At 41.5% G+C, this 259,641-nt stretch overlaps 2 protein-coding genes across 3 annotated transcripts; both read right to left on the bottom strand.

The window, feature by feature from the left end:
• Positions 1-1,742: 1,742 nt before the first annotated feature.
• On the bottom strand, positions 1,743-203,971 carry klhl29 (kelch like family member 29). Of its 2 annotated transcripts, none has more exons than XM_022770029.1 (15): positions 203,726-203,971; positions 192,619-192,687; positions 137,808-138,119; positions 103,425-103,572; positions 99,812-100,339; positions 76,909-77,047; positions 69,581-69,777; positions 67,174-67,286; positions 65,525-65,671; positions 53,852-54,050; positions 38,928-39,110; positions 36,403-36,583; positions 16,042-16,235; positions 6,671-6,815; positions 1,743-3,204 (listed from the first exon to the last, which is right to left on the bottom strand). In XM_022770029.1, the coding sequence occupies exons 3-15, from the start codon at positions 138,078-138,080 to the stop codon at positions 3,021-3,023; spliced, it is 2,631 nt and encodes an 876-aa protein (XP_022625750.1). In that variant the 5' UTR covers positions 138,081-138,119; positions 192,619-192,687; positions 203,726-203,971; the 3' UTR covers positions 1,743-3,020. The 2 variants fall into 2 exon arrangements, with proteins under 2 accessions (XP_022625750.1, XP_022625759.1); XM_022770038.1 differs by having other exon boundaries at positions 192,614-192,687.
• A 14,694-nt stretch (positions 203,972-218,665) lies between these two features.
• On the bottom strand, positions 218,666-225,634 carry trib2 (tribbles pseudokinase 2). The gene is made up of 3 exons (XM_022737895.1): positions 224,302-225,634; positions 222,613-222,905; positions 218,666-220,178 (listed from the first exon to the last, which is right to left on the bottom strand). Exons 1-3 carry the CDS (start codon positions 224,569-224,571, stop codon positions 219,704-219,706), a joined length of 1,038 nt encoding a protein of 345 aa, XP_022593616.1. The 5' UTR covers positions 224,572-225,634; the 3' UTR covers positions 218,666-219,703.
• Positions 225,635-259,641: the final 34,007 nt, after the last annotated feature.

Consider the following 259,641-nt stretch of genomic DNA (forward strand, 5'->3'; position numbering starts at 1 on the left):
ATAAAAGACTATAGTATAGTAAGACATAAAATGTCATTATATAGTAAGGCATCAGAGTTTTACATGCATATAACTTTGACCTTACAATATAAGTGATGTTTGACTGTATATTGTGTAGGACACTGAGGTATTTAGAACATATCGGTCCTGGTTAGATTGATGAATGTTTGTATTTGCTTATATAGTTAGTTATAGATTCCAATGGATGGAGAATGATTTAAGGAGCTCTGAAGGAGGACGAGTAACAGCTAAGAGGCCCCACGGACATGAAGATCTCCAGATCAGTTTGTCATGCACATCAGAGAGCAAAAGACCAAACAAGCAGTCAAACTTTTGTTACTCAGTGAGAGACTTTGGTGTGCCTTGTACCAGATCTGTCCTTTGTCCACGAATAAAACTAGCCACATTGAAGTGATGACTTGTCGGTCTGATTGTGTTCACTTTTTTTTATCTCTCTGTCATAAGAAATCATCTTTTCATTAAGGGATAAGAAGGCATAAAAACGAGAGTATAATAAGGCATAAAAAGTCATAAAAATAAATTAGTATAGTAAGGCAAAAAAATTTCATAGTATAGTGAGGCCTAAAAATGTCATAGTATATATAGTAAGTGATAAGAATTCATAAAACTGACATGGTAAAGTAAGGCATGACAAGTCATAAAAACTTCATAGTATAGTAAGGCATAAAAATTTCATATTATAGTAAGTCAGAAAAAAACACCATAGTAAAGTAAGGAATAAAAATGTTATAGAATAGTAAGTCATAAAAAGACACCATGGTATAGTGAGGCATAAAAAAGTCATAGTATAGTAATGCATAAAAATGTCACTAGTATTGTAAGGCATAAAAAACTCCACACAGAAAGGCCCCAGGTCGACGACGTCATAGTATAATAAGGCATAAAAAAAGTAATTTTTATAGTAAGTCATAAAAACGTCACAGTATATTAAGGCATAAAAACTCATAGTATAGTAATGCATTAGACTTGCCAAAAGACCTAATGTTCATGTCTTCGGACTGTGGCAGGAAGCCGGAGTACTCAGACAGAACCCACGCAGACACAGGGAGAACATACCAAGTACACACAGAAAGGCCCCAGGCCCGTGTTTTGAACCTAGAACCTTCTCACTGTGAGGTGACAGTTCCATTTTCTCTTGGGATTTTTTAAATTTTTTAAATTAAACTCACACTGATATATCCACCATTTTATGTTTACTTCTACTAGCAACCTGACTACTAGCCTAAAGAAGACAGAAGCCAGGGTTAACTTGCTAGTTAACGCTAGCTAACATGGTTAAATAACATCAGTTGACATTTTTCTGGTGATGTTAGGTACCATTCGATATTCTCACATGACGTGAGCCTTCAGATAGCCCCCGCCTTTTCAGTCAATCAAATGCTAGCATGCCTAAATCAGTTGTCTTGGAGACGTGGCCTCTTGGAGTGCACATTGGAATTATCTACTATGACTTCACTCAAAACATAATGTGACTGAGTTCACTCAAATATTGGTAGGAACAATTCTGTCCTTCATGTCCCTACCGTCCGCATGCAAAACTATGCCCTTGGTATTTTTAAATCCAAAAAATGTTCTTTTCACCCGTGTGCTGTGGTAAATGCTCATTAGAAACCTCACTTACCTGATTCAAGTAGAGCAATTTCCATGAGGAAACTGAAATGTAAAAAAAAACAAAAAAACAGACTTGACAACGTGTTCATTGTTCTGGTATATGTATTAGGTTTCAATAATAACAACTGTTAATTTCTTCTTTTTGGGTACAGATTTACAGACATACCATTTGAATCCAACCTATCAGTTTTTTTTCTAAAAACATTTATACAGAATTGCCTTCAGGTTTTAAAATATACATATTTCCTTCCTGTATTTACAGAATACCAACCCAACATCTTTTGTGGGTTGCAATGAAACACATTTTACAAAACAAATAGGAGGTGGGGGGAGAAACTGGTGAAAGACAGAGGAAAACATGGATCAACAGATAACTTCTATGATAACAGTCACAGGTGATCATTGTGCTTTTATCCGGAGGAACTGCCCCAACTTGAACATCTGCTCAGACATCAGCGGAAGGGAGGAATTCCCTCTCCCTCTCTCTAAATCCACCGCTTTCTTTTTCCCAGAGAGCTTGAGAGTATAAATCAAGGGGAAAAAACAGGCCACTCACCCTCCAGATGATATCTCAATCAGGCTGGAATTTCAAAGAACAAAGGAAAAATAAAAATTTTCTTTTTACCTGACCCATATACTATGGTTTTTCCTATGTTTAGCAAGTCATTAAAAAAACAGGGTTACACAGAGTTTGAATCTGTTTTTGAAATTACCTCATAAATCCACACTCACTGTAGGAATTTCACCTCATGGCACAGTGGAGAGAGATGAAACTTGTCAAATCCACTGATGAAGAGGAAAACAGTCTGAGTCCTTCCCCTCACGTTTCCTCCTGTCCTGTAGATGTCACTACTGAAAAATGTTCATACACCACAAAGAAACTCTGCTCTCTAATGAATGACTATGAAGCCTACACCTGTCAAAGACAATTTGCTCAAAAAAGGGACAAGAATCTGGACCTGCGATGGCTTTCACTGCGCTGAGTCACAGTGTGTTAAAGAAACAGGGAGGCGGTGAGTTTACAGAGATCTGGAAAAGACAGAACTGAGAAAAAAAAATTACAACTTCGTTAAAAATCAAGGAGCTGTAAATTACTAAGAGGGTCCCTGTGCCTGGTGGATGAGAGGATGAACTACTACCATGACACATACAGTACTGGAGGTTAGGCATGGCCACCTGACATGGCTGAGTAGTTGAACATGAGTACATTCTGCACAGGGCTTTTGGGGGTGGGACGGGTAACAGGATGTATGGATGCTGGCGTCAAGTCCAGAGGTCTGACTGACCGACCGACCGGCCCGGCCCTAAGCTGCCGTCGCACATTGTCCCACAACCGGAGCTCAGCTGGTGTTTGGCGTCGACCCAGTGTGATCGGCTATGAGCCGCCCTCAGCCGCTCTGGATGTACTTTTTGATGACCACGCAACCGTGTCTGAAGAGCGGGCAGGGCAGTGACTGCAGTAGTGCCCAAGTGTTGGTGCAAGGGTCAAAGGTTTCCATGTTGCCAAGGGCCGGACCCTCGCTGCTCACGATACCTCCTGTGGCATAGATCTTCCCGTCCAGGATCACAGCACTGCAAATCACACAATTTGTTTTGTTCAGTTGTCTTCCTATAGTTATAATCCTTAAAAGGAATAGTTCAACATTTTAGAATATATGTGTATCCACTTTCTGCTGGGAGTTAGATGACACAGTTGATACTATTCTCATGTCTGTGGATTAAATATGAAGCAACTGCCAGCAGCCAGTTAGCATAGACTCCAAAAATCAGGAAACAGCTAGCCTGGCTTTTTTTGGGGGGAGATTATGCATCCATTTGTTGGGGTCATTTGTGTAATCCGTACAAAAACTGAAGTGTGAAAACCACAAATCCCCATTTTACAGGGGGTTATGTGCCTATTTCTTGGGCACGACCAATAACCATCTTGAGTTTCTGGTGGTTGCTGGGCAACTGCTCAGAGCAAAGACACAGCTGGACACATAACCCCCATTAAAACCATGAAATTTTGTTTTTAACACCGCAGTTATTGTATGAATTATTCACCCTGATAATAATGAGTTAATAGTTGAGTTTTAGGCAGATTTTGTTAACAGGCTAGTAGTATCCCCGTTTCCAGTCTTTGTGCTAAGATAACTGGCTGCAGATTGTAGCCTTATATTCAGTGATTAGACAGAAGTGGTTTCATTGTCCTCATCTCACACTGCCAGAAAGAAATTATTCCTTTAAGATTGTTCATTACATCAAACCGTTTTGATACCATTGAAGGTCAGCATTATTTCATTAGCCATAATGTTTTCTCATTCAGTAAATATCTCAGCATTAATGTTAGGGGTGGAATAAACGTTTACCGTTCCTAACAGTGCATCAGAACTGGATTAAGTTGCTGCTCATGCAAATATTTCCTTCTGCTGCTGTTTCATAATGAAAACATTCAACTGGCAAACACATGTGGCTACCAAACACATCATCTTTGGCACAAATAATGAGAGGTCATCAATGTCAGGAAGATAAGTGGCTGAAAGCAAGTGTGACCTAATGTGGCCTTGCTATTTGATAGCTACAGTATGAGTCACAGCAGCAGGAATATTGCTCTTATTGTTAATCGTGACCAGACAACAAAGGCAAACAGAAGAAAACATCTTCACAAGCATGCTGATTGTCGTGCTGGGTGCCACGCCTGAGATTATTTGACATCTCTAAAACATGCTCTCAACATGCCCAACAAGGCTACTTTGTAAGGTAGGAAAAAAAACCCCACACACACATTACATTCCCTCTTGAGGGCGAAAGAGAAAACTAATGAAAAAGCAAATATCTGTACAAATGTGCTCATTTGATATGAGAAACAGAAACAGGAGTTTGTGTGCAGAGAGGATTAAAACTTGGGCTGTAAGCTGATTAGGGCTTTGTACTCCTATTGGGGTTTGGAACGATCTACATTTACATAAGGTGCACGCTCAAACACACACATATACACACACACACACATACAGCGAACAACATGCAGTCCTATTGCAGAAATTCACAACACTGTTGGGACTGAAAAAGATTATTACATAAAGCCTAAATCTACTCAGAGAGAAAGCACAGCTGATCCAAAATGGAGAGCGTGCAGGGCAAAGCCTGGAGCTGCTCTTCTTGATAAACAGAGGGGAGGTGCGGGTCTGCAGAGGGTCGGACGCAGCGAGGGGAGAATATCAGCTCTCCTGCACAATGACCTGGTAGACTTCATCTTCTGTGCAGGAGCATGCACTGCAGATAGTGCTATTTCTGAGTAGTTCTCTTCTGGCAGCTCTGCGTGTTTGTTGTTCGCCCTCCTTCCCCCCATCTCTTCCTCTCTTGCATCAGACTTAGTTAAATGTAGCAGAACAGCTGCCTGGCGTGTGCTGGTGCAGCTTATCAATAACTCTGACAACATGATTTATGTTATACATTCTGCACATAAGATCACTGTCTGTAATTGCTTCCCAAATGTATTTCACGCATGCTTCTTCCTTTCTCAGCTTCTGCAAAAAAAAAAAAACAAAAACAAAAAAAAAAAAAACAGCTCGGGCCCAGAAAAGTGTAAGTTCATTATCCAGCACACTCCACACCTCAGTGGCTTGAGCTGACTGGGATATTAGGACATGATCCCACTGTTGTTAGTTTTCATTTATCTCCCTTTATCAGCCATTATGTGTCCACAAATTCCATTAAAGTTACAGGTGTAGACTATAGTTTCCTACTTTTTTTAGAACACAAACCTTACACTTACACTTGTATTACACATGCAAATAAACCAAAAAATCCAAATGACTTATATATCACCCTAATAACGCCTAATACAACAAAACAGAATGAAATGCTTTGATGGAAAGTTGATTTAATCAAACAAAGTACTTGTATTTTGAACAAATGCGGTTTGTTTTTTTCAGTGTGACACACAGCGTCTGTGTTACTGATCAAGCTAATTTAAAGATCAAGCCCATGAATTAGAAAACTATTCTATTGAGGGAGAAGTTTCACAACTGAAATGCATCGTCCAGAAACATTGTCAGCCCACAACTGGTGTTCAAATCTTATTTAGCTGACTCAAATACATTTTCCCTGTGCAACAGTTTACGTGTGTTATAACACCAGACTGACAGATTACTGATAATCCTAAAATTTACATACAGACAGATTTTTTAGGACAATTTTAAGGAAAAACCTGAATAAAGTGGAGAAACATAATGAATGCAGATGCTTCCACACAGGTGTACTGCATGGTACTATTAAACAATTACCATCCAATCATGGTCTGTGGCATCATGTATAAAATGCTGAGCAGGCCCAGTTAATTCAGATTTTGTATCAAGATGGCAAAAGGGAAAGATCTGTGACTTTAAAAGAGGGTTCATTGTTGGGGGAAGGAGCTTCAATCACAAAGACTGCTCAGCTGGTTGGTGTTTCAGTAGGAACAGTGACTAGAGTGACATCTGCATTTAGATCTATGGTAAAGATGTCAGTACATACGGTCAGAGGGTCGACAGTGCACATTTAATGACTGTGATGCTCATGCATTCGTGTGATATGGAAGGGGAAACAGAAAAGCAACTCTTCCTCAGATGACTGAGAATGCCAATGCAGGATGTGATGGGGGGGGGGGTATTTTTCTGGTGTGGTCTGGGTTCACTTGTCCTTTAGAGGGAAGAGTTACTGCAAATCAATACAAAGTTGTTCTGAGTGATCACCTTTATCCTATGATCAAACGTTTCTACTCTGATGGGAATGGTCTCAATGTGAGATTTTGGACCACCACCATCATCAAAACACCAAACGAGGGAATATCTTTAGGAAGATTGGTGCTCATCCCTCCAGTAGAGTTCAGAGACTTGTAGAATCAATGCCAAGGAGCAATGAAGCTGTTCTGGCAGCTTGTGGTAGCCCAACACCTTACTAAGACACTTTATGTTGGTTTCCCTTAGATTTATCACCCGTCTGTATCTTTTAAGGATTTGCAATAATGTCACAGGGTATTTAACTTACATGCGGTGCTGCAACATTAATAATCTCTTACCTGCAGAACTGCCGAGAGTGATTCATGTTGGGACCAGCCTTGATATTGCCTTTGTCTGGGTCATAGATAGTGGTGGCTCGAGCGTAGGCTCCTCCCAGGATGAATATAAAGCCGTTTAGACTCACTGCAGGGGCGTATTTGTTATCTAAAGATATGAGAGGAAGAGAGAGAGAAAGGAAGGAGAGGAGAGATTTTTGTTAAAGAAAACACAGCTTTTGTTTGCATGTCATTCTCTCACACAGCAGAAATTTCCATTCAGTATAATGGTCTCAATGTTTTTTTCCCCCCATTCTTTTCCCTGCGGTCCCCAGGCCACATGCAAAAATCATCATCAACATTCTCCTTATCACTTTACAGATGTGCCATTCTCAAGATTGCTTTGGAAGAAAAAAAACAGAATAGATGGCAAACCAGTGAAAAAGTGGAGTTCATAAATCACTACGGCTTTATTGGGTTCTGCTCCGAAATATGTTTGGGCTTGGCAGCAATATAAAAGAGTTACCTAAGTCCCAATAATTCACAATTGCATTACGCCCTCTGGCACCTCTATAGATTCACAAAGAATAAATAAATAAATAAATGAATAAATAAAAGAAAAAAAACACTGCACATGTATTGGAAATACATGAGTGAACAGGTGGGATACTGTGCATACTGTATAATTCAATCTGATACAGTATATAGCACATGAAGAAAACAGAGGCATTGAAGCAGCACTGCTGAAGAATTACAGATGATGGGAAACAAAATGAAACAGTGGTTTGTGTGGAACGACGCCATTGGAAACCTGCAGCTTGCGAGCAGCAGCCCTGCTGTGTGGGAAGAGAAAGTGTATTTCAAACTCAGAGCAATTTCTCTCGAGCAGACTGCAGCTGGCCAATTTACAAGCAGCATGAATAATGCACCAACACTTGGCCGTGAGCTGCCGTCCTCGCTGTTTTCTGCCACAATGGACGGACATCCCTCATTGGGGACGGGTAACAGGAGGAGTAAAGTCTGACGCCTTAATAACAGCGATGGGAAGCCTAAAAGCTTCTCTTGTGTAGTGAACCACCTCCCCTTTTTCTCTGTCTTTTCTCCAGCTGCTGAGAGGAGTCGGACATGTTTAATTAACAGGTCACCTCTGGAGACGAGAGGTGCTTCTGCTACTCCTCATACTGACTGTGTGAATGAGCCACTCAGCGCAAGTATATAACTCATAATGTTCTGTAACAACAAGACTGTGAGTCTGCAGCCACGCTAGCAGCTCTGTGAGGCTGCTTACAGCAGTGCTTTGAACTAAATGCTAACATCAGCATGCTAATATCCTCGCAATGTCAATGCTAGCACGCTGATGTTAAGCATGCATAATGTTTTCAGTGTTCACCGTCTTGAGTTTTTTGTGTTAGCGTGCTAACATTTCCTCATTAGCACTAAACTCAAAGTAAAGCTGAGACTGAGGAATATTATTAGTTTACTTGGCTATAAAGAACTGGGTCAAAGTTTGACCTGACGATGGCACTAGAACTGAAGCTAAAGGCCATCGAATTGAATTGTAAGTAATTACAATGCATCCTGAGGAAAGTCAGTGTCAAATTTTATGGCAATCTATCCAACAGTTGTTGAGACATTTGCTCAAAGCCACAAATGTAAATCTCACAGTGACACTAGAGGAAAAGTCAATGTATTACCAAAGTCATTGGTGATTCTTCCTCTTGGGACCATGAAAGTAAGTACAAAATGGCAATCCATCCAATAGTTAAGATATTTTAGTCTACCCTGAGGTGGTGGACTAACTGACAGACAGTTTTTTCATGTCTATTACCACACTCATCATTTACACTCTGCAGTCCAGTCTGAACGTCTACTGCAACCATCGGACACATCAGCTTCAATTTCTGCCCCTGAGAAGCAAGTTGCCACTGACTGGTCCTCCTCACATTCTGTCTGACATCTTTATTTTCTTCTTTTACCTTTATCTCATTGATATGCCACTGCCAGTCTTTCTGAGCGTGAGCGTGAGTGCGCGCCAGTGTGTGTGTACATGATGTTTTGTGTTAGGTCCGATAAATACAGAGCACTCATTTCTCTCTGCTCGGCACCTGAGGCTGAATAATAACAGGATGTAGGGCTTTGCAATTAATCGAACTTTATTTTCGATTACGATTTTGGCCTCAAACGATTATGAAAACAAGACAGTCGAGGGACAACGATTATTGTGCGGCGTTCTGTTTCACAACAAATTTCAGCCTCCCTACAAAAACCATCCGACGTTATCGGTTCCGCTCTCGGTACGGAGGGAAAATAGATTTCGAATTTGTTGTTGCAACATTAAAGTTCTCTTTCACATTCACCAACTCCGATTCTTATGATGACATTCGTTTATGATGCATTTTTGCTTTTCCCTGCATCTCATCTGCATCTCTCTCTCTCTGACCCTGCGTGTGAGGGGCGGGGCAGCGCTCTCTCTCTCACACACACACACACACAGATGCTGGTTCAGGCTTTTTCTGGGGGGGGGGGGTCATCCTAAAATATCTTTAACTTATATTGTATATAACGGGAATAACAAGATACACACAGCACTTTTTGTTTTGAAATATTTGTTTTGTTCCAAAGTCAATGAGAAATCGTTCTGAATAGTTGTGATCTCAATATTAATCAAAATAATTGTGATTATGATTTTTGCCATAATGCAGCCCTGACAGGATCCTCTCAAAGCAAAAACCTCTCTCTCTTCCCCAACAGACACTCTCACCATCTCTTGGTGCCTCTCTGTTGTGGCCCAACACTAAGTGGCAGGTTGGAGTGCTTGGAGGAGCTCCACGCAGGTGAATCTCATTCTCATTTGGCAAGACTGAAAGGACTGCTGTCAGGGTTCAAGATCTCTCCACCACTTTGCTTTTGCATTTATCCCCTGTCCGTCCAACAACACAGACACAGGTAGAGTAGTAATGTCTGTGTCAGCTGAAAACTTTCTAATTCTGAGACAAACTTTGCTATTCTTCAAGTCTCACAATGGATTCTGTTTGGTTTCACTGCTCTGAGGTTAGAAAACAGTCAAGAATCTATAACTGATCACACACATAAAATATGAATAAAGGGAAGGAAAAAAAAAGACAGCAAAACAAGGTTTCAACACGGCAGCGGTGATAGAAGTACAGCTGGGCCTGCGGGGCAACATGAACTGACGCAGCCTCTCACACCCTGATAAAACAGCTTAGTCACCGCGTCTGGGACCCCTCAGGCTGAGGTCAAGGACGAGCAAACAAGTAAAAACACACACACACACAAACACACACAGCTTTGATGAAATTTGTGGATTCTGTCTAAACAAACACCTTGTTGTTCCCCTCACATCCTCTCCTATCTGATTCCTGCATCAACACAACAGATATCTGATCCTATAAAACCAGAACACTACAGCAGTGATAACACACAGACACACACACAAATATATCACAACTCACTCAATCAAACCAATACTGTATACTATATAGATCTAGATAAGACTGCTTTCGCTGATAAAGACTCCCAAACAGCAATCGTCATCACAAAGCTGCGGCACTACATCGACATGGAAACGTGCGGTCGGTCACAGACGGGGGAGGAAGAAGAAATAAACAAGACATTCTCCAACAAAAAAGATGGAGGACGAGGCGCTGGGTATCCTCTCCACTGTCCTGCGTCCTAGCAGAGAGCATGAGGGAGCAGGAGAAATAGGACAAAGAAGCTTCAGTTCCTGTTGCCAGAAGCTTAGATAAGATTACAACAAGGTAATTGGAGCAGCAAAAACAAATTTTTTTCACACAATGTCCTTTTATTTGGTGTGAGGAGAATAAGAGCAGCCTTTGAAATGACGGGCCAAAATAGCAGAAAGAGGATGATGTGTTTTATTCAGTGTGATAGAGAATGGGTGGGGGGACATGTCCAATTAGGTAACTATGGAAACATCTCCACCTCTCTCGCTCTGTTACTTTCCCGTCCTCTTTCTCCACCTCTCAATTGCCATACTTGTTTGGCTTCTACGTCATTTGCGTGAGTAATTGTTCTACAGTCAATTTCCTGATAAAGCAATCTGGTCGCATTGTTTCTGCTCTCGGTCCCTGGAGCCGACCAGTCGATGGAGACCTTGTCTGTCACCTGGGGAAGGGCTCTGGGTATATACTGGGGGGAGCCAGCTGGGGACTCTGTGTGTTTCCATGTGTTGTGTGAAAAGATGTGTGACAGTAAGTGAGTCTTTGAGTGTTTTTGATGCCTCGGCCACACCGATTACCTCTACCTGTGCATGACGACTACCTCGCTGAACTGCTGCAGCTCACATATTGACATAATATAATTATATCCTACACAATGTTTCTGCTGTGGCTCTTTACTTGTAGCTTACACTTTCTCCTTTAATAACATGTAATTTCTAAAATGGCTAAAAATAAATACATTTTTTTTAATAATTGTGACATTCAGATACACCCTAGACATAAACTATAGTGAAAGATGAAAAAAAAAAAAGTTTCACGTCTGGCTTACACAGGTGAGGTAAGCAGTGTGGCCCATACCTTAGTTTGGTGTCTTAGTGTGTTAGCCCTAGTACAGCAGAGGTTGATAGGGATGTCAGTAGTTTTGCGGGATTTGGCCATAACCAAGCTGAACATATTGAAATTTTGGGCTAATGGTAGCACAAAGTTAAAACAATTCATCCTTAGGGACACATGACTTTCTGTCCCAGATTTAATGGCAATCCATCCAGTAGTAGTGGGCGGACATCCCTCAAGCCATGATGCTAGCATAACCAAATATATATATATATATATATTTAAAACAGAGATTCAAGTCTTACATGTTCTGTTGGACTTTGGGATTTAATTTTAATCAAATAAGATACAGAGTTCCACAAGTTGGGGGTCACTATTTCTTATTAAAAACTGCTCTTATTAAGAACTGCTATGTAAGATGATGAATAGGAGTCTGTCTGGTTGAGTAAGAGTGACTGTGTGGAAAAAAAACATGGATTGAAGTGGGAGACTCACCTCCTTGAAACAGATCTTGTATGTAAAAAATACTTATTTCAAAAGCATTAATGGAGTAAAGAAACCAAATGGGAGCAGGGATTTCAATAGATTGCAAATCTAAAAAGATATTTTTCAGAGAGTAGTTGCTGAAATTGTACTTGTTCATACTATATTGCAATGCCAAAAGAAATGATAAATTAAAGAGCTCTATGGATTAATCAGAGTGGCAAGGACATTTTTAAAGAGATGTTACAGGCTGATTTTTTAAATGTCATCTTTCTGTGCTGTGAGCACCACAAACAAAAATCCTTTCACCTCCATTCTATTGAGGTGGAAGCAGAACTCTCAGAGACAAATATCTCAAAACCTTGGCATTTTGGTAATTTTGGGGAGCTGACCTTTAAGAAAAGCAATGAGGCTTCATAAATAGTTTACTGCATGTGTGCATGCTCAGTTATTCTCCCATGTTGCAGTACATATACTGCTTGGTAGACAGATATTGAAGACAAAGGAAGGTATAGATGAATGAACCTGCAGAGACACTGTGCATCTCAATAGACATGTTGAAGGGACTATTTTTGGCACGAGTAATATTATTTTTCACTCTGCAAGAGATAGGAAGTCAGTCCTGATAAGTGTTTGTGAAACCCATTTGCAGGCCATGCGGGAGATGGTCCATGCAGAGGGAAAACACACACACATATACACACACAGGCGCACAGTCACAGAAAACGCACACAGCTGTATTTGTGTCAGTCGATAAGACAGTGCTGAGAGACAGAGCGAGGAGGTGTATGGAGGGGGAGACAGTGAGACTGAGAGAGGGGGAGAGATAGAGATGAACAGAGAGATTAGAGAGAGAGAGTGATGGAGGGAGGCAGAGGGTTGATCGAGAAGTGCTCCCCACCCGCTCACTAAAATCATCGCCGGCCCAATTTCACAGGAAGCACTAAACCCGTCCATTATCTCCTGGCTCACTGGCTGTCAGACGCAGGCTCATCTACACCCTGACAGATGACGGTCTGTCTGTCCACGTGTGTCATGCACACACACACACACACACAAAGACAAACAGCACACATGCGCGCACACACACGCGCGGAGTGGAGTAACCTCCTGGCTCGTTACATAATTCATGTGCTGTGTACCTGTGCCCCCGGGGGGATGTATGGTTGATATGAGGTAAGCAGAGGTTGTGTGTCTGCATCTGTGTGTGTGTGTGTGTGCATTTGAGTGTTTCTCACCAGACTTTTCTCTCATTTCTCCTCTGCCAGCTGCTCTGTCAACCCTTTAATACCATTCAGCTCTCGCCCCAAACACCCCCGTTACGTAATCATCATTTCACTCGCAGAAGTCTCTCTCAAAAGGCAGTAATAATAGTGAGCAAGTTTCTGGGCCACGGTGCTGAAGGAAGTGCCTCTGTGCTTGTGCTTTAATGACACAAGAACAACTTCTTGTCAGGAAACATTTGAATTTAAATACATTTTTGACCCAGTGTTTCTCTCTGATGCCTACTGCTCTCAGTGTTGCCTGCAACAGTAAGCCCCTATCTGAGATAATGATTCTCTTTTTTTAAAAGCAGCAATTGGATGGCTCTTTTCCCTGAGAATCCATCATGTGCCAATGTCTTAAATGGGATAATTCAGCATCAAATATAGAATTTATATTGTGTGGAAAATTAATCTCAATGAATGCAAACAGCTTTTTTCTTTTCTTTTGCTTTTGCAGTATTTATTTCTGTTGGAACGTTAAAGGAATATTTCCACATTTTGGGAATTTTGTTTATTTGCTTTGTTGTAGAGGGTTAGATAAGAAGAAATAGTTCAGCACTTAATCCCTGTAAAATAGCAAATTATGTTTTTACATTTTGGTTTGTGTATTGATTAAGCAAAAAAGTTGTCACATATTAATTAATGAGTTTTAAAGGTGGTAGGACATGGATTTTGATACCTTTGGGTAGAGCCAGGCTCTCTCTCTCTGTCTCCAGTCTTTGTGCTAAGCTAACTGGCTTCTTGCCATAGCCTTATATTTAACAAACAGGTGTGAGAGTATCAATCTTCTTGACTAACTCTTCACAAGAAAGCTAATGAGTGCATTTCCTAAAATGTCAAACTTTGTTTTATTATTGTTTTAACACAGTGGGTTTTGTGGGTTGAGTTGAAATGTCACATATGTTTTTATGTGTGTTATAGTGGACAAATGTTAAAAAATCGACAAGCAGGACATTTTTTCAAATCAATAGCCATCATTCCTATACTGCATCTTTCAAGGACATATTTCTGTGAAAAAAAAACTGCCTGTGGTTAAGATCTTTGCACTGTGAACACAGCTGTTAGTGTTTTGAATCACGCAGAGTTGTTCACTGGGTGTTTTTCCCGCTACCTTGGAGATATGGCAGCTTGGTTAAAGTGTTTCTTCTGGTGCTGCGTCCTTCACAGGTCCCCAGTGGCTCTGAATGGAACGTGGCTGCAGGTTTGTGCGGTGAATAAATACAGAGTTTGGCCAATAACATGTCAGAAGCTGTGGTCGGACCCACCTATCATTTCAGCTAGGTTCCTCACATTGTAATGGAAGAGCAATAACATGGAAAGATGGGAAGTACTGAGTAGGATGATAACAATAAGGAAAAACAACAGGAATGGAAAAGGTCATCCACTGATCACAAAGTGTAATACTGCAGACTAACTGTATGACATTATGTTGCCTTCAAAAGACATCAGGAGTTTATAGTTTCACCCGGAGAAGTCAAGTACATGATGTGGGATGGTGTTCGAGTGGGTTGAGTTGTGAGAACACTGATGTCGATGTTGCAGTAACCTTAATATTGTAATATCATGCTACTAACAAGCCAACTGCAGGGGATAGCAAGCAACCGCCACAACCGTTACATTCACTTTTTTTCTTCTTTCTTTTTTTCATGAGGCCGCCAGGCCCTTCTTGTTTTACACTTCAATACGTGCAGGGAATGTTAAACCACTCAGGTCACTACAGTGGATGACTGGAAAAAGCACTTGCCTGATACTTTGATTAATATTTCCATAACGGATTTACGTAGGGACCTACTTTAAAAAATGTCATACTATTTTTCCATTACAATAAGCTTGTGATTATAATCCTTCCAGGGGCTTTGTAATCCATCATGGAAACTCGTGTTAATTTTGGATATTTTCAAAAACAAAAGAAAATGAATAAATGAAAATAAAAAAAATCAATAAATCTGTGTTTTGTGTCCTTATTAATCGATTATTTACAGTAAAACAACTGATATAACCTGTTCTGATTATTGAAATTAATGGCAGCCATATTGACACCATTTCTACCAATCTTAAACTGTGTTATTCAACAGTGTGTAAAGACCTAAGGAGGGATGTCATTTGCCAAAACTCACTACCTGAGAACACGGTAAGAATGGGGCTTGTTCACTTTTCCACCATTTGCACCTGTGTATTGCAATGTTTCTTTGATTTCACAAGGGATCTGTAAATATGGCAGACAGCTTACTTCTCTTGTCATCAGCTCAACACTAAACAAACATGGAGAGGCTATCAGTAGGGGGGCAGTGGGGGGCATTAGGGGGTTAGGGTAATGGTAGAGTTAACGTATCCTTGCAGTCAGAAATCTAGCGAAGCATAAAATCACCATTCAGAGACAAAATATTCTGTGAAAATTGTAATCTGGAAATTGTGCGTCATGTGCCTTATCCTGGACAGAAACCGCTTTGCACCTTGGCACCACTGACAAAATTGAGTGCCTGATAAAGAAGTATTTAATTTATTTTAAAACTGCCATCTTTTTCATTTAAAAAGCAACAACATAACAAATAATAGCCTAACAATAAAGCTTATGTATATAGCACTAAAATCAGGATTAGGCGCTAATACCATGTACAGGGCTGCTGAGCCGTCCAAAATCTTCACCACGACATCCCGAGTTCCTAATCAACCGGACAACCATAATGGAAGCCCAAAGACTCCAAAGATTAAAAGAATGAATGCATATAAATGGTTACAGTAATGTTGTTGCAACATATGCCTTTTCCAGTTTTGCTGTTATATTGCTAATGAAAAAGGTTAATAATCCTGTTTTTCATTTTTTATGGAGGAGAGCAGTTTAGCTTGTGAGTGGATCGTTCTCTCTCAAATGCAAAATGTTAAGGCATAATGAGGGAAAAGAGACCACACATTTGGGAATATAGAACCACATCCTGGCACACACTGGTTTAAAAAGGAAACAACAGCTCTGTCAGAATACAAAAGGTGATGTAACAATGGCAGCACATCCCCCGAGGACATAACATCGCTTCACCTTGTGTTGAGGCTTGTGTGTGAAAGAATGTGCTCGTGAATCTGTGACAAAAACTGTGGGTGTTGTCACCTGTCTTACCTATCATGGGCGATTCAATAAAACTCCAGGTGTTGCTCTGTGGTACGTAGGACTGGAGGACACCTGCCGAGCGCCCGGCCTCATTCACACCTCCGAACACGTAGACCTTACCTCCGCACACTGTGGCTGCTGCAGAATGGACCGGCTTGGGCAGAGGAGACACTGTTTCCCACTGGTTGGTGATGGTGTCGTACCTGAAGAGAAAAAAAAGAGATTTTTAGATATTTTGATGTTTGATTTGTTGTATAGATTTATAGTAATTTAAATCTCGGATATATTACAATTAATCTAAGACATGATCCTAATCAAGAGAAATGTGATGAAATGCAGATAAAGTTTCAGACTTGACTGATAAAGTCATGACCTCACTTCTATTAAAGCGATCCACATGGGGGAGTCTCTAAATTATTCTAACATTCTGTAGTCTGTCATTTATACCTACCTACACACACACACACACACACACACACACACACACACACACACACACACACACACACACACACACACACACCAACTCTATACAGAAACACTCTGATTTTAAAGTTCCCACTGCTCTGAATTCACAGTGAAATGCTCGTTTTGGCTCCAGGGCTGACAGATATAATTAGCAGAATGCCTACACCACCAGGGAAGATGAAAAAGACCAACCATTACGTACAATGACAGCAATTAAAGCAATTACACAAAGCAACATATGTTGGGAGCTACAAGCCATTAGTCTCTAGAGTTGGGCTGTGTGTCAATGCTGAGCTTTGGACCTTTCTCACTGAGCCCCTCTTTGGCAGAGACTTCAACGCCAAGCCTAAAACTCAGCCGACCCAAACTGGCACAAACAGGCGCAGCCAGATGAAAGGGCCTGACACAATGGGCTGCATGACAACAAGACACTGGCTTATGGGATTGTGCCCTTGTCAGAGGTTGAGGGTGTGTGCGTATTTATATGTATATTTCTTAAATTTGCATTTGTGTTTAGTGTGCGTGCTGTATGTGTACGTTTAGATATGTGTTTGTGTGTGTGTTTTTTGCCCCGTGGCTCCATTAGCGCAGTGTGTTAGCAGTGTAATCCTGTGTCCATGGGCCACTGATCAAAGCAACCGCGCCGACAGCCTTCCAGCTGGAGTAGGCCTCATTAGAGAGCTGCAAACAGATCCAGGATCTGTGATTAAAACACACCTCCATTCAGACTAAAGCAAGCCTTCTTAATCAAGGTTGTCTCGTTGTTATAAAAGAAAAACATCTTAACATGAAAAACCATATCCAAGTCCCCTGGGACAACAAACCTTACACTTCAAAAGGGATGCTTTAAAAAAGTAGACTCCCACACTGTCACTTGAAGGCAATTTTTAAAGGACAATTTTCACAGGGGTCAATGACCTACGTTTGATGTTTTACCTCATTTTTGCACACACACAGGTGTTAACTTCATTTATTTTTCTTTTTACCTCTTCATATGACATACCTGTCAAAAACATACAGGTGTGTAAAGATATTTTTTTCCAGTTTACTTTAGATGCTTTCCTGCTGCATCTCCTTTGGCATTTGAAGTCATGCTGAATTTAAATGACACCTAGAAGCAATGGTTGCATCCAGCTTCCTGTGAGAAGGCTGTTAGATAAAGTACGAGAGGAGACGAGTGAATTAGCCTTTGGGAATATTCTCTTTGGGGGTCCGATAATGTCCTTGGCAACAGATGCTGAGGGGACGGGTTTAAATCGACTGGCAGTCTGAGAAAGTGGTGACACAGAAGACACTCAGGGAAAGGTGGACTCAAAACACTCAGAGTGCCAATTAGCATTGTTTAAACACAGACACACATGCACGCAAACACACATACCAGCATCAGGTTGAGTAACTGAGCCCTGCTGAGATAGAAGGACTAACATGTGTCTCATTCTCTGGCGGATGTAATTACCCCTCGGACCACATCAGGGGAGGTTCATAAATTTAAGGGTCAGACACTGCTGAGTGAAGCTGATTACAGGATACAAAAGGGCATAAGGACTACTACAAACAGCTGGTCATGATGAGAAAAGATAAATGAAAAAAAATCCAAAAGACTCAATTCTGCACAAAATAATAAAAAAATAAAAATAAAAATCTTAAAACAACATCTACTGTTTGCCGTTTTTCTGGCCCTTCTTACATTATCCTCTGGTTTCAGAACCTTGTCTTTGTAACCAAATATACCACAAAGTTAAAGCTGCAATAATCTTTTTTTTTTTTGAAGCAACAGATCAAAGGGAACATAATGTAAATGATGTTGCTCGTAGTTATGAATTATCACCCAACCTTTCAGTTCCTCTCAGCTCTTCAGTTTTTTTAGCCCATTGGTTTGATGGAACTGTTGATTGAACTGTGACTTTACTCTTTTGGTTCACTCTCTCTGCTCTCATCAACCTTGTTTCAATACTCAGAAAGCAACTGCTTTCAGTAAAATTGCAGCGATAAATCGAGTGTGCGTTTTCCATCACCAAATGAGTTAGGAACTAGCTGGTGAACACAGTAGAGCTTTTAGTTGCTGGAGAACCAGTTATTTCCTTAAGAAGTTTTCCTTTAGACACCAAAAACTGAGTTAAAAGTAGAGTTAATTCTGGAATTACATTTGTCAGATGGCCAGAAACATAACTCCAAATACTCGCTGAAGTTACTCCGTGTCAGGGGAATGTGTAAATAGGCGACTGTTTTCTAACACGCAGGTGAGAATATGTCAATATTGCGTTAACAGTTTGTTCCTGTTGCCACAGAGCGGTTGCAGCTTTTAAATCATTATAAAATGTCTTTGTTTACATGTAACACTCAAAAAACAAGCTAATCTTCTTTCAGGACTATCAGGAATATCTCATGTTTAATAACCAGTGGCCGTCTAAAATTGTTAGATAATAGCGCGTTCAAAGTGAGACCCCATCTCTTTGAGTAAGGGGCGGATCAGGAAAATAAGTTCTAAGGGCCATTAGCGCAAACACAGCACAGCTATCCTGCAGTTGAATGGGTCAGGATTTCTGATGTAGAGAAACATGTGCAGGTCAGAAGCAGCTCAGCGTCTGAAACAGTCTCAGAGGTCAAGAATCTGATTGAATTCGTTACATGTGTGATTCACCATCAAGGATTTAAAATGGACCATGACATTAGGACTGACACTAAAAAGATTCTCTAAGTGGTTGTATATTGTTCGATTATATCTCCAAGGCAGAGGAGATTGAGGAAGGACAGAAAAAAAAGAAGTTCATCAGCAAAAAAAACAAAAACAAAACAGACTATATCTCTCCTCTGAAGCTTTCCATCAGAACAGACAGAAAAGGCAGACAGAGCTTTTTCATTGTTACTAAGATAGTGTAGGAGTTTATCCATCAACATGTTGCGCTGCATCGATTTTTTTTAAAGTGTTTATACACAAAGACTGATCACCACATGAAGCCATGTAATCGGCTGTAGCTCCTGACAGGGCTTGTTTCATCATGCCGGGACAATCATCTCTAAAATGCTGCTGCGGGGTTACAACAGAACAAACAATGTAGGATTGTGTTCTTTTATGTAGGGAGGGAGACGGAAAGAAAGACACATTGGAAGAGTAGACAGAGACATTGTGAATGAAAGAATCAAGCCAGACTTTCAACTAGATTTGCCTTTGAATATGTAATCTGGACAAAGAAAAACATACTAATGCTGGCACCCTGCACGCTGACTGACATGTTAACAAATCAGCTTTATAACTCAATGTCAGCCAGGTGGAAAAGTGACCCATGCGGTGCGATTGTGTAAAAAAGTAAGTAGGTAACATCTCTCTGGCATTTTGTCTTGACTGACCCACCTGGGTAACAACCATAATGTTTGATAACAACAGGAGAAATTGGACAGTTGCCCTAGAAATATATAGTCACATGTGCCATGATTATCTATGTTGACAGTAGATGGATTTGCCACCTCCCCACCTGCTTGCCTGCTCTGCGCAAAGAGCACATGAAAAAATAGACACAACCTTAATATACTGTACCTGTTTTTAACCTACATTATGGAGGAAGTATATACATTAAAAACCAGGTGTTAAAAACAAGGGTGGGTTGCGCATTATCTGAATGATATTCACACATAAACCTCATAATTATTTGTGATTGGTGGCTGATTTAGTTTGTATCCGTAAGCACGTAATCCAACATATGCTCTGCTATATGTATCTATTCCATGTTTCAGAGGAGAACCTATAAAAAAGGTTCAGGCTGCTGTTATTCGTTTTTTTTTAAATTGGCAACAAAATAACCAAAAACAACAAAGTGTTGGGGCATCACTCAATATTTTGGAACTTCCCTCCCCTGTGTGGTGCACTCAGCCCCAAGCCCCTTCCTTCAAATTTAAAACATTAAACAAGTCATGAATATATAGTGTCAATTTTTCAAAAGACTAAGTAAATTTCTGAAATAGCTGGACACTTTATTTTTTGGCAAATGTTACTCAAACTGGAGTAAACAGTGCATTTGTTGGGAACTATTTTTGGTGGCAGATTAATACACATTATGGCAGCAGGACAGTGTACATGGGGCTCACTCAAAAGAAAGGACAGTGCCCATAATCAATGTTATGAAGTAACATGTCACCCAACATGCCACAAGTCAAGTATCTTTCATACATTATTGTAGATTTTACTTTCTAAAAGTTCATCTCTAAAAAGGAGAAGGAGAGACAGTGAGAAGAACAGAAAACCAAAAATAAGCGGCACTGTTTTCCATTTCTGTCCTCAAACAAAATGGAACTTGGGTTCAACAGCTAAGAATATGTCACTTGATGATGACATCATCACAGATGAGCTGAGAAAACGTGGTGCATAAGCAGATAATATCCCTCGGGCCCTGACTTTATAACATTAACTAGGAAACATACATATGAGGCAGAGACCACAAAAATGAATGGATGCAGTGAAGAGTCAGCTGTCATGTAGCCTTCCATTGGATTTGCTCTGTGGCAGTACAGGTGTAAAAGCCTGTGTGTGTGTTGTTTTTCTCTGTTTATGAAACAGCCACAATGGAGCAATATCAAGATGTTATAAAAAAAAAAAAAAAAAAGAGGAATAAATGTCAAAAACAGGAATCAATAAGGGATACAGGAAGTCAAGATAGCATAAATCTATGGCCCCTTCTTCTTGAATCTGACCACATAGCCTCCATCTTTCGACCATGACCTATGCAGTGAACAGGTAATACTTGGCATCCGTTTCTCTCTTTTACCAATTCACACCAATGATGCAATCTAAGCATCTAGAAGGTGCTCAAGGCATCACAGCCAATTTACTAATATGGTTACCTACAGGGGAGTGTGGATGATGAAGCACGCTTTTCTTCATACCGCTCTTGCTCTCTTTCTCTCTCTTTCACACACAAACACACACACCCACACATGCGATAAACTGTAATGGATGGGCTGCCAGTCTTTGAGATACTGACACATATTCATTTCCCCTGAGATACAAACTACAGCATATATAGAGTGAGAAACGAGAGTGGAGAGTTAGATGGAGGAAAGAAAAGAAACGCCTCGCTCAGATAACAAAACCACTCGGGCTCTATGCACCTCAATGCTGACAAAAAGATCCATTAAGAGGCAGAAGGGTGCATCATGCTGCAGTTACAACACCACTGGAATAGCATGCAAACAGTGAATGCTCAACAAAAGCTAGGTATCCCACACATTAACTATTAAAAGCCTTGATATTCAAATAGCTCATAGTGGAAGAGCATTTTCAGACAGGAAAGAAATATTAACAATACCTGCAGCATTTATTTAAGTTGTTAGCCATCCTTACAGAACACAGGCCAGCAATAACACCATTGTAACCTTTAAAAAGTGTGTGTGTGTAGTGGAATGCAATGGAAGTTAGTTAAAAAAAAAAACCCAATGCATTCATTGCCTGCAGAGAGGAGCTGATGCTCCAGATTCGATCGTGCCCTTAAGTTACAAATTCACATTAATCCCTGCAACACCCCAGCTAGCTATTTCACTCGCATGAACACTATCTCTCTGTCTCTCTTGCATTCTCTTGCTGCTGCCCACACGCACCCTCAGAAACATAAGCACTTCAGCATGGAGCGTTAAACTGTGGAAGTCTTGCGGGGAAATTTTTCTTGTTTTCCAAAAGAGAAACTGCTAGTTTGCAACTAAATCAAAGTGTTTTTAATCATCACAGTTTAGGAGGTTAACAGTGTGGGTTTTTAGTTTAATGTCTCTACAACAATTGGATGGATTGTCATGAAACTTGGTACATATGCCCTCTGGGATATCCCTCAGCCTTAATTCATCCAATACTTCACTGACATATACTTGCAAACCTGATGACAGTCCTATCAGCCTCAGCTGTACATAATATTTAGTACTTATTAGCACACATTGGTGTGCGGAAATGCTAACCTTAGATTGTGAACAAGGTAAACATTAGCCTCTTTTCATTGTGAGTGTGTTAGCATGATAACATTTATTATTTAGCTAAAAGCACTACTGTATCCAAGTACAACACCACAGAGCTACTAGTGCAACTGTAAAAACTTAGTATTGTATTATGTTTGTTTCTGGCTTTTTTTATTTAGTTAACACTAGGTTTCTCTATCCTCGGTTGACTTTAAATATGAGCCTTGACATACTTAATATGTGAAGATATCTGACACTGACTGTCTCCCTTTATTTTACAGTTAACCCCCAGGTTCGCAAGCTCCCTCAACAGGAGTTGAGTGTCATTAAACCAGAACGCATCAATATATAAAGACATTTGCATGCAGCCCCATGTCTGAAAGTAGTTTGATCTTTTTTCTATACTGCCATTGGAACCGACACAAGAAGAGAGCGAGAGCATGTGTATGTGAGTGAATCAATCCCTCATAGCCCTCTGTTTCCTGTCAGAATTAATGAACCGAGAGGTTGTGATTTGGCTTGAGGAAAACAGGGCTACCGTGTGAATCAGCTATGGCCTGGGGGGGCACTCAAAACAGTTTGCACACAAATGTAGGCATCATTTGCTTACATTAACATTTTTCACATTTGCCAAGACTGTTCATTAGCAGCTAGGTGGGGGGAAATCTCAATAACATGAAATAAACTACTCAGAGATAATATTTTTTGCATTAATTTTAGTGTCAAGTCAGGAAAAAGATAGAGGTTCATAAAAACGAACAGGAGAGTAAACATCCACTTTGGATGGGAGGAACAGGAGGATGAGTGAGAGTGGGTGAGAGAGTGCAGTCTATCTGTGTTGTGTCAGCTGCCATCTGTGTGTCAGAGCACATCACAGAAACTGTGAGGCTTGTGCCCACACCTCCACTATCACCCTGCTGTCTGTTGGACACCAACAATCATGCAAACACATGACTTGCACACTTTTTGTCTGCACTTAAAAACACACACACACACACACACACACACACACACACACACACACACACACACACACACACACACACACACACACACACTACAGTCGCTGCAGTTGGCCCCGGTTCGAGTCCCGCATCAGACAGCCCTTAGCTGCATGTCATTCCCCCTCTCTCTGCCTCCCCATTTCCTGTCTCTCTCTATTGCACTATCAATAAAGGCACAAAAAGCCCGAAAAAATTCATAAAAAAAAATAAAATAAATTTGATAGGAAACACAGACCAAGGACCCCTCTTCCACAAACAGTCCATGCTTTTAGCATGTCTGAATGACACAGAACCAGACCAAAGGTCAAAGGGTCAGCTCCAGAGGATCAACCAATGGACACCAGGCAACTGGAGAATACAGGCAAAATCTCCAGTTTGTAACAATAAGACTCTGTCTAATGATATTTGATTGTGTGACAACACAAGTGACACCAAAAGGACTGATAAACACTAAGGTGTGAATCCTGGTCTCTCTGTGCCATGCATGAACACACACACACACTTCCTTTGTCCCTCTCTATATAAGAGTCATTAACTACAACCCACATTCCAGTCCTGGGTAGTGACCAGCAGAACACTCTTCACAGACACAGATCTGAGGAAGAATGTAAAATTAAATATCTAGCTGTTCTGTAACTCATGAGATGTTCCTATGCAATAGTTTAATCCCAAACTTCTATCCCATAGAATGTTTGAAATGTAACATGTAGATTTTAAAACAATGTCCTTCATGTGACCGTACTGTCAGCATCCTTCACACAAGGTAACACACACAACATGACATCCAGAATGTCCATATTATTATTATTACAGTCGAAGAACTGCTGTGTAATCCACATTTAGACTATTAGCTTTAGGAAATGTTTATATTGTTGTTTGATCAATTAACCACTCGTATCATGATTAATTCCAGGTTTGAAGGATGTAATATGAAATCAACACTCCTATTACTCCTGCCATTATTAGTGCAAGTAGTTTTATATGTTATTTCACTTAATGTTTTGTGGTCATGGTGGAAGACGGATGTGTGAGTTTATAACTATAGAATTAAATTATTCAAAAGTTCAGCCGAAAATTACTCTCTTCTCCAAGTGGAATCACAGGAGAGAGATGGGTGACGCCCCTGAAACACGCGCCAGCCCCCAGGGGATAAAACAGTCGTGAACAATTCACACATGGTCAGAAATGTCAGAAGAAAGAGAGAGGTTAGAGATGCTAAACTGGTAGAAGATGCTAGAAGCTAGAGGCTGAAAAGCTGAAGCTAGAAAAACGATGCAGAAACTAGAAGCTGAGATCTTTGCTCAAAGCTCAGAGTCCCAGCTCAAAGCCCGGCTCTGTAGCCATGTAAACTCTTATCTCTAAGCTGCTAGCCACAAACTCATGGCTCTTAGTCATTTTTGCACTTTTTGCATCTTTTATTTTTCTTTGCCACAAGCTCCAAGTAACATCATTTTTGTCTACACGCGTGATCTTTTATTTTTATAAGCCAAGTCAAGACCAACTGAACCAAAACAACAGAAGTGCCTCAGAGTAATTTTGTAACTTTTAAATCATCATCAAGTTTTCCTTTTTGAAGATTTTGACAACTTTAGAGTCATCTGGTCAATGCCAGTCTCCTTTAAAGTTATCCAGCCAAAGTGAAGAGTATTAGAGTTTATTTCGCATCAACCCACAAGAGACGCCGGCAGATAACATCTGCACGACCGCCTGCAGAGAAGCCTAGCAGAAATCAAGAGTTCCCGAGACAGAAAGTCTCCTGGCAAACTCCACCAGAGCTGAATCGCTGAGACACCGGCAGAATCCGTCATCGTGATAACGGGACACGGCCTCCAGGAGAATCCACCTAGATCCCACGTCTCCAGGGTTACCACGGCAACCACAGCCACCTGGGTTCCAGCCGAGGGTCTTCAGCTACAGCGCAACTCACAGTAGGCCGGTCTTAACACTCTGCTGATGACTGGGTTGATGTCGAAATATAGCAATATTTAATCATCAAACCTAATTCGTAGATGTAGCATCATTAGCTGTATAGCCATAACATATTCTCTCCCACCATTGCCAACTCATCACACTGCTCATTGTCTTATTATTTTCATCTTTATGATTATTACACCTTGCATTTACTCTGTAGATAGTAGTTTAGTTAATAAACTCCTTTATTTACACCCAGTTGTTGTCCTGTTGTGTTCTTTTGACGTAGAGACTAGAGATCCATTGAATCGAGAAGTCACGGCTTCCGATATGAGATTGATAAATTTGGCAATGATGTAATTCATTGTTGTCCTCCCAGAGGACTGGTGCCCCATTTCAACGAGAGTAAATTCTAAAATATGGCCTTAATGCTACACATGGATAGAGATCCTTTTATGATCTCGACAGTTAATTTTATCTGAAATTGGACTGGTGCACTGATGTTTTTTTGGAAATGGAGATCCTCAAATTAGCAAACTCACCTTTTGCTACACTCACACATGACAGCTTTACGCAAATTGTCAGAGATGAAAACAAAAACAGCAGCTTTGTGACAACTAATTTGAACTCGTTTGTATGCACCTCTGTTCCCCGTGTTGATTTTCTCTGCATGTGACAGCTGTTTGTACCTGTGTTCTGTCTCCCCAGGTTACTAATCAATGTCTGACAGTGAAATCTACTGAGTCCTACTTTGTAGAGGAAGGGCTCTGCGCTTCTCAGAAATGTAAATATTTGGGTATTTGCATCCTATAGGAAGCACATCATTTTGCTGACACGCTTACAGCTTCATGAAGCAAACAGTGAAGAAGACATAACAGCAGTCGCTCTTCACAACATTAATGACTACTTCATTTTTCTATGCTCCAGCTCGTGTCAGCCTCCAAACTAAAAACATAAAAATTAAAGGAGGAAAATGTGTTCCACCAGCACTTTATCTCTGGATTGGGTTGTTCTAGCTATTTGTAAATCTATATATTTCTGTGTATAGACATTCCTAAGTCCTTAGTAACTACTAGCTACTTTAAAACTAGTGATTTATTATATCCGGTTGCACCATTAAAATTAATTAATTAATTAATGGCCTAGCTAGTAAAAACCACCTATGTAAAGAGGAAATTACTGTAGCATCACAAGCTAACTGCCCAAAATAACAGCTTTAAAGGGCCAAATGATTCAACTCACCCTTCAATTCTTTGGAAATGTAGCCATTACTTTTTAAAACATCTATGTATGCATACATGTAAATATGTAACTTCTATTTAGGAGTCAGTCATGCAGTTTAGATGGAGTATGAAATATCCAGTTAAGGTAACAGTGTTAACAGTTCAGGCAACTACATTACAGTTAGCTGCACCTTTTTATAATGTGACCTGATTTAATCTAGTTGTGTAAATCCTGGTTTCTGGACATTATGGGATTATCTTAAAAAAAGTGAATGTCTACATGAGTTGTTAACAGTTAAATGTTTGTTTCATTTTAAGGATTTTCAGAGGCGTGAAGAAGTCAAATTATCCAGTGTTTATCAAAAACAACAAATGTCAGAGAAGAAGAAAGAATGTTGTGAATGATGTGATTTTTTTCTTCATTATCCCTTTAACCATACTGTGACCCTCAGATTTTTCTTGGTCACGACCCCTGAACATCGCTTCAGGAGGTCTTGACCAAAAGTAGGCAATAAATGATTTAACCTTTGACACATTTTCTCATTCTTGAACTCCCAAATCTCTCTCATCCCCCCTCAAGGGCAGAGCAGTTTTGCTTGTTATTTGCTCGTAGTACACACATCTGACAGATTGTGTATAATGACATCTGGGGATCTGATGGAGTCTTGCTCTCCGTATGGACGGCCTTGGAGTCTGTTCATCTGACAGACTGAAGTCAAGGTCAGCCAAAAGACACACACACACAAAACACACTCCACTGCCATCACTGTGGGAGAACACACACACACACACACACACACACACACACACACAGACACACACACACAACTCATTAACTCTGATGGATTACAGCACATTTCAGGCTAATAACACAGACATACGTGTACACACCATGCATAAATGCACTCACGCACGTGCACACACACACACACACACACCAGACTATGGTGGCACATACAAACTCAGATGGACACAGACCTGTCACCTCAGTGTCACCTTCAGTTAATCCTTGTGAGACAGAGAACGATCCATCCACTGGCCACACAGATTTACCCATAATCCCTGTGAATGAACTAATACAGAGCACAAGTCGGCTTCCTCAGTGTGTGAGCACACAATCTGTCCATGTATACACACATATCCACATTTTGTGTACAGATAGACTACAGATATGCTACAACACTTGAAAACCCAGAAAAGGCACCTTGAAAGACTATCTGGAAAATAACACAGGGAGCCATGATAATAGTGAATGTGCTATTTTAGTGTCTCTATGTGTGTGTGTGTGTGTGTGATTAGATTTAATTGGATGGGAATGTCACATAGGACAGGGGACATGAGTGCTGCCAGTGGTGTAGGTCGTACACCAATTACTGCTCCGCACTCCTCAAAACTAGACGGGAGATGGAAGACTTAGACCCCACTTCATTACCAAAGTAAGCCCCTGTGTTGATAGCAGCCATGTAGGGCAGCACTGCGGGGGTGTGGGGTGGTGGGTAGTAGTGGTGGTGGGAATGGGGTTTAAAATTAAAACTGACATCTAAATTGCTTGGGATAAAGTGGATCCAGCCAAAGTTTGAGGTTTGACTGCTTAGTTGTGAGGGGTATTTTTTTTTATGTGTTTTAAGGAAGCTACAAACTGTGTCATGTTGCTGTCGGCTATGGCTAAAAATTGTCTAAATTATCTCTAGCTAATATGTGAACAGGGACCTTGAGCTTAAGCTTAATTAATACACGCACACAAACATACAGCATGTATTTATGTGTACAATAAATTCAAATGTCTTTGGAAAAACATTTTAAAAAAAAACGTCAAGAAAACGGACAAAAAAATGGCCGTGATTTTTTAAAAAAGTGAGAAACTATAAGCAATTTCAGGAATAAATAAATGAATCAATCAATAGGTTCCTATGGTTCTCCTTAATGCTTCCCATTTTTGTCATTTAGAATAGGCAATTTTTCAAATTTAACTACATGTCCTGTTTAAGTAAGAGGGGGGGTGTTATTCATATTTAGTATACTGTACACACACTACATATGTATATATAGGTCTTAAGCACTAATGTTTACTGGTGCACACACACACTGACCGGTACAAAATAGCTCTGTGTCTACACTTATCTCCTGTTGAAGCGAGCACCTTCACCTTGGGCATACACACACAGGACAAATCTATATATAACAACTAACCCTCCCACCTCCAATGTCAATCCTTCCCTGGGTGCCAGCGAGGTGCGTGTATGCCTAGATATTGCGATCGTTTGCCATGGCCATGCTTGCTAAAGGTCAGTTGTTGCTTCCTCCTGTGGGGGGATGGCAAACTGACTGCCAACCATCTTGGCAGCATCTGTCACATCCTAACCACTGATAATTAGCCAGCAACACACTGTTCCAACCTGACTGGACGTCTGACTGGGTGGTAGCATGATATGAGAGAGAAAGAGGGGGATACAAAGGGAATATACTTTTTATGTGCGTGTTTCTGTGTGTGTCTTTGACAGAGAGAGATAGATGTTGTAAAAAGAAAGAAAAAGAAAAAGAGGATAGACGAAGGCACAGAAGCAAAAAGACGGCCAGAGAAAAATGACTTGCCTGTTGGTAAAGGCTGTAAATTGTCTGAAGTGCCAGCCCATCGTTTATCGACGAAGCGGAAGCACATACAGCTCGTACTAGTCATTACCTGCAGCCTCTCACTGCCTTTCCCTAATACCATCCTCGGGCATACCTGTCATCGCTCGCCAGTGTTTCTCTATAACCGTCACACACGCACACGCACACACACACACACACACACTTGCGCTCTTTGCACCATCTACCTCCATGTCTCAGAGACCTCAGCACCCCATTAGAAGACAATGAAAAGGAGACACTGTCTTTGCTCGAGCATGTCAGACAGATTCAACATCAGCAGCCTCGCAGGCCCAAAATACACCCATCATCTCCTGCCCACCTAATCAGCGCTGTGAAGAGGCAGAGGGAGCAATGGGACAGAAGGTGCTGGAGAGGTTGGAGATTGTGATTAAAAGAGGAAACCAGGGGGGAGGATAGAGGGAGGCGGGGAGGCAGGGAGAGAGAGAAATATGAGAGAGAGACGTGATCAGCTTGATTTGGGCCCACTCTCTGTTCAGCCCCAGAGCCTCAAAATCTCTGAGAGATACAGTGGCAGCTGCATGGAATTGGGAAATAACACGAACATACACAAAACAATGAGAAAAGGCTTTTTCTGTCAACACATTCATGAAAGCCTGTGTAGAAAATGAGGCGTGTTTCAATATCTGAAGCGGTGATTTACCTCATAACTATAATGTAACTCTGACAAAAATGCAGTCCTGGTTTTCACTGTGTTGGATCACAAACCTCAAACAAGGTTCAAGAGTTTTTTGGGGGTTTTTTTTGCTAATATTTTTCATTATGTGCTGAAACTAGAGGAAACCAATGAATACCTGTTGGAAAAAATCCACTCAAATTTATAAAGCTAAATGGTCAGCTGTGATGTAAACGGGACCTGTTGAAAATGAGCTACAACATGCAAAGGAAAAGAGAGAGATGGGGAGACAGAGACATGAGAAGTGAAAATCAACACTGATGTCTCAGAAGGGTACCATCGAGGGTTAATGAGTGTGTGAGTGCTGGGGAGGGATGGTGGGTGGAGGGAGGCGGTGGCTGGGGTAGGGTTGGAGGGTGAACGGGTGCCTTGACAGCGCAGTAGGGGCCAGCGCTGTGAAGTTGGTTAATCCTGAGGAGCAGAGGATTAGCTCGGCAGGGGGGAACCGCCGCGGCAGGGGGGCTCTGGGAGCCCGTTGTCCCCGACCACAATGCCATGCTGCGGGGCTACTGGGGCCGGCTATCCTCTCCACCATCCCTTCTCCCCCTCCAAAACTAGCCCCAGGCTCTGTCTGACCTAGTATGTTGAAACAGATCTACACAGTAACACACACATAGACATATAAAAGACACGCACTGCAGTTCATCGGTTCATTATTGCTGTGGAGAGGCTGGAGGGGCTGAGAGAGGGTGTCTTCAAATGAGCCCATTGGTTCCAGTGTGACTGATTGTGCAGAGCTCATAGGCCCACCGGGGGGCTGCTGCATCTACACACTCCTCTCATCTTGTCCCTTCAGCTCTGTGCTGTTAAACTCTTCTCAGCTGGCTCCTCTTCTCTCCCCTTCCCTCTTTCTTGACTCTTTCGCCGAAGGGTCCTGAACACCTGGGGTTGCAGAGCAGCAGGGTGCTCCGTTGTTATTAGCATCATTGCCCTGCTGATTATTTTCCCACTGTCTCCAAAAGAGAGTGCTGTTGGGCAGGGAGCTGAAACGGACAAAGGAGGACCTTCGTCTCCAGCTCATAATGCTGTATGTGAGAGAGCTGTCTGTATACATGTACAGCGTGAGCGTGTGTTTAATCCATCTGAATTCAGAGAGGAAGATCCAGAGGTGGATGGCAGTATGTGTGAGCTGAGTAAGTGTGAATGGACTGGACCAGCCGTGAGCTCCTCTCTCTGGCTGCTGAACAGCTTCTTTTTGCCTGCAGACAGAGGAGCAGTTCCCCATCAGAGTGCGCTCATATTGAAAGCCAGGAGGCAAAACCTGCCTCATCAAAACCAAAAGAGCAGTGGAAGCCTCTTCCTTCTATGAGTGTGACATGGGGTCTCTCCCACCCCTGGTGTCCCACAGAGGGGGACCTTTCTCCGGGTGACTGGCAACCCAGCGTGCACACCACCCGTGGACATCAAGTACTTAAGGATTTGTCAGTTCACAGAGCAGCCCACAGAGGACTTCAACTGTGTGTAGTGTGAGGCATGATGAAACCTCCGGCTGGAATCTCCATCTCACTGTATGTTCTTGGTCATGGCTGATTTGATAAAATTTCCCGAGAGCCCTTCAGTGCTCTTCCGCAAGGTCGTCAAGGCATTACGATTTACCTCCTGCATCAGACTGAGCCAACATTCTTGACATGGCCCATTATGCTGGTCAAAAGTATAACTGCACTTAATTTAAAAAGAAAAAGTCAAGAAATAGATAGAACAGGGTTGTGTTTAGAGAAGGATAAAGCATTTGTGAGTCAGAGCAAGGCTGAGGATCACAACAACCTTCATGGAAAATGGAAAAACCACAATCCTGACAATCAGCACTCAACGAATAATGCCTGAATAACAAACACACTGGTGCAAGGACACTTATACAATAACAACAATAAATGTGCCAGTTAATGAACCTGAAAGACAACATGTGAACAGTAGAGCCTTCTCCACAGATTTTATGGGCACACATTTATGTACAGCAATTTGAAAGGTCATTTTAGTGAAAAGTCATAAAAGAGCCAGAGAACGTTGTAGCAAATTGCTCCTCTCTCCTCCAGACTTGTTAGCCAAACAGCACAACATCCCTGATGAGAAAGGCTAGTTGCTGTACTCAGTGTCATGTTGCTAACAGTCTTCATGCAATATTAACTTGCAATAGAGCTTGGAGGGCGCACAAACCTGTGCATAGTGCGCAATAAATAAAACAAAACCATCTGTGATTGACACATCATTAGACACCCATGAATTATTCAATATCTGCAATCATATTGGTTTGCTGATGGATCAACATGCTGAGGAGCATGCAGGCCCAGGGTACCTGATTGCAAGTTAAAAGCCCCCCGAACTCGACTGCTCCCATCCCTAAAAATCTGTCAGTCATTAGTATAGAGAGCGGAGACAGGAATAAGCTTGCTCGGTCCTCTGAGTGCTGATTTGGACCTCCTGCCGTTCCCAAAGAAAGACTGCATCCTACTAGCTTTGAGATGGCTCTGATTGAAGACATAATTGTGAATGTGGGTGAATTTCACGGTTAGGAGCGTGAAACCCTCAGTGAGATGGATGGAGAGATGGGAAGCGAGGGAGGCAGGATGGACTGCAAATTATGAGTCAGTGTGCTTAGAGCCAGAGCTGAAAGGTGAGAGACCTTGGCCGAGGCCAGCTGATATATGCAGAAACACAAATAAACACAGGCGTGTGCACAGAGGCATATATTTGTACATGTACATATACTCAAGGAACAATGAGTACAGGAACACACTAGGGAGCACAGAAATGCAGATGCATACACAATGATAAAAGATTGGCTGTGCGTAAACAATCTCCAAATCAATCACTCTATGAGCAGAGGAAATCAACTCTGGCTGTTGCACCGTTTCATGACATTCCCCAGCCTTCAGATACAAGCCCCACCAGCTATCTGCATATTAAACAAGGCTGCCATTCACATACACTGACTAATGATTTTTAAATGTTATTAGCTCTCCATATTACAACTGCACTTCAGACCCGGGCAGTTCCTCCTCCTTGTGTGGAGGCAACAAAAAAGGCTTGAGTAACTGTTCCCTTATCTCCACTGGCCAGGGTCTAGTCCTGCTGTGGACTGGCTGCCTATCTTTAGAGTTTGGCCCAATATTACTAAGCTGCAGTCGAGCCAACTTTGTCTCACAGTGGAGCCACACCTGCCAAATCTGGTAGTTAGCTACAAAATAAAGGATCAGCAGTTAATGGGGCTCATTTATCAAAGCAGATATGAACAAATGCCATCGGAAATGGCCTGAAAGTGATCTTAATAATCTTCGACTTATTCGTTGGAGATTTGTGTAATGATATACATGTAAACTAGGCCAAAATATCAAGCTTTGTCTCAGTTTTGAAAAGTTCCTTCAATGTATGTGGAAGCAGAACTCAGGCACTTGAGCGTAGGATGCAAAGGTTATAAAATAAACTGTTATATATGAAAATAAAAAACAAAAGGTTTCAACCTGTGTAGGTCTTTGTGAGGTTCAAAAACTGAAGAACATGCACCAGTTTCACAGTTTCTACAGAGAAAATAATTTTCAAGTTAGGTTAACATTATAAACAAATAAGCTGTCTATGCTATCTTATCTTGTTACAGAACAAATGATTTTAAAGAATTAAATAAACTCCTGATAATGGTTCTCATGAAATTAATTGCTATTGTTAATGTATCAAGCTCTTACCAAGCACAAGTCTTCTGAGTTGATTTGACAGACCAGCTGCCTGTTGTATACAAATCTATGGTGGAATCATAAATCCTCCTTAATCTTTGAAATTGCTAATTTCTCCTCTGCAAAAAACAACACCACCAAAAAGACAAACATCCCCCAATACTGTTTCCTTCCTATTTTATCTTGTAATATATTATTATTAAGAACCCAGTGCATTAGTTTCACTGTAAATTAGCTTAAAGAATGTTTTGGTAATGACAAATGCTCTCTCTCTCAATGTTTGATTTTTTAAAACTTATTTAGCATCAAACACAAGAGGCAAGTTAAAGCGAGCTAATGTTTTTTTTTTCTGAACAGTGGCCACTGCGTCCACAAGTGGAAATTACAGCTTAATGGTGAAATCAAATACACGATGTATTTGACAGCAGCACAAGAGGAGAATAGTCAAAAAGTTACCAAACTGAGTCTAAAGCTTCTAAAGTCTGCTAACATTACCTATCATCAGCCACCACGTGTTACTGGTAATAAGACCGTAGTAAAAAATGCATTACGAACTTGAACATGGGCATTTATGCCTGCTGAGCTGTTGGCCATTTTGTCATCCTGTCCTAATGAAAACAATATTTTCAAATACATTTCTGAGGTATACAACTCTGTAGAAACATATGTACTGATATCTCAATGTTGTGAGAGCTGCAATATTTGACTTATTCAATCAGTTTCTTAATGTAACTATCACACGATATGCAAGCTGGCTATAAGCTAATAATATGTTTCTTATTGAAAATGTAGCATTACCAATGCTGAAGATGTAATATCTTCTTCCCAACCTGGACTTTTATTGCAATAACACAAAATCTGATAAACAGGTTTTTCTCAGCAGGAAGCAAAATGTCCAACCTTTACAGTACCTTTGTTATTCCCCAGTAACAGCTGTCACCTTCTTCACACTAATAATAGTCAGATGTTCTGGTCTAAATAAAAGTGCATGCAGCTCAGACTCTCAATGTTTGCCAGTTGATTAATCTACAATCCATCCATGGTAAAGACATTTACAGCAGGTCAACACAACAAAAAAGGTTGACTATCCAAATAACACATTTTAAATGTAATCATTACTATAAAAAAATTAACACAAAAACCTTGCAATTTAAATATGTGAGCAGTCACCAGTTATAAGAATATGAGACATAAGTAAATTCCCTGCCTTTTTCGCCTCTAAAAGCACAAACTTTCATGTATTTAAGTATTTTCATTCCCAGAACTGAGGTGTTAGACCTTCTGACTCAATTTGGCTTCTCATTCCACATAGCAGTTTCTGAAAAAGACAAAATAAAAGCCTGGGTTGCTTAGAAACAAGCCTGTTGACTGCTCTGATAATTTGCCCAAACAGCTTGAGAGACCTGTTAGCTTTTACATGATAAGGCCAGTGAATATAACCTTGACCCTGTCTTACAAATGGTTTGTTTCAGCCAGAGCACCATGCATTTTCTTCCTAACCACTATGAGTTCCAACTGTTTTGTTCAGTGTGTGGTTTATTTCTCCCTAGCCACTGCAACCTTTGAGAGTGCAGTGCTAGGGCAGTAATACCAAGCAGAAGAGGCCTCTGGCAGTTCTTGGAGAGAGGCAAAGTAGGTTAAAGTTTTACGGTGCTTATAATTGAGTCCAGTTGCTGAAGGCCTCGGAGAAGCTTCACGACTGCACAAAAATGCACACTAGGGCACAGACAGAGAAATACATACAAACACATCACATGGCAAAACGCTGATTTCTTTGGAGCAGTGAATGCCCTAGATGCACCGGCAGCGCTCAAATTAAGCAGCTCAGAGACAAAGGAATCAAATGCGTTTCCATTATGGGGCAAATATTCCATCTACCCCCTGTCATAACGACACTGTATGGCAGCATTATGGGGAAATATCAAATTAGGCTGTTTCATTTGGAGGACTGTTGTGCATTGCGAACAGCTTTGGAGATCAATTGAGCTGGTAGGTAATGAGCGGCAGCGGCCTGCTCTAATATACTCAGTAATGTTCTTTTGATTGCTTTGGTTAATCTCGCTCTGCCGTGTAGGGGAGGTAGCCCCCTCTCTGCTCAAAGTTACTCCTCAACCCTGGTTAGAGGGAAAAATAAGAAAAATAAGAAATGGGGAGCAGTGTTACAAAAGTCGAGTGATATGAATTTAATTATTCTATGTGGACAATCCTTATTCATGTTTAAGCTGCTAGGAATTCATTATCCTCAATGAGAAAAACTATCTATGTCTGGTTTTCTGCTGTAGAGTTTCAACAAATGCAAAAAAAGAAATAAGAAGAAAAGACCCAGCTGAATAGGGCGCAGTGGACGACCTTCAAATGAAGTGTCGGTGATGTGTTGATGCAGAAGTGGATAGAATCAGACATGGTATACCACTCTGCTCTCTGAAGCAAATCCTCTCACTCTTGCACCACTCATAAACAAGTAAGAGGTGCTCTATCGCTCCCTAACAACACTCACAGCTGTGACCATTTAATATGCTCCAGCTCAGATTCATTCCTCTGCACCTTTTGCTCTCACAGAAAATGCTAACAAACCTGTCCAACCACTTTTGCAATATGCTGTACCGCACTACTGCATGCCACACCATCTGCCACGTTTCACTGCGCAGTGTGAATATTTATTTGCTCAAACTGGATTGCTCAGCATCCACCTACTTTTGTACAATCATCCACATGTGTGAGCAGAGATGGCTGTCAAATTGGGGTTAGAGCTGTACGGGACTGTGCAGTCACCAGCTGGGAGCTGCTGGAGGTATTTGTTGTTTGTAGACAAGCTGCTGTTGAGTTGGCGTGACTCTTACCTCTCCACATGGTCCAGGTTCCCTGATACACCCAGTCCTCCAATGGTGTAGAGTTTGCCATCGTACACCAGGCTGTTGTGTCTGCAGCGAGCCACAGTCATCCGGGACACCAGATTCCAGTTGTCCAGCAGGGACATGTAGCACCATACATCAGCCACCATCACACCTGACTCTGTACCACCTAAAATGTATAGAATAAGGGTTATTAAAGTGGATGTATCAAGTGAATACAAGGATATCTCCACCACAGGAACTCCCCCAGGAAACCAAGAACCTTTCTGGAAACACAGGAACTTTACCTGCATTTCAACCTGACGAATAAGAACAAAACTGACTTCCTGTGTGACAGTCCCAGGTAAAAGTCCCCGCTCCAGGGTTCAGGATGCTGAGGTTGATTCAACTTGTGTGTTTTTTTTTTTTTTTGTTTTTTTTTAAGTACTGGGTGACTCTAATATCAGTATCAGGACAAGGTATGGGCATTTGTTGCAATGTTATGTTATGTAATGTTATGTTAATATTGTTAAAAACAAATATTGCCAGCTTCTCCATAACTAACATAACTGTAATTTCATCACATTTTCTTTCTCTAAAGGAGAAACAAAAAACTAAAACAGATGGGAACTGAGCAGAGACTCAGAGTTTTCAGTCTCCTCCACCTCTTTGTTCATTCATTACATCTGATCAAACATACAGTAAGTGTCATGTTACATTAAATACAAAGCGACAGGATGACTGTTTCCTCATCTGTGAAAACTGCATTTCAAATGCCACTGTCATTTTTCAGTCCATCACTGGTTCTTCAGATGTTGTAGAAATGCAAACAAGAGTGCAAAATGAACTTTAACTCCTAGCTGATTGCTGTGGCTCTTAATACCTGGAACTATTACTATTATACTCAAAAACAGCTATATGATTTAATTATGGTATATCATGTATGGTATACATGTAAAACCTTGGCATCAAATGGTACGATAAAAAAATTCTTCTGTCTTTCTTCAAACTGTTTTCTATTCAGTATTGAAATCTTCAGTCCTAAATATGTGAATATGTGTGTGTTTTTTTAAATTTTTTTCTTAGAAAAAGCGACAGACTTGGACAAGTTTAACTGACTGAAAGTAGTTTTCTGCTATGTTTACTAGTCAACCAGCCAACCAACAAAACTGTACTTGTCTCAGCTCTCTTCAAAGCATCCCTGTTAGCTGTGTAGTCTGACATGTAACACCGGCCCTGACTCAGTGACCCTGCTCCGAGTGTGAGGACGGTTACAGACTGGAGCCCATTGATTGGCTAGCTAGAACACCTCTGATTTCCCCGCTGGCTGTCTGACTCCCAGCGGACACATGCAGACCTGTTCCAATGCCCAAACACAAATTTACATTTATATGAAAAGGGGGAGAGGAAAGGTACACGCAGGACAAATCCTGTTGCATTTCCACGGTGCAATGTCAAGGTCTGAGTACCATGCAGGATTCTCGCACAAATGGACCATGGAGGGAGAAATTCAGTCTACCTCTGGAGTAGCAACTTAAAGGTGTCTCATGGAGCGAGTCACAGAGTGCACAGTGTGCCACTATGGAACAAAATAAACTGCAGAACACTGCAGCAACTGTAATGTCAGACAGGGAAAAAAACTCAAGTTCAAAAAAATGCTCCACTGAAGGTAAATAGAAGAGACATTCTATTCAAAAAAGACTCTTATGAAAAGAAAGACAAAGTTGTCTGCAGTGTTGGGCAGAGAAAAACTTTCAAATCAACAGATGAGTAAGCTCTAAGGGCAGCCAGCCTTTCAATACTCTGGTACTGTTTTTCAAAGGTCATAGGAGGTGGGTGATGGCCTCACTTTGCTGAATCATATCCATAACAGATTGGAAATGTCCTCAATAAGAGATTCTGAATGATAAGTTTGGAAATCTTCGCCTCATTATGATGCAATTGTCTTTACCAAAAGAGGTCAGAGACAAGAGATTCAATGATTTGCTTTTATAGATGTAAGACTATCATGTATTTTTACCTTCTACATCACTACAGATGAACAAACAAACCACTCAATGTATGATGGCAAAATAATTTCACCTCAAGGTCCATTTAGCACTTTGGCTGAGGCAACTTTGTTTTGTCAACTTCTATTTTTTAAGATCAAGATTGCACTTTAAACTCAACTCAATGTAGAATTTTAGTTCTTATAGGCTAGTTGCTGTGTGATGGCACCATAACAAGATATTTTAGTGTTACTGAAGAGTCCCTTGTAGCCTATTAGTGCTTTATTTTATTGAGTGTGACTAAATGACTTAAAAAAAGATCCAACTTTCTATTTACAGTATTCATTTGAACCAACTTTATGGTGATGTACTTAATTTGTTATTTTTCCTACAAAATGAATATGAAATGTTCCTGGATGCTGGGATAACCTTTCACTACTGTGGTGTGACAAAGTGATGGCATCTACTGTCCTCCTGTTCTGTGCCACTAAATGACTGCGAGAGGAAAGCTACAATTGTGCTGCTGGAGTGGGCGATTTAACTCACCTGACAGGTAGATGTTGTCGCCCGCTGAGATGACACTGAAGAACTCGCGGTCGTAGAAGGGCAGGCTGGCCAGCGGGTACCACTTACTGTTCTGGGGGTTAAAACAGGTGACTGCTGTCAGGGAACGCTGGTTCATCCCGATCGCCTGACGTCCTCCCACCAAAACTATCACCTCGGCTACACCTAGAGCACAAAGAAGAACGAAAGGAGGATAAAGGAAGAAAAGGAAGGGGAAAAGATAGGAGAAAGCAGGCGGTCAGGGTCTCCAACAGTAAATAAGGGACAAGATTGAATCAAAGCCTCAGTGAGATGCCTTAGTGCTGCTATAAGTAGCAGACATAATGTTTTCTGGCATCTTGCATGATGTTAAAGTATTTATATATATGGCAGCATTGAAAAGAAAACACCTTTTGAACTCTTTCATTTTCAGACAAGAACCTTGACAAGCTGCGTGAGAACCAACTAACGCACAATCAGCCTTAGACTGTGTGTTTATAATAGACTTGAGTGTTTATGAAAGACTTATTATAGCACATTATAAGTCTGCTATTATGAATTCAGCAGACCTCGACTGTCCCTGAGTCAATAAGCTTGTCGGGAAATGCAAAACAAAATGCAAAATAGAAAAGTTTCCTCTTGGTCACAGGAAACTACTAAGATAAATGGGAAAGTATAACTCAATTACCAAGACTGATGCGGCTGCCATTTTTTTGGTTGCTGCCCAGCTCTCTTATTCTACGTTCCTACACACAAGCACTAACCTACATTTCACTGTCCACACACTCACACTCACACTCACAGCGAAACATACACTGTTTGGACAGGGTATAAGAGAATCACAAAATCAATAGGTAAGAATCAATTTGTGTACATTTGTATGTGGAGATGTGTCGTTGCACACACATGTGCGGAGGACCTTGTGTGATTAAGAAGATACTCCAAACACATTAAGCACTCCTCACCAGATCTCTGCCTTCACGCACGCACGCAGGTACACACCCACGCACACACACACAGCTTCTGGATAAAGACACCAGTGATCCAAAACACACAAACAGATGGGCAGGCTGCCACATGCGTGTCTCAGGTCCTCTCAGTCTTCAGCAGCAGGCTCCAGTGAACAGACAAGATGACGAGACACCACACAGAAATGAGCCGTGTGTTTGTAAGCAGCAGGCAGGCGGGCAGAGTAGCCGGGTAGGGAGAGGAGCGTGAAAGTGAGAGATAGAGAGAGAGTGAGAGAGGAGACAAAGAAGCGGGGGGGGGGGAAGGACAGCTAATCTTCATACACTCCAAACTGAGACTAACCACTGGCTCATCTACTTGGATCGATACCTTTCCACACATACACTCTCGACAGGCACATCTATAGGTGGCTGTCTTTTCCTTCTGCCTCTTTCTGTTAAAAAAAACTATACCCTTATGTTTTTTTTTTCTTAAGCCTCTATTTTTCTTTCAAAGCTGGTAAAACAGAGCTTTTCCCCAGGAAGAAGAAAAAGGGTAAACGAGGAGAAAGATACAAAAACTACAATGGGCTTTGCTGAGGCTGAGCAAACAGACAGAGCAGTAAGCACTGCCTCAGACATATCGTGGACATACAGCTTAGACTTAGTGGACAGCTTAAAGCGGGCTGGCTCTTTTCCTCGGTTAGATTTTAAGAATGTGTTCCTCAGCGTAGGACGGAAAAGAAAGTAATGGCTCAAGGAGAAATTGTGACAGTGTCACTGCGAAGAAGGTCTGGTACACGAGCTAAAAAAAGGACAATCATGACAAAATACGGAAGGCGTAGGAGTTGCTGCCCTTTCTGGCAGTGCGTGAAAGATGTGCGAACTTGGAGCGCTGCTAAAAAAGATTTGAGTTGAACTCGTTGCCATCATGGGCCAGTTTTCACAGCTTCATGGCATCACGCCCCAGACTGCGAGCCTCAAACGGCCCTCAAGACCTCCAACAGACCTTGGATATGCAGCTAATAAATGGGAGTGTAGTTTTATAGGACAGTCACAGCTACAGCGGCTGCTCTTCGAAAAAAAATTAAGTGAAAACGGGCTCTTTGTCTTCCCTCTCATGAGCCTCCAACCATACCTACACACACACACACACACACACACACACACACACACACACACACACACACACACACACACACACACACACACACACACACACACTAATTATATTGACTTTGTTCCACTATTGTTCTTTCTCATGATTAGTTTGGAGCTATTGCTGTACGTGTTTGTACTCTATTTCTCTTTATCACACACTATTTTTCAACTTTATTGGATTCTAAAAGTTTGACTGTTTTCTCTGTCTTTATAGGATTACATTTTCATCTCTTTTCATCTCCTTCTCTTTCATCCTATTAGCTTCAGTTTCAGTTTGTTGATATTGACTGCTTCAATTAACTTGGCAAAGTTTCTGTGTCTGTGTCTGAGCCAATTTGGGATTTTCTTCTTCCTGCTTGCACGTCAATCAGTATTGTACTGTTTAACGTTTGGTTTAAAATCTGTAGAGGTTCATATCATTCAAGAAGAAATATTACATTCAATCCCACCTTAAAACATTGTGAAGAAGTACAAATACTAAATTTCCAGATTTTTTTTTTTAACCACTTTTGTCCAATAACGTAAAGAGGACATGATTTTGAAAAGACAGACCGAAAAAGAACAGTTTCTTTTGTTGTTTTTCCCACATACACTTTCTCCTCCAGTAAACCATCGTGAACCCCCACAGAGTCTAATTAGGCCAACCTAAGCAATTCAACTTGCTGCTGCAACGTGCCAGATTCAAAGCATGCAGGTCTTTATTATCACCTAGTGCACATGTGCAGGGTTGCTCTCAGTGCTTTCCACTTGGCCAAACACGTCAGGGAGAGTCCACATCTGGGTGCTGAGGCTGCTGCGCGGCTCTGACCCCTGAAGCCCTGAACACATTCACAAGCTAACACAACCCAACACCGGCCTGTCAGAACGCAACAAAACAAGAGAGCGGCACCGCTGACGGGAAGTCACGGCATCGGATCAGATGGTTGTGTGGGTGTGTGTGTGTGTGTGTGACTTTTCTCAGACAACAAAGCCTCACAGGGACGGCTGTCAGTCAGTTGCAGGTTTGATGGGAGCTGGGTAGAGGGATGAAGGGATGGAGGATCGAAGGATGGAGACGAGCGGTTGGGGATGAAGGGTTTACCAAGTCTTGACAGCTCGTTTCTTTTTTCCCTGACAGAGTTTATACCCGTGACAGTTTGGGGAGAAAATGTCTCCTTCTCCTGATTGTTACTGACCTTTTGTTTTATTTCCGCTATATTTTTAACCTGTCAATATTAAGGAAAAATCAGCGTAGCACATAACCACATACATAAATCCTTAGGTTGATGCAAACTAGTACAACCACAGTCTTCTATACCTTTGGCTATCGCGCAACTGTGCTACCATTGTTTATTTGACTTTGATAGAAGTAGTATATTTATTTATTTTTTCATCCTTTGTAAACACATTTGCAACTAAAATGCAATAAAAACTAAGTCAAAGCATTAACTGTCTCCCATTTGAAACAAAATCAAGCTAGCAGTGATGCAAGCTAGCCAACTCATGGCCCTGAAACAAAGCTGTGTTTTTGAAATTCAAGTGAAATCTGATTAGTTTCTGATCAGTTTATGATGTGGTTCTACCATTTAACCTGCATTAACAACACTGTTTATCTATTTTTAAGTTGATATAGCTATACTCTTAGCAAACAGTTTTTTAGCCTACTTACACATTCAGCAAAGACGGAGCAGCATTAGCATTCATTTGTAGTTGTGTTTGTGTCCACCTGATGAATTTAAATCCAATATTCACTTATTAACTCTCCTTTGTCTCTGTCTGGACTCCACCAACAAAATATCTATCCCTTAGCAACTAAGACTCGTTCACTATGTTCACCAGCTAGTAGCTTTGTCTGTCTACTGTTTGGTACCAGGAAGATAGGGTCCAGTTGGTTGGTCCATTTGATTCATTAGCAAGTTAATACAAAAATATTTATTATAGCTGTTTGATTAATTGAAATGGTCAATTGGAGCAACAACCAGTAACAGCAACAAACAGTATGGCAGCATCATCAACAGCAACATCTGGATAGAACGCAGTATTAAATCCCTCAGAAGGAGGTTTCAGTCATCACAAGCTGTGAATTGTGTGGCAAAAAGTATGTGCTCTGAGCAATGGACAGGCTTGTGTAAGAGCTGAATCTCAAATTGAAGATGATGCCCACCCACTGAGCATGACATGCACGCACACATGCACGCTCGCGCACACAAACACAAACACAAACACAAACACACACACACACACACACTCTCTGAACCCAACACGACTTCAACTAAATGAAACCTATCTGTGACAGGAGCACGCCGCCCCTTGTTTTCCCCCATGCTGGAGCAAGCTGGATCCTCACTGTGGACATACACGCACACATATACACACACAACAACACACAAAATTGCACACAGATGTACAGCACTCCCGAAGAAGAGAGGTTGATGGAAAGATGAGGACAGAAAGGAAAGATTCTGTCGTCTCTTCTTCCCTGCTGCCACATTGGGCCTTATCTCAACTTGTTATGTGTCTCCTTGCTCTCTGCCCCATGCTGTGACCCTGCTTTCCTTATTCCTCTTCTTTTTTACCCTGCGGCTAACACCTCCCTCTTTCTCGCTCTCTCTCTCTTTGCTGACCCAACGGGAGACTTTGCTCTATCTCTCTCACTCTTCTTTTTCCTCAAGTCTTTCTCTCTCAAATCTCAAGAATCTTTGCTCTTTTTCCAATACACTCTCTATATAATCTTTCTTCGCTGCTTCCTGTTCTTTCACCTGACACACCTTTTAACCTAGTGTTTGACCCATTGTGACCTTCCTTTAACCAGCTATTTTTGGCTACAGTCAAAGGGACACTGTGAGCTGTAAAGTTGTACCAATATAAACACCTTAACAGAGCAGTGTTAAAGCTGAGAGATCAATGCCTTGTTCATGCACATGTGAGTCAAGAATCATTCTCCCAGATTTTCTGAATCTCAGATTTTTTTGATTGAAACTGGTTTGTTGCAACCAGTCTAGTATTGTTCATCTTTCATATCAGTTCATTTTTGACCTTGCAAATGGCATTTGACAAAACAATATCACCTCAAGGTCTATTCACTTGCTGTTCTGGAGCTTTCAATCATATCGCAAGATCTCCAACAATGGTTTGTAAGGTCAAGAATGTTAAACCAACGTGGAGGAGATGTCTACTGAGTGCTTACAAAACAAACATTTGAAAGGGGATCTACTATTTCCATGACAACTGGTCAAACTTCATGTATAGGTGAAAATAATGTGATGTGATTGAGAGCTCCAGCACAGCTACTGAATGGACCTTGAGCTGAAATTGTCTTGTCAAATACCAGCTAACATCAACCTCACGCCTACTGCACTTAAGAGAATAAGGGCAACATAAACACTACAAAGAAGATGCTGCAATTTTGGTAGATATACACATGAGAAGGTGACAGTAATATCTTTTATAAAGCTACATATACGGTTACATAGTGCTTTAGATAGTCTTGAGTTGAGCCCTGGATTCTAAGTTCAGTGTCCTCAGTTCAGTACAGAACTTATAGAAGCACTGTTCATAAGGTTAATTGCTCAGCAACCACCTATCTGCAACAAGGTCACTGTATCATGACTGCTGCTACAGCTTTCAGTGTGTTACACTGAGCTTTTAACCACTACGTAACATACTGTATATCAGAGTTGACTAGACTTGTCAATTTTAGTCATGGGTGAGAGGTGTTCGAGTGCTAAAAGCTACAGATTTGGTCAGTGACCCTGGTCATTCAGAATACTCAAGCACGATAATAATAATAATTACTCCTCTAGCTGAACTATCTTCTACTGTAAAGTTTACTGAATTCTCCAATTGGGGAGACTCAAATTTTCTCAGAGATTTTAAGTCCTTCTCCAGTTTATTGCTGTATTATTACAAGTACAGATTCAAACAGAGAAATCTGCAAGGGCTTTAACTCAATGGTGTACTATATGAAAAAGTACATCACTCAAATAATTGTTCATATACCATAGTCAGCTTCTGAGGGTTTGAGCTTGTCTATTCATTAGTCCTTTTTTTATTATTATCCTGAAGGCATTCAACACATAAATCACAGGAATCCACAGATGACAATTAAAAACAATAATCCAGTCTCGTCTGATGAGAAAAAAATGTGTGTGTTAATAAACACAGACACACATCACATGTATAAATATGCAGTGAGCTCTGTCTGGGACCACATTGAAAATCTAATATTTTCACATAAACATTCTGAAACATTTTAAAAACACAAGATGTTATGTCATATAAAGTGAAGAAGAAATATTGAAGATTTCTCCATTTCTAGGTCAGCAATGAAATTTCCTTTAGTTGTTCCCCATTGAAACATACTTTCAGATGACCCTCAGCTAAGTGAAACTGTCAGAAGTCATCTTGTTATTCTAAGCAAAGAGAGAGAGTGTGTTTCTCAGCATCAAATCATGACTGGAGTAAAGGTTTCTAAGAGGGCAGTGCATGGACCTCTAAAACACTTTACAGCAACTGGATCAGTTGCATCAAAAGCACGACCAGGCAAACCAAAAGTGACCACACATCAGAAGATCAATACATCAAGCGTAGTTCCCTGAGAGATAGAAATGCAAAAGCAACTTCATCACAGACACAGGATTTGCTAAATAAAGAATACAAGACTCCAATCAGCAAAAGTCCTGTCAAAAGAAGGCTGTCTTGTAGCGGTCTCAGAGGATGAGTAGCAGTTTCTAAACCACTTCTCAGGAGGGGAAACAAGGCCAAACGCTTGGGGTGGGCTGATAAATACCAGCATTTCACAGTGGATGACAGGAAGAAAGTCCTATTTACTAATGAATCCAAGTTTGAGATGTGTGTCAGTCACAGAAGGATGTATGCAAGGAGATGAACAGGAGAGAGAAAGATATCACAGTGTATCAAACAACACTGAAACATGGTGGAGGGAATATTCAAGTCTGGTGTTTTGCCGACTACTCTGGCATTGGACACCTGCATCGAACTGACTACACCCTAACGAAGGAGAAGTACCACAGACAAGTTGTACCCTCTGGTTTGCATCTTTGTGGAGGAAGATTCATACTGTAGCAGGATAATGCCCCCAGACACGATTCAAAGCTCTGCAAGAACTACTTGAAGGCCAAAGAAGACCAAGGAGTCCAGACTATCATGGACTTTCCTCCACAGTCACATGCCAGCTCAAGTACATGCTGTTATTTAAGCAAAAGGAAGAGAAACCAAATAATATGATATTCTGAAATCAAATTGTCAAACTGATATCATCTGTAATGAAAAAAAGGATTACAGCCAAAACAAAGGCAAAATAAAAGTATCTTGAATAGTGATCTCAGACTTTTGGACGCCACTGTATAGCAGTAAATACACTCCTATAGCGCATAAATAGGGCTTTTACTTACTGAGTATCACAGCCACAGTGACACTGGCAGTCTGTCTCTCAGAGCTCAGAGCCATTTATATCTCACTGCTGGTCCATTACCATTTCCTCTTATCTCAGCTGCTTCTCTCTGTTCTCTCTCTTTTGCTTTTCCCCCCCCTTTTCTAATCCCATGATTTCTCTCCCAGGGTGTTAATTTGCTGTGGTGAGGATCAGGGGCCAAAGTCTCCCAAATAATGTCAGGGACATCACAGGGACATTATTTGGAGAGTTTGTGTTTGTGCATATGTGCATTTTGTTCATGCAGTGTTTTGGTGTGTTGTTTGTCTGTTGTGCAAAAATGTCTGCTCCTGTGATTGTCTGTTGTACCTGAAGACAAACATTTTATGTGGCTTCATGTGTACTCAAACCATATTTAAAAGTTCTGTTCACGCAAATGATTGAGTCTTGCATTTAGTGGTATCTACCCATGCAAAGTTTTGAGACATTTGTTTCTGAGATTTTCACCTCCACCCCAAAACAATAAAGGTGATTGAATTGGGTTTTTATGGTCCTCGTAGCACTGACAAATTAAATCTAAAAAACTCAACAGTGTCTCTCCAGAAACAGTTTCCCCCATACTCAGGATAATTCTCTTACCGCACTGTGAACAGTTTTTGGTGGAACAACTTTCTACTGAAGAAACAGAGTAACTGGGACACTGTCACTGGAAAGAGATGTTCCTGTTGAATTTTTTAAATGTAATGTTCAATGCTGTGAGCGGCGCACACTGAATCCCACCCCTCTATGTCTTGTATTGGGACAATGACACAAATCTAAGGGACAGATATCTCAAAATCTCGAAGGAAAAAACAAACAAAACAAAACTACAGTGTCTACACAACCATAGTAGTGAGGAGATGTTTTCTCTTTAAACTTTGCAGTACTCGAATCTCATACATTATGATTTGATGGACTCGGGCCCACATACACACACAGTCTGAACAACCAAATCTGCGCCATCAGCAACTGCAATGATAAAGCTCTAACCAGGTTCAGTCGGTCTGTTGAATATTGGATGAGAAAGAAGCAGCTTTCCAGCCTTGCAGCAGGTACAGCGGGTCAAAGTGCCAGATGTGGTATGAGCGATGCTGAGGCTGATCCATGTTCCTGTAAATGCTGCTCGCTTTGGGCCTGAACATGCACTGCAGCTCCAGGAACAAAATGAGTCGAGTTTTCTGGCAGCAGCCAAAGCAATCGTTCACCTGTTTCACCCTCCCTTTCTCCCTCCTCCTCGGTAGCTCAGCCTGACAGTAGTCACTAGTCAAAAGGTCAAGCGGATGGAACCTTAATTTTGGCTGCAGCCCTTGCAGACATTCAGACCAAAGGTTATCTAATCTGGATTTACTGCCTCCATGTTGCATTTATGAGACGAGATAGATGTGTTTGCTCGAGATTTCACTGATAAGCCACAGGAATATCAGAAACTCATACTCCAATTCTCCAGTGAATTGCTGCATCCAGCTCTCTCTCCTGTTTGCTCGCTCCGTTTCTTTCTCCCTCTCTCCCTCAAATACAATCTCAGACTCCAGAAATAAGATCGGAAGAGGATCTGCTGAAGGGCACTCTTCACATAGAGCGATTAAGACATTTCTGGCACATTCTTCTGCATCCTGCTTTTCCAGTTTGAGAGGTGAAACAGAGTAATCTCACGCTGCATTGGCTCTAAAAGACAAACCAGGCTGAATAATTACACAGAGCAGGACAATAATCAACAAAGTCCTGACATAACAAAGGCAAAGCTTATAATTGTCTCTCCAAACTGCTGACAGCTTCCCCCGTCGAATCGCCTTGCTTAATGGTTAGCGTTGAGACTGTGCAGCCAGAGAGACAGATGACAAATAAATTCAATTATTGCATGAAAAAGAGCCACTGTCAGTGCTGACGAGTAACAGTTGAGGAAACGCTGAGGCGATCAGCAAAACAGTGTTAATCGGACCTGAGCCAAAAGCAGTAGGTGGCAGACTTGAGAGGAAAGTCATCTGATGATCTTTTACGCTCTCCTTACAAGGTGTGAATCTTGTTCTCCTTTCTTTGCAGTGGTGGTGCGCTACAACCACTCTCCAAGGATGGCTGCTGGCCGGCGGAGGTGTGAATGAGTAGATGAATGTCGCGCCTACAGGCTTTCGGACCTCACAGAACAGCCTGGTTTTATTATCCAAACTGTGGATGCAAGCCAAGCTATTGTGCAGACTGATTTAATGAAATCCAGCCATTTTAGACCACCACACAAGCAGCACAGTGTTTTATTTGGCCTGCCGTATGCTGCAGGAATGTAAAATGGTCAATAATGTTTGATATCAACATTTCCAGTAATTTAGGGAGCAGCGTTAATCCTGCTGAAACACATGCCAAGGTTCTGATCTCAGTTTTGGAAAAAAAAAAAAAGAATCTTGTTCGAGGGAGCTTTAAACTGAGTAATCTATAACTACAAACACCAACTCGTGTATGAGGAATGATTACATTAGATAGCGATAAAACACAAAATCAAAATCTTACTTCAGTTGCCCTTGATGCTGCTGCTGTGCATTTGCTACTGTAGATGTTAACTTTTCCACTTGATTACAGATGATAAAGTGGACAGAGAGAAAGACGGACTAAGAAAGAGGGAGACAGCTACTGCTGGAGGTTTCCCTCCCACAGTGTATGTACTTAAAGGTTTAACAATTGTGTTTATGTGTTTGTGTATGTATCTGTGTGTGTGTGTATGTGTGTGTGTGTGTGAGCGAGACAGAGAAACAGTGTGAGCCGAGCTGGACCCCTGTGTCTCCTAGTCATTACAGCTCATTTGTCTGAGTGCTATTCCACTTGGCTGGGTTGAGTTAACAGTTTGCCCCGGCGCTCTCCATCCTCCTCTGAGCCGAGTACAGCGACACATGTGGAGAGAAGGAAATGGGAACATAATATATGGCTTTGTCTGGGCGGGTGCACATACACACACATCATGTACACCAAAGAAAACTTTGCTCCTTAATAAAGACACAAGCACACATATGGATGTTAAAATCATCTTATGATATAAGACAAAAAAGGTTTGTGAGTCAACTCTCAGCACCAGCGGCTGTTTAATCCTCCTGATCCCCTGCAAAGTCTAATGACAGCTAATCAGATGCACATCCACACTCTAATTAACCAATTAGCAGCTAATGGATACACATACACCATGCAAAACACTGTGGATTCATTATGAGACATTCATAGTTTTCGCTTTACCCAAGACTCTTTTCTGGCCAAATGAGAAAGACAGGAGACTTTAACAAAAGACAATCAGCTACATCCCCCATGTTGTTGCAGCAGAAAACTGAGGCACTGTATAGTAACAAAGCCGAAGATGAAAATAAGAAGGCTTAACATTCAAATTAGTGCACACATTATGTTAAAAAATAGATACAATAATGACATCTGTGCACACACACATTCACACAACAACCCAAGCATAGCAACCGTTCTACATATTTAAAATTGTGTCTACATTTGAAGATCACAGACACACAATTTCTATGCTGAATATCTTTTTGCCCCCTTAATTAGCATCTAATAAAATTAATGGGCAGAGCATCCACTCAATAAAATGTTCCAAAATGCAAAATAGATGTAAAATGAGACACAGGACTGTTTCATTTTCAGGGAGGTGGCCCAAAAATAAACTTCATGTCATGGTGGTTATTCAGATTTTTATGACTCTTGCCTAGTTGTAATTCTGAGAGATAATTTGTCCAAATGTTGTCATACATACAGTGGGATCCAAAAGTCTGAGACCACTTTCCCATTCACATGAATATATCTTCTTTTTTCTTTTTTTCTTTAACTAGTTCCATTAACTGCATAGGAGCACACAAACTGAAATAATATGGTGACACACCAGGACCTCAGAGTGATTGATATATATATTAACCATCAATAAAACCTGGGCAACTAAGTAAAGAGAGAAATTACAATAATGCAGCACAGCAGGATTATATATAAAGAAAAACCTGGGTAAACAAGACAATTATCTGGTATGTGGAAACCATCTGGCTGCTTCTATTCAGCTCCAGTAGAAATAACTTCTTTAGAGCTCTTAGCTAATGGAGCAACAACTGAGTAAATTTAGGTCTTCTTGTTAAACACAAACAATGTGATGCCATTCCATCTTATGAACACGTTGCAGAGTGTATATTCATAGGCCATTAATATTCATATTAATGGTTTTCTTACCCTTGACATGATATATGAGATGAATATGGAAAACAATATGGAACTGGTAAATAAAGTATTTAAGAGATTTTGCAAGCACTTTTTATCCTACTATCAAATTCACCAGGTTTTGACCCTTATAATATAATATTTAAAGCTTCTCTAATAATTTTTTTTTATATTAAAATGGATGAAATGACTACATGTAATGTGAAATGTGTCACTTGTAATGAAGAACCCATGGAGATTGATCACCAGCTCTACACTTCCCCTCAGCTCTGAGCCTTTTAGCGTCTTTTTAACTAACTAGTGTGGTTTTACGTCTCATAACTTTGCTGTTTTAAATTCACTCTCACTGCTCTCTCATCAGTATTGTCTCCACCAGCAGCAGCAGGGAACTGTTGGTACTAGCAACTAGCTAGTAACACAGTGGAGCATTTAGAAGCTAAAATCCCAGATATTTCCCTCAGGAGCTGGTGAAGACAAAATGCTAAAAGGAGCAGGAATATTGTACGTAAATTAGTCAGTTGGATCATGACTCTAATTAAAGCTAATGTTACTCTGCTGGATGTGTAAATCAGCCACTGTTAGCCAACATGTTTTCTATAACTTTGTTATATATTATTATATAATCATAATACTATATTGTTATATATATATGTTGGATATTCACTAAAAGGAACTTGTGATTCACAAATGGCAAAAACATCTGAGGTAATGTAGCAAGTTTACTTTTGAAAAGTTAAATGCCCCACACAGTTTGAGCTCAACTCTTTAAAGGACTAGTTTGACAATTTGGGAAATTCATATATTTTCTCTCTGGGTTAGAGGTAGATGGGGATTGTGAACTCTGTTCGATATAAATAATATACTGTATATTTAATAATCAAATTTAAGATCCAAATAAAAAGTGACTAATCACTATTATTTTTCCACTCTCAAAAATTGATAGCTCAATAGTCTAGTATCGCTTGGTCTTTATAAATGAAGGGTAAGGGAACCTCTAACTTTTATCATTGGACCGACAGATTTAAGTCTAAAGTGAGAGGATGTTAATTAAAAATCTGCAAAGAGTAAACAAAATTTCAAGACTAAATTCAATGCAATTCAAGTCAAATTTATCACTGGTAAGAAGACTGAATGTTTGAGGCACTCAGACGTGTCCACACATACACACACTGTATGAGCACTAACACACTCACTATAATACACCCACATACGCACGCGACTCACAAGTTCACAGATTGACTGTGCTCAGCAAGAAGCGCTTCACGGATGGCAGTTTTCCTTTCTTTTTCCGCCTGACAGACTTATCAACCGAGCTCAGGTGGTGCCCCATCTGCTTACGCACATTTAAAATACACACACACCCACACACTCACTTACTGCTTACACAAGTAGACACATGCTCAAGGAATAAACTCAATCAAATGTCTGCCCTTCAAATTTCATTTCTGATCCCCCTGGGTCCTTCTCTCCCTCCCTCTCTCTGACCACATCCCGACCTCTCCTCCTGTTCTCCCTCGACTTTCTTGTCCTCTGTGTGGCAACCATACTCTCCAACAACCTCAAGCTCTCCTTCCAGTCTTTATTTAATCTTTCTCACTGTCCTGCATGTCCACGTGCTAGGCCCCACATCTACCCTGCAATCCCAGTGATCATGCACCCTGCTGTGCAGAGCCCACCCTGTCCAATGCAGCAGATGGCTGAGCAACACATGCGTGCACACAAACAATCACGACCACCAACACACACACACACACACACACACACACAGGCATAAATTACACACTCAGGCCTCGGAGAATACACCAACTACACAAAATGTCAAGCTACATTCGTATTTATCTGTACACCAAATACAGTACATCAGAACACAGTTCTTCACACTTTACATTACGAAGCGGACACACAGACACACTCAGCTCAGTTAGTCAGTCATAATAAGGACTTCAGCTTCAGAGGAGTTCAAAACTTGATCTGGAAAACTTACATATATTTCTCATTCACCAAGCCATCGGGGTATAATGCATCATAAATGTATTCATCCCGCCAGCATTTATGCATTTATATAATTCTGTTGTACAGAGCCACAAGCTGCTGTGAATCAATACACACTTCGGCCTGCATAATGGGGCTGCAGGATGCATAAGATATGCACATACCAAACACTATAAAATGGGCCTTGACAGAAAACGCTTCAAGAAACTGCTGAGAACAAAGAGAAACTGCTGGAGGATCGAGCATGAGGAATGGGAGGATGCTGTGTACATATAATGCCACAAACGTCTATTCTCAAGAGGCAAATGATTCTTTATAAAGCCTCCTGCGACTGCATTACAGGCAATTAAAGATGCAAAAATATTAACGTAACGCAATTCCCCCTCTGTTTGTTTACTTGCAAATAAACACACTGGCTGGACAACAGAGCTGGCTGGTAAACTGACCTCTCCATAAAGTGCCATTTGTTAGGCAATTATCTTTATTCTACCAAGCAGAAAATAACTTGTGCTGAATGGTAAGGTGTGCTGGTGTGAAGCTCGTAATACCATGCAGACACTATAATTAGCCAGCTCTTTACAGGGGGAAAGAGTAGGGTCCTGGCCGACCTGAGGGAAAAATCTAACGGCCAAAAGCAATTTGCAGGCGCCTACCAATTTCCATGAATAATTCTTTGATTTTAACGATGTAAACAAAAATGGTCTTCAATGGCTTGGATATCGGCAGCGGTCGGACAGGGAATGGTTGGCTGGCTGCTTAGAAAGTGAGGATGGACTGTGCGTAGCTGGTGTTAAAAAGTTGTTAGATGTTAATGTCCTGGTGGTGGCTGTAAAAGAGCTGGCATTCAGTAGCCCAACAAAACCAACTTTTCATTGTAACCTGAATCAGTAGTCATTTGTTTGATTGTGGAAAGAACACGTCTTTTTCGAAATATTATGCGTTACTCTTGTGTACTTTTAAGTATAAGTATTTAAGTGTGGAAAAGAATACGACGCTCTAAAACACTGCTTTTCAGATGTGGGCTAAAATTAATACAATACAATGGCAAGCCACCTCTGTGTCACCTTGTTGCAGCAGTGGATGTTTGTTATTGGTGCATAGATGCCGGCAGTGTGTTCTGGGTCAATTACACCGGTAGGAAGCAGATCATGTCCCCAGCACCTTGTTCTAATGTCAGTCAGGACAAAGAGGATGCAGTTTATCTCTGCTTATACGCGTGAGTGTGTGTTTACCAGCAGAAAGTCTTGGCCGGGTCCTGGGTGTCTGCATCTCTTGCCGCGCGTGCGGCAGCATGTGGTAACGCTTGGCTTCGTTGACCAGATCACGACACGCCTCCGACGATTTGATCAGCTCCTCGTTATCCACCACGTTCAGTAAGTAGGACGGGTGGATGAAGGGAAGACGCACCACCGCCAACAGCTCTGACAAATGCTGAGGAGACAGACGCAGAGGAGGAAAAGAAGAAAAGAATGATTGGACGTTGAAGGAAGCAATCAGCAAATGTTGCTTAAATATCAGAGGCAAAAATAAAGCAAACACTAATAAAACAGTGTTTGCAGACATCTAAACTAATTTAGATTGAGTGAAACTTCCAGGGATGATCAAAAAGATTTTACATGAACAACATTAAACAAGTAGCAGATAAAAACAAACTGAATCATAGGCAGTGAACACGGAGTTGTAACATCTTTCTCAAAGAACAGCTGGATTAACTCCCAACCTCATTATACATGTTTTTTCTGTACAAATAACTATGTTTTATATCTTAAAAGACGACAGGAAAGGCAACTCGTGTATTATCTCAAATCATATTTGATAAAAGCATGGGCTGTTAGGGTGAGGAAACCTATTTGTAGAAAAACCATTAGATCAGTTACTGTCTGTGTCAGGCCCTCAAAGCTTCAGCTCAACACCCTGCATGTGTCAGTTTTCTATTTCTATACTTGTGCAGGACAAAATGCCCTGGCAAGGGTAGAAAAGTGAGAAAATATCCTTCATGCACCATGACAGGCGTAGTCACTCTTGTTCATTTCAAAAACAAGAAAAAACAACTCTCAAGACTTCTAATTCTGTCATTAAGAGTTATTCATCACTGACTAACATTTGGCAAAAGTTTTCAGCAAGATCCGCTCACCATCCCCATTTTGGATGTGCATTTGGTTACGCTGCAAGAGCTGAAATGAGGCAGCAGGGGGTATCTTACCACTTCCACCTTCTGCTTGAGATTTTTTTTCTGAAAGCTAATGTTCTTCTGCAGCTAAATTAAGACCCAGCTCTGGTTAATAACCCATTCAAGCCAAGATGCTACAGCGCCACCAGTTAAACTTTTGAATTGAATAAAATGATTTAACATTAAAAAAATAAACACTAATTTCAAATAATTATGCTTGAGATTTTTTTTTTTTTTTTTAAGGGGTCCCTTTTTTAAGGGTGCGGAGCTTGTCCATGAGGATTTGTCTTTGAACCGAAATGATGAAAACCTTCAACCACAGCAACACAAATATTTGTGCTTGTGTGAGTGTTCTTTCGATCACTGGGTGTACATTTACCATTTACATGTGCTTACACTGTATAGGTGTTCAGATGCAGAGGCAGGACAGACTGTTACCATGGCAACCCTGTCTATAGCTCTTGCTGCTCTGTGTGTGTGTGTGTGTGTGATTTTTTTTCCCAGTGAGTATGTATAAGTGTATGTGTGCTGGTCTGTAGCCCCCATGGGAGTTTCATCTATGTCGACAGTAAAAGCTGTAAACAAGCATGGACAGAGCGACAGAGAGCTGGGCGGAGATTGACCCTGTTGACCCTTCGGCTCAGAGCGACGTGACTGAGCCACACAGGGAGAGCGACAAAACAACAGACTCAGAAAAACACCATTCAGGGGAGAACAAATAATAAGCTGACACTCTGCCTAAGCATCTCCCTCTCCCACCTGAGGCCTTTTTACTCTGGCATGTGTCCCATTTGTTCTCTACCGATGTCCTGGGCGCATTGGACCAAAAAGGAGGAAATAAGACAGCGGAAGATAACAGGAGAGGGACTAAGAGGATGAGAGGAAGGACTGGCTTGGGCAGGAAGGGACAGAACAGCAAAGAGGATAGGACAAAGGAGAAGAAAAAGAGTAGCAGGACAATGAAATAAAAAAGACAAGATAAGCGAACTCAAGTCAACTGAAGAGAAGATGGGATAGAGGATGTCACTGTTCTACGCCAGTCAGAGAAATCTGCTGATGACATTTCCTCTCTGTGAGGGAGCTCGGAGAGAGACGCCGTCCTGCTGATGGGACTGTCTGCTTCCCTCCTGCGTGAACGCGCACAGCTTACCCAACAGTTTATCAAACAAACAGCTCAATACCCACATAAACACTGAGCTGAGGTGCTGGGAGCGACTGCCAAACACAGCAAGAAGGTAGTCAAAAGCAAGCTACTTAGCATACAGGGATATTCTTAAGGGAAGAATCACTAGCTCGGGAGAAGCTCCTACTTCCAATTAAAGTGCCCCCATAGTGGGAGACTTGCCCCAGTAATTACAGAGTCATGTCACACTCAAATGGAGGTGACTTAAGCTTCAGGCTTACTGCTCTGCTTTTATATTACAAGATACTTTTTTCCAGGTCTACTGCAACCTCGCCTACTTGGGTCTTATGACATGTTATTAATGCCAGTAATCGGATGTGGACAAATTTCAAAAAGTAAATCTCTTTGAGACAAACATCCTTCAAATTCACACAAATGCAGGAAGAAAAAACCTCCATTTTGTTGTATTTAAACTTGATTTTGGCTCATGAGGTCATGCATGTGCATCTGCAGGTCGTCTGAAATAGGTCAACAACTGACCGTTCTGACCCTCAGAGCTAAATTAAAGCTGAATATGGGGCAGTTTCAGCCAGGTGGTGCCCTTAGTGGCATGGCAGAAATAAATGTGCTCAAACGGTCTAGCACTGCATGGTTAAATCTTGCTCCTATTTTGAACTGCAGGTGGACGAGCGAGAAAGCAAGAAAAGAAAAAGAAATTAAGTCTTTGGTCCTCTTGGGTGTGGAGTTTGCATGTTGCATGGGTTTCATGTGGATTTCATCCAAATATTCTGCTCTCCTCTTCAGTCAAAAAACATGCTGCTCAGGTGGGCTGGAGACTCTAAATTACCCGAATCTGTGTGTATAACTCTACATTACACTCACAACCTATCACAAGACTTTCCTTGCCTTCCGTGAACTGCATCCTGGGATACATATCAGTGACCTTGAATAGGAATAAGCAAGCATAGAAATCGGTCATTGAGGTGCTCTTCAAGGAACAGACTGCTTTCAGAATTTGTAAAGAAGATGAACACTGAGCACAACCAGTCAGCAGGCTGAGAGTTCAAGGCATGATGGACAGACTAATCTGTGTTAGAGCTCCGCGCCCATGTGTTCTCATTAGCAGTATTGTCTGGGCAAACTGGGAAAACCACATCCACATCAGTGCTCAGTTACATACACACTTCCACGCCAAGTTAAGTTCCCTTTACCTTAGGAAGATGAAGTAAAGAAAAACAAAAGCATTCTACTGTACCATCTGCAAATCTTAACTACACGCAAACCCACATCTGTTGTAGCCTCTCTTCCCTTGCCAAACATCTTTAAAATGGCAGTAAAACTACCTCAAACAGACAGCATCTGGTCTCTGCAGAAAGGTAAGGACTGTTACCTCATAAATATCCAGCCAAAAGACACCCACACTTATATGCACAAATATCTGCACATGTGAGAGAAAGAAAGAAACAGACGCATACACTGCAGCAGCAACGTCTGTAGCGTGATTGTATTTCATTATAACCATGTACCGTTTGTGGTCATAGTTGTTGTTAATCTGGTTGGTGTGTTCAGTCCGAAGGCAGATTTGACTGTAAATCTTGTTGAAGAGATTAAGAAAATGTAAAGTCACTGAGGCTGACCTCTGATTAAATAAACAACCGTGGATTCAATTGTGTGTGTGTGTGTGTGTGTGTGTGTGTGTGTGTGTGTGTGTGTGTGTGTGTGGATGGATGTTTGGTGGAGAGTGGTGGGATAATGCCTGGCTGTTTTCCTCCCTCATCTCTCACCGTCTGCCCCTCTATTTCTGGAGAAAAGAAAAAACAAGTTACTCTTCCTCTCTACTTCTAACTAACTCACTATCTCTCCCACTTCTTTTTTCACTTTCTGTCTCTCTCTCCACCTCCATTCCCGCTCCTCGCTCTTCCTCCCACACACGCATATATCGGCATGGAAATGAGGGAGAGTTGCACACTAGCTGCTAATATTCAAATCCAAAGTGTCAGATCCCATGAAAAAATGGAGTCCTGCTTCGTGCCAGCCATTGAGACTCCTCAAGCAGGAATTATTGCAAATACTGTTTACTTAAGGTTCTTGTTTATCTGTTGGAAGAAAGTGTTTTTAAGACAAGAACATTTTGTTGTTACCTTGATACCGCCAGGGAGTAATGCCTTCCCTATTTTTTTTTTTTTAATTTGAGTTAGAGGATTTTATGAGCTACATTGTGTTCTCTTGTATTTTTGTTTTTTTAGCAGTGCAAACTGCTCTGTCATACCTTGTGGTCATTGACTCACTCACTGACATTAAATGGACGGTTAGGGCTGCCATCAGTGGTGGCAGCACCTTATCTAATCACATGCTTTTATGCAAATCTAGATCAAATGTAGTTCAGTTACCCAGTGTCCAGTTAAACAGCAGTCATATGTCTTACACAACAGTACGGGTACACTGTGGGACTGGACAGTTTCAAGCCTCTGGTTTTTAATCGCTGTCTTTAATTACTGTTGTTTTCTCTTAAATCGCTTGCCATTAAGTAAATGCACTCAAATCATTAATTTGGGGGAGGATCAAATCCATATTTGCTTTTCACTGCTTTTAAATGCCACTGTTTACCTGGGCATATGCTACAAATCTGTTTATGGATTGTAGGTATGAAAAGGCAAAGGCCCCATTTTCTATGTAGCCTAACAGAGATTGTTAGCCGCGCTAGCAGGAAAGCTCTGGGGTTGATGGTCATGTGGTCAGTCAACTACTTTGGTCCAAATATTTCATCTATTGGATGAATTCTCATGAAGTTTTGCACAAATTGCACAATGTCTCTACATGACAAATCCTACTGACTTTGACGATCAGCTGACTTTTTACCTAGCAGCGTTGTCAGGTCAAATTTTCACTTTGTATATATGCTAAACTAAGATTAACTAGGTACGTGGTTCTGTATGAGGCTATAACTGATAAACATTAGCGTGTTAACATTGTCGCTGCAGCCAGAATTTAGCTCACAGCAGCCTCATGGGGATGCTAGCATGTAGATTCCTCACAGAAAGTGCAGCAGGTATCTGATGTTTCGAAAGGGCAAAGTGACAAGTAGGTAATATGGTTTTGAGTTGAACTGTAATTTAGAGAGGTATGTCCTTGAAAAATTAGTAACACAGCTGCACTAGATAATAATTTGCTCAGTTACCATTGTTGAAATATTACGTTAATAATGTACAGGCAGCTTTAAACGATTTCTAAGCCCTTTCATTACCTCTGTCTTCCTTTTTCTATCAAAACCCAAACTGCAAAAATTCTCTCAGACATTATGTTTGTGGATGAAATCTCTTCTTTTGGTGGCAGATACACTCTTGGGATTACAATAATATTGCCAACATGCACCTTCCAGGTGAACTGAGGCTTAGTTCTTCAGTAAGGGAAATTAAATTACTATATTCTTGTGCTTTATGCATATCTGGATAAGTCAAGATTTCTTACATGTCTGAAATTGAGTTCACGGCAGATTTTTCTATATTTCAAACGCTAATCTGAAAGGCAATACAGTTGATATTTTAAGAGACTGAAACCTTCCTCAGGTGTTAAGTCTGGTAAATATTGATAGACGAAATGGCATGAAGGCTTTTACCGTCCTCTCTGGAAGCATGGGGAGTGAAGAGTGCATGCTCTGGATGCATGCCGTGTGAATTGTGTGTTAAAAGGGTTTGATTGTTATTTGCCTATATGTGTGCTTGCATGTGATAAAACTCACACAACGCTCAGACCAGTGAGTGACGTGCCTGCACTCTGCAGATGTGAGCAGACAGCATACTGTATATCTGACTCCATTTCTCTCCATCTCCAACAAGCTCTCAAGCAGCCACTCTCTCATGCGCAGGCACGCAGGGTGAATGCGAGCGCTGTCCCTCCAGACGAATGGTGTGACCTGTCATTTTCATCTTCTCGCCTACTCATCCAGGCAATTCATGTAAATTTTTTTAACATCTGATGGATTTGAATCATAACAGCTACTGTGCCAGTTGAGAGATACAGCACCTACTGTGTATTTAAAAAAAATATGGCACGATCTTTTCATATTCTTAATGAGGAGTTCAGTGTTTTTTAACATGTGAAACATATGGAAAGTATCCACAGGAGTCTGTGGACATATGGTAACGCTGCTTTTAGCTGGTCCGCCCACGCTTAATTTTTTCCCACTTCCATTCTCCCTGGACAAGCAGCATTTATGAGGAGTCCATATGCTTATCCACTTGTATTCTGACATACAACCCAGATAACACCTTGTGACTTCGCCTCTCTATTGATTTTTATCTTGCACACTGACCCAATGCACAAACAAACCAGGTAAACATTCTCAGTGCCAGCGGATGCACATGCCCTGCAGCCCTGTCAGAATGCATATACTTCTAAACTCACAGGGAAAATGATGCTGCACAGCCCTGCTAAAAAAAAAAAAAAAACCCTCACTTTTTTCTTATTCACACACACACACACACACACACACACACACACACACACACATACAGGATGAGAATGGGCTGAGCCTGCTGAAAGGCAGGGATAATGTGTCTAACAGCGAGCCTCTCAGGTCTGTCAGAGGCAGCAGAGAAACAGCCAGGAGGCCGCCATCCGCTAACACAGATGACAAATGTCCACTGAGCATTTCCCATTCCACTACTGTCAGCGAGGACTAACGCCTCTTACTATATGTGTGTGTGTCTGCGTGAAGTGATTCAGTGCCACGGTGGCATCAAATAAATGACACATGAACGGTCATATCTATTTGCTTTGCTCTGAGTAGATAGGAGTATGTGTCTGCTTTAGTGTGAAAAATGGACAACCCGCTGCTTAAAACGCAGCCCTGAATGGAAAAAAAAACAAAAAAACCAAAAAACAACAAAAAAAAAAAAAACACACACACATACTCACTCCCTGATTCACAAGTGTGTGTTCAATAGAGCATGTGCCCATGTTTAGTCTCACAGCGCTAACAAAGCCACTCAGCTGAAATGACCACAGCTCAGTGTCCCTTTGAGTGTGTGCAGGTTTCTGTGCATGTGCTTTTTCTTCAGGTTAAAAAAATTTATGGATGAGTAAAATGTGCTCTCGCAAATGACTCTTCATCTGGGTTCAAGAGATGCTTTGCTGAGCGTGTTTGTGGGTTTTTATGACTGCCTGGCGTAACCATGTGTGCACATCAGCCAAAAGGATGGATGGGGGATGGAGAGAGATGTAGCGAACGACAGATGCTGACTGCTGCCCTGAGCAACTACTGACAGGTGCAATGTGTTCTCCTCCAAGGCCTACTTCAGCATGATTTCATTTAAAGGAAAAAAAAAAAAAAAAACGTTTTCTTATGCTCATTTAATTAAAAACACATTTCATAAGAGAGACTGCTTGAGGTACGTTAACATAAAACTTTCTGGCTTGTTTCTCACTGAATCATCTTTGACATCGACTGGCGTCTGTTTGATGATATAGTGGGTGGAGTACATTTTTACTATTCATCATGAATCTTGGGAAATCAGAGAAGATTACTGCCTTTGAACAGATAGTGTAAAGTGTTTGTTCTCTATGCACTGTATCGTTCAAGCAACTCTTTTGTGTTTATACGAGAGAGCCCAGTGGAAAATGAGACGCCTTTGACTCGCTCTGGATATGCAGCCGCCGTGGTTGAGTAGCTTTGGTTCAAATGGCTGCACACATCAGGACCGGGCACGCTCTGGGACAACAAAGGACACAGATGAAAATGGAGGTCCGGAGTTCACTGGCTTGCATCAGATCACGTCCACTCTCTAATACACAAGTCGTACTTGTGCCGATAAACAAGTGACTCCCAGTCTTGTGTGAATGTTTGAGATATGAAGAGTGACATCCCGTGCATTTTATGTAAATCCCTGTGTGTGTGTACGTGTGTGTTTGTGCAGGAATGTGTGCATGTGAGTTGGAGAGAAAAAGCAAAGATTGCTTGCTGCATCAATCTCTATTGCCTGGCTTCGTCTCCTCAAGAGTGTGTATTTGTCACAGATCATGCTGGGGGCGTCCTGTGTTGCGTTCACTTTGACTTGCTCTACAAAACAGCTTCCTTTTCAAAGATGATTGTTGTGACATAAAGTTCCTCATCTCAAAAAAAAAAACAAAAAGAAAAAACACACTATTAACCTTTTAAGGCGTGTACAACAATGAAAAGTTTCCATTTTGAACTTGGAGCTTAAAAAGAGAATCACTAAATTAAAAGTGATGCTTGTGGTGAAAGGGTCATTTGTGGCTTTGAAGGTAAATGAATCGTAAAACAGTGAGGGAAACTCAGTTTATATCCCTTCACAGCCTCAAAGCATTTTTGTCCTTTGATAATTTCATTCTCTAACTACATAATGATAGCATCATTTGTTCTGGGAAATGATTTTTTCTTCTTAATGAGTGCTGAAGGAAAAAAAAGAATCACATCACCACATTACCAGACTCAATTGTATAAAATCCCCAAAATAATATGAAGTAATACCTTTAACTATATTAATTTGGCTTGGGAACTGCAAATGTCAGGGCAGGCCATTGTTATTTCTGATGAGTGGACAGCGGGCCCTTGCTAATGGCAGGGCTGGCCTTTTTTATCATGAAAATACACCATTACCTCTCCTTTTTAGCTGTTACATTAGTTGGCCACTTTCCAAAGAGCCAATTAATCAGCCTCTTTTGTCAGGTTGAGTCACCTGGCAAGATAGGATCCTCTATGAAATATGTTGGGGTGAGGCGTAATGGAGGTCCTATTCAGGGATTTGGCAGTGGCTGGCCTGTTATAATTGGAGCCGTGTGTCTGTGGTTGTCCCACAAAAGACTGCTGGGTGAAAGGAAGGACAGGTCTCTCTCTGTCAGCACCTTCACAGAGAAAACACGATGCAGGAGAGCATTTCAGGACCCTTGTTTATTGAACTTATGAAAGCAGCGTTATGTAGACTAAATGAGAAGGGAGATTTAGTTCTCTGATGTTCTATTTCAATCTCCACCTCCGCGTTTAGATGTATACATTAATATATTCATCATTTATTGTAGGGCTCCAACAAATGGCCAATTTTCATTATTGAATCATGCTTTAATCTGTCTGTTCTGCTTTTATTAATGATTAGTTTATAAAATGATAGAAAATTTCCCCTCACCATTACCCATTTGCTTTAAAATACAGAAACAGAAACATGCAGATACTTGCAGGGCAGCACACCTTCAGTGATAGTCAATCAAAGAAAACTGTAACAGCTCTCTTCTTTCATTCAGTGGCTTTGTGTCTCATAGCAAACCATTATTAACGCTCAAATGCTCTCGCTCTGTCTCTAAGCGATGTCCGGGCCCCGTTTCCTGGTGCCATCGGATGTTAGTGACAGCATAGCGGAGAGAGAAAATTGCATATTATTTACCCATCGCCTTCAATATGCCACTTTTCCACTCTATAGCCTGCAGCTTACAACCCACAGCACATGCAGACACACAAACGTACAAAGACACACATAACACGCACGCTCAGATGAATGCAAACGCACGTGAAGTTAGCTCAAGGCTTAAAGCTTTTCTTCGCCTCTTGCCCGAATTTCTCAGCAATGCTGTGACATTCTGCCCTGACATGTCATTAAAAAGTGTCACAGGTTCTGGGGTAGTGATTTCCGCCGCTCTCTGCCTCCAAACGGGCAGCGGGGATGGAGGCGAGGGAGAGCGCCGAGCTGGTGCTGGACCGTGCATATAAACTCAGCCCACAGGGTCGCAAACCTTCTCCTGTGGCTTGACGGAAGCAGACTATTCCCTCTCTGCCCTCCTCCTCTCCGTCTCTCACCAGGACTTTGCTAGTTGTTTTTTCGGTCACACATGGATAGGAGATTTGAGCTTGACCGAGAGCTCAATCACATCTCCGCGCCCCGGATGTCATGGCTCTGCGCAAAGGCACAAACCATTGGATATCAGATTAGAACACAGAGCCTCTTTTTCCATTCCACTTTCTTCATTTCTCACCCTCTCTTTTGCTTTTCTCAATCACTCCTTGGCCATTTCTGTCTTTCTGTTTCGCTCTGCTTCTCTCGCTCGCTCCAACTCTCCTCCAACCCCTCCTTCTTCTCTCCCTCTCCCCTCGGAGACGGGGTGACCCGGGTGTCTCTTCTTAGGAACCAGTGCGGTGGGTTGTTCAGACAACCGGGAAAATCTTCAATTTCTTTTTTTCTTCTACTTCATCTGAGTAACTCACCTCTGCACCTCTCCATTAGAGTGTGAGATTGCAGGAGTCCGCCGATCTCAGCTGGCTGGAGGTTTGCAACGCAGATGACAGGGATCGTATGTTCTCCGAAAAACTGTGCATCAGCCTTCTTGTGGCTCTTTGTGAATTTGCAGGAGCACCGCATAAAATTTTCCTATTAGTCACCACACAAATGCCAATTTGAGTGGATTTATCAGCAGTAGAGTCTGATAACCATGTCAAAAAATTGATTCTATACTGTTTCTCTCTTATTTTAATCTTAGAATCTGTGTGAGTAGCTCCTCTTCCTTATTTCTGACAAGCATCACCATCTGCTTTCAATAGTTTGTCCTTAAACTTTGTGTGGCATTTAATACTCTGGCCTGATAGATTTCACCATAATCTCAGAGTGCCACATATCAAAGGATAAATGCTAAATGTTTAATCCAAATGGTGAAAAATTCAAATATTGACGTATGTGCCTCATAAAAGTAGGTGCCAATAAAGTAACATTGATTGCAGAGGTCTGCACCGAATCTGATTCAGCTGATATAAGGCTGCTCCCCCACTTGCTGTCTGATGAGAAGACATTACTCTGAGCGAACGACTCTTGCAGTGATGGACTGGTGTAATTTATCTGATGATAATCTCACCTCCATTTTTAAACAGCTATAAAATACTTTAAAATCATCAGCTTTAAATTCATGTTTTTTATGACTGAATCCATAAAAATCTCATGACCTGAAGTTTTTAGCCACTGGATGGATCTGTCTACGGCGCAGTCTTTTTACCTTTTCATGAATGTGGGCTGGAGTTGACGCTCTGACCTTGAGGCTTATTGATTTCACGTTTGTTAAGATTTGACCTGTTGTACCTCACTGTCAATACCTATCTAGGAGATATAACCTTTGATTATGATTAACAGCCCCTAAGAATAAATCAAACACCTGTTAAGACTGCGGCCGTCTGTGTTTTTGTTGGGTTTGTCATGCAGTATAATGTCTCACAAAAAACTGAAGTGTAACTAAGAGTAGAGTGCATTCTGATGGCAAGGCACTCCTCCTTGGATTATGAACAAATGCTATGCTGGGCTGCCTCTGAAGCACAAAGTTGATGAATACAACACAACCAAGAGAAAATGAGGAGTCACTTGTCTGGTTTCTCATGCTGTGTATCGTAGCTGCCGGAGCAGGCAGGGAGGGTCAATACAACAGCTACACTCATACGGCTCCACACACATACAGTATCTGTACCGTCAGCGGTAACAAGGAGCTTTATCTCACTTTTTTGGTCTCATGATACACATGCAGTGTGAGCTCAGTTTGATAAAGTACACTGTGGCGTCACAGCAGAGCGGACACACACTTCGCAAACACACTCGTCGGATTTTTTTTTTTTTTTTCCCCCATTACCTGCACTCTGGAGTTGGGGTCTTGTTTGATCCATTTGATGACCGTCTCGTAGACTAGCTCCTCAGCCTTTGTGTTTAGACTGTCGTTGGACAGATACGCCACCAGGTCCTCCTTGGAAACACTCAGAATCTCCTCCTGACCTGCCACCTGAAGGGTCATGGAGGACAAAGGCATCAGCGAGTTCACCTGTGCTGTCTGACTTGCTACATCACTAATCTGATTTCCGATGTTTTCTTCTTTCCTCCTGATGTGATTTCCTTACATGAACAGTAGTCCCTTTTGTCACATGCAAATGACAAGTTGATCACTGCCAATCAAAGCTTTGTTTGCTGCTTTAAGATTATAGGATTTAAAGCAATAGTTCAACATTTTCAGAGGCGCTCAGATTTTCTTTCTTTCTGAATTTGTTGAGAAGATCGATGCCACTTTTATACTGGTTGAGTGAGTAAGAAACTAGTCATTTCTAACATATCTCTTTGTTTTTTACACATACAAATGTAACAGAGGTAAAGAGAGAATTATGTATTGTAATCAGACACAGTAAAGTGAATTCAGATTTCAGATTCAGATTACACTTGTGCTTCAGTTTGCATAATCACTGACAGGTAATAGAGTATAACAGGGGTAATTTTCTTTTATACATAAAGTATGAGGCCTTGAATTTTATTGAACAGAAAGTAGTGATAGTTCACAGAATATATGGTGCATTAGATTAGTTTAGATCCCCTCACTTTCTTCACATTTTGTTATGTGGCAGCCTTATGCTAAAATCAATCATCAATCTACACTCAATACAAGAGAAATGAGAGGCAACTGCGCTAAATTTCAAGTGCCATAGTAACGAGTCTGAATACTTAAGTCAATGTGATATTTCAGTTTTAACTTTTCAATAAATCTGCAAAAAATTCTAAAATAATTTTTTTTGTTTTGTTATTATGGGGTGTTGAGTGAAGGGGTTTTGTGGGAGAAAATTATTATTATTTCAGCATAAGACTGCAACATAACAAAATGCGAAAAAGCTGAAGGGGTCTGAACACTTTCCTAATGCACCGTAGAGTGCAGCAGAGCAATTTTCTGTCCTCTGTGATTTTGTGTGATTGACCCGCCTCTTCAGCTACAGACAAATTGAGATCTCTTTGAATTTTCTCTTTGAGTCTTTGTCTATATCTTTACATTACTGCTAAGTGCAATATGTTGCACATAGCACAGTACACGGTGCTGTATGTGGTGAAAGCCTTGACCTGAGCAAAGCATTTTCATGTTGCTATTGAACAAACACATATTTGTTTACTTGTCAGGTCCATGTATTTGCCAGTTAGAACTTAAATGCATGGAATTGATGGACGTCATGTACGTTTTACATCACAGACTTTAATCTTAATCTAGTCTCAACAAACTGCAGTTTGATTTAGTGGAATGAAAAGTACAATATTCCCCTCTGCAGTGTAAAGAATGGAGTTTCACAAAATAGTGCTCAAGCAAAACAAGTCATTTTTATTGTATGAACTCTATTATGGTGATGATTTCAGATTTTATTACAGTTTTTTAATGGTTTTATTTACTTTTATTTTCTCTCAGTGGTGAAGACGCTGTGCAACTTTGTTCCACAGGAATCAATGAAATCATAAAGATGATGAATCTCTACCCACCTCAGGGAAGTTCTGCAGTGCAAAAGCTTTGGCCATGTTGTGGAGCTCCGTGCAACTCATAGCTTCAGCCATAGCCAGCACTCCCAGACAGTTAGCTGCAGTCAACTGTTTCTCTGGAGTCAATAAACAAGGTCGGAGAGAGGGGGAGACAGGCAGAAAGACGGAGAGAGGGGACAGAGAATCCAAAACAAGAAAGAAACAGAGACACGGGCAGATTGGTAAAGACAGGTAAAAACCATCATTCAGACATCCATAAAAAGATCACAGACGTAGAAAGCTACAGAGACAGAAAAAGTGGCTGCAGGTAGCACATACTCATAGCCTGTCGGGGTGTGTATCTGCCTGAGACTAAGAGAGAACAAGTATAATAACTCAAAAAAGCTCTGGGGACAAACAACGAGGGGAATCGATCGCTCACAGCCCAGGCAGGAGGTGGTGGATGGCAGGGAGTGGGATTTGGGATTAGCTGGGCCACTTTAAAGAAGTCCTGTCAGATCTTGGGTATACTACACACACACACACACACACACACACACACACAGAAAATATGAAACTAGCCTGATGGCCGGGCCAGTGGGGAGAAGGCTTATGCCAGCGTCTGTGATCTCCTCTAAGGGTGCAGCATTTAAGGTTGTGTGTCTGTAATTTTAGTTTTTTTAACACACATCACCATTTATCACAGGAGAGGAAAATGTGCTGGTAGTGTAGTGCACACACACAAACACACACAGGCAAGCGAACGCATGGATCCGCTGGGTCAGTGGCCACTGAATGAAGCCTGTTTAAACAATAGCCATTAAAGGGAGGCAACGAGAGGGCCTTTTATCGCTGAAGACAGAGTCTGAGAGTCTTTCCTAAACAAATATCAACCGATAAAGGTCACCTAACATCTGCTATATCACAGCTGAACAAAAGCCAAACGGGAAACAAATAAAAGCTGGCTTCATGCTGCGTCAGAGTGGGGGTTAGAGGTTAAACAAAAGGCAGAAAATGTCCCTCTGTAATGCCATTTGAGCAGATGAAATGTTATTACACTGTGCATGCTTACAAACTCAGAGCACTATGTTGCATAATCCTTTCATCAGTTTCTTCAATACAGGACAGCCAGGTGTGCAATTTAATTTGTTGGATAAAAGTGTGTTGAGTTCACTTAGATCTACTTAGATGCAGGACAAGAAAAATTAGTGTTAGGTTGGGGCAGTAAAAATACGTGAAATGCTTCCCATTGTGGCTAATATCTTCACAACAGCTAAAATACGGAGCATGTTGCTAATTCACTTTCAATCCTCTGATAATAAAAAGTCATGGGCTCTCACAGAGTAGCAGGCACAAAATAAATGACAGTTTTCATTTGGTTGAAGTTGTGTGAATAAGAGTCAAAGTGGTATAATTTGGTCTTGGAGATGTTAGTTATTTCTCCTCGGTGTATTTGTTACAAACTTCAATAATATCTGACACAGCATCAATTTCTCTCTGCTCAAGGACACACGCTTGCGCCTGTATTTCTCCCCTTCTAATGTGCTGAAATGTCATGAATCTTGTCGAGGAAGAATGGATTGACGTCTCAGTGGCAATGAAGTCTACAAATGGCTTCTCTGTTTCCCCTGCTTTTTTCTTTTTTTTTTTGTTCCCAAATCGAGAAAAACAAATCAATAACGTTGGCTGCTGGTTCTCTTCTACTTTCTTTTCACTCCTTTCCTGCCGCTGACCTTTTTGCTAACATGCACTTCCCTTGTGTTACCGATACCCAAAACAATTTATTAAATGGAATGCAAAATCTGACATTTGCAGCTTTTTGGTTGCCTGACCCACTAAAATCTGGCACATGCCATTTGCTTTTCATGTGACCTCTTGGGCTCCTGAAAGCCCCTCCCCTCCCCTCCTCCACTTTCCATACCTTGTCCAAGTATCAGGGTAGAGTATCAATCTGTTTCGCTATTTTTCCGATTCCATCACGGTTCAGGCCAGAGGATTTGACATTTAAGTGACAATTGTTGCCTGACCTTTTTATAAATCTGCCCCTGTGCTTGGTGCTGCCCACTGGGATGAGATCAGAGGCACCGTGCCCAACCGAGAGCGTTAGCAGGCAGAATTCTCACACGGCTGCTAGCTTTGGAAACATGACAAAAAGGAACCCGATGTGCCAGAGTCTGGGCGGAAATTTAGGTTCTGCACGAGACATTCTGTACAGTTGTGCATGGTGGTGAAGCATGACAGCGTATGAAAATAAACGAGGCTGTAGACGCTACGTGTAGCAGGAAAAGGTCGCAAAGGAATATCTGATGCAATAGACATGCACGCTTGCTGATATAAGCATATTACACTTGCGCACACACACACACACACAGACACACACACACACACACACAGACACACACACCCCTGCTGTTTTCTGAGCTGTTCCTACCTAGGAAGGAGACACAGACTTTACAGAAGGTGTTGAACTGGAACTTGTTGGCGGCCTCCAGCAGCGTCTTGGCGTTGGCCGAATCGATGACCAGCGACCCCGTGTAGACAAACTCGAGCAGCAGCTCCAGCACGTCAGCGCCGATTGTGCTCATGTTCAGCTCCAGCATCTCCCCGCTCCTCGTCTCACCCAATGACCTGATCAACCAATCATGGCAGAAACAGGGGAGTTTAGAGGCATAAGGAGAGGCAAAGCCAGGATGCAAAAACAAAAAGAGGATAGGGACACAGATACATGTATGCTACACACAACACCTACAACACACCTGGGCCAGTACGAGAGTGGGGAGAAAATAGGAGAATCATTACACAATAAGATCAAAACGTAAAGTGAAAAGGGACAGAAACAGAACTTTGGATGGTTTCTACTTTTCTATGGGACTAGCAGATTTGCAACTATAGTGCTGCATCTGAAACAAACGTCCCCTCTGAACAAAGATAAGGCAAACAAAAGTTATTGCTTTGCTTCCACAGGCATGCTTATCACATGTGTGTTTTCATGTATGCATAGTTTAGGAGGTGGACATGCATACATGGCAGGGTACATATGAGCTATCAAACAGAAAACAGAGAGAAAGAAAGTGACAGCACATTTCATACGCTGACATACTGTATGATAGAATGTCAAGTATGCTGGTTAAAGCATGTTGCACTGGAGAGCTCTTGCTGTTTGTGAGCCTACACCGCTGCCGTGTGCGTGTTGGGTATCAAAGCAGCGTATCCACTCTTACTGGCATAGTGTAAGGGGTGCCAGGGAGTGCTTGGATGAGCAAATTAAATAGAATATGATATCCCTTCGTAATGCAGAGCTCGAGATGTGCAGGGAGTGGAGGGCTGCTTTCAGAACTGGGCCACGTTGTGACTTCACTGGGATCAAATGGCCGAGATTAGTCCACATGCAGGATCCCCCTGGGGAGGTATGAGAGCGTCAAATAACACCTCGCCACCCATGTTTAATGTCCCATGTGAAACAATAATCCACTCAAGGGCAAAATAAATGGAATCAAAGTCCCGCAGAACGCATGCCCCCACTACTATGTCTCTCTCCCTGCGGCTATGGACATCAACAATATGAAAAGTACCCTACATTAAGATGGATGGAGGCTGTTTGCTTCTGTCAGTCATGGTAGCACAATGATAACGCTCTGTTTCTCTGTGTGGGTGTTTGCTTATGTGCGTCTCTTTTCCTTTTCTGTTGGAGCCAGTTTGTTGGATTAGAAATCATGACAAACAGTCAGCATTTAGTGAGACACAGACAGCAAAACAAACAAGATGAGACAGGTAGACGAAATGGTTAGAGTGAAGACGAGAGAGGAGAGGCTGGGGGGTGGGAGTGGATGAGAAGGAAGCAAAAGGAAGGGAGGCAGGGCGAGATGGTTCTTCCACAGGGAGCCAGCAGCCATCCTTCTGAGGGAGGGGTTGGGTTGTTCCATGACTGTGCCTTGGTCTTTTAAATAAGAGATATCCCCGCCCACCCCCGAAAAAAATCCACCATCACACCTAAACAGAGCCTTTGTCCCGGCTGCAATAATCATCAGTAGCCTGTAGTATATGAACTGAGACATTAGTTGTCATTTAAAGCGCACTCAGGAGGTGAGAGGGGAGAAGGACATCCAAAAATAAAATAAAAGACAATGGCATTTGTCTCTGGATGGACATTGGCTGGAAAAACCAAGGTAGTTACTCTTTTTCCTCCTGCAAAGCAAAAAGCCACATAGTGTTATTGCCCTTTTTCCGCACAAAGCCCTGCAGTGGGGGCAGGTAGTAAGACAGAAAGAAGGGAAGGGGAGTGTTGTTCAGCGTTAAAGTGATGGAGGGAGGTGGGGAAGAAAAAGCGGGGGGAAGAGCTAAAAATAAAAGAAGAGCATGCTCATCAACCTGGTCAATTAGTGCAATAGCAACCGGCTCGAGTGGCAGTTTGTTTTGTCTTAGCACTTATGTTATGGAAATGACTTTTCTGGAGCTTCTAAAAGAGGTGGATATTTATGCCGCGTCTGATTGCAGACTTGAATTTAAATAGTGAGAGAGGGAGGCAGGGAGGACAGGAGAGACAGAGAGGAGAGGTAGGGCGAGGGGGGAAAAAAGATGGGCACACTCAGGCAAAGAAATTTGTTTGTGAAAAATGTACCACTTACTCAAGAGGAAGTCTTAAAATCAGCAGAGACTGTCAAAATGGTGGTGAGCAGAGGCGGAGAGGAAGGAGGGGGGGGAGCAGCAACACACACACACACACACACACACACACACACACGCACACACACATACACACACGCACGCACTTCCTAATACATCCTTCAACCTAAAAAAGCCCATTTTACGGGGAATACATTTAGCTTTTTCTTACAAGACCATTTATTCTGTGGAAGCACATACACTAGCAAGACATGCTAAGATAGAAGCTTATTCAAATGCAAAGCCTACACTGTCTGGGCTAAAAATGGCTTGCATTTACATCCTCTGTCACAACATAAATCAGGAATGAATTATAAAAATAAACACACATAATACGGTAGCTTCATCTGTGTTGGGATTCAAGTTCTGCTTGTGTTTGCATTCCAGTATTGAGGCCATAACATCAGTTATGATACAGGAGACTTCAAGGCTATCTGGCTGGAACAAGTCCAGTTTGTGTCAGACGCTCTAAAGGACGAAGAGGACAGGGTGACAGGTGGAGAGTTTAAAAGCCCAAACCTCCGTCCAAGTGTGAACACGGGGCCATCAGCAGGAGAGAAAAAACTAAACGTGGACATTGGATTGACAGAACTCTTGATAGAAAAACTTGACCTGAAAGTTTAGTTTGAGGAGCGATGACAGAAGAGCCAGTGGAAGGCTGAAGTGGAACAACAAAATCTGACAGTAACATTTGCTACTACATGATTAAAGGGCCAGTTGACTGAAACTTAAAAAAGGTCTTATAAAAGCAGCCTAGCCATGCATTAAGTTTTTGTTTGGCCAGGTTTCTGAGATTTCTGCCTCCAACCAAATACAATGGAGGTCAATGGAATCTAATTTTTGTTTCTTACAGCTTTTTTTTGAAAAAATCCAACATCTCCTTAAAAAAAAAAAAATGCATCATGATTTTTTTTTTTATTTACAAATATTCTGTATGAAAACTGCTGACATTCTAAAGCTTCACATAAAGTCAACCTGTCATATTCATCAGCTTTCTTGTTTGATTTATGCTGAATTATAAATGACATAATTTGATTGAAAATGAACTGAAACTAAAGTAAATAACTACAATAAACCAATTTGGGGTTCCAAATTAATTCACTGAGAGGTTCGACAAAGTTTTCTGGTGGCACGAGCTGGTAGCTGCGTTAATAATTGTTTTTGGTCCTCTACTATGACCAGTGACACTGCTAAGTTTGTTATGTTTTTGTCTGTGGATTTCTGACAGCTGGACTTGAAGCTCCACATTGTGAAGTTTACTCTTGGGTGTCATTTCTTTGGAATGAAACTTGCTCACAAATGAAGTGGAACAGGAAGTCTTACAGGGAAATTTAAGGGAGATGATTATGTGCCATTCATCAATTTGAAACGGGCAATTTACGACAAATTTGTGCAGTTACAAGAATTTGCCGAGAATATCTTGGAATATAAGAGATTTAGGACAAGAATATGAAAATGTGTACGAGTAGTGGCACAAATCACAGACACAGGTCTCTTAAACCTGGACAAATAAAAGCAAACCTATCTGTATGACTGGATACCACTAGAGGAAAGCGAGGAGATGTTCTGTAATTTGGATGAACTGACCCTATAAATACAGCTGGTCAAAACAACGGTTCTAATTAAAATCTGAGGAGTATTACAGTGTCCTGTGTTCAGCTCAGGCTGAATGGAGCAGCAGAGGGCTGAACTGTGCACTCGGGGCTCAGCTGCAGTGTTCACACAGGGCCGACACTGTAATGGGCTTTAACACAGCTCTCTACCCATCTCATAGTCATAACACTCTCTGAGTCACAGGCACAGAAAAACCACGCGTCGACTCGGAGAAGGAGGGAGAGAAACAAAAGGCATGAAAGCATGTGTGTCAGGACTGCTGAAAGATTCTGGAGCTTTTTACATTACTGTGGTGTGGAGATGCAGTAGCCATAAATTAAATGCCTGCAGAGCACACTTATTGAAAAATCCCGAGGGGTAAAATGGAATTACCGGAGATGATCTGTCTCCCTGCTCTGTGCATCGGCCCTTTAAAGGGTAGGGTAATAGGTTTTTGGGTGGGGGCAAGGGCAGACGTGTGCGTACATTTTGGAGCGGCATTACATTCTTCAGGTATCATGGGGTAAGATGGCAGGTTGAATGAACACATTCTGTATGGGAGGCCTGGAAATTTGAGGTGAGGGTGGGCAGTGGAGGAGAACACTAAAAATTGGGAGACAGACATTTTAGGATTCGGATGAGAAAATGGATGCGTTTGTGGAAAGATTTTTTTTATTTTTTATTTCTTTGAAAACTCATCTGATGTGGAGCCTTAGGAGTATCTCCCAAAAAGAAATTCCAAATTTTTAACATGAATGTTCATAATTACTTTGCCATTCCATGCTGCTAAATTTCGGCTCTTTGCCAATTAAGTGTTTAATTTCTTAAGTGACTCATTGGGTTGGTGTGTGTGTGTGTGCGTAGGCCAGGGAAACTAAGTGTGATGTGCACTCCCTCACCCTCCAGTATTACATCTCTACTTTGACTAATGGCAGCCTGCCTGGATAACACAAGAATTATGTCCTTGCAACCTGCGCACACACGCACGCACACACACACACACTCTCTCTCTCTCTAAAGCATGCATGCAGTAAAACACGTGCAGAGGCTTCATGTCAAGTACATTTGCACACACATACATTTTCCAGATTTCAAGTACATACTGTACACACACACACAAACACAAACACACACGTACGCACGCACACTGTGAAGGTTTACAGCAGGCTGACGGCTTGAACAGCAGTGAATGCCTCCTGATCGAGTTGGGCGAGGGAGGGGGGGGGGCGTACAGAGCATTTAAAGAGATGAAGTCTCTCTCTCTCTCTGTCTCTTATTTGACCTCATAAAGACGTGGACAGTAGTGAGCCATGAGTAGCATCAGCATAATTCCAGCTGCACTGAAAAAGTGGCCTGAGCAGCACATGGAAGGCCGTAACTCAATGACAGACAGGCCTTTGGCTCCGTTTGCTCCTCTCTAACCGAGCTTGCGACTCTGTGCCTGGCTGCAAACACCTCACAGCTACGACCGAAATGCTGCTCATCTCTCCCTCCCCTTGTATGCTCTTTAGTCGCTTTTATTCCTCTGTTTTTCTCCCTTTCTGTGCTTCTCTTGTCAGCGTTTCACTGCTGTCCTATTCTAACACAGCTCTCATCTCCATAAAGTCAAGGTGCCACATGCTTCATAAAGTCAACAGCCATCATTGTTGGTGTAGTTCATAACGTTGATGATCATGACTTCATTACATCAAACTAGAGACGTCTTACAAAATTAACAATTAGTATAACAAATTCATTAGATATTCTCCAGTGTGAAGTCAAATGATAAAATTTCTATTTTAGACACAATGTCATGAAAAATGACAGTGTTATGACAATAAATCACAGTAGTTTTACAATTAATTAACCAATTAATGAGAATTTGCTCTATTAAACTGTCAAATTAAACAAGAAAAATCAGACTATGTAGGCAGCAGAAGGCATGAAGACGAGCTTGATGAAATTCAGCCCGCTCCTCTGGGAGTCCCGGTGTCTTTCTGTGGCCCTGTCTCTACGCATAAATGATCTGGCCACTGTGAGTCCTGGATAAGAGGCACAGACGAGACAAGCTGATAGACAGGTTGACCAGCATGGGGGCTTCAGTTCTACCCAAAGTCACGTCAGTCTCGCAGGAAGCTTCTCTGCTATTGTCAAGGTCAAAGGAAGACCGAGTGTCTCTTTTTTTATTCATGGGGTGCATATCGCTGTCATGGAGATGAGTGGTGCTAGTATAGACGTGGCTCTGAGGTTTTTTTTACCTCTGTTCTCTCTCTGGTTTTCCTCACTCCATCCCTATTCAGGAAGAACAAGTGTATCAGTGGTGAGCGAGGAGGCCGTGGTAGCTGATAAGCAGCTTTCTGATGAGCTCGCTGTGGAGGCAGCATGGCTGCGGGGCAAAGTGACAAACTTCCCTAAGGCATTCCAGCTACCGCCAGCAACTGTGTGTGTCTTTCTGTTTGTCTTTGTCTTTGCTCAGCACTTCATTCCTAGCCATGCAAGTGAGAACAAACACACACTCACACGCACAAACAGCAAGGCGGCAAAACAACTTTGGGTCCAGGGGACTCTCAATCAAGCCGAAAACACCTGCAAGGATTTGAAGTAAGGATGAGGACATTAGGGAATTATGGTATTCCCTCTCCGGAAAACAAGGCAGATAAAAAAAGACATACTTGCGCTATCAAACTTTACAGTCACGCACACACATCTAGAGACACTAAAAAGGTCTGCAGCTGACACAAACACATACATACACACACACACACACACACACACACACACACTTACACACTTACACACTTACACACTTACACACTTACACACTTGTATGCAGACAGGCACCCATGGAAACAAAACAGCCCGCGAATATAAAAAAATATGGAGTATGAAGGGCAGAATACTAGGGGAATACTTAGATCCACATCAAATGAATACATTAGTGAAGGGTGGTGTTAACCTGTGAAACTGGTGGTTCAATAAGCTGTCTTAGATGCGCTTTTGTTTTGTCCTTTGTTTAAGACTGAAATGTCTTTTTTATTAGACTAACCATGATGTATTAGCATATGAAAAGGCTGTTTTGCAGCAAAAACTCACAAATTAGCAACAGAAAAATATGGTAGCTTGGGAGACAAAAATCCCTCTGCCCACAGAAGACAGCGTGGCTTTGGCGAATTACCACCCAAAGTGTAGAATGTATGATTCTTTTGTTTTGGCCCTTTGGTGAGTTTTAAAACATCCCCAGTCATGGAACATTTTCACTGCTCATTAAAATGGAAATGTGGTTAAATTGCCCTACATGGGGAGGAAAGGTAATGACGAGGGTTGACCTTTTTTCTCCAGTTTCAGATACATTCATTTGAGTGGGAAGAGGAAGGAATGGCTGCTGGCCCTGTGCTAGGAACCAAAGTCTTCACACACCTGCAAGAGAGAGAGGGGAAGGGAAAAAAAAAAAAAAGCGACACAAATGCGCCCTATGAAAAGAACAGACTGGATCAACAGCTGGTGGGAGGGGAAGCGAAGGCAAACCTTTTCACCAGGTCCTTGAAATACAAGCTGCAGGAAGCTAGAACATTTTGGTGGACTTCAAACTCTTTGCCTTCAACAATAATTTTCAGGTCTGTAAACTCTTTCGCTCTGCGCTGTTGGTTCAACTCCTTCAACATCTCTGTAGAACAAGAAAAAGAAACAGACAATGCCACATTTGGGTTTAGAATTTTCTCTCCTCCATACATACATGTGCATCAAAAAGCATGACAACAAGAAACAGAACAAAGTGTTGAAAAGTGCAGATTGTAGAACACAATAATGCTGGCCAGTCTTAAGAAACTGTTCATTATATGATAGGGAAGTGACATGTACAGATTCAATTCAACATTTCAGCCAAAGCAAAATGAAGCATGTATATAAATATGTAGCAGAAAAAATGTGCATGTAACAAAGGGAAATAATTCGCTCACATATTCTATCATGTACGGAGGATTAAGCAATACCTAAAACATGCTAGTGGATAACAGAACTAGGAGTGAGATTGTAAGAAAAACTAGGATTATTATGGGAAAAGACACTTGTTAACTGTATTTGACTTCAGTAAATTTACACTGCAGCACTACAGCTTCAATGAAGGGAAGCTGAATGAGATTAAAAAGCGCCTAAAAGAGATGTGGGCTGAAAACAGAGGTACTGTCAATGCATTATTCATACTGAAATAAAATTTTTTGGCTTCTCACTGGTGCCCTAGTCGGCATCGAGTTGACCTTCAAACACTGTTCAATGAGAAAACAACTGCTTATCCCCAAATCCCAACAACCACTTCTGTCTCTCTTAGAAAAATACCCCACCCACCCTCGTCTTCTTCTCCGGAAAGAAAAAAAACAAAAAAAACAAGAAAAACAGGGACAAAACACAATCTGAGAAAACATGCTTAGAGCAAACCAATGTGCTGTTGAAGGCCACAGTACACAGTGAGCTGTATAATGTGGTGTAGTAGTACAATGTTAAGCCTGGCCTTACTGTAGCGTTAGGTCGCAGGCGCTTGTTTCTTTGTGTCTTAATGAGGCACCATGAGGGGATGCTGAGAGTGAAAATCAGCAGGAGACTAGCAACTTATTTTACAGCCTTAGGAGGGATAACCAACACTGCAGCTTTGTTAATTTCCTATCAAGAATGCCACTAAAAGTGAGCACTAACAAATACTATCTACAGACACAAAAATGTAGAACATGATTATAGAGGGAGCCAGCCTCCATACTGTCTTCTAAGCATTAACAGAACTCTTCATAGAGACTGCAGGGTGTGAGGCACAGTAAACAGTTATTTGGCACAAAGCCTGTCATTGTTGTATAAAGGCACGTCTTCCATGCTGAGGAAAGATAAACAGTAGCCACAGTACTGTATGAGATACGTGATGAGATAGATAAGAGAGTTGGCAAATTCTCCCTCGATAAGCAGAAAGAGTTACTTTTCCCGAAGCTAATGCAGCCACTACCTCAGTGTAAGCATGAAAAAACGACGGTGCTGAGTCATTTGTTGTCAGTCGTGTCGTGTGTAACAAGGAAGGTGTGCATGGATGGATATGTGCTTTACACAGCCGTCTAGCCATTCAATGTGGGAAACTGATCAGACTTGTGATTGTATTGGTGACATCCAAGCTGAAATAAAAGACTTTTTCGTTATTATCCTGAAAGAAGTCCGTGTTCACGCCAGACTCAAAGCAGGGATTTAATTAACCTGGAATGACACTCGCCCTTTTATTTGGCTGGAATATCCACTCATTTAGCGCCTTCCATTCTCCTGACTGACACTGGGAGCTCAGCTCTGAATTAATTTGGTAGCTGAAATTATACAGTATAAAGACACATGACAAATAAGGTGCAATTCAGAAGCGTGCTTTGGTAAAAGCCTCTTCTCTGAGCGGCGCATCATTCAGAGTTATCGCATCAAGAAATTAATGGCCAGAAAGAATGACCTGGTTATTAAACATGCTGAATACCAAATAGGAGAAAAAAATAATAGATGCAGTTTTTGACAATACGTCCGCTGTACTTTGACCAGATGCACAGCTGCATGGTTCGAGTGAGCCATACACATGCACATGCAAACACAAAGCTGGCATTTGCGTTGTCTTTCATCCATCTCTCTCCACTCTCCACATTCCACTCCACTGCCGCTTGTCAGTTGGCCAGCTATCTGATTACTGTGTGGGCATGAACTGTGAATAGTGAATACACAGTAGTTTTGCACTTGCATTAGTGAATCTCCAGCGACCGATATGGCTCTCACCTCCAATCAGCCACACTGCACACCATCCATTTGCCCCAACAATAGAGAAAGTGAGAGGGGGAGACAGAGAACTCCACTTGTCAGTAAACAATGGCCGCCTCCCTCGGAGCCATGCAGACACACCTGAATGCCTGATGGAAAAGCTAATTATGGCTTCTTGGGGTGGATCGGTGAGTGCCCTAGAACAACTCATCACCGCCGAGCACCATGAAACTGCACATGGCGTCCCCATTCTCAGGTTTGGCGTGGAGTGTGGTGAGGCACAGCCATGTTCAATGGGACCACAGCGGCTTTGAAACACCAAACATCTCAATACTCTTGAAAAGGAAAAATCTCTTTGAGGACCGTCAAGTTCTGCAACGGAACCGTCTGGTGCGGATAAAACAGTTGTAAGGTTTGTTTTGCAGGAAGTACACAGATATTCTCACAGGAATATAATGTGCTACATTTCTGGATTATATCACGGACTGCATATAGTGATGAAAAGTGCTAGCGTAGTTTCCTGCCCCAAAGCTGTTCGCAGTGATAACAACACCCTGTGCTGGCTCTTGGTGATTGGTTGACACACTGCATGGGGGATTTGAACACTGTGCCAGCTCTGCTGCTCAGCCTAGTAACTCTACTGTCAAATATCTCTGAGCGTTGTGGCCAATGGAGTCCTCGGGTGAGATTTCCAGTAACCTATCATCGCATGCTACTATAAGGTGTGGTAAGTCATTTTACCGAGCTGTGATTGGCTGCTGTAAAAAGGCAACTCAGCACGCCATTGGTTGCTGAACATGGAGCCATTTTAAGGTCCTACATGTATTTTACTTGTTCCCCTTCTAGATCCGCCATTTTACATCTTTACTCAAAAATTGAAATTTTGAGACACATCTCCATAAGCTCATAATATTCTCTCTATTTTTTAAGAAGAACTTGCCAACTGACCTGAGTTGCTGTGGACAACAGGTTAAAAAGTAAAGGGCAAAACATTTAAAATGTTTGTATTACAGCAAAAGGCGCTGCGGCAAATATGATGTTTTCTACATCTTCGTGAAGAGGAGCCGTCTTAGAATTTTTATTTTTCCCATCGCTGAAAAAATGTCTTTCTTCATAATAAAATTCGACTCAAAATCATTAATATAAATTTAAAGCAACACACTGATTTGACTTTTATGTTATTTAATTCTCAACTTTAAACATCATAATGCATGTGCTGCTTTTCATGGTATCGTTCTTGATAAATAAGAGAGAATAATACACTGATGACTCAAAAATGAGGAGGGATAAAACCATTTTTTTAACATTTTTTCAGGGCATGTAGAAGAACAAGATACAAAAAATAAGCTTGTTACTCAAGACAGGAGATATATGATGCCTTGTGAAAAACAGTAGGAAAACATAGAGGAAAAAGTGACTTGACGATTATATAATCCAATCCGATTCTTTCTCTAAGTCACCATATTTCCCTCCATCTTCTCTGATAAATCTTGTGTTTTGACAGTAACAGTAAACATATAGTCATCCACATATCTCGATCCAATTGGATGACATTCTGTATTGCGCAGCAGAAAGGACAAAGATGTATTCACTTTGACCTTTTTCTTCTCTTTTAAACTTTCAACAATCAATTCCCACCAACACTCACGGCTTAATTACCTGGAACAAACCATGCTAGCTGATCAATAATTCAATGCACATCTCTGCCATAATGGGTTTTCTTTGGCTTGGAGAAAACAACAGTAAACAGTACATTTTTTTAACTAAATAAAGCAGTTTTATAACACTACATATGAAAAGAAATTAACATTCCTTATTACTTAATTATCTTCAAAGCAATTGATGAAGCTTTTAAAGCAGTTCTGTTATTAATATTTTTGTCTGGACATATAAGCAAGAGAAAATCATGAGAAATATTTACATTAATCAAAATGAATCAAATTTTATCACTTTAGATAAATTACATACATATTTAGTTGATTTTAGTTTTTTCAACTAATTACTTTTCAGTAATAAATGCTGTGTTTGAACTGAATTCAAAAGAATTACATTTTTGATAATCCAACCACACTGAACATTAAAAGGAAATTTATATTTCATGGTAAGTAAAGCCACCATGTTGAAAATTATTTTTGAAATTTATTCATTCGAATGAATGAACAACTTCCTGTAGGTATACATAAATGTATCATTTACATATAAATTAGTAGGCCACTTTACATGGTACTCATTCTTCCAGTTAGTTTTAATTAAATTATATTAAAACAGATTTTATGTTTTTGGTTATTTTGAAGAAGCAGCTGCAGCAGCAGCACTGTTGCAGGACTAAAGGAGACTGGACTGAGGCAGTCTGATCAAAATGGGCTTACTTGTACAAAAGCTTTTTGATGAGTAGGGACGTTTGAGACATTCCATCTCAAAGAGCAACTTACAACAGAATACGCATAGTGGGCCAAGAGCATGGCTGATAATAAATGCACACAAAAGAACTTTTTCCCAAGCAAAAAGCTTTCACAGTGTTGGGCTCCCCAAAATGTCTTTTCCCTGAAGAGAACAGAAGGCCTGAAACCCTACAGTAAAACCCTGTTTGATAATGTCAGGAGGATTCATGAGAGGTATTCCCATGTGAAGTGCTGCACTAATAATAAAAACGGATTAAAATGAATAACTTATCTGATATTAATTATGGGTAACTTGTTTTTGTCACAGAATCGAAAACATTACGGTGTAGACCTGAGCACTATCAGATGGATATTTGGAGAAAAAAAAAGCTTCCTGTCTGCTGCTGACTTTGATAAGAAAAACACTAAATGGTTTCCCTGTTTCTGACAGCACATATTAAAAACAACCACATGCAGCATTCACAGGCAGAGAGATGGTCAAAAGTTCACTATCTGCACAAGTTGTTGGATAATATAATGCCTCTATTCTGCAACCTCAGGTCCCAAGTACAACAACGGAAAAGATTCAATATCAGCTCTGAAGCCGAGGATGCCTTTATGTTAAATTCTTAAATTATGTCTTGACTGACTGACTGATATGTTTTTTAGACTTTTCTGTCTCTGTGCAGCTAAAGCTTGCTTATTTAAATTCAGGGTTGTACCACCCTCAAACCACATTTTCAAAAAGGAAAGAAAAGATTTGTTGAGCTCAGATAACACAGGCATGGCCCTATTGTAAGTGAACTTGCTAAAAGAGCAAAGTCAAGTAAAAAGAGCTGTTCAAATATATAATAATATAAATCATAGACTTCTTGACTTCTGAACATGTTCTAAATAGCAAAATATTTCAGTGGAATCTATATATATTAGTAGGTGACATGGATATTTCTCAGGTTCTATTACAGTCTTTCACAAACATTTTTTCCTGTTTTGTTTTTTGATGTATATATCAGTTGTGTGTATTATCACAAAGTTGTAATTGGGGGAAAAAAAACTTAAATAAACATAATTTACATAAATCCTATTTTTACTATTTCTGTGGGATTAGTTATTAAAAAATCAGTTAGTATGCAATTGTTTAAACTCCAATGTTGTCTGAAATAGAAAAAGAGGATCTTTATGGAAGATTAAAGAAAATATATTTTCTATTAAATTAAATTTGTAATTCTAAATCCTTCTCAACACTTTAAGGTTAGTCTTCATATTATGTTTTCATAAGTGGCATAAATTAGTTTTCTTTCTAACAAAGCTAAAAATGGCCACTTCAGTGTATCTTGATTTTGCACATTAAGCCTTATTATGGTTGAACTGTCAACTTGCTTGGGACAAATAAAATGAAAATGTACAATTTTTGTATTTAATTGGACAGTCAACAAGCAAAGCAACAAAACTTATTTTAGTTTTTCTCAAAAAAAACTAAGCATTTTCTTTCAATGAGAAATTGCTGCACATTTGAGTTACTTTAGGGAAATATAAAGAAAAATAAATAAATTATTGATTAAATATCTGGTGTCTGAATCACAAAATTTACTCAAACTTATTAAACATAAAAAATTAACTTAAAAGTATTTTAATAGGTGACAAACATTTTGACATAAATTAATTTAACTTCACATTAGCGTATTATTATATTTGAGAAATAATTTGTTTTCTTTATTTAAACATGTCTTATTATTAAATGTGTAATATTTAAACGTTCACACAATATTCAAAATAAGGCTACAGTACAATGTAAAAATCACATTGATATGTCTTATTTGTTAGCACTAAAGCAAGAAAGGAGGCAAGCACTTTTCAACAGGGATGTTTCATAAGCCATTTTCATTTAATGCCATCATCTTCAGCTCAGGACAGTTCATTTCAAAAGCCATGATGGCTAAATGTCAGCCTTTAACAGGTCATGAACAATAGCAGGCCACTCATCTAGATGCCATCTACTAAAAATAAAAACAATGCTTCACTTAGATAAAAGCCAACAGATCTCATGTGTTACTCAATCTACCCCGGGTTTCTTTCAAGCTGCAATTACTCTAAACAGTCTGAAACATACCTCTTACAATCACCGCCACATTCATTTCTGGAGACGTCTCAACAGTTTGCGCCTACTCCCAGCAAATCAGCTCATGTAAGGCATCAGAAATCCTCAAGACCCCTTGAGTCTCTAGCTGTCCTGATTTCACTCTGTAAAAGAGCAGTGGCACCATATAGCCTCAGAGAATAGTCCATGATGAGGACGCTTTATTTTTCCCTGCTCGAATCTGCTGAGCTGAGCTGCTTCAGCCTCAGCACTACTGTCAACGAGTCTGGACCGAGCCTTGGGGGGAGACACTTTGACAGAGAAAAGGAACTTGTGCCCCTCAAAGAGGCCGTCCGGGCCTTTGTTGCCTTCTCCAATAGGCATGAAAGAAAAGACCTTGAGTAGCAAAAAGCACAGAGTTGCTCTGTCCTGCGCTGCACACTCAAACCTCTACGTATACCCTCTGGTGCAAGGGTCAGACATGCACGCACACACACGCACACACACACACACACACACACACAAAAGCAAACAATCTGCACTAGTAGAACAAAGTCGTGGCAAATACAAGCACAGGCTTTGAGGAGGAAGAACATAAACAAAGAGAGCCCTGGGAGCATCTGTTGGCCTGCTGCAACACCATGACAGGATGTCATGCAATGTTCTCTTGTTCTTGCTGTTTGTGTGTAGTGGGAAGAGGAGAAAATCTCTGGTCTCGACTGGTGCGGTAGCTTCCTCATTAGGCAGGCAGAGGGGACAGTAGGTGACAAGCAGTCATACTCCCTCAAACAGGTTTTAACAAGAGGATACACCTGTGGCTAGCAAACAAGAGCACCGTCATATCTCTTCTTTCCCTTCAGGCGCTGCAACACCTGGTCAGAGTCTGAACGAAATGAGATGCAGTCTTTTCAAATGCACACTAAAAATGACAAAAGTTGCATTTGACTGTTTTCTGAAGACAGAAAGCTTAAATATGCACAGTGTGCATATAGTGTAGGTTACAAGCCAGGCTGCTTACAGTTCACAGGGGCTTGACATTTAGATTCAGAGCTAAAACTCCTGATGCAAGTATAAAACAGGTCAGTAAATCCTTGTTTCTACAATGACAACACTAGTATAAAAGTTTCTGAATTATGTGTATGATGGCTAATTACAACACAATCGCATGCATACGATTGTGTGTTGTCCAGGATTTAGCTCATTGTGCATTTGGAATATCATTGTTCATGTCAAATGATTTAAACTCATTTTACTTTTACATTTTGAAGACGTGCAAGCATTTCATTTATTTTGAAGACCATATGAAATAACAGAAAACTGGTTGCAAAAATATTTAAATCAAAGCAAAACTTTGAATTGAATAAGTAAATTTTTAAAAATATCTTCATAACGATCTTTGTCGTGTATTTTTCTGCACTTCACCCTGGTAAATGACATAAATAAAACGAGGAAACATCTTTTTTTTGTCTCTCATTGTCTCGCAATCAATGTCGAGTGAGACTAACCTACAACACATTCACCACAGGAATAACTCTACCCGAGGAGTAACTGGGACATGACTTCTGTTCCAAAATAATTCAAAGGAGGATTGTAGAGTTTATTCCAGCTGAAAGCATTTTAAGCTACAAAAACAAATCAAACCATGATGTCTATTTTCACTTCCAATTAAAACGTTCCAAGAGAATATGAGGCACTCCAAAGTCTTTATTACAACATTCACTAAAAGCTGGTCTTAATTAAGAGTACAGAGGTAACACTGATTGTGCCAATACCTGTCACCCGGTCAAGTCACATGACAGGAAAGCCAAGTAGGCTTAAAGAGACCACAAAAGCATAAAAGGAAAAGGTTTAATTACATGGACTTCAATGCTAATGAGACCCAATGACACATCATCAAAGATGTGTAAAGATTTGTATTCCTGCAAACCCGTTTTTCTTACTGTGTGTGTGTGTGTGTGTGTGTGTGCGTGTGTTCCTTTTATAGCTTTCTGACACATCATTACCACTGCAGCACTCCTCCCTGCCTGTTTTTAAACCTGTTTTTGAACCTGCTCGAAACATGAAAGTCAATATGGTGCCAAGTCACTAATGTGACAGTCCTGACCAACTATTTTAACGTATCGTGCTCATATTTCTTCCATCAAACATCACTGATATTAAACACCCATTCAAGCATCCAGAGACACACAAATGGAAAACAGCTTAGTGCTAATTTAATACTCACCACCTGATTTGTCTGTGAAGCTGCTTAATCTTAATCCAAGTATATCATGGGACAGTCTATATTTTTAACAGCTCCCCTAATATAGGATGAGCTGACAGCTTCATGTAAAAGAGGGTAAAACAAAACCTGCTCAGACCCATCCAATGTGTTGCCAGAAGTTATTCAAGCTCAAGCCTCACTGTAAGAGGCCAGACTGAGAAGAAGAGTTGAGGGACAACACCAGGGACCAGTTTCACAACGATATTTTACTGGTCTGTCGTGTTAGGCCACTCTTAATTTTGCTCATAGATCAGTTTAATGCAAGTGAGACTGAAAAATAAAGACTGACTAATTTCAAGACAAAAAAAAATTAGATACCTTACCCAGAGGCCAACTCAGGCCTAAGACCAATGTTACCATGGTAACAATCAATGACACCTGTGCTGACCAGTAGCACCCAACAACAAAAAAAAAAACAGGAAAACATTGCTCGTAATTTGTGGTTTTCTAACACTGTTACAGAGACAGCAAAGACAAGGATAAGAGTTTTTAGAGACTCCAGTGATTTTTGTTACACTCTTCACTGAATTTAGTAAAACGTCCTTGTAACTGTTGGATTCTTCTTGGATTCAAAAGACAATCATTTTCTGCTGGGGTAAACAGAGCTGAGCGGTTGGATGCGGTTATTCAGTCAGCCTTTTTTTTTTTTGTTTTTAAAGTCTTAATTTACCCAGAATTCATTGTACCACAGTCCGGCTTAAGATAGTCAAGAATAAAAGTGCTTTGTGCAACGGATGAATTTAGACGTCTATCTGAAGTCTGACTATTTGTTATATCTAAGCCATGGTCAAAATCAAGTCAAGTCCTTTGACACAGCAAAAAAACAAAAAAAAACAAAAAAAAAAACAAACAAAAAAAGACCTGAAAACTGCTGCTCACCGGTAATCAAAAAACTTTCAGTCACAATAAAGAATGACCTCTAACAGCACATACGATTCTCAACATAAATATAGCTTATTTCTGAGAATGCTTTGAATTAAAAAAAAAAAGACTTTAACCAACTAACAGTGACAAAGTTTTCATGCTGTGTGTCACACATCAGTAACCATGGTATTACAGAAAATTGACGGCATCTTGAAGGCAGCTTAATATTAATTTGTGAGGTTGATGTGTTCACAAATGTATTCAGAAATATCCAGTGTGTTATTGTCAGCTCTACATATAGAAAGAAAAAGGTAAAAAACAAACAAACATGAATACCGTGAGTGGTGCAGAAAGATGGACTAATGAGACGTGATGAACACTGAATTAGCTAATAATTATAAAGTAATCAGTTAAATGAACTGCTCCAATGATAAGTAGCAGTCGCTTTTCTGTTTTTCTGCCACTGGAAGCAGACAGAGGTGTGCAGTGGGGATGACAGCTCTCACTGGTCGATCAACATCCAATTGCAATGCTATGCAATGACAGCCGATCAAGCATTGGACAATTTCACACACGGGGACAGGAACCCATATGCCATGATGAAAATATAGATGTCACTATATGTAGTGGGTTACTAATGGAATGTATTCAGAGTCAACAATCATTTTCCATGTCAGAGCACAAAATTGTTTCTGAATTGTTTCTGTGGCTACAGACATATTTACATTTACAAGAAGCAGCGGCCAAATTGCTCCACAGCAACAGCCTCTGCTTCCACAATTTATGTTTCCACCCATCTCTCTGAGCATTCTGCAAATTACTTGTTGAAATGAAGCAATACAACTCCAAGAAATTATAAAGAATTCTTCCAAAACTAACAATGGATTTAGATGAATGGGTTGATTAACACAGTGACTAATCATTTAATAATAAATCCTAATTACTCATAAATGCCTTGGTACTGAGATTCCAACTCCTTACAGTAGTATTTATTTTTTCTTTTCTATCCAAGAATTCCTTATTATAAGAAAAGCCCATATGAGAAGCTTTAAGAGAAGAAAATCCAAGAGCTCCTCACTCCTAATATGAACTACTTTTGGGAACTGAGATAAAATGCTGGAATACAGGTCTGCATGCTTAAAAAAGCTCAGGCCAAGCTTAAGCCTTGAATTTGTGGACTGGCTTATTTGTCATAGTGCCAAAGAGGCAAGATGCCAATATGGATTTTAGTTATGTGTTTTTTTTTTTTAACAATATGCCACAGGAAATTGTACAAGTGGACCGTGCCCTCCTGTAGCACAGATTAGCAGACATTCTGCTCAAGTATTATGGAGGACGTCTTTGTCAAACTCAGCTCGGGGTTCAGTAATTCATCCACACCACAACAGATGACATTGTCATTGTGCAATGACACACAAGCAGTAATGCAAACAGACACACATGCAGACATGCATTTGCAGAACCAAAACGCACAAGCAACTACACACACACACACACACACACACACACACACACACACACACACACACACACACACACACACACACACACACACACACACACGACTTTAGGCAAGACAATGTCATAAGAGAATAATCCTAATAACAATGTTGTGCTTATGAGAAGTCGCTGGCTGGTGTAGATAACATACTATATTGCTTGGAGGGGATTTGATTAGAACTGAGTGGGTGTGTAACACTTCTCCATCTTCCCTTTTAATTAAATTGCTAAGTTACTGTTTCATATAAATTATTGCAAGGGCCAGAGTTCTGTCTAGCCCACATTATAAACCCTGGCGGAAAAACAAAGCCAACTGCGTGAGATGAATCATCCGGACACAGGCCTGATGTATCAGTATGAATGGAACCTTTCAGAGAACATCTGCGGAAACGGTTTCATTTTTACTTCACCTGGAGAGGGTTGACTGAGCATCCAAGTTCTTTTGGGGACATTGAGTTGTGTATGTAACTAACTAAGTGTGCGCCACACTCACTCACGTGCAGAACTAAGAGCTGCCCAGAACGAACCAATGCAGGCGTCTGTTAGTCCGTTGTACTTCTGTTCAGAGCATTCACAGAGAATGAGATTTGACCTTAAATCACAACATCACGACTACAACAAATATCAAACTTGTCTCCAGGCCCTCAGTCAGGTAGCTAGTCCACTCTGGCATTTCATCATCCACAGTCTGAGTTTTTTACTTGACAGGAACTTTTATCACCCACGGCAGTGAGAGAACACACCCGCACTGAACCGTGTTATCTTTCAAAACTCTCCAAGAAAAGCTAAACATGAGTAAAAATCATATGAACTATCAAGTTGGCATTCTTATACAATGCAGCTCACGTTGACTGAGCACGGCCACTTCTGCAGGACACACAGTTGTTGCAGGGAGCTGAGACATTAACATGCCCTGGTTTTAGGCGGTGTACTGTTCGGCAGCGGAGCATTTTACAACACTGATCGAGGTGGTGTGGAGCCAAATGATTACAATTTGGGTCCACAATTCAGTTTTCAACATTTGTTCACACTTGTTCTGCACCACAAACTCCATTTCAATTGTAAATGTGAATATAGTCATTGTCAATTCAGCACAAAGCAGCTCTGTAGGTAATGGTCTCTAACATAGTCTTTATAATAATGCTTTTTTAGGGTCTATTATATTATTCCTAATATAAAAAGTATGGGACTGGATGTTATGGGTTATGAGTGGGACAAAGGATGCCGACCCCTCACTGCTGTTGCTGCAGACTAGATACAAGATTAAAAGTTCAATGCTGTGGTTAAACTACTCCTTAAAAGACAACTAGTAGAGATGCCATTAGGGAAATAAAAAGTATGGTTTTGCTTTGACTGTTGAAAGAACTCTATGGAAATTATGTGCATGCCCATTTAAGAATAGCTGTCAACTTGTTTTACCTTTCTGAATATTTAAAGCGAAAAATATACCTGAAATAAAACAAAGTGCAAACCTCACTCAAGCCCAAGTTAAAAGTTTAAAGTTACTTTCTCCTCCGCTGCCCTAACTGCAGTCTGGAACCAACAGCCTCAGCTGTGCCAGGCTGTCTCCTACCCTTCACATTAGGCACGTACTGGTGGTCGAGGACAGATGCCAGTGTATGTGTGAGAGAATGTAGATATGCTGCCCAGCTTGTCTTACACCTCGCTTGTGTTTATGACTTTGGTTTGTGTACATTCCTTGCAAGCTTTGCACATGGGTGATACTCGCCTCTATGGGCTACATTTCTTCCAAGTTGACCCCAAACAGCAAGACAACACAGCTACACACACCAAAACACACACACACGGAAATACAACAACAACAAAAAAAATTCCCATGTCACCAGTGCAGCTTAAGATAAATGTCACATCTCCCCCTGAAGACAATGTGTGTTTACTGGGTAACTTTGTGAAAGTCACAGCAGCCCAAGCAGAAAGGTTAGTGGTGGGGTTAGGTTGTATGTGGGAGTCTTCTCAGCAGACTGCACACCTGAGATGAGCTCCCAGCCTACGGTGGAGTCAGGCGAGTAATCTTTGCATTTCATCAGATTTTTGTCTCTCCTTTCTTTCATTCCCCCCACCCCTCCCTGTTTCCATCTCTTTCCCCAGGGACAGAAAACAATCTATTAGATGACTGGGCTGCCCCACAAATTCTGGTTGTGTCCAGCATGCTCCACTGCTTATGTACGACTGATGTGTTCTCGTAAAGTTGTAATCTAAGTTTAACTCTCTAATACGATACTTTTTTATCCTGCAGACCAGCAAGCTGCATTACATAAGAAAACTATGTCTGTATCTGAGAAAGGAGAGTGGTTACAATGACTACTGTGGCAGAATAATGATAATAATCAACACTATAATTCAGAGCCGCAGTCTCTAGCAACAAAACACACTCTGTAAACTTAATAGGGAACCAGCATATTGCTGTTTCGGCATCTCATCGAGGTCTGTCTTACTGCTAAGGAAGACTTTAAGTCTATTTAGCTTACAGAGTGCAGCACTAGCCTGCAAACATCTCTTGATTGCAATTCAGGCCATTATCATTTGTCTGTGTCACAGACGAATTATATATCTTCACATGCTAAGCCTGTTGCTAACTCTGTGGAATATTAAGTTGGACAGGGGAGCCATTCTTGCTAATGTCTGGTCCTGTCATTAGTATTTATTAGATGCCCTGCATGCATTATCAAACCCATTTAAAAGTTTCTACGTGAGGAAAAAGTTTGACTATCCACTCAGATAAGTAAGCACACCGTGAACATTAGCGAACTAATACTGCTGAACTTCTTCTGGATTTTTTGCTGCACATCTGCTGCTGGTTTGGATACTGAGCTCCCTCCCTGTTGCAATTATGCCTTCTCATTAGAGAGAAACATCCGCTATTGACGGGCTTCCTGGTAACATCTGCTGGGTTTACACTCAGCCTAATTGATAATGCATTACTACCTATTTCATGGCTGATGTGCAGAATAACACATCGACATTTGACTTGTGGCGATTAATCTCGTCATATTAGATAGTGTCTGACATGAGGTGTTTGAGATTCAGGCCCATTTGAGGGTGTAACCTACATTAACTTTGACACTACATTACACACAAATCAATTTGCTCCTACATAACTGAGGGCAGTGGACGTCTCATGGAGGCAAATGGCACTGTTTCAGTTTGAGGCCTCTCCTGAATACTCAATGCATAATGCTACAGCTCTGAGAAACAGTGTCACACTTCTTCACAAATGCTGGCAACACATTCGAGGATGGGACCCAGAAATACATGAGAAGATGAAAATGAGGCTCTAAATTTTCCTTAAAAATAACAAAAACAGTGATGGAAAGTTGATTCACTCCAGTACTGTGCTTAAGTCCAACAATTTGAAGTACTTGACTTCCTCCGTGTTATGCTACTAATCTTATTAAGATTTTACAGATAAAAGAAATGAGAGACCATCTCGCGATGGGATCACGCCAGCCTCGACACCCGCCAACATGTTGACGTTCCGACCTATTATTAAATCAGTACTCAGTACTCAGGGGTCGGACCACACCCATCTCAGCCTTCATTCTGATCTCAAAAACACGCCTGTGAAGGTTTGTGACTGACTTGCACAGTTGTGATGCTATCGTGCTGACAAAACCTTTCCATAGACAGAAACCTGCCAAAGTCAAAACCACCTCTGTGGTAGTTCCTGCTACAGCAGCAGCGATTAGTAATTATACCAGCAATGCTGTCAGTGCAAGCTGGAGCTGAGTTGGAAATAAAGCTTTATTGTTAGTACACAACACCCAGCTGGTGACGCTTCCCTCATGCTTGCTCTTATTGGCTATTGTGGGTTTCTGCTCAATATGCCATCGCTGTTCCTTTCTACACTACAGAATTACAAGTCGTAAGTATCAGACATAAACAAAATAAATCTCAAAAAAATATTAAGGGCTCCCTTAGAAAATGCTTGGTTTAGCACAGTGACAGACCGTTTCTGATTTAGTCATACAACCAATGGCACTCTCTAGAGCTGTTAAATTTAATGATATTTTGGATTTGCTTTTTATTTCATAGCACAATACAGAGTAAGAAAGTGTCACAGAGGGAAAAAACTCTTTTGAAAGAAAAGCAATGGAAAGAAACTGACCTTATCTCGCAACCTCTACCTGCCGACAATAGATATGAATACCTGAGCAGAGATATGATTACGACTAAAGAAAGCTAAAATTCAATCCTGCAGTGTTTAGTTATTACTTTTACAAACGTACACAGCACTCATATCGATTATTGAGCTAAAATTCTGGTTAGTTAATGAATAAAACGTTCAACTGAACAGAGAAGGGCTGAGGACAAAACTCTTATTTTCAGCTGTTTTTAAGTCATCGCAGCTTAAACATACAATCTATAGGGCATCCGTGGATGTCAACTTCAAACAGGAGGAGGATTTAAGGAAAGAGTCATAAAGATTTCAAATAAAATATTAAATGCTTACAATTCTCAACCAGCTAACTGTGGCTCTAGATGAAAAGTGCAGACTTTTTGTAAGGATAATAAGGCAAGAGACAGTCTGATTGTGTGTTTTAGTTGAAAACAGCCATCTGACACTCGGTCCAGCTGTCACAGGCAAATGAGCAATCTGGGCTGACTGGAATTTTTTTTCTCCCTCTAATCCTTTCTTTTCTTAAATTTTCCACTGCCACTTTGCCAACTGAGGCAACACCAGGCTAAAAAAAAACAAGCTATTAGAGAAATGGTTAAAAACTCCAGCATCAGTGGCGTAGAAAAAGCGAGGAGGCAGAGAAAGAAGTTAGAGAGGCATGGAACAGGTGGCAGGTACGCTGGGGAAGGAAGATATAGAAGATGAGAGGGAGGGGAAAAAAAATGGGAGGCAAGTGGATGAAAAGAGAGGAAAGGGAAAAAAGCAGAGGCTATAAGTGGGTATGGGAAGCAGGTGGATGTTAGGATGGTGGGGGGGCTGGAGAGGATGCTGAGAGACAACAGCATGGGAGGGGTGGTGTCAGGAGTGGGAGTGGAGCAACAGACAGACAATTGCAGTGAAGAAGACAGGTGGGGAGGAGGGGAGGGAGGAGAGTATAGGTTGAGGAGAGGATGGAGGAGGGAGGGAGGCGTAGATATGGTGCCCCTTCTAGCGTGGCAGGGAGCCGGGCGGCTGCTCCTTGGCTGCACTGCGTCTGTGATTATGCATGTAGCAGCCGGGCTGTCAGGCTCCGGGTCCTGCGACTGTGCCGCCACTGAGCTTTATCTTGAAATCCCAGTGATTAATGAAGCCGGTGCTGTGTTCTGCATGGTGGAGGTGGACGAGGAATGATCAATCTTAATGAGCTATCCACCGTCCCTATATTAACTGTGGGGGGATATAATGTATGGGGCTCCTGGCGGGGCTCCTCTCCTTTAAAATACGATAACGAGGGAGAGAAAGAACGAGGGCAAGCAGCTTTCCTTCCTCCGCTTATGACACACTGCTGCTGCTCACCTCACGTTTCCTCTCCCCTCCTCCCCTCCCCTCCCTCTTCTTTTTGCTCTCTCCTGAGAGCAGGAGCAGTACTAGAAACAGTTAGACATCTCAATGGAAGCCATCCTTAGCAAAGTTAAAGAGACAGTGTCAGGTAGCTGCTCGGCTACATGTGAACACAAGCGCAGTCTCCAGGCCACTCCTGCCATTCTAAAATGAGATGTTTGAGTCAATATCATTAATATGTAGGCCCCATATGGACTCGTGTGCCAAGGTTACTCATAAGCATATCACCGTGATACCGCATGTATTCATTTATGAGAATTACCTGCACATACTGAGTCCACAGTGATTGGAATAAATTTCAACTTCATTAATAATTTGCAACATTCCCAGCTCTTGTGAATCCCTTTTCAGTTTCCACTAGCTCTATCTAGAATTAAGGAATAAGAGAGATAGAAAAACACTTTAAAATCCATGCATTTCATATTTCAAGTTAAGCCTGTTTTGGAATCATAATAACCCTAGTTATGCTTTAGCTAATCCTGATGTGGATAGCTTTAAGATAATCACCCAGCACAACACCGCACTGACTTTAATTAATTTGCCAGTGCTCATTCTGAATACCTTGATCCGAGTCAGCACATTGGAAACTCAAAAAATAAAAAAACCTACAACTCTCACACCAAATTCAGTATATTTGTCTTGATGAAAAGCATACTTTTGTATAATCTGCAGCGAGGATGTACCGGCAGCCAAGATCCTCTGCACTCTATCGAGTGAGAGAGGGATAGAGACGGAGAAAGAGGGAGAGAAAGAGAAGGGGAGGGTTTAATTAATGTGCTTGCTATGATTAATGGTCTCAGTGTGGCTATCACAAACTGGCTCTGTTTTTAATAACTGGTTTGAAAAGCCTGTCATGCTAGCAGTATATTCTTGTGGTTGAATCAAAATGAGCATTTATATACCGCTAATAATACTGATAATACTGCATGCTTTATGTCTACTTAATAACTGTAGCTACTTTAGTCTACAGACAAAGATCTCCATGGTGAGAGAGAGATGAAATCTGCAAAACATGTTCAAGAATAAAATGTCATTATTACATCCACTAACATCATAAAGCAGTAACAAAGTAAAAACATCCAATAAAACAGCATGTCCATTTCTAAATAACATTTGATGAGGTGAGATAAGTCTCAAGAAAACAGCCGCATATCTCCCTTAAATAAACAGTACCAGCACACACAGCGCGGCCTTGTAAACAGTCACTATCTTACTAATTTGGTTATCTATAATTTCCTCACTTAGTGGTAATATTGCAGCAATAATGTGCAAAGAGCCAATATGCAAGTGGACAGTAATGCCACAGTGCCAATATGATCCGTCCAAAAGTAAACAAAAACGAATACATAATTAAAGTCTTACAGAGACCAAAGTTTGAATAAGACAGATGAGGCAGATACAGCAGAGGAAAGCTCAGCCGGTGCTGCATGTGAGTCTGCGCTGGTCTCACTGTAGCAAAGTAAAACACTGATCTTAACTCAGCAAGGCATCTTAATTGCATTCACTAGCAGCTCAGGAGCTGCTCGGTCCCCAGATGATGGCTGATGTGAGCTGACTGGAAGATGAACTTCCTGGGCAGCGAGGAGGACTGGGTGCCGCCGGATGTGTGTGTGCGATGGTGGAAGAGTACGTCTACGTGTGTCCCTCTCTCATGGTGGTGTGCCTGTGTGTTTCCTCTCTGGGTGCATTTATGCATGTGATCATCTGTGTGCATATGTGCGTCTTAACAATGTGTGTGTGTCTGTGTGAGGGAGAGAAGAGAGCGGGACCGGTAAAGGGCAGTGAGGTGGAAGGAAGCGTTAAAATGATGTTTGACATGAGAAAAGAGGCGAGGAGCCGCGGCACATGCTCAGTACAGCAGCAGGTGGCCTGACAGATCTGTCTGCGACTTCGAACTCCATTCTCAGCTAAAGCTTCCAACACACATGACGACTGTATTTCATCATCATCATCTACTACATCATCAGTCTACTTTACCAAAACAACAACAAAAAAAAAACAGCAGCTCCAACCACAGCACAGTTAGCAGTAGTTGTCTCAGTTCTCAGCTCAAGCCAAGCTGGGAAAACAATATCAAAAATATAATGAGTGGCTGGCATGGGTTAAAGCCATAACCCAGAAAGGTTACAGATACTGTATGTGGAAATAATAACTTCCTTTTGATATTTATGTGTTATTCAGTCGTGAGCTGCCTTTAAATGGGGCTCAATCACGTTTGCAGTGAGTAAGTCCAACCCTGCTGAGCTCGGCACTAGCTTCCCCCAGCTGATATTCATCAGGACAGCCATCGATTTTAATGACTTGGTCAATAGACACACACCGAATCTGCTCTCAGCATCTCCCGCTCTCTCATGTTCCCTCTCTCTCACTGCATCTCTCTCTTCTACTTTTGTCTCCTCCTGTGTGCTGCTCTTTTGCTTTTTTTTTTTTTCTTTCTTACTTATTATTGTCCCTTTTAACAACAACAACCCACATTTCCCACATTTCACATAATGTGCTGACATGTGATGGCTGTGGATCAAGTTACAGATGTGGATAGATTATTTAACTGTGTGGAAAGCTTTTTGAAATCCTGTTTTTATTCTGATCAAATCTGAGGTTGAGAGAAACAAAGGGAAGACAATAAAAAATGCACAAAGAGTAGGTGGTGTGAAGGAAATTAACAATCGGCAAGGTGGTGTGGAGTTTGATTTGTACTCTACGACAGGAAGATATTATGAAAAGCCCTGCTGCGGATGGAGAAACCAGGTAGGCAGATCACAGCCTGGTGACTGGCATATCTCAGTAGGAGATGAGGTTAAAGCTGCCTTCAAGCTGCTCTGTGTGAATCTTCACACACATACAGGCACACAAACATATGGCATTTACACAGACATACACAAACACACATACTATATACAGTAAACAGAAATACAGAAAAATACTGAGACAACACACAAACAGACACACACATACAACGCACAAAGAGAGGAGCACACAGTTGTTGATGTGCCCACTGATGCAGAGCGAAGACAAATTGCTCCCTTTGAAGGCAAAGCCAAATCAAACATGGAGTGTGATTTCTGTCACTGTGGTGCTTGACTTTAAGGCTGTGATGCTGACATCTGACAAAACATCCATGCAGTCACACCCAAGAAGCGATGCTGTGCACGCCTCCAATCATGCACACGCACGCACGCACGCACGCACGCACGCACGCACGCACGCACGCACGCACGCACGCACACACACACACACACACACACACACACACACACACACACACACACACGACCTGTTGTGCAGCTGGATTAAGGGGGAAGAGCTCAAGATCCAGGCCCTTGCCATCAAAAGGCCGCAAAACCTCCTCAGCACATCAGTGCTTACTTGCGTTGTGAATGCAGGCTCAAACTTTTGTTAATGCAGCAACACAATCAGTTAAAGTAATGGCTTTGGTATTTAAACCGCTTGTCCAATAATCACTTCTGAAAACCCCCAGGCGTGAGACACTTGACCACGATTTGACCACTGCAAGAAAACATTACAGCATAGTCTCTCAGTGTCCAAACAACTACCAGAATAATGGACAAATTTTCCATGTTAATTCATAGATTTGCTTCGGCTGCGTCATTTGTTGGATCTATTTCAGGATGATAACTCATCAGCTATTCAAGCAAAGTATCCCACATGTCAGTCAGTGGCACAGCGCAAGTTTGCACCTCATTTATTCCTTGTTTTGGCTTGTACCCCAGACGCCCTGACAAGGCTCATCCTGTATGAGTGAACTGGTGTCCTGCTTGTGTGTGTGTGTGTGTGTGTGTGTGTATGCCAGCTGTATATCTTTTTATTGCACTTTACCAATATAAATTTCTTGAGGACAAAATAAAGCCTGTGTGTGTTTGTGAGAAGGAAGAGATAAAGAAAATATAGAGTGTGTGTGTGTGTGTGTGTGTGTGTGTGTGTGTGTGTGTGTGTGTGTGTGTGTGTGTGTGTGTGTGTGTGTGTGTGTGTGTCCTGTGGCTTCATTTGCTTCCTGGGTTTTATACCAGATGTGTGTAACATTCAATCTCTGCCCTGGGATCAGATTTGCCAACCCTCTTATCCTCACCTCAGCCATCAGAGGGCTGCAGAAACTCTGAACTCTAACCTGCAGCTGCTTTCTCTTCTTTTCACAAACTACTTCTGTTTTGCTTTTTGTGCCAACAGCAGGTCCAAGATAATTATAACAGAAGCAAGCCAGAATGCAAGTCGCAAGAGCTTACCCTCCATATTTACCATCATGCCAGTGCAGCAGAACAGTAGGTTCCCTTGCCACGACGATATGTAGTGTTAATTGATTTAAAACAGAATACCTAAGTCCTGTGGGAGCTTGGGATTTGTGAGTTCTTGGAGTGAGTGAGAACACATTGGAAAAGGAAAGAAACAGACAGGAAGTACCAGACAGAGATATTCAGAAAGACAGAAAAGCACGACGGCAGTGTGCAGAGTCTGAGCGGAGGGGCGGTCAGAGTGGCATTGTTGTGATTACAGCTGCAAAGTTAAGTATTCTTGTCAGCAGACGGGTCTGCAGAAGAGACATCATGGCTGATAACTTATTGGTGCTCAACATTTTACCTATTTCCACTGTCCTTACCCTTACCCCAAATGGCATGCTTACTAATGTCTATTCAACGCTTAACAGGGATGTTTTGCGATTCAAGTGCCTCTGTTTGTAGTTTGACCTTCATAGAAGATTTCAAGTATGCATGATGTCTAGAAATTGACACAGCGATGTTTTCCCTTCTGCCTTTGAAATACGACAGCTGGCAAACTATAACCATACAAACTGAATATTAACTTTATCATTACATGAATCACAGCAACGGTGTGTCCACTGCTGAATTTCAACAATCCTACAGCATTTTCCTTTAATTTAAAACAGATCTTCAGAAATACTGTAATCCCAATTAAACTCTAATTAAACTCCTAATTAAACTCCTGGTCAATAAATTTTGACATGTACATGGTTAATGGATCCGAGACAGTATATTCAACCCAGAAGAAGCTAGAAGCTCTCATTCGATAGAGAGTGGACCACGCCAACGAGCTCGTCTAATTATCCATTTCCAATTCTACCTGCAGTCTCATTTCAATGTATCACAGGCAGCCCCCAAAATAATTGCTTTTTTGCAATCTACAAGTTCATTTGCACACATTTTATTGATCAAAATGAATCAGGAAAAAGAAAACAATCTAAACCTAAATTAAAAGCTTCATTAAATGCGAAAATTGGTCGGGGAATTGCGAACATCTGTTTCTAGTGCCCTGCATCATAAACTCCAAGGTTAAACCAAACACCAATTTACGGCTTGCAGACTCAGGCATGAGCCAGAGCAGTGAAGCACCTTCACAAACACAGCGCAAGTCAACAAGGCTTCAAAAGATTTCGAGAGAGATGTGAGGGCAGGGACTGAAAGCTCTTCCTGCCTTGTGTTTAGTAGGCCTTGTGAGCATTGCGACTCTGAGTGGTAAAAAGATAAACCTGAGACGCTTTTAACTGATTTCAGAGCACAGCAGTGCAGATGCTGCTGTTGTACAGTATTTTGAGAGTAGCACAACATGTTCTCTTCCCCCAAAGAATCCACTGTAGGCAGTATTACAGGTTTTTAGAAGCCCTTGTCTCTCTGCTGTTTTAGGTGCACCTCAGTTCTCTGCGACCTTGGAGCAGCTTTGAAGTGAAATGGCTCTGGTTGCAAGTTGTATTTTAACAACCCCCGTGCTTGAGTGTTTGTGGCCTTGTTTATGACTGTTGGCATCAGAGACTGCTCTGGTATACCGACAGGGGGCAGAGGCCTATGTGTTTCATTCCAGCACTGCCCCACATAAGGCGAGGTCACAAGGAATAGAGAGCTAAGACTACATTGATTTAATACCTAACACCTCCGCGGCTTGGATTCACTTCTGAGCTTAGGTTGCCAGCTCTGCTTTGATTTAGTGTTTGAAAGTTAGTCATGACAGATTCCATATCTGCAAGAGAGTGAGGCTAAAAAACCTTTAAAAAAAAGCTTGCTGTGCAGAGTGCATCAGCTGAGGCTGTCTGTGCTTACCTTTCGGATGTCCCGGGTCACTGAACTCGTACTTTCCCATCCCGACTGTCCGCAGCATTTGCAGCCCGTTAGGACCATCCTGATTGTCTACCGCTGTGGCCTGGCACTGCGCTGCTCCTGCTGCCTGTCCATTAGTCAGAGGCATGGCAGGGGGCTGGATGAGGCCGGGGTGAGAAGTTAAATGGCCGTTGCCCATTACACTATGAGGGCTCTGCTGAACCACCTGGTTGGCTTGGGCAGTGAGGGCGGATGGTGCGACATTGGGCTGAGCTGAGGGGTACGGAGACTGGCTGGGCATACTCAGCACCATGGAGGGTGGTTGCTGGGTCGACTGCGGCGTAAGCTGGAAGTGGGCGGTCATGAGTGGGTGTTGTGGGGGCACTGGTGTCTGGATGGATGGGGTTACTCCTATGATGGGTGACTGTGCAGTCACGCTGTGGTTGAAGGAAGGTGGCTGAGGGAGGGCGTAGGTGTGGGGCAGGAGGCTCGGCTGGCTCACCGCTGCTACAGGGGCAGCCCAGGTCGGACCTGATTGACAAACAGACAGAAGAGCAAAAAAGAAATGAATGAATTGTTCATCCAGCTTTTACACCATAAAGAAATGTGACAGTCATAGTACATGCAATACCATGGCGTAGGCTGATTTGTGGCATCATGGTAAGCTGTAGACAAAGCCAAAAACAAGGGCAGAGTGCTGATTTTAAGTCTGGTATTAGATGATCAAATAGAGACAGTAAACAGGATGAGAAGACAGACTCCAACTTCAGTCTGTTCCTCTCCACATCACAACTGTCAGTGTGCTGCTCTGCTTCAGTCAAAGTTTGTTTTTGACTTGAGACTTAATATCAAACACAAAATATTTGAAGCGATGTACAGATCTGTTCCTAAGATCAACATCATAATAAGATTAAGAGATTTATTTCACCACAGGATGAACAAATGCCTTTCTGAATGTGAAAGTATACATGCTCAGCGCATGTGGCAGTCGGCACTATTATCTGCGTAGAAGTCTGTGTTTACTCAGACACTCGGAGTCGATCATATCCCTGCCCTGAGGCAGGGATGCTGAGGGTGTTCTGGGAAGATGCGGCCATATTGGACCTGAACAATGCCTCCCTCCCTCCCTCCCTCGCTCATTCGCTCCTGCTCCCTCATCTCTAACTCCTCCTGCCATGGTCCAAGCTCTAAAAATAGAATACCACTCTGCCAAAGGGCCAAAGGCTAAATCACAGCATGCAAAAAGAAGCTAAAAAAAAAGAAGCCCACATTATTCATAATACTAACCCTGCTGATAAAATAGTCTAGGCAGAGAAGAGCGGAGAGGGACAGAGAGATAAAAACAGACATCGTGAAGAAAAGAAAGACAGAGCAGACGGTGGGAACAGAAGACTCCAGAGGAGAGGGCAGTTCAGTTCATAATTCACATGTCATTGAGCTAATCATCAGCAACACTGTATTTAATTTCCCCTCTTTTGTAGCCCATCTTGATAAAGGATTCTAATCAAATGGGTTAGTATAATAAGTCCACATCTTATGAAGTTTAAAGGTTTTAATGCAGTGATGGCATTGATTACAATTTGATATATATACATTCTATCTCTCTTCCAGCTCTGTGTTCTTATCCTTCACCATTCCTTCAACCCCTAACCCTTTTACCAGAAAAAAATAAATACCTTATTAAGCCAAGCATTTCATTATCATGGTCCAACATGGACCTACACTGAAAGGGTTGACTGCAAAGTTTAACAGAAAGCAGCTGCTGCGTTAACATTAAATACACACAATGGTTGTGATTGTTGTCTTGCATCTGAGAATTAAGATTTTCAAAAGTGGCACGTTCACATTTAAAAACTCCACTTATGTTTTTAATTTGTTTACGCCACGATTTTTCTTAAATCTAAAGCACATCAAAGATGAACTATTTTTGGACAAAGAAACTACAGTTGAAAAAAAAAAAAAAAACTTCTTTTTCAAAGGCAAACTTTTTTTCAGCAGTCACAAGAGTGAAGTTTCTGTCTAAAGAAACCGTTGATTAATTCTGGCACAGTTGGCAGAGAACTTTCTGGCAACACAGTTCAGTGAAGTGTGGAGAGGAGCTGGCTTCGTTGCAAACGCCAGTCACAGTTTGGAGTAGCACACACGCAAATCAATATGCAACACTATGCTCGGATTTGAGTGTCATATGCGACAGCGTGCCGGGTCGGTGACATCTCACTCTCCTTGCGCTTCATTCCAAGCTGTAGTATGGGTGTGGGAGCTGCGGTGGTGGGGTGGGAGGGATGGGCAGGGAGTGAAGCCTTATTCACTTATACTCAATAATTCAGCCAGACCCCTCAATGCACAGCAGGAGGCTGTGGCCACACAGCAGGGAGGCGCACCAGCAAGGGAGTAAGAACAGAGCTCCATACTCTCCTATCATTACCGCATCCTTCTGTCATAAGAGCATCTCGATTGGTTTGTGCTACAGAAACATTCCTCTTGGGTTAACTGATGAACTATTCAATTATTAATCCACAAACCAATCTATATGTAAGATGTGCTAATTATAATTAGGACATGAGCTGAACAGGCAGTAGCAGAGTTGAAAGATGTTTTCAGTGTGATGCTTTGCTTCCACAGAGTAACAGCTGTCTACAATCTGGATTTGCTGAGCCAGAATTTCCACTGGAACAAGCTTCGTGCCAGTATCATTCTTAAATGAGACACATTTGTGATGAGCAGGAGGCAGAGGCCAGCAAAGCAATGGAAGGAAATTAACTGCTCTAGGGCAGAGCCATTCTGGGTGAGTTCATTACAATAAGAGTAAAAAACTTCAACACTGGCTTAACTCATTAATGTCGGGTGTGCGCGCTGCACTGCAGTGCCACGGTTGCTCTGTACACGCTTTAAAGAGGCATGAATAGAATAAGGTCGACATCTAAATTAGACCTGGTGGAGATCATTTGGAGGACTTTCAGAGTTTCTCTACACAGGTTTAATTTAGACTAAATCAGCTTCAGTTAGTGACACAATAACATTAACAAGGACAATAAAATGAGAGCAGAGTGACAGTAGTGTCTGTGTGTGTGTGTGTGTTTGTGGTGCTTGTGTGTGTGTGTGTGGGTGTGTGTTGCTTAGGGTGGTTGGTGGTGTGTGGTGCGGGGGGGTGTATGTCCTCCAAATATTAAAAAGGGGGTGTACAATACTGATTTGTATCTTTCCCTCTTTCAACTTCTTCTATCACACTGAGATTTCTATAATTATTTGCATAATTAATCTGATTTATGTAAGGGATGTCTTTGTGGCTGTATAGTATGCATGATAGTGTATGTAACGTACGCATGTTGTGGAGGCAAGCATGTATTTTATGTAGGGCAAGACAGTCAAGATGCCTCATTACCATTGGATGCTAGTGTAGCTGGCCCAAACCATCTGGGGTGTAGCACATAAGTGTGTGTGCAAGTGTGTGCACCGTGTACATGCATACATCTGCTGTGTGCACGGGTACTGATGATGTAAAACTTACATCACTGTGAGCTTACATCAGGTGGAACCGGTGGATGTGTGAGTGTGTGTGCGCCTGTCAGTATGCACGCATGTGTGTATGTAACGTGTCGTGTGTGTGATTCATTACCGGTGGGCTCGCTGTCTCGGTGTTGCTTGGCAGGGGGCTCATCTGTATCCCATGGTGTGAGCTGGTTGATGGGCGTCTGTCCCCACCTCACCCCTGGAGCCAGCAGCAGTCCTGGGGTCTGGCTGTCTCCAGGTGACAGACCAGAAACCTGCAGAATGGCAACAAAAACAATGTCACTGATTAGAGCATTATATGAGAAAAAAACAAAAACCCAAAGAAACATGTTGGAATAAAAACCAAACCACTTTACGCCCCCTGATCTTTTACAGCGCAGCATGTTTGTAAATGACCCTAAAATCAATTTCATCAACAACCATGGTTTAAATACAGTATTTCACTTTTTCATTTGAATGAAAAATTCAACAAATCACAGCCATCTAAACTGTTCTTTAAGGTCTTGAAGTGAACCGTGATGATGGAGCATGGCATATAATTAGCAATGAGTGAGTTCTGATTACAGACTATATATAATGGGAACAAGGGAAAAAATCTTGTTCCCCGCCTCAAGAGTCTTTGTAGAAAGACCAATATTTCTCTTTTTATATAGTAATAACAATTAACTTTCTAGTGTGGGATACATTCAAATTCAGATCCTTCCCCCTGAGATTTTGTATATCTTAATTTTGCAATGAATTAAACATTGTGTTCAGTCAAGTGGGATAATATAATTCCGAACACAAATACGACAAATAGAATAAGTAGAAAGAAATCCTTTTGCAGGGATAAGAGAAAAGAAAAAGGTATTTTTTTCTAAAAGCAAATGAAAAACTAGCTGAAAATGTACAGAGAAGTAAATCCAATGCAACTTGACCAACCCAAACAAAGAGTTCTCCAAGCCTTTCTTTGCACCCATATCTCTAATATTTTCCTCTGGTAGGGGAGTAAGAAATGTTATTGAGCAAACCCAGGCTGATGAAAACACAGGGTCAATCACCACTGGACCCCTGAGCAATATTCGCTCTCCCTATCTGCAGTTTGGACGCTCAGTCTAACAACCAGGCAGGGAGAGGGCAGAGCCAAGCCTGATTCCACTGCTCGCCCCAGCCAGCCTCCTGAGTTAATAGAAAAGACCTGGTCACCAGGCCCCTCCTGTGTCCTCCTGGCTGATCCCTGAATCCCTCAATTCCATTATCCTCCCTGACCCCGCGTCCACTTCATCAAGCACGCCATCATGCATTCCAACAGCTGTGTCGACAAAGCCCAACAGGGTGTGAGCTGACTGCACGACGACAAAAACGCAGTCCAAACAATTCAGATCTCAGAACACCAATGTAAAGATTTTTATACCGGATCGATCCCATTTCTGGAGAAATTTGCTTTGTGCTTTAAAAGGACCATTAACACATTAAAACATCACACGGTATCAATGAAGCGCAACATCGTCTCTGTACCAAACAACTTCGCAATAGCAGATTAAGTTCAATGCATGTGACTTATTTGATAAATTCACAGTGAAAGTTATCTGACAGTTTGTAAGTGCTGGGGGCAAAAAACAAAAAAAAAGCAAAAAGAAACATCTCAAGGCAATGTAGAAAACAGGGTGATGGAGTGAGAGAATGAAGCTGGGTTTAGTGGGAGACAGGCTGTCAGGTCTTTTTGTCCAGCTCAACCTGTCAACTTCAGACAAGAGAAAACTGAAACGGTTTACTCAGAGAATGTCCTAAGCGCTCAATTCCATCTGAGAGCCCTGGAGCCTTGGGGAGGGAAAATTCAGAGCATTTTCAAGGTGAGGAGTTGCTTTCTACAGTCCACTATTTGTTTTAATGAGCATTTTTCATCCTCCACTCTGTGCGCCTTACTGTATTCCTCTCCAGCCATGCTTTACCTTCCCCTCTATACTGGCTAGTCCTCATCAACTCGCAGCACTGACTCTCTTACTTTCCTTTAGCCCTGCACTATTGTCTCATTAATACTCCCACCCATTAACACAAAACACAGGAAAGGAAAAAAAAATAAAAATTAAGAAAAATTTCCTCTGCTGAAAGGCAATCCATCTGTCACAGTTTTAGTGCACCAGGAAAAAAGGAAAAAAAAGGTTCTTAGTCAGCGCCATCACATTGACAGCATATCAGCTAGACTCAGGAACAATCCTGACTTGAAAATGATCAAGGTTAGATAGGAAATACACACACACAGACACATACACACTGGCAACGCAAGTGTATAGGCACACATAGCAGGTGTAAATACACACGCATACACACACGCGCGCACACACGCACGCGCACACACACACACACACACACACACACACACACACACACACACACACACACACACACACACACACACACAGAAGCCAGGAGATATCAGACGGGATGTTTATTAAGATGGCAGACTTGCTGCAGGCAGGCAGGAAGGTACTGTAGGTTCTGGGACAGCGCCTGCCATTTTCTCTCAATTTTATTTGCTCTCCCTATTTCCAGTCCCCTCCTCCCCGGCCGCCCATTATCACCGGGCAGCAGATGGTTTCCTCTGACTCGACAAAAACCATGCTGGAGAAAAGGACGGGAGCCAGATAGATAATTTTTGAGTCGTGCCAAGCCATTCTGTGTTTGTTGTCAAGCTGGCTGGGGAGGGGTTTTTTTGTACTGTACGCAACATCCGTGCATATGGACCACATACTGCAAGTGTGCAATGCTCCACTTACACACAGACACACACAATAGTGCAATCATGTTTGGGCACACAAGAGAATCTGTATATACAACTGCATATACTGTTAATATAAAAACTGTTCTTCATGCAGATGCAGAATGGGTCTTATTTTCATTATCCATTTATCTGTCAATAATTTACTGACTGACTGATTGTTTGGTGGTTTAGAAAACAGCTGAAAGATATTCAGTATATTGTTTGACCACACAAGACAAACAAAAAAAATGAAATCCTTGTATTTGAGCAAGAAATCTTTTTGAAAACATTTTTTTTTCCCCATGAAAAATTATTAATATAATTTATTATTAAAATAGATGCTGGTTAATTTTCTGTTGACCAACTATTAATATCAATTAATCATCTCATTATTTCAGATTGTTTGATTAATTAAAGAAAATCCAGTTCTCATCAAATTGACTTAAGTTTAATTTTTTTATTACATTTATAACATGTTGAAACATTGTTACAGAAATGCGTTCTAATTATCTAAATTTTGGAGATTTAAGTTCTAAATTTAACAGGAAATACTGTGCTGTAAAAAAAAAAAAAAAATCTGAGACTCTGAAGCAGGTATCCATCTGCTTCTCCAGGTATAAGTGAACACACATATGCACACACAGCAAAACCAGAATGATCCTTCTCTCTTCTCATACCTCTTAATGTTGCAGACATGTCAGAATCAGTGTACTGAAGAGAGGAAGATAAAATCAAGATGCATCAGGCCTAAATATATACTAGTCCTCCTCCGCCCAGGCAGCAGAGACAGCAGTCTGATCCTGGCTGACGGATAAGCTATTTTCTCGGACATGGCCAACGTTGACAACTGTCACTATGTGCGCTCTGCCTTCCTGCAATAGCAAGCAGCATTGTTGTGCCTACCAGAACCTCTTGCCACTGGCCACCATCTGCTGTGGGTACATACAGGAGGGGCCTTGTGGTGATCCAGGGCTCTGGGCTTTGATTGCTTTGAGTCATCCACAACATCCAAATCCAAATAAACAGAAAGCGTTTGCTCATGGTTTTGTGTTTGCCTTTGCATTTTGTTTGAGCCAGCCCTTGTCTGTGTGAGTTATTGCACCAGTTCAATCCTGCAACAACACGGGGTAGGACATCAGGCTTCCACTGAAGACAGCCACCATTAACATTCTGCATAAGCTCCAGCTCTTTGTAACCATTGTGCTTCTGATATGGCCTGGTATACCTAAGCCTGAACATATAGCGCTCCCATCCAGTTAAGAGAAGGCTTTGGCTACCCCAGAGAAATTACTTTATTGCTCAACTCGCGGAGAAATAGCACGAAAAGAGAGGGAGGGATGAGTATGTCTATAACACCCGGGTCCCACTGGGGTAAACAACGTTACAGCACACACTGATCAAATCAACTAACTGCTATGAGATTTAATAACAGGTCTGGTTGAAAAAAAAAAAAAAAAAAAGTGCTGTAGTGAGAGCAAAGCGGGGTTTTGAGAAAGCGAGAGAAGGAGGAGAAAAAAAGAGGAGGGCTGAGGGAGGGCTGTGGCCTTAAATAGAGAAAAGTGCTCACACAAACACACACAAACACACACAGAGCAGGTCAGTAGCAATAGCAGAGTGAAAAGCTAATCTCGTGAAATGTCATTAGCACAACTGCCAGACACAATGAGATAGCAACGAGCGGGGTGCAGGCCAGTGTTACATCGGTTGATTATGTTCTACCTTTTAAGGTTCAGTGTTCCTCTGGTAGCTACCAGAAGCTCTTTACACACAAGGAAAATAACAGACCGCAGGCGAGGAGGAGGTTCACTGTGGTGGGATATCATTCAGCTGGCATGGTAATGGGGAAGATGTTAATGTGCGGTTGTTGTACTGATAGGTTTATCTGTTCATCTATTGTGAACCGATGGATCAGGAATCTTCCTGGATTTCTGGTGGTCCAGCGTGGAGCTGCCATTACAGTTTAATTTAAATGCGTCCGAGAAAATGCACCTCCACAATCAGCTGGCTATCTCCGGGGAGATGCATGTACACAAATTTAATCTTAATCAAAATTTCAATAACAGCAGTCACTGCCGTGCCTTGCTATATTGTGCACACCCGTAAAATAATATCACATTGTAATTCAACACCATGACAAATCATAAAAAACAGTATGTGCGGGCAAGGAAATGAAATTCAACTCCGACAGAATGGCTTTTTCTTCCCTTTGGCCAAGCATGGTCAGATACAGTGAATTTGGCTGAAATGTGGAGGGTGATGGAAATAATGGCTTTCCTCAGAGAAAAGAGACAGAAAGAATGGCAGAGAAGGAAGAAGTGAAAGATTGAGAGGCAGAGTAAGACACACCCATCCATCACATAGCCTTGTATCATTGCCTCTGACACATCATTCTCAGCTTTTCTAAAATGGAGAGGAAAAAAAACCAAAAAAAAAAAAAAACTCCTTTTTCCTCCTCTTCCTCCATCCAAAGGCTCCAACCTAGTGTGGTCCGAAACTGACCAGTAGCATTAACGAGTGTACAAAAGCGCACAACTCATTTTCTTTCGGACATTATTCACTTACTGTATAGAGGTATCTCCTTTCCATGACAACGCGCTGACACCTAAATGTGAAGTGGATTTGTTCTGGGCTTCCGTCATAATGGTGCTGAATGCTGGAGCCGAACCATGGGGCGGCTGTGTCCAATCTATTAGACTGGAACATAGCAGAGCATCTCACGAGTAAACAAAGAGACTACCGCGCCATTTTTGGCAGCCATCTTAAATGGAGTGGTGCACCAACATGCCGAAACACAGTGCTGCCATAGACAGAGGAAGGCGCGTATTCAGTATCATGGCTGCATACTGAAGAGACAGCGCGGAAATCCAGGTAATATTTCTTTTTACTGTAAATGATCCGACGTCTTACAAAATGTGAAGTGACACTGCAATTATAGAGATATCCACAGTTCTGACGGAGACTTAAAATGCTGCATTTCTTGAGCATTAAAAAGCAAATCTTGTGTGGTGTTTAATCTTTGCCGTTAAATCTTTTAAACAGCCAGAGAAATTACCAGAGATAAAAAATCTTTAGCACAGCTCTTACAAAATCCCTCACTGCTGATACAGGTTTGTAACTAATTCAAAAACAGAAAAAATTCTCCTCCAGAAGTGGCTCTGACTGCAAAACCCTACAATTTAAAATTATTTTGAACCAATCCTGTAAACTTGTGTTTTATCACTATTATTGTCCATAATCCAAGGGAACAAACAACTCAGTCAAAATAAAGAAAGGTGATTTTGAGTAGGAAGAAAATTTGAAAATGCTATTAGTGTTTTAACAGCTTAAAATATTTGTGCTGTTTATCCAAAAGAAGTCAAGACAGGTTGCTCAGTGTTTACACAGTGTTTCAGTTGATGCAGTGGGCACCTGCCTCTTCTTAAAGAAATACAGCGCTTTAAAAACACATCAAATCTGTAGTTATTTTCATCAAAGCAATATCAGTTTACATGAGACGAATCTCAGCCATCACTGGTGATTGACTGTTTGTGACTGGCAGTGTGCGCACTAACAATTGAAAAAACAAACAAACCGAATCCAGGCGCCAACACTTAACACTGACCCCAGGCAGCACGAGAGACAAACATAATGAAAAACACACAACACAAGCGCCTGGCCTGGTATATGTGCCATTGATGCACCACAGAAAGGGCTACGGATACAGACTCTGTAATTTCAAGCCCCAGGCCAAACGACTGAAGGGGAACAGACTTCACTTCCACTGAAATTCCAGCAAAGACACTCCGACAGCTCGGCGAGCTCCTGGCTCGACGCACACGTTCTGGAAAAGACGAAGCGTGATCGCAGGGGTGAGGCCGACAAGCTTCAGTGGAAAAGCAGCGCTGGAAACCCCGCCTAATATCCCATGAGTTCTCTGAGGTTGCGGCACTTGCCCTCCAAACTTTACCTCAACCCCTCCTTTTCTTGTGTTTTCTTTTCTCTTGCAGATAGTGTAAGTGGCTGGGCTGTTACAGCACCATGGACATGTCTTATCTGCAGGACTAAGCAACATAGTGTGGCTCTTAGCGGGGGTGACTAGTGCTTGGACATGTGAACTGTTGAGGCTTCCTTATGTCATGGAAACACCTCCCAGAGGAGCATGTCAGGGACCATGTTGCCCTCCATTGGCACTGACCGGGACAGTGAGAGACACAGGTCTCCAGCAGGCCATGACCCTGCCTGATATGTGGTGAGTGTTTGGGGAACAAAATATCCACAGCCTGTCACAGCAGCAGCCTTGGAGACCCAGAGACAACTGTGTAGCTCTCCTCTGTGGCTGAAATTGAGGCAAAATGACTACTATGTGTGGGCTTGTGTGTGTGTGTGTGTGAGAGAGCTTAGAATACATATGTGGCTGTAATAAATGGGTGTTAACTGGGCAAACAGCCATTTAGCACTAAAGAATAAATTGAATTTATATTGATATTGCAATATGAAAGGAAACAATATCTACTTTGCTAAGAGTGCAGTGTGGGGAGTTTTTAAATGCATTTCACATTGCATGCAATCAGCAACCCAAATACTTAATTGTTTTGGCAGATGAGCATATGGCAGGGCTGGAAATCAGTGGAAAAATGCAGTGAAGGACTTACTGCACAGGCTGACACTTAAATAGTGGTTTAAGTTAAAAAACTGGCCCACTGTCTGAACAAAAGAATTTCATTACCATCATATAAATACACCTTTCATGGCTCTCTGACACACAACACTTCAACACTGCCTTGACAGTAGCATGTTTTGTGAAATGCTGTCTTTATTGGAAGTCAGTTAACATTACAGAATGAAAAGTTTATATGAAAAGACTTTATGCTATCACGTTGCCATTGTAGCAGCTAAATAGTTTTGACTGAATCTTTCACTCTTTGGACTTATTTCTGTCAAGGACAAGTTAGCTGCTGTTCAATAAATTAATGGAAATGTTTACTATCAATTTGGGAGAAGAAGCTATACACCTCCGACATTTTGTCCTCTCCTCTCCTTATCTGTTCCTTTGACCATAACCTCATACCACAGGACCACCAGACACTGCTCGCACCTCCTCTGCACTTGTTTCTCTTTAACAGTAAGTGCCACATGGATATGAGGACAGGGCAGGAGATACTGCTCATGAAAGACATTTGCATAACTCACTGTGAGGAGGTTAAATGCAACTCTGTGGAGTTCAGGAGCCAACATGTCTGCTAACAACAGCTAAATGTTGTGCTGATCGTCTTCTTTAAGCAGTTTCTTTTTCGTTCCATTTGACTTGGTGATTATAAAGAGCGACTAACGGAACCTGAAATAACATCTAGTAATAGCATCTATGGTCAAGAGCTGGACTGAAACATGTTTGATAAGCAAAAGAGAGAGTGTGAAACCCATTCTGCGATGCATTCATACACAGATAGATTTTTATCTCAGACACAGCAGACAGGCAGTTAGATGGATGCTACTAGCCCATGGAGCCTCCTATTGACTTTCACTGGGTACTGAGAGTTCTGGCAGACAAAGAAGCAGCCTTTGGTCAATAGGGACTGCAAGTACAGAACAGCCAGGTTTCTGGCCAACACCCATTCTGGTCTGACAAAATGCCCAAATATCAACTCTGAAATAGCTCATTTCAAACCAGATGGTATTAAAATAAGCAAGGGTGTATTTTGTTTAACTTCCCAACCACATCCATACAATAGAATTTAGTCTACTGAAAAGCACATACTGAAGCATTTTACAGTGTTACATCACCTCAGCACCTGGAAGGCAAAATCTCTAATCAGACTACAAGCATGAGTAATTAAACTGAAAACACCGGCATAGCCAATGGCTGGTATTTGCAGCAAGTAGTGCCTAATTAATGACGCAGTGCTGCAACATTATGACAGCACATTGGCCAAATTCATCAGCTCCACTCATATGAACTCTGGACATTGAAATGAATATGCCAGTTGGCAACAGAGAGCATATCTCCTTTCATTGTGGTGCCTAAAAATAGTAGTATTAAGTGAGATACAGCAGAATCTGCATTACAGCACTGTCAAATCAAAAACCACTCATGACTCCGCTAAGGTATATAATTACCAGTGTGCCTACAAGCCTCTTACGATCTGTTATTTCGGCAGCCTTTTTACACACAGGGAATAAAGTGCACCTCAATGGTCGACACCTGAGCCCCACAACCAAATAAGCTCATACTGTATGCTAAATCAAGATCTATTTTATGTAAGTGATATAATGTGAGAAGATACACAGAGTTCTGATTTTATCAGCCAGAAAAGACAAGTCCACATAAAGCAATGCACAGGCAGCCACACGTGTAACCTGTGGTGGTGTTCCAGCCTTTGAGGTTTCAGTCTTGGAGCTCCAGCCCTGCTCCCCCAGGGTTTGAGAGGAGACTGAAAGACTGGTTTTATCCCACAAGATGAAGTGGTCAGTGCAGCTCTGTTCTCCTGCAGGCACAGGGGGGTGTCTACACAGAGCACTGCTTGGGGTAAGATATACACTGGAGAGACATGCTGGGATCATTAGAGTTTCAAAACCCTTAAAGAAACTGAGAAATAGCCATGAACTAGACTGCGGCAGGTGGATAAACAGACCTTCACTTGAATTATGGGAGCATTTTTTAAGCGAAAGGCTTTTCTGTCTGTTTGGAACTGCCTTTCAACTGCCGGTGAATGAGCTTCTCTTGATTTGCTCTAATGTTGTTGGTTTTTCAAATGCAAATGCTATTCTATACAGATGGCAAAAGTAATTTCAAGGTCCATATCCTGTGTCGAAAGTTACAATTGACAAGAAAAATTAGGATGTTTTTGAAGATTAGTTGGTGTGTCCATGCTTGTTTTGATTGTTAACAGCACATAGTTTGGTAAAAAAAAAAAAAAAAGATTCCAACCTGACTAAAGAACTAGTTACAAAAGTCAACTCTGAATAACAATCATCAAGGAAACTGCATGTCTATCCTTAAATATAAAATGCTATTCTGAAAAATATAATAATCATAGATTCCACACTGTTAGTGTTTTTGTAAGAATTTACGAAATCGAATTATACGAGCTGTAAAACAATGCATCCTCTTAGCTCAGACGGTCAGTGTTTTTCAAGGATTTTCCTTTTTTATACTGTCCGCATGCTTGAGTTCTTCCCCATTTTACCTTAAAACTTGAGAATCACAGTTTAGTATCTTTATCAGTCCCAGTGCCAGTGAAATGGGCAGACTTACAAAGGTTTGGATCACTGTAGCAGGTACATGCGCACATCAAATCTATGAAAAACGGGGCTTCGAAAACCAAACAAAATCTTTCTTCAAACGCCTTTTTAGGCCAGCAGGCCTTTGGCACTTATAAAATGATTTGATTTTGTTATTCAGTTTTCACTTTTTTTGTTATGTGATAATGTGAGAGATGAAAAAGTGTTTCTGCTTCATGGACACAGACAGACAACATTAATATTCATGAGGTAGATGATTAATCACTTACATGGATGAGTCATGTTACTAAAAACTGCTCCTGCAGCCAAATATAAAACCAGCATACCGATGCACATAGAAGTGGGGCTTAACACCCGGGGTGTCTTCTTTCTTTCTGTCGTCTTACTTATGTATGAAGACACATCACACGCCCACTGATCAATAAAATGCAAAAGCAGAGACCATTAGCAGTTTAAATTTTCCTCAGATACAACAATTCTGGGAATCGGCATTTGTTCAAAGCTCCAGTTATGTTCAGAACACACAATCTGTAATTTTACAAATTCAGAATTGTAGCAGAAGTGATAAGTTTAAGAATTTAAACATCTGCAGATATGAATTCCTTTGCAGCAGCTGATGCAGCTAGTTTCTACTGTAAGTTTTCAGGGGGACTGTATCCAAAGGGTCCTCTTCTTGACCAGGAGTGTGCACAGCCCCTTTACTGTATCTGAATGAGGTAATGATGCCACTGGAGGAAGGATTTAAAGACACCTCTGTTGTCAGCGGCAGCACCTGTGCTGTGCAGATTCCTCTTTCCCTTACACAACCCTGCGCACTGGTTCCCTGTGCACTTGTTGACAGGAGCTTGTAATCTGAAATAGTCTGCAGGGTTGAGCTGTTAAGTCCCTTGTAGGAATGGGATACAGTTATGGTGGGAAGTGGAGGACAAGGAGGAATAAGAGGGAACATCTTCCCTCCAAAGCTTATTGAGCTGTCAGGTTTCAGTCCCTATCAGAGTACATTGATTTCCTGTCATATATTCAACTGTATGTGCTTTTATATCCCTCTTTCACAAGAGCGCTTCACATAATGGGCCTGCTTTGGTGGTTATGACCACATCAGGAAGCCCATGCACATATTGATCTGTGTTGACGCCAAGCGTAGTCCTTTATTTAAATTGATCCATAACAGAGTAGCCAAGTGCTGGTTTCACACTCTGATCTTTAATGGAAACTATCAGACTGTACATCGAGCGAGACACAGCGGAGTCGTCATAAGCAGTGATGGGGGTGACACAGAGACAGCTAATAGTGCTAATATGTCTGGATATGGAGATTTAACATTTCCCTTTTGCAATGTATTCTCTGAATTTTGAAGAGCTGACATCAAATTATATTTTGGCATTAGCATTTCAGTGACCTTTCCAGCACTCAATTCAGCTGTCAAAAACTATAGTGCTCGGAAGCAATAAAGCAAAAGGAGCAGGATACACTTAAAACAACCGATGGAATGGATGAATGAAACTTTTTTTTTGCCATTTACTAGGAACAATTTTTTTTTGTCACAAACAGCCACATAAAAATATACACAGCACAAACTTCTATTTGACTAAACCACAGTCCTCTGCAAAATCCATTATGTTTTAAATGCCACAGAAACTGTAACCTGTAAACTGTAACAGAGGAGCTACTGCATTATATTAACATAAATCTCAAGCAATGGGAGAAGACAATAAATAGATTGTGTTTTCCATAGAGACCAGGCCTCATAATGGAGATATACAATGTGCATGCAGAGGACATTGCTTGCGAGAGCAGTCACAATCTCTCGGCCATGCCCGCACATTAGTGAGAGTCATTAGGCTCATTTAAATGAGGCCGTTAAGCCGATGAAATGAGGCCGTATATTTGAGTGCAGAAACAAAAGAAAGAGCCCCCCATTTCTCACTGGTGCGCAATCTCGTCTAAGTCAAGTACGCCATAACTCTGGCTGGAGGGAAGTACCCGGCGAGGGCATTTTGGGAGGCCAAACGTCAGTGGCCCCAGACAGTTCACAGCACCCTCTATGACGGTCAAATAAACTTTAATACCAGCAATAACTGCAACAACAACTTCACCACGCTGTTAGTGTTGCTAGCAGAACTTGATAATGCAGCATTTAGGATGCTTTAATTAGACTGTTTTATTTTTTCCCCTGAAGCTGGCATTATTCAACCTGGAGTGACTCAGAAGGTCTTCTCTTACCCACAGCTATCTGGTGAACACACACACACACACACACACACACACACACACACACACACACACACTCTGTTTGTGGAGAAAGCCATTCCACACAATGCGCTCATTGTATATTTCTACATGTGAATTAAATGGTTGCAACAATGGTCACAATTGCAGCATCAACACAAATCCAAGAAAACAAAAACAAAACTAACAAAGCAAACTAGGCCTCACAAATACAATGACAAAACATGTTGTTTGTAACTGCCCCCTGAAACAACATATACAAGCCTTTTGTGATCTGAAGCTCCCATCACCAGGAAACCATTTGTTAGTGCCTTCGAAAAATGTTACAAATCCACACTGCAACAATAAAACCATTTTCTGATCTGGCGCCCCTGTCATTACGGCTTGGTTAGGTTTAGGGTTGGGAGAGATCATGGCTTGCATTAAAATAAATACTTGGTTAATGTTAGGGGTCTTTGTCATTGTGTTAACAATAAGAAGCACGTGGTTAAGGTTAGGAACGACCACAGTTACGGTTAAAAGAAGCCAATGTTGGAAAGTGGGAAGTGATCTACTTAAAACAAAATAAAAAATAAATAAAACAAAAGTAATAAAATAAAAAATAAAATAAAACTCCTTGGTTAAAGGTGACCTGTGATGTGTTTGACATAATGAAGCTGTTTTTCTATGAGTGGGTCCCTGTTTAGTTTGCACTCATGCACCCAACACAGTTGTGATTCTGTATTCAGTTCTCCCAATGGTTTCACACTATTACACTGATCTACAGGTGGCCGTCACACATCAGAATATGTGCCAAGACAAACGAGGGGGAAGAAGACGACTGGAAGCTAAACTTGGATCTAAACGAACTTGGAACTGAAATACTGATTTTACAAATGTTTTATGGGGAAGCGCTCGCATTTGTGACTAAAATCAGATATGTACAGCCTAGAAAATCTATTTAGGCACATGTATGCGACTGAAATTTCAGCCAAGCAGCCTTTTCAACAAAAAAGGTCGATAACATAACAGCAAAGACAATGATGTTGTCACAGCGCTGAACCCGTGTTGTTGGTTGAAAGAACCATGTCAAGGGCCCTCTAGTCAAGAGCCCTCTGCTCTGCTGCAGACTGCTGGCTGAGCTCAAAGCAGGCAAGATGACCTGCTTACAGAAGCTGCTGGACCAGTGATATCCTTTGTGTCTAAACGAACTGAGTGGACTTTTTTGACAGTTTATGGTATAGGTTTATGGTTAGGAAAAGAACTACTTTTTTTTTTTTTTATAGAGGTGTTCAAGTCGTTCATACTGTTTATACAGTAAGTTTAAAGCAGTTTAAAGTATAACAGCGGTTCCCCTAGGATCTACTAGATAACTCGGTTTCAACTTAGGTAAATTGTGCATCAAAAAACCTTATTCAACTCTTTTCAAACTAATTGACTGAGTGGTGACGACAGGCTGTGCACCGCCTACCTATGTGTAACTCTAAGTTAAGCAGCCGCTGTAACTGTAAGTTGTCCAAATCATCCAAACCGAACCACACAAGACGTCAACATCTCTCTCCCCCACCATCTATTACAATTACGAGGCGTTCCCCAACAAGCCGTGCCTGGGGTCTGCCCGGTTGGACCTGCCCGAAGCACCTCACCTAGAAGGCGTCTGGGAAGAATCATACACAGATGCCCAAAGCACCTGAACTGGCTCCTTGGATGAGGAAGAGCACCATGCTGCAGCATGACGTACCTTGAAGTGGGCGTTACTCTAAGTACTGCAGGGTGCAGATGGATCCTTTTGCTACTGATAGTCTGCATGTGAAGTGTTTTAGGATCATCAGTGAACTGTACCTTCTACTGATATAGCATGTAAGGTGTTTAGGGGACATCTTTAAAATGTAGCTACATTAAATAACCTTGGTTGCACTTTCCTCTAAACTGCATGAGCCACGCCATCCCCACAAATAAATTCTAAACCTGTGGGAAATCATTTTTAAATGAATACAGTTTGAAGCTAAAATAATTAAAAACCTAGTGTACTTTTTATATTCCAATAAATTAAATCATTTTGCTTGTAAATGTTTCTTCATTTCCCTTTATGAAGAAAAATTAATTATTTGATAAATTTTCATTGCACCCCTAAAATTCTAAATGCACTCCCAAATTTTTCAACTTAGGAACGTAAGCATCAAGCCCGTGCTTCCTCTATGGACTTTGTGACTTTATAACAACGTCACACTATTTCCTCTTTTGCTCACAATGGACAAGTCATAAATCCTATAGCCGGTACAGGGCTTTTTCAGTTCAATGTAAGAATATATATTTGTTAAAATGACTGGTGCTGCAGTTTTTCTTTTTGGGAAGACAGTCTTACCACTTATTAGTTTAACTGTGTCTCATATTAGAAAGCTGGAAGTCTGGCTGGTCGGGGAAGATTATGGGTGGGATAAGTGTAAGAAGGGAGGTAAAAAAAAAAAAAGACACAAAGACACAAACAAAGTGATGCCAAGATAATGAGAAAAAGATGACAAAGACAGAAAGACAAAAGGAGAAAGCTCATTGTTTAACATTTATTGTTATACCTCCACTGTGAGCTGTCTAAACATGTTGAGAATTGACAACAATCACGCGTTTAGAGACAAAACCCGCTTTAGTGCTGATCTAGGATTATGACTCTGATTAAAAACGGTGTTCCTTTTGTTGCTTGAGTCTCATGAATCAGTCAAGGGTGATACGACCAGAAGATGTGCCATGGAATTAATCACATCCCACCTCTTTGTTTTTGATAAAAGGGGGTCCTCTTTTTCTGTAGTGCTTCGTTTTCAGTGCAGAGTACTAGGACTCGGGAGGAGCTCAAAAACACTCACAGCAAAGAATCTCAAGATGAGATAGAATTATTAATTACCGGTGTCTTTGTAAACTGTAGAAAATATGAAATGATTGTGTTTGTGTGCTATGCATGGTTTAAATCCTTTTTTCTCTTGCAGGTTTTCTCCATTTTTCTCCCGTTTCTGCAGCCGGGTGCAGCTCCATTGAAAATCTGGCGTATGGTAAATAGCCCTTAAATTAGGTCCCTGGCCTTCCAGCTTGGTTATCTGTGATGATCGGAACAGTGTGTGCTGCTTGAAAAGACCCATTTTCCCTCTGGCACATCATTTAACATGTCTCATTTACCAGGAAAATATGCAGGTCACACACCAAGAGATTTCTGGTCACATCCTTACCTCGCTCAATACAAATTTAAAGGATTTGAATTAGAACACCTATTACATTTCGTCTTCTCTTTGTGTTTCCACCTGATAAATATTAATGTTTTCTTTTTCTTTGACCACAATAAATTTTAAGTAGGTAACTTTAGCAGAAAGAGAAAAAATAGCCTTTTTACTTGGTAATGATAGTTCAACCTAGATATTTGAGGGGCACCTTAATACCAAATAAAAAACATTGGACATGGGAGAAGGAACATTATGCCTGGAAGTGAAATAATATTCAGTTCAGCAACAAAGAGGGGTGGGGGTCCACATCATGGCAAATTACAGATTTAGAGTGGAATTGATGCAAACGGTTGTGTAACATATTCACATCACATTCTGAGAAACAGCTGGGGAGCAGACAGAAACACCAACACAAGCTACTTCATAATGTAATCTCACATTATGAAGAGAAAAATCTGGAGTGTGTCAGCTTTATAGATAGTAAGTTAAAAAAGCAATTTAAAAATTCACCCTCAAAGAACAAAGATGCTCTTTGGAGTCAATAGTCACATCACCTGAAACCTACTTTTCTTCATGTCATGTCTGTGTTTATATTTAACTCTTAACTTGACAAAGGCTTCTGCTAAAATGTTTAGCAGCCATTCCTCAGCCATTCACTATTAAAGGCTTTTATAGTCAGAGTGCTTCATATCAGCTTTCAGTGCTGGAGAATGAGTACATTTAGATCATTATACTTTCAATCCTGTTAAAGTACAAAAAGTAAGATTCTGACAAATACTAAAACATAGTAACTCAATGTACAAGTAAAATGAAAATCAAGACCAAAATAGGTTGTTTGTCCGCACCCTCTGACAGAAGTGGCTAAAACAAACAATGACAACTACTGCTTTCAAAGGGCAAATAAACAGCTGTGTCTCCGTCAAAGTCCTGTGTTTTGTTAACCTATCCATCTAACGCAGACTCTGTCGCTCTTTATACTATATCACCTCACTTCTTCCTATGCTTCCATCATAATAATTACAGCCACTAGGCTCCCCTAACAATAACTAACAAAAAAAACCCAAAAAAACAGGAGAACAGTCTCGATAAAAGACAGTTTTGCCCTCAAAGGCTGGTTTCTGTAGTGTCACTTGCTGAATACAATATCCAGCTAGCAGGTTAAGGTTCATGTGCTAGAGCTCAGTGCTACCTGATCACGCATTAGTCTAAAGTATTAAGATCATGTAAAAGTAGCAATACTACAAGTTAAATATACTGTTACGAATCATGTTACAATGTATTCAAAATCTTACAAGATGATCTTAAAAGAACACAAACATTATATTATAGCGAAATGTACTTTAAGTGTAAAAAACAAGTACTAACTATGCAGCCAAAACAGGTTCTGTCAGTGTTGTCATTTGTATATTATACTACTGGCTTATTGTAATTGAGGCATTAACATGTAAGCTGCATTTTAATGTTGGAGCTGGCTGCATCATTTTATATGGTTTAATCTGCTGTATAACAATGCATTGTATAAAGTATCAGTGAATTAAAATACTCAAAGTACAAGAACCTCATACTTTTACTTAAGTACAATACTTGGGTAAATATAGTTAGTTACTGTGTACCAGTGATGCCAAAGTAACCCCAGCCCATAATTACTTTCATCAACTGACACATTGTTGCTATTCTCAGTCTTAAAATTCACTGAAATTTCTTCAGTGCTTTTTGTTTCAAGGGCAAATCCGCTGTATTAGAAATCTGAAATGGTACATTCAGTATTCAGCCTGTGGTATTTCTATTTTCCTTTTTTATGTGTGCAGATATTGAGAAAATCGAGATTTTTATTCTGTACTAAACTTATTTGAAAGAATTTGGTATAGGAATCCAGCAGTCTTGTAGGCAAACACATTCACAAAATGGCAACAAACCTTGCTCATATTTGCGTCAGGTTTTTATTGTTAGGGCGACATGGTTTAAATCAGCAGCTGTCATTCAATGGATCGCAGACGGTTTATTCAGCTGCACTTATTCATTTTTAACCTCGTCAAGGTAATCATTCTGCCGGGAAACACAGACACACCCACACGTTCTCCACTCTGCTTTTATTCTCCTGAGAGAAACGCGCAGGCGCGCAGGCACGCACGCATGCACGCACGCATGCACGCACGCACGCACACACACACGCACCACACGCGCGCGCACGCACGCACGCACGCACTCACACACACACACAGCTCTGCATAAAGTGTTTCATTTTCAAGACGGCAGACAAAATTTGCAGTAACAAGACATTCACCCCCATTTTCAATAATCTCTATTGTGAGTTCACAAAGCCCAACATAATAATTCAGTCGATTTTCAACTGGATTGTTCCGGACTTTCTGTGATTTAATATGTTACAGCCTTGACTACCCTTCAAAAAAGAATTAGAAAATATTTGCAAGGAGTTTTCATGGCTGACTGCAAGTCGACAAACATTCCTACAAGTACTACTACAAAATAAAATATACACTGAGCCCCTTGCGCCCTTGGTAAAAATTTGCCTGTATTCTGTGTTTGAGTGGTATCTGACATAGCCTGCTTGTTGAAACATGATTAAGATTTTGCCCAGCGAGTGAACAATACAAATCCAAGATTGTGTCAAACTGAGAATGCCCTTTGCAACAGAGGGCAGAGAGATATTGACATCCGTTTCTTGTCAAATCTTTGAGCCAGTCTGAATCATGACAACAGTTTGAGGGCTTTTTGTGTTAATGAAGGACATGATCTTGTAAAATGCAGAATACACTCAATATTCTCTTCATTTCCCAGTTGCTGGTACTAACATAGCAAAGTCATTTAAGGAAGGGGCTAGTGGTGTGCATTTTCCAGCAGCAGTAGATTAACGCACCAGTCAGGAGCCACATCTTTCATTTTAAACAACGTACATTTTTCGCACTGCAATTGCTGACACATCCTGTTGAAGGTCCCTTTTACTGAAATGAAACGCTATGCTAATGACATTTTCCCATACCGCTTTCGTGTTCTGAACCTCGCTATCAAGTTTGTGTGTGAGGAGTCATGATGATGGCATCAAGAGTGAAAGACGATCAAATTGTGACATCACTAGAATGTTGGTCATATTTCTGCAACATTTAAACAGCACTGCAAAAAGAAACAAGTCCACAATAAATCCTGACTCTAAAAATAACACTTGCAAGCGCTGTACACTGACTGTGCTTGGCTCGCGTTTGACAATATTTATTGCCCCCTCAGATGCACGGTACTTCCCATAATGCCTCGTGATGAAATGGTTCCAATTTCAATCTGACCTTGAGAGTGTTCTCTTTATGCGCTGTTCTGACATACAACGCATCATCAGGAGACACTCAAGATGTGGCGGGACTGTGCAAACGGGCCCTCGAAATCAGCTTCTTAATTGAGTTGGCAGCTGGAGAATTTCCAACAACAACAAAAACAACCTCAACGCAGAGGGAGAGGCAGCGTTGTGGGACAGAGACATCCTCTTTTTCTGAGCAAAATGGAAATATGACTCAAACTGGGCTGACATTTAGGCTATAGCTCACAGTAATAGCACCAGTAATGGATCAAATGAACAGGGGATGCCATAATGGAGGGGGGGGGGGCAGGCAGCGATACAACAATCATACCTTACATTTTCATTTGTGTCAAGTCATGAGACACACACACACACACTCTCTCTCTCTCTCCCTCTTTCTGCCTAAATGACAGGCAATGACAGACAGTACCTCCTGGCATGGCTGGCGGAGAATGACACTGAATCAGACCGCCAAGTCCACTGGCACTGAGACAACAGAGCTACACTGACAGAGATCAGTGCATCTTAAACAAGTCACAGACAAGTGTCCTGTACTCTTCCACTGATGCTGTTGATGATGAGAGTCAGGACACACAAGTTGCTTGCACACCTGTACAGCAATTTAAGGCGTAATCACCCCAGTATGTAAAGAAGTGCTCCACTTCAGCACCAAGCAATTATAAAGTAATTACGTGATTTAATAAAGCTGTTACACTGACAATGATTGATTATAGCGAAATTAGTTTACTTCTAGTTTGTTGGAAATAACTTTATAGCTGATGTCACTGCTAACCAAGTCTGAGAGGACTCAAACTGGAGTAAAACTGAGGACTAAATAACTAAAATTTAATTAATGCTAATTTTAAGTGGTTGCTACTCCAGAGAGCAGAACTTGATATTGCAGTGAGAAATATTGTTTACACAAAACATCCACTATTCTGTCAGCAGTGCTGCACTGCATCAGTAGAGGATTACTTGAAAAAAAAAAAAAAAAAAAAAAAAAAAAAAAAAGTATTCTGTTACATATTACTGATCTGTTACAGATTATCTGTTTCAAATTGTCAACCAGTAGTGTAATCCACCAGATTAATCAAATTTAGTAATCATAATCTAATTGCTTTCAATTACTTTTGGATTGCTTTGCCTCCAGACTCAGTAAAATGCTATGTTGAACAGACAATTTATTCCATTCCAATTTGCAGGCTAATTTGAATAGGGATATTATCCTCCTCTTCAAACATTATCAGCTGTTATTTCCCAGAAGTATCTAATCTGATTACGGTTGCAATATAGTTGGCAGTGCTGTTATTAGAGCAGAATTACAGAGGAATACAAACAGTGTGGCCTTTTGTTGTGCCTCGCATGATGAGCCGCATTTTTGTGCATTTTGTGGTTGCAGAGACTTTTAAAACATGTGTGAGGGATTGGGAGGGATTTGAAGTTGTAGGTGACTCTGTGGCCTGCCGTTCATTTTAGCAACAAGGATTGTGGACTCGACTGGTGCAAATGTTACTGCATAGGATTGAGGAATTTCAGTCAAGACTATCAAACGTAAACCTTACATCTAACCAGCAAGACATGACCTTATTCATAACAGAATTCATATAACCTGTTTACAGAACAATTTCTACAGTAATTTGCTGCAGTAAAAAATCTGCTGTATTTTCATCCATTGCCTGAATGTTTTGCTCTTTGATGGAAACACATCATAGAATTTTTCTGCAGATGCAGTAAATGTCTCCTAAGTCACACAGTTCAGATTGATTGTTTCAATAGTCTCCATATACACAGCTCTTTTTTTCTTATTGTCAGGAATGGCACAGCAGTTGCACTGTGGCTACCACTGCTGCCTCACAGCAACAAGGTCTGTGTCAGTACAGATATGCAGGTTGGGTGTCTTAGTCCAGTCATTGACTGGTGACCTGTCCAGGGTGTACTCTGCTTCTAAGCCAGTGCATGCTGATACACCCTGCGATCTTCAGCAGGATAAACAGGGGCGGAGGGTAAATGGGTGAATGCATGAATGGATGGATGTTTCTTGAAGTTCATCAAGCGGTTTATAGGCTGCGAGCATCATCTGCCAGCAAAGTGATAGGCTCTCACTTTCCCTTCTGGATGAAGTATTGTACCTGGGTATAATTTCCATTTTATGCTACCTTTTACTTCTACTCAGCCACATTTCAGCAAGGAAATATTGTAGCTACTTTTCAGTTATTTTACAGCTGCAGCTACTATTTACTTTACAGATTAAGATTTCACATAAAAAACAATATGTTTATAAAATATAATTATTGTTATAGATTAAACCAATAGTTCCCAACTTTTTGCCACTGTCTGCTCTCCTTACATCGGATGTCTGTGAGTTGTCAGCAGTGCCACCAAATGTGATTCCCCCTCTAAAAAAAAAAACAATCGTGAAAAAACAGTCCAAAAAAAGAAAAAATACATTTTTGTAGCAGAACTTTGTTTATTCTTCTTTCCAACACTATTAATCATCACATGTGCTCCAGATTTATCCTGCAACACATTCCCTTCATAAAACTAAAACTTTGACTAGCGACAACAGTAAAATGCTCTTCATGCAGTGATGACATTATTCAGATTATTAGCAATCTAATGTTATATTCATCATTGCGTATCACTTACTGAAGGATGAACAGCTACTTTTATTGTAATAGTATAAGTACATTTTCCTAATAATATTTCTGTACTTATACTGAGGTAGGATTTTGAAGGGAGAAATTTTACATGTAATGGAGTATTTTTAAATTGTGGCACTGATCATTTTACTGATGGGACTACTTTTGTTACCACTGCCTAATTCTGATAATCGCCTGTACTCATCCATAATTATCCCATAAGTAACTTTCATTAAATTTAAACAGAAAAAATGTATTTTTGAAAAGCAGACCAACAATAGCAACAGAGTCAGCGTCCCTCTGTATTCTGCTCTAATGCCAGCAGCATTAAGATGTTGTTGTTATTCACCACATCAACTGTTAATCTGAGAACTGTGGATGCCATGTCATGGAAAGTGCTACTCAACTCTGCGTTGAACACTTAAACTGTGTAGCAACATGGTAATGCGTATGTACATGTACAAAGTCACAACTACTAAATTGTGTAAAGATGGAAGGAAAACATTTACATGATGCATACAGTGGTTGTGGTTATGGCAGAGGAGTACTTTGCGGTGTGATGATGCGTGGAGCTCCTAATGAGAAACACCGAGCTCCCAGTAATTTGTTAGCCTGAGTTAAGGTCAAACCACAAATGCTGCATGATTGAGTCACCCCCAAAGTCCCTATTAGAATTTGCATTTAAAATATATCTATTATTTATGTGTGTATTAATAAAATGGCTGGCTGTAGATCCCCAGAGCACAGTGCACAGGGAAGGCCCACAGCAACTGGACCACAATAATAGGGACCGACAATCGAGTAATGGACAGAGAGAAATGGAAGAATAATGAGAGACAGATAAAAAGTTGACTGGAGTCCAAGAAAAGCGTCAGTCATAATGAGAACCTTATTAAATTAAAACAAAAAACAATGACTTCAAGCACTGTGTAACCTACATTTAGTCTGTGACAGAGCGAACACGACGTGTTACGATGGATGGTGAATATATAATAATGAACATAAGAATACATAAACTAAGATAATAGACTGTTCTTTCTTTTAGTCATTGTACTGCTGGGTTGGTAAAGCTGCGCCCATAAAATGTCTGTATGGTTTTACTTCATACAGTTTTGTCTCAATTGTAACAGTTCTTAAATTTGTACCATTGCTATAGTTACGAATCAAAGTCCTCATTTCACTAGTATTGCAGCTATTTGGTCATAAGCCAAAATATTGCACAAATTAAAATAGTCACCTAATGATGCTAGTAGATAAAGAATTCATCAGGGATCACCAAAGTCATTAGGATACGTCATACTGTGGATTTCTGCACCCAATTTCATGGTAATCCACACTGAAAGTATCACAACATGTCACTAAAAACAAAGATGTCAGCCTAATGTTATCGTTAGAAAAGAATTAAGAAGATCCCTGAAGTCAGTATGCTTCATCCTCTGGAGTCCATTAATGCCTCTAAAGTTTGTCATTGTTCTCCATCTAATAGTTGTTGAGACATTTCACCCTAAACTAAATCCAAATGAATTCTCTTATTCAACATTCTCTGTACTTCAAGCTGTGTGTCCTTCAATAGAGACGCCGACACTAAACAAAACGTGGCCAAGATCCTTCCCAGATATCAGTTCAGGAAGGGAGGAGAGCACAAAGTCAATTGGCTAATGATTTTGTTTCCTACGATTTTCAAGAGGCCTCTCTTAAGCCTTGCTTATTGTCTTCTTTTGTGCACCCGACTGAAAACCTTACCAAGTCAAGCAAAGAAAATTTCTAAGCAAGGGCTGTCAATGTCTATTTACAGTAAAACAAAGTGCAAGCACTCTTAGTCCACCTATTTCAAACAAGAATGAAAGAGTAAATGTTTTAGTTTCAGCCTGAGGTAGCATCCAAGAGCAATGTCCATAACTGCTCTCTCAGAAGCCAGATTCATTTGCACAAATAGAGCCTTGGCAGCACAGCAGCAAAGCCTGAAAACCCTTAGTGTCCTGCATGTAGCTGCTGCTGAAAGCACCCGCAGACCTTAGCACCACAGGTGTGAGCTGAAGCTGAGTCAAGTGCCAGACGAGGCGTTGGTGTATTGTTTACCTGTGCATCTTAAACGCTACTCCGTCTGTCTCTTCACCGATACCCGATATTCCACATGACACAGGTGATGCTTTAAAAGCCCGAATTCACCATCACCTTTCATATGGAGTTAACCTTAAGGTGGCAGCACTTTTAATGTCAACCCCTCCACATGTGGACCTTTTTAAATGCCACCGCTCTTTACTGTGCAATTGAGAAACAGGACAGACAAAGGGATAGGGAGGGCGGCTATGGGGGAAGGGCAAAGAGGCTGGCAGATGAGTTTTCTTTTTCCCCATCAGACGAATACCAAATGACATACAATCAGCTAGGCTCAGCAGGGGGTTCATTTAACACTTGAAGGGGAATACGGGTACTAAGTGTGGGTCTTTGAACAAGTAGAGAGCTGATCCGCTCATTTGATGATGTGCTCAATTACATAGATGCATGAATGGCAGCCTTGAACTAGAGAGCAGAGTGTCCTCTTTTGGGTTCACCGAATTTCTGCCTACCGTAAAAAAGTAACCTCTAAAATATGCAGAAAAATAATAATTTTTTTTAGAGACCAACCTGAACATGGTATGTGTCAAGATTTTCCCCGACATTAGTGCTGTATGACATTAGCATCTGCTTTGCACTTCTCTATAAATAGAGATTCCAAATGAGTTGCAAGTACACCAGTGTAAATTAGAGTTTACATGGCTGATTTAAAACTTGTTTTTTTCGCATGTTCTCAATTCGAAATCTTTTGAGTATAAAAAGATGGAAAGGTGGCAGAGAAAAGTTTGGAATCTTTTTTAATGATAAAACAGCAGCTGTAGTAAGCTGGAATCCAGTCAATATTTTTGCCAAAATATGACTAAATAAGCTACTTTTGGTGCAGATTCAGATCTTTGAGAAGGGTGACAGCTGACAGTGAAAGCAGTGGATTTAGCCATATCTGCACCAACATTACATTTGTTTGGAACAAACTAAGCATAGGGATGGAGAATGAAGACATAGACTTTGCTGCAGGAGTGGGTTGAGAGATGTCTATGAATGTCTTATACTAGTTTTACTTTGGAAACTTGAGACAATTGGAAAGCAGTGACATAATTCAAGCTGGGAACAAACTACAAAAACTTTTTACACGTACTTTTCAGGTCAATAGAGGGTGAATGTGTGATAATCACAAGATGAATTTGGGTCAAGTGTCACTTTCCCCTTTGACAAAGACCTTTCACCCCATGACGGGGAAATGAGTGCGAGATGCAGCGGTGGCAGCAACGACGAATGATGATGGCAAATCTAAGACGACAGCCACTTCAAATTGCCAGGGGATCAACACTGACCCCTTGACACTTGAGCGAATCGAGAAAATCTAACAACCTTCCACAGGATTGCAATGTGCCTGACGAAAAGCCTCGTGTGTTTCTGTTTGTTGTTCAGCGGTGTTCTCCTTTATGTTGTCATGAGATTTGCTGCGAGCATTTCCAGTCTTGAAGAGATGAGGACTAGGAGTCAAGCGTCATCTGTGATCCCTTGGTGTCCTGTAACAGCTGTCTCCAGCATCAGAGCATGCGGTTGCCGCTATCCCATATTACATCTCTGCCACTCAGCGCCAACGGATCAGCAATCCAATTTCACACAAGCGCGCTCAGAGGGAGGCAACGCTGACACAGGAATGAGGATCTATGCTTCAACAAAGACAAGCAGTTGTTTGAAGTGGCTGGAGGGGTGGTGGTCGAAGCGGGGTGGTGGTGGGGGGTGGGGGTGGGGTGTGCTGAAGAATTAGATAGAAATAGTAATGGAAGTGTGATGGCGGGAGATAAAAAGCAAGAGTGATAAAGTGGGGAAGGGGGTTTCTATGACTGTTACTTTCATCAATCGAGCTGCTGCAGAGAGCAGAATAAGCTCCTAATTTTCCGAACCGTCTCTGAGCACAGGAGGCAGAGCAACGGCAAGAACAGTAGACACACAGCGAGACAGAACCTCCAAGATGAATCTGCACTTTGTAAACACACCTTTGTTTGTGCAGTGACGTCCAATGCGCCAGTTTCTGCTCAGTCAGTGAGACAATGATCTCTGTGTACTGCTGGGAGAGCAGATGTACAGTATTGGATGACAACATACTCCTCAGCCCTTTCAATATCACACACTCATATTGCATAGTCATTGTGACATAAATAGAGAAAGGGTTGCATCTCATCTTTCACAAAGCAGAGAGAGATTTGAATCTGATATCCGATGACTGGTTATTAGATTGAGCCATCAGGCCGTCAGTTTGGAGCCAGACTCATAAGACAGCTGGTGTGTTGAGGAGGCTGCTTTCCATTCCCACTCACACACACACACAACAAAAAGAGGAGAGCAAGCCCCTACTGGACCATCTTCTGTTCTCCAGCCAGAGCCGTGCATGCAGCCTTTTGTGAAGCCCGCTGTAACCACACAAACCCACCACAAAGCCAGGACCCTGAAAGGTGCACTATTTTGGGATATCCATGTTTTTCAGAACAATAAACCGTCTCTGCCTCTATTTGATTTTCTCCAAGAGGATTGAAATCTAGCAGATGCATTTAAAGCAGAGAGAATCAGGACCTGGCCAGCTTTGCAGACTTTGAAAGGAAAGACAGGCGGCTGGATGAATAAATGCAGAGCTCCATTGTTGGTACAAAAGGTCAGCTGGGATCCTGCACCTACAGAAAGGAAGGCAGGCGCAGGAGGACCCATGAGAGGATATAGATTGGACGAAACCTGTGGAACATCCTGTCACTGTGAGATTGACAAGACAAAGATAACGCTTGCCGTCACCTATTCCTTGACCTGTTGCATTGCTATCGTCCCGCATCTGCCAACTCTTTCATTTCTCTATGGATTGAGTTTTTTTTTATTTATTTATTTTTTTTTTTAACTTAAATCAAAAAGACTGCTGTCAATATTTTCTGTTGACAATAAAAGATGATGATGTCCTGACTGTGGGATGAGGGTGTGAGATTTCTGATAAATCTGTCATCACATTCATGACTCACATTTTCCATCTACCTGATTTCAAATGCTGATAACAAAAAACGGAGGTCTGACAGTTCCCTTTTCACAGTGCCTCTCCTCTGACAGTTTTGACAGTGTGCAGGCCTCATGACGGAGTTGTCTGTCTGTCCGTCTTTCATTCTGTTTTGCTTTCTCTCTGTATGTCTGGCACTGTATCTCTGTCCTTGATTAGCAATCACTGCAGCATTGCCGGGTCTGATTCCGAATGGAAAGCTTTAATTCTCCCCACATGGTGCCGAGACATCCAGACCCTGGTGCAATTGCTCCCGGTAAACACACAATCACTGCTTCTCGTTAACACTCAAAAGTTTCCATAGATCATCTTAAGGAAAATCACAGCTTAATCCGCGCTTTGCTCCCTTGAGGTCCACCGTTTCTTAATGACTGTGCCGTAGATGCCTGACAGTAGAATTGTCTGTCCACAAACACGATGATGATGTTTGTGTTTATGGGAAAAAAGATTAGAAAGAACTAATGCACAACTAATGGAAAACAAGACAGCAGAGTAGGAAAATTATGATGCTTAGTTCATAAACTGTCAGACATATTAAAATCTGATGTACACATCTAACTAGACAAGTAATGAATGTATTCCTTGGATACAGTGTACATACCCTATGTTGCCAGGAATTAAAATCCTGTTTTCCCAGCGGGGAAAAATCCAATCAAAAGGGAAGTGGCATTTTTAATAGTGGCATGTCTAATACTTGAGGACGGTTTTCTGCATACCCACTGAGGGCTGTCTTTATCCAAACTGACATTTCGACCAGACGGACAAGGCAGAAAGAGCTGACAGGTTTGTCTCAGCTTGGTGTCAGATGAGCTGACTTTTAGTGCTAAAATATAGCACGACACATGCAACACTTAACCACTTACAAAGAACAAAATGTGCAACAGACCTCTGGCCCTACATATTTAAAATTGCATAACTGCTCAAACACTGAAAGTCAGATAGAGAGACACTTGACTCACCTCTGAAAAAAAGCCTTCAGGTTTTACATGATGCCACATGGATAATGAATGAAAGCTTCGGTGGTGATATAAAATATTTCTCATCAATCAGTTTGGTCTTCTTCTGAGGAATTGTCTTGAGAGAGATGGATTTTTGTGGCATTTTCACTGTGAATGCAAATGGCATGCAGCAAGTACGTGATAGGATGACAACACATAGAGTAAAAGCTAATAAATCAAATCCTGGCAGCAGAGCGTGAAGATTGTTTACCTTTCTGCTCCTCAGAGAAAGATAAAGGCACCTCAGAAAGACTCCACTCCTTACTGTTTAGGGGGAATTTGGAGTTTATATATTTTGAATTTTAATTTAAGTTTAGCATCAAAGAGCAACATGTATGCGGATTCTCGACAGCTATACATTGACATCGAGATTTCTGGGAAACTATAAACACTCTGACTTTATACTGATGGACATGCATTGATGCCGTTTCATTATATAATTCAGTTATTTCCAGCTGTGAAGCAATAATCTTTCTGCTATGTTTAGTGTTCTCGCCTTTCATCGAAGGGGGAGCAGGGTTTTCTTTAGGGCCCCATGGTGAGGCTGTCTGCTTTGGAAATGTAAAGTTTCATCTTATCTTGATGATAGAGTTCCACTATTTGATAGAACAATTGTACTTTTCTCTGCTATCTGAAGCTAATTCAAAAGCAACTCTCACCTGTCACCCCCCCCCCTTCCCTCCTGTCTCCGTTCTGTCTCCCTCATCCAGCTTCCCCAGTGTGCTCCTTCTTAAACTTTAATCATCTCATATTCAATACATTTCACAGCAACTCGACACAGGGTTATCCCAGTTTTCAAAAGACTTCTTCGCTTCTAGCCTCAACCTCAATAGAGATTCAGGGATTTAAGAAACTTTAGGAATCTTCCAGTCTGTTCATTATCAGGCTGCCTGACACAAGAGTGATGTTCACATGAAGAGTTTTTCTTGATGCAGATTTCAGAGCCCAGCAAAGTAAAAGGCTAAATAGAAAAATACAAGAATAAAAGCTAAACCACTGCCAACACACTACAAAGGTGATGCAGAGTGGCATCACACTGTCAATTTACATGCTGTTACTGCAGTTGCCCATAAATGTTGAATGTTTCAAAGCTGACCAGAATATATTTCATTGTAATTTGTTCGCCTTGTCACTCACATGTCTGAAAAATGACACCAAACGCCTCAAACAAGTCACAGGAAGGAAAAAAAAAAAAAAAAATCACTCAGAGGAGGCATGCTTTTTGTGAGTTTTCTTTCTTTTGTGATTGTGTCAGAGTGAGGCCATGACACCTGCTGTTCTCTGGATGCCATGTTGTGTTGGCCACAGCATGGGGTCGTCTTGAATCTATCGGCTAGCTGACCTGGCTGAAATCAATGACCAACGAGACACAATGTGTGATTTTGATTCAAGATGAGCTCTATTGATTGGTACTGTCAGCTTACCTGAGCTGGAATGAGAACTTCTCGCAAATTAGAATCGGTTTTCAAAACAGACCTTTGCAAAAAAAAAAAACAAAAAAAAAAAACACGGCATGTACGGAAACACTGTGCTTTCTAATTTCATACAATCGTAGCTTTTAAATATATGCATTGGCAATGGCGGTAGAGCGACCATCCATTAAAAAGAATCTTTGCCAGGTGGTGAGATCTGACATGGGATGATGATCCTTTCATCAAAAAGGGGGTATGACAAATAAGCCAGTCAAAAGAAATTGATGTATAGTGCTTTCTGTTGAGACGTGCTCAGCAGAACAGAACACTTCATGTGGTGTTGCTGGGGAAAACCACTTTAATGGACTGCCAGCAGCAGGTATTACATTGAATCCCTATCAGCTGAAGATCACACAGTGGTAGGTATCGTAACTGAAGCTGCAGTAACACTCTTTGGTGAGGATGGCTTTAATAAGTAGAACTAAAGGTTAATATCAAGTTCATCCATCGTTATTGTTTACCGAGCTGTTGGCTTATGCGCTGCGTTGTTTTTCTGCAAGTGGTGTTATGGCTATAAGATAGAATATGATGAAAGTTATTAATCCCATGGGGGAGATTTGCATCGCTACAGCAGCTGGATATAGACAGAGGAAGGTATCAAGCATAGTTAGAGAGAAAAAAACAATATTTACATCAAGGAAGAATTTAACATCAAAAACATATATATCATCAGCGTATGTACATGAGGTGTAATATTGCACAGTGTTCTCTGATGTTTACGCGAAGTGTAGTATTGCACATATGTTGAGCAAAGGTGAGAAAAAAAGTTGCATGTGTTAAAAGAGATATTGCACATACTACGGTGCACTGGTGTTTGTGGAGTGCCTGGTGGGTTGCTGGGAACAGTGCTGCTTGTACAGTCTGCCAGCAGCGGGTAGAAAAGGCCTCCGGTATGGCTCCTTTCAACGCTGCGGGTGGAGCAGTCGGCTGCTGATGGAGCTGCCCTAAACTATGTTCTTTGTAAAATGAATGAAATGTTTGGGCTGCTGGGCTGGCTGCTTGTGTTTGTCTGTGTGTTTTGTGTTGTAGATGTCCAGTAGGTGTGGGTGCATCGTCGGTTACCGGGAACACCTGGGCCCAGTGTTCCCAGTACTATATGAACACCACCCCACCGCCCCCCAGTTGTGCCATGTGGGAGAGAGAAAGGGAAACTTGAAGTATACTCAGGACTGTATTGTTGTTTTTGAGACAGTGCTACCTACTTGTCTCCTGTAGTCCTGCACACACTAAATAAACAAGACTGAAGGAAGCAATCCTCTTATGATCATATTACAAACATGTTCTCATGAACAATGTATTCCATTAGTTTTTAATTTTTCAGCTATTATATAAAAATATTGTCTAATAACTACAAAATGCAGAGGGTAACCTACACACTTTAAATCTATCACATTGAACTTTACCTAAAGATCTTGTTATTGCACCACAGCACAACAGCTAGGCGACCAAAATAACACAGAAGAACCACAAATATCTGAAGAATGCTAAGTTTGTTTCCAACATTGTACTAATGATGTGCCTACAGGCAAAACAAATAGCTCATTCTGCTGGCTTGAAACTGCTCTGTAGATCAGAAACCAAAGTCTTTCAGCAAATTTCAACAGAGAAGTGAGATGTAAAGAGAGTCAATAAAAATAGCAACGATATAGAGAATCAACACAAGCCTACCAAAAATAAATAAATAAAATACAAAGAATGTTGCATTAGTTTGCAGCCCTCTTCGGATCTATAACTATATATTCTTTTAATATCAACTGTGGCTCCTGCATCTGTGTTCAATAAGGATTTGGTAAAGAAATACAAAGTGCAGCACTGCTGCTATTAAATACCAAGGGAGGATGGATTAAAAATTTCATATTAAGGGATTAGACCATGCAGGGAAATCCATGTTTCAGTGGGCTATCTGTGGGAAGAGACTTTCTGAGTAATATTTTAGCAGATAAAAACTCCAGCTTTGGCCATGTTTAAACCCTATCAAATCCTCACTAACACTCAATATCAGGCTGTAACATTAATGTGCAAACGTTTGACTGAGCAGAGATCTTTCACAAAACCTTCCACATGAAGTGAATGGACACAGCCAAAAAGGTGTCTGGGGTAATGTTTTTTTAATGAACAGGGTGAAAACACTGTGCATGCTGGTGTGGGGTTTATAGATTTTATTCTCCAAAAATGCTTTTAGCCAAGAACAAAATAAAAAGGAAAAAAAACTTTCAAGTTTTGAACAGACACTTTCAAGTCTGTGTATGCCTTTAATGAACATAAACCTCCATGGTTAACCACCAGGATGGTGGAAAACAATCAGAAATGTGTTTATTTACTGTAGATCTGTCTTATTGACCTTACATTAGCTTGCTTAGTTGTTATCATATTCTCTAGAAACCTGGATTGACAGTGTGGCTCATTTTTGCAAATCCAACTGACTATGCAATCACTTCATTTGAAAGAACATTTATTTATTACCTAGTAAGTTGACTCTAATTCATATTGGATCACACTATCACTTGAAAGAAGTAGAACGGAATATGAAGTGAAAGTGGACATTCTGCTGACACAGACAATTCCTGTTCGTCAGCAGGAGACAGAAAGAGCTGTGGTTTTTAACAATATGGATTTAGTGTGTGCAGCGACTATACATCCATGACAACGGCACAGAAATACATAAAAATTAATTAATGGCCCGGCAGGGTGTAACAAAGTGTAGCTCTAAATTAACTATAGTTCACTGTTCCATGTGGTTAGCTTTACATCAGGATGGACAACACGAGCAGATGGTACTTTTCAACTCTCAGCATTTGTCCTACACACGTACACTCCATACGCACGCATGCACACACACACACACACACACGCACACTCACACGCACCATCATGCCAACCAGATAGTGCTTTCCTTGATCATTAAAGCTGAAGCAGAGCAGATGAAGAAAGGTTATTTATAACAGACCTCAAAAACACCAAAGTAACACTAATACAATACACCTGCTCTGCTCCCAATTTCACCATTAAGGGAAATGTTTACTCCCTTTATGGTTTTACTACACAGTAATATGTAACAGTAATATGTACACAGTACGAAGTAATACATAATGTGCAGGGCTACCACTTTCAGACAGACACGCAAACACTCCCATATATGTCTAGCTATTGGACTGTATCCCTACTAGGGCCGCCGTGTTTATGAAGAGAGTCTCCAACCAGCAGAGATCAATAACAGCCTGTCAGCTTTTTAGTGTAGCCATGGACAGAGCTGAGACACAGGGACCACAGAGACAGAGCTGCATCCGTCCATCACACTCTTTGTGACCCCCAGCAGCTTTGATCGAAGATGACAGAGAGAGAGAGAGAGAGAGAGCAAGTGAGGACAGCAGACAGCTAGGAAGAAGATAGAAGGACAGGCTTCTATGGTGTTGGCCAGCTCTTTAGGTCTCTGTATCTTTTCTATGCCATAATTAAAGCAGAGCCCAGACTCTGGGTATTTCCCTTTTTAAATGTTGCTGGTCTCTATTGCCCGCCTTACAAAAGACTGTCAGAGGCAAGACAAAGTAGAGAGGTAGATCCCTGAATAAAGCTAACAGAGTGGCATCTAGGGAAGGATCTGCATAATATCCGCTGCAAATACACACACACACATTCCCACATATAGTGTAACTTTAAACAAATGTGCACTCACGTGCAAGGCAAGGCATCTAATTGCTCTGGCAGCCATTGAATGATGACAATGGCCACAGTGGGAGTTGGCCAGACTTTGTCAGGATGTATGTAATTATTCAGCTGCACAAAAGGAAGGGCCGACGCGGTGCCAAAGCAGATTTACTGTGTCTGTGGTCAGTGCATTCAGCAGGGTATCTAATGATGTGCACTTACGGACTAAATTACCAGAGCATTGTTTACCTCTGTTCTTAGAGTACAGGCCCCACCGAGAGCAAGGTGCTGAGGAAAAAAAAAAAGCCCAGATGGATCTGCTGAAGTTTAAATTAAAGCAAATGATCTGATAGCAGGGAGGAGTGTGGAAAGAAGATGAATGGTATCCATGGAAGCAGAGGCAGGGGAGAGCCTGAAATGTCTAACTCTTTTTTGGTAAAGGCCCCTCTCTTCACACGCTGCTGACAACCAGATAGCTAGCAAATCCCTGGACGAGGGGGTAGAGAACACAAACTGTATGGCTCTTGACTATAGCACTCAGACATTTCCAAGCTGCAGTTTACTGTTTAAATGCTAAACTCAAGCACAAATATGATATATAGTCAAATTAGGAATGTACACACCAAAGCCACACTCAAACATTGCTATTTCTGTCACTTGAGGAAGTTGGTGTTATGTACATGTGGGGGACAAATTAAAGGAAAAATCTGAATAAATGAGTGGAGAGAAACAGCAAATACAGATGCCTCCACACATGCCTCCGAAGCTGGCGGTGTGTACACGTGTGCGAGCCACAGCAGCAGTTCAGCAAGGTAGCTGTCATGCACAGGTGCTTTTGCCTTTGCTAGCTTCTTGAAAGTGGACATTTTGGTGATGATGTCTTAAGTGTCTGATTAAGTTTTTTGATGCCAATGTTTTCGTGGTTGTTCCTCCACATCTTACTTTGACCTTACAGGCATTACAAATTGCGAGCTTTTGCGTCTTCTTCACTCATTGCGGTGAACACACCAACAGCATGTTGTGTGTGTGTGTGTGTGTGTGTGTGTGTGTGTGTGTGTGTGTGTGTGTGTAGATGTGTCTGTACTGTTGTGTGCACGATGAGAACCATTCTGTGGTGCAGGACTGAAAATCTGACCGGCACAGAAATCGGTTACAGCGATCGAATCACCGATTACAGCCAATCATGCTGATCGATCGGTGCATCTGTATGTATGACTTTATACCTGAGCTGTACCTTCATTAAGAAATAAGAGGTTTGAATGGGAGAAACAGAAATATGTTTTTAAAAACTCTGACTTGTGTAATGATATGGACCTTTGTGTTTATTTGCTTATTTGGAAAAGCACCACCACTACCCATCAGTTCTGACAGCGGCACCCATCTGAGCCACTGTCAGAGGTCATTTACATAATGAAAGAAGAAAATTACCAAGGAGGCAAAGGCAGGACAAGCCTGCCATTTGGCAGAGAGAGGAAATGAAGATGGAAGTAAAATAGTTTGCCAAGAATGGGGCATTGGATAGAGCAAGTGCAGAGAGAGTAGCAGAACTGGAGCGAGGAATAAAGGTGGAGAGTGCAGGAGGCAGCAGAGAGAGAGAGAGAGAGAGAGAGAGAGAGAGAGAGAGAGAGAGAGAGAGAGCGAGCATGTTTGGAAGGGCTTGACGAGCTGAGACAGTTGAACCATGAAGACAAGCACGGAAGACAGGCATGAGCTGGACAGTGCAGAAACATTTGGAGAACTGGAAGACAGCAAGAGGGAAGGAAGCTGGAAAGCCTCAAAAGCATGGAGAAAGTTGGAGATTATGTCCAGTTGGGGAGTCCTCACAGATTAAAAAGGCGACACATGGAGAGACAAAAACTAGAAAGAAACTTGAAAGAGCAGGAGGAAACACTGACAGGTTTCCAAGACAAGTCAGAGGACGCAGGTTTCCCGGGGATCCATGTGGACGAGGCTCTTACCTTGGCCGATGCTGGAGCCACCGATCCTGCTGCCGTGATGCCTCGCTTGACCGCTATGTCGCTGCTGGATGTTGTCACGGCAACTGTAACTGGTGTGGGTAGGAGGGAGGGGATGACTGGGAGGGGAAGGAGTCCCGGACGGTTGTTGCCATTGACAACAGCAGAGGCACAGCTATGATTGGCTCCTCCATTGTGGAGGCCAGAAGGACGGATGTCTCTCCGCTCCCAGGGTCCCCGGTAGTCCCTCTCAAAGCGGTGGTGGTGGCGTGACATCACTTCCTCTTCCTCTCAGAGGGAACAACGGGGGCAGGCCTGCAGGAAATGAAAAGAAAGGAGGGTATAGGTCAGATTGACAATTTCTATTCTATCTATGCAAAAGGTAGGAAGAGATACAGAATCAAAGATGGGGTTTTAAAAGGTAGAGAAAGGACAAATAAAGAGCGAGACACTGAGTGAACTAAGGAGAGAACATGTTGACACGATCGTGTAAATGCTCACAGCATCTGCTCCCACTGCACCTGACTGACACGAACACACTGCAGCTAATTTGTTGCCTCTAATTCCTATTCTCTCAGTCATTAACGAGGACTGCGACAAGAGGGAGAGAAATGAGCACTGCTGAGCAGGTCTATAAAAAAAACACCCTCAGTGCCAACACCATAAGGAGCAAAATTTTTTACGTGAAGCATCTAGGCTCAACAATAAGAGAATAAAACAATACGAGCCAGACGCAAACAGGTACGTGCTCAGTCAAGTTGTCCTGAGGACAGTGCAGCAGTATCATGACCTTGTGGTCAAAACTCATTCATCTGAATAGATAAATACCCCTGCAATTACAGCTCATCTCATACATCTAATGGCTGGTTAATTCAATCAAATTGCCCTTGAAGTGCATTTGAGGGTTCTTCCCTTTTTCAAGCACAGCAGGCTGTGACAGGCTAAGAGGTGACAGTGAGCTAGAATTACATCAGTATGGGGTATGGCACTACTGTGTAGTATGAGCAGCGTATCATTCTATATTATATCATAAATCAAAGCGGTACAGGATCTGAGTAGTGAAATCCATCACTGAGGGGTTTGTAGCGCATTGTACTCCTCCTCACCAAAGGCACATTATGCTTCCCAAGCCCTTGATAACAGATGAAATAAATAAATAACAACCTCAAACCAGGTTCAGCAAGTCCCATGCAAAATCCCCTGGTCTGTGAGGAGAGAATGACAGCGGATAAGTCTTTATTCTGCACGCTGGGGTCTGTCACGCTGCTTCTTTGCCTCACAGAGGAGCGAACGCCTTGAAATGCCGGCTTCTCTGTGTGTCTCTCTGTGTGCGTGAGTGTACAAAAGCAGTATATGCCACAACCGACTGGCTGTGCATGCACATAATGTTTTGGCAGGATGTGATGAGAACACACATGTTCAAAACTCCAGTGTAGTATGTGAGTGTGCTTGAGCAGTGCTGTTGGAAATGAAAGGTTCTTCACAAAGCTTTGATGCAAGCGATACACCATGCAGCCTGTGGTGGGAGCACTGGCCCCACTGTATCTTTAGCTGCTGTGACCATCCGTTTGTTTACCCGCTAAAACACTCTCTTTCTCTCTCTCTCTCTCTCTTTCCTGCTCCCTTTCATTCTTTTTCTTCATGCATTTTATTCCCTCTCTAAATCGCCCCTTCATTTATTTCTCTCTCATACAAGGTCTGCTCTGTCCAAACAGAGAGCTGTTACGTGGCGATAGAGCCAGACGGAGCAACTAAAAGCTGTGGGACAACACTCTCACACTCTCCCTTTCTCTTTCTCACTCCTTCTGCAATAACCTCTCCCCCTCTCCACAGTGACTCCTTTTAATAACCTAAAATTTTCCAATAGAATAAGCTTGTATTATCTCTAAAACTATTTGACAGGGAGAGTAACAAGGTGCTAGTTCAGTGGAACAATGGCAGAGTTAGTGCCAGGTAATATTCTCTTATCTCCCAAGTTCCACACCTCAGCTGAGAAATAAGAGTGCAGCCAGAAAATTCCTTCACATAAAAACAGGAAGAGGAAAAAAAGAAAAGGACATTATCTCAAGAAAAGTTAGAATTGGGGGCAGAGTGCATTTGCATTCACAATTCTCTACAATTTATTTTTATCAATGCTTTTCAGATGTCAAGTGGGTACATGCCAGTGCGCATCCACTGTGCTTCCAAGTCTAGACAGTTTTGTCATGTACTGCAAAAAACGAACTGTTTTTTTGTCTTCCTGTAAACCTTCAGGAACAAGGACACACTGGAAAACAAATCCATTAGATTACACTGAAAAGGCATTGAGCTAAGTTTACAAGTGCCCACACAAGAGGGCTTTGTGGAATACCCTTCAATGAGGCTGCAGTACACAGGATAAAGAAAACAGTAACAGTTAAGGACACGGCTCATTTAACATTTCCACAAGAGATGTTTTAAATAAGGGGCATATCAAACTTTTTTAGTTTCTTTGCATATTTTATACACAACAATATTGGTTAAATTTGCTCTTACTCTTTATTTAAGTGCTAGAATAAAGTGCTAATATATATTTTTAAAACCATGACAGGTGATGGTGCTATAATTCAGGTTCTGGTGAGCATGTGTAAAAAGGTTTGGGAGCAGCGTGGTGCCAGTAAGATGTAGAGAAGTCTGAAAATTTTGGATGGAAACAAGCTGTTGACCGTGTTATACTGTGTGAGCACATGTATCTTCTAACATTATGTTATTAAAGCATCGAGTTGGTAATGGACCGGTATGAGATGTAACTTTTGGAAATGAGTCACCTGCTATGTTATGATCCAAATCTTCAAATAAACACTCCTTCAACACTTTCCGTTCCTCCTGGACTTATGGGTACACTGGTTTAATATACAAGAAACTAGGATTTAATTAAATGAAGCAAGTCAAAACTAAGAGGCTGTGCAAACTGAGTGGCCTTTGAACTGAGGATGTGCCCACTACAAAATATTTAATTAAAGCAGTGCTGCTCTTTGATTCACAGTATTGCCCACAATGGCCTGAAACACAGAGACTTTTCAAAGGAGAGCTTTAAATGTTTCAAACTTTTTCATCTCCTAACCACATGTCACGCGTCCTACGTCCTACTTCTTCCTTTAATGCTAAATATAAATGTGGGTTGTTTTAAGTGGTGTATGACCAATGACAAATGCTGTTGTTTTTCTGAAGAGGAGCCTCTCACATTACCATGCTTCAAATTCTATCACTTACTTACCCAAGTGGCATTTTCAGAATCTTGGCACTACATTTCAATATGTGCACAATCCTCTAAGTGAATTCCTGTCATCCTTGCACTATGCATGTCAGCATGTAACTGTGTAACTGGAGGCTGGAAACTGATCCCTGCAGAATGAGCGCCACCAACACAAATCCCACTACATGTATGGTCTCTTGTAAACAGAAGGATTTAAGCTACTAATTAGAGCCTTAAATTCCCTTCACAACTATGTTTCTGCAACTCCTTTAAAGACTGTGTATGTGTGTGTGTGTGTGTGTGTGTGTGTGTGTGTGTGAGCTCACATCACCTTGAGGCTGCGAAGCGTGTGCTGTGTGTTTGTGCAGGTAAGTGCGAGGAAGTGATAAAAGAAATCTTGCTCTCAGAGGTGCCTGTGGAAACCAACACCCAACACACCTGTGGACTCTGCCAGACCAGATAAACACTTAAATACATCACATCTCCAATGACACTTCGCTCTGTGCTGGTCTGCTCTAGGGAGAAGGTGCCAATAAAGATTTGCCCATTTCCTTTCACATCCAATGAAGTCACTGTCAGCCAAGACAACGGTCTTTCAGAGGAGAGATGATAACCTTTGCTGGGAGGCTTGCATATTAAGCCAGCCTTTTTAAGAGCCTTTTCAATTTTATAAGAAACTAATAACAGCATTTCAGTCATACCCTACAGCAATTAATGAGGCTCTTCAGCTCCTGCACTCCTGTCAGCATGTTAATAATCTTACCTGAAGGCATAAGACTTTCCCACGCCAAATGCTATTTTCTGACTCTGGCTCCTACTTAAAATAACAGCTGATGACGGAGAATCCTTTGCAGAGAGATGAAAATCTAAACAAATGGTTTAAATCACTAATCCCCACGAAGCCCAAATGGCAACAAAAAGGCTCTGGTTTCCAACACGAGCACAGGAGTTGAGAAAGAAAGTGAGAAATACCATGTCAGCAATCAAACCTAATGAGCTGACTGACTGGCATCTCCATTGTGTTGTCAGTCACGTCATGAGTTAAAAGCAGTCAGCTGTGGTGGAGGCAGAATGTGTGTGTTGGTTGCTGGGCGTTTTCCACTCCCGTTTCAAAAAACGGCTATTCTAGAGCTGCTGATGCGTCAGAATGTGCCAAATGCAAGTGCAACTGAGACAGAGAACTGAGATGGTGTGGGCGTGCACATACGTAAGAAGGAGCTGCAGTTAAGGAGCAGAAGAAGGACAAAGTATTGTGTGTGTTTGTGTGTGGGCGTGTGTCAGCGTCGGCATGTGTGCAAGGCCAATTGTAGCTGACATCACCACGACCTCACTGCTATCACCATAGCAATGCCACATTGGGGAATCTTCGATAACCTCAGTTCCCAAACGACAGCAGAGCGATTAGCCAAAATAAAAAGTTGCCTGGCAGGTGGAAACGTGAGACACACACCCCAAAGAACAGCATCTGTCACTCCGAGGCGGCGCGCGGCGTGTCGGGTGTGTGTGACAGAGCTGTGTTAACAAAGCCATGTGGGAATACGCAGGGATCTGCAGATAGACGTGAGGAAAGAGGGAGTGTAACAGATGGACAGAATGTGGCAGCGATGGAGAGAAAGCGAGACAGTGCAAGCGAGTGAGCAAATGAGATAAAACAGCAGTCAGTGTGTGTGTGTGTGTGTGCAGCCTGAAATAGAGACACGGGGTGTTAAGGACAGGATCACGGTGGGGTGGGGTTAGGTTGTGTGTCATACTTCTGTTCTGGGGTGTGATGTTTGCTTTGCTGGCACATTCTGCCCTGCGTTTAAAATCCCCCAGCTATTCCACCCCTGACAGATACTCCCCAAGAGGGAGGGCTCCTTTTCCAATCTGTAGTAGCGCTTACTTATATTGACCCAGTGACAGCACGGCTTTCACCACGCACACACACACACACACACACACACAAAAAAAACAGACACCTGCTATACTCATGAGTCTGCGCTAAGGATCAATTTGTCCATCAGCAAGTTGGATGGTACAAATGAGGGCCAGGGAATGCAGGTATGGTGTAACTTTACGAGGACAAGATATTGCTGTAAATGAGCGGCCCTGTGGGAGGTGTGCACAGATAACCACTAATACGCACACACACTATAACTGTCACAGGTGCACATGCTCACTCACACGCACACCACATGTACAGCAATACAACTGCACAGCAGTAAATGTGCTGACAGTTCCTCCAGGACAACAAAGGTATTCATACTGATATTTAAATAATGGGAGAGACTGTTGGTACAGAAATAGCCCGGAGCAACACGAGCCAGAGTCTCTGGCTTTTTAAATTCTCCTCCTCAGCTAGACACAGCAGATGATGAAGACACTGTCTCAATTTAGATGTTGCATGTTTCATGGCCATACATAAATGCTTATACAGGTAGGCATGCAATACACGTGGCCATCTGCACAAGCAGTACAGGGTTGATTAATTGAGTTAGCATGATAAAACTAAATTGGATGTTGCAGAGAATATTTTCTTTACTTGAAGATTTTTCTTTCCAGTGTCATAGGAATTCTTTTCAGTGAAGTATTGATTGATGACGCAAACCGATCTGCCAGGAAAGAACCTGGGCTTCCTGGGTATTTTTAGCTTTAGGACGCGATACAGGAGAAACCTAATTGATGTTCCAGAAGAAGGAAAACACACACAAGAACAACAGAGCGGAAGCTAGAGGGAAGGCAAACAAAGGAAAGGAAAAGTTGAGTTTTGTGTCTATCTCATGAGCTCTGACACGGTTTGTGTGTGCATGTGGAGGAGGAGTGTGGGGGTTGCAGAGAGGAAGCGAAAGGGCCATCTTCAGGGATAAGACGCAGAGATGAATGCTGCTATTTGCTGGCATAGAAACTAACAAGCCTATTGTTGGGACTGATTCTTAGCTTTAGTAGATGCAAACGGTGTGAGGAGAATTAGTACTTCGCTACAATTTGTGTAACTCATTAGTGGCCTGAGTAGAATCCAGAGACACGGTGCTGTCAGCAGTGTATCATAAAAACATAAAATGTCTAAAATCAGAGCCCAGCGGCTTTGGCACCAGTCAGACCAAAAATAGCTTTCCTTTTAGCAGATTATTAGAGGCATATAGGCTGGTTTTAATTAAACAGCTACTGCTACAGGACAACTGGGAAGCATTTGACACGCAAATAAACCTGAACCACGGGGTAATCACCAGTCATTCTGAGTAGATCTAGAACTAATCTGAATCCAGCACCTCACATTTCCTTATCTCATCTGCCCATTAGGATTTCCACAGAGGTTTCAGAGGAGATGATAGTGAGAGATGGCACTTTGTACATTAATCTGACACCTTGATGGATGAAACACTGGTGGGTGACATGCACACACTGCCTCATTTTGCCAGAGACAGACACTTCCTGATCATCTTCTCTTTGATAAAGCATGCAAGCAAAGGCCAAATCATTCAAAGTGGATAAAAAAGGGATAAGGTGTATTAGCTGGATACAGAGAAGAGAAATGAAAAGGAAGTGAGGCCGAGGGTTATTTTTTCTTAAGATTAAGAAATATTGCATATACCTGCACCACTGACAGCAAATTTCTCCCTCACTGTGCATCAGCACAATTCTTTAAGCGGAGCATTAATAAGTAAAACTTTCTTCCAATCTGGAAACTAGCAGGCAGTGTGCGTGTGCATGTGTGCTGCATGTGTGTTTTTGTGGGGGATACAACATGATGCAAGGGTTTCCAAGCCACTTGTTTACTGTAGTTTGAACACACAGAGTGTGTTTTTACTTTTGCATGATTAAAACAGCATGGGCTGACAGTCATTTTTCTGTCCATAAATGTCAGCTCTCACTGGCACCCGTGCAGACGGAAATGACCATGGCGTTATGAAATATTGCAGTGACCGAGTTAGAAACACCCTGCCAGTGTTTGGTTGTCAGTATCCCAGGCATGTGATTAGCCTGAGGAACAGAGTGGCACTGCTACCTCCACCACCGCACACCGCACGCTGCTGCTCAGTTAATTAAAACACCGACTTTCAACAAAACGCCACATTATCACAACGGCAAGACATGAAGCTGGAGAAAAACCCTGGGGCTAGTGTGCACACTTTCTCATCCAGCCTTTCTGCACGCTTTTTCTACAGGGTGTGGGAGCGGCAGATTTCCAGACGCCAATCACGCAGTGTGGTTGTGCTTGTGTCTATGTGTGTATGAATGCGTGTGTGTGTTGTGTATTCTCTGTGGCCCATGGCAGCTGTCGCCTTTTCTCTCCTCACTGCATCCTTTTGCGAATTTCTCTGTTCTCTAAAGAAAAACCAACAATGGCATCAAAACAAACAGCTCTCATTGCTGATGCGGCACACACACACACACACACACACACACACACACACACACACACACACACACACACACACAGCTATGCATACATACGCACACACACACAAATGCACATCTAAACACACAGGGCAATTGGAACAAAAAACTGACAGGTTGTACGGGCTGCTGCATTATTGCAACTGTACTGTGACATGCGTGTGTTAAAGTATCAACATGCATGTGGGCATGTGTATGTGTGTAGTTCATCTCTGCTAGCGGGACATGAGGAAAGTGCAAGAATAGTGACTTAATTATCTAAATGGCTGCTGCGGAGATTACTGAGGGCAGTGAGCATCCATCTCTTTCAACACCACCAGCTTAGAGTGCACGGCCAAGCTGGAGGAGAGATCAAGAGATATAGACATCAATGAGAGAGACAGAGCGGCAATGAGAGAGTGAAAAAGAGGACAGAATTAAACAAGAGCGACAGACAGGAGACAATGTGGAGGAGAGCAAGAGGAGTGGCTACAGTGACAGTGATTTACAATAGAGATTAGTTTGTGAGCTGACTGGCCTTCACCATGAAACGCTGCCATGACATGTGGTATATGGCTGCATCATCAGGTATGGAGAGTTCGCCGGCAGCAGGGATCATGACATCACCTCTGTCGCCATGGAGATGCCCTACACGTGTTTCGATTTTACTCTTCCAGTTATTACCGTAGAGATGCTCCGGGCCTGGATCGTATCTTGACCCCCCCCACAAAGCAACAAAGGCTCAACATTTAGGTCTATCCCTCCCTTACATGAGCGCGCATTATTGACTCCTGCACGGCCACGCGGTTACAGCGGCCATCCTCAGACGGGAGGAGGGCCTCAGGTTTCATCCCCTTCTCTGCCAAAACTCCTTGAGCAAGGTTTTTAACCCTCATCTGCTTTGGAGGCCCTGCTCCTGCTGGTTGACCTTGCACCCCAACCAGAGGGCAGGGAGAGAATTTCCATGTAAAGTGTACGGTATGAAAATAAAAAGATTTTCACTGTGAGCATTCATGTGAAGCACCATTCAAGATTGTAGCACTAGTAGGTGATTTAACAAAGAATGAAATCCCACCACCCAAGACACATTCCTCAGCAGAAGTTATTAAATGGCTCTATTAAATGTTCTTGTTAAGTCTGCGTTTTAGAGGAAATGAGTAGGAAATGGCAGCTTATACAGCCAACATTTCTCTTGTTAGAAGTTGAAGCTTCAGTCCCTGACAGCACGGATAGTGGTAAAGGCGGCGTGCTTATGACTGGAACACTCACTGGTTTGGATCCCCGACTGTCTGAGAGCGAACAAATAACCTTCAACTACTACTGTCAATGAGCCACTGAACGAGACACAGTAGCAAGAAGAAGCAAGCGAACCGTTATCCGTTATCTTCATTCATGTATAAATATCTCTGCAAATATGGTCAGATCCTCATCTAAGTGACAATAATGAACAAACACAATCTATTTTAACTAATAACACGCAAATCATTGTGTTGTTCTTTTGAAAAATATTGAAACATCAAACAAACATTCACAGTGTCGGCTGGAAAAAGTATATGAACCCCTTGGTTTAATGGCATGGACAAAAGCTAACTGGAATCAGGAGTTATCAAACCTGAAGTTCAGTCAATGAAACCCGATTGGAGGTGTGGGTTAGAGCTACTTTGACTTACAAACACTTTACGATTTTGAGTTTGCTGTTCCTAATTCATAAGTATTTCAAGGTATCTTACAGGATAATGTCAGGGTGGCTGTCCGCCTGCTGAAACTCAGGAGAAGTTGGCCATAAACATGAAAGTGAAGCTACTACAGAAAGAAAATCCAACTGTTGGAGTGGCCCTGTCAGAACCCAGACCTTAATCCAGAGATGCTGTGGGATGACCTGAAGAGAGCCGCTCGCACCGGACATCCTCAGAATACTGCTGAGCTGAAACAGTTCTGTAGGAAGAATGCTCCAAAATTCCTCCTGATCATTGTGCAGGTCTGATCAGCAGCGACTGGAAGGGCTTGTTTGAGGTTATTGCTGCCAAAGAAGGTTCAACCTGTAATTAAGTTACCAAAGGTTAATTTACTTTTCCCACCAACACTGTTTAATGGCTGTGTTGAATAAAGACGCAAAAGATTATAATTGTGTGATATTAGCTGAAGCACGCTGTGTTTCTTTACACTTGTGACTTATGAAGATCAGATCACATTTTATGATCAATTAATGTAGAAAACCAGGCCAATCCAAAGGGTTTTTTCTTGTCACTGTACTCCAGCTTAGCTAAGCCACAGAGAATTGTCTCTACCACACATTTCTCTATCCAAGTTCAAGGGCAGCCAGTGATTTAATGCTTTGCTCAAGAACACCTCAGCAGTGTGAATCTCTGCCTGTAAGGGAAACAGCACCCAGGGTCCTCTGGGTGAGGGATGGTCTACCCAAACACTGCTTTGCTTTCCCCAAGTGACACCCCTAGACAACAGTAACAACCTGGTTGTACAGTTCGACTCCCTAAAGAGAACGTGTTGAGCTGTGAGGGGAAAGAAAGGTAAACATTAAGTCAACCTTCTATCTGAAAAGCGAGAGAAAATTAAATGAATAGCTGATAACAGATGAGCAGACTGACACTTGTAGAACCCCAATTTCAAAGACAATAACACTGATTTATCATGCATGTAATTACACTGAAATTCATTTGTTTTCAAAGTTACTGACTGTTAATGAGTTCTTATGTTTTTCCCCTGAGTGATAGCATCTAAAAAGGGATGTAATCACTTTACTAAATATGTGAATACATGCCGAGGAATACTGTTCAGATAAGGTGTAGATTAGTGAGTTGTTTTGTGTACTTAGCTGGATAAACCGGGCCTTTTATGTGTAAGTCAAAATGAAACACTACAAGGAAACATCTAGTAAATCAAAGACCGATGTTTCTTTCTTAGGGTCAATTACATTAAAGCTGAACCAAAACAGAGTTCAGATGTGCTGTGCACCAAATTCCCAACTCAGTCAGCTCCAATACTTTCTATCACGGTTAATGACAGAGCCTTGAGACAGGCAGTCTTTACTGCCAAGTTTGCTGTGTACTCATTGCTTTTTTCCTACAAAAGCACAGACACACAAGTATCAGCGCACACATAGATGCATTCATGGAGTACACACACCAAAATTCCTTTACTCCAAGTCACACAAACACTATCCCTAACCCAAGTACACGCGCACACAAACGTACACCCAGAACACTGCTCTCTCCCTGATTAAGCCAGGCCATCTGCTTGAGTCCCCTGTCACCACTGACGGCTGCTGCCTGTCCAGGCCGGCTCAGGCGAGCCAGAAACCCCCCCAGTGCGATCCAACGGCATATTAATCTCCTCAAATCTCAACCTTTTCCAAAGGGCAGACACCACAGTAACCTCAGTGCAGTTGTTCAGGGCAACATCATCTCACTCTCTGAAATACACAGTTCTGTCACTTCTGCCCTACATGACATGAAAAGTGAAGGAGGGGCGAGTGTATTTTCCCTTCTTTGTGTATACTTCTTTCTCTCCACTTATCTCATGTCTCTTGGTGCTTTCTCTAAAAGCCATTCTCTGTCTCTGTCTGTCGTTTCATATCTGCATGAACACAGTGGCCTTTCAGAGCACACAGTGAGTGGCGCCGCAGCCCGGTCTGGCCCAGAGGAGCACTTGGAGCGGTATAGATTAATGGCCCGGGAGACGGCTGAGGCAAGTGGAATGAACAAATAGAGAGGCCCCTGAAATGACCAAAAAGAAAAAAAAAAAGAGAGAGGTAATAATAAGGAGAATGAGGTGTGGACTAAATTGTGGGAGAGGTAGCGACTGGAGGAATGTGTTCTGTCACAGTATAGTTTTATACCCCTGTCACACTGACAGGGTGAATTAAATCTGAATGGGTCAATGTGCGTCATCCAACATGGATTTGTGAGCCTCCTCCCACCTAGGTTGAACGAAGGTCAGACACTACCCAGATTTAGTGAAAAGCCATCTCTCTTAGGGATGGAAACTTCACAAAGTACTACAGTGATTCAAATGACATTTCCACTTACCTTAAGTTAGTCCAAAAAAAAAAAAAAAAAGTGACGTAAGAGAGAAGGAAAGATAGAGTGAATGGGTGAAAGAGAAACCCTTTTTTTCTTTTTTGGTACTTCATTGGATGTTATGTAATTATGCATAATTGTAAGTAATTCCGTGGATTAGCAGTGATGAGTACAGAGCAACAGTTTCAGATTGAACTGAAGCACCAGTGTTGCCCTGCCATGCTATCATGCTCACAAACACAATACTAATATGCTGATGTTTGGCGGCAGGTGCACATGCAGAAGCCTCATGTGGACCAAATATTTCAGTGCTTCTGTCATTCTACTTGTGTTCAACCGTAAGAAAAAAAAAAAAAAAATCACCTTTTATGCAGTGAAACTCAGCTACAGCTGCCAGGATCTTCTGGATATTGGCAGAGTGCGTACTATGGACTATTCACTGTGAAATGAAGAACTGCTCATGTTGAGCTAGAATGGTCACCACTAAAAATGACAGGAAATCATCACTAACTGGTGGGATTCGTGGTGGCGGACTACGTGTTTATATCCACACAGAAAGTTGCACAAATGCTGTGGTTGTGTCCGAACACTGTTCCGCGTGGAGATGAGTTCACAATCGTCAGGAGCCGGCCGTATTCTCTGCTGAGGGAGCTCGCTGCTGTTGTTATTGTAGCGTGTCTATCTGCGAGAGCCGTGCAGCGGCGTCAGCGATCAACAAACCGCACAAGCCGGAGGATTTTTCATCATGGCTGAAGACTTCAATCGTACAAATTTAATGACTGTTTTGCTGAAACTCCACCAACAAGACAAGTTCACTGCAAAAGGAGAAAATACGCCGGACCCTGTGAAGCTCATGGTGGTGCTACGGGAAAACTGAGGGATGACCAAACCCATTAGGACTCATCTTATCGGAGGGAAGAATGCCTGTACAAAACATTATGACAAGTCATCCAATAGTTGTTGAGATATCTCAGTCTGCAGCAAAGTGGTAACTGACCAATGCACATATCAATAGACTAACTGACACTGCCATCCCAGGAGGTGTTGCCAACATTACTCACCAATCCCTGGTTCCAGCATCTCAAAAGTGAGGATTTGATGCTTTTTATTAGTTTCATATGATTGTAAATTGAACATCTTTGGGGTTTGGACTGTGAATCAGACAAAAAAAAAGCAATTTGAAGATGTAACCTTGGGATCTGGGGAGTTGTGATGGGTGCTTTTGACAGTTTTTGGAGTTTATAGAGTAAATAATAGATTCATCATAAAAATAACCCACAGATGAACTGACAGTGGCAATAATCATCAGCTGCAGCCCTAAACCTGAGTTCAACATTCAGTGAAGCCCATTATAAATAGCTCTACTGTATAGTAGAGGTAGGGGAGGGTGTATGCGTTGTCTTACTTCTGAATTCTCCTTGAGCATTTTGGAAAAAAAAAAAAAAACGTGTAGTAAGACCGCAGGAAGAATTTTAAATGCGCCACAATCCTGTAGTGCCTGTATTTTTTGCTTGTGATTATTTGAATGAATGAAATTGTGCTGCAGCTACAGAAGATAGAATTACAGTGGTGAAAGGTTTTTTTTTTGTTTTTTTTTTTAAATTTCTTTCATGCCCTCTTTTTGTCTCTCTTATTTTCTCTCTCCTGTTCCCTCCCCCCTTCCTTCCCTCCCTTCCTTACCCAAGCCTCAGCTGTACTCTCACACACAATCAGCCACATGAGTCTGGGGCCAACATAGATGAGAGAGAGAGAGAGAGAAAGACGGAGGAGTGGTGGAGTTGGGCAACATCAGAGATAGCGGAAGTGAAGGGGGAGATAAAAGGAGGAGAGAAAGGAGAGAGGGAGAAGCGAGAGGAGGAGGAAAGGCAATGACAGAGAGGGAAAATGAGAAAGCCCAGCGAGATGCAAGGTGAAACACACACACACACACACACACACACATGTTCTTTAATCAATATGGTGGGAATGTGGCCCCATGGTAAATCACTTTCCTGGCAATAACAGAGAGCAGCCACTATCCTTCTTTTTAATATGTTGCCAGAGTGTCAGTGGGTGATACACAGCAATATATAGCGTGGAAGACGGGACACAGAAGACAGAAAGTGGGGGAGTCATGGTGTGTGTGTGTGTGTGTGTGTGTGTGTGTGTGTGTGCTGGGGAAGATGTGATGAATAGGCCTGGACAGTTGGTCTGCACTCAGATAAAACAGGGGAATCATGATTAGGTTGGGTAAAGTGTCCATGCTGGCCTACCCACAGAACACACACACACACACACACACACACACACACACACACACACACACACACACACACACACACACAGAAAAACAGTGGCTGGCTGGAGTGCCTGTCCTTTCTCTCCTCTACAACCCCCTTATCGTGTGTCCTTTCTCATGAGCTCTCAATGCATCAAAACCTGCCCTCCTCAAAACAAGGATCCACTATAATATGAGACCAAAAAAAAAAAAAAAAAAATTCCATTAGAGGGGTAAAAACTATCACTCCCCTCTTCTGGTCACATCGATTTAGGGGATATTGAAGGCCAGGCAACTTTTCCACCTTGGCCTTACCAATCTGTCTGCCTGTCACCGTCCAGAGAGCCACCAGATTACACGATGCCCTGGCAGGTTGACCTTCACTTAACTATCTGACCGCAGGGCACATCATCCACCGTGTCTTTTATTGACTTGATTCCATCGCGCTCAATCTCATCTTCACCGGCTGTGTTTGAGACCGCTCAGTAAATGTTGTTACCGTAAACGAGAGCGGCTTCTCAATTGACTTGGGTCCCCTCTAAAGTGGTGTTAAATAAGTAATGGGGCGTCTCATCTGCTTTGACTAGCCAGTAGCAGGATGGGTTACAGTAAAGGCAGATTAATGGATGGGCAAATGGAGATAAATGTATGAGCTAAATGGAAGCGCCCGACTGGCCTATGACGAGACCCAGTGACATATAGCGTCAATGCATAACCGGACAACTGTCAAAATGTACGTCGATTCAAGGTAGGGTGCAAGATACAGATAGATGGAGCTCCCTTTCGCTAATAATCATAGACTCATTTTAACTTTTGACAGATCGCACAGAATCAGCAAAAATTCAAGCCGGAGTACAATTTATAGGAGTGACAATGAAATGAGTAATGAGAGTCTGGGGGAACGGTTTCTCAGGAGAAATGCTCTGTTACTGGAGGTAGCTAAAAACGCAATTAATATGAAAAACACTTTCATATGAATTAATCCTATTAATTTTGTTTCACAAATAATAAGAGCATTTATAAACTGCACGGGTTGTGTGTCCGCTCTCGTGCCGAAAGTCACCTGAGGCAGAAGAAGAACAACACAGAGTCAACGCTTCAGACAAGATGCGGTGCAACACGTGCCGGCTGACCTGCTCTAATCTGCCGTCTTACACAAGCGACACCGAAAACAAAACATAAACAAAACAAAAGCACAGTCTAGCTGAACAATGAGAGACGGGGAAAAACATGGTTCTCTAGAGGCAAGGTCTATCAGTGTGTACTGCGGTTCAGATAGAGCTGCTCAATTAAGATTTGTTGTTGTGAAATGAACAAACAAAAGTGAAACTCCTCAACCAGAGCAGGATTAATAGTGGGCATTTGGTGCAATGCATTTCTTTTATTGTTGTATTGCTGTTAGCCCCCCACCACCGGGGACCTGGTGCACTATTTCAGCAACTAATTTCACCAATGTCGGCTGGATCTGTATATTTGAGTGTAGTCAGATTTGGCTGTAATTCTGTGGCTCATAAAGTCTTCGACCAAATCTATTTGCCTAGCCTCCTACTACAATATTCTCTCTCTCTCTCTTCTTGGCTCCACATCTCGGGCTTTGATTTAACACTTCTGCAGCCCACAACATTCACACATACTGTATCTTTCAATCATCCATGCATGTAATGCACTGCTGATGCCTCTAACTTCCACCAACTGTGTTTACATTTCACATAGCTTTAATTATTTCAAATTAAATGGCGCTTACACTTCACATGGTTTTCTTTCCTGCCACAAACAGTCAGATTTGAGACGCCTACACTCTGGCTGGTAGATGCGACTGTATGTAATTAATGTAAATGCAGGATCTGTGTCTGAGTACAGTTGAAACAGCTGATTAGTTGTCCTCTCACTGACAGACCAAGGCTGCTCTCATCTCTCCTTTGTTGCTACCGTCTTACTTATTCCGAGAGTGCTGTTGACAGGCCAAACCACACGCAGCACAAACCCCGCTACAATCAATTCACTCAATTTAATCTTAATTAGCTGACCACAAAGAGCTGCATATTACTACCGATGCAGCTGAGGCGTCTCGCTCTCCCTCGATTGGGTTCTATTTAAAAGACATTTTTATGTTGCTGAATTTCACACCACTCATTTTAATGACACGTTGGTCTAATGATCAGTGTTAAGCCCTAGCCTGTAACAAACTCGTGACACACGGCCAAAACTAACCACTTGCTACCGTTTCATCAGCATCAAATAAGAAACGGCTTATCTTCTGATTGGCATCAAAGGAGCTGCCATGGACGGCACAGGAACAGTCAATGCTCCAGTGTAAGCAGTGACTTTTAACCAGCTGCTTCTCATTTCTAATGCGAGATATGAACTGTTTGAACCATGCTTTCTCATGCTCCACGGCTGAAAAATGAGCTATGGTAAAGTTCTGGTGTAATCCACCTTGCCCCTGGGTCCTGCAGAAAGAAATTTGCTTAAATCAGACGGGCTCACAGTGGAAACACTTTGGGATTTTCTGTAACACTCCCCTACCAGTTGCTACACTGGAGCTTTGTAACCACTGAAGATAATGGATGTCTCCACGGGCACATGTTCATAAATAAAACACGCCGCGCTACTCGGCTGGTATTAACTGCACTTTTCACGTAGAATGGGGAATCGATGCTAATGGTACACATGCAAACCAAATTGGGACAGTTCTGTGGCCTTTTGACCTGTGTTGGCAACAAACACGGCCGTGCATGTAGAGAGCAAATTCAGAGAGAAACCTGCATCTGGAGAGGAATAAATATGTGGATAATATTCCCTGCACTCTGCAGTGTCAGTAAAAAAAAGCTGTGAAATGTATAATTTGATATGCTGTAAGGGTCAGCCCCAGGTTCTGTGGGAGCGGTGGAAAAGCAGATGAGCCAGAAATGGAGGGGATGGAGCATGTTTGTGTACAGCCGCCGCCAAAAAAAAAAATACACCAGGCACTACTATGAATTCATACACTATGTATGGATGGACTGAGACGTGAGCCTTGACAGCAGCAGCATGGAAAAACATATTAACGCATAAAAGATACACCCGCTCCTCGTGTGGTTGTATACTGTGGAGCTAAATGTTAAGGCTGCTGGAAGACATGTGTGATTTGTGTGTAGGAGGTCTAAAGCAAGAAAGTTATGGAAACAAAGAGGGATGAGACAGAGGAGGAAAAAACTGGTGAGCAGAGCAATAATTTACAGGTATTGTAAAAGCAGGGCTGGCGGGGACGTCAGTAAAACAAAAATGCCAAACCGCTCTCTGGAGGGAGTGCAGTTTTATACATTTCTACAGACATTTTTCATCAGAGGAGAGTGGAACACTTTCTCAAGTAGTCCCTCCAGAACATTCAAGTAGGGCAAAGTGCTTTCTTTGGAGCCATTTTTTAATTGCCCTGTAAAGTTGAATTCAAAAGATGACAAGGAGCAGTGATGGAAATATCTAGACATCTAATCCTGTGATATGTAATATTAGGCAAAATTCCACAATTCACCTGTAATGCTGATCCACTAAATGTACAAGACTGGTAGCATTTTGCATCATTTTTTTTTTGTGTTCTTCAACTGATGCTGCTGACATTGATTCACACTTTTCACCCCTCTTCACCTTGTTCCCTCTGAAACTTGAGCACGGAGCGATGGGTTAGGGCGCTGCTATTTCATGCCCTCCCTCAGGCCCCTTCACTTTGATAAAGGTTGCATACCTCCAGGCATTTTTGAGAACATTTCCCGCTCTCTCCTGGCACTTCCACCTTGCAACCCCTGTCCCCTCTCAGCACACCCTTTCCCTCCGGCACAGTGCAGTTTACCGACCGTGACACACCGTGCTGGCTGAATAATCCCAGCGAGACCGAAGCGACATTAGGAAAAGGAGGCCGCTAAAATGCCAAACCATATTACCAACCCCTCCTCCTCCTCCACTGGGTTCCCTTACTGTCGCTTTCTCACAGAGGGCACCTGGTACCGCATCTCTTCATTAATGCATGGATGCAGGGGGAGGGTCACACACACACACACACACACACACACACACGCAAAGTTCTCATTCCCTCACACAGCCACTTATCTATGGTGAAAAGCATGACTACATTGTGAGTGCCCTCTGACAATCGGGGCAACTGAGGGCAGGAAGGAGGTGTCTGGTTGTGTGTGTGTGTGTGTGTGTGTGTGTGTGTGTGTGTGTGTGTGTGTGTGTGACAGACCTAAAAGCAACAGTCTAGTTTGGCGCTAATCATGCTGAAGGTAATGAAGCTACCTAGAGACATTGTCAGCCTGCAAGGTTAATGGAACACTCGTGTGTAAGAAACAAGGGAGAGCGAGCGAGAGGCATGATGTGTGTGAATCAGTGGGAGACCAACGTGTGTGTTTTTGCAGACTCATGTGGCTTGTGCATGTGACTGTGCATGTGCACATTATTCACTGGAAATGTTGTGAGCCTTGAGACATTGCAGCTCAAAAGGAAACGCTAAAAGAGATGCCACTGAGCGCTGCCACCGCTCATATCTGTCAGCATCACAGAGGAAGAAGAAACCCTTCTCCCTCCACCACAGGAGCGCGTTTTCGGTAGAGTGAGTGGGAGTGTGTGAATACTGTAGCAGACCCTGAAGGTGAGACGTATCAGAGAGGTACAGAAACTGTGAAAAGAATTAGGTTAACTTGTCAAGAAAAAATTAAACATTTAACTTTCTCTGAAGCGGATGAATTTGGTTTCTTTGAAATCAATGGCATTTTAGAGGCATATTTCTATAATCCTTGCTCCAATCTCTAAACAAATACTCAAATCTGATCAAACAAGCCATTATGTTGACAGCTTTCAATTCCATTCAATGACAGAAGCGTCTGCAGGCAACCTTTGAGGAGGAGAAAGCGGCCAGCTAAATTATGCAAATGTCTGTCAGTTTAACAAATCAGAGGCAGAAAATTAGCAGGCTGTTAGTCTCTCTTAGACCCGCAAATGCCGCTAATACAGATGAAGGGCTGGAGCCTGATTTCATTATCGCTACTCTGAAAAAGAGAGGAAGGGGGAAGAGAAAGGGAGAGAGGGAATGAAAGAGAAATGAGAGATCGGGAGATGGAGACAAATGTGTGTAAAAACACGGTGCTCTATTCAGAGCCCTATCAACTCCAAATATCAAATTAACCAAATGAATGGTACAAGATAAAGGACAGCACAGGGGAGGAGAGAAAGCACGGCAGACAGGCAAATGAAAGGAGAGAGAGAGAGAGAGACAGAGAGAGAGGAGAGAGAGACAGGAGAAGCTGCAAGGGTGTGCTAAGAATGGGAGGGATCGGAGAGTATTTCAATAATCGATAGAGCGTGAAGCGAAGAGAGTGAGACAGAGAGAGAGAGAGAGAGAGAGAGAGAGAGAGAGAGAGAGAGAGAGAGAAGCGGCATATCACAGTTCATTAGTCATAGCTGGTGACAACTAGAGACTGTAGCAAGAAGATTGTCACTGGGTCTTAATCAGATGAGAAATGATGGAATGCCAGTCGTTAATTCCAACAGCATTATAGCGTCTATTGTCTGCCTCTGAAGGGGCTTATCACAATCTCTCTACCTCCGACTGCTGCTGCTCCTCCTGCTGCTACGCCAGCAAACAAGCTGCCAGCCAACTCACCAGGGAAACTCTAAAGAGCTGGGAAGAAACTAAACTCTCCCTTTCTGCAAAGTCTCACTCTCTCATACTCTTTTACTCCAGTCTCCCTCTGCTCTCTCTCTCTCTCTCTCTCTCAACACACACACACACACACAGGAACTGAAAAACATGTAATGCTACAGTAGCCCTTGGTGCTACACGGAAGCATCTCTGAGGCAGAAACCAGGAAATCGATTCTCTCTTTTTAAGCAACCCATTAAAAGGCGCCAAGGAGAGTTAAAGCACTTGCTCAAGACATACCATTACAGTGTATTATATATTCTGTTCCAAGACAAACCCTAATGAACGCAGACCATTACACACTGCTGCAGAGAAGTGAGTACACACATGCACACACACACACGGACAAAACTTTTATATATACACAGTTCCATTGCCTGCATACAGTATACTCACAAAAAATGCAAACATACAAAGATAATAAAATGTCATTTTCGCTCTCTTCTCGCTGCTCTTGCTTGTACACAGACACAAATAAATACTGCAACATCCTCCATAAAATGCACATCTCTACCATGTTTTCCTCTCTCAGGGTCTGTTCCTGTCAGAACCATGGCCCAAAACTCTCAGTCAGCTGGCTCAGCTGGGGACAGCCTCTCCTACTCAAACAACTTCCCTGCCTGGCTGGGAATGTGTTTACTGTATTTGTACCACTACGCTGCACTGCCTGCCTCATTCACCACCACCAAACAAAAACTACAGCAGTCGTGCAGCTACAGTATGTGAGCATTGTGTAAATTCTGTCTGCAGCTCCCTCCGTTTGCGGTGTGTGCTCGTGTGCATCCTTCTGTTTGTCGCCGTACAGGGGGCAGTGGAAAAGTACGTTTTTTTTATGAAAGAGGAGTAACTTAACAGGCGGAACAAAAAAAAAGGTGGGCCACGTAAGGTTGCAATGCTCCTACTGTATACTGTTTATTTACCTGTCAAACTCTTTACCTTGTTTCAACTTGTGATCTCTGTTCCTCCCCATCACTGCAGTTTGGGGCCGACACATGATCACTATTATTTACTTTTTTCTAAGATAAGACCAATCCAATACAGGGTGGCTTTACTGAATGTGTGTTTGATTCAAGCTTCAACTAATTAGTACTAATTAATTGATTGATTAGTATCCAATCTACAAACTAATCATTGAGAATATAAAATAAAAGCAAATACGGGTTGGATGTTATTTATCCAGACAGCAAGAAAAAATATGCCAAATGCCAAATATGCTAAGAAAAAAAACAAAAACAAAACACGCATATCGCAAATCTATAATGAGTAAGAGTAAGGACATTCTTACTGCTCTTGTGTTATTGGTGCCTAATTTGTGCTGAATATAAGCACATGCAGGACTCTGGGATTAATATCTTTTAAGATTATTTATTCAAAAATGTAAAGGCATGTCATTTTTACTCAGAAATGGCTGAAGGGGCTGATAGGCCTCAGACTCCAGAGGGTTAAAATAGTCTGTTTACATCATGTGTTTACATTAGCTCTTCTCCCCTCTGGACATGTGTGCCTCCTTACTCTGAAGTGTGTACATGAATACTGGTGGATTTTCTACATGTATGCTTTCCTGTCTCACTGTGCGAGAGGGTGAGAGACACTCTGAGGCTGTGCGACTTCATGTGAAAATGCAATTCTGTGCTCGACCGTGTATGACTGTGTGTGTGTGTGTGTGTGTGTGTGTGTGTGTGTGTGTGTGTGTGTGTGTGTGTGTGTGTGTGTGTGTGTGTCTACAAAACACTGCAGAATAGCGGCTTGCGATTTCTGTGTTTGTACTTTTTCTGCTTGTGTCTGCTGGCGCGTGTGTACACTAAAGGTTGTGTGAAACGCTACGATACAGTGTGACTGCTTGTGACTAAATGACTGTGTGTGTGCAGAGAGAAGTTTGTCAATGAGCGAGTGAGAGGAGGAGAGAGAGGTCTTCTACCTCAGTTATTTGTCAGCAGTGCTGGTGTGTCACTTGGCTGAAAAGTCCAGTCAGGAGGGACCAAAGCACCGCCTCCCCGCTGACACACTTTCCTCACTGCACTCGGACTGACCTCACACCACACACATGCACAAAAAGGACACTCTCTCACACACACACATGTAAACATAAGAAAGCACACACACTCAAATGCACAGACAAGGACACAGTTTTATGAAATACACCTATAAAAGTACATGCATGCACATATGCGGTCGTACATACTTAAATATACAAAACACAACCCAAGGTCATCCATGGGTGAACACATGTAAGAACATATTGCATGTATGAACACGTGTACTTACATGGAAGCACACAAGGATACACACATTAATGTAGAATGTACACACGCAGAGTAGCTATAGGTCTCTGTGCTGCATCTACAGCTAATGCAGCTACTGTATCCAAGGAACTGAAGTTAGTTAGATCCGGTCACATTGACAGTGAGCACTTGTGTTCAACAAACCATAATAAATGGCCACAGCTATGACCCCAGAGCTTGGTGTGTGTGTGCATGTTTGGTATGACTGTGTGGTTGTCCATATAGGTTTTTGTGTTCGCTCATCCTTCAATCCAGTATAAAACCATCCCATTCACAAGCACCCAACTCCATCTGGATTCAGTCACTTCTCTTATTCTTCAGCTTTTCCTCTCCTTTGTCCTCTTCAGTACTTATTTTCTTTCTCATTCTTTCTCTCCTTTTTATCGATCATACAAAGAAAAAGTGAATGTATTCCTCAGCAGTTATTCTGTACAAGGGTTTTGGAGTTCAAGGTAGGACTGTATACTCAGCACTGGAAAAGCAGCCAGCTCTGAGAGGATATTTTCATTTCACTTTGGACTGTACCGACATGTGTTTAAGTGCAAAGTCACAGCTGCATACTTTTTCATTTCAAGCTGCTGTTTTAGAGTAATCATTTCTCTAAATGGTTCACAGTCTACTGACCTTGAACTTCACTGGAGATCTCGAACTTCAGACACACTTCAGGCTTCAGATTAAAAACAGGATCCTGATGTCTGCTTCATGCAATATTTAGAGCAGTTTACAACGATAATAGTGTCAGATACCACTCAAAATTCGTAATACATTTTTAAATAGTGGGTCCTTGATTTCAGAATGAGGGAGACAAAAACAGGCTTCTCCTTCCTAGTAGATGACTGTTGATTTTGTTGGCGGAAATCACATCTGCAGCGAGCAGATTTTATTAGCTATGGCTAGCAAAATAAGCTCAACATTAGTTGGTTTGCTGAAAGCACAGTCTACAGCCATTTTCAGTCGAGTCATTTTAAAATCAGGAGACTGTACAGGGTGTATTTTATATACATATATATATATATATATATTATATATACATATATACACACACACACACACACACACACACACACACACGACACGACACATGATACCATGCTAAAAGAATGAGGCTATGAGACTACAACTAAAGTAAGCATCCTCACTAGTAGATGATCCAAGTAGAATTGTAGAGCTAGTTAGCTCTTGTATTGTGAGTGTGACAAGACTCTGGTCAACCATTCGTTTTCCTCATCTCTCATGCTGGTATAACCTGCTGCTTAGCTTGCATACTACGCAAGACATGTTAGATTTAAAACTTTCACAGTTACAGGGTTTAAGGATTAACTACTGTGTTTGCTGATCTAATAGAGAGCAGAACAGAGTCACTAATGTTTTTTTCTAACATAGCTTGGAATGCCACAAAATATGGTACATCAATGAAATGCTCCTTGGCCTTGGAAGCAATGCTGGGGTAGGGTTAGGTAGTAAGCTAGTTATTCAGGCATGCTAGGGTTTGCATCTTATTTTCCAGGAGATTAACACCCTTTTTAATCCTCTCCTTAGAATTTTGCTCTTTTGCCTTTGGTTTTTAAAAGGCTAAATAAAAAGACATGACCCTCCAAACTCTTAAGTATCGCTCTTACTGCAGCCCCATGCACACCATTTTGGCATGTGGAGAAAAACAATGCTCGACTGACTTGCTGTGCCTAGTTATGGTGCTATGTTATGATTAGAAAACCTCTGTTCATGGGAGGATTTTAGTAAATGGTCAGATGCATCCATTTTGCATTCTTGTTTTTTGTTATATAGTTCTGTAATGGTGTACTTACAGCAGGGTGACAATTACATATGTTGATTTATGCGCATTAAAATCAGATTGGAGAAACTCAAAAGAAATGGAGGCTAACAATTTTATTCAAAGATTCATAGAGGTTATCAGTTAGTCAGACTGGTCATTGCTCTTAAAATGGCTTATCCAGTAGGCCTATTTGTAATGCGAATAAACTCCTGGCAGGGTAACATCAGTCACTCAAACATAATAATAATAATAATAATAATAATAATAATAATAATAATAGATTCAGCACTTTGAACAGCGAGAGGAAATGATACAAGCAGACAAAGTTATCTGTTAGACAAATCCATTGGCACCAGCAGCTTTGAAATTGGTTTTATCTCTAAAATGACTAATGTGCATTTGGATGAGAGGGCCTGTACAATCAGGAATACGTGTTTAATTTATTAATATATGCACCAAACAAACTCCCATCAAAAACAAGGGAGAGATTGAATTGACAACGTTTTCCCTGAGAGCAAAATGCAATTACCAAAGTTGTGTATTACAAAATAAATAAATAAGGAGGTAAAAAGAGTGCACGCTTGACTAGATGAATAATTTCCTTCCTGGGTTATGGCATCAATTTACTGTCTTTTCACTGGACTTCACTTAATACCTTTCTTATTTCCAGAGAGAGCTCTAGTCTGTCCAGATACAACTCATGGCCACAGCTGAAAAGGTCACCCTCAGTGCCACAGTGGAGTCTAATTACCATGTATTAAATGGCTCAACCCCTCCTCATTTGCATCCACCTCTGTTCTTGCCCTGCCATTCTTTGCTCAGTTTTTATGGGCAAAGATCACACTTGGCAATACATATGTGTGTCTCCGATGGAAGTTCTTATGAGCTCATGAGAGAATGTGTTTCCACTGCTTCTTTACAATGCGGATGTGCTGCATTCTGATGCAGAGGCTCAGTGGATTTTGTATGAATCTATAATGCATGCATGAAGTACAGCGAATAACATTTTTAGTGGTAATTTTTGTTTTGCTGACTCTCTGTGAGGTTTTTGTGATGAAAACATTCAGGCTTGAAAGCTGGAACTCCATCAAAAAATATGCTGTAATACGACCAAAAACTATATGGTATATGGACCCTACATACTGAAACATACTGTGAATATGGAGGAAGGACTGACCTGAACAGTTGCATTCAAGTGTAGGAAGGGCATGTCAAAATCTAAAGCAGTTTCCCACTTTGTCTGAGTCAGCTTTGTGTGAATTGGAGGTGTCAGTCAAAATAATGAACATCCTCATAATAGCTCTGCTACCTTGTCACTAAATTGTAATGGATACCTTGGCATCCCTTATTATGAGCTGTGTTGCACTGCCAATCCATCCCAACTACCTCCAGTACAAGTAAGTAGAATTATATGGCAAAGAATATTGAGACTGATTGAAAGTCAGTTGTTTAAAGATTGAATATCTCTTCGGAGCCTATCAACAGATAAATCAATCCGACACGTGACTGATCCATTTGCTACTTTACTTCACTGTTATATTACCAAATGCAGACCGAAGACAAAGCAACCTGCGTCAGCACCATCAGCTACTAAAACCACTATTGTTTACTCAACCAATTATGTCAAAACTGCTGAGACAGGTTGAAACACAGTGAGGGGTGGAGCCGTGGGAGACGAAGTGGAGGCGGAGGGGGGCTTAGCTAGTATAATAAAGTGCATATTCACACAGCACATCACATAGCCAAGAGCCATCTTCAGGGCAATAATGCAATAATGAGGAAATTCAATCAGCACCACTGGCGGTGTCTGGACTACATGACTGTTACTCGTCTGAAATGGTAGGGGAGCCTTTTTAGTGCCACCGTTTGCCTATTCATTACTGTAAGTCAACATACAGAATTTAGCACAGCCGGAACGAGAGTAAATATGAATTTAAAAATATTGATTACTCCACTGAACAACACACAGCTCTATGGAGGCCACTGGAATGGTCCAGTGCCTCTTATTGTTCAAAGGGCTGAATATGGCCTTTGATTGAGGAAAAGTCTGAGGCTGGCACTGACGCCAGAGCAGTGGAGCGGAAATTAGAAGGGTTCCCTTTAAAATGCCAGAATCACTGTGAGCAAATGAAAATACACGCATTGCTCTACATTATTACTTGTCGCGCAGAAGCAATAAGTGGGAGAGATTTACAATAGGCAGAGTAATACCTCCTAATATACTCATGTTCCATGGGGCCTTTAGTTTAGATATCTAGCATTTAAGGACGACTGCAGTATAAGCAGAGCTGTGGGTGAAACACTGGCAACTCTGCATTTGAATACAAGTGACAGAGACATCAAAGTTTAAGATCTCGCAACCTGGTGGTCGTTTTGATTTAATGAAATTCATTCTCAAATAGGAAACTGATGTTCAAAAGAGTTTTTCTTGTAATCAAAGAACATAATTCTGAGGTAGTGCAGGCCTGATCGGAAAATGCACAGTGGGTGTTAGGCTACACTCGCAGATTGGATACCCTCAGGCTATTCAACCTTTTTTTTTTTTTTTTTTTCTCTTAACTCTAACTTCTCATGGTCATTTCTCTAAATGACAGTGAAATATTATCACGGGTCCAGGGATTGACATTACCTCTGAATACTGAACCCTATCAGCTTTTTGCAGTTATAGCCTGGCTCTCCAGCGTATTCTTGGGAAACACTCATTTTCCCTGGCCGAGTTGAGCCCCTGCAACATACTGACATTTAAAAGCTACACATCTTGGTGTGGCTTTGCACGCTCATTATTTTCCTGCACAATTTACACGCGTAAGCAAAAAATGTTAAAATACTAGAAAATGGAACCACTTTTCTTCCTCGTCTGCTGAGCCTCAAAGGGATTATTGTGTTAATTAAAACATTTACAGTGGCTTCTCCATGGCTGGACAGGAGCTATTGTGGCTGCTTCGTGGCCATGGAGATGCCAAATGAAGGAGATAGCGTTTTACCACTGATAAAAAACAATGGTGGTCTGATGAAAGGTGGTTCACAGTGTCCATTATTTTTGTTACGGTTTATGAATATCTTGGGAGAGGACAGAAATAAGGCTTGAGGGAGCAGCAGATGGAACAACTCCATCATATCTCAAGAGGTACAAACACAGACTCTCTCTCACTCTGAAGTACACAAGCCAAGCACAGGAGCAAATACACACAGGATTTTCAATTTGCAATCAGACCTAGCGTGGTGAACTCTCCATGTTCGCCTCCACTGTCCCTTGTATTTGGCATCAAAGTCCCACCCCGCCATAAAAGCCAAATTCTCTATGACACAGTGGAGATTGCTCTGTCGAAAATGCAATCAGCCAAAGCCGCTTCAAGTGCTGATGAATTACTGTGGCTTAGGAAAAGACAATGACTTGTCAGTTTTTCACCGATTGGCTCTGCCGTGGTACAAGCACAAAGGGGACCTGAAGAAGTCACAACGCTGCATCCTCCAAATCTGAAGGGATCAACATTTTTGAATGATAAGTGTGCTGTGCAGGATAACTCAGCACAAAGCTAACTTTCTGTTAAGATAGTAATGTCAATTATTTCTGTTATTGTATATGGAAGAATTTTATTTGCTCATGAAAACATTTGTTCTACTACAGTTTTATAACTGCCTCTAAGGTAGAAAGTACCCTCGTGTGAGAAAAATATAACACTTTCCTTAGTACTTCATGCTGTCCTTTCAGCAATCATCTTTGTAATTTCTCAAAATCTAGTAGTATTTAGTTCCTAATATTAAAATATACTTCTAGTGAGCAAGATGGTCCCAATAGTAATTTGCAAATAAGCATCATTTGGTTTTAACAGAAACTAGCAAATGAAAGCATCTTCCTATGTGCATGACGGAAAGATGGATCTTGAAGTCTTATAAACATTAATTCATGCATATTGATAATGCATGGAGATTAAAATTTCTTTAACTTTACTATCGAACACTACTTTGAAATGGCTAAACCAATTACAAAATCTCTTGTGAAAAAACAAAAATATCTGATTCAAAATGAGCTACTGCTATGTACAGTGCAGTATAATCTTTGCTATGCTTTTTTGTTTTTTTTTTGGCTGTGGCCTTTCACTGATTAACACACCATCTTTCATCACTTCCTTATCCATTTCATTTACCTATCCACGCTCCCTCCGTCATCCCTCATTTCCTCAGGCCCGGACCACACTGGTTACCTCACCTGTGTGTCACGGTTGAAGAACCTCTTGGTTTTCATTTTTTCCACCCATGTTAACAGGTTAGAGCAGACACACAGCCTGTAAGAAATGTGTGTCTGACGCTCAGTTGAAACTCTAGATGATGAGCAGCGCGTCATCTAGAGTTTCGGTGTGGAGCCTATTTTTCACGTGTGAAGGTCGCTGTTCTCAGCAGAAATAGACGGTGAAAAGATCTGTTATCTGATCCTCCTCCATACTGACATCACACTGGTAACAGTACATAAAGAGGATACCCGTCACGATAGTTTCAATATCTAGGCTTTATCTGAATTTGTCACAGACAGGAAAAAAAAAATATAAATTTTTTCTAAACCATTTTAGCAATTGCCTTTTATTACAGCATAAAGTGTGTGCTATATAATCATAGCAGAAATCCTATGTAGTCTATAATTATATTATGTCTATAAGTTAAGTAAAATAAATAAACAGTCTCTCTCTCTCTCTCCCTCTCATTGATGTCTATTATCAAAGACAAACTCAATGTAGAAAGATAGGGTAGCAGGTCAGTGAGGTAGCCGCCACACACAGGTGGGGTCTCAGCGGTGTGGCCCCGGCCTCAGTCACCTAAAAACGATTGCTGCAGGCGAAGGTAATTGAAAGTGTGTTGTCACCTGCATATAATGCAGCTCAAAGATGAAAACACTTGGCCCACAACTGCATCAACCACGACTATCACTTACTCTCTGCAAATGTGCTGTCAATACTGGCCTGAGTATACTAAGCACACTAACATTACGCTTTGAAAATAGAAAAAAAAATTATAAAAGAAAATTGCCCCTTCATTTTGAAACCAAGGATGATAAACCAAAGTGTTGCAGAAATAATAGTTTTAATAACAATAGATCAGCTCATTTCATTTTTCAATTTTCTTCAACTTCATATGCAAGAAATATATTATCTGCAAAATAGTTTTTAAAGTGGCACAGTAATTGAGGTGCTGACGAAGATGTATGGAGAAGCCATGTGTCTAAAATTGACGAACCAAACACGACAACAAGATCACAATGCTGATGAAAAATTTAAAATGCAAGAATCAATATATTCAATTATTCAGATAACGAAGAAATGAAAAGGGAATTTAAAACATTTTACCCTCACACAATGTCCAGTGTCCAAACACCACCAGACTCATTGCCATGACAACATTTAAATCCATGATGGCCATCTTAAGTGCCTTCCTTACAGTTCAACTTCTGGGATTACAACAGACAACCTGCCCTGGTGAACACTGCTTCATAAATAGAAATGCTGTTAGCGATGCAGAAGTCCTTTTAAAAATGGATCTTTTGCTGCTACGTCCCATTAAAAATGGAGGAGGGAGGGGGTCACCGGGAGTTGGTTTTGTTTCAAAGCACCATTCAACATCAGCTGGGATGAAAATAGGCAAAATCTACATGAAGCAACAGAAAAAGTGTAATGTGACCTCCCATTTCCCATCAGTTCACGAGTATCATACTCCAGCAGTAGAGTGCTGACTTGCTCATGTTGCTTCTGTCAACCTTCATCCATGTGAATTCACAGGAATGTGGGTTCATTCTCTGTGGCTGAAGAAAACACACTGGCGAGGTGGAGGCGTGTTTTCAGGCCTGCGCCCTGGAAACGGCCATTAAATAATCATGGGTCCCTGTGCTGAGCCGATCTGTGCCGTGCCCGACTGGGCTGGGCTGGGTCGCTTTAATGCTCATCACCACAGGGGTCAGGTAGAGTGCAAGGCTGCTCCTCAGTTACCGGACCAGTTCATCGCCAACACACATGTGAGCTTCAGTACACACCACGGTAAAAAGAAAAAAAAAAAACACTACACACATGCACACTCACCTCACTTTAACCCTGCTGGCTTGTCTGCATGGAGTAAGGTCACATCACGGTCACTGAGCAGTTTGACATGTCACAGAAACACTGGATGGGCTCTTCCTATTTTTTTTGGGGGGGAATACTGACTGTCTAGTCATTTTTAGTAGCATGCGTGTCGGTACATGTTTCTGTCCGAGTGAGTGTATGTAAGCTGGTTATGTGAAGGTCACCTAGCAAAGCACATGAAAGAGGAAGCAGCGTCTGAGCTCTTATCGGCCGATAAGAGTGGTGTATGTGTGTGTGTGTGTGTGTGTGTGTGTGTGTGTGTTTGGGCAGTCACAATGGAGCAGCCCTCTGCAGCGTCCAACTGAGGGAAACCAGTGAGCCATGTTTGTGAAGTTACATGGCTTAAGAGATCTGATTCTTGATGTTTAGTTTCCTCCCACACTTTCTTTTTCTGCAAAGATTACAATGGAACGCACACATTTTATAGCAAATCATGAAATGGTGCATTTTAACTCCAGTGTGTGGGTGGGAAGAGTTCAGTTCTTTCTGTCACAGCAAAATATCAAAAAAGCAGCAAGTCAACTTGTGTTTCTCTGGTTGCAAAACATCTAAGTTGATCTAAAGCCATATTCTGTGAAATACTGAAAATCCAATGATATTTCTGGTCTTGAAGAGGAGAGTTATAAATTATTTGGTTAGCTGCTTATTCTTAATGGCGTTGTGTTATTAATCAGCCTGAAAATAATGATAATTTTAATTATTAATTGCTCCTCTGATTGTTTTTAGCCATGGAGAAGCAAAGTTGATTGATACACCACCTTGGTTCTGACTGAAATATCTTATCAACCTTTGGAGGAATTGCCATGAAATTTAGTGCAGACATTCATCGTCACCATTAGGATGAGTATTATGGTGATTCCCTGACTTTTAGTCTCAGTTCATCAGGCCACAATGTTCATTTGTTACTTTGGTTTATGACCAAATACCTGAAAACCTCAGACAGTCTCATCGGCCTCAGCTGAGCTGAGCTTTGAATTTACTGCTAGTTAGCAAATGTTAGCATGCTTACATGCTAAACTAATATGCTGAACATGGTTAACATATCTGCTAAACCACGTTAGAATTGTGGCATTATTGCTTAATGAATGACCAAATGATTAATCAATTATGAACACTAGTTATAAAGGCTTCAAATGCAGAAAAAGAACCTCACCCACCAGAATTCCTACAGATCCCAGATGATCAATTAAGTTCCTTCCATTACCCTGGTGCGTTTCTCTGCTCTAAATGCACCTTCCTAGCACTGCCCTCAAGCCCCAAAGCCTGCATCTTGCACACTCAACATATAACTGGCAAGAAGTGAATCAGTGAAGTGATGAATGACTTCCAACACACTGTGGACTCAGCAAATGTTAAATATTCTCATTAGCTGGTTGAGAGATCACACACACTCCGGCAGCACTGCTACCGCCCTTAACTGTGTGAGCCCGAGGCAGTCCAAAAACAACCCCCCCAACCCCCGCCACACTCGTGCTTTCTTCTCCTCCTGCCTTCATCACCCTTCTCCTTTTCTGTCTCAAACCACCGGTCGTGGGGCTTCAGGCACTGGAGCGACAGGCTACACTTGCGTCTGAGCTGTCATACATGTCTCTGTCAAAGCAGAAGCAGCAGGGCACTGGAGATGGACAGACACCTGATCTGTTCTAACCGGTGCTCCCCTTTGGGACCACTGATCCGGGTTGTTAGCAAGAGATTCAAGATTAACAGAACCAGCTGTCCCTACAAACTGCAGGGACTTGACTTCTGTTCTATCCTTGACCCCCGCTGTATCAGCTGTCATTACTAGTAGATTGTAATGATTCAAGAAGTCTTTTCCTGAAAGAAATGCAAACACTAGTGTCACACTGAATTGTACCTTTGTATTCAAATGAGTTTTATTTTGTTTCTCAAGTTTCTCTGCTCTCCTGCCCTAAAGAGAAACAGGTAACAAGACATATTTGGCTCCATTTTCTGCTGAATCAAGCTGCCAACAATGGGTCTGTTTAGCAAGAGGGTCTGGGATAAAGAGAGAAGAGGAGCAAGAGAGACGCGCTGAGCACAGAGCTCAGGGCAGAGGTGGCTCCTGGCCATCCATCTCTGGTTTCAGGATTCACAGAGTGCTGACAGGTCTGGGTCCCCCAGCGCTGGCCTCTGGGCTGTAACCACGGATACCCAGACAAACCAAGAGCTGTCACTCAAGCAGTACCAGCTAGACAGAGTCACAGGAGATGGGAAAACAGGATAGTGAGACACCCGGGGTGTGTGTGTGTGTGTTCGTGTGTACGTGCCTATACCTGTATGTGTGTTTGCATTACAGAATACAAGACGGGAAATGCAGAAGCCACGAGTGCAGACAGTCGCCAGTCTAGTGAGATATCGCAGTCCCTCTTGGGACACACACATGCAGAGGACACATGAAAAACAAATTCTTCATAGTGAGGACGGTTTTGGGAAACTTACGCACACAGACATTCTGATAATAGCAAACTGCCACCTTCTGAATTTTGCAGCTGTCTAAATCTTTTGGACATTTTTTATACAAATGTACTCGTCCATTGGCAAGAGCCACCATGCTTCTTTAAAGACAGATAACGAAGAGTGTGACGTGGGTGTAGCAAAACAATCAGATGGTATTGGAGACTGGCTTTGAAAGTGTGAATGATCAGGTTCAATACCAGGGCAGGCAACCGTTTAGGAATGAATAGATGCAAAAGTGGGGACTTGTAAGAGCAAACTAACAAAATTAAAGGTTTGAAATGTGTCTCTCCCTTCAAAATACTGTTCACATCTCTGTCAAAGAAAGACAAGAAAAAAAAAGAAGGCAATTATTGATTTGAATGCTACGGTATTCAACAAATTTCCCAAGGTTTTCACAGTAAACCAATCACAGAGATGATGAGAACAAGGAAAACACAGAAAAAGACAAAACAAAAAAAGTTTCCATGAAAACAGACGAGAAAAAGCGCAATGTACTTCTATAATGTCTGCACATTGATGAATTGCAGAAGAACAACAAATAAATTATTCAAATCTCTACCTTGGTGAAGTCAGATGGGGTTTTCGCTTTGTTCTACACTCTGGCATTGATTTCTCCCAGAGGCAAAAAGTGGGATGCCTGAAGGTTAGACACACACACTATGTAGATAAATGACTCCTGAGCTCTGGAGTTTGATCCAAATGAAGCAATGATGTAGCTCACTGGCCCGGGCCCACATTGAAGTGAAGAGTGTGCTAGTAAAATGTGCTTTCAGTGAGTCAGAGTGTGTGTGTGTGTGTGTGTGTGTGTGTGTGTGTGTGTGTGTGTATATACATATGAGGACCATACTCCCACCAGTATACGTAGTGGCGCTAGAGAGAAACAGCCTTGGTATGAAGCTTATTTTTAGTAATGACCTGATCTTTAACACTTTATTTCACAGTAATCTGCAATTAGAGATAAAAAAAAAAAAAATCAAAAACAAAATCTGATGAACTTTGATCACAAGGCCAAATTTGTGGCATGACAGAAATCGCTCGTCCTAATTAAACCATGTTCACCCAGTAAATGTGACAAAACGTGTCTCAGAAGACACCGTCTTGTTTCCAAATGTCGTGGTTCTCATTGCAATATATTCTATTCAGTCATTCACAGCCAAACAACTGATATGCTACTAAATATGTGAATGTGTTTGTGTGAGGATGTGAGGTTATGTTGGGGTTCTTGCTTTCCTCCCTTTCTGCTCCAATCAAAACCTTAATGGTGTTTCTAAATGCATGTGTGACTGCCTGTATGCTTGTGTGTGTGTGTGTGTGTGTGTGTGTGTGTGTGTGTGTGTGTGTGTGTGTGTGTGTGTGTGTGTGTCTGCATGCATGCGATGGTAGATTAGATGTTCATGGCTTTCCTTCTTCTCAAGCCAATGCCCAACGGTGTTCCTGGCTGTGCAGTGCAGGAAAAATTGGCCTGAGAGGTTTGGGAACATTTCCCCCTTACAAACAGGGGCAAATCAATAACGTCTCGGTTGAGAGAGCCACTCTCCATACGAAGGTGAGCTGACTCAGCAGTCCCAGCAGCCGAAGGGGTTAGAGAGAGGGAAGTGGGGATGGAAATGATTGCTTTACAAGCGGTAAAATGCACGGCGGTGTTGAGAACCCTCTGTGGACACCGCGCTACACGCCTTCTCAATCCTCTAGTGAAGGAGTGGGGTGGAAAGGGAGAGGTGAGCGCACGCATACACGCTTTGCTTGTAAATACAATAGCTTACTCTCTCTTGAGCTGCAAGTGCAATCGAGCTCTGTTGGTTTCTCTTTTTCTTACTCATACTTGCTCTCTGTCAATCTGCACCAATAGAGTAGCCTGGCAAACCCTGATTTAGCCTTTGCCAAGTCAATCACAGCTCTACAGTGGCACAATGGAGCCAGAGACTGTAGGAAAAGTCATATCTTTACCTTCTCTCTAGTCTATTTATTCTTCCAGGTCTTAGCAGCTATCGCTGCGCTGATTAAATGTGGGAGTTCGCTAATCACAGGGTGATAAGGCAGGAGTATGGGTGAGTAGAGGGTGGACATCGCAGGGTGCTCCAACGTCCTTCAGGCACGGCAGGGAATCTGCAGCAGCAGCCGTTGCTGGCAGTGGAGAGAGGACTGTATTATTTCTCATTAGAAATCCTGAAGGGCTGAATCATCTCTCATCACCACCTACAGGCCCCATCTATTTTCTCCCCTCTCTTTTTTGCCTGTGCCCTGAATCTAGCTTCAATTTACCTATTCCAATCGTAGTTTATATAAGTGATATACAACAGTGGGTGTGTGTGCATGTGTGCTTCCATGACTAAAATATCTATATGTATGTGTGTAATGTTAGTCTGCATCCCAACTAGTCTTATATTTGGTAGTGAAAGGACCATACTGGTGCTTACGTACGTTTGTGCTCATTACAAAATTATTGCTATGACTTATCTACCATACATTTACAATGATCAGTGCATATGTACTTCAGTTCAGTTCAAAATTTACTTGCAGAACCGTGCTTCAGATAGGTCATCCATCACAGTGCAGAGGTTTTTTTTTGTTTTTTGTTTTTTTTGCCATAGCTATGCTCTTGTTGTGTGATAATGTAGTTGAGAGCAGAGCCCATTTTGAAAACTCTCCTCGTTGTGTGGTCACGGACACACAACATTCTGACATTTAAGACTTTGCTGCTTAAAAAAACATTGCATTCGTGAGCTGTGTTGTCAGAAAATCAAACCCAGAGGATAAACGAGTATTTCACTCAGAAAACTACCATGAGAATGAAATAATTTTTCCTATTGAAAAGTCTGTTGTTGAACAGACGACTCTGAAATTTAAGATCTTAAGACATCCTTAAACTCACCAGACAGACTCTACCTAAAGGTCACTGCCGCTACTGCTCCGCTGGTTGGTGGCAAAGAAGGTAGTGGTTGGGTGTTGGCGTCAGTGTCAGCAGCAGGAAGCAGTGCATTAAACATGCAACTAACTGGGCTAATAAAGAGTGTGCTGTTCAGTGATTGGCTCCTATGTGAGCGAGTGAGAGGAGTGGCAGCTTGAGGCTTACATGATTGGATAAAGCAAACCTGGAAAAATGTGGTTCTCAGATTCTAGACAGATTGGAGAATAGAGCCAAGCAGGAAAAGCTCTGAATGGATAGGAGTCCTGAGGCATAGCTGAGAGGGAGTAATAAATGAAGGAGCGGGGCAGAGTGAGTGAAGTTGTAACTTTGACGAAAACTAAAGGCGATGAAATGTTCACTGTGATGGATTACTTATTTCAAGCCAAGTTTCAGTTTCTGCAAGTTGATTTTCAAAACTGAAACAAATGGAAACCAGTGGCTCTGTAGGAAGAGGAGAATCAATCCAAAAAACTTGCTGTATGCTATGTTTTGCAGTAGTATATGTAATTTCAAGTTAATGGTCTAAAACATGGAAAACACTGGCGTGATCATTTAAGTATATGTTCCTGAAGACATGAAAGCTGTGCTGCAGCAGTGGGAATACACTGCATTTCTGGGGCGGAAGGTGAGCGTCTGTTTTCCTCTCCAACGGTTGTCGGAGGTGGTTGTGTGGTGCTCTGCACACTGTGCAGTGACAGTAAATAAAAATTCTGGCATCAGGCTTCCACATCAGCACTGTGAGAATGGCAGCGGTTGCCATTTTGTAATCTAATACAGCATGAGGAACAGAAAACATTAAGGAATGCTCTTTATGACAAGCTGAATGCTGTAACGTAGACCTGTCCATCATTTGAATGAAATGTTAAATGACATATGCACTGCAATATGTCAGAAAGTAATAGCCTACTGCCACATCTCCGCCAGCATTTTGCTGTGGGTTAAAGCAGGTCTACTGTGGCGCAGTGCGATAAAAAAAAATAGAAAAAACAAAAAGGCCCCATAAATGTGATGGTGGGAAAATACTTTGTGTACATTATATATATATGAGCTAAAAAACAAAAAAACATTCCCCAACAGCTCTAAATAAAGCATGAACCCTGTATCATTGGCTTTTCACTCCATACTGGGGTGATAAAATCATGCAGCCTGGCTACAGCAAGTTGTTGACAGTGTGAGAACACTTGGTGCACATAGCCTTTATAGCAGCTGTCTCCTCTGGTGAGGGCTAGATGAGCCAACCGAGGTGAATATATTACTCTCACTCAGTGAATGTCACAAATGCCATTTCCAACTGCTGAATGTCACAAAGACTGTTGGGGTGACTGCTAACACTGAGGTGCGCAGTGACGTCTATATTCCCACTATTAACATCCTGAATCCCTGCTTTTTGAATATCAGAGTCAAGTCATCCATGCTATGAGCTAAATAAATAAAACAAGAAACACTGAAGGTGGTTGGTGTGTGTATTCCTGATGATTACCGCTGAAACTTTTGGGGACCTCCACTCAGCTACATACAGTGCTTTTTCAAATAGAAAGAGGTTTTGGTATTGATTTTCTTTTCCTTCCAAACTGAGCACAAATAATAGATTAATAATAATCTAATATTGTATAACTGCAAACAAACAAACATTACAGGAGCAGCTTCTGTCTAGGGTGTTATTTCATGGTGGAGAGGCGGCCATTTTTAATGAGGGACCCCTTTGGCTGGCAAAGCCTTGCAGGCTCTGGAATGCACAGAGGAAAAAAAAAAGAGCACAACAAACAGAAGAAACTGAAGCACATCTCTGTAACACGCTCCCCTGCGTCAGTGAAGTTCATTGTTTGCAGCACAGTCATCAGGGGCACGCTGCTGCTCAGTGCCAGGAGCCGATGCTGATTATTTCCCCACATCTTCAGATATGAATGTTTGAGACCAAGGTCATTCTCCTCCAGCTATCCATACCTCTCATTCAGCTGTCACTCATCACCGCTAAGCATCATCTTGCACACATTCTCTGCTCTTTGTACTTGTTGATTTAAATAAAACAAAATACTAATTAAGGCTACCAGAGGATGGCAGTGCCATTTTACTGCAAAATGATATGGGTCTGATTAGAAATATACCTTAAACCTGACAGAAAGAGCAAGCTCCAGGTTAAACTCGTCATTGTTTGTTCGGATTCGAGACTTTTAATTATTTTTTCCAAAAAGATAAAAAGTTATTTTTAATTAAGGTTCTTATCAAATCTGAATAACCTGCATAATTGGCTGAACTATTTTGGGTAAGTGTTAAAGTTACACCATTAATACCTTCCTACTGCAAATAATCCACAACAATGCATCAGCTAAAAAGAATAATGCTGTGAAACAGTTTCTGTGGGCTGTGAAAATATATACTCCCTATGACAACTCTGCAACATAAAGAGGTAACTAAAAAGCAAACTATGATGTCCAGTCTTGTTGAACACCAGACACCCAGCTATGAATATAAACAGTAATTATTCTTTCAGAACGTTTGAAGATTATACAGAGCAAAGACAACTAATTTCAAGCACCTGCCAACACGTTTGACTGTATTTACTCATAAACCACAAATCAATCTCTGTGCTTGCTAAGTCAAATCATGCTCATCTTCAAGCTTTGTGCATCTGTCAAGCAGAAAAACGGGACACTACTTTCCAAGAAGAAAAGGGGCCCTGTGCCGACCAGTATGTACAACAAAAGAGAAACAATCTCCAGTAATTGCCTGCCATCAAACAGAGAACAGCGATTCGAAATGCAGGATGGAGGGAGGGTATGGCAGCGCATATTGCAAACCAGTCAAGGACGTTAGAACCATCCATCTTACAAGAAATCTCAAGGCCAATCAAAAGAGGAGAAGCAGGGCTGCTGCCGGTGGTGGAGGTGGTGGTGACGAGATGTTCCCAGCCAGATGCAGATCATTAGAGCCAGACATGACACACACTAAACAATAAGGAGTTAAAAGACTAGGCTGCCTCTGACCTTTTGAAGGTAAAAGGTGGGGAGGCGTGCACGAGCAACAGTGGCGCAGGAGCTTATTGATTTCAGATGGTTTATCTGTATCACAGACAACAGCCCACACAGCCTGCACGGACAACACTTTCACCTGTCAGGATTAAGTCTATAGAGTTGAGCTGACAGAGACAAGACGAGCATGATGTAAACATGGGCACCCACATCTGGTGTCAATCAATCCATCATCTATACATACTTGGATTAAAGCAACACTAAGAGCTTCAAAGTGAGATACGATGAACATGTACATGAATGCATGCTCCCTGTAGGGACGCACATGTTAAAGAAACGTGTTTATATGCTTAATAACACATATACCTCAGTGCAATGTGATTTCTTCCTCATTCTCATTGTGTACCACATTACTGGTCAATACTGAAGCAGGACATTTTATATTGATTAGCTTGTTTCCAGTGCTCCGATACATAATTCATCAACTCTTTGTGAGTATATATATATATATGTGTGTGTGTGTGTGTGTGTGTGTGTGTGTGTGTGTGTGTGTGTGTGTGTGTGTGTTGGAAGGGTAAACCATCAGTCACAGTCAACACCTCCATTCACACAATTACCACAAGTGTTATGGTGAAAACAAAAGTCTCATCTAAAAATGCAGCATGCTGCCGAAATTGTGTGGATGGAAGCAGCAGTCGCAGCTCTCTTATCTCCCCACTCTTCATGAAAGGTTAAAAAAGGTCTGAGACTAGTTCATGAAAGAATTAAAAGCCTGATGTGATTAAAAGACAAGACAAGAAAAGAAAGAGTTCAGCACCTTGCCCAGAGCATGTTAGCCCCCTCAATCTTTCAGTGGAAATTGGGTTTGGGGCTGGGGAGTGTTTTCCCCACAGGCACACACGCGGCCTTCTCCACAGATCAGGGATCATCACTCCCATGCACTCAATCCAAGCTTCAGCCAACACCAGGAAAGAAACACAACGTCATCACAGTGGTCCTGGGTCAGTGGTCAGAGGCAGTTTCTGTAAAGTATCACTCACATCACAGGGGCACTGTACTGCTCTGGTGAACAATACTGGATATACACGTTCAGCCACTGACCAGCGCCTCAAATACTCTCCAGCAATGATTCATAGACATTGGTTAATCTTATCAGGGACTGCCTGGACACAGCAGTAATAAACTGGAAATTGTCTGGTGAATCTCATATCAAATCACAACCATGGGGAAAATAAAGCAACACAGATGCTCAGAGGAAGAATGGACCAGTCTATGGGCTGTTCTTGTCAAGACAAGCTATAATGTGATGGTGGTAATTAATTACGTGATAAACAAACATATTCTAGTAGAATCACTAATTAGTTATTATGAACAGCTACAGTTCCTTACTTATTGTTGTTGTTACCCTCATTATGTGCCCTTTAATATTCTAATATTAATTTCATTTATCTCAAATCCATAAAGAATGTAAGAATGAGATATACCTGAGCCTTTAAACAGAAATAAATGGTATGGCTTTTGATTCAACCTTCAGGTTAATCAGATACAGAAATGTAATATCCTCAGTCTCCACCCCTTTCTTATTGAAAACTGCCAGTGAGACCTGAAACTTCACTGAATCTAAAGGTTGTTTGACTGGTCACAGGTAGAAAATGAGATTACGGTGGGGACTTGAGTAATGAAGGAACCTGCTTGTCCTTCCACGATGTGACACTCCCCCTGTTCGCCTCAAAGGAAGTAGTAAAGGCGCCTGTCACAGACATAAAAAATGACTGGCCACTTCAATTAGCCCAATCATAAAATATAATTTGAGACACATCTATTTAACATGACCTGAAGACTTTGGAAAAAGAACTGTTCTGTTGTTCATCTATTAAATATCACATTCACTCAACTTCCCTGTCTGGGTTACAAGTGACACTTGAATTTAAAAAAATCAGGTCATTTCATGGATGGTCTTATGTTATTATTCAAGAGGCATAGTGAATCTAATCTGAAGGATGCAAGGAGAAACTTAAAAGATTTTTTCTAAACTTCATTAATTCAACTCATTTCTGTGAAAAATAACAATGTAGATTAAGTGTGAGATTTTGAATGCTGTGATACTCTAGGTCCTAGGTTCTCCCTTAAAGCTGTTGTCTAAACACCACTTACTGCAGTAGTTTAGTAAATGATGCAGAAAAGAAACTAAAAATCTAATAAAATACCACATGAAACATAGCTGAAAGTCCATAGTCCACAGTGTACTCATGTGTGCCCCCCCGTGTCATGCAACATGGAAATTAGGCCGCAATTGATGCTGTCGACATGTCTTCCTTCCTTTGTCACCATTTTCACAAGTTTGAAAATACATTGGCGGCCCATCCTTTTACACTCAACTTTTTGACCATTTTTTATGCATCATCCATTTACTTGTAGTGCACTTCATATTGCCATACCTGTCAATGTGTGAGTATGGAAGTATGCATATTGAGATACAGCATTAGTTTAGCATGTTAGCATGCTAGTATTCGCTAATTTGCATTTAACACAAAGTACAACTGATGGAAATGTCATAAGTTTTGCAAGTTTCATAAACTAAAGTCGGCTACTAAACCAACTGAAAGTTTGATCGGATGATGGAGCTAGATGAAAAGTTAATCTTGTTGTAATTCATTCTGAGGGGGACGTGAATTTTTGTCCCAAATTTTATGGTGATCCATTCGATAACTGTCAAGGCATTTCACTGAAAAACACAAAGGTCAATCTCATGGTGGCATTGGAGGAAAAATCACCAAAGGATTCATGTTCTGAGGAAAGTAAATATTCATCACAAAGTTCACAGCAATCCATCCGGTAACTGACATGAAAAGTCAGGGGATCACCAATGTCAATAGGCTTCATCCTTTGGGGATCATGAATGTCTGTACAAATTTAATGGCAATCCATCCAATTGTTTTTGAGATACTTCAAACTGGATGTGGTGAAATGCTGGACTTATCCACCAACATTGCCATCCATAGAGCCACACTGTTTCCATGGTTAAAAATCTTAACTCCATTTAAAACAAACTTAGGGAAAATCACTTCCTCTTAACATTTAGTAGAAACCCGTGAAACTTTCTGCCTCACCATTGAAAAGGTAAATATATATGTGAGCCAATGTTAACTAGCAGCTATATGAAACAACAAAGTTCATCAATATTCTTGATTCAAACAAATGGACCAAACATTTTTTAAACCATCTTGTTCAGACATAGGCCTGCATACCAGCAACCATCCTTCAAAATGACTGAACAGTTTGATGTCCTGAATGAAACAATTTTTGTGTCCATTATCCAGCATGAACTAGATAGCATCTCACCTCTGGCTGTGCAGTGTTTTGTCGATTATTACTATAGTTCAAGAGGGTTTACACCACACAGGCAGCCCTGTCAGCAGTGAAACCAAGTCGGAATTTATTCTCCTGTTACAATAAAGACCCAGAGATGAGGAAGGGTAATGCTAATGTCACTCTGTGTGTCAGGACTGATTTCGGGTGAACTATTACATTTTATCTGCCGTTTCCCCACAGCTCTCCATATAAAAATGATCAAGGTTGATTGAAGCAATTTTATTTTGTCTCTCATGCTTTGAGCATTTTCAAGCACAACATGGCCCTGAGTTTGACGTGCTCCAGGGAGCCCAGAATTGCCTGAATAAGCACAAAATCTTTTTAAAAAAGGTGCTGTTGAGTTGGTGATATTTGTGAGAAAATATGCCTCTTTCATTCCCACATCTATGTTGGTGAAGCGACTCCTATCTACAGGCTGATGGGAGTCAATTGGCGATGTCAAATATGATAACTGGCAGTTTGCAGCAGATACATATATAAACTACCCACAGACCAATCCAAGCTCAAAAAAAAAAAAAAAAAAAAAAAAAAAAAAAAAAAAAAAAAAAATGAAGCCATTTGAAAAGCAAGGGAAAGATCATCCTAATATAGCCTTGTCATCATCTTCACTCCTAGATACTGCTGTTTATTTCCCCCTGCGAGGCTGTGGCCTTGCATAGTGAAGAAGACGCCATTCAACAAGCTCATCTTCAAAATCTGTTTACCAGGATGCAGGGTAGCAAAGGGGGAAATTAGACTCACAAATTCAACCTCAGAGTGTTCATGTCAATGTCGTCCTATCTGATTGTTTTGGCATCCACATCTGAATGGGATCGGTAGTATGAGGCAAACACTGAGGCCGCGTGCTGCAGATGGTGCTGCACTGAGAAAGAGAGTGGTGAAAGTGCCACCACCAGACATGCTGTGGTTAATCAACATGAGATGCCGAGCCGAGCCTGTGTGCTGGTTGGGCACAGAGCAGACACTGATAAAAAAAAATGTGTTGGAAGCACCTGCGCAATTTCCTGGACTTCTGCTCTCTGCAGTCTTCTGGGTGTAACACTGTCTCAGCAAGACAAGTTTCATTACCGTTTATTTCTCCCGAAAAAGATTATTTTGCTCACTACCAGAGCTGTAGACTTGGACAAAAATTTGTTGAAAAAAAAAAAAAAAAAAAAAAGAACTTGAAATTACCGATTTGGTTTTTACTGCTGTGAGACTCAACTTATTTGACATCTGACTGCCTAAATATTTGACTTAAAAAGGTAAAAACATAAATGTCTGTAAGAAGGTTTCATGGTAATCCAATGCAATAGTTCTTGAGACATTTTACAAAAAACCTCACGGTGGCACTACAAGATAAGTCAGGGGATCACCAAAGTCATTAGGATTCATGCTTGGGCATTTATCCTCTCTACCAAACTGCATGGTAATCCATCCAATAGTTGTTAAGATATTTCAGCCTGGACCAAAGTAGGTGATCAACCAACTAACAGATCAACATCAATGTCCTCAGAGCCATGACGCTAGCATGGCTAAAAACACTCAAACACTTTTGATAGGGAAATGTCCAAGTGTGTGCAACTTGAATGCTCAGTGTTCACAGAGCTTAAGAATCTGCATCTTGACTTTGGCCTGTGACTTAAACTTGCTCTTGAGGACTGAAGAAAAGTTAAAAACAGCTCTATTCAGTACTTCAGATACATTCTATTGTCGCCACAAAAGACACCAAAAGCAGAGATTTGCTTACAGAGCTGGCCAAGGAGGACAAGCAAATGAAACTTCAAACTTTTACTCCCTTGAAGTGGTATCACAGTTCAGAATATTTAAATGGATAATAAACTTCGTAATTATAATGAAGTCAAAAAGATGATATCGTGAGACAGGGAACAATGAAATTCAGTGAAAGGAAGGTGGTTAGAAGAAAATGCAGGCATAGAGGAAGCAGAGAAACTGTGAGAAATGTGTCTTAGTCAAAAACTCATTAGTACCAAGCCTGGATGTGGTTTGAACAGTGATACCGCAAATCTGTGAAATCTGGGCATTATTCCCACCAATAGCAGTTCCAAAACAACAGGCCTTGTGCTACCATGAGGGTCGGCTTCAATTCAGCTCCCAAGATCCTCCAAACCAAACAGTTTGGGTGACAGCTGGACTTTCACTCTTTACCATGAAGGGAAGCTTCGTTTGGACTGTGCTTGGAATCTGCAACTGTGGGCCAATAGACACAAGATTACAGCTCACCAGGGAATGGAGATGCTGTAAAAAACCCTTTGCCTGGTCTCACAGGGAGGGGTCAGGAGACTGTTAGCAATAGCTTCAAAATGCTCATTTGCACCTGGAGGTGTGAATGCTCCACCTAGGCATCAGCTGTACATTTATACTGAACTGCAACAAAACAACTTGAGGCACAAAACACGGTTATTGCTATTGTTATAGGTCATGAAAGGAGGTGTCTTATTGTGGGAGCAAACGGAGGGCAGTGAGGCTGAAATGGCAACCTGCAGGAGGGGTCTTACACTAATGCTTTCTCCAGCTGCTCCACCTTAGGCTTATTGTTCCACTGTGCCTATCAGAGGAAAGACGGGAGGCCATTTGAACAGAGCCTAGGCTGGGGCCAGGGCAACGCACCTTGGCCCTCACATGCTCCATTAAACCAGGAGCGGGGGGAAAGTATGAGGGCTTGACAGTTCCTGGCTCAGAGCCCTACCACTGACACAATTACTAGCCCCTTGTCCCTTGTCCGTGCTTTACTACCTTGTTTAAAATGGCTGCCTGTAGCCACGACTCTGGATGTAAACAACTGAGAAGCTGCGGACGAGAGGATCAAGCTTTCAAACACCCCATTGATGAGAACTGTTGCTTTTTCCTGCTGATCTCTCTATTATTAATTCATTTGTTTGTTGCATTCGAGTGCAACAGTCTGAGGATGGATTTCAGGTTGCTGGGCAGTTTTTAGGATCTGTTCCTGTCTGTTCAAGATGCCAATATTGCTGCTGTAGTATCAAAGCTTATATAACAAACCAAACTGTGAGGTTTAGTGTTCTTAGAACTATCTGTAAAGGTCAAACAAGTATGCAGAAATACAAGCTACACTGGACAAATGGAAAAAAATGCTTTGAACCATAACAGACTCACAAAAATCACATTGAGAATATTGCCATTTTCCCTAAGGCAGAAAACAGCTGCTCTGTGCTTCATCCACAACACTCGCATAATATTCTCCCTCTGCCACAGAAACACCGACTCCACTGTGCCTATTTTATTTAGCCAGCGGACAGTTTGCCAAGCAAAGCTGGAAGGGAAAATTAAGTTTCATCTCAGGAAATGTTTTGTTGTGCAAACCTACTTGATAGTAAAAATAATTGAAGCATCGACTGATTTGAGACAGAACACCACGGTGCGTTGGCAGCAATAGCTAGGATGCAGTTAGCGTTCCAGACTTCATTAAGCTGCTTTGCATGAGTTAAGGAGAAAAAAAGATTCTTTGGAAATTTACATCCAAACAAATAATACACTTCATATTTTTCAAAGCTCGGACTGCTCAGGTTGTATTCAAGAGTTACTGACTTGACAATGATTGAAGTCTGCACACTTCTCATTAGTCAAATGGTTTCCATTTATTTCACTGTGAAATAAGAAGAGCAGAGAAGAAGGGTTGCTGCTGATTCAACATTTCTGACATATCATCCTGCCCATCCTCGGCCGCCAAACAGGCAATTTATTTTTATGGCTTCTAAATAAATGGTTATGTATAAAAGTTACTGGCTGCAGCTTTAAATTTTCCAAACACAATTTTACCCTGCTAAACAAAAGCAGTAATAGTTAATTCGTACTGCATCTGTTGTATCAAATTTATAGTCCATTCTGTCATGCTAAGCCATGCTTTGATGAAACCACTGGGCGGTATGCAAATTTGTAAAAGAAATAAATTATTCTATAATTTTTTATTATCAAAACCAACATTCAACAAAACAGCTAATAGGTTATTTGCTGAAGTTATAATTGTTAAGCTTCTATGTTACTAAGAAGCTTTGTAGTCTGACCTGAAGGTGCTAACAGCAGAGAGATGGTAGACAAAGAAAAAGCAGATCCTGCATCACCTGAGGGAAATATAAAGGTTAATTCTGGCAAGCCTATTTCCCATCCCAGAATAGAGCAGGGTGCATGAATGATTATCTACTGCTGGTTTCTGATTGGATTAATCCACACCCAGGTCATCTCAGAAACAATGCATCTTTCTCATATTCCTACTGTATGTTTTTATTCTAATTGAGATGGCCCTAAAGGGGAAACAAGAGGGAAAAAAGGCGGAGAGAGGGAGAGATCATGAAGAAGGACAGCCTGAAGTCAGCTCCAGCAGAGGGGCCTGCTGACCTAGTTCCAGGCTGAGTGGGGATGATATTAGCAAAGCAATTAAGGGAGATGACAGCCGTCAGGCAGGGTCAGACTGACAGGGATAGCAGTCTGTCTCCCTCCCTCTCCAGCGTGTTCGCTCTCCCTCCCTTTTCTTCTTCTTCTTCTTCTTCTTCTGTCTCTCCCTCCTATAATGGCTATTGATTTTTCACAACCAAAACAAGAGGCCCTCTCAGCCCACAAGTGGCTGAATTGGTAAAGAGATTAAAAAAAAAAAAAAGTTCTAAAGGAGCGGGTAGAAGAAAGAAGGCAGGGTAGATGGCATGGGTGCAATGTAAGCGGAAGGGACCGAGGCTCACAGGTTGGTGACCCTGTCAGCTCTTTGCTTGGATGTGCAGAAATCACTCCAGGCATGTCAAAAACTTCATTCCCCAGAGATGATAGGGAAGTGGAACTTCTACCTCAAAAAGTTGCTCCATGTTCTTGCCATGGGGATGAAAAAAATGATCATATTTGAAGTAGAGTGAGGCAAACTGAAAACTTTTTCTTGGTGTGACCAAGATGGAGGCTGGACATTAAAGCTAATGCTCTCACTGCCTCAAAAGTTTGAAGTAGAAAAGGACGGAGATCAGCCATTATGAGTTTCTGATCAAGTTTTTTTTTTCAGCACGGTGGGAAACCTAATAGGCGACTGAAACATTGAGAGAAAATAAAGAATGATGTATGTGCAGCAATAATCCTGGAGAAAACAAGATTCTGGAAACATTTCAGTACAGCTGGATTGAAATGCCCCACAAACCATACATCCAAATCAGATTTACAGCAATTACAGGAGACAGCGCCACTTAAATCATTGGCCCATTCAGCTGTCATAGAGCAGCACATTGTATGTGTCGCTCCATCCCAGCATGCTTTGCTCCAGGCGTGCAACTCAGTGGTGTTGTGTTCGACATTTCTGCTTTAATCTGATCCCAGTGGGTGGTGGCAAGTTTGACAGAAGCAGAAGAGGTAGACATGCAGAAGACAAAATTCTACGCAAAAACAGCTGAGTGGAACATAAGTGGCATGATGAGATAAAATGTCAGAGAGAAAGGTTCGTGACAGACTCAAGTGAACGCACACTGGGTCCTTTTAAATTCCAGTGTGTTGTCAACAGACTCAAATCAGTACATTAAATAAAATCTGTAGGTGGCATCTCTGAAGTAACACCTGTGCGACAACCGCACTGCAAGACGCAGTATTTTGATAGACTGTTCACCGACGTGTGTGTTTGTCTTTCATCAGCTGGTCTAGCAAAAGGTCAGTATGTATAGAAGAGAGCCTCCTTTTCAACTGCTCTCCAAAGCCAAGAACACCTGCTCGTTGATAGCTGAAGTACACTTCAGTCAACTTCAGTCAACATGCCTGGCTAGGCACTCACTGCATACTGCACTGCTTTCCTGCTCAGATTCTCTATGCTATAGTGTCAAGTTTTTTTATCAACACAAATCTCTGCTTCAATCTCAAAATCAATTTTACAAGCAGCACTTCCATTTTTCAGTTTACAACTTTGAGGGAAAGACTGTTGAGTTGTGTGAGCGGATAGGCTGATGTGGATTTTGATTATTTTAGTGAGCAGCGGGAGTTAAACTGAAGGTTGATTTGTTTTGCCTGAGCGATATGCAAGGATTTTGGAAGAAACTTTGGGGCAGAGTTGAAGAAAATAACATATGGTGCAGGAATGCACATTTACAAGTATGGAGTAACCTCTGTTGAGCCCCTATAGAATCTCTTTGACATCTGCTCTACACGTGTCCCATCCATAAAACTGCAGGACCCTTTTAATAGTCATACATGTGCACCAAATGTACAAGCTGTGTATCAAGAGATGCGATTGCTGATGGAGTTTCCCAACTATATCATTATATCAGAGAGAAGCTGAGGAACAAATCTTTATTTTCAAGAGCCCTGCCGAATGCATAACTGCAAATGACCTGTAGCCTGCCAGTAATCTCTCAGCTGCTTAATGTCGGAATTATCTCTCCCATATCTGCTGAAAGAATTTAGCAATAACCATTCAAATAAATGACACCAGCCTCTCACGTCCCTGTTTAAGTGGAAAATGCACTTATAAGTTTTCCTCTGCCTCGAGCAGAGTCAGTGTGCACGCCAACTTTGGCACCTTAGTCACGCTTGTGAACAGCAGTGGAGAACGCCGTAAAACATCAGAGACATCCCCTACATATGTACGGATAGAGATATGTGCCATAATGAGTTGCACTCTGCAGATGGCCATTAAGGCTTATGTCAACATTAGGGAGATATCCAAATAAAAATTTGGCAGATGATACTTGCAATTAATTCAGAGTAAATTTTCACACAGACCCATTGACCACAGATGATAAGAAGGTACATCTGAATTCTTTGATAAGAGTCCCTGTTGGGAAATTAATTCCAGCAGAGAAACACTTGGTCCTTACAGAGCTGTGATGTAATGAAGGTTAAAAAGGCGTTTTCTATACGAGGCAGAGAGATTCCTTCCTTTCAAATGTATCTTTGTAAATCTGAAAATGGGCTTGAGCGTGTAGACCGTGGCTATTCAAAATGTCAGTGTGTTTTTGAACTGATGCTGGACAGAGAGCTGCCACACCGAGCAACAGTTCAATCCAGAAGGCAAATGGAAAGGAAATCATATCTGACTCACCAACAGCTTGAGTCAGCTGAAAATTTTAAATGCTCAGTCGAGTTCAAAAAGCAACAAAGAGGAAGGAACAGCAGTAAGTTATGGTCTTTATCTCCATCTCAGACTTTGCATATTACAGTGTGTAGGCTCTGTCTTATATGTGTACAGTGTCAGCATCATTGTGGACGTTACAGTGAATAAAACAATATGTTATTGGCCAGATGTTAAAAAATAAAAAAATAAAAATAAAAAAAGATGAAACCAAAAAACCAATAATGTTCTGCAAAGATGAAATGACCTATAACTCTGCACTGCTCAAGAGATTAAGTGAAACAATATACCATATCTGCTGTGATAACTATCTTACAATAACATAGCAACTAATGACACACTAAAATTTGATATATGATATATGCCATGCTGCCTCTACATAGCCAAAGAACAGATACTCAGTATAAAAATCAATATGGCATCACTTGCATGAAGGCCAAGCACATGAGGGCACTCAGGTGTAGATATTCTTAAGTAAGACAGCTGACATTGATATCGTCAGGTTGCAGGACATCTTCACCAAGGGGGGAAATGAAGGTTTGGCAACAGAGGGCTCAGGGAAACCACGGCTGACAGGATTTCATGGCTGAATAGATGGATGGATGGACAGCTGGCGATACTAAACAGTCTTCAGCTTTCTCTTTGCGTTATGTCACCGGGTTCGCCTCACTTTCCTCAGCTGAATTGCCAATTTAAAAAGAGGAATAAAAAGGAGATATTTTAGAAGGGCCTTTCAATAAATGAATACAACCCGGTACAGCATGTTTTCTGATGTCTGACAGTTGGAGTAAATGATTTTTCATTGCAGGTGTGCTTTTGTAAAGCCTGGTATTTCTTCAGCTCATAGTTCTATCATAGACGCTTTTTATTTTAGCCGGATTTGTCATATTTTGTTCATCTTTAGCTCAATGTCACTGTGGCCCATCCTGTACTGACAGTATTGAGAGAGAGGGGGAGAGATTTTTTATTTCACTTTGTGGTATACAAAAGTTTTAACAAAATGAAACAAAAATTGTTTAAAACTAGCGCTTTTCAGTGGAAGGCTAGGTGACATTTTCAGGCTGCAGAAAAATGTGTGCTCCCCCCCCATATTGGAACGCTTATAATGAAGTTATAATAAATGCAATGGGCTTTTTGTCAGCAATTCAAGTTATAATGTGCTATTCGAAATACTGCACAAAAGAGCTTATACAACTGGTTATTTAAATGTAACCATGAGTCCATAATGGAGCCCAAGCAGTGAGTGCAGTACCTTTGTAACTGCAAAGTAAAAAGACATTTTATCTTCTGAGCAAAACATGATCTGACAGTTCAACTTAAATGACTTTAATGTGGGAGTATTGTCCTTATTCTACTTCTCTACTTCTGAGTGAGGACACTGCAGATAAAGTAGTTACATACTTTTCCTCTCCCTTATGATGTGTTTATGCTGTGCAGTCCCTCAGGGCACTTTAAGGAAAAGAGACAACACTGATAGTACTGCTGAAAGTGCCAGCATGCCCCATTCACAGATATTAGCCTCAATGGCCTGGATAAGATGCCATGCCAAACCCCTGCTGTGTGTATGTGTGTGCGTTTGCGTGTGTCAGCCTCTTAGGATTCTATGCTCCTTTAACCGTGGGCCGACCCCTGCGGTGCCTTAGGTCTTAATCACTCCAGGGGCGTGCAAGAGACAATGCCTCACTGTTTATGTGACAAGAATAAAACTGGGTATGTGTGACTGCGATCGGTGTTTATGCGTGTGTGTTTATGTTACGCCTCTGTTATGGTTTGGTACTGGCATATGAATGGGAGAGAAGGGAGGAAGCCATTTTTCTTATTAAGGCAGAGGCTGTGTGCTGTGAGGGCCGGAGGTCGTCTCATGAATGGCAGCGGGGGAGGCTTTTGAAAAGCCTGACCTTGCTCCCTGCTTCCCTCTCCCCCCTTCGTGCACACCTGCCTGCTCTCAGCAGCAAAGACAATATCAGACATGGTGGCCAGGTCGGAGGTCACATCATTAGTGACATTACTTTTCTGCTTAGAACATACCTTTACCCACGACTACTCCCATAATTTTCTGTCCGTACAGCTAAATACTTAGCCGCACTGCAGCCAGACAAATGTCCCTCTCAAGGCGGTTTTCCCTTTGTCAGCAGGTGTAGACTCCATGTGTTAAATATGGTGGTAGGAGGAGACCCATCCTCAAAGGCACAGTGTTTAACCTTACGTAAGGCAACTTCTGCTGCATTTAACTATGTTGAAAAATGTGGCGGAGCAAGATGACACATGACAGGCCATGAGCCACAACTAAAAACTGTTAATGTCTCTATCCCCTCACAGCAGGACTGTCCATTAGGTAGAGGCATATAAAAGAAAAAAAAAAAAAAAAGTGTAAGCACAAACTCATTATGCGTTACTTCCCTCCCATGTTATCAGACATCAGTGTTGGCTAAATGGTTAAAAAAAAAAAAAGCACCACCACAGTCTATAGACTCAGTGTATTGTAATCGATATCGGGCACAATTCAATGTTATATCACTAAACTGACCATATGTGGCGGCTTGTTAAAGGGAAGTGTGATAGAATTATGCATGTGTGAAAGATTCCCTCACTGGCAGCCAATTCTGAGACTGTGGGTTGGACCATGAAAAAAAAAAAATTTGTCCAGAGTAAAATATCTCAGAAATTACTGGGCAGATTGCCATGAAATTTTGTATGAATATTCATGAGCCAAAGAGGATTTTTTTTATGATTTTTGTGACACTCTGGCACGATGACAGTGCTGGACAAAAGCTCAAAGTTAGCTCATAAAACTTTGGTCCATGATGGAAGTGTGGAACTGGATTAATCTATTAATAAATTAATTGATTAGAATATCGATTTGCAACTATTTTTGATCATGTCAATGATCAACTGAACTTGTCATTTTCTTACAGACAAAACATTTAAATACATCACCTTGGACTCTAGGAAGCTGGAATGGACATTTTCCTCCATTTCTGACATTTACAGACCAAACAAGTCTTTGAGAAAATAAATCAGCAGATTAATCAGTAATGAAAAATAAACATAATTTGCACCTCTACTGGAACACCTAGAAATCTAAAGCCAGATTTGAGAAAGGGAAGTCCTGACCTTTGCAACAGTAGTTTGACTAAATAATCTAAACCAAAAGGTCCACTTACTAGCTTTTCTCTGAGCTTTCAACAGTGAACTGAGCCACCACATCAATGGCCAGATTTACTCAGAGCTTGATGTGGCTATTCATGGTTCTCAGAAAATGAATCCTAATGTTTTGATTGTCCCCCGGACCATTTGGCCAAATTATTATTGTGTTGTTTCAATATTATATTTTCATGTTACAGAATAATTCTCGTGAAACATAACAATGGAAATACTCCTCATCCTCAGTTATATTTATTTCAGGTAAGGAACCATGTTGCCTTGGCTGGCATGGAAGCTCTGAACTCACTGTTGCAGAAAGCACTCCCAAACAGGTGCTTAACATCATGACTATACCTAAAAATATGAGATCAATATTAAAAACTTAATGCTTGGTCCAACCTCAAGGTTAGTCCTGTGCACCAGCACAAACTGGAACTTCTTGTTCAGCTACAAAAAAGGTGACCACTTGGTTTTATTAGTATTCACTGACATGAAGGAGTCGCTCCACACACCTCACTATATTTTACTGCACTTCGTAACAGGAGAGATGTAGCTTTCTTTCTCATTAGTTGCTGCCGAGTCCCCTCCAGTCTTTTATTCACCGCCACCCCCTCAACCTTCCTCCACAACCAGTGCAGCAGGCTGCCGGCTGATGGCACCTTTGTCTGAGTGGCTCTGTGTGCTACCAGGAGACTTGTTTTTCCTCCTCACAGAAGCTTGTCATCTATCATTACTCGAGGGGGCCTTGAGAATGATTCCAGCGGACAGCTCCAGCCTACCGTCTGGGGGCCCAACGTAAACAGCACACTGCTGGGCAAACAAGGGTGATGATGACCATTACTTCCCAAGGTATGTGGATAAGAAAAAAAAAACGTATCGTGTTGTGTTCCAGCTTAAATTCAAGAGGCAGTCTTGGCAGGCTGTAGGGCATTTTTGATCATTTGGATTTTGTAATTTTACTACACTAAAAAGAAGTTATTCTCTTTTCTTGTTCTCACATTCTGCAGTGAGGATTTAGGGCAGAGTCACACCAAGAATGTCCGGAGTGGTTTAAACAAACTCTGCATCACTCGCTCTTTTAGTTAAAATGAGAACAACAGCATTCAAACTTGGCTCTGCAACAAATAACCACACCAGGCCTGCCTGGCGGTGAAAATGCAAGTCTGTGTGCTGGTCCATGCTTAATGTGTTGCAGTTTGTTTGGAGTAAGAACAGTCACACCAACTAATGGAAAAACCCCAAACCACTCCGAGGTTTATGGGTATACGGAGACGGATTGTGACACCTTACAGCTGATGGGTAACCACGGGCTATAAGATATTCCCAAAGACATTTTCAAATAGGGGCGTAGATGGGCTCAATGCAGGGTATTAAATAGTAGACCTTTAAAGTTTAAACACATTTCTTGTAATATTAACTGAAGGTGCAAACAAATACAAAATCTAATACCTAACATGTTGTTGTCACTTTGTTACATTCAGCTGAAACTCTACTAAATGGACTGACTGTGGTACAAAACCACATTTCAATGGCAAAACAATAACCAAAGAAATACAGATCTTATAATTTCATGCCACAATACATCTGAGTTACAACCCGGGGGGATTGACTGTCGCATTGCTGCTGAGGTAAGATTAGCTGTTGGATACTGGGCTTCGGGCTGGGGTATGAAAGAAGAAGAAGAAAAAAAAAAAAAAAAGAAAAAAAAAGTTCTGGGCGGTCACAGTCAAAAGGCAGGGTGAAAAGCTTGCCATAATTGAAAGTGACAACACACAGTAATCCTTTTGAATATGGGATTTCTCACCTCTACACACCTGGCTGTGTGAAGTTAATGTGAATGTCTGAGTGTCAATTACGGAAAGTTGGGGAGAGGGGGTTTCAGATGTTGTCTGACCACCTGGCAGACACTTCTCTTGGAGAAGTACTGGCTGAGTTAGATAAAGCCCTGGTGCACAAAGGCTTAATGTTGTGCTTAAGTGGTCCTCAGCAACTTGTACATTTTGGGTGTTGGGAATTTTTACCACAAGAAGTTCCACTTGAACCCATAAAGTGCTAAATACCAGTGGTAAACTGAAATAATCCTGTGTCTTTTCACTTCTAAACATCTTGGATGGCTACAACCTACAGAATCACACTAAACTACTGTGGTTCAGACTAAAGAACAGGTGTGCACACATGTGATCACAGGTGAGCCTCTTAAAATGCAGCAGTATAATTCATTTGCCAAACTGTGAGATCTGAACACAGCACTGACTACCACAGCTTTGGACCACAGGCCACGGTATGAGCAGCCTGCCACAGCACACAAACCAAACACCACTGAATGATTTTACACCTGAAGCCCCCCAGTGAGGGCTGAACCCCAGCAAAGAGCGCACATAATAATGAGTCCTCTTCATCAGTGATGCAATGACCCAGGACGGGCACATGCACGGTAATACACCACACACACACACACACACACACACACACACACACACACAAAAAGCCCCGCCCCCCCATGTCCCTGTGGCGCCCGTGCCTGGTCACCTCGCTCTGGGATCAAAGGCAGTATGTCGTTCTAATCAGTCCTCGCAGTGGGCAACCCCATTAATTCAATTCTATTTCATCAGCAGTGAGCAGACCACCAGAGGGGTCTACATTCCTAGGGTCCTGCGGTCCAGGAGTAATCCTACCACTTAATGACCTGAGATCAGACTAACCCCGTAATTGCTTGGAGACTGACTTGGTTTTGCTTGCTGACAGAATTGCAAGATCTTTGTGGGTAGAGAAACAAAGACAGACATAGCTCATTTTCTGGACACGGCAGGGAAGTCAAGCAGAATTAATGACGCCATATATCAAATAATTCCAGACGATCAACCCCCCACTAAATCAGGCCAACACCACAGAACATGTACACTTACACACAGTAAGCTGTATCAAAGGATCAAGTACTGCACATTAATATAACCTGACAAATTCCACTTTCCTAATCTTAGAGTTACATTTATTATTCTTCTCGTAAACAAATTATTTTTAACTGTAACAATAATGTTAAAATTGGTGAAATGACAAATGTCCACAATAGTTTCCATGGGAAAACAGAAAAATGAGGTATAATATGACTGACTCTTGTATTATTGTTCTTTTGCATCATGCCGTGTGGCTTGTCTGTAGCATAATAAAATGTTTATTGGGACATGAGATAATGAGCTTTTCATATCTTACCGTACCTTTGGTCTCTGGTGGATGGGGATGCTCATCACAGACAAATTAGATCTTTTGAGTATTGCCGTCTACACCTGCAGAAACAATAACAGTTGGTGAATATGGTGAGGCTTTAAAACAGAAAATGAAATGAAACGTCTATAAATCTGGCCCTAATATTCTCATGCTCGCCATCTGGTAATGACGACAAACCAGGCATCCCTTCACTCAAAAGAATGAAAAAAAAAAAAAGCCAACTCATTCAAGTGTGGAACAATCTGCATCAAGAGATTTATTAGTGTAATCTTTGGTCTGGAGAACAGATAAACGACTCCACCGAGACCTACACTACTGAGCAAAACCTATCAATAACTCTGCAACTGTCCGGAGAGAACATTAGAGGTCAACACCGGATAATTCGGCAGTGGAAAAGGTCAAGCTGAAGGCATATGGTAGCAGATGAAACAGCTCTCAGGAATTGCTAGCAAATAAAAAATTACAACAATTAGATGCAAAACTGAAGGCTCTGCTCTTTTTAAGATGACGACAATGGAGAAGGGTTCGCATGGGAGATGACACTTCAAAGGCCCTCATTGTCGAACTTAACAATGGCGCTGGTGTTCATAAAAACAGCGATCATCTGACTCCTTCACTGTGGCAGCCTTTGGAAGTCTCCACATCTTGCTATTTGTGTGTCTGTCTGTGATTCAGTGTATAAGGACAAAAAAAAAAAAAAAAAAAAAGGAACCAATGCAGACATTCTTCATCCCTTTGAATTATGACTTGATCACAGTAAAATGAAAGACATAAAAAATTATTATGCCAACAAATGGCTGAATCGTCACGCTAAAAGTAAAAATAAAATACAAATTATTATGAATCATGCTAATGTTTTGGTGGTGTGTTCTCCATCTTCATGGTCAAAATTAAAAAGTAATTTCAAATCTAGCTGTGATCTAAAAATCTGTGTAAACATCACGTTCAGAGAGCAAGAGGCTTTCTTTCTCAATTTAAAAACCATCTGGACAGAGGTCCATCACAGATCAGGAAGAGATAAAGCTCCCTGCCCCCAGAGCAGCCTCCATAAACCAGAAAGCAATGCAGCCATGTTGAACTCTAAAGGCTGTGAATTCTGCTGTTCCTTCAGTGGAAAACCTCACTTGCTCTGCTTTCCCGAGGATTACTGCTTTTCCTCTCGAGCGACACATTAAAAAAAAAAAAAAAAAAAAAAAAAACACACAGCTGAACTTCTCAGACGCGTTTGCGAACTTGTATTCTCTGAGGGTTCACGAAAAGTCATTCTGGGAAATGTAGGCAATCTCTCGGTGAAGTAGACGTACATGAGGCAGCGTGAGAGAGGCAAAGGCAAATTTGCCTGCATGTAGCACTGCAGGAATACAGTCTTTGAGCAGGCTGCGATTGTCCTGGACAGTTAGTGATCACATTATTTGTGTTTACATGGGCACATTTCTCTCTCTTCTTTCCTCTTGCTGTCTCTCCTTAAGATACGCTGCCAAAAATTATTGTAAAAACGGCTGAAAACATTCGAGTATCTGCTCTCCTTCAAAATAATGCACTGATGATATAGACAGTTCTCAGAATGGGCTGCAGAGTAGAACCATATGTCTGAGACAAAGCAGACAGGGAAAACCTTTTCAAAAAGTGAAAAGTTATTGATTGCTCATTCATCATATTTAGCCGACTCTACTTCCAAGTCACATACATCACCTCAGACTTAATAGTCTGTAGAACATGATTTTCACTGCGTTTTTTTCTTTTAAGATGAAAAATGGCGAATGAATGCTTCTTTATCCTTAAAAAAAACCTCTGATTTCCATTGTGATGATTGTGCAAGAATGGAAACCGCTTCCTTGCCAAATATTTCTCAAGTGGATGATAAAAGACAGTAGCTTGCTGGTATAAAACCATTTTTTTCCACCGTTTAGTTTATGGAGCTAAAAAGCGTCTGCTGTTGCACAGAGAGTGATTCTAAAAATTAAATAAATAAATAAAATAATCCTAAGTGAGATCTCATAAAGGTTAGAATGTGTCCAACTGTGCATATAAAGAGTTGTATCTATAATCTGAAATGGGGTGGCCGCAAAACATTACAACTACAAAACCACTGAAAAATAACATACTTCATGATATAAATACTCAATAAAGCACTGGTTTAATGTACAAAAATTTCTATAACTTTATGACAACTTATTATCCTGAGCAAAAACACCATTTGACATTGTTTGTGTTGTATAAACAAAATCTGAAATTTCTTTGTTTTTTTAAACTTGAAAATTGGTTTAAACCCCGGAGGAGAATTGTTTACTTTGCCATGAAATTAGAGATGTTTTCCATTAACTCCACACAAAGCAAGATCATTAACTACCTCATTGACTTCTCCCTATAGAATTATATTTTGTGTCCTCTTCCTCTTATTAACTACTTGCCTATCCATAATAAAAAAACATGCAGTTTGAGTCATAAGAGTAATAGTAACATAGGAAAGACATAATTCATCATTTGTGATAGATAGTGCTAAAAATTCTTCTTTCAGGACCTGGATAGAAGTGGAACAATGGAACTTTGTGAAAGGATTTTGCTTCAGCACTAATACATTGTTCAAGAAATCATTTCAATTTATTTTGTGCCGAAGCCACTCTCCAACTCACAGGACATACAGAAAAAGTTCTACCGTGCCAATTATTGTAAACTTGTCAAAATAAAAACCCAGCAATAAATCATCTATGTAATTATCAACTGATTGAAGCAGCTATCTCACAGTGAAAAACACTTGAAAGCATAATACATCAATTTTAATGGCATTTCTTAATCAGAATGCTCGGCAATCAGCAGAGACCAATTAGGGCCTGAGAGATAGAGACCCGCCATTAATAATCAAACTTGGCTGCCATCACATTGGATCCATTTTTAAAAAGGCCTGTTGGAGCCGTTTTCAAGAGGACTATTCTTTTCAGGGGGAAGGCACTGTTGTAAAGTTCAATGTGACCAGGAAAACAAAGCACGGCGCTGCTCCTGGAACTGCTAATTCTGAGCAGTTTTGCGTCAGCCGGACTGCCAAATGACCACCGACTGCTGTAACTACAGTTTAAAAGATTTCTCTCATAAAATTTCCAAGTGGCGACAATTTCATGTCCGGAGAGGGGGAATGGATAGGTCTATGTTGCAAATGCTGAGAAATAGAAATGTCTATTCAGGAAAGCTATAAAATTACACCCACAGGCACCAAGCAATGACAAAAGATATCTTTACAATGCCACCTTCAGCTGCCGTCTTATTAACATTATGGTCAATTTTATCACGGCAAAATGTCCTGTGTGTCTGTGTGTCTTTGAATACAAAAAACAGCCAAACTGCAACACATAAAATATACGAGCTGTGCAGAGACCGAGCAGGAAACGCTGCCCTTCATGTCCTTCCAAGCAGGAGTTTAGCTCTGATTTTTACTGTTCATTTCCTTGGCTGCCGATATGAGCGGCAAATCTCTTGACTTTCAAGTCCACTCCAATGAACTGTAAAGATGCAAACAGAGGTTAAGTAACTAGGCTTCTATTTAAAAAGTAGTATGAGCAATGTCCCTGCGACTGCTACATTTTTTTCACTATATACAAACATGAATGGTCCCGTTTTGATATTTAGGTGACGCCCACTGACACCCAGTTACACTGAATGTGGCAACATGCCATTTTTCATCTTTCAAAGTATCACCGGCAACAGCCAGACCCCCTCTCATGAACAGTTAGAGCACATTTTAGAAAACAGTCTGTAAATAAAAACAGCCTTTCATTATCATTTGTTGCCCGATGTCGAGCAGTAATAGCTAAATACAATTAATGACCCTGGTCATTGTGCTGCAGGTATTTATACAGGGAAATCTACTGCCAACATGAATTAATCAGCACTGGAGTACATGCATCACAGCATTAGGTGGTTGGGATGGGTCCAATATTTTATAAGCTGTTCCTAGTCCTTGGAAGAATGCATCCAGGCTGAGGCAAACAGGTTGTAAATAGGATGATATTACAGATCACATTACATATCATACCTCCTGCAAACACATGATTTATGCATCCTCTTAACTCAAAAGCCACCTTTCAACTTGCACTGTTGGAGTATATGCAAATCAGACATGGCTATAAGTCGCTGTTGATACGTATACTTCCTGTAGCTGTGAACTATTTACATATTCATTCCTCACTGGAGATAAATGATTCAGACTTTTACAGTTGCAGAATGAGCGGATTCCTGAAAATAAAATACATGGTGGAGGATAAAGTAGATGCAGGCAAACAAAAGCCTGTCACATCTGCTTTTTCTTTATAATGTATAATGGTCATATAATGATTTCAGAAGATTACTAGGAAAGCCTGCTTTATATCAGATAGTCTCAAAACATTTAATATGATTTGTTTCTTGAGAAAACCAAGACAAATGGCAAAAACACTATATGCCACTGTTATGTAGTGGCACCACTCAAATGACAGTAACAAGTCTCTGATAGTTTTATCATAATTTCCCATGGTTCTGAGAAGAAAGGCGAGGGGAAATGAGTTCAAGTGACTTCAGTGACCGGTGAAATTTGTTTTCCTCTTGAAGTAATTTGAAGTCTGGTTCGCCTCAAGCAGACAGCGCTGATTTGAGTCTGACATTCCACCTCAAAACCTGTTCCAGCAGGCCTCTCTTTAAGCGGCGCTTCTCCTCAAGGCAGATTCAATTATTCAATTTCAAATAAATTATTACATAATACATCCATGTCCTTCCAAGGGCCGGTGCACTCTCAAATAATATCTGCTATATTCTGCATTTTTAACAGCCCAGACATACCTAGAATCGATTTTACATTTTATTATAGATGATGTTTATTCAAAAGTAGAGATAAGATAGTAAAGTACACCTTATTAAAATGACTAAGGTTCATAAAAGAGATGCCATGGGAGCTGTGGCTGTCAGATAGCCGAGCAGAAATACTCACACAGCCAGGCTTAATGGGAGCCTGCATAAACAAAAGAAAATGGCAGTGGCTATGGTGGTGCCGATGAGCGACAAGAAAAGATTTTTCCATGTCCACCTCCTTCCCATCGTTCCCCCATCCATGGAGCAAACCTGCTGTGTCATCATATGGGGCTAACAGGCTTAACCTGCCCCCCATGGAGCTACTCACCACACAGCAGCTTCACAGACTGCAGGGGCCCTGAGATGAAGCCTCACAGGCCCAAGTCCAAACCAAATCCTCACCCCCTGTCCCCAAACATGTCAAGTGAATTTAAGCCATTTGTGTGGGTATTAAAATTATGGTAATAGCTTAAATTTTTTTCTCCACAGATACTAAGCAGGCCTTTTCTTTTGCAGGAAACCAAATATTTCCAAACACTGCATGGGACAACATTGGGTTAAAGCTATGGGTACATTTGGAATTGGGTCTTTTATCTCATAAGTATGGCCCTTGGCCCTGGCTCTTGGTGTCAGCTTGCTTGCTCAGGGCCTAATGAGTCCCAGCATTTTGTCGAGCAGCGTAGCTTGGATCTGCTTCCTGGAAAGCATGGCTGATGGACTACATAGAAAATATTAAGGCCACAATAACACTAAGACATGGGCTAATGCACAGCCCTCAACTAATATGGCATGTATGTGCACAGTATAGTGCTGGATAAGATGGATGGCTCCATAAAAGACTGTACTTCACCAGGGCTGTCAGTATCAGTAGCTGCTTTTGTGTTTATTTTTCCAGGGAACAGGCATTTCTGTTTAAGTAAATGGATTAAATACATGAAAGATAATGGATGACAAATCTGCTAAAAGAAATACTTTTAACTAATATACGTCTAATTTTGATGAGGTTAATAACATTATGTTAATATACATCAAATGTATGTACAATATACTCCAAATACTGAAATAAACATCAATTTATATGGTAATTCATAAAGGTCATATTTTACCATCCACAAACACAAGCATTTAAAAATAATTTAACCGCTCCAATTAAATTCCCTAAGTTACAAAATTAAAAACTTATTTAAAGTGACCCAAACTAACATTTGAAAGTGAGCTACAAACTCAAATCTCCATGGATAGGAAGTTGAGAGCCGAGTGCATTTTGAGACCATTTGGGTCTCTGAACAGGGAAACTGCAGGCTTTTTAGAAATATGATACCAGCATCACTAGCCCTTCAGCGACTGCGTTCAAGAGGGCAGCTGAAGAGACTGCTTTTCATAGTTCACTGATCTCTAAAGAGCTTGGGAACACAGTGTTTGCTCATGGCCTTTTGCCCCATGTACATTAGCAAGTATATTATGCTTTGTAATGGCCTCTGATCAAGCAAAAATATTCTGCAGCATATTCAAGCAAAGATACCGCTGCCATTGAAACTCAGCAAAGGAAGCATAAAGGCTGCAGTGGGGATTGTCGAAGACTGATTCACTGCTGTTGCTATAGGTGCAAAATTCACTCTAGGATTTTTTAACCATGCCCATCTTTATCCTTAGAGAAGGCGGTCATACCTGTCAGGATTGAGGAATAACTCCAATTTTTCCTCAGATGGTATTGAAATGTACTGCAGAAAGTAAACACCCGCGTCTATTTGTCCAGACAGTGGCAATGTTTCTCAACAGCTCCTCATTAAATAACTTGACTACAGAAATACATTTTGTATTAATAGAGCCTGCAAACATCACAGTTACATATTATTTAGAGGTGTTACTTTGAAAACACCTGATGGTAAAAAATAATGGCCTCAATCTGCTTTGTCTTAGAGGGAAATTACATCTCATCCTCTCCTTTCACAATAAACTCCTTTATCATCCTGATGTCGAAGCTGCACACAGCCCATCAACTCAAGATAGATCAAGCATGTTCTCAGCTCTTTTCTTATCAACCTTGTTACCTTTGATACGCTAATAATCACGGCCAGGACTTCCAGAAACCCACCATGATCAATGAGAGACAGATCTCTTGAAATGACTGATCTCTGCTTCAGTGTCACTTCAGAACAATTAACCGGCGGCGGGCCACGGGTGAAGCCTGGATGCGGCTGTTGTCTCCAACAGGTAAAGATAATCTAAGGTTGGTCTAGCTGTCATTTAACTGCCACTCTCAACATGTCACCATGACTACTTGAAAGGAAAAGAAGATGCTACCACCCTGATAAGCATGCTGCACTCAGCTACCTGTGTGCACCGTTTAAGTCATTGTAGCAATTCAGCGATGATAGACTGTGTTTCTTAATGCAATGCTTGCTGGGTGAATTCAAATGACAGTTTCAGGTTGAACAAAACCAAGGACGAGCAAAGAAAAAGTAAGTATATGTTGTGAACAACTTAGCATGAAATTAAGGGGTATATAACCATAGCAAGACTTCTGTGTAAGCGTTATGACCTACGGTATACTGGGATAAAAAAAATTTGGGGGTTAAGAAAAATATGAGCGCCAAAAGAATTCAGCCATTATTCACATCTAGAACAATAGTTTTAAATTTTTTCAAAAATGTTCTCTGGAATTATAGACAAAAGATTGACACCACTCTCGTGTCTGTACAGCAAATATGCAGCTACTGCCAGCAGCCGGCGGTTAGCTTACTACAAAGACTAGAATGGGGGAAAACAGCTAGCCTGTCTAAACGTGAAATAATCCCCCAACCACCATCTCGAAAACTGATTAACTAACATGTTCCATCTAGTTTGTATAAGCTGTGCCAACAGCAAAGGGCAAAAACAGTATGTTGTGGTTTTACAGGGAGTTATGTGCCGAACTAAGCTAAGCTTTAATATGCATATTTGCATATTATAGTATTTCCGAAAATTAATAAAAAAATGATTAAGTATTCCATTGATGAATACAACCACTACAAAGTTTTAATTGTTTGGTCAAAATCACACTTGTGCTGCATAAAACAATGTGGCTGCTCCTGTTGATATTAAGTCATTTGTGATTATTTCACAACTGTTAAATATGCTGCAGATGCTCCAACCCCTCCTTTGCATTTAGTTTTTGGCTGTGGTTAAAACTGACTTCATATTTATGTGCTAAGTGCACTTCAGCATCATGCACTCCAGGTTCAAGAGGCTGTTACAGTATTCTCGTGGTTAAGTGCCACCTGAAAATCACAAACGATTTATTCTTCTTTGATATCTGAGAAAATGTTAAACTTCCACAAAGCAACACTGGGTATAAAGACGGTTAAGTTATTCTAATTTAGTAGGAGATACAGACAAACTGTATGGGTGTCCTGCATGATTGATGTTCTGCAAAAACGCGATAACGTCTTGATCATTTTAATATTGAAATTATTTTTCAAGAGTCACTTCATTATCACCCGCCCTCAGCGAAACTAACAATAAGAATTTGATAACAACACTGCAGCTTTTTAACTGCAGGTACACAGATATTAAAGTGGTGCAAGTGACTACAGACCCCCCCCCCCTCAATCTTCTGAAAATTTTCTAATCAAAAAGACAAGGAACAGTTTCCACACTCTAGGATAACAATCATTTAATATGCAGCGTCTCCAGCAGCTAACAGTCTTTTAGCCAGGTGAGCAGTGGACCACAAAGAAGTGACTAATAGTGTTTGTATTTTTCTGCTTATGCTCAACATTGCTCAGTCATTTCTGAAAGGGCACCGACCGCTGCATTTGTATTACAGGTAGGTAAGGTAGGTAACTATACACAGAATAAAATGCGCACATTGACTCAAACTAGCCTATGAAAGACACTTTAATTAAAAATCTGCCAGTCCATGTCTTTCAAATGTGATTACAAAAAAGGAAACCCTTTTTGAACTAGGGAGAAAATGGAGTTCATTTTCCAGCAGGGTATAAAAACATGCACAATTCCTCTCCAATTTGATTTTGACTCAGGGTGGGCTGGTCCAGATTGGCCTTCTAATACCCACTGCTCCACCAGAATCAGTGCTATTGCCGGCTACATTCACACATTAATATTTTGCTTTGGTGAGCGGGTGCAGATAAACACACGGGTTATGTGTACATACTTAAGAAAAGAGACGGTAGAAATGGCTCGATCTCTTCCATGCTGATCCCTTACAGCAGCCGAGGCACCATTATGTTTGTCTGACTGCTGTTACATGAAAAACACAGAGAGCCTGGCTTTCTGCGGTCATGTTGGTTGGCAAGGCTGGCAAGGCTTCTGTTTCCTGGACTCCTTTTAACTGCAGTCCATCACCAGAGGCAAAACCCAGTGGATCACAACTTCATCCAAGCACAAGAATATACTGTACCTCATTTTCATCTGTCCTGCTTTCTTTGCGTCTATTTACAGCCCAGTATACACACCAATCAAATCATGCTCCCCTTACCCTGCGAAAGAGCTCTCCTACTTGGGAGGACGGGGTGAAATGAAAACTAAATACATAAACGGCCTTCAGCCACAGTATTGTAACTTGCTGACCATAACAACAGGAGTTGTTTTCGCTTGGCCTTTACTAATAGGATAAATGCCTTGGGGAAATTTCTAAATGAATTCCTCAGGCCAAAGCGGTTCCCCAGGCCAACCTAAATCGCGTTTGATATAGAAGGATTATCCCTGATTGAGTTTATTGTAAAGAAGCTTGTGACAAACTAGAGAAACTGCAATACTTCCACAGAGGTGTGCCTCGCCTGACAATGAGGCTCTGTGGCTTAATACACACAAATATACACCTCTGTATAAAGCTGCTGATGCTGCGGCTGTATAATCATCCACCTACGGTGACTGGTTACTCTAAATATGCAGAGACAGCCATCCGTCATACGCAGCAGATGAGGTGAGAAGACCCCTGCTAAATGGCCCCGGCTCTGAGGCAAATGCATTGTCTTACCTCATCGGGCGCAGAGCTCCCTGCCTGTTCAGGGAGGACTAGGACTAAAGCCCTTAATCCCCGCCTTGATTCACGATAGCCTGCTAGGTTTTCAAATGTCATCAGCAGGGAAGTGTGTCCTGCTCCTGCCCCACATGCTTGGCCCGTTAATACAATAACAACACCCGGGTTCATCCATTTAGGAACAGAAACACATACAGAAAAGTCGGGTGTATATATAGTAACACACGCTCATGCCAGGACTCATAAACAGGCATCAGTGCCAAGACCAATGAGGATTGACAAGTGTGGTTTTGGGTATGACAGTTGGTAATAAATCATACTAAATATGGACTGCAGACTAAATGTGATAATACTACTATTAGTACCAACTTCATTCTTTCATCAATAGCTTCTCACTTGCCAGGAAAATTAAAACACTGCTGTCCGTGGTGGAGTGGCAGCTTTTCTAAATAAATGGATTCATCAGTAACTTTCTGCCAGGAAAAGGCAGCATCCCTCACAACCAGTGCTCCAGTTCACAACTAAGACTATGGCACTTCACTGTAACATCACATGGGACTTGTGATGAGTAATGCTTTGTTGTCTGGAGGATGGGTCTTGCAGTGTAAGCTGCAAGTTATATACAGCTGTAGAGTATAATAATAGGGTTTTATAAATAGACTTAAGGAGTATTACAGAGTGCATATAACTAGGGGGAAAAAAAGGAAATATTTCAAATGCAATCCGTGCACGTGTGACATTTAGGCTTATGCAAGTGTCTATTTCCATGCATAAATTCAAAGATGTAGCGCAAGCTAAAGCCACATAACACTAGTTAATATTTATTTAACCATTTGTTCTATATTACTCAATAGTTTGCTAACAACTTAAGGCTCGCTGAGATCAATTTAGCGAATATTTCATACTATATCAAACTGATTGAAGTTAAATTCAGAGACGTTTCTGAATGCTTTCTATAGGAAATTTAGCTGCAGCGGTCACCAACAGTTAGTGTTAAATTATCAACCACTACCTGACTATTTTCCTAGTTTCTCTCACAAGCTCCGAGACGTGAAGTTAGTTTTTTCTTTCTTGCAGGAGCGCTTGCGCACAACGTGAGCGCCGCACACACCATTTAGTAGGCTATGGTCCTCAGCTTAGGGGTGGCAGTGAAACTGATGATCCTCCTCTCATTCATTCATGATAGGACAAGTGCCCGTGTGCAGTCTAAACTCCTGACACAAAGGACGTCAAAATTAAGCGTACACACAGTGAGCGTGGCGACTGTTTCCACCACCGCTGACTGAGCGCTCACCTACCCGGCCGCTCGCTGCTCCTGTCCCCCGGCGTTTGTCCTTGTTTCGCTACGACGCTGCTTATGTATGAATGCTGTCTTTATCCCTCAAAGACTGCTGTTGCATTTTACTGCAAAAGGAAGAGCACTGTGCACTGGTAGCGGCTGTGTGCTGGTCGGTTAGTGGCCTGTCTCTGGTCCGCGCTGCACGTCACCAAGTGGAGTGGTCAGGACTTGGCAGACGCGTCTTTCTGTGCTCGCTGCGCGGTGGCGGCGGATCTGAGATGTAAGCGACTGCTTGGACGGACTGGCACACCGTGTGGCCACTTTACTCCCGATGCTGCTCCTCCCCTTTCAATTTGTTTTGCTCACACAAGCCCTACAGCGCCTCCCACCCGCCACTGTGTGCAATTGCATGTACCTGCAGAGCTGTATTCGCAGTACAGCATCAGCACGGACGATCCGGCACGTCCTCACAAGAAGGGTCCTGGGATCATCAGGGGTGACTGAGGGAGTTACGTAGATGCGTGCAGGCCCACATTTGGAGACATTTTTATTCCATTCTCTAGAGAGAAACAACAGCTATGATTATTTAACATCCGTTTAGAGTAAAGACTATTTTTCAGGCAATGAAGACATGCTTAAAAAATGCTCATGGAGGATTTTTCCACAGGCCAACATCTCACTGAAACCATCCTCTAATGCAGTTTCTTTTTCATTCTTGGTCCAGCAGTATCCGGAGCACTGCTGTTTTTCCATCCTACCTGGTAATTAAATGCTGGCAATTACATTCACTTTGCATCCTAGTTGTAAATCAGCCCCTGATTAGATGGCTAGAATGAAAATCAGCAGGCCACTCTCTGGCTGGATCCAAATCTCCTAAAATCAATGCCCTTTCTGCTTTCCTAACCACTTTTCCGCGGACACACTGAGCAACGTGAAGCGGTCAAGCATATAAGGAATTACATGAAGTTAGGAGCAGACAGCCACACATGGGCCTTGAATAAGAATGGGCCTTTTTCATAAAAGACATTTTTGACATGACTGAAAAAACATAGCTGGGGGCGAACAGTAAAATGACTGATTCCATTTAGCAGCAGCACCTTTTTATTTCTTTTTTTTTTTACATTTAAACAATTCAACCAGCTCTTATCTTGGCTGCCTCTTAGATAGAATACTTATGGGACAATTAACTCAGGCAGAAACCTTTTAATCCGCTGTTTTAGACCACAGAGGACCGGTAAATACTGTCCATATCTTCACAACCTCTTTTAAAGCTTTCCAGTTGTTGCTTAAGGGGCTATTTGCTCTTACCTGATGGATTATCACCCGCTCAGAGACACTTGACGTTTACTCTTCTTTCACTGCCCCTACTGTATGTGCGCATGGTACATTCACACAGGTGTTTTCACTTTGCTTGATTAGCTCTCCTCTCAGGACTGCGTGGGTGTGTACACGCTGTTCGATTGACGTCTCTATCAGTCAATTGAGACGCTGGAAACTTTGTCATGCTCGTTAGTGCGTAGTGTTTGGTGACATCACATCATGTCATGGATAGCGCTACACACCTTCAAGCTGAGCCTGAAGCGAAAAAAACACCGTGTTCAAACTTTCCGCATAAATCTACTACAGTATGACTCCAGTATGATCTTGGAGTCAGCTTTTATTTATTTCAACTGGCCTTTTTTTCACAGAAGGCATTATGACCAAAAGCATAGGTGTAAATAAGGAATTAATTATGGCTGAGTTCAGTTAAGCTGCTTCGGTGTCAGGGTGCCGGTGCTCTGCTCCTTGTCTTGGCTTTACTGTTACACTTGAACAGAACAGAGCCATTGTTAATGTTATTAATAACACCTGTGCTTTTCCTGTCATAAGTCCTAGTGTGTGCTGTGAAAAAGGCCTGTGGGACGTTAATTGCCAGTGGACTATTGATAAGTAGTATATTTTTAATGCTGAGTTGTTTTATTCTGTGTTTTGGTCATATGCCATGTTCATTACAGATTTAACTAATGAACCAGCTCTGACCCTGCTGTAGGCAGTATAGCAAGACTCCCCGGATTTAAAATACTTAAAAACTTGGTTTTGCTAATGTGTTTCGAGGAAGTAATTATATTCTGCATATTTGTTAGAGCTCAAGGATACATGCTGGATTAAACAATGAAAGTAAGTATAATTGATTGCATTGATAGTGTTTGATTTCACTTATGTTGCCTAATTAGACCTCTTTTCAGGACTGTACAGAGGTGTTTGACTAACACCTAATTTTTCTATTGGTTTTGTTGTACCTGGATGTCGAATGGCTGTTGTCTGATCTATAAAAGGGCAAGACAGTAAAATATTGACTTTTAACCGTAGCAGAGTATAAATATCATGTTTACCGCAGTATACAAGATAAGTATATGCACTCCAAAAGGCCTGGGTAAAATGCTTGAGTGCTTCCCACTCCATCCAGACAACCAGCACTGCATCAAAATGTCATACTTGGCAGAATAGATAGTGGGCCTTATCAGGGGTCAAATTCTATTTTGCAGTAATTTCAGAAGTCTTGCAGCTGTGCCTCTCAGCCATGGCAGCATGTGAGATGGTGTGCAAAGGGGTGTAATTTGTTCTAGAGCCCAGTGAGCCTAATCTGAGCCAGCAGGTACCGGTTTGAATTAAAAAAGGACTTTTACATTGTACAAACAAAGCTCCCGATCTAGATTCTGGTTTTATTGAATGACTCTCCCCCAAGGAAATGCGTATCATGTTCGGTGATGGAGCAAGCACTGTGGGACTATTCGGTGATGATAGGCTTACATTTAATAGCATGACTCAGAAATCAAGAAGAGAGAAAGATGGGGGTGAGCAGGGCGCGCAGTACAACTCCACAGTCAATGGCAGCCTTGATAAAGATGAAATACAAAGAGAAGCAGGGAACAATGGGCTGTTGTTGTATGATAATTATCAGAATTGTAGTGTATCTGTATCTGCAGTGACAGCAAAGAGATAACCTATGAGTATCTAATAATATTAGAAGTTTGGTATTGGAACAGATCAGGATCTACAAAAACCCTTAAGTACATGTGTCTAAGGTGTTTTGAATTTTAGTGGAAAAGATAGGAAATAAACATATTTACAAGAACCTGTGACAAGTTTGCCAGTAGTATTTTACTCATTTTAATTGAAAACTTAACTGGAATCTTTTTGGAAAATAGATTTCAAAGATGTCTGTCTGAATAAAAAAAAAAAAATTAAAAAAATTCTGTTATTCTCTGTGTGCGTGGGCATGTAGAAACTCGTTTTGTTATCTTTCACAGGTTATTTTGCAGTCACTTACCTAGAGTGCCAGTGAATCTGCAGGGCACCGTGTTACTCATGCTCTTTACTGTACCCTATATGTGACAAAATCTGGCGCCTGTAAACAACAGTAATTGGGCTCAGGGGGCAGTGGGAAAAAAATACAACTACTTCTATGAGTCTCGCTGTCTTTTTATCTTGCTGTTGGTGGATTTATTTTCTGTATAATCCAAAGGAACAGAATGAAAAAAGACCATAAATTGATAGATAAAGTAGAGAGCCCTATGCCTTCCACACAGGAGTTTTGTGTCTTGTGCAATAGAGTTTTTAGAAAGAAAAGTTATAGTGGAGTTAGAGAACTGTAAAACGTAACCAGGGAACCTTTTCTTTTCTCGGTTGATACTTTCATTCACTTCCACAGACGATCGATCAACTTCTATCTATCTATTATTTACTTCAAGCCCAGTTGTACTTTGCACTTTGCCATCAATGCTACTTCACTTAGCAGCTGCACTAGAGCTATTCTTTTATGGCCAGTGTACAGTATGTCCTTTGTCAAACAGTGTGCAATATTTCTATGATCGTAGCAGTAGTAGCAGTACTGTGGCAAGCATGTCACTTCCACATTGCTGAACAATGCTTCACCAAAGCAAGTTGAAGTTTTTTGTGCAACCTTTGCATGATTCTGAATAAATGCCTAGCAGGGTGTGAAATGGAGAAATGCAAAATCTATGGTGGTAGAGTTCAATAAATTAACCTCAAGCCAGGTCTCTAGAAATATTTCTAAATCAAATTACTTACAGCTAAAAGTTTATATGCCCACACACCCAGCCTTGAACCCAATTCTGAGTGAAGACTTGAAACACCTGGATAAAGTAGCACCTGATGTGTGCTCCCTTGCAAAACTGATTGATATCTTAGCCCCATAAAAGCATGAAAAAATTGAACTCACATCTATTTATTATAATCTGTATACCGAATTCACATATTATATTATTGTACTATTTTTAAACCTGTAACATTAACTCTAAAATGAAGACAGGAATTTTTCATCTGAAACCACTTTTGAATTTATGAGGTTAATGCTATTTGTGGTATAGGTTAAATTCTATTTTGAAACATTGGAGGATGGCACACATGTTCATCTTTGTTTTAATAAGAAAAAATACAATTTCGTTGCATGTTGGAAATGAAATTCCTTTATAGGTACAGGCAGATAAAATCTTTAGTTCTTTCACATATTCAATACAGCAATATAATAGTTTAAAATAGACCCCACCCTTGTGTGGGAGACTCGTGTTGGCAATATTGTTTTAAGTAGAATTACAGAAAAGGGGAGCGTCAACAGATTTATTCTATTAGGAGGAAATGAAGGAGACAGTGAGTCTGTGTTTATCCATTATGAAATCCATATCTGTCTGGAAATGAAAGAACATAGGTTCAGCCTCTGAACCACTTCTTTTTTGCAGATCATGATCTGACCAGCAAAGAATTTGTTTCTTTAAATGATGAATTAGCTGCTACGATTCTTTGATCAGCCTTGGAAAATCAATGAATGTTAACATCATTAGCGTGGCACATTAAGGGCATCTTCAAAAAAGGATTCACAGTATTAAAAAAAAAAAAAAAGAAAAAAGGACAACAAGTTGGGCAAAATTTATATTCAGGGTGATTCTGCTCCTGTGAAGAGAATGGAGCAGCACTGCCAAGTTTTCAGGAAAGTAAATGTTGTTAAGAAAAAGAGCCTTTGGGTGGAGGTACACGTACTTGGCCTGCATTAAATCATAATGGCATTTATGCTGCTCACCCTCTGAAACTATCAAAGGCTTTTTTTACCTTGTCTTTGTTTTTTCATGCAAAATATTTCTCCTGTCTAACAAGATGTTCCTTATCTTTCTGCTTGTCAGTGAACACAGGTGGTTAGTACGTGGTTGAATGGCTGCCATTCTTGCACTGATGTTCAAGTGTTTTGTTTTGGGTTTTTTTTATATGGATGGAATGTGAATTAAATTGCCAGTCCTATGACAATAAACCCTGCAAACTGAACACAATGTCCCTTTGTGCAGGCAGGTTTTGCAGTTTGAAGTGTAACTTGAGAGCAACAAGAAATTGTATTGTCACATTGCTCCTCCACCATGGATGCCTGGAAACCAAAACAATTAACAGGCCTATTTCTGTAGAGATGACCACACACTCACACTCTTACTGCCGCAGGTGGCGAAAGGCTCTCTTCCAGTTAACAAGTCTAATTACATCACGACTCTACAGAGTTGTCTGGCATTCATTGTGTCTGATTGTGAGTGTGGGCTTGTGTGTGGGTGTTTTGTGTGTGTGTGTGTGTGTGTGTGTGTGTAGAACTGTTCATCGCAGAGCGTGAATTTAAAAACACAGCAGAATGATAAGTGGGGTCAAGGGGCAAAACTTTTTTTCTTACTGAACTGGATAATTGGCATGAAGAGGGCTCAGCAGACACTGAAACTAAACACTTAACAGGCTACATTGTGCATTTGATATTTGCAGTAAAAAGGCAACAACTGCTATTTTGTGGGCAGCTTGGTTATCAGAAAGCAATGCTGATTTTTCTACAGTCAGCCATGTTTTACATTACCTCTCATGTTTAAGTAGTTTGTATCAAAGTTAGCGTAACCCATTTCTATGAATAAATAGTGTGTAAACTTGCCAAATGGGAATAACAAAATGCCTTTTGTCAACAAATCTATAGCTGCTATGGAAGTGGTCATTGTTTTTGTTTTCTGGCCATAAATTTACTGTTGTTGTTCACTCTCACCCCTCTCATTGTTGTTTGAAAAACACTAATGCTAATGTTGCTCTGTGTCTACTGATGCATCAATAGGGAACTGCTTGCTAACCTGGCCCGAAACCCATGGGTCCCAACAACATGTTGTCAGGCCATTTTCTTTGTGTAAAGTTTAGGACTTGGGTTAGGCCCTGATTGGTTGTCCAGAGGGGAGTGGTGCTAAAAACATTTACAGTGGAGGCAAATTTCTTCTTCCACAATCCTACACTTAAAGAGCACAGTGACTTAACTGTACAAAGTTCCTCTTCTGGGTTATGACTCTTTGTACTGCATGAGTTTACCAGCCACATTCAACAGGTTGATATTCAGAAAAGACAAAGTTGATCTGTTAACTTTTTGAGGAAGATAATTCATTATTATTTATTATTTTCAGATGCTGCTGTGAAGAGGTGGAGGAACTGAACCCAGAAGCAGCCAGACAGGGAAACGATTTAACAGGGTTTATTGTAAAGTATAATACAGGAACGAAGGAAATCCGGAGTCCAGAGATAAACCAAATGTTGAGCGAGAGTGCTGATCTGTGGGCTGGTGTGAGGCACGGAGGGAGACACTGGAAAAAACAGACAAACAGGAGGATTAGAACCAAGGTAGTTGTACGAACAATCTTTCTTTCAAAAATACTTATTTCGCTGGAGATCGAGCCGTGTACCACTGCGTTGAGGCGATAATACTCTGGCACTGAGGCTGAAGTCTGCAGCGGTCTTATAGGCCTGGAGATGCTGATTGGCAGCAGGTGAGTGCAATCAGCCTCAGCGCCACAGGCGGGGAAGGGGAGCAGCCTCTGGGGAAAGGTAAGCAGCCAAACACAGCACAAACAGGAAAGGGAACTCCGGCAACAGTCTTTCAAAATAAAACCATGAGTCCATGATCACCACAGCTGCAGTGTTACACGCATGATAGTTTATTGCAAAGTATGTATTGCCACTAAACCTGGGCTATATAATGTTAACCTGTTTTTGGTGCTGTTTTATGTGTGAGAATATCTTTCCAGAGGAAACATAAAACTTTGTATTTTAAAAAAAACAAAAAAACCCCAAAAAATATAGCATTGGGCCTCGAGTCAGGTTCAGGGTTTAAACGCTGGCAGTAGATTCTGTCAGATTGCTTTGGGTCTAAGTTTTAGGCCTGTGCAGAACTCTGGTTCACAGCTTGCTCCTGCTGACCCCAAGAGGCCCCCAAATAAAAACAGTCCTTGCAGGTTGATTTGGTGGTGTCAGTTGTATCTTTCAATCCATGAAAGTATTTCCTTTAGTTTTTGTCAAAATATATTCTTGGGTCAATCTTGGTTTATCACATCACACATTTTTCTGTCGATGTTAACTTGGGTCCGGCCGGATCAAGGTTTGTATTTTTAAGTTGTACACAAAATTTTATTCATGTGCAAAAATAGCCCCCAGTCATTTTCAGACATGCGGGATGTAACAGTCTTCTGACTGCTTTATTGAAAAACCTAAACTCAACCTGAACAAAAACTAGACACTGCACGCTTCAGAGGTTTTATCTAAAATGAGAAGTCCATGTTGTTTTCTCCTTTCTCTCGCTTCTCTTGTACCTCAGTAAGGCACAAAACAACCTGTTTCACCCAATTATCTCTCCCACAGGGCACAGTCAGGCAATTTGGCTCAGTCAAGACTCTGATTCATTGAGCCAGATGATTTAAAGCTTTTGGGATCCACAAGTCAGCCCACCAGGACTGAAACTGCTCCGTGATTCTCAGTTGATATTTAGCAGTGCAAGTTGCTCCACCAAAGGTTACAGAAACAAAAATAGCATGTTATTTCTAGTCTTCCTCATGTGTCACTCTGTGAAAACCATATTTCTGAGTGATAACAAAAGGCAGTAAAGTATAAAGTAATATGACCAGCCTACACTGATATGGGAAAGCTGCTTGTCTATTTAGCAGAAATGCCGTTGGGTACTGACAATACAGTATGCTGATCATTTATCATGGACGGTCCTATCTTATATTATGGACTTTCTATATACTGTATATCTACAAAAGCCAGTAAATGAGGTTGCATACATCTTAGTAATAAAGATGATCAGCAGTGAGACAAACACAATATCCTTGACAAACATGGAGATAATTATCACAAACATTAGTTCCTGCAATGCTTGTAGTTTCATACATGCCTGGGGTCTCCAGACAACTGGATTTCCAATAATTACAGGATGAGGTTTAGTGCAAAACAGCCAGTGCTTTATCTAACACCTGCAGTCAATATAGCTGTCCTTATATGAACAATGCACACACCAACCACAGATGTCAGTGGCAATGAAACAGCTCAAACTGTTGCTTCATCACCATGTTAAGCAATTTGCAGGGGGAGAAAAACTACCTAAGACATAACTTCTGCAGTGACCCTGTGAGAAAATGTTCTGTCATGTCTCTTCTGCTGCAGCCTACTCTCACTCTTTGAAGCTATTAATGGTTGATCAATGCGTCAAGTCACTTTAGATTGTTGCAATTAGAAAACAATACCCTAAAAAGCTATTTTAAGTCATGCGATATCAGTGGGGAAAGCAACAGAGAGGATAATTGGGTATTGACAAAAGAGTGTGAAAAGCAGAGACAGCATGCAAGACCACGCTCCAATTTACTCTGTCATCTTGAGGCTCTGATTATGCTGCTTACTGACCAGATAATTGGGGCAACGCTTGATAAAAACAAACATTTTTAGGGTAAAGTGTCAAATACAAGCAACTTGCATAAAAATATTCCAAACACTTAATTGGGATGATGCTTCTATTTCCTCCAACCACATGTGAGGGCTGACAAACTCATGACTTCCGGGCTCCCTGGAGTGTAATATACTGTTATTCACTGGACTGAGAAATTTTTGAAAGCATGGGGTGGGGGGGGGTGTTATGCTTCCTTGGGTTTAAACTGATACTAAATGGCTTGTTAAGAGTTAATTACCAGATTAACACCATCATGTTTTCCACTACACAAACATTTAAAGGACAGTGATCAGTCCGTGTTCTTCTAGTGTTAAATGTATGTAGACAAGGGGGTTGAAGGCCCTGAAAACCTATTTTCTCAATTAGCTTCTTGCTCTGAGTTAGAACGGATTAGGTTCTTTCGCATGAGAGATTTTTGTATTAGTGTTTTTGACTGTTCTCACTAGTTTGTGGTGATGTAGTATGATTGGAAAATAATGATGTCACATAATCACGTGCACCAGTCATGTTTTAGCAACATTTCCAGTAGAATCTAATGTAAATTGGTGGGTTGTTTGACCACTGTCAGTCTAATCTGATCAAACCACCCCCACATGGTCCTGATTCAGATCATCTGAAGTTTAATCTGTTAAACTCTTAATAAATAATAACTAAGGATGTTTTTTTCCAAAGCTTTACCTTTGATTATTCCTTATAATAAACAAGACTCTAAAAGGAACAGGTTACAACAGAACAATTTGTGCTGATTTTTAAACCTTTAGCAGTTATTGCTTATTGCAGTGATCATCTACTATATACTGTATGCATGTTTACCTGTGTGTGTGTGTGTGTGTGTGTGTGTGTATATGTTTGTATGTGTGTGTGTATGCGTGTGTGTGTGTGTGTTTGTGTGTGTGTGTCTGTGTGTGTCTGTGTGTGTCTTTTAAAATGAACCTTTAACCAGCATGTGTCTGTTAACAGCTTCCACTCATAAACTCTGTTGCTGAGCACCATCTAGTGTTGAAAGCAATTATCTTTAATCTCTTTTTCCAACACCGAGGGAGAACATAACCTTTTCTATGTGTGTGCACTACAGAGGACTGGAACCAGCCTGAATTTAGATTATGTAAATGACATATTCACCATTGAAGAAAAATGTGACACCAGCCCTCATTAATAATTACTAGCAATGTGGAAGAACATATACTGTACTTATTAGTTCAAATAAATTGTTTTGAAATTCTATATTAAATGTGATGCTTGTTGATCATTTACAGTGTAGGGAAACTAGTACACATATGACTCACATACTCCACCTGACTGAGTCACAGGCTTCTCTGCGTTTCTGTTGCTCAGTGGGTTTTGTAACCTGGAGCCAGCAGAAGCCTCATGGCTGGGTGGAAGACAACAGAGGCCATCTGTTGTCTGTGTGTTTTCTTTGGTGCCCTGCCACAAAACTCCGCTGCCAAAACACCCAAGGGTACCCATGTGCACCTTGCTGTGCCTGGGGACCAGCTCACATGAAGCACCTTCATAGCCTACTGGCTCTACTGGGGGACGCCTGTATTCTGCCAAAGCCCAGATACAATAGCAGTGGTGTTTGAAAAGGGCCTTGTTGTAGCAGGATCGTTACACAACCATGCCATTAACCTTAATTGGAGTAGGTTGGTGGAACACAGAAAAACTTTCAACCCTCTGAGACAGCGGTGTTGTTCCTCTGGGTTACATAAAATCAAAATGGATCTCAGGCTGAGTTAATTGAATTACATCATACATGTATTCCTGCTGAGGAACTGAGGAGTATCTGAGGAGTAAGTGCTCAGATGTCACTCTCTCATTCTGCGTGCTGACAGAAATAAGACCATTACATAAACACACAGACATGACATAATTCAGGGTGAGTCACTATGTTTCCTCCCTTTGCTTCTGGGTAAACATGATGACACTACTGACTTAATTCCCATATTAGTTGTAATTGGGTGTAGCCAAGGAAACGAGCACATATGAGTATACATTAGGGGACATGGGAATGGCTCCTTTTAACACTGCTCCCAAAGTAAGTTTGTTTGTTCAGCTTTTACGGATGCTAATTTAGCCTCCAGGCTGAATAACCATCTCGATATGAGCGTCATCTACAGTGCAGTATCACATGTCTAGATTCAAATTTAACAAACATCCGTGTTCCTTCAACATTATAGGGCAAACCAGGTGTAAAGATCATTCTTCCTATTCAACGCATGAAATGTGGGAAAAATAATAACAGGGAATTCATCAATTTGTCAGCTTTGAGACTCTTTGGGTCTATCTAACTCCCACAGTAGGGAGATGGTATTATTAATATCTCCCACTCATCACAGAAAATAGCCCACAGTACTTCCTCTCTAAATCTGTTATCTCACACTGATATTAAGCTCCACAGAGATTGGATTGCAAAAGAAGATTACTGTGACAGCAGGATTTTGTAGGGCTGCAGGTCACTGCGCATGTTTTTGAATCAGCAGGGCCACCATAGCTTACTTGGATTTAAAATTTTGGACAAAAAAACCCAAACTTTTTCTATGAAATTAATCTCCCATTTAGTGTCAATGGAGCACTCCCAGACTGTATGATGGTTTGTCTTTCTGACAGAAAGTCAAGGACGTTAGATAAACACATTAAATTGCCAAAAAGGAAAAATAAAGTCCTTTCAATGGTTTTCTCCATTAACTGAATAGCTAAGGCATTGTCATAGTGTTTCAATAAACTGCAATCACACATCAATTATTCAGCTCAAACAGAGCCAGAGTCGAAGATGTTTTAGAGTGTTTTCTAAGTCTTGAACTGGTTTGTGAATGTCAACAGTTTTCACCATCAGCTTGACAGATAGGTGGAAATGCACTGTGCTGAAGGAATAGTGTAAACAAGAGATGAATCATTCCTGTCAACAGGCAATGCAGGCAAGCAGGGAAAGAAATGTGGCTGCCTGCAATTCCGGTCCTGGTCTGCACTGGCCTTTAAATCTTTGCAACCAGTAATAACATTTGTAACTAGAAATCTCTAAATTTATATATCCGGTCAGATTCTGTCAAAACAGAAACAGTGATATGGTTTGCCTGTGGAGTGTTGATAAAATCATTGTCCATCTTAGTTTTATTAAGACTTCACATTCACAACATATGGTTGAAAACATGTGCTCAAGTCATTACTGGAGGTGTGGGGTTTGAAAGAAGTGGGCATTTTGTTGGCAAGGTGGTCAAATGAAAGGTGTTATCAGACTGCATTGTGGGAATTAAAGGATTTTTTTTTTCTGTCTCTTGTGGGTTCTCCAACTCTATGGAAGTACAATACCAAGTGGCTGGGGTGACCCCTGAATCAGAACAACTTTTTGGGTTGCCATGTTCTGAAAAATAATTATATGTAGCTGTTGAGTCATTAATAAAGTCTAATAAAAGATTAAAAGTTTCCCTCGTTCTATTAAGCCATAAGAAAAAGTTGGTAAATAATCATGAATGTTAGCAGGTAATTGAAAAGAAGTCTGCAATTATAAATGATAATAGTTGTCATTAATAAATGAATTCTGGTCCAGACGCTGTGTAGCCCTTTCCAAGAAGATCAGAGGGGGGATAGACCACAATCCAAAAGTTTATAGTTTATAACCGATCTATGAAGCATTATTAAATGATATAATAACCATTTATAATGTCATGCAGCTTATACCTCCTCTATAAAGGGTGGCTTATTAGACAGTGGTACCTGGGGCACCCACTTAGGCTCAGTCCTTACTGCAGCGGCCATAGGTTAAAGTCTGACCCATGGCCCATTGCTGCATGTCATCCCTTCTCTCTCACTGTCCCTATCCAATTAAAAAACCTAGAAAAAACTGCCAAAAAAAAAAAAGAAAGTGGTACCTACATTTATTGCATCAGCATTAAACACAGTAATATATATTATAATCTAACACTGAATAGGGCTATATTGCACAGTGTGGGTAATTACTTTTTGATTCTTTTTGCAGATAATATTATGTTCTTTTAGTTAATACAATTTTGAATGCAGAAATATTACTTGAATGCAGTATTTCTTCCACTGAGGTATTTCTACCACTGTACCACAATAATTCTTCTATCACTTGTTGCCACTAGAGGTCAGCATAACATTCTCTAGCTCAAGTTCATGAAGGAAGTTACCTGTCCATGGAGCGCTCAGCCCACCACACTTATCCTTGCATCCTTTATTTGCATGACAGCAAGTTGCCGTTTTCAAACATGCTCTGCATATAAACTACTGACAAAACTGGAATACACAGCACCACAGTGATCTGTCAATTTCACATTTGATTACAAAGAAACTGTTGAGTTTTCTTTTTCTTTTTTTTTTATCTATCTGCCAGGAATATGTCTGGCCTAGAAAGCTTGTCAGAGTATCTCATTTGTGAAATCATTTTCAGTCTTCAACAGCCTGTCATCTTCTGTCAGCTGGAAGAGGAGGCAGGGCTTGTATTTTGATGTATCACAAAGTGTCATCAAAGCCAAGAAATGCAAAGGGTGTCACAGCAATCTACCAGTAGGTGTTGTGAGCAACGACCCATGACTTTAAATTGTCATTATGTGCCAAAAGACGTTCATTTATCCTTTATTGAAGAGAGAGAGATTGGGAGCATTTGGGCTATAACTGCAGCTATCTGCCTTGTCTGATAGACCTAACTTTAATCAGGATTACCCTGCATGAACATGACAGGTGGAAGAGCTGAGGGCGCACACACACACACACACACGTGCAGATGTTGGCCCACATACCCACATGCCAAAGCAATGTGTGAACAAATGGAATCTGAAATGATTTTCTTCGTCAGAGGGACTGAGAGATGGGAGGAGAATCAGCAGAGCCGGAGAGGGTCATCTCGCCCTGCAGAGCTACATTGTTGTCTTACTGAACAGAAGAGAGTGTAGTTACGGGTCTCTCATAAGAGCACCACAAGGAAAATTATTCAGCTTAAGAGCTTTCTCCTCATGCCCCATGTATGTCATCATTTCAATGAAGTGGGGCTGACAGAGCGTTTCAGATGGAGCAAAAGCCTTTTGCTCCTCACTTATTTGGAATCCATTCAAGTTCTGTCGGTGATTGCAATCTCATGATGAACTGGGAAGTGCTTTTGTTAGGGCACAGAGCCTGAGAGTGTACTGGAAGTGAAAAATAATTATTTTATATATGGCTGGATGAAAGGGGCTGCAAAATCTCCACATCAGAGCTGGAATCACTCAGTTTTAGCTTGGAGATGAAAAGCCTTCTCGTATTCTTGTCAAATTCTGCTGGTAAGGAGTCCTTTGATAAGAAAATAGTTTATGTTTGTAGCCAGTAGCTTTTATTTTGTATGTAAGGAACAGAAAAAGTCAAATTCAGTTCACAATTTATTTACTGAATAAATTTGGACAAAACACCAGAATCTGTTACGATACAATCAGAACATCTGAGGCAGATATCCCACCATGCACCACCCCCCTCTGTGAAACAAAAAGGACTAAACATTAGCACCAAATCAGAACCAACTTAAATAAAAGGTAGCTCAGTCTACAAAAACGATAAAAGCAATACTTGTTTTTTTGTTTTTTTTAATTGAAAAGCAACTCAGAAAAGTAGCAAATTGATAGTTTTCATATTTTTAACTTTTCTTAAAAAACAAGCACCCACCCACCCCCACCCCATCCCCCCACACCTTCTCCCCCTGCTAGGCAGGCTATAGCATTCATGGGGCACATGCCAATGACTAGATAAAAACACAAATTCAAGTAACATTGAGATACGACAAAACATGTCCACTGGTACCCATTCCGAGCATGATCGTTTCACAGAACCTACGCAGGCAGTAGAAAACTAACATGAGGTCCTGGAGTGAGCATGTTATAGCAATACTACCACTGAATATCTCGTATCAAGTTTTAAAAAAGAAATGAGGGAGACCGGGTGGCATGGGCTGTTGGGGCACAGGAATACTGGCACAGAAGATATTGTGTATTCTAAAACTTCAGACAGACTTTTCCTCTTTGTGCCTGTCCTGTGTCAAGATATTGCCTACATCATACATGAAAAAGGAATCTCTGAATAAAGAAAAACCCTGCAATGTATTTTAAATATATATATATTTCTATTTATTTTTTATATATATATATATTTATATTATATATATAAATATATATATACACATATAATATATATATATATATATATATATATTAGCTGTTACAATTTAAATAAATGTTACCTTCTCGTTCCTACAACTGAAGAATGAATTTAAATAAGAGGAAGCTAATTTTAAGAGGTGGAATCGTCCATTCACCTAACACATCAAGTGCATGACGCCATGTTTGGAGGCTTACCAAGAAAACGGTTTAAGATTGAGGTTTAGGGAGTGATATTAAAGCAGCAGTAACAACAGACTGGAATAGCTTAAAACAACAAAAAAAACAAAAAACAAATGATGGTTTAGAAAAGTAATGTTACTGAGAAATGAAAGTGTGGTGATGAATGAAATGTGGAAAAGGCTTACGAGACTGGAGGCAGAAACATACAAGTTACTGAAAACAAGGCCATTGAGGAGTTTGTGACTGTCAGAACTTTCAATAATGTAAAACCCAGACAAATGAGAGATGACAAAACTTAACTATGAAACAAAGTCGAGGTCAAACACGTTGATGATGATGATTATGATGATGAGAAAAAAACCTAAGCTGCTCCATTTCTTAACCAATGATCCCAGGGCAGGTATAATCACATTTGCTTAGGGCTTGTGAGTTCTAAACCTGGGTCTGTGGTTAAAATTGGTACCACCTAAAGCTGACAAAAAAACAAAACAAAATCTGTAAGAAAAGGTGTGGTGTTTCAGTTCACTTTGAATTGTTCTCCTTGGTTTCCTGTGTTCTTTTGTCCCTTCATGCTTTCCATAGTGTCAAAAATGGTGAATGTGTCTACTTTTATGAGCACCACATTAAACAAAACAGATCCAAAAAGAACATTTGCTACATTGTTTGCAACTTGCATGTCCGGCGGCAGCATCCCCGAATGGGAGGTGCGTCGCCAGGTGACGTATAGATGCCATTTGTCATGCCAGGCTCAAGGTTTTCCATGAAATGGTGGAAAAGGAAAAAGGATGGAAACACCTTTATTATGAGTGACAAATGTTCACCTATTAATCTCTAGACTACTGTTTTTGGCTCTGCTGTGAGCGTGGCGAGCTGACCGTGGCGGAGTCGTCCGTTTGTGCTTGGTGTTTGCTCAGCTGAAGAACTGCTCCAGCTCCTCCTCCATGTTCACCTCAGGCACCATCTGCTCCTGCTCTCTCTCTCCTCTGCCGTGTACTGCAACGCCCCCCAGTGCCCCGGAGGAGGCAAACCAGGGGTGCTCCAGTATCTCCCGAGAGGTGAGGCGCTCTGCGGGTTCCCGGCGGAGGATGGAGCGGATCAGGCACTTAGCCTTGGGTGTGAGCGTTTCAGGGATGTTGAAGTGACCCCTGCGGATTTTGCTGAACAGAGAGCCGGGCTCAACGTCATGGAAAGGGTAGCGCCCCACCAGGATGGTATAAAGCATGACGCCCAGACTCCAGACATCAGCTGCCTTCCCCGAATAGCTGCCGTTGGCATTGAGGATCTCAGGACTTACATAGGCTGGGCAGCCATGTTTGTCTGACAGGGAGTCATCATGACCGTCCAGGATATACGTGTCCTCAAGGCTCTCCAGCTTCACGAGGCTTCTGGAAACACACAAGGGGAAGAAAACCCATTTAGCATAATGATCGTCTGATAATGTGAGCGTTATTAAGTTATAATTACTACCATAGTTACAATGCTTGGATGCGAAATAAGAACAAAATACAAAAGACAATCAAGTGGAGTAATTTGCTCTGATGGACATCTTAAGTGTTTTAGATCCATCGCTTTTGGATATCAGAGGAAGTAGAGCACATAATGCCCTGGGCTTAACTTTGACATTTCCTTTCACTTAGATAAAAACCCAGCCAAAAAGCATCAATGTACAAAAAGGCTTTCCAAAAGACCCCTGCAATTAAAAAGAAACACAAATCACAGGTGACTGATCATCTGAAGTTCCATGCATTGAACTGTTTCACTCAGAGAATCAAGCACCTGACAATGTGGATTTTTCTTCTCCTGCTCCTCCCCCTCAAAATAGCATCTATTTGCGCTCTTCTCTAAACTCCACAATAGCAGCAATGATACCCTTGAGTGCTGATAATAATGGCTGGTTGTTCAGAGGCGTTGTCACTAAAGAATCTTGAGGGGCTCAGGCAAGAAAATTTTCCACATGCATGGTAAGAGACACTTGTGGGGCTATGCAAATGCTGCCATCTGCGTGTGAGGTCCGTGAGACACAGTGCTCTAGACAAAGAGCCAGGGTGTGTGATAATATCTACTGGGAAAAAGGAAACCAAAAAGCAATGGCTCAGACACATTTTTTTTGCCATCTGTGACACGTGCATGCATGTTCATATAACCCCATTCACTGGTTCATTGTCAGCATGGTAATTTCCCTTTATTAATATGCTTTAGAGCATTTTTTCAGATTTTCACATCAGGAAAATTCTATTGCTTCCTTGAGCCAAATGCCCATTGTTCCTCTGTGAGAATACAGCATAATACTGCCTGGATAACAGCTTATTTGGAGGACATGTGCAAACCTGCAATTACAGTAAAGGGGGCTTAGAGATACAAAAAAAAGACTTAGCCTTTTTTTTTTTTTTCCACAGTCGCACATTGTCTTTAGTTAAGCTATACAGGATGTAATGTGTGCTGATCCTAAAATGTGTCATGAGCTTGGTGTAGAAGGAAGAGATCAACAGGCCTTGTTGAAGTGGCTCTGCTGTGCCTCTGCTGTGCTGTGGCTCAAAGCCAACCTTTGACCAATGCTCTTTAAACAGGCTGCTCTTCTTTGGGCAAAGGCTAACAACACCATGACAAAATCAGGTCAGGAAGCCAACACATGCTGTGGAAGCTTGCTCAGGTATCATTTTATGTCTGGTCTTGTTCCTATCCGTCTGTATGCATACTACATATCCTTTTGTCATACATTTGAATTCAAGCCAGAACAGTGTCTGAAGTCTCTAAAGCAGCTTTGCATTCTCATCTCTGTACTCTCATGTCCACTGATCCAAGACGACTGAAAAGATGTAAGAGGATTCTTGACAGGCCATATAGTATATGTGACCCAATACTGTCCTGCACCATCACTCTTAAAATTCAGCCCCATCAATCATTCAATGGGGGGGGGGGGGGGACTGGAGCATCCAAGCCCATGAGCAGTCTGGTGTGACATCCAAGGTCATTGGACTCGTACTGAATATGTGAAGCAGCTCAACTTCCTTTTTCCACAGTTAGCGCCAAAGAATGACGTCATACTTTGAGACAGAGGGCAATGAGGTGCACACTGTGCCTCTGTCATGGGGTGTTAGATAAGAATGGGCTGAATGAAGCCTCTCTCAAAACCTTTAGTTTGGTAAGCAATGACATAAGTAAAAGTGTAATAAAATGTTTTGCATGTTAATCAGCATCTCCTAAAATTACAGAAAATATCTTCATTAATAAAAAAAAAGGTGCTCTAAGGTTGCTGTGGCAACAGACGCCTGATTACATGGGTGTAGTTTTCAAATGCTGCCACCAGGAGTCAGTAAAACTGTACTATGTAAGTATGATACCCCAGATTTTTCCTGCTAATCACTACAGAAGTGCAGCAGTAGCAAAAGCTCAGCTTAACAGATCATTTGTCATGCAAAAGCTAGTCCTGGTATCTTGTCTGTCCATGCTTTTCAGTTCAACAGAAGTCCCAGGTTGGAATACGTGCAACGATTACATTTTCCTGACATGATCTCTCCAAGGGTGATTCCATATGCCATATATATGCGTCATATATCCACTTCTTAACCATGTGCACAAAAACAACTGAGGGAGACACAAAGGGCTTATGTTTCCTGTACTCGGCATAACATCTAGGAGAGGCATGTCAGTGTTGCATTCTCTCAGTTTACACTATCCTCCGTGTAAGCTGAGATATGACACAGATATCACATACAGCAACTACAGATGAAGCATAGAAAAAAATAAGTATAAGAGTAAAAAAATGCTGAAAAGCCACAGTAAATTCTCAACGGAGACTATGGTTTTAGCAGAACTCACCTGTCCTCATTCTTGAAGACAAATTTCCTCAGCTTGAGGTCACGGAGAACCAGTCCGTTGTCGTGGCAATGTGCCACAGCCGACACTATCTGATAGAAGAGTCTGGCAGCTTCATCCTCCCGCAACTTCTTGCAGGTGCGGACAAAAGAGTGCATGTCGCCATAGCTCCTCTCAAAGAACACATAGGCTCGTGTCTCGCCTAGCAAGATCTCCAGGATTTGGTTAATATGCTGGTGCTGGCCCAGGGCAAAGTAGGCCGCCAGTGACTCCTGGTATCGGCCGATGTCAAAAACCTGCAATCATAACAAAGGGAAACATTTATGCTTACAGTCTGCATTCTAGTCAGTCAGACATTTTTTCTTATCTAGAGTGACTTATGAGTGCAAACATCTCATTAGGTTGTTTTGGTGTCAAGATCTTAGGGTGAGAACATCTGCCAAACAGTCAAGTTTTTTTCTCTTTCCCACTGGAGACACACAATTAAATCCAACTGAAAGAGCTTCAAATTGCCCTTTAATTAAGCAAAATGTAACCAAAATATGAGCAATCCACCACATTCTCATGACACCAGACTTGTTTTTAATTTTTTTGGCATAGGGACTGAGGTTACATAGAGGCAAAGTCAAAGCTTCATGTTAGTGCACAGTATTGTACTGCAGCCTGGTGGTTGCACTGTCCTTTTGTTTCCATAGTAACCCCCCAATTGATTTTCAGTACAACCAGTTCAGGTGAGGGGGGTCCTCCGCTAGCAGTCAATACATATACACCCCACAGCTCTCGAGATCTTAAGTTGTGACCTGAGCTTCCAGCTTGGCAGGAATGATCAATCCTGCAAAAGGGGATTGATTGGTGCTGTATTGAAACCAGCACGAAGCAGATGAGGTCAAATAGCAGTTAGCTCACAGGATGTGCTAAAGGCCATTAATTTGTTATTGCCATGACAAAACATTATCTCAAGTCAAAAGGTACAGATTATTGGATATGTCATGCCTTATGAGTCCAACCGTGCATGTAAATATCATCTCAATCCATCAAGCCACTTGGTGTGGAAAGGCTCTGAGGGAATAGTGGTTTATTTCTTATGGTTAGAGAAGTCAATGCTGCAGCCACTGTCACAGCAGCTGGCTGAACTTGTAAAGTTCTCTAGCCTTGTGTGTTTTTCTCTCAATACAACTGTCCTCAAAAGATTTCAATTAAAAATATTTGATGTCAAAGATGCAATATTACTATGCTTATACCAAATATAAAACCAAGGCTGAAATGATTATAGCATCACACTATGAAAAAGAGAAGCCATGGGTAAGCTAGAATAGCACTGAGAGGAGTGTGTGCGTGGTTACTCACTCCTTTGTCAACGTTACATCATGCAATCCAAACCACGCAGCTCGCCCCATTCACTTTTTCCATTAGGCTGCTCTGCCAGCTCTCTATTTACAATTCAAACAATTATTCAAAAGTTGAGAGGGGTGGACTTGCTGCAATAGCCAACACATAGACACCAACTATATACTTCTCTGTATAGTATGTTCAATGCATTTGAGGCAATATATATTGAAATAAAACCAGTCATTCATGTGGCAATGCAAGTGCAATGCAAAGGTGGTGAGCTTGTAAGAGCACTACATTTTGTTCTGAGAGACTATTTTGGGAACATGAAGGTAGGACGACTCCACCACATTGCCTACTAACCTTACATACGAGCTCTTCCCCGCTGTGCAGGTGGGCGGCTCTGAATACGTGATCTCCCTCCAGTGGCTCCAACAAAAGGTAGTCCCCGATGCGGGAGATACAGTGCGAGGAGTCCGGGGTCTCCGGCGGGCTGGGGGACCCGAGGTTGGGACTGAAACTCTGGTGCGACTCTGTAGTCCTTAAGCAAGATAATTCTTCAAAATCGTGCGATTTGTGCCGCGATCTCCCATAACGTGAAATGTTAATTGGATTTGACCTCTGTATGTTCATGAGGAATAAGTGCGATAACTCCACAATATCGGGGGCCTTCCTCCTGCTTGTTCTTCTCCTCCTCCTTGATTAGTGGACCACTTTGTTGTAAACTCAGTGCAATTTCAAATCGTCCGATACTTTAGTAATTCTTCAACAAAGTACAAAAAAAAAAAACAGATGAATTGATTTAGCTGCAGCCTGCTGCTGGAAATGGCAGACTATCAACAGGCAAAGCTGGCTCGTTGGTTTTCATACAAAACGGGGTCTGTAATTTTTTTGCAGTTCAACTGTTCATTTGCCCCACTTTTTTTCCATTCAAGAGATAAGGCCAGGCAAAAATAACTGAATTACTGCCCCTAGCCGACTGAAAACCCTTTTCGCAGACCTGCTGCAATTTCATTAACGTAAGCAGTGCGAACAGGCACGAAAAAACTGCAACAAAGGCTACCAAAAGTCGGCTTCTACAATGAATGAAGAGAGCTAAGTTAAACCGCAGCTTGTTTGCTAGCTTATCTTGCCGGTTAATGGTATGGCACGTTTCATAAAACGGAAACAATTTGTTGAAAATAGCTTGCAGGCACAGTAAAAAAAGCAAGAGCAAAATGTATAAAGCAAGTTTTGCAAGCTAATTATAGCGGCTGAATTTAGCTGAAATTTAACAGACAAATGATGGCTAGCAGGTGCAGAGCTAACTAGTTAGCTTCCTTGGCTAACTAGTACCAGGTCAGTGCACGGCCTTGTTCCCCAGGATCATATCCATGCACGGCGATTGTCATCTACCACATAAGGAGAAAACCCCATCCGGAAAAACTGCTGTAGCTCTTTGTGTGCGGGAGTCGACGTCCTCTCTCTTTCTCTTGGTCTAGTCCAATGGAAGAAAAGTGTCGTCTGTCTATTATGTCTGCTGTTGTAAGGTGCTGGAAGGAAGGAAGGGACGGCCGGCCGACTTTCCCAGGCCTATCCCTTGATTCAGCAGGACATCCTCTCTCCCGTGGTGCCGCTGTGCTTCTTACGTGGCTGGGAATCTAGTCCATTCAGTGCGGAGGGAGGCCAGCCGAGCTGCACACACTGCACACACTGCGCCTGTACAGAGCGAGAGAGCTGCCTGGCGGAGGGGGTTTCTACAGGGGCACGCGCGCACACACGCACGCGCTCACACACATACACTAGCATACCGATCCGCCCCCTGACGTCACTCCCACATCGAAACCCCATTGGCTTCCAACCCGAGTTATAATATGCAGTGCAATCATGTGAGAACCATGTAGTGTGGATACACCCCCAGGAATCTGAATGCATCGCATGCTGGTAAATTGGATGGGGAGGGGGGAGTGGAGGTGGGAGTGAGAGTATAACTACTGTACGTGCTGTGTTACAAATGTGTTTCCTCCTGAAATATCATTCAAGGGAAAGCGAGGGGGGATCCCTACAGTCGTGATATTATTTTTTGCTTCACCACCAGTATGGTGTCATCTAAATGAAAAACACTGAATGCAGCCATTATATTAGACTGTAAACAGTGCAAATGCAGCAAATGGTAAGAATACATGACGTGACAATGGTGTGACTCACTGTTGCATTGCAAGCTTCTTCTTCTGTAAACAAAATTACAGTGAACACAACAAAACCATGCATTATGATAGTACACTATGAATAAAATAAATTTACAATACAAACTGCAGTCTAGGAGCATGGAACACACGATGACAAAGAAGCTGTGGTTAAAGCTCTGTGTTTGAGGAAATTGCTTGTTTGAAATGTAAAAGAAAGATATTCATTTTGGTATAATATGGGATTATATTCCAGTTTTTTGTGCCAATGTTAAAGAAAAAGACCACAGAATTCATTAAGAGCTGGCACATAGATGTGTGCTTTTAAAATGTCTCTTGTAATGAATTCCTGTCTTGCAGAGTTGTTCCCCTGTAATATATTACAAAATGAAAGATGGAAGAGGTTCATTATTCATTGTTCTTCCTAGATTACTGGGGGGTGTGACAGCGGGATTGTGCAATTCCATGTAGGAATCCGGGGCGGTGAGAGGAATGCTTGCAGCTGGATGCAAGACACTGACAGAAGTGTTCGATTTAACCTTTATTCCCTCTGCTTGCAGGCAGTAGCAGTGTACACACGCATACACACATACACGGACACTATTCTAAATCTTCGTTTCTCGCTGCCTGCCTGAATAAGCCCCCGCAACATGGAAATGCATTTTTCACACAGAGGCCTCTCATCTCAGAAATGGTGGTTCACAGTTGCAGAATGTGGCTGCACCCACAAGCTTTTATATTCCAGTCCTCAAGCTTATGTGTATGTATGTTTCTGGGTTCTGTGATATAATCTCTGTGAGTCACCCACTTTATTCTTTGCCATAATGCTTGAACATTCCTCACTATAGAATAGCTTTGCTTTTGTTTCACCCATTCAGTTGAAAACAATATGAACTATGGAAAAGTTGCAGGTTACTACAGTCTGCATAAACACAGTGATACATTGTTACCATAGCACATTTTCTGTTTCTGTTTTATGCCACCACATCCTTGCATTTGCCCATCACTCTAGCTCCAAATGGGGATTCTGTTAAGCCTAAACCACAGCTGTGCATGAATCAGAATAATAATCCCCAAAGATTCCTTTTGCCCCCATTCCCTGATACGCTGTGTGACTCATTCGCAGTGAAGAGCAGCACTCGAGAAAATCCATTGAGGTTCATCAGCTCTCCAGACACGCCTACATGCCGAGGAGTAACGGCAGGCTGCCCCAGCAGTGCCTTCCAGCAAGAGCTTATGACTGTGTGTGTGTGTGTGTGTGTGTGTGTCTGTGCGTCTGTGTATGTGTGTGTGTGTGTGTGTGTGTGTGTGTGTGTGTGTGTGTGTGTGCGTGTGTGTGTGTGTGTGTGTGTGTGTGTGTGTGTGTGTGTGTGTGTGTGTGCGTGTGTGCCATTGAAAGAAGATGTGTCCCATGGAAGACTACAGAGGTCAATGAGGACGGGTGAGCATCTCTGAATCCCCGGGTGATGTTACTCACCAACTTACTAATAGGCTGTGTTGCCCTGTAGAAAATGATCTAAGGTCAATTTCCCCTGTAGTGTTGACATTACATAAAGGCCTCAGGGTTTGGAGCCGCCAGGGGAATGTGTTTTCCATAGTGGTTGCAATCAAGTGAAGTTTATTAGAATGAATCATGAAACTGACTCAAATGAGAGTTGTTTTGCTTGCATTGTACATTCAGAAAATAGCCGATATCCCGCTGTCACATAAAGTAACAGAGCTAGCCAGCTCATGTTGACACCAGCAAGAATCAGTGCTGTCACATCCACGCCCTGTGGGTAACTTCCACTGAGAAATTCAATCATATGCGAGAAGATAGATGCAGCGGCACAGGACGAATGAGATCATTCAGAGAGTGTGAGAGGAGATGATATTAGGGAGAGCGAGGCAGGAGGACGTAGGATGGAAAAGCAGGCAGCAGGCAGAACTTGATGAGCGGTGGAGAGAGTGGAAGAGAAAGGGGAAGAAAGAGAATGAAAGTGACAGAAAGTGTTGTTCCTCCCCAACGTCGCCTTTTGAAAAGAGGGGAAATACTTTCTGTCAGCTAGTGAGATGCCAGCTGGAGAGTTGAGCAGAGGAACAAATATTAATACAAAATTGTACTGAAATGTGGGAGTAAAGGGCACTAAATCAAACCAATAAGGCAAAGATGCTCAACAAGGCAAACATGACACTCACTTTGAGTCATAATGAAAGTGCTGACATCAAGTTAATATCAGAGGTATTTTTAGTTTTGTTTTGACTGCACACCCATCTCCCATGAATTCTTTAGGTTTATTTTTATATTTACTGTTGAGAATTATACAAATTCCCATGATGCTCATTCTTTTTATGACCCATAGTGAGCGTGTCGGTACTGGGCAACAGCTGCAATACCCTTCAATTTCAAGTGAGAGGAAAAAAACAAGTTATTTTGGGGATGGGTACATGTGCCACATTCTGCCCTCCATGGCGCTGTGGGACCTAAGGCCTGTTTTCAACCAAGAGACTGAGGGAGAGCACTACAGATTCCAGGGCAGGGATGAAGAGAGGAAAGAAAACAGGGAGTGGGGTGGACAATGTTGCACTGATGATACGATGATGCTCACATTTCCTCCCATTCTTTTTTAATAATCTGCTTGATACAGCAGCTCGTCACAATGCAATCATAAAGAGTAAAGATTTTTTTTTTTTATATCAATTTAAAATCAGATATATCCATTAAAATGACATGTTATACAATGGAAGAGCTCTCACTGGCAACTGTGAAAATGCATACTATCATTTTTTACATGTTAAGAGGTTCGAAAGTGGCAATTTTCAGTCTGATAGATGCAGTGTCCTCGTTTCTTTTCAGACAATGGAGACATTTAAAGTTCTGTTGCGCACTATACAGCACATCTATAGAGGGACAACCTCTATTATTAATCCTCATAGATGGATGGATGTCAATGGAACCTGTAATATAGATTTAAAACTTCCAAAAACTTCCATTTGCACAATATAGACAATTGATGCAAATTCAGACTCATCAAGTGGGTCAGGACAGTACACACACAGCCAAAGCCTAAAAATGTTCTGTGCTGTATGATACATCGGATCAGAAAAGCTTTGACCCCTCCACAGTATTTAATAACTTCGCCACAGTGCAAATTAATGAACACATTGCATAAAAAACCGTCCAGTCAGCATCCGACTTAACCCTCAGGGCCAGTTGAGCAGATCAAATAAACCCTGGCACTTCCGTTGACCTTAATTCAACCTGCTGGCTCCTGACCAACAGTTTATGTGCTGCTACATTAGACAAATCAAAATGAAAATACCCTGTACTGATGAACCCAGGATGTACTGCCCGGAGAGTTTTTTCGGTGAGACATTTTTTCGCTTTCCTCTCTGAGGCAACAGGAAGAATGAGTGGCTGTGAGTGGCAGGTCACGCAGATGAGACCTCCTCTGCGTGGAGAGGAAGGATCTTGGCTCGAGGGGGAGACAGGATTGGCGTCACTGGCTTGGATCTCTCCTTCATGAAGTCAGACAGCTGAGTGAGGACTTGTGGCAGCTCTGTCACTGGACAGGGTGACTCACTCACTCATAAGTGGAGAGGTTAATAATAGTCATACATTAGATCCGCAGAAGTGAAATCACTCAGCTTTAGCAGCTTAAGCTTTCCAAATGGCTCAGCGGCAAAGCAAAAACGCATTTCACCGCCTTCTCTATCTCTCATTTACGTGACCATTTATAGGTTTCGATGGCAATAAAATGAATGTAAATGTCCTCAAGATAAATTACTCACTGTTTGAAGGAAAATAATTATTTCATATCATTATTTTAATATGCGGTATGTATATTTTCAAGCAACAGGCACATTAAGGCATCAAGCAAGATATGTCAGAACTGCCAGGAAAATGGAAGAAAAGCCGGGCAAATACAAAATCAGTGGTTCTGTGATTCGTGTTTTCTTCCTGCTCAGTCTGACAGCTGACATTGTCTTCCCTGTGTAGAAAATATTTTCTGGCACTGCTACACCTGCATGGAACTGCTTAAAGCAGACCAGGCAGATGTATTAAAATTCCTGAACACTTGACATTTTGGTGACGCAAGGTGAAGACACCAACATTATACTGCATTTGCTGGTGATGAGTCAGTCGCAACTTTCCTAGTCCTGCTGTTTGGAGGGGAGTCATGGCAGGGGAGCCAGTATGGTTATGGAAGTGCGCTCAGTATGCAGTATTACAGTATAATGCCATGCCTTATAAACAATTTTATTTGGATCAAAAAATGTTTGGAATCTGACTATCTGGATTATCTTTCTCCTATAAATACATGTGTACAGCGTCGTGCTATCTGATAGTGTTTCAGTACATTTAGATGGTAACTATTCTCTCCAGAGGTGTGATCTGTTGGGTTAGAAAACAGCTCTGGGTGAAGATCTTTAATACTTAGAAAAGTACAAATAAACACCCGGTGACTCAATGGTTATCACCGTTGCCTCAGAGCAAAGAAGGTGGTTTTTGTGTCAAGTTGGATTCTTCTCTGTATTCTTATGTGGGTTTGCTCACACAGTCCGAAGAAGCTTAGGTGAATTGCAGTTTACAAAGATGTGAACTTAAAAAAAAGAAAAACAGGCTAAAACCCAAGGAAAGAATCATACAGTAAGAACAGATGTGCAGGCAGAGCCAAAAAGCCAAGAGGCTTATTGTGAGGCTCCTCTTGAGCAAGGCTGGATTACCAACCAGGCAAAGTGGGTATTTACCCTGCATGGGGGCCCCAGACCATCAGGGAGCCCAAAGGCCCCAGGTTCACTGTTGTGGTAATCTATTAACTGCAAGTTTGTTTGGTAATACTTCAAGCATCACTAAAGCACAACATGAACTGAAATGATAAACAATGATGACAATGATGATGATAAAAGCAATGATTTATTTTTTCAGTTTATACTGTACTTAACATGGTGCAGCAGGGGCACACATGCACCTCACTTCTGCCCCAATAGAATTCCAGAGAGCTTGCTGTAGAAATGGTGAACTGGGCCTTTAAAGCTCTTGAAAATGCAGGTTGAAGTTGATGACTGTTCCTGGACTGTTCATATTTGTGAAAGTATAATGAAACAGTTTTTAGGCTGGGGTGTGACGTATAAACTGGACAACATGGAGTAGAGATTTGGACGTTGAGAAAGGCAGATCTTGAAAACAGGAAATCTGTGCGATAGATTTACATCATGCACAAAATAGAAATCCAAGAAATCTCTACTGTCATAAAAAAAATGAGGTGATGCACAGTAAAACCCCAGATTTGAGCCATAAGAATTACGTCACAACGGCGATAGGCTTCCTTTCATTATATCCATAACATGTCCTATAGCATGACATGAGTATAATGCTGTAAGCATCTGTATATTTTGTGGCATGCTTGTATGAAACAAGCAGTGTTATTTTCAGATGGCTTGTAAGAAATCATGAATGGTACTGTGGATGAAAGCAGTCCAGAAATAAAATGCAATATCTGTAACTATGCAAGCAGTTATTGTATCTCATGTAACGTGCATTTTTGGTCACACTGAAGGGATATTCACGTTGTAGAAGGTCACTTGAAACTGGTCTTTTTCAGTGATTCAGAGGATGTATGATGAGCTACGAAATGACGAGAGCACACTGTCCTTGTCTGGCCTCTACATGAGAACACACACACACACACACACACACACACACACACATACATACACACACACACACACACACACACACACACACACACACACACACATAGGCTTACACGCACACACACATCACTGCAATTCACGCAACATTCAAGCTGCTGCCATGGCAACCTGTCTCCATCCCCCAGGGAATATTGTACAGGGCCGCAAACATCAACACAAACACACACACACACACGCGCACCCACACACACACACACACACACACACACACACACACACACACACACACACACAGTGAAATACACATAAGGGACCCCATGCTCTAATCTCCTGGGAAAGAACACTCTGCTCACTTTATGAGCGATTTTGTACCAAAAGGTGTGTTTCATGCCTGCTTAGAAAGGAAAATTATGGCAAGGAGTCATGATTCACTTTCCTTTTGCTATACCATGCATCATGATGTAGTCACAGAGCTCCATCATAGCATGATTATGGTCGGCTTACTGCCACTTCCATCATCTAAAGTGAATTACAGCTTCATTATGCCGTATTCATTTTCTATGCAACAACGTTTTTCCCATGTTTTTTTCCTGATGGGTTGGAACAGTCTCTGAAACAGCTTTTAGACCGTGCGACATTAAAACTGAAATCCATACAAGTGAAATCCATTTGGGTGAGGCAGCAGTTTGCGCTCTATTCAATTTGAGAAGAATGTTGTGCAATTATTTTATGCTATTATTGTGCAGAACAATCAGACAGTTTGAGTCGCACGCAGCATGTGAAAGCAGCCGACTCTGAGGTGGGGATACAGCAGTGAAGTAGATGCTGATGAAGTGCTGGCGAGGACATCACTTGCTACTGCACTTCATCACTTCAGCTCAACTTCCTGCCTGTGGTGCTGCTGGGTCTCATGTGACAAGCCTAGACTCTGTGTTTGTACCTACCAGCCACTGGCAGGTGCAGATACACACACACACACACACACACACACACACACGCACACACACACACGCACATGCACACACGCACACACACGCATATATAGCTGCTTTGAAATCCCACTTCTGTGCAATCACTCATTATACTGTGGGTGTCAAACAACCCCTTGTTGAAGACAGCGGGGATAACTGCTGCATGACAATCAGTTCAAACAAACAAGGTTCTCTCCCTGTTTACTCTAGACATTGCCTTTAAGAAAAATCAAACTGGCAGAAGTCTCCTATTGTGCTGTGAAATCTGTAAGGGGAAGTCGTTGTTGTAAAATGAGAATCTAGGTCATGCACGATTGAGGGCAGCAGATATCAGATAAGAGCATGCATCATTTAGTTTAAAAAATATGAATAGTTAGATGAGAGTCGCAGAGGGAATGCCTGCCTTCTGTAGCAGTTTCAGAGATTCTTGTGAGGGCTGTTTGGCGCACTGCTTTGAATATAGCATGAATTCACATATTGGGGATGTGCAGCTATTAAGATAATAATTGACTCTCGTCTCAAAAGGCCTTCGCTTCAGGCGAAATAGCCTCAAGCCTGACTGAGACAAACAAAGAGGGTGGATACAGGGAGGAGGAGAAAGGGAGGAGTGAAGGACCTGCGATTACCGTCACAGTAAGCGACATTAACAGCATTAGCTGTGACAGTAATGATCTGTTTCTACCATAGCTGGCTAACAGAGGCTGGCATGTCAAACAAACCATGCCTGTGGCAATCAGCACTGGGCATGGGTCAATGTGTTTAGCATACCATTACAGCTCAAATGACTGCAGTCTGCTACCACAGCATTTGTGGAGGCCAGCAAAGAGGAATGCTTACGCTCATAGGTCCTTTTTCTTCCTCTCTCTATATTTTTGAAAATGATGACTTACATAGGAATGGATAATGAGAAGGGCTGTCATGTCTCTGTGCTCAAAATGCTCTGGAAAGCCCTCTGATGAAGGCTCAGATATCCATTACCCTAACCTTTCATACTGTCTGCCAGAAAGGCCCTGTAACTCATTTTAGGTCTGATTTTAGATAACTGTCTAAAGAGGTATATCATAAAGAGACAGGTGGGTGGAGCATTATAGCAGACTTTTGAGATATCATCTCAGTGATTGCATCTTTGATGGTTTTTTCTCCTCAGAACAGGACAACCCCTTCTGCAGCACACCACTGCAAGTGTGTAAGCACAGATCAGGAGATAAGGCTGAGAACAGATCAGCTGCTAGTTTCTCAGTGTGGCACCTTAGCTTTCCCTTTCTGCTGACTGGGACAAGCTTTGGTTTAATGCTGACCTCACAGGTGTCTGTATGTGAGTGTGTGTGTGTGTGTGTGTGTGTGTGTGAGTGTAGGTAGATTAAAGTGAAAGAGAAAGTTTAGCCGACTTGCGTTCCCACCAGGTTCTTTTGTTTTCGAACATCTAATGTCACCATCAGGCCCTCATCAGAATTGTTTTCTGTTAACAGTGAACAAAGTGTTCATGAAAACAAAGTCAGGAAAGGTGATGTGTTCAGGATGCAGAAGATTCATGTTATTTTACCCACAGATTCACACAGATACATTTCCATTTTCATATAATTAAATTTTCTCTCAGATCTAATTACTCTTCCTCCCTTTCATTTCACACACATATGTTCATATGCGACACACAAAACACACACACACACACACACACACACACACACACACACACACACACACACACACACAGATGCAAATAACACAAGCATGATGTAATTATTGCAGCCTTGGAAAATTCTTCCCATTTCCTGCTGAGGAATGGCCTGCAAATGAGAGCAACTGTTGTAACATAATTAAAAACAATCACTAATAAAAATGCAGGGGGCATATTTTTATCTCTGTTGTAATATAATGAAGTGTATTCTATGAGGAACAAAAACACTGGAAATTGTGTAGTTCAGCCAGCAAGTCTTCCCATGTGGATACAGTCATCTGGTTGATTTTACAAAGTTGCTGTGTGTGTACTCTAGGAAAGAAGGGAAAGACATTTCCTTCACAGTGCTCTCCATCAGACTAAACAGATGTTGTAGTCACATCCCACCCTGACCGCTGACATCACCATTAGCTGTGTTGATGAGCCATTGTTTTCTCTGAATTAATTCAGCTGTGATGAGCATTTGGACAAAATGTCCATTATTGCTAAAGAAAATGTGATTTTAAAGAACTATTAGTCGCACATTTAGACCATTTTGCTTTCATCTAATCTCACAAGTGCCGAGAGTAATACCCATGTTTGATCATTAACAATGACAAAGAATGTTAATGAGGATCATGATGACAACAGTGACTCCAACAACTGCACTGCTGTTGTAACAGATGACAATTATTATGATCATGATGCTGAGGATGGTGATTAGAGCAATGTGAGGCTCACATATTCAACTTTTCCTCAAAAGTAAAAAAAGCCCGCAGACATGGGCCGCCACCTTTAGTATCTAATATCATTCTCTGAAATGTGTCTTATTGGTGCAATTCTGCATCAGATGTGGCACAGCTACAGCACATATTGTTGGCCTGTCAGAGATGTTGCGGTGTAAATTACTTTGGGGATGTAGTTTGGATATGGTGTATTATTGCTCAGAAATGTGCCACGAGTGCCAGCGGGCCAGTGCATTATATGAAATCTGACAGATGGCTTTCTACAACCTGTGCAATATGTTGAGGTGACCTCGCTGACTTTAGATGTAATAACTGCCAAAGAAATGAGGGAGCGAACCAAAAAGCAATCTCCTCAGACAGACAGTGATAACATCACACTTTGGAGGCGCAAAAAAAAAAAAAACTGGATTGAAAGAAAATATCAAATATTATACAACAATGGTTCGCAGATGTCGGTGTAATAAGTCTTTCACTTTGTATCGATTTCAGCAGATCGAAGTACGAGATATGTATGGTAGTAGAGTGTTGCTGTGAGGCCCTAACACTAGAAGTTCCTTTCAAGATATTTTTCATACATGATTTGTGGGTGATGTTTGCCAGGGTGATGACATATTTAGGACAAGAACATTCATGTTAATAATATATTAACAGTATCATCAAACATCTGTGTTTGCTTTCAGATCTATAGCCAATAACTAATGACTAACTAAATGCATTTTATGTTATTTTTATGTTTCAGTGCTTTGGTCAAATTTAGATCATTTAGATACAGATGTGTGGTGCTGCTGTTTGGTTACACTTTATAACAAAGTACTCAAAATGCTGAGTATAGGAACAGGTCACACATAATTAATGAACTGCTTACAACTAGTCCCTGAATAACTCTGAACATGGACTATACAGTAAATAATAGTTCATATATACTGTATCTGCAATATCCATTATTTTTCCTAATTAATATAATCTGTCTATCTTGCTTTGGATTTTAAAGATTTATTTGAGTATTCTTGCCTTTCTTGTGTATTTATGTGAATAGGCTGACAGGAAATGTGAGGAGACAAAGAGATGGGAGGATGACGTGCAACAAAGGTCCCTGGTTAGATTCAAATTGGGGGAGCTTTGTGGTTTACATGGCCCCCCACTGAGGTTTTTTAAATATAGTCTGTATAAACATGTAGGTGGAGGTTTGATGGGGTTTTGTGTAAATGTTTGTGATGATTCGATTTATAGATCTTTTATGCTGCTGTATTTTTTAATGTATAAAACCCATAAATAAATAAATAAATAAATGTCTCGAATGTAAGGATACATTCTGTACTTTACTGTGCTCATATGAAGCAGTCTTTTCTGTATGGATGATCAAGATGAAACAGTAAAATCATGTGCAACAGCAGCAGGTTTCATACGGCAAGCCGTCAACTAATCTGTAATTTGTGCTGAGTTGCCTTTTCACAGCGGTTTCTCTCAAACTGTGATGGAACCTTTCTGCAGAAGAAGACGAGCTCCGCTCCATTGTGGAAAAACTAACAGGCCGACTCTGAGCCAGCCCCCAGCCCTGTCTCTGTGTTACAATGAATCTGACTCAGGCTTCCAGAGGAATGAATGGCTGCTGCCTGCTCACTGCTCCTCTCTCTCATGGCCCACTGCCAGAGCTCTAATTTAAGCTCCAGGCCTTCTGCTGGGAGAGGGGGAGTGTAGAGGAAGCCTAGCCCAAGCAGAAGTGCAGCGGGTGGGGGAGAGTGCTGGGCCCTACTCCCTAGAGTGGAATTGATGGCTGTTAAGCTCATCAATGGGGATGAGTCATCTGAGGCAGCCAGCCGCTTCATTCCTCCTGGTCTGCCTGCCTGGAGCAGAGTCAAAATGCTCAGTTACTACCTGCTCTCTCTGGTGGATCAGGCCTTTTAGAAAACAAATGATAAGGTGCAACTTCCACCATGCACTACTCTTGAAACCGAATTAATGATTAGTGCTGGTTTGTACCTCTGCATTGCAACACATTTTTCTGATAATTTCTTGAGTGTTTGCATAGTCACCAGAACCAAGGACTTGTGTGTGTATTCATGTGCATACTCATGCAGGCCTGTATGTGTGTGTGTTCTCAAAACAGGTTAAGCAACAATTTCCATATCCGTCTAATTCTCAAAGGTCAGAAGCTTTTAGGCAGCCAGCAGTAGGCTGATGGCGGTTGGCTGAACATGCATCTGATTCCATTTGGGCTGGTTTCAGTTTCAAAGCCTCCCACTTTCCTGTCTCATAATCACTCCTACAGATTTTCGCATCAATTCGGGCCGCAGCTCAGACTGAGATGACTTCTGATCAACAACAGGCAATCGTGATGCCTAAAAAATTTTCACCGTGGTCTCAGAAGGGTGTTTGGTGTTCGCGCAATCCTCTATGATTACTTAAAATGACTGAAAATGGCCGCAATGGGAACTCCAATACACTGTTTTGGTCTAAAATTTCCATTCCTTCAGCAGCATCCAACATTGCCTTTCTCATCTCCATGAACTGCAATATATCTGGGTGGTGACTGGTCTATAAATGCTATCTTTAAATTCTGTGGGAAGCATGTTACCATGACTGCTAGCTGGCTGCCAAGTGTTGTGCGATAGCATCGATTGAAGCAGATAATAGCTATGAAGCAGGAGCACAATGTATAAAGCTTTATCACATTCATTTTCATGTAGGCTTCTCACTTATCAAGCCACTGCAACCACAAACACATCTCAGTGCTGCTACAGGTCATTATGCCCTCTGCATGTCCTCTTAACACTGTACGTGTGTGTGTGTGTGCGTGCATGTGCCACCGTGCATTTGCACAATCTTGTTGGTGCCGCAGGAATGTTAAAAGCCCTCATTATCTCTATGGAAAATGTGTGATTGCTGACCAGAGTCATGTTGACATGTCAACCCTATTATGTGCTATCAGAAAGCATTGGAGCTCTGGGACTGAACTGTGTTAAGAAACCGTTAATAAAATTAAGAAAAAAAGAAGTAAGAGTTAGTGTGGGATGCAGGTAAACATGTTTCAAGACTGTGAAAGGTGAGCAAGAGAAAGATGTGTAAGACAGTAATAAGAGAGAAATAAAAATCCCCCTCTATGTTGCTATTTGCAGCATCCTTGACTGCCTACACCCTTGATCTGTAAGACAAGCTGCCCACCAGACACGTGTTTGGGCTGAAGTCTATGCTTAAGAGTCGAGGTTGGTTTCTCTTCTCTTCTCTTCTCTTCTCTTCTCTTCTCTTCTCTTCTCTTCTCTTCTCTTCTCTTCATCATTGCAACACACAAGTACTTCAGCAGCACAGGATACAGTGTGTGTAGTTTCCACTGTTTTCATAAAAGGGGTTTCCTCTTGATCTGAATATATACTTGAACACGTGCTGGAAACATATGCATATATCATATATATTGCATGTGCCAGTATCCCTGAGCACACTCTGGATATAAAGGGAAACACTGCAAATAAGATTAGACTGTACATGCATACAAAATAAAAAACCGCACACATCTTTAAATATGCAGAGTTCAGACTGTAGATTGAGTTTGTCCACGCTCACACATGCAGACGCGCAGACGAACACACAGGAAGCCCTGTAGTGACTCAGTGCCACAATGATTTAGGTTCAGAATGGCAAAGGAGTGCTCATGACTCAGACTTTCCACTGTGGCTCCCACTCTCCCAGTGCAACTTTGTGTGTGCGTGTGTGTGTGTGTGTGTGTGTGTGTGTGTGTGTGTGTGTGTGCAGGTGTGTCCTTATATGTGTGTTTGTGGTGTGTGTAGCATGTCTGCTGCTGTTCATATTACCACTGTGCTTGCTCTGGGGCTTTACCAACCTAAGTGGATCACAGCACGATCTCTCTTTCTTTCTTCCAGCCTTCCTAATGTCGTGTGTGCCCTATTTATGCTCCATGTATGTAGGAGATAGCTAGCGGGCTGACGTGAGCATGGGGCAGGATGCGAGATCAGAGAGCATATGGTGGCACACAGCACAGAGTCAGAGGTTTAAAAGAGAAATCTTTATTCCAACCTTTACAGAGCTTCAGCTTTGCTTAAGCCCACCATGTGACACACTGCAACTATCAGAACACTGAATGAATTCTCGACTGCGTCTGCACAACAAGCAGCTTCAAAGTGCAGGAGCGCTTTAGCTGAGAGTTCTTGGCTCAGACATCAAACGTGGTACCACTGTAACTTTGCCATAGATGAAAAGGACAGGATTTTCCTTACAGTGTAATACCTGGAGAAAGTATCCTTTGATACGGCTCTGAGGACCAAATGAATCAGCCATTATGGTGTGTCTCTTTCAAACAGAGAACAGGCATGTCTACCAATCACATGTGGCTTCTTTGCAAGTCAGATGAGTACATCACATGAAGATTTCATGCAGGCTCTGGCTTTACTGTCTCACCGATTGACTGTTAGGCCAGAAATACTGTAAACATGATTGAGATTTGTGGTAACGCTGAATGTTGCTGAACAATTAAATTAAATTGTCAAATTTTTTTCTTACACCTCTGTCAAAACTGCGAGGAGATAATTCAAAATACATGGTTACCACATTAAACTTCATGACTATGCATTGTGTGGAGTTATTGTTCTTTAAGTCTGCTGTCAGTCTTTGGTCTGGTGGTTCTGGACTGCTGTGTCACGTGGTTTCCTGCTGACCCGGTCACGCGGTATTGGGTGCTCCTTACTGGAAAACAGGAAGCACTGGTCTGTGGTGTCTCACAAGCCTCACGTGTCTCTCGGAAGATGCTAGTGGGCTCATTTATAATGCATTAATGGACAGGACAACAGGAAAGCATGTCTCCTGATGGGGGAGTACCAGAGCACTTCCATTCATCATGGCTGGATACAGGCTCACAGCAGACAGACTTATGATGTAGCTGCTTGGTTCTTGCCAGTAGAACAGTGTCGATCGATAATTTTTCTAGGCCATTAGGAAAAACTACAAATGTAGCAAGAGAGGAAATCACAAAAGTTTGGCATGTAACGAACCCCTACACATTCCTTCTGATACTTTTCAGCAATTTTGGACACGCCCAGTCTTTTAGAAATAATTCTGATGTAAAGTTTTGCAGTTTTTGCCTCAGCCCCGAGCGCTGCAGCCTGCTGTCTTTCCAATGTTATGTCTCTTGTTGTGGCTATGATCAGAACATGATGCAAGACAGGGCGATGAGTGAGAAACATGTGGCTGGTGGCTCGGCTTTGCCCGGGGAGAGGGACCTCACCTTGATTGTTGCTGATGAGGGCTGACTTCACTCCAGGCACTTAGACACCAAGCTGTGCTCAAGCCCAGAAAAGATACAGGGCACATGACGAGATTCACTTGAACTGCTAAGAAAGCAAGGATGTCCCATGTTTTCAAAGAAGAATGCACAAGTGGGTACTGAATCTGCAACCTTCAGCAACAAATTACTGCCACAATGACACAAGGATCAAACCAAGGCTTCATGCTAATCTTAAAAATGTGACTATGTTCGCCTGTCAGTGGTAAGACGAAGTTAAACTCATGTTGTGTGTGCACACTATCAGACACGCTAATTATCATCTTCTTTCTTATTATGTATCTGTCCAAGTACATCACTGGGATTTAACTGTCTCAGTTTTAGGATGGCTTTAATGCTTGGATGGGAATTGATTCTTTTCTTGGAAGCCATTCCTCCAACTCAGACAGGCAGAGCCAAGCTATGAACTGCTGCTCAGTACTTCAGAGGAAAAAGGTTAAACTGATTCTTCTCTGCTAATTCAATCCCGTGGAAGTTGGGACTATATGCGCACATGAGCTCGTGTGTGTGTTTGTGTGTGTGTGTGTGTGTGTGTGTGTGTGTGTGTGTGTATCTGTGTGTGATGTGGACATGCGAGTGGGTGTGGAGTGTGGCTAGTGGGTGCAAAATTAATATGTTGGCCTCCGGTTTATGTTTTTGTTTTTCCCCAACAATGCACACTCTGGCTGTAAACACCATCTCCTCGTTTTTGCATAACAAAAACAGGGCAGTTATCATCATAACCACAGTGTTTCCTGCCATTCTGCAGGGGTCATCCTCTGGGTCACGCTGAGATGAAAACTGGTGAAGAAAAGGCAGCAACATTTTAAATACTTGACTTTTTCTTGGTGAGTTTGTTCTCATCATTAATCAGTCACACTCAAATGCTTCAAAGCGCAGCCGCTCTCAAGAGAATAATCACCATAGCTCCTGACTTATTAGCAACATAGTTTATGAGTTAAAGCTAACGCATTACCCCAGAGGGCTCACACTTGGCATAGAAAATGATCTCAGTAGTACATCATGTGTGCCTTCATAATGACATGATGAGTACTCATTGACATGCACACGAAGAGTCAGGCACACATGTATGTACATGCATATACCCACACATTCATGCAGTTATGCAGCTCAGTAAAGACACGCAAATAGTAAGTGGACCCTGCAGCATATTTGTTTGCATGTATGTGTGTGTGTCTGTGTGGGTGTCACTCAGCAGGCCTAGTTTAATAAATGGTTGTGGGTTTCAGACACAAATACAGTCGCAGCCATTTGACTTCCTACAGTCCAGATAGCAGAGGTTATATCAGTTCAGAGAGCACGGTCAGTGTCGCTCTTATACATCATCACTTGAATGACAAAAATAAGAACCTGCTCGTGTCTGACCTCTCCATTCTCTTGTTTTATGATCCAGTCTTTCACTGGAAGGGTGTAATTGTGTTGAAAATTGTGGCTTTTGCATAAATTCATTGTTTCAAGGTCAGCTTTGAGGCTCAGCAATTAAACATGAGTGAACTCATAAATGTGTTGCACTAGGGGGAGGAGACACCTCAATAAAACCTAATTTGTTGTGAATATGAAAGTTATTAAATTCCAACTTTTGATCTGCTTTGCATATTTTGTGCTCATTACAGCACGGGAGGAAATACCTCCTTTGCATATTTGAAGGAACAAGAACAAGAGAACAAGGGAGTGAAACAGGGAGACAGAGAGGAAGGGAAAAAAAGAGGGAGATTACATGCTGTTGGCCTCTATAATGAGATTGTCGTCATATATTCCAACCAACCTTAATACCTCTCTGCAGTGTTTGAAGATTGTGTTTCCATTTGGGCCAGCTTGGACGGACTGATTAATCACTTTTTAATCAGGATGCCTCAGTGAATAATTCACCCCTCGAACATCTTTTGAAGCACCAGGGCGACAGTTTTAAATCTACTGGGTCTCAGTTCCTCTGCTTCCAATATTTATCGCAGAGACAGAAAAGTAAATGTTTGATTCCTTTACACTGTTGCAGTGGTTATATACTGCATTGCAGTAAAGTATGGCCAATAGCCAACAAGTGACAGTGTTATACGAACCGTTCATCCTTTCAAAGTAAACACAACCTCCTAACATTTGATATATTACTCACTCAATCACTCTGCCTCTCTGTTTCTGTCTTATTGTTTCTTTGCAAACACAAACCTGTTAAAGAAGAAATCTTTATGCCTATCTGCACAGAGATCTACCTCTGATGCCGTATTCTCTTTCTGACATTGTCTCACACACTTCAGAGTGGCAAACATGTGAAGACGTAGCTTGTGTGCATCACTCCGGGGTGATTTGTATACACTTTACATAGATTTACATCATTTGACACTGAGAGATGATCCACTGGCACAGATGGCATGATGGCAAACTCCCCGGTTGTACGTCACACAGGAGAGCAGAGTCTGAAAACTGATTAAAATTTAACCTCATAATTTGTTTTATTTGTTTATGTGCCCACTGTGATGTGGGTGGCTGAGGTAAGGTGTGAGAGGCATATGACAATGATATGTGTGTGTGTTTTGGTGTGAAACATAAGTATGTACATACGTGTATACACCCCTGTGCATTATTAAAATGTTAAGTAATTACAAACCCAGCCAGTTTAATACTATTTTGTTTGTTTTCAGCCAAAGCCCAAGAAGAATGAAGTCAATTTGAAAAACAGTCATTTGTGAGGCCTGTTTTAATATTCTGTATGCCTGCTTTTATTTTTGATGGCAGATTCGAACCTCCTGGGCATGGATGATACCAGTCTTGCAGAAATCTGTGGAGAGATGTTCTGCTTCTTCACAGATGATTCTTCTCAGCTGCTCTTTGCTGGAGGGGTTTCGTTGCTCTACCTTCTGCTTAAAAATAGTCCAAAGATTTTCTATTGGATTCAAGTCGGATGACATACTTGGCCAGGTCATAGTTTTCACTCTTTTTGTTCTTTACAAACTCTACAAACTACAGATTTCTGCAGTGGGTTTGGGATCATTGTCAGAAAGTTCCTCTCCTGCTAGGCGTCGGGAGACCCCGTGAGTCATCTTTTCATTCAGTGTTTGGGTAAACAAACCAGCAGTCATTGTGCCATCTATAAATGTCATCTCCTCTACACCTTTTGCACTCATGCAGCGCCATATCAGCACACTCCCACCTCCATGTTTCACGGTCAGCACTGTGCAGTCACTGTGGCAGTCCTGGCCAGGTCCATGCTGAACATGCTGGACTCCATCTGATCCAAACTAATTTATTTTAGTTTCATCTGACTAAAGAATGTGCTGCCAACATTAATCAGACCTCTTTTCATGTTCTCTGGTAAAGTTTAATCCTGCAGATTTGTGCAGTTTTGTGACCAATGGTTTTCTTCTTGGGTGCTGTCTGCAGAGGTCGACTTTATCTAGGTTGACTTCATACAGTGTCCCTCTCACTGTCTGATCAGTCACTGAAACACCAGTTTCCACAGATAATCCTTGCACCTAGTCAGAAGCTCTGTTTTTCAATGCAAGGTTGTATAAATGTCAAATTGTGTGTGGTGTCATTTTTAATAAAAATAAATAAATAAATAAAAAATAACAATATCAGGGCATCGAGTGGCGTAGTGGGTTGAGCAGGCGCCCCATATGTAGAGGCTACAGTCCTCGCTGCAGCAGGCCCCGGTTAGAATCCCACATCGGACGGCCCTTAACTGCATGTCATTCCCCCTCTCTCTGCCTCCCTGTTTCCTGTCTCTCTCTACTATCCTGTCCAATAAAGGCACAAAAGCCCAAAAAAATATACTTTGAAAAAAATAATATTAACCTGAGGTGTACAAATCTTTAAACTTTAAAGCTGCTATAATCAATATTTCTATATTAACAGTGGATCACATGAGTGCTTTGCTCATGGTGATGAACCCACAGAGAATTTTCACCCAATGTGCTGTTTGCTAATGCATTTCCATATCAATGTAAAAGGTGATGATATGTAAATGTATACTGCCCATAAAAAGGCCAAAGAGTCGGTTATTACGTACCATATGTCCTTTTGTTTTGCAGCACACCTTTCTTTGTGAAAAGCTAGCAGCTTGTAAAACTGCACTTTCAAAGTGGTTCCTCCAAATCTGTTTCTGTTGTAGATCTGTACGGGCTTGAGTATCTGCCAGAGTTTCGTGTTGTTATCACAGGCCAGATGCTCCGAAAGCACCAGGATCATCCGTGGGTTATTCGTTTACCAACATTACCTTGACTATGCTTTGTTGCCTGGCTGAGCACCATCTTCTTGTTGCTAAGAGAGCTGTTCACTGCCATCGGCTCACCTCACCTCAGCTCACACACCACATCACAGCACTCCTAGAGGAGAAAGGGCTTCTTTTTTTTTTTTTTCTCCTCCCACGTTCTCTTATTTTGTCTGCCTCTCTCTCTCATGGCAGATTATTCATTCAAGAGCTAAAAGTCAAAAGTTTATCTGTGTCTTTCTCAGTGTGTCTCCACGGCTCTGTCAGTCTACCCCCACCTCCCCTCTATTACGCTCCCCTTTTATCATCTCCCCTCTCTCTGAGTTGGGGCGGGGAAAAATTCATGATACTTGTGATGTTTCGCGGAAAAGCGGGAACAGAGCGGCACAGAATAGTCCGTCGGCCTATCAGTGTGCATGAGTCATGCTGCTGCCACAGTTAGAGAGACTGAAATGAAAGGGCAACAGAGTCAGAAAGTCAGCGCAACAACTAAAAAGAGAATAATTCAAGAGGGAGACAAAAATAAAAGACATCGGATGGCAGATTCGTGCAGCCGGTGATCTCAAGGAAAAATGACAAGGAGGGCCAGCATCCGCAGTGGGAAGACCTACCGATAACCATCTCGGCATATGATTTGTGAAAGAGTTACCAAATTGAAATTAGAGTCCTCAGTATCAACCTCGAGCCATCGGCGTGCTTCTCCTTCATCACTGCCATCTTATCAGCTTTGTCTTCCCCCTGAGTCGAGTGACTGTGTTTTGCATATGGCCGGCAGGTTTTGCGTGAGGGCCACATTATTGTCACCTTGCTGAATTGCATTATAGAAAGTAAGTGAAGGAGACGCCAGATAGCGAGAAAGGGAGAGGGAGAGACATTCTTCTCCAGGCAGGAGTGAATTCAATCTGCACTCACTAAGGGGTGAGTTCCTGTCCTGCCCTCCTGCGAATCAGCCTTCAGACTCCAGCGAGCTTGTGTCTTACAGAACAGTTAAGCGTGAGCAGTATGCTGTGCCCTTTTACTTCAATTTTACCACAGCACAGATTAATCATAGCTCAATCTGATTCTCGGCTAATAAAGCCTTGGGGCAGAAGTGCACTATTTCTTGAACTAATTAACAGCAGAACTTGCTGTTCTAGCCAAATTTTAAAAGACTGTAATGGTCTGTGAATCCTTGCTGAGGAAAAACTACAATGTGTGTGTTTTTTGTCTCCCAGCCTTTGAAGTCATGTGGGATGTTGGCCTAGTTTGGGCAAAAAAAAATCAAGTCAGCATATCAATGTGTGGATGCAAGTGCAAGTGACTTTTATTAGGACAACGTCTCATTTTAGAGTGTTAGGTGACACATTTGAAATACTGAATGCTCACGGCATTGAAAGCGACATTTGAGAATGTCAGTAGAACCAAACATTTTCAGAAACGTGTTCCCTGTTCAGTGTGAAGGAAACTCATTCTTGACCTTGAATGCGTCTGTATATAAAATATTCCAATCTCAAGAATTATTTACCAAAGACCAAAACAGACTCTGCTAACTCAACAGAGGCTACCAGGAGAAGTCCTTACATGACAAAACACATCCTACCAGCACATATAAAGCTCCACAAATCGTTTTTGCATGAAAATAAAATAGAAAAATATGCTGCGCTGTTATAGGTGAAATTTCTTAATGGTAGACAGAACCAAAACCAGCTGTTTTATCCAGTTTCCTGTCTTTATGTTTAGTTGCAAGTTGCTCACTGTAGCATCATATTGATTAAACTGAGAGGGTTTGCCAAAAGCTCTGGAACAAACTAGTACATAAACCTTGAGTATAGAATATTTTATCTCCATCAAGACACACCTAAAGTAAACGCAAGTGATTATAAAGCTGCACACTGTTGTGATCGTGTATACAGGGACATGAAACCTGGACAAATAAAACCAAAACTCTCTGCATGGCTGCTGCAGGGGGTAAGGGAGAAAATAGTTTTTTTGCTGAGTGAGTAGGCTGCACAATAATCCACAGCAAATTTCCATTAGCTGGACTCAGACCTTGTTTTTTTGGCAGATGGTGAAGCTCGATTCTGTGTGAAAATATTACTCAAAGTGTGAGCCTAAAAGGGCAGCAGTGCACGTCTACTTCCATCGTGTTATGGGAAGGGCGCAGGGGTGGCACTCTTCCCATATGCCGCAGAAAGTGTAACACAACATAATCAACAGGGCTGGCTCAAATCATTGTGATCAGAGCATGAAAGCTGTGAGTGGCAGACAGCAGAGCGCTGCAGACATATGTGACAGCCCGCCAGCTCCGGAGATGCTGAGAGAGGGATGGCCGCATCAGCAGTGGCATACAGAAACGCACTGTACCCATCCATCCAAGCGGCTGGAAAGCAGCTTCAAACAGACTGTGAAATCCATCTCAGCTCCACAGTTTGAAGAGAGAGAATTTGACTTATAGACAAAGAGAATGACAGAGAGAGAGAGAGAGAGAGAGAGGGCAGAAGGGATTGGAGAGTTTGAGAGATAAAGCGAGAGACGGTCACTGGCCTCAGCTGGAGTTATTGATGTTCAATTGACTTTGGAACATCTGCGAGCCCATTTGGTCTTGTTAATTATACAGCACTAATTTAACTCACATGCTCAGTGGCGGAGACAAGGGAGGAGAAGCTTGGTGAACTGTGGAGCACTGTGTCCCATCTTTTACTTTATCTCCTGTTCAACCCGCCTCATGATTACGCTCTCAGCTACTGTACGTCTCCATGGTAATTATGCAGCCCTGTGCGTGGTTAACTGCTCTAATGCCTAGAAATATTATCTACCTACTCGAGGAGAAATCCAGCACTAATATGTTGCCTTGCAGCTGAGATTATGCAGAGGATTTTTTTTGCAGTAAATACAGTGAAGGCTCAACTTGTGAGATAAAATGCAAAGACCTCAAATGACCTTTTCAGTCTAGAAATTTTTTTTTTTTTTAATTCAAGCAGAACCGGAATTCATGAACTGTCGGCTCATTCAGCTCTAGTACTAACCCCATGCTGGTGCTGCAATATGTGAATTTGTATTAAACATGGAGGTATTACATTTAAGTACATTTAATATTACCAACATATATTTTTAATGGAATACCAAAGCTGTTTTCAGATAGTTCAATCAATTAATTAAGTGTACTCTAACACAGTAACAAGGAATATCTTAGCAAGATGCATACAAGTGTGTTGCTCAGAGACAAACACATCACCCAAATCTCAACTATACAAACAGCCCTGAAACTGTGTGTCAGATTGAATGATGAAATCTGAACCCAAACAAAACTGCATCCATAGAGAGAGAAACGTGTCGGGCATTCTGATTGGTTATATAAGAGGAGCATACAGGGAGAGCAATTGCACATACACACTAACACACACACACACACACACACACACATACACACACACACACATACACACACTCATGCAGACCCCAGAGGCCTGTGTTTGCCTTTCCTGTAATCTGAGCTTCCGTTCTCTGAAGAATGATGTAACTGAATGCCAGCCCTAAACCAAGTAGGAGAGCCAGCCAGCCAGACACACTGAAATGTTGGAGTGTCTGCATGTATGTGTCTGTGTGTGTTTGTGTGTGTACATTCTTTATATCTCTTTACATCACTTGTATCACTATTTACTACTAATTGCAAAAGGTTGTCAGACAGAGAAGTTATTTTCTGTTGCAAACTTTTTGTTTGCCTCCACAGATTTTGCTGCAGTAAACATGATCTTTTATTGCATCACGTTGCCCTGCAGATACTTTTACAAGGTCACCAAGATGTGGCTGTGGACCAAGACACACATAACTCCTGTAACACTAAATCTTTTGACTGGTTTGTGGACCATAAACACAAGTGGTTTTGGAGCCAAGTACACACTGTCTCAGGCTATGAATTGGTCAGGAGGGCATCTAGTCCAACATCAGAATGAGTGTCAGAGAATGATCTGTCTCTTCTCTTCTCTTCTCTTCTCTTCTCTTCTCTTCTCTTCTCTTCTCTTCTCTTCTCTTCTCTTCTCTTCTCTTCCCTCTCCTTACTTCCCATGCTTTTGTCTGCAGTGAGTATTCCCCATAACCAGTAATGAGTCACAGTGCAGGGCTCTCCTCGACATCCATAGCCCTCTTCCTGTCTTCTGCCTCAGCATCACAAGCAGGACGCTGAGGCTGCCTTAGAAGCAAATGTTAATTTTGCAAATGTTCCTCCGCACACTTTTCTCTGCATCTGCCTTCCAAATGGCTTTTCCATCCTCCAAACCGACAGCCATCTAAGATATCAATAATAAATAACTTAAAATGAATGTTTAAAAGGAAAGTGAAATGAACAGCTCAATGGTCCAAAGAGTCTTGCACTAACAAAGTGAAACGTATAGTTAGTGGCTTATACTTTAACTGTATAGTATGTTGCAACATAAGCATGTTGTGCAAAAGAAAGGGGCTCATTCATTTGCCTGGTGGTGAAATAGGTCAGGGGTTTCTTTACATTGTAACACTGCACTTGATGCTAAAGGGGGTTGCCTCATAACTTTTAAGTGTGTGTGTGTGTGTGTGTGTGTGTGTGCGTGTGTGCGTGTGTGCGTGCGTGCGTGTGTGTGCGTGTCTTTGCTTGTTTTCCTCTCCATGTGACCCATTTGCTGATCGACCACAGTGTTCCCCGCTCTGCCGGGGTTTCCATGCCAACGCAGCCAGTGGCAAGACAAAAGATGAGGACTCAATTGGTTTTGATCAAAGCGACCACTGCTTCAGTGTGTTGCTCTTGCTTTCTAGTATGTTCTGAAACGGCCATACTGTATACATAGACGTACAAAAAGAGAACATATTGTGCAGCAGCGGTTCCCAACCTTTGTCATCACAGCAATGTCAGATGAGCTCAAGTCTCCCTCCATCAAAACCACCTGTCATGTTCTAAATATATAATCAATGGTTAATGAACTTCATGTTATTTTAACACTGTTAATTACAGTTATTGTTATAGTGTTTTCAGTTGTCAATGATATGGTCAGTTTGGACAAGTTCGTATTCATCCTACCACCAACCATTTATCTGTTAGCCTACTTTTAGCTAACTATTTCAACTGATACTTTTAGTTAAATACTTCTACTGCTTACTTTCTAATGTACCCCCTGGTAAGTGCAGAAGTACTTCCTGGGGTACAAGTACCTCTGGGTTGGGATTCACAGGAATCACATTTTGCTTTAGTGTTGTGGGTTTGTGCACTGTGCCTTACTAAACTTACGTAACTAAAAGGGCTCCAATTTCATTGTAGATTCGGAGCTGCGCGAAGTGATTGAATACAAACGAGACGGGACAAACCTAACCCACAAACTGTAATTATGCTGATTGAAAATAATAGGAGGCATTCTCAGAGTACTGTGAAAGACAATCAATAAAAATCACATGCAGAATACAAAATGCTGCATTGACGAGATGAGGGTATAAACATTAGCTGCTAATCAAAAATGCCAAACCCAACATCCATAAGCTGTGTTTACATGCCAATTTCTCAGAGTCTAATTAATACTCATTGTCATTCATAGAGTAACATTTTATTGATGCACTTTTTATTTACACACCTGATTGTTGCATGCTTCTGAATCTCCATTTTGAATATGGATGCATGCAACAAAACAAGCGCTTGTTTCCACTGACAATGTCGCTTGTGGGAAATTAATAGTCGCAGCTACTCTGGTGACACAGCAGTATCATTCTTCCTAAATGAAAGCACTTTCCCAAGTTCCTGCATGTCAGCTGAGCAAACAAGCTCATTCACCGCGACGATAAGTAAAGCTGAAGTAATGCATTCACGTAAACAGCAGAGGGAGAATAACAGTTGGAAAGCGGAACTGTATTTAACAGCCTTCTGAATGAATGAGTAAAGAAATGCCACAGCAGCTGCGTTCAGTGATACTGTGGGAGAACTTTCCACTCCATTCATCAGCAGTGAAAGAGGAAGAGAGGAGTGAGTGAGTGAGTGAGTGAGTGAAGGGAAAAAGGAGACAAAGATGAAGTGAGAATGAGAAAGAGATACAGATTTGATAAATGAGAGGGGCGAGAAAAAGGGGGATTCGTAAGAAAAAGAGAAAACAAGGGAGGGTGCTGCAAAGAGAAAGGGAGGAGGGGCTGAAGAGAGAGAACAAAAGACAGAAAGCATGATGCTTGGAAAGACAGTTGAGAGAGTGAGTCGAGTTCAGACTTTCAAAGAGATGCAGCGCCTGACTAATTTGCAACCACTGAGACCTCAACCAACCAAAGCCAATTTGTGCAGCTCAAGGTGACCCTTGGGAGAGAAAATCAGTGTGTGTGCTTTTGTGTGTGTGTGTGTGTGTGTGTGTGTGTGAGTGTGTGTGCGAGAGACCTAGAGAGACAAAGTGTTCCCTTTTTTGATAAATCCTCATCAGTGCTGCTGTGAACAAACAAGTGCTGCTTTCACCTATGAAAAAGCCACACATGGGCATCCTGATACACACACACACACACACACACACACACACACCCCTGCCTCCTGATCACGAGGGAAGATTAATGATCTTGCTGTTGTCTCTTCTAGATAACTGCCTCATCATCAGCCAAGCATCCCGCCTTCCTGATCAATCATCTTAATGTAAAGAGATAGACTCTGACTGCTTTAACCACAGCCGCATTCATCTGCTGATCGCTCATTACGGGGCTCTGTGAACTCCTTCTGTGAATCCCATGATGCACACAGTATAGCCAAGGCACAACCGAAGGCTTCTATTGACCTTAAACGATTCTCGGTGAACGGTGGTTGTTGAATCAAAGCGTGAAGTTGTTGCCATTTTGTCAGGATGCATTTATAATGCGTCAGAAAAAATCTCTGTCAAAGTTTACTGAGAACTCACTTCTTCATTTTCGTGCTGCAGTTTCGTGAAAGTTGCAAAGATGGATGATCAAAATGAATCATTTAACAATCCAACTTTATCAGAAAAATCTTGGCTGTTTCTCACCAGACACAAAAGACTTTTGAATAATAGAAAAAGATGCAGATTTGGGGCCACCAGAATATCAATTTGGTCTTCTCAGTCTCTGATATATTTTGTTGCACTCTCCTGCCTTGAAGGTATAGACATATCTGACAAGAAAATAATGAGATCACTTCAATCACATCTATGCATAACTGGAGATGCTTGCATCCATGTTGCATTATGCCATTAATATTGTTTCAGCCGGCTGATAAGAGTGTGAGTTTGGGGGTGTGCAGTGTGGAATGAGGAACGCTCTCCTGCGTACTGGATTAATGGAGTCAACAATCCCCTGTGGTGTTTCTCTGATTATGCATATACCGACTCTCCCCACTCTGCAGGAAGATAAACAAAAACAGCCCAGAGCAAGCTGTCTACCCATAGGACACACATATAGCTATACACGTACGTATACACAAACACACACACACACAAACACACACACACACACACACACACACACACACACACACACACACACACACTAGTGATAATAACATATGTTTGTGTTCAACCTCATTAATGATTGCACATACATAAATACGCATACGCATACACACATGCACATATAATGAATTATTGAATGTGTGTGCATATATATAGTTACCAGAAAGAGACACACACATACACACACACACATCCTTTTTTTTCTCTTTTTTTGCAGGGTGAATCACCAACCTGCCAGTCTTCCTCGGGGTCTCCATCCGGATGACTCATCCCTCATCAAATGGTGGCCCTGCAGGAAAATCAACACACTCCCATTCACGCTGTCACGAATATAAACCCTCTCAAACATAGCAGCGCAAAGAAACACACACACGGACACAGACACAAACTTAAATGCAAAGGGCTTCCCTTTTCTGGTTATTTGTCAGGGATTTCTTAATGCATGTAATGCACTGTTGGGGAGGGAAGCCCCTGGCAGAGAAATGTGACTGTATGTGTGTGCATGTGATTGTGTGTGTGTGTGTGTGTGTGTGTGCATTAAAAGAAGGATCACATGCTCCATGTGATGAGTCATACACAGGCTGGATTGCCAGGAGGCTGGCTGGCTGGTTGGAAGCAGTTAGGCAGGAAACTCATCAGCTATGCACCGCTGAGCTCAAGACTCCGGTGAGATTCATACAAGATTCTGACTTTCTTGTTAACTGATGTTTGATTTGCAGTTGGCTGCAAAATAGCTGCCTTTACATCTTACATGCTGTTCTGTTATGGAAGCGGCCCCACACTTTGCAATCAGTGACTTTAACAGCCAGTTTCACACCTCATTAGTTCATTTAATGCACTGGAAGATGGATACAGATGGTTTTGGAAAGAGGCAGTTGCAGGATGGCACAACTCTGCATGCATCATAATGCTCCAGCCTTTATCGATTAGGTCAAGGTCATGAACCACTTTTATTCCAGAGCCCTATTATTTTATGTTTTATCACTTTGTGATTTAAACAGTTTCAAAGATATACTGGCTCGAAGAGTAATGCAAATCACATAGGCTTTATATTAGATTTTACATACTTAATTGACCAAATCCTAAAGGAATTACTGTACTGTAATATAATGATTAACAACAGCATGGCAAAAAATAAATAAATAAATAAATAAATGAGTAGAGAAAGGTCATAATATTCAAGGTCAAAATGACCTGGATAAACTAAAACAATATCTACGAAGAACTGGTTAAGATTTTGAAATGAATCTGTTGTATGGTTTTTACTGTACAGACCAAAAGCGAGAAAGGTTGCTTCTTCCTCCCGGACAAACACAGCCAGGGCTTAAAAAATTTCTTGATATAGCATTTAGTCGACTAAATAAAAGGCAGCTTGAAAAATCCCAGCTAACATGTTTATCCTCCACCATGCAACCATGAAGCAAAGCCCAGCAGGGAAAGAGAGGCTCAACAATCAGCATTCATGGTCTCATTTACAGAAGTCACTGCATACTAAAGTTTTACAGTTAATTCTATAATATTTCAATCGGTTATTAATGCTAAATGAGAAAACATGGACCATTGCATATGGATTCTCTGAGAATAATTAACATTGAAAGCATATGATCTATAAGTGCTGAGGAGGAGTAACCAAGGGAAGATGTCACAGTAGTGGGATTGTAATGATTAAAGACTTTCTCTCTGACACAGCATCCACATCAAACATCTTGAAGATTTTTATCCTCCTTCTATAGATCCATATGTGGAATGTAAAATGCACTTAAGCCACATGTACTTAATGCCAGTTTAAAGAGGGTGTATGTGTGTGTGTGTGTGTGTGTTTGTGTGTGTGTGTGTATGTGTTTTTGTTAGCTCTCTGGGACGTCTTCTGGTATAAACACCGCCCTTGTCAGGACCAGTAGTCCTCTGTCCTCATGGGGACCAAGGTCTGGTCCTAATGAGGTAACATGTCATTTCTGAGGTCCTGGTTAAAGTTACACATAAGGTTACCTCAATTGAGGTTATAGTGTGCACAATGAATGGAAGTCAATACAATGTCCTAACAAGGTTAACTGCACAAATTGCATGTGTGTGTGTGTGTGTGTGTGTGTGTGTGTGTGTGGTAATGTGTGTGTGTGTGTGTGTGTGTGTGTGTGTGTGTGTGTGTGTGTTTGTGTGTTTGTGTGTGTGTATGTGTGTGTGTGTGTCCATCCAAGTTAGGCAAAGATTGAAGAGATAAGCCAGATCAGGCTGGCAGGAGAGATAAATGGCCAAGAGACACAAATGTGTGTGTGTATGTGTGTGTGTGTGTGTGTGTGTGTGTCCATCCAAGTTAGGCAAAGATTGAAGAGATAAGCCAGATCAGGCTGGCAGGAGAGATAAATGGCCAAGAGACACAAATGTGTGTGTGTGTGTGTGTGTGTGTGTGCGCACGCGCGCCATCGGGCAGGCACATGAAGAAGTGCCAGTAGAGAGGCTTTGATGACACAGCTGTAGGCAATGGCAGGTGAACAATGAGACAGTTGGTCACTCATCACTTTGTTCTACCTTGCACCTTAGGGTGTGCGTGTGCATGTGTGTGTGTCTGTGTGTGTGTGTATGTGTGTGTGTGTGTTTGGTTGTGTGTCCTGCACTGGCCTAAGTATGCTGTGCTCCCTATCTTCAACTCAAATGAAAATCACCTGGTGTACCTGAAGCACCTCTGGCAAACACATGCATCTTGCCCCTCTCACAACCCCTCCACAGATTGTCTCCTCCTTACAAAGTCTGGCATTCTCCTCCACATCAGTCATCTCCTCTGCCTGCCTGGTGCTGAGAATGTTGTTCTGGCTTTCCAGATTTTGACATCTGGTGGCCTAGATAAGCAGGAAACACACTGAGCACATCAGCCGATCTGTGAGACTAAAGGGCGATTAAAGCACATAATCTACCTGATATATAATGAGGGGAAACAGCCCAGATCACAAAGGCAGAGAGACAGGAAGATAACCACTCAGAAATGAGAACTGTATGGTGTGGTGCACATCTGTCATGTACTGACAAAGGCATAAGAGCAAAATCTTGATATCTTAAATGTTGCCAGCTATGCTCTGTACCTGAATATTAAAAAACAGGCAACACTTCTCTGCATGTTTGCATATGCATACAGCTTATTTGCATGCATGCAAATGTTTGTATGTATATATATATATATATATGTATCAAGTGTGTATGTGTCCCTGGTCTGTCTGGTGTATGTTTCCATGTGCATTACTTTATTCCCAACCCTTTTTTTCCCCCAGATGCACAAAAAAGAAAGAAAAAAAAAAGACGTGTATGACTCATAGCCTCGTGGTGTAGAATATCAGTGATCTGAGTGTCGCTGATGAAGAACAAATGTGGAGAGACAGACAGACAAGAACCCCACGGAAACAGTCTGCGACAATGCTGCTTGGTTTCCATGACAACCCAGCTCCGCTCGGATCACCGGGAACATAGCGTTTTTCTCTAATGAGGCAAACTGGATCACTTTGTCCATCTACCTGTGTACCTAGTCGTCTTTCTCCTGTCCTCGTGCCTTTTATCGCTCGTGCACACAGAGAGGGAGGGAGGGAGGTGGCGAGGTTATGACTGCAGTTTGTGTATTTACTTTGTGCAGTGCTGAGAAGGTAAATTGCTTTTCTGTGCTCTGATGTGAGACCCACTAGATAAATGTGAAAAAGATTACCTTCTTCTCTAACTTACTGATTTGCACTGCAGTGGCAAAGTCAAGGTAAACCCCACACTGCGTCTGCTACTGTTTTAGTGCTATGTCAAACTAATGAAGTGAAATCAGAACTGCCATCTGACTTCAACAGTCTCCATCTCTAATGATCCCAAAGTGAAGCAAAGGACAGATACGAAAATCAAATATAAATCTCAGATATTGCATCAAATATCTGTGGCAGTAATATGCAACGCTCTGAGATTACCTATGTCTGTTCATCATTATCATCATTATTATTATTATTGTTATTTTTCATTACATTGGGGACAGCCTGTACTGATCTCTACTGAAGGCACACACACTCACAAATGTAAATTATAATTGCAATCTGCTATCACTTACTTAAAACGACTGGGAGCTCTTCAGACTCAGAGATTGCCACAAGGCAACAAATGAATCTACCTTAATTAATGCTCGCTGGTGCTACTGAGGTTTGTTTATATCATTAAGACAAACAATTATTCTGTTTAGGTGAATTTAGATTAAATTTTACAAGGAAAAAGAAAGAAAGAAAGGAAAGAAAGAAAGAAAGAAAGAAAGAAAGAAAGAAAGAAAGAAAGAAAGAAAGCTTACTGTAACCTTACTCCTTTGACTAAAAGTTGTGTTGCCTGTAGACTGTAATAGTAAATTAGCATTAAAGGAGCACTCCTCTGTTTTTACATATGAAGTTCAGTCTATTTATCATGAGAAGTACAACTCAGTGTAGCTGTATAATGTATTCTGCAGAAATTCTGGAAGAAATAACCCTGTTGATGTCATCAGTTGATGTCAGTATTTTGGATTGAGACTACAAATTTATATCAGAGAACCTGTATTACAAACTGGGGGCATGGAGTTTGAAATATGTCTGTTTTTTACCACGCAGAAAGGGTCTCATAAACAATGCTATTGTGTTACCTTATGGGAATTGTAGGATCTAGCATTTTTGGAGCTTGACCCATATTTTTAGTAACTTCATTTTTCTTCAGGGTATTTGTTGCACCAATTTTGGCCATTATTTTCTTCATCTGTCTCTCATAAGTCCCCCAACTTTATGAAAGTGCAATACTCAGTTGCTCCTCCATAGATCATAGAGGGTTTATTATTTTCATTTGTTGAAACTTGCTTCTAATTGATACTCCATTAAAGCAAACATTTGGTTTAATTGACACTTTGGTACATCCACAGTTTGAGAGTTGGCTCCTGAAAAGCCACTTGGCCCAAAAAAAAAAAAAAAAGAAAAAAAGAAAAAAGACAGGAAAATGTTCCCTGTGATTGATGACATGTTTCAAGGAAGTTTCACGTTGCTTCTAAATGACTTTCACACTGTAGTGAAATGAATGGAAACGAGCAGCGGCCTGTAAGGGGGGAGATTAATCTTTCATTCTTTGGAAAATGGTCAGCAGTAAAGTGAAGAATTTGCCAGTTGTAGTTAATATGCTAAGACATGCAAAACCACTGATATGGTCCTTTAAGTGTCTGTGCACAACACTACTGCCCTGAAGTCCGGCTCCAGGTCTAATGGTGGGGGATGATCTCACCATCATGCCCACGATGGATGCTGGATCATTCAATTATAGAGCAACACAATGAATCATTCTCCTCTCCTCTGACAATCTCCTCCACACTCCACTCATCTGACACCGCCAAACCACAGAAGATGGCCCTGTTATCTTCATAATACGGATAAACAGTGACAGTTGTCTCAGACTGAAGGCCATTTTGATGGCAGCAGATCAAATGAGGGCTCATTATGGAAAAAGTGACACATCAGTGTCTGTAGCAAGGCTTACAGTTAGAGCATAAAGAGATTGCAGGCTGGCTGGGATGCCTGTGCCCCTGCAAAATTCCTAGCCAGCCAGGATTTAATGAAATTAGTGAACTGGAGCTTCAGTCCCGTGAGTTCACTCAGCTGACAGAGAGAGACACTATCTGTTAACATTTCACTTTGTGTGTGTGTGTGTGTGTGTGTGTGTGTGTGTGTGTGTGTGTGTGTGTGAGAGAGAGAGAGAGAGAGAGAGAGAGAGAGAGAGAGAGAAGCATTATTTCAATCTCATCCTCTCACTCCCTGTGTCTATCTCTCTCACACATTCACATACTTGTCTTGTTCCACAGAAAATGTGTCAGTCATGGGTCTCATCGCTGGAACAGCCTGTCAGATCTGCCCCCCCCCCCTCCCCCCTTCTCTTTTTCCTCTTTCCTCTCCATTTTTGGACATTTTCAAAAGGATGTTGAGGGAGAGCAGGGTTCATACAGAAAGAAAATGGTGGCTCTTAAATCAAAGCTGTGTTTCTTGGGATTATCAGGATTTTGTGATTATCCACAAAGAGTAGAAAGGAGATAGGTCAGCATTCAAGATTTCACTTCAAGCCTTGGATACCCCCCTCGGTTTCTCACCCAGTGTGAGACTGTATTTTATCTTATGAAGCAAATGACTTTGATAATAACACAACATCTGAAGGAAATTACTGGTGGCTGCAACAATGCACAGTATAATTGAAAGAATAAAGTGTAAAGATTTAACAAGCCATGATGAGAATAATTAAAAACACTCGTGCCATCTTACAATATGTCTCCAGGCAGGACATATTATGTAGGTTTGGCCAGTTGGCAGTATGGTTGGGCTTCATTTCACATAGGTATTTTCATGTCTGTGGTCTCCTTCACTTCTGGGAGACTACCCAAAGAAAATGTACAAATGCAGTATGAAAAACACAGACCTTTGGGAGGCAACTCCTAAGTTAATTTGACACTGTATATTTGACAACTGGTTGCATATTTGAAAAACAATCTGTCTTGAGCCGTTGTGTCAACAAGCAGAAACCGAGCGGCAGGGTGCAGTGTTTCTCGAGAACTATTTGTGGTTTATTTTACTGGGAGAGTCCTTCTTCTTCCCTGTTAAAGCGTCAATTGGAAACAGCGCCATGGCTTTCCCTGTCAAAGCTCCTGTCCCCGCAAGTGATTCGACTCAGCTTGCGGCCAGATATACCAGCGGGACTTCCTGAGTGCACACCTGGAGGCCTGGCCCGGTTGGCATGTGCAAAGTGGTACCAAAAGTTAATTAGTAACGTCCCATGTGGGTAGAAAAGATAATATGGCTGTACAGAATGCCCGCACTATGTTCCCCTTTTTCTGCTGTAACAAACAAATTTTAAAAAAAATAATTTTTCTTTGAAATAGGAGCTGTTAATGGTATGAAATCACTGTGGTCCCTGTGAGAGCAAATGTATTATAGGGTTATTTTACACACATCCCAGTATCTCACTCTCTATGTCAATGTTATGCACAAGAACATTTCATAAGTGATAAGCAAATGGAGATTATATGTGAAACAGATGTATTAAATTTGTCTTTGCAGGTTGGGTCTATTTGAGATTAACCACCTAGGGGCTTGTGGGGATCATAAGGTCAGGCTCCCTGGATTGACATTAAAGGCACCTTGTGGAGTTTCTGACCACTAGAGGCACTAAAGAGCAATGTTATTGTGAGTGGACCCCCCGCTCTGTTTGTTCTCACAAGCATGCAGGTGAGTCAATAGAAATGATTGCCACTGATCCACAGATAGTGGTAAAACACTAAAAAGGTGCAGCAATGTTAAGGCAGGGAAGAAGAAGACTGCTGGCAGGCTAACATGGGCGTTAACAATGCAAAATTCAAAATGAGCAAAAAGATCAGTTTTGCAAATGTTTTATGAGGAAGGAAATGTATTCAACATTTTTAGGGCATAAGTCATTCTGGTGAGCAATGCTGAATGTGAACTCGAAAGCGGACTTTTAGAGTAGGGGATAGTGATGTATAGATGGATCACAAATTTGACTTGTGTACAATCTCTACAGGATATACCACCCACTAACCTCTCAATTTAGATTAAGAAAAACTCCCCCCGGAAAAATACTTTACTAAAAA

Source organism: Seriola dumerili, unplaced genomic scaffold (assembly GCF_002260705.1).
Source record: "Seriola dumerili isolate Sdu_G_001 unplaced genomic scaffold, Sdu_1.0 BDQW01000025.1, whole genome shotgun sequence".
In the NCBI taxonomy this organism is placed as follows: Eukaryota; Metazoa; Chordata; class Actinopteri; order Carangiformes; family Carangidae; genus Seriola; species Seriola dumerili.

Bases quoted from the DNA above. Each gene is read 5' to 3' on its own strand.
- klhl29 (XM_022770029.1), bottom strand. From the start codon at position 138,080: ATGTCACGCCACCACCACCGCTTTGAGAGGGACTACCGGGGACCCTGG. The intron at 54,051-65,524 runs GTAATGGGGGAA...CTGTCTCCTCAG, and splicing joins ACCCCAACTCCAGAGTGCAG to CATTTGTCAGAGCTGTTGGC. The intron at 39,111-53,851 runs GTAAACACACAC...TTTGTGCTCTAG, and splicing joins CCGGCCAAGACTTTCTGCTG to GTGTAGCCGAGGTGATAGTT.
- trib2 (XM_022737895.1), bottom strand. From the start codon at position 224,571: ATGAACATACAGAGGTCAAATCCAATTAACATTTCACGTTATGGGAGA. The intron at 222,906-224,301 runs GTTAGTAGGCAA...TTATGATTGCAG, and splicing joins GGGAAGAGCTCGTATGTAAG to GTTTTTGACATCGGCCGATA. The intron at 220,179-222,612 runs GTGAGTTCTGCT...GTGTGTTTCCAG, and splicing joins GTCTTCAAGAATGAGGACAG to AAGCCTCGTGAAGCTGGAGA.